The following is a 288,009-nucleotide window of genomic DNA, read 5'->3' on the forward strand; positions in this document are numbered from 1 at the left end:
ATTATGTCAAGTTGTACTTATAATTTGCATGCAGCTTCTTGTACGTAATTCTTTTTTTTTTCTTTTTCTTTTTCTTTTTTTCTTTTTTTTTTTTTTTTTGAGATTGAGTCTCACTCTGTCGCCCAGGCTAGAGTGCCGTGGTGTGATCTCGGCTCACTGCAACCTCTGCCTCCTAGGTTGAAGCGATTCTCCTGCCTCAGCCTCCCGAGTAGCTTGGACTACAGGTGCGTACCACCATGCCCAGCTAATTTTTGTATTTTTAGTAGAGACAGGGTTTTACCATGTTGGCCAGGCTGGTCTTGAACTCCTGACCTCAACTGATCTGCCCCCTTAGGCCTCCCAAAGTGTTGGGATTACAGGCATGAGCGACCATGCCCGGCCTGTAATTCTTTAATAAAAAATGAATACCCTAATGGAAGGACTGTTCTCTTTTCCTACGTCCTGCTTTCTCTAGTGAGCCTCCCTGGAAACCTGATGAAGGAGGAGGCTGGGTTCAGAGGTGAGAAAGAAATGAACCCAAAGGACTGGGCTCTTTTTGGGTGCCAAGTCCTGTGCTGAACCCTTAGGAGAATGGTCCAATGACCCATCTGTAACACACAGGTATAACCCCGAGGGGACAGCATCATGGTTATGAGGAATGAGGTTGGAGAGGTGAGGTGACTTGCTTCACATCACACAACTAATAAGTGTGTGGGGCAGGATTTGAATGCAGGTCACCTCCAAACTCCCCAGGCCAGGCTCCTCATCCCTTTGTTCCTCTAAGATCCAGAGGAAACGGGAGACACAGCTAATGACTATGGCTCCTGGTCTCTGATTCTGATTTTTAAAATAGGAACTACCTTGTCAGTGAACAGGCCCCAGCTCTGACGCTTTCTGGGGACTTTGCGCCTCTGCCTCATCCTCGCTGGGACTAAGTAATTTCTAGACACCAAAGATGCCTGATGTCCCTCTCTAAATGAAGTCCAAAGGCTTTGTCCTGGCCTAGGTCAGGCCTAGACATGAGTCCCTGTAACTTCAGGAAAAAGAGAACCAAGTTCAACATGAACACCAAGAGAAAGCATCCAGCTGGGCTCGGTGGCTTATGCCTGTAATCCCAGCACTTTGGGAGGCCGAGGCAGGTGGATAACTTGAGGTCAGGAGTTCAAGACCAGCCTGGCCAACATAGTGAAACCCTGTCTCTACAAAAAATGCAAAATTTAGCTGGGTGTGGTGGTGCACGCCTGCAATTCCAGCTACTCGGGAGGCTGAGGCACAAGAATTGCTTGAACTTGGGAGGTGGAGGTTGCAGTGAGCCAAGATCGCACCACTGCACTCCAGCATGAGCAACAGAGCAAGACTCTGTCTCAAAGAAAAGAAAAGAAAAGAAAAGAAAATATCCAAACAGCTCACAGTAGAAAGGAAGGTCAAAGGCAGCCCCCAGATAACGGAGAGAAAAACCAAAAGGTGGATATTAGTAATCACCATCTCAGCTTTTTTTTTTTTGTCTAAAAGGGTGAATCAGCTGGACGTGGTGGCTCACGCCTGTAATCCCAGCACTTTGGGAGGCCAAGACTGGAGGATCGCCTGAGGCTAGGATTTTGAGATAAGCCTGGGCAACATAGCAAGACCCTGTCTCTACGAAACAAAACAAAACAAAAACAAAACAAAAATTAGCCAGGCATGGTGGTGTGCGTCTGTAATCTCAGCTACTTGGGAGGCTGAGGTGGGCAGATCACTTGAACCCAGGAGTTCGAGGATATAGTGAGCTGTGATTGCACCACTACACTCCAGCCCGGGCAACACAGTGAGACACTGTCTCAAAAATAAAATAAAATAAAATAGTGAAGCATAGACTGACTTTCCTTCAATTCTTCAAATGCTCTCTCTTTTCTCTCTGGGCCTTTGCACAAGCTCATCCCTTTCTAAATACCACTCTTCCTTTGGCCTTTGCTTGGGGGCTAAGGTTGTGGTGGAGTTTGGCTCACCTGGATTCGAATTCGACTCGGTCTTCACATCTCAGCTAAGACCTTACTTACTCCAGGAAACCTTCCTTGGTGCCTTGAAATCTGGTACACCTTGAACTTCTTCCATTACAGCATTTATCACCCTAAATTGTAATGGTCTATATCAGAGTGGAAGCTTCATGTGAGCAGGGACACCATCAGCTTTGCTGCCCACTGCTGCATGTCCAGGACCAAGCACATAGCAGTTGCTCAATAAATATTTGTTGGAAGACTGAAAGAGTCTTTTTTTTATTTTTATTTTTGGTAGAGACAGGGTCTCTGGCAGCCATCAGATGATAATTTTCACAACTTGCCCATGAGCCTGAGTTCCTTTATCTGATATTGTGCTGTTTTTGTTTGTTTTTAGAGACACGGTCTTGCTCTGTTGCCCAGGCTAGAGTGCAGTAGCATGATCATAGCTCACTGCAGCTTCAAATTCCTGGGCTCGAGTGATCCTCCTGCCTCAGTCTCTCAAGTAGCCGGGACTAGAGGTGCGTGCCACCATGGCCGGTGGATTAAAAAAAATTTTTTTTTTTTTTTGTAGAGACAAGGTCTCACTTTATTGCCCAGGCTGGTCTCCAACTTCTGACCTCAAGTGATTCTCCCACCTTGGCTTCCCAAAGTGCTGGAATTACAGGCATGAGCCACTGCACCCGGTCCCTTTATCTGATTTTTGAGCAGCTTCCCATTTGGGAAAGAAGAGGCCAGGTACTTCTTACTTATGGTTGAAGCTTAATACTTAGAATGGATCAGACCCTATTGTTCAAAACATAAAATCCCACAAAAATGCAGGCGGGAACAACATCCCCATAAAGATACTGGAGGCTAAATCAGAGGAAATGGGCCCAAAAATGTGGAGGGACTGAGTGGGCAGGAGAGGGTGGCTTCTGGACTCACTCAGAGAGGGCGGTCTCACACACTCTGAGCCCCTTTCTGTTTGTAGCTGTCAAGATAAGCAGAGGCAATTCTCATTGCTTGCCAGAGAAGAAATGCCTCTCTGAAGCAGGGTTTCTCAACCTCAGCACTACTGATATTTGGGGCCAGATAATTCTTTGCTGTGGGAGCTGTTCTGTGTGTTGAAGGGTGTTCAGTGTAGCGGGTTGAATAGTTTTCTTCCAAAATTCATGCCCATCTGGTCTGATTTCAGCCCCACCCTGGGAATAGCTAGGTGACCTTCAGCAAGTTGCTTAATTTCTTGGAACCTCAGCCTCCCTGTGAGTAAAACGGGGGTTAATGAAGGTACCTGAATTTCACAGAATCCTCAGGCTAATGAAATGAGATAATGCATAGACTGTGCTTAGCACAGTGTTGAGCATACAGCTAGCACTCAGTAAATAATAACTGTGACTCTGGAATAAGGGTCTTAGCAGATGTAATTAGCTAAGGATCTCAAGATGAAAGAATTCTGGGTTTAGGGTTGGCTGTAAATCTAATGATGCACAATTATTATTTGTCAATTAAAGAAAAATAAATCTTATGACTGGTGTCCTTATAAGAAGAGGAGGGGACACACAAAGCCACAGGGAAGAAGTCCATGCAAAGATGGAGGCAGAGATTGGAGTGATGTAGCTACAATCTAAGGAATGACAAGATTGCCAGGAGCCACCAGAAGCTGGGAAGAGGCAAGAAAAGATTCCTCCTAGAGCCTTCAGAGGGAGAGTGGCTGTGCAGACACCTTGCCTCCAGACTTCTGGCCTCCGGAACTGTGAGATGATACATTTCTGTTGTTCTTATGGTAATTTGTTACAGCAACCCTAGTAAACTAATACCTACAGCATCTCTGGCTCCACCCACGAAATGCCAATCTCACCCCCTCAGTTAGGACAAACAAAAATGCCTCAGACATTGCCAAATGTCGCCTGGGGAGAGGGGGCCAAATCTTTCTTGCCAACTCGCTGAGAACCCCTGCTCTAACAGAGTGGATTTGTGGAAAAGACAGAGCAATGTGGGATAAGCCTGGATTTGAATTTCGGCCCCACCCCGAATGGCTACGTGACCTTGGACAAGTTGCTTAACTTCTCTGAACCTCAGTCTGCGTATGAGTAAAACGAGGCTAATGCAGGTACCTGTATCTCGCAGAATCATTATGCTGATGAAATGAGATAATGTGCAGAAGGTGCTTAGCACACAGCTAGCACTCGAGAAATATAGTACCTGAAACAATACTTGTTATAAGTGTTTTTTATTAAGCAATAATAATATTACCTAATTGGTAATAAATATATTAAGAAATAACAATGACAATTAAATTATCATTATTATCATTTAAAGCCTGCAAGCTGACTCAGTTTCTCAGGTAGTAATCTACTATAGACTGCTGCCAAACTGGGGCAGTGGCTCCTCTCAGAGGAGGAGGTGCTGGGGTGCCCATCTTGGTGTCATACTTTCCAAACTGCTGCCTCTTCTTACTTTATCCCATTTGATGGTATATTAGCCTGATGATATCCTTGTAACATGCATAGGGTAAACGCTTAAAATGTCATCCCCGCTTTACAGAGGTGGACACTAAGGCACAAAAACATTAAGTTATTACCAAAGTAATTACCAGTAGCCAAGCCAGGGCTGGAACCCTGGGCCGTTTAAACACGATCTGCTCCTGACTCCCCTACCTCCAAGGCATCCCCTTTCCCACTTCTTTGAGACACCTGTTACTACCCACCTCCCCTTACAAAGCCTGGCTCCAAGAAAAGAAGCAGATACCCTACAGCTTAGAGTGACTTTATATTCAATAGTCATCTTTTCGAGGGATATTTGCACAGTGAACCTCTGTCTAGTGGGCAGACAGGTAGTTTTTGGAGCTGACGTGAAATCCTCAGGTAGGTGGAGTCCAGGTGTATTTATTAGTCGGGGTCCTGTAGGAAACAGAACCCTACTCCGTTCAGCTGAAGAGACCTTACTGATGGGACTGTTTACATTCACATGGGACTGTGAATAAGGGAACCTGCGAAGATGGTTGTGGCACCCAGGGACCAGCAGCATTCCAGGTAATTCTAGGTGAGACGGGGAAGGGGAGGGATGATAAAAGCAGAGTCGAGCAGGGCTGGCATTGTGCGTGAGGGTCAGCCAGACACGAGGTATGATCAAGGAGAGGCTGTGCGCCGCCAAAACTGGGGTGGGAAAGCGGAGAAGAAATACACAGGGCGCTCTCCCTTCCCGCCCTCCTGTCTCCTTGGATGCCTCTTATTGGCTGAAACCAACCCGAAGTCAGCCGCAAGGGAGCCTGGGAAATGGAGTCCACAGGAACCAGCCTCCCAGGGCTTAGGGCAGGGAGGGACAGGATTATGGGGAAGGGGGTTGAGGGAGGGAGCATCACTAGCACACGGATGGGTGGGGTGGTGATTTGAAGGGGTAAAGGGAAAATCAGCAGCACAGGCGAAGTGCTGATGTGGTGATAACCATATTTGTATGAACTCTTCTGCTAGAACAGAACGCCTGGAAACATACTGACTTTGTATTCTTGGTGCTTGCTTTAAAAATCAAACAACTTTGCTTGCTAAGTTGCCAGGACCGAGAAGGGGGCAGAAAGGAGGAGGAGACCTCCTTGGAAGATAGTTGAATCTGAAGGAGGTGAAGGGATGAGCCATGTGTTTGTCTGGGGGAAGAGTGTCCAGGCAGAGGAACTACCGGGATGAAGGCTGGGAGGCAGGAGGATGCCTGTCACGATTGAGAAACAGCCAGGAGACCAGTGTGGCTAGAAAGGACTAAGTGAAAGGGTCGGGGTAGGAGAGGAGACGAGGTCAGAGAGGAAATAGCTGGGTGATAGACAAGGTCAGCCATAGTAAAGCACTTTGGGTTTTACTCTGAATGAGTTGAGAAGTCATTGGAAGGCTCTGTTAGGAAGAGGCATAATCTAACTTATGTTTAACAGGATCCCTCTGGCTGTTGTGTGGTGAATGCACTACAGGAGGTGGAGGTGAGAACAAAAGGGGATAAGAATTTGGGATTTAGCAGCATTTCCCTCCCTCCCTCCTTTCCTTCCTTCCTTCCTTCCTTCCTTCCTTCCTTCCTTCTTTCCTTCTTCCTTTCTCTTCCTTCCCTTCCCCTCTTCTTTCTCTTCCTTTTCTTCTCCTCCCCCTTCCCCTCCTCTTTTTCTTCTTTCAGGTTTTTTTTTTTTTTGCTTTTTTTTTTTTTTTTTTGAGACAGGCTCACTCTGTTGCCCAGGCTGGAGTGCAGTGGCGTGATCTTGGCTCACTGCAACCTCTGCCTCCCTGGTTCAAGCAATTCTCCTGCTTCAGCCTCCCAAGTACCTGGGATTACAGAAACGCGACACCATACCTGGCTAATTTTTGTATTTTTAGTAGAGATGGGGTTTCACCATGTTGGTCAGGCTGGTCTCGAACTCCTGACCTCAGGTGATCTGCCCACCTCAGCCTCCCAAAGTGCTGGGATTACAGGCATCAGCCATTGCGCCCGGCCTCATCTTGCAGTTTTATTGACCCACAACAAACTGCAGAGTGAGGAGATAACTGCAATAATGTAGACAAAAGATGATGGTGGCTTGGACTGGGGTGGTTGTAGTAATGAGAAGAGGTCAAGTTCTAGCTTTGCTCTGAAGGTTGGGCCAGTGGGATCTGCTTACAGATCAGATGTGGAGGTGAGAGAAGGAGGAGAGTTAAGAGTTAGTCAAGGATTACTCCCAGGTTTGTTGGAAGGAGTAATGACGTTGTCCTGGAAGGATGAAGTTGTCAGATACTGAGATGGGGAAGAATGGGTTTGGAGGGAGGGGGAAAGTCATGAGTTTAGTGGAGGTATGTTAAGTTTTACATGTCCATTACACATGCAAGTGCAGATGTTGAGTAGGTGATTAGATGTAGACAAGGCTGGAGTAGAGAAGACAGCATGTTTATTTGTTTGCTTTACAGCTTTATTGAGGTGTAATTGAAATAAAACAAACTGCAAGTATATAAATATTGTACAGTGTACAACTTGACAAAGTTTTTTTTTTTTTCTTTTTTTTTTTTTTCAGCTGGAGTCTCACTCTGTCACCAGGCTGGAGTGCAGCGGTACGATTTTGGCTTACTGCAACCTTTGCCTCCCTGGTTCAAGTGATTCTCCTGCCTTAGCCTCCCAAGTAGCTGGGACTACAGGCGCACGCCACCACGCCCAGCTAAGTTTTGTATTTTTAGTAGAGACAGGGCTTCACCATGTTGGCGAGGATGGTCTAGATCTCTTGACCTCGTGATCTGCCTGCCTTGGTCTCCTGAAGTGCTGGGGTTACAGGTGTGAGCCACCGCGTCTGGATGATAAGTTTTGATATATGTTTATACCCATGAAATCGCTCCCAAAAGCTTCCTTGTGCCCCTGTGTGATCCCCTCCACCATATTCCCACTTCCCTGCCCCCTCCATATCCCAAGCAGCCATTAATCTGCTCTTCATCATTGTAAATTAGTTTACACTTTCTAGCATTTTATACAAATAGAATCATACAGCATGTACTGTTTCTAAAATCTGACTTCTTTCACTCAAACTATTTTGAGATTTATGCATGTTGTTGCCTGCGTCCATGGTTCATTCCTTTCCTTTTTTTTTTGGATGATGTATAGCGTTCTATGGCTCATATATATGTGTGGATTTGTTTCTGGACTCTATTTTATTCCATTGATCCATTGTTGATTTGTCACCAATGGCATGCTGTCTCAATTACTGTAGCATTATAACAAGTCTTACAGTCAGGTAATGTAAGTCATTCAACTTTGTTCTTCCTCTTCCTTTGTTCTTTCTTCTAAAGTTGTTTTTTCTTTGTTCTTTGAATTTCCGTGTGGCTGTTAGAATCAGCTTATCAATTCACAAAAGTAAAGTCTGATGGGATTTTAATTACAGTTGCATTGACTCTACAGATTACAGGATAACTGATAGCTTAATATTTAGCGCTGTGATCCATGAAGGTGGTCTCTCTCTCTCTCTCTCTCTCTCTGCAGTACAGGCATTTTAGTATTTTAAATTTGTGTCTAAATACTGCTTTGGATGCATACTATTGATTTTAATATATGGTGTTTAATTTTTATTCAATTTAAAGTACTTTCTAATTTCCTTATTGATTTTTTTAACCTACTTGTGATTTAAGAGTGTGTTATCTTGTTTCTAAATATTACAGGTTTTTACAAATGTCTTTCTGTTTCATTTCTAATTTAATTCTATTGTGGTGAGAGAACATAACTTTGTATGGCAAATACTTTTAAATGTATTGAAATTTATTGTTTAACGAATATGGTCTTCTTAGTAATGTTCTGTGTGCACTTGGAAAGAATGTGAGTTCTGCTGTTGTTGGGTGGAGTGTTTTAGAAACGTCCGTTAGGACACTTCAGTTAATAAAGCTGCTCAAATCTTCTATTTCCTTACTTATTTTTATGTCCATTTAGCCTATCAATTTTTGAGAGATTGGTGTTGATATCTTTGAAGTCTTTAATTGTGAATTCGTCTGTCCGTTTCTTCTTGCAGTTCTATTGGTTTTTGCTTCATGGATTTTGAAGCTCTCTTATTGGATGCATAAATATCATGTCTTTATGAATTCATCGCTTTATTATTATAAACTGACCCTATTTATTACAGGTAATATCCTTTGCTCTGAAATCTACTATGTCTGATATTAACATAATTACTTCACCTTTCTTTAGTGTTTGTATTATTGTTTGACTAGTGTTTGCATCTTTTTCCCTTTTACTTTTAACCCACTTGTGTCTTTATATTTAAAGTGTATTTTTTATAGGCAGCATGTATTTAGGTTTTGCTTTTTTATTCAATCAGATAACCTTTGCCTTTTAATCAGAATGTTTAGACCAATTCCATTTGGTGTAATTATTGATATGGTTGGATTTTAATCTACCATCTTGATATTTTCTACTTATTCTTTTTTAAAAACAGCTTTATTGATATATAATTCACATACTTAACAATTCACCCACTTAAAGAGTAAATTCAGTGACTGTTACTATATTCAAAAGTTGTGCATCTATCACCCCAGTCAATTGTAGAACGTTTTTCTTACCCCAGAAGAAACTCCACATGCCTTATTCATCACTTATCCCTCATTTTCCCTATCCCGGCCATAAACAACCACTAATCTATTTCTTGTCTCCATGTATCTGCTTATTTTTGACATTTCATATACATAAAATCATACAATATGTGGTCCTTTGTGATTTTCTTTCTTTTTACTTATCGTAATGTTTTCATGCTTTGTCCTTGTTGTATGTATCCATACTTCATTCGTTTTTTATTGCCAAATAATATTACATTTTATAGATACAACATTTGTTCATCTGCTCATCAGTTGATAGGCATTTGTGTCTTTTTGGTTAGTTTAAATAATACCACTGTGCACATTCATGTACAAGTTCATGCATGGATATGTGTTTTAATTTCTTTTGAGTATATACTAGGAGTAGAATTGGTGGATCACATGGTAACTCTATGTTTAGCCTTTTAGTAACAAGCAAACTTTGTTTTCTGAAGGAGCTGCACCATTTTCCATTCCCACCAGCAGTTTATGGGGGTTCCAATTTCTCCACATTCTTACTGATACTTGTTTTTATCTGTCTTTTTAATTATATACTATATGTTTTATTATATATTATGCTTCCATGATGACTAATGATGTTGGGCATCTTTTCATGTGCTTATTGATCACTTGTATATCTTTTTTGGATAAATGTCCATTCAAATCATTTGCTTATTTATTTATTACTTTTTTGAGACGGAGTTTCGCTCTTATTGCCAGGCTGGAATGCAATGGCGTGATCTCGGCTCACTGTAACTTCCGCCTCCCGGGTTCAAGTGATGTCCGCCACCACACCTGGCTAAATTTTGTGTTTTTAGTAGAGACAGGGTTTCACCATGTTGGCTAGGCTGGTTTTGAACTCCTGACCTCAAGTGATCTGCCCGCCTCAGCCTCCCAAAGTGCTGGGATTACCGGTGTGAGCCACTGAGCCTGGCCTATTTGCTTATCTTTTAATTATTGAGTTGTAATAATAGTTCTTTATGTATCCTGGATATAAATCTCTCATCATATATATGATTTGCAATTTTTCTCTCATTCTATGGATTGTCTTTTCATTTTCTTGATGGTGTTCTATGAAGCACAAAAGTTTTTAATAAGTCCAACTTATCTATTTTTTCTTTATTGCTTTGCTTCTATTTGTTCTTTTTGTTTATATTTTCCTTTTTCTGCCTTCTTTTGGATCCATTCGAATATTTTATAATTCCACTTTATCTCCTTTGTTGACTTAGCTGTATTAGTTTCATAGGCTATTGTGATATATTGCCACAAACTTTGTGGCTTAAAACAACACAAATATATTCTCTTATAGTTCCAGAGGCCAGAAGTCCAAAATGGGTCTCACTCAGCAGGGCTGTATTTTCTCTAGAGGTTTAGGGGGAGAATTCTCCAGTTTTTAGAGCTTCATTCCTTGCATTCCTTGGCTCCTAGGCCCTCTCCTCCATCTTCAAAGTCCACAGCATAGCATCTTCAAGTCTCTCTCTGCTGAGGTTGTCACATTGCTTTCTCTCTTCTGTAGTAGAATCTCCTTCTGCCTCCCTCTTGTAAGGACACTTGTGATTGCTTTTAGGGCCCACTTACATAATCCAGGATAACCACTCCATTTTAAGACCTTTAACTTAATCGCTAAAATTGTTAAGACCTTTTCCCCCTTTACAAGGTAATATTCATAGGTTCCAATGATTAGAACCTGGATATCTTTGTGGGCCATTGTTCTGTCTACCACATTGTCTAGACATTCAGTCTAGAGTTAAAGCTACTCTTTTAGTTTTATATCTTTGCTGTGTCATTTTTGTCATTGCTTTGGGGTTTATGGTACATTTCTTTAACTTAGTACAGTCTATCTTCAAGTGTTATTATACCACTTTATGTATAGTATAAGAACTTTATACCATCACACTCCCATTTCTCCTCTGCTATCATTGTCATACATTTCACTTATAAACTCTACAATGTAAATGTTTTTTCTTTCTTTCTTTCTTTCTTTTGAGATGGAGTTTTTTGCTCTTGTCACCCTGGCTGGAATGCAATGGCCCGATCTGGGCTCACTGCAACCTCTGCCTCCTGGGTTCAAGCAATTCTCCTGCCTCAGACTCCCAAGTAGCTGAGATTACAGGTATGTGCCACCACGCCCGGCTAATTTCATATTTTTTTTAGTAGAGACAAGGTTTCACCATGTTGGTCAGGCTGATCTCAAACTCCTGACCTCAAGTGATCCACTGGCCTCTGCCTCCCAAAGTGCTGGGATTACAGGCATGAGCCACCGTGCTTAGCTACAATGTAAATGTTGTAAACTCTACAATACATAATTTTTGTTATATAAAGTTATTTATCTTTCAAAGAAAATTAAATAATGAGAGAAATATATTTACTTATCCACTTAGTTACCATTTCTAGTGCTCTTCATTTCTTTGTGTTGATCCAGATTTCCATCTGGTATCATCTTCTTTCTGCCTGAAGGACGTCCTTTAACATATCTTGTATAGTGAAGCCTTCTGGCGACAAATTCTTTCAAGCTTTTGAATATCTGAAAAAAATATTTATTTTGTCTTTATTTTTAAAAGATATTTTTGCTGTGTAAAGTATTCTAGTTTGACAGGTGTTTTTTTTTTCTTTCAGAACTCTACCAGCTTGAATTGTTACCTACAAGAAATCTGCTATCATTTTAATCCTTGATTCTTTGTATATACTGTGTCTTTTTTTTTTTTTTTCCTGGCTGCTTCTAAGGTTTTCTGTTTATCCCTAGTTGTAAGCAATTTAGTTATGGTATCTTTGGTGTCATTTTCCTCATGTTTATTGTTATATGAGGTTGGTTGAACTTCTTAGATCTATAGGTTTGTAATTTTCATCAAATGTGGAAAAATTCAGCCATTATTTCTTCAAATATTTTTTCTGTCTCCTCCTCACTTCTGAAGACGAGCAGGATCAAGGAAAGACACTACAAAGGAAAATATCAAGAGAAGGCAGTACAAAGGAAAATGTACTAAACTTCTTACATTTTAGAGATGCACATTTGCATAGTCAGGCCTTTAATCTAGGAAAATAATAACCCAGAGCTTGCTCCATGCCTGGTACCTGGTTAAATGTAATCTCAATGAACTCTTCCAACACCTTAGTGGGAATGGCTTTGGATGGATAGGAGAAGGACTGGGATGGGAAGGAATGAGAAATGATTAAAGGTACAAGCTTTTGGCTCTAGCTCTGCATGTCACCTGCTGTTTGACTGAGTAATTCACATCGCCTCTCTGGCTTTCACTTCCTCACCTATACAAATGAGGTGAGTAATAGTGTAACTGGCCAAGTCCAGCTGCTCACCGCTTGGAGGCCAAAAACACAAGAAGCAAGTTGTGGTGAAAGGAAAGCAACTTTATTCAAATGCTAGCAGTTGGGGAATGGACAGGCCCATGCCTCTGAAAGACCATTCTAACTTTTTGGGCTGAGTGAAGGGGTTTAAGAAGGAAAAAGGTGAGAGAAACGCGGGAGTGGTGCAGCAGGAGGTCTTGTTATCTTGAGTCATCGCCTGTCTGGAGGACCGGTTTGCATCATGCTGACTGCAGTAGTGGTGGGCTAACTGCTCCTAACTCCCCCTAATCAGAGGGTTCTGCAGCTAGGTCTCTCTGCCTGGCTTGTTTCAAAATCGATCCCTGGAATTTCTAAGCAAGCACATAATTAGATAAGCGAGTACTGTTCATAGAAGTGGCTGGTGGGGAAAGGCAAAACAAAAAGTTTCAAAGTATGTTTCAAGGCTGGAAGCAAGAAGGGAAAAATGTTTTAAAACGCAGTTTGAGGCTGGGATACTTGGTTACAATAGTACTTATTTTACAGGGTTAGGGGACAAAGCACTCGAATGTTTGCTGTTATTACTATTATTTTTTCGTTTGCCAATATTTGAAATATCTCTCTTCCTTACTAACTCAATTCATCGATTAAAGCAATATATGTTGCTCAGCTGTGACAGACTCTACTGATTGAGGATTGAGCCAGGGTCTGTTTATTTCCTTTTTCAGATCCACGTCTCTGGAGCTGTCCCTGGGATATGGAGGTTTTCAGGATTAATAACTGGATGAGATACCCAGCTCAGATCAGCCTCAGTCTCCTTTTCCCATCTTGCTTTTCTCCCCTCCTCTTCTCCACTCTGTTGCCTCTGGATTTTCCAGGGTAGAGCCCGAGAGCACAAGGGGAGACGTTAAGAGGCAGAGGAGGTCTCACATGACAGCAGTGATTTCGGACTTATGCTCTTGTGACCAGCTTGTGCCCCAAAGCTTCTCACTCCCAAGGCCTACTGTGGGTTCCCTAATGATTCTCCCACTGATGAATCCCACTGATTCCCTGATCCCACAGTGTTTTTTCTTAAGATTCCTCTTGATCTTCTGCATTTTATGATATGCCTCCAGCCTCTTTCTGTGGAGACATCTGACTTGTGAAAATCCTTTATCTTGCCCCATCTTGGTGTCAGAGCAGTCTGCTCCCTGGGAGCCCTTGCCCCTGCCTCCCACTTAGATGTACATATCCCTCCAGCCTCTACTTTTAACTTCTTGGGGCATGAGGCAGATGTCAGCCCCTTGCCCCCAAACTCCAGAGCCTCAATAAGCTCATCTGGTGACAGTCTGGAGACCCCTCATTTGGTATGTGAAACCCCTCCTGTAGTAACCCCTCCTATGCCTTTCCTTACAGGAAAGTCCACAGTACTAGGACAGCTGTCGCCAAAGGAATTGTCACTTCTCAATGGTGTACCAAGAGCAGGGCAGTGGGTGGTTCTACCTACGGTGTAGGAAATAATTTAGAATTGCAAAGTCCATAAAGACCTTTAAAACAATAATAAAATCAACCAAAAGTTGGTCTTTTAAAAATTATTACTGGGTGCTGGCAATTCTAAACAATGACAGCAACAAAATTCTCCTGCCCCTAAAAATCATGTGTGGGTCTAAGTCCTAAATAACTGCTACGGTTAATGTTGAGCTTTTATGATACACATTTTGGCTTCAAATCGGCATATTTCGATTCAGAGAACTCCTTGCTATACAATCATCCCCTGAAACTCACAGACTCAGTTACACTCATTTATTTTGTGAATAAGTTTCTATAGGTTTGGAAAAGTTTGGGCTTGTTTTGGGTAAAGTTCTCATCTCCAGCTCCTGTGGTATAATATATTCTTGCATTTGAACAATGGTTCAAAATAAGTGATGATAGTGCAGTGATTGCAAAGACAAAGAAATGGAACTTGAGTTACTTCAGTTTTGTTATTCTGTGTGACTTTTTTGGAATTTTAATTTGTGTTTAAAAGCTAAGGCAGTGGCCGGGCGTGGTGGCTCACACCTGCAATCCTAGCAGTTTGGTAGGCCAAGGCAGGCAGATCACGAGGTCAGGAGTTCGAGATCAGCCTGATCAACATGGTGAAACCCCGTCTCTACTAAAAATACAAAAATTAGCTGGGTGTGGTGGCATGTGCCTGTAATCCCAGCTACTCAGGAGGCTGAGGCAGGAGAATCGCTTGAACCAGGGAGGCAGAGGTTGCAGTGAGCCGAGATGGCACCATTATATTCCAGCCTGGGCAACAGAGTGAGACTCCATCTCACAAAATAAATAAATAAATAAATAAATAAATAAAAAATTAAGGCAGTGATGGAAGCAATTCAAGTGTCCATCAACGGATGAATGGATAAACAGAAGTGGTATATCTATACAACAGAATATTATTAAGCCTTAAAAAGAAAGGAAATTCTGACACATGCTGCCATACAAATGAACCTTAAAGACATGCTAAGTGAAATAAGCCAGTCACAAAAAGACGATAGTATATGACCCTGCTAATGTAAGGTACCTAGAGTAGTCAAATTCATAGAGACAGAAAGTAGAACTGTGGTTGCCAGGGACTGGAGGGAGGGGGAAGCAGGTATAGAGTTTTATAATGAATACAGAGTTTCCATTTTGCAAGATAAAAAAGTTCTGGGGATTGGTTGCACAACCATGTGATCATACTTAACACTACTGTATTGTACACTTAGAAGTGGTTAAGATGGGCTGGGCGCTGTGGCTCACGCCTGTAATCCCAGCACTTTGGGAGGCCGAGGTGGGTGGATCACGAGGTCAGGAGATCAGGACCATCCTGGCTAACACGGTGAAACCCCATCTCTACTAAAAATACAAAAAATTAGCTGGGCATGGTGGCGAGTGCCTGTAGTCCCAGCTACTCGGGAGGCTGAGGAAGGAGAATGGCATGAACCCGGAAAGGGGAGCTTGCAGTGAGCCGAGATCGCGCCACTGCACTCCAGTCGGGGCGACAGAGCGAGACTCCATCTCAAAAAAAAAAAAAAGAAGTGGTTAAGATGGTAAATTTTACAGGCCGGGTGCAGTGGCTCACACCTCTAATCCCAGCACTTTGGGAGGCCAAGGCGGGTGGATCACGAGGTCAAGAGTTTGAGACCAGCCTGACCAACATGGTGAAACCCCGTCTCTACTAAAAATACAAAAAATTACTCAGGCATGGTGGCAGGTGCCTGTAATCCCAACTACTCGGGAGGCTCGGGCAGGAGAATCGCTTGAACCCAGGAGGTGGAGGTTGCAGTGAGCTGAGATCACGCCATTGCCCTCCAGCCTGGGCAACAAGAGTGAGAATCCATCTAAAAAAAAAAGATGGTAAATTTTATATTATTATTTTTTTCTTTTTCTTTTCACCTGCCTCAGCCTCCCAACGTGCTAGGATTTAGAGGCGTGAGCCACTGCGCCCGGCCATGTTATGTATTTTTTAACCACAATTTTTAAAACATGTAAAGCAGCTTGACCAGCAAGGTGATCCAAACAATATTTTTGTTTGGCAAATGCAAACTTTAGTTCATACATGTAATATGTTACCAAATTAGAATAATATCTTTAAGATTGAAATTTATTCTTTGTGTTGGTTTGAGTCCTCCAAACCAAGATAAAATTAGACATGAAGAGATATCTTTCTTGGGGAAAGCGTCTGTGATGGACAAAGGAGAGGAAGCTGGAGTAGACAAGGACAGCCTCCCACTGTGATGACATCTGGGAGAGGACGGAGTGAGGGCCAGGGAGCAGGCATCCCAGATCAAAGCACGGCGCTAACAAAGTTCCAGCCAGCCTGATCGGGAGTCTTTGAGTCCATGATGCCAATTAGGCCAGGTACAGTGGCTAATGCCTGTGATCCCAACACTTTGAGAGGCTAAGGCAGGAGGAGCGCTGAAGGGTAGAGTTCCAGACTAACATGGGCAACATAGCGAGACCCCCATTTCTACAGAAAAACAAAAAACAAAACAAAACAAAAAACAGAGAGAGAAAGAAAAAAAAAATTAGCCAGGCATGGTGGCATGCATCTGTAGTCCCAGCAACTCTGGAAGGTGAGGTAGGAAGATTGATTGAGCCCAGGAGTTCAAGGCTGCATTGATCTATGATCGTGCCACTGCACCGCACTCCAGCCTGGGCAGCAGAGTGTGATCCTGTCTCAAAAAAGTAAAAATAAACTCTCCCTTCCAAAAAAAAAAAGAACAAAGTTTCCAATTAGATGTGTCCCCTGGGGCCATTTCTCTCTCCACACAAAATAGATGACCAGCCACACCACCACTTACAACTCTGCCAGTTGGGAAGCTTTCCCTCTCTACTGTCTTTCACTACCTTTCGTGAAGTGGTTGTAATGCAGCCACTGTCCATTTTTGGCTTCCAAGCCAGCCCATCTGTAAACTGAGCTCAAGCCTTTGCCTTCTCTTCCAAGTGGTCATGAACTCCCCAAGCCCCTGCAAATATAGTCATAAATTTGAGCTGGGGGAGGGATCCTGGTGCAAATATGGTGGGTGCCATGTTGGTCTGGGCTACCTGCTCATGCAGCTTACTCATGCTTTCTGGTCCTGCTGGAGCCCAATCCTGGATTAACCATTTCCATTTGCAGTGGACTGAGGCTGGGCCTGTCCTACTTAATAACTCAGCTGGTAGAGGGCAGGACTGGATGCATGGTCACTTGGTACCCCATATATCCAGCGTTCTGTCTCTACCAGGGTATAGTAACAGGCCAGGAGTTATTTCTCAAAAGACACGTAATTCTCTGCTGTGGATTGCATGGTCTTGTTTCAGAATCCTGGGTCCTTTATTGTGATTCTCCTGCTGGGTCTTGCTTTAAGATTCCTGCTGCATCTTTTTTCACCACTGACACCCCCAATGCCATAGAGTCTGTTGTATCACACAGCCCAGTTGGCAGGGCTGTTTGCATCATAGCCTCGAATTGCTACAGAGCCCATTCTTGCTCTGGGTTCACTTGGAGCTGGCATCTATTTATGTCACCTGGGGATAGCATCCATTTGTGTCACCTTGTATATGGACATATTAAGTATTGCTAAATGTGGTCTGCATTGTCCCTAGAACCTAAAGAGGCCTACCACCAGAGAGAAGGTGGTAGGGCTCCAGCTCTCTGCTGTCATCTCCAGTGATTCTATTCTGGCCCCAACCTTGTGCACCCTGAGCAGCAAAACAAAAACCCTCCCTCAGATCCAGGGAGTGCCTGTCAATGCTAATGCATGCCCCTTGCAGGGGAAGGGGGCTGGCCCGCTCCCCAAGCACTTCATCACAGCTTGCTTTCTAAGCACATCCAGAGTTCACCCTCCCTAGGAGAAGTCTCCCCGTCCTGCCCTCTGTCCTCTTTCATCCCCATGGGGAGCAGAGAGAGAGCTCCTGTGTTGCCTCCCTGATCCTTACCATGTCCCACATCAGCGTAGAAGTTAACAGCATGGACTTTGGGTTCCACCGGAGCTTGATTCCATTCTTGAGTGGAATGGAACCTAAGCTACTCCATTCCTTGGTTTTCTGATCTGTAAGATGACGGCAGTAATACCAATTGTACCAGATTGTTTTGAGGATTTAAGGAGATGACTACGATGCACAGTGTGACGCATGATGTTGCTGTCATCACCCCAGGTTCCAGCGGCTTGTTTAGAGGCTGCTTCACTCATTTAATTGGAAGCTCCTTGAGGATCAGAATGGTCTTTTCCAGACATTCCCCCTAGGATACTAAGGACACAGTAGATATTCAGTAACTATTTAGGGATGTCTCTTGAATGTATACCCATTTTTATCAGCCACGTTTTTTCCTTCCAGAAATGCAGGATGTTAATATCTGAGAGGAGCTGCTGTTAGCATGTAGGAAGCACCAGGTGGTGAACAGAGCAGGGGCCTCCCAGTGGGACAGGGGAAGAAGGACACTATGATAAATCGTGTTAATTTTCTAGGCCCCAGTTTCCTTATTGTGAGAATGGAGAGATTGATAGATACCATTACAAGGTTGTGGCGAAGGCTTTCATAAACTATGCTTAACACGCTGCTAAGGACACAGTAAGGGCTGCGAAACAGCAGCTGCTATTATTACTATCAATTTAAGAGTTATTGTTAAAGAAGTGAAACTGAACGCGCTTAGGTGTGCGCTCAAAGCCAGCAACCTGGCTGGGTCCGCACGGAGACGGGTGGGGCAGCGCGGGGAGGGGCCACCGGAAGCCCCACCCCTTTCCTCGCGTCCGGTCGCCCGGGCAACGCGCCACCGCGTCGCAGCCGGAGTGACGCGTGGCCGCCGGCACCCGGAGCTCCTGGGCACACGGCATTGGCAGGGGCCGCTTCGGCAGAGTGATGACTGATGATGAGACCGAGAGCGTCCTCTCCGACTCCCATGAAGGGTCGGAGCTGGAGCTGCCTGTTATCCAGCTGTGCGGGCTGGTGGAGGAGCTCAGGTACCGCCGCCCGCGCCTGGGGGCCGCCCCTCTTCCTCCTGGGCCCTCCTCCCCGGGCGGCCTCGGACTTGGGGACCAGCATGGAGAAGATCCAAGCCCTCACTGAGCACTGGGGAGACTTTGCCTCTTTACTCCTGCGAGTGAAGAGACTTTACTCCTTACTCCACCACCACTGAGCCAACAAGCCGTTGGTGGAGCTAGAACGGGGTGGTAGGGCGAGGGGATGGGGCCGGTGGTGAGAAGCCCAGAGGGTAATTGGGGAAGTGAGAGTTTCAGCCGGAGGAGTCTCTCTCATGCCAGACGGTGTGCTTAGCCGATCCACAATTCTACAGCAGCAATTTGGACCAGGTGACTTCTAAGCCCTTTTCTGATGCTAAGATTCTGTGATAAGGCTGGGCGCGGTGGCTCACGCCTGTAATCTCAGCACTTTAGGAGGCCGAGGCGGACGGATCACTTGAGGTCAGGAGTTCGAGACCAGCCTGGCCAACATGGTGAAACCCCGTATCTACTAAAGATACAAAAATTAGCCAGGCGTGGTGGCGCGTGCCTGTAATCCCATCTACTCTGGAGGCTGAGGCAGGAGAATCACTTGAACTTGGGAGGCGGAGGTTGCAGTGAGCCGAGATTGTGCCACTGCACCCCAGCCTGGGCAACAGAGAGGGACTAAGTCTCAAAAAAAAAAAAAATTCTATGATAAAACTAACACGGCAGCAGAATAGAAAGCAAGCTATTGAGATGGTTTTAGTATGAGGCAATGTGTGCCTGAACCTGGATATAAGCATGGAGATGGACAGTAAAGAATGGCCCGATAGTCTGCGTTTATTTTATTTTATTTTATTTTGCAGTCTGCTTTATATCTACTACTATAGCAAGTAAATTGGATATAAAGGTTCCATGATGTAGTCAAGATTAGTTGTACAACTTACTGGTCTTGCACAGAATATCCTAGCTCTAGCAGCTGAATAGATGTTACTTCTATACATCTACAAATACTTTAGGTCAGAACTGAGGTATTATTACTAACAGCTCTCATTTTTGAGTGTTTCTATGTACCATGCATTTACATATATGATCTTATATGATGACACTGCAACCCTAGGAAGTGGGTAAGGAAACAAAGACACAGAGGTGAAGTCACTTCCCTAAGTTCACACAGTCAGTGGTAGTGCTGGGATTCAAACTCAGGTGTGACTCCACAGACTACATACACCTGGAGCATGCTCTATGCTGAAAAAGCAAGCTACTTTGATAGATTGTGTTTTCCATTCAGCTTTTTCCACTAGTTTGTTTTGTTTTGTTTTGTTTGTTTTTGATACGGAATCTCACTCGCTCTGTCGCCCAGGCTGAAGTACAATGGCATGATCTCGGCTCACTGCAACCTCTGCTTCCCAGGTTCAAGTGATTCTCCTGCCTCAGACCCCTGAATAGCTGGGATTACAGGCACCTGCCACCACACCCAGCTAATTTTTGTACTTTTAGTAGAGATGGGGTTTCACAATGTTGATCAGGCTGGTCTCAAACTCCTGACCTCAGGTGATCCACCTGCCTCGGCTTCCCAAAGTGCTGGGATTACAGGTGTGAGCCACCACACCTGGCCCCACTAGTCTTAAAATTCAGCCAAACAGGAATTATTAAAAATAATAGCAAAAACTACAATTACTTTTGTACCAACCTAATAGATTAATAACACATGAAAACATCAAAGTTGTTCTCTCTCTCATATACATATACATACATATTTGTGTGTAACACACACACACATACACACATACGAGAAGTTAAGAAGTTAAAAAGGTTATAACCTTGGCATATACAGGATAAACTAGGTATGTTATCTCTTCCTCTGTTCAAAGTTTTCCAGAGTTTATGATAAACTTCCGGTTGATACTTTTCATCTATTGGGTACTGAAAATAAAAGAACTGAAAAACATAAACCAAAGGAAACATCTGAAGATTGTGGGTGTGTTTAACTTCAAGAATATAGTAATTCAGGTTGGGCACAGTGGCTATTATTGCCTATAATCTCAGCACTTTGGGAAACCAAGGTGGGAGGATCACTTTAGGCCAGGAGTTCATGGCCAGCCTTGACAACATAGCAAGATACCACCTCTACAAAAAAAATTATAAATTAGCCAGGCATGGCATTGTGCACCTGCAGTCCTAGCTACTTGGGAGGCTGAGGCAGGAGGATTGCTTGATCCCAGGAGTTCCAGGTTACAGTGAGTGCAACAGAGTAAGACCCTGTCTCTTAAACAAATAAAAAATATATATGTATATATATAATATATAGTAATTCAGAAATAATCTCCCACATGGGTTCAATGATACTTGAAGATGAAACCTATGAGAATTTTCAATGTAATACTAGTGTTCTGAATTTTGTGGCTCATTAAACATATTAATAAAAATATCAAATATATAGCACTTACTATGTGTCAGGCACTGTGCCAGAGGCTTTGTCTTCCTTATTGGAACCCTAAAAGTTAAGTGCTATTCTTATACCCATTTTATAGGTGAGGAAACTAAGGCACCAAGGGGCTAACGGGTTTTGCAGGTCTACTAGTTATTAAACACTAGTTATTTGAGGTTTAAACTCTTATTACTAGAACTTACTCAGGTACCCTGTCTTGCAGCTATGTAAACTCTGCTCTCAAAACTGAGACTGAGATGTTTGAGAAATATTACGCTAAACTGGAGCCCAGGGATCAGCGACCTCCACGATTATCAGAAATTAAAATATCAGCAGCAGATTATGCACAGGTACACAATGGAGATCTAGATCATTCTTTTATTGTTTGTCACCTTAAATGCAAGTGGTATTTGTTTATCTGCCTTTGGTGCGCCCTCTGTGGCCAATTGACCATGGGACCTTCTCCCTGTTTTACTTTTGATTTTTCTTTGCCCTCTAGGGTTTCTCTTTCAAGTGACTGTGAAAGAAACTGGGTTCAGTTAATAGTGGATTGACTCTCCCAGCATATCTTAGTTTACTTGAAAGAATTCCCTTTGGCTAGGTGCAGTGGCTTAGGCCTGTCCCAGTGCTTTGGGAGGCTAAGGTGGGAGGATCACATGAGACCAGGAGTTCGAGACCTGCCTGGGCAATATTGCAAGACCCCATCTTTACAAAAGAAAATTCTTAAATTAGCCAGATGTGGTGATATGCACCTGTAGTTTTAGCTACTTGGGAGACTGAGGTGGGAGGATTGCTTGAGCCCAGGAGTTTGAGGCTGCAGTGAGCTATGATCACACTGCTACACTCCAGCCTGGGCAACAGAGCAAGACTCTGTCTCAAAAAAATTAAAAAAAAAAAGAATTCATTTAAATTGAGGGACTCAACTGTTTACAAGGCCCAGCCAGCCACCTAAATGAGGAAAGTGGGCCTAGCACAGGCCCTTGTCTCAAAGGGGTTATCTGTATAGTCTTATCCTTTGAGGGCCAAGCAAACCCATATGTACCCTGGACCACCCGCTTCTGACCTTTGCCTTAAATGCATAGAAAGTCCAAGATGTTTGTTTGTCTGTTTTGCTGAACACAGTCCCCCACGGATGCAGTTTCTTTCCTGTGTTCAGCTCAGGAAGTACCTCTGAGCTTTCCCCTGTCTTTGACTTGAATGCTAGTCTATAGCAGGTTCACAGCCTTTCCACCTTCAAGACGTTTACCCTTATTTATTTTCACTTCATTGTCAAACATAGGCCTTTGAAGTATTTAGTGCAGGGGCTTAGGATGACTTGAGAAATAAATGTCAGCTCAGGCCTGATATCCAGCATCCTTTTACCATGAATTTGTTCTCCCTGGCTGTCACTCTGGGGAACTTCTAGCAGGTCAGTGGATCATTCTGATGCCTATCTTGGGCTGGTTCATTACCAATTCCTCTTTGACAATGGCTTTGTTTCTCTTGGGTTGCAGTTTCGAGGCAGGCGTAGATCCAAATCCCGGACAGGTATGGACCGTGGGGTAGGCCTGACTGCCGACCAAAAACTTGAGCTGGTACAAAAAGAGGTTGAGGACATGAAGGATGACTTACGACACACGAGGGCAAATGCGGAACGCGACCTGCAGCATCACGAGGTACACCTTCCTCCCAGCGCAGCCTGTCCTGCCCGGGCTCCCCACCTCTACCCCATTGAGAGGTATCTAGAGTGGGTTCATGTGATTGTTGGGGCTTTGGAAGAAACACAGGTAGGATGAAGCGAATCCAGGGCCTATCTTCAAGGAACTTACCACCTGCTTGTGGGGACAACACATTTTTGAACATTTTTTTAATGCGAAATTTCAAAAATACACGAATGTAGAGAGGCTAGCACAACAAACCCCTATGTATTCAACACCTGGGTGGAATGATCATCAACATATGGCCTCTTTTGGTTGATCAACTTTCCCTTCATCTGGCTGGGTTACTAGGAAGTGAATCCTAGTGAATCTCTGTACATATTTCAGTATATATCTTTAATATATGAATTCTTTTAGAAGATATAACCATGATAACCCTAAATGCTCTTAAAATTTTACAGTAATTTCTTTTTTTTTTTTTGAGATGGAGTCTCGCTCTGTTACCCAGGCTGGAGTGCAGTGGCGTGATCTCAGCTCACTGCAAGCTCCGCCTCCCGGGTTCACACCATTCTCCTGCCTCAGCCTCCCTAGTAGCTGGTACTACAGGCGCCCGCCACCACACCCGGCTAATTTTTTTTGTATTTTTAGTAGACATGAGGTTTTCACCATATTAGCCAATGGTCTCGATCTCCTGACCTCATGATCCGCCTGCCTCGGCCTCCCAAAGTGCTGGGATTACAGGCATGAGCCACTGCGCCGGGCCTACAATAATTTCTTCATAATACACGGGGTTTGAGGTTTAAGTCAGTATATTAGGGTTCTTGAGAGGGACAGAACCAAGAGTATACATGTATATATGAAAGGGAGTTAATTAGGGAGAATTGGCTCACGTGATTACAAGGCAAAGTCCCACACAATTGATGGCTGTCTGCAGGCTGGGAAAAGAGAGAAGCCGGTAGTGGCTCAGTCCAAGTCTGAAAGCTTCAAAACCAGGGAAGCCAATGGTGCAGCCTTCGTTCCGTGGCCGAAGGCCCTAGAGCCCCCAGGAAGCCGCTGGTACAAGTCCGAGGGTCTAAAGGCAAAGAACCTGGAGTCTGATGTCCGAGGGCAGGAGGAGCAGAAGCAATTGTCGGGCATGGGAAGAAGAGGGAGAGCCAGAAGACTCAGTACACAAGCTTGTCCACCTTCTTCCACCTGCTTTGCTCTAGCTGCTGTGGCAGCCAATTGGATGGTGCCCACCCACACTGAGGGTCGATCTTCCCCCCGCCCAGTCCACTGACTCAAATATCAGTCTCTTCTGGCAACACCCTCACAGTCACACCCAGAAACAATACTTTACCAGCCATCTAGGCATCCCTGAATCCAGTCAAGTTGACACCTAATATTAACCATCACAGTCAGTGAATTGAGTAAAAAGTCCCTAGGTCAGCATTTCTTTCTTTCTTTTTTTTTTTTTTGGGACGGAGTCTTGCTCAGTTGCCCAGGCTGGAGTGCAGTGGTGCGATCCCACCTCCGCCTCCCAGGTTCACACCATTCTCCTGCCTCAGCCTCCCGAGTAGCTGGGACTACAGGCTCCTGCCGCCACCACACCCAGCTAATTTTTTTTGTATTTTTAGTAGAGACGGGGTTTCACCATGTTAGCCAGGATGGTCTCGATCTCCTGACCTCGTGATCCACCCGCCTCAGCCTCCCAAAGTGCTGGGATTACAGGTGTGAGCCATCGCGCCCGGCCCCTAGGTCAGCATTTCTATACGGCACACGTGCCCATGATTCGTGCCCTGTTACAGAACAATATAGTAGTGTCTCTTAGTGAGTCCAATACAGTCAGTTTCCTCCAGAGAAGAAACATCACTGTTAATTCGGTTGCCCACAGGATGACGTTGTTGGCTTGCATTTGAGAGCCATGTTGTATGAAAAGTAGATACTTCTGTTCTATTTCTAAAGTTTTCTATTTTTCTGTTTCTAAATGTGGGCATTCGCAGAATCACGCTCGTCTCAAGAGGGACCAGTCAGTAGACTCATGTCTCCCATTGATGCAACCGTCTGTATCACATCAGCTGATCTTGCTCTCCCACCCCTCCTCTCTCTCTTTCCAAACATGCATTGTTGAATTCTAGCAAGTTAAAGGAGCTTGGGATGTGGTAGCATTATCCTGACCCGCTAGGTTGTGCAATGTGAGCATCAAGTGCAGAGATCAGAGATCAGTATGGGCTAGAGTGGTCAAAAAGAATTTGTTGAGGAGGTAGGGCTTAAAAGGGGCTTGGCATGATCTTGAAGAATGATGGCATCTGTTTAAAGCACAGGGAAAGAAGGGCACCCCAGGTAAGGAGAATGACATGGGCAAGGCAGTGGAGGTGGGCACAAGCATGGTGAGCTCATGACATTGAGGAGGCTGGTGTGATTAGAGAAGACGCTACTTTGGAGGCTGCTTTAGGAAGTCAGGTTGAGTAAGGCAATGATTTCTTGACAGCCATGCCAAGGAGTTTATCTTTGATGTCTTAGAAAGCTGGACCCCACTGAGGATACTTGAGCAGGAGAGCAATGTGTTGAAAGTAGCATTTCAGGTGGATTGATGTTCTACCATGTGGAGATGATGGGGCTGGAGCCTGAGGCCAGCCAGTGAAAATGCTTTTGCCTCTTGGTGTTCAGAAAAAAAGTCTGAACTAGGATGATTTGCAGTCTGGCTAGAGATACCATTCCATTTTATTTTTTATAGTAATATGTGTGTGTGTGTGTTCTTATTTCAAGGCAATCTATGTTGTAGAATGTTGAAAAATACAGTTAAGCTAAAAGAACATTTGAAAACATTCACAATTTACCACTCAGAGGTAATTTCTGTTGACTTTCCATTTACCTCCTACAGTTTAGATAATTTTCTATGCATATATGAATTTCTTCCAAAAATAGTATCATGTTATTTTGTAAACTGTATTTTTCACTTAACAACATCTCTTTACGTCAATACATATTTTCATTTTATAACATCTTTTTTTTATTTTTAAGAGATGGGGCCTCACTGCGTTGCTCAGGCTGGAGTGCAGTGGCTATTCGCGGTCGCAATCATAGCACACGACAGCCTCGAACTTCTGGCCTCCAGCAATCCTCTTGCCTCAGCCTCCTGAGCAGCTGGGACTACAGGCACCATACCTGACTTTATAATATCTTCTTTATTTTTTTTTCCATTTTTCCCCCCAATACTCAGGCTTGGAAATATAAAGTCTTTTTTTTTTTTTAATAACAGAAATATAATAAGAGTGCCTATTTATTTCCCCACTAATCCATCTCTCTAGATGTAACTGTCATTCATGTTTTGATGTATATCCTTCCAGATATTTTTAATGGATAAATAATTTCAAATATGGAAATACATATTTAGATAGATAGCTTGGCCAGGCGCGGTGGCTCATGCCTGTAGTCCCAGCACTTTGGGAGGCCGAGGTGGGCGGATCACCTGAGGTCAGGAGTTCAAGACCAGCTGGGCCAACTTGGTGAAACTCCTTCTCTACTAAAAATACACAAATTAGCCAGGCGTGGTGGCGGGTGCCTATAGTCCCAGCTACTCAGGAGGCTGAGGCAGGAGAATTGCTTGAACCGAGGAGGCGGAGGTTGCAATGAGGTGAGATTGTATCACTGCACTCCAGCCTGGGCAATAGAGCGAGACTCTGTCTCAAAAAAAAAAAAAAGATAGATACCTGACACCTGTTTTTGTTTGCTCTCTTTTTATGGATTCTATTTTTTCGAAGAATGCTTTTAACTAATAACATTGATATAGTCAAGTTTGTATCTTAAGGATATGTTCCTAAGACTAAGAAGAAACATAATATTTTGGGACACAAAGAGGCCTGGGAACTTAGGTTTTCTTAGAGGACACATCCTTGAAGATTGCTGGAAACGTTCTTCTCTCTTTGTGCTGACTCCCCCAGGCGATCATTGAGGAGGCTGAAATTCGATGGAGTGAAGTTTCGAGAGCAGTGCATGAGTTTGAAAAAGATATTCTAAAAACCATATCCAAGAAGAAAGGGAGTATTTTGGCCACTCAGAAAGTGATGAAATACATTGAGGACATGAACCGCCGGAGGGTAAGTTGGCAGACAGAGCTTAGAAAGGGAAAAAACATTCTTACAGGGATGTTATGGAAATCATCCATGTGAAGCAGCCTAGCTCCCTTTGGTCCACCATAAATGTTGCCCACATATGCGGATTTTCTTTGCATCCCCGAAAGTGTATGTGTATATGCATGTTTTAAAATGTATGTTTATGGCTAGATGCAGTGGCTCACGCCTGTAATCCCAGCACTTTGGGAGGCTGAGGCGGGTGGATCATCTGAGCTGGAGGACCAGCCTGGCCAACATGGTGAAACCCCATCTCTACTAAAAATACAAAAATTAGCTGGGCGAGGTGTTTGTGCCTGTAATCCCAGCTGCTCGGGAGGCTGAGGCAGGAGAATCGCTTGAGCCTGGGAGGCGGAGGTTGCGGTGAGCCAAGATCATGCCACTGCACTCCAGCCTGGGCAGCAGAGCAAGACTCCGTCTCAGAAAAAATAAATAAATAAATAAATAAATGCGTGTTTATCAAGGCTAACACCAGCCAGGCAGGAGGTATATTAACAGTACCTCAGATTGATCTCTGTTTTTTGTTTTGTTATTTGTTTCAAGATCTGATATATTTTCTTGAGAAAGGTATGAGACTGGTCTGGTCCAGCCTGTCTAGAGAGGTGACTGTGGAGTAGGACAGGTAAATCTCTTTTTCAAAATTTTAAAAAAACCTTTAAAAAAATTGTTATAGAGATGAGGTCTCACTGTGTTGCCCAGGCTGGTCTTGAACTCTTGGGCTCCAACAGTCCACCCACCTTGGCCTCCCAAAGTGCTGGGATTACAGGGTGAATCTCAAGCTCTTTGAGATCCTTTGTTATCAGGAGATGGACCTTGGGCTGTTATGAGAAAAAAGGAGAATTTGGGGGGTAACCTTCATTTCCAGAGATTTTTACAACACGTCAAGCTTTAGATCCTGGAGACAAGGTAGGGTTATTACTAATCCTAATATGTTAAGAGTAATAAAAATTATGTAAACTACCGTGGGAATACAAGACCAAAAAATCGTAAGATCATTTTGTCAGGAAAGGCCCCTACAGTAGCATGCACCCAAATAATCTTGAATTTGAAAGCAATATAAAATTTGCATGGTGCAAAACCAGTGTCCTCTGCTTCTTGGTCATGAAATGTCATACCAGCCCCAGCTTGAGTAGAAGTAAAAGGACCTAAAATAAGTGACAGAATGTTAGGGCTCAAGGTTTGGTTTGCAGCCCCAGAACCATCCACTTTTCAAACCAATGGGAAAAAGGAGAGAAATGGATTAAATGCATTAAAATATGCCTTTATGTTTTAGGATAATATGAAGGAGAAATTACGTTTGAAAAATGTTTCTCTCAAAGTTCAGAGGAAAAAAATGCTTTTACAATTGAGGCAGGTATGTGGTCCTTTTTCTCTCTCTCTCTGTTTCTTTTTAAGGTTACTGTGGTAGGCTGAATAAGGTTCCCACCCCCACCCCAAAATATCCATATCCTAAACCCTGGAATCTGTGAATACATTAACTTACATGGCAAAAAGGATTTTGCAGATGTGATTAATTTAGGATCTTGAGATGGGGAGATGGTCTTGAATTACCTGGGTGGGCCCTATATAATCTCCCTCCTTATCAGTGGGAAGCAGGAGGGTGGGAGAAGCTATGATAACAGAAGCAGAGATCAGAGTGATGAGCTTTCATGATAGGGAGAAGGGGCCAGGAGTCAAGGACTGCAGACAGCCTCTAGAAGCTGGAAATGACAAGGAAACAGAGTCTCCCCTAGAGCCTTAGGAAGAAATGCAGCCCTGCTGAGATCCTGATTTGAGCCTCCCAACCCATTTCAGACTCCTGACCTCCAGAACTGTAAGTTAATAAATTTGCATTAAAACCACGAGGTTTGTGGTGATTTGTTACAGCAGCAATAGGAAACTCATACGATGACTGTGCAGGCAAATCAGAGGTTTTCTGTAGACAGAGTTGGCGTGAATTTAAAAGACCCTCAAGACATACTTGTTGGCCCTTTCTGGGAATATGGCCTGGTGGCACAGTTATATGTGCTTTGGTGTGTCTAGCATCGCCATCGGCTGACCCTAATGGCTCCTGATGAAAGGCAGTAAGGCAAACATGGTTCCATCCTTTCCTAGCTCAATATTTTTATTATTAACTTGAATTTGGGCACTGGTGGCATGCTCATCAAAGGGGGCTACTGACAAGGACACAAAACTGGGCAGGAGAATTAACATGTTGGGGGACTATTGCTTGAGTGACTCGGGATCCAGAAAGACCTCAGCAAGCTGGGACAGATTTAACAGCATGAAGCGATGAAGGACAAGTGTAACACCCTGCACTTTTGATCCCCCAAAATATCTGTTCAGGTACAGGATGGCTTAGCTGTAGAGTACCTGATAAAGTCAGCTCAGGTGGTGGTGATGCTATGGCCTAGGCTGCGTTCATAGAAACACAGTGCCCAGACCAAGGAAGGGGTAGCGTTTCTCTACTCTGTCTGAGCGGCCCCTACCTGGAGTGTCATGTCACAAGGTGATCCCCACCCTTGAAAGAATTGGTAAACTAGAGTTCACATCGGAGAGCAAGCCAGATGTCAGGAATAGAAACCATATCCAAGAGCCTGGGACTGATGTGCCCAAGGAGAGAGGGTCCAGGAGGGCCACAGCCACTGTCTCCAAGTGCTCAGGGCTGCAGCAGGAAGGGAGAGCAGAGCTGGGGCTGTGGATGGAGGTGTCAAGGAAGGAGATTTGAGTTCAGTGCAAGAAAAAATTCTGCCGTGAGTGGTCCCAGTGGAACTGTCTGCAGATCATCAGTTCCTGGTACTTGGAGGTTCATGCAAGCATGGGCATCAGGAAGAGGGGCTTTAAGCTGGAGATGGGGAGTAGATGGATGATCTTTAACCTTAATGCCGCTGCTACACAAAGATAACACAGACACGGGCCCTGCCTTTGCGAGCTCATAGACTAGTGGGCAGCAGTGTCACGAGAAAAGGTGTATATGTGTAATTGTATACAGAAGCTACATACCAAGGACCACAGAGCTAAAGCTTCCAGGGGCTCAGCAGAGAGAGGGATCACCCTCTGGTGTGGAAAACAGGTTGGGAGCATTGGAGCTGGAGGAATGGTTGTACTGGGGCTTAAGGAAGTTGTGTTGTTTTGGGAAGGGGAAGAAGATGAATCCCAGGAGATAGCACAGACAGCATGAGTGAGGCATGGGAGTGAGGAACAGCAGTTCCCAAGTTGGGCTGTTGTCTACCACAGATATAAAATGGCATAGACCTGGCAGGGCTGGTAAGGTGGGCCAGGTCAGGGAGGGAACCTTATACACTCATGCACTGCAGTGCAGAAATATCAGATGGTCAAAGGAGGGGGAAATCTGTGGGCTGCTTGTCCTGGGTTTTTCATGTTAAAAACAACTTTTAAATGGCCTGATTCTTACTCTTCCTTCATGGCCCTGTTTAGGCAACACCCACTGTGGGATGCCCTCTGTGCGTGACTCGGTCTTTCTTCCTCCCCTGGCCTGGCTTAGGGACTTCTGTGTGCCCTCTGCCCCCACTCCCCCATATGCCCCCCAAACAACACATCGCACTGCACCACACTGTTGAGTCAATGGCTTGTTGGTAAACCCTCATATGCACTGCCTGGGGCCAGGGAACATTGTATTTACTTAAATCTCTACACCCAGTGCCTAACACCATGCCTGGGACCAAACAGATGCCCAATATGTGTTTGTTGAATGACTGAATGATGACTGACCTCCAAAGTCTTGTCAAGAGTTGCAAGATGTGAGCCATACATTCAGAATCACAACTGACGTATCATCTTTTCTTTCATCTTTCTGAGCTGTAGAAGGAAGAGGTGAGTGAGGCCCTTCACGATGTTGATTTTCAGCAGTTGAAGATAGAGAACGCTCAATTTCTTGAGACAATTGAAGCAAGGAATCAAGAACTGACCCAGCTAAAGCTGTCATCTGGAAACACTCTGCAGGTTCTCAATGCCTACAAAGTAAGGCCATCCCTGATACCCAGGGCTCCCCCAAGGCTTTCCACACTCACCTTTCTGGCCACAGGGAGGTTCTTGTGCATTCCAGTTTCACACAGCGCTTAGGTGCCCCCTCGCTGTCAAGCCATGTGTCCTAAAATTCCCTGAATGCTCCCACAACCCTGGCTGTGCATGAGAACCAGAGTTTTTCTTTAAAAAACAAACAAACATATAGATAGATGATAGGTAGATAGATAGATAGATAGATGCCTAGTCTCACCCTGACTAATTGAATTAGGAGGTGAGGGCCATGCCTCTTATTTATTTTGTTTTTTATTGCTGTTACTAATTCCCCAAGTGATTTTTATGCATGGCAAGTTTTGAGAACTAACCACATTTAGAGCCCTGTTTAATTTGAGCACATTATAAGCACTTTCCTGCTTAAAACCTTGCAAAAGAAAGCAGTCTTAGCTATAAATCAGAAAACTACTAAATAATTTATCATCCAAACAGAACCCTTTTGGGAGGGAAAAGAGGCACTATTAATAATTAAGCAGAGACTATAGGCACACAAAGGGCCTGGCCCCAGCAGACTAGGCTATCTGGTCACCCTGCTAGAGACCATCTAATGCAGTATTCAGCAACTGCAGGCCAGTGTGTCCCCACCCACTGCCCTGTGAGCTAAGAATGATATTACAGAAGAACCTTTATAACCAATTTGATTATAGAAAACACTAACTTGAAACCAAATGAAGCAAAATTGGTTTCTTCCCCCAGAAATTCCATTTCTTTCATTAGTAGACCTATATTCTACAGTATTGTACTCAGTTATTATATTTTGAATTGAATCAATAAAACATTGGTAGGATTTTTTTCTCTTGTTAATATAAGTACACAATACCCACAATTTTGCTTCTGGGCTTGCAAAACCTAAAATATTTACTATCTGGTCCTTTACAGAAAAGTTTTGCCGACCCCTCGCATAGTGCTCAGGTGGCAATGGTGGCTGTGGGCTTAGGTAGCTCGCAGGTGGGCTTTGTTTGGCCCACACAGTTTAAAAATGTGAATATGAATGTCTTTAGACCAGGTTTATGTTTGTTCAACATTTTCCTTTTACAAATGAAAAAACCGGGAGTCAAAGATGCAAAGTAGACAGGGTGCAGTGGCTCACACCTGCAATCCCAGCACTTTGGGAGGCTTAGGCAGGCACATCACCTGAGGCCAGGAGTTCAAGACCAGCCTGGCCAACATGGCAAAACGCTGTCTCTACTAAAAATACAAAAAATTATCTGGGCGTGGTGGTGCACACCTGTAATCTCGGCTACTTGGGAGGCTGAGGCATAAGGATTGCTTGAACTCCTGGGGGCAGAGGTTGCAGTGAGCTGAGATCATGCCATTGCACTCCAGCCTGGGCAACAGAACAAGATTCTGTCTCAAAAAAAAAAAAAAAAAAAAAAAAAAGATGCAGAGTATTGGCCAAATTCAAGCAACAAGTTACTGACAGAGCTGGGACTCCCAGTCCAGTATGCATCCCACCTAACTCAGTGTGTATCCCACTCTACTGCCTTTTCCAGCATAAAGTATGTAGAAAACAACGTGCTGGCATTCTGAAATTTATGTGTCATAAACATCCAACAGATCCTCTACTTTTAGCTTCTCTCATCAGTTTTTAGCTTATCTGATCACTGTTATTTATAGAGGAAGCCAGTTCCTGTGACTTCCAGGCCCTCACTGCCTGGAGAGCAGGTTGTACTTGATCACATTGGACCTCGATCTTATCCTGTGGAATCAGTTAAGCAGCACAGGGCCTGCCTGGTCTTGTGGGGGAAAAGCCAAGGGTTTTGGAAATGGAGCTACTGATTTTTAAAATCAAACTGCCAGGTGGCAGGGCCTGATCTCTTTAGGATGGGTCTAAACACACAGTGCAGATTGCTTGCAGTATCCGAGATCAGCAGCGCAGGCCACAGTGGGCAGAGTGAGAGCCATTCCTGGGGGAAATGGAGGCAGAACAACTGAGTTGTGGAGTCAGACCTTGCCTGTGCTTGAATGGGGGCTCTACTGCGGGAGGTGCTTCATCTGGGCAAGATTCTTCACCTCTTGGAGGCAAGTTTTGTGTCACCAAGATGGTGCTCTGTCTAGTAAGTGTTGCGTCCCCAGCATCAAGGACAGTGCCTGGCTAAAGCAAGTGCTTAGCCAATATTGTTGAATGAACTGCTTGCAGAACAGGTGTGTATTTGATAGGGGTGGGAGGGTGACAGGAGGGGCCACTTTGATATAAATATGAAACATTCATTCTCCCAGCAATCAGAAAATGAAAATAAAGAAATAAATATCAAACACTGAAGTGTGAAACCTTGTTAAAGACATGCAGAATAATTTTCCTCTATACCAAAAGTACCAGTAACTCCACAAGGGTAGGCACTGGGCTGAGTGCTAAGGGTACAGCATTTAGACAGCACCAGGCAGAAATGGGCTCTTCTCTTCTGTGAGTTTCATGTGTGAGCCTGAGTCAAGGTGGCAGCTTTTTCTCTGACTTTATGCCCTCAAGCCCTGCCTGGTGGAGTCTGGTAAAATGTAAGCATGTGACTACAGCTGCGATGAGTCACTCCAGACTGCCTGTAAACTAGTGATCTGGGGCCTTGTAGGTAGAATTCTAAGATGTCCCCAAGAATCCCTGGCCCTTGGTGTCTACACCCTGTATAATCTCTGGCCAGGACTGTGAATATGATGGATTCAGTTAAGTTCTGTTCTGTTCAATGATTCGGTTATACTGTATGGCACAGTTGATCTAAAGACAGGGAGATCACCCACTTGGGCCTGATCTAATCACACGAGTCCTTTCAAAGAACAGAGTTTCTCTGGAAGAGGAAGTCATAGATGTGAAGCATGAGGAGAAATGGCTGGAGGAGGTCTTCTCCATTGTGGGCTAGAAGACAGAGGGGCCACATGGAAGGGATTCAAGAGGGGCCTCTGGGAGCTGAGAGCGACCTCCTGCTGACAGCCCAAAAGAAAACAAGGGCCTTGGTCCTACAGCTTCAAGGAAGTGCCTTCTGCCAACAATAAGTGAGCTTGGAAGAGGACCCTGAGCCCTTGACAAGAACCACAGCTCTGGCAGACACCTTGATTTCAGCCAGATGTGACCATGGGGGAGAGTCCAGCCACACTGTGCGCAGACTTCCAGCCTATGGAAGCTGTGAGATAATAAATGGGTGTGGCTCTAAGCCACAAAAGTCTGTGGTAATTTGTTATGTAGCGATAGGAAGTGAATGCAGTCCTTTACAGAAGTGGCCTCCTCAAGGGACCCACATCTTGACTCAGCGTCACCAATTTCGCTCTCATCAGCCTTCGTGGATACCTGCCCCGGCAGAGCCAGTGATGGCCTCGCTGCTGCTCTTGTACCTCCATTCCTTCCTGCCCTGCCGTTCTAAGTTGGTGACCGCTTGTCTTCCCTCCGCTCTCCTTCCTTCCACCTGAATTGCTGGACTTGCGGCAAAGTCCTGCCCCATCTCCCCGGCCCCACGTCTGACCCCATCAGTGTGGTCTCATTCACTTTTGCTTTCCTTAGCAGAGCAACTTTCATGCAGGACATGGAACAGGAAATGAGCCTTAAAGAAGTGAGGTCTGAAAATAGGAGTGGGGAAGAGAATGGCCCCTGGGTGCCAGAAGTTCCCCCAGGCAGGTGGTTCTAGGCTCCTCTGTTTTGACACCCCGGGGCAATGCCCTTGCCCCCTCCTCCTGCCTTCACTTTGACTGTGGCCCTGCTGCTCTCTACCCACTCTCCCAGCTCCTATTAGATCCTCCTCTCCTCAGTTCTTTCCTTAGCTTGGAATGTTCTCTTCTCTCTTCACCTAGACATACTGATTCAATCTTTCAGCTCTCTTTCCAGCATATATATATATATATATATATTTTTTTTTTTTTTCAGGAAAACCTTCTCCAACCACTGTCCTGGCATTCTCACAGCTTGGCACAATTGCAGTCTTACATTTCTTCTTGAAATTATTTTACTGCCTCTCCCCTACTGTCCGGGCTGTGAGCCAGCCTTCTGGTGGCAGAGCCTAGTTTGCTTCGCTGGCCAGTGCTTGGTGCAGGGACTGGTGCCTGGTGGGTGGGTTTTCAGGGTTTGTTGAGCAAGCTCCCCAAATCACTGCGTCTTTCCCTTGGCCCACTCCTCTGCCCAGCAAAGCACATCCCAGCTCCTCTGGATGACTCTTCCCCACTGACAGAGAGTGGTCAAAAGGGGGCCAATCTAAGAAGCAGGGGTGGGGCCTGCAGAAGCCGGTGAAGGGCAGATGATGCAGTGGGAATCTGCAAGGCTGTGCTCCCGCAGGACTCCTCTAAAACTAGCAGGTCCGGCCTCGTTAGGCGATGAGACGGTGGTGGAGCCTGTGGGCTGTGGAATCTCTGTATGGGCTCAATTCCCGGCTCCCCCTGGTCTCTGTGACCTTGGGGAAATGGTTTTACCTCCCTAAAGGTCAGTTCTCTCACCTATAAATGGAGATAGCAGTAGCACCCACCTCATGAGGAGTATTCCCCACTCTCCATCCACATGAGATAGTCATGGCAGCTGTTTGTCGTATGTTCTCCATGTGCCAGGCACTGTGTTCAGCACTCTACCAGGCTGTCTCCTGTAAGCCTCTCCACAACCCTACATGGTGACTGGACCCAAGTTTAGAGAGGTTCTGGGACCTCCCCAGAGATCTCCTTAGTGAGTAGTAGGGCAGGATTTAGGTCCCCGTGTGCCTGACTTCTTTGCCTCTCCAGCTGAGGACAAGACTCCAAGGTCCTCTCCTCCCCCACCAGTTCTCAGACATCAGGATTTGGAAAATCTGGGCAACCATGAGAAAGGCAATTTGGACTTTCTGGATGGTCCTGCTTTTCTGTTCGTTAACAAAGAGATGTCTCCCCTTCCTGCGGTTCTGAGAGGTCATCTTAGCTCAAGACTTGCTGTGTTGTTATATTTCAGAGCAAGCTTCACAGGGCAATGGAAATATACCTCAATCTGGACAAGGAGATCTTGCTGAGAAAAGAGCTACTTGAAAAAATTGAAAAAGAAACACTACAAGTAGAGGAGGTAGGAGAGAGCAAAATGTGGTATTTCTGATGTTTGTCTCCTTGTGTTTATACGGGCTTGAGTCAAGGTCCATCAAGATCTAAGCCACCTTGCTGGTTTATCTAGAAAAGCCTAGACCTTAAAAATCAAAATAGCTCTGGGCCATCAAAGCACAAAGTGGCACCTGGAGACCTACAGTCCAGGTGTGTCGCATTTTACTGCTGGGTTGGGTTCTAGAGTCAGCTCAGAAAACAAAAATTTCGTACAGTCCAAATAACATTTGGGAATTCCTTAAGTGACCCATAAAGTACAATATTCGATGTTTCGTGTCTACAACCCCAGGAAAAATGTTTAATGCCTGTAGTAATGTACCTGATAGGAAAAAAAGTGCATATGCCAAAATAGAATGTTTGATGTAAAGGAGAGACAGAGAGAGGAAAGAGAGAGAGAGAAAGAGAGAAGAAAGAGAGAGAGGAAGAGAGAGAGAGAGAGAGAGAGAGAGAGAGAGAGAGAAGTCATAACCATATGACATCTCGCCGATACCCAGGCTGTACACTTACATCCTGAGTAGCCTGCAGCAGAGACCGGCTGAAGGACAGCAGACCTGTGACCTCTGTCCTGGGCTCACTCCAAGGCCTGTGGTCACTGTGTGAAGAGGTGAATGGAGTCATCTGAGCTCCTTGCCTGTGTAAATTGCAATTTACCTCTCTCATTACTTTGCTGAGCATTGATAGCTGAATTTCCCTAACTTAAATGCACATAGGATGTGATGCAAAGAGAACTTTTTGGGGAGGGCACAGGAGAAAGAGTGCTGGACTCGTGATCAGAAGGCCTGGCATCAGGTTTGGTGCTGCCAATTTCTGGACTTGAACAAGCTTTTAAATAGACAGGACTGTTTCCACATCTGTGAAATAGATCTACTGCCCTTGTTATAGTGGCTAGAGAGGACCACATATAATGACGCTTTGTCAACCTCTAAAACTGTTTGTATGATTATTAGTGTCATTGTCTTGTGCTGCCCCAAATTTGCCTACAATAGCCCCAAAGCCACAGGATTATTCACATCTAAGTTTTGTCATAACATGCACATCATTTTCTCGATGGACAACTAATACCTTCTGAAAAAAAACCCCAATTTCAGTACAGAGTGGCAAGTAGCAAAGTTAAAGCAAAAACCTGTGAACTCTCTTAATGCAGAATTGCTGTGGTCCTTATTTATTTTTTCCTTGTGTTGATAGTTATTAGATTACAAGTAAAACTTAAAATTGATTTTTTTTAAAGCCTGACATTCACTGCTTAGTATATTTTAGTTTTCTTGTTAACATTTTGAAAATAGCTTTATTGGGATTTAATTTATATACCATATAATCACCCATTTAAAGTGTACAGTTCAGTGGATTATAATATATTCACAGAGTTGTGTAACCATCAACACAATAATTTTAGAACATTTTCATCACCCCAGAAAAAAACCCTGCAGCCATTAGAAATCCTTCCCCACAGGACAGGTGCAGTGGCTCATGCTGTAATCCTAGCACTTTGGGAGGCTGAGGTGGGCACATCATTTGAGGTCAGGAGTTCAAGACCAGCCTGGCCAACATGGTGAAACCCCGCCCTACTAAAAATACAAAAATTAGCCAGGCATGGTGGTGGGCACCTGTAGTCCCATCTACTCGGGAGGCTGAGGGAGGAGAATTGCCTGAGCCTAGGAGGTGGAGGTTGCAGTGAGCCAAGATCGTGCCACTGCACTCCAGCCTCAGTGACAGAGGGAGACTCTGTCTCAAAACAAAACAAAAAAAACTACTTAAATACATTTATTTATAGAAGAAAGAAGAAAGAAAAGAAAGAAAGAAAGAAAGAAAGAAAGAAAGAAAGAAAGGAAAGAGGAAAGAAAGGAAAGAAAGGAAGGGAGGAAAGAAAGGAAAGAAAAGAAGGAAGGAAAGAAAAGAAAAGATCCTTCTCCATTCCCCACACTCCACTCCCACCCTCCAGCTCTCAGCGGCCACTAATCTACTTTCTGCCTCTGTGGATTTGCCTATTCTGGACATTTCATTTAAAAGAGATTATACAATAGGTGGTCTTTTATGAGTGGCTTTTTCCACTTGGAATAACATTTCAAGGTTCACTTGTATCATGTATCATTTGTTTATTTTTATGGCTGAATAACATTCCATTGTGTGGATAGACCACATTTTATTTATCCATTCATCAGTTGGTGGACATTTGGGTTTCCACTTAGGGATTATCATGAGTCATCCTGATATGAACATTCTGGTACAAGTTTTTCTGTGGATACATGTTTTCTTTTCTCTTGACATGTTTTCTTTTCTCTTGGACATACACCTAAAAGTGGAATTGTGGGTTATACATGGTAATTCTATGTCTAACACCTAGAAAAACTACAAATCTGTTTTTGAAAGTGGCTGCCCCATTTTGTATTCCCACAATGTATGAGAGGGTTCCAGTTTTTGTACATCTTTGTTATTCTCAGTTTTTTTTAAAAAATGCCCATCCTACTTGCTATGAAGTGATAGCTCGTTGTGGTTTTTATTTGAATTTCCCTAATGACATGGAGCATCTTTTCATGTGCTTATTGGCCACTTGTCTATCTTTCTTTGAGAAATGTCTAGTCAAGTCCTTTGCTTAGTTTATAATTGGGTTATTTATCTTTTTAACTTACCCATTGTAAGTTGAAAATATCATAAGTTAAAAATGCATTTAACATACCTGACCTACTCAACATTATAGCTTAGCCTAGCCTATCTTAAATATGCTCAGACCACTTACATTAGCCTACAACTGGGAAAAATCATCGAACACAAAGTCTGTTTTATAATAGGATGTTGACTGTCCCATGTAATTTATCGAACACTGTACTGAAAGTGAAAAACAGAAGGGTTATATCGGTACTCGAAGTATGGTTTCTACTGAATGTGTATTGTTTTTGCACTATCTTAAAGTAAAGAAAAAAACTTAAGTTGACCCATTGTAAGTCAAAGATCATCTGTATAAGATTCACAAATATTTTCTCCCATTCTGTGGATTTTCTTTCACTTTCTTGATAGTTTTGTCTGCAACACAAATGTTTTTAATTTTGATACAAGTCCAGTTTATCCATTTTTTTTCTTTTGAGCTTGTGCTTTTGGTGTCATATATAAGAAACCATTGCCTTACCCAATATCATGAAGATTTACTCCTCTGTCTTCTTTTAAGAGTTTTATAATTTTAGCTCTTATGTTTAGGTTTTATAATCGATTTTGAGTTAATTTTTTAAATAGCGTGAGCAAGGGGTTCAAAAGCTGAAAGAAGAAAGGAGATGAAATATGTTCACAGAGTTTGTCTTATTAACCTTGTTATTTACATTTCTTCCTGTGAATTTGAGTTACTATCTGGCGTTTCTTATGCAAATACAGCTTTGTTTCAGCCTGCCTCCTTCGTGCTATTACTGTCAAATGCACTCCATGTTTATATGTTATAGTTCCCCAAATACAATTATATATGTATTTTTATACATTTGATTTTTAAATCAGTTAAGTGAAGAAATATGCAATTATACTGTCTTTTATAATTACCTATTATACAGTTAATTTTATTTGCACTACTTTTTAAATGTTGATTTCATATTCCTGTCTGGTCTCACTTGTTTTCAGCTTGAAGAACTTCCTGTAGTATTTCTTGTAAGGCAGGTCTGCCAGCAATGACTTCTGTAGGTTTTTGTTAATCTGGGAATGTCTTTATTTTTCCTTTATTTTTCAAAAATAAACTTTTTATTTTAGAAATTTTAGATTTACAGGAAAATTGTGAAGATAGTACAGCGAACCAACATATACCTCATACCCAGTTTCCCTTATTTTAACCTCTTACATCAGTACAATGTGTTTATTACTATTAATGAACCAGTATTGATACAGTATTATTAACCAAAGTCTGTGCTTTTGTCACATTTCCTTAGTTCTTACCTGACGTCCTTTAACTGTTCCAGGATCCCACCCAGGATATCCACGTTACATTTACTGCTATGTCTCCTTAAGCTCCTCTTGGCTGAGACAGTTTCTCAGAATTTCCTTGATGTTGATGACCTTGACAGTTTTGAGGAGTACTTGTCAGGTTTTTGTAGAATGTTCCTCCACTGGGATTTGTTTGATATTTTTCTCATAATTACATTGGGGTTTATGTGTTTTGAGGAGGAATACCACAGACATAAAGTGCCATTCACATCACATCATATCAAGGGAGTCTACTGTCAACATGACTCATCATTGATGTGAACCTTGATCACCTAGATGGATAGTATGTTATAGATTTCTTCACTGTGAAGTTACTTTCCCTCCTTTCCATACCATACTCTTCGGAAGGAAGTCACTATGTACAGCCCATACTTAAGGAGTGGGGATTTATGCTCCACATAATTTATTTGGAATTCTTCTGTATAGGAGATTTATCTATTCTCCTCCATTTATTTATTTTTAACATCATTTATTTATATCAGTTTCCACTCATAGATTTTTTTTTTTTTTTTTTTTGAGACAGAGTCTCACTCTGTCGCCCAGGCTGGAGTGCAGTGGCGTGATCTCGGCTCACTGCAACCTCCACCTCCTGGGTTCACACCATTCTCCTGCCTCAGCCTCTCCAAGTAGCTGGGACTGCAGGCACCCGCCACCACGCCCGGCTAATTTTTTTGTATTTTTAGTAGAGACGGGGTTTCACCATGTTAGCCAGGATGGTCTCGATCTCCTGACCTCGTGATCCACCCGCCTCAGCCTCCCAAAGTGCTGGGATTACAAGCGTGAGCCACCGCACCCGGCCAGATATTTGTTTTGTATGTTGGCTTATAATATCATAAGCCATGCATTGTTTAATGATGGGGATACATTCTGAGAAATGCATTGTTAGGCAATGTCATCATTGTGTGAACATTATAGAGTGTACCCTATGATGGTATACCTAGATGGTGTAGCCTACTATACACCTAGGCTACATACAAAAGCATGTTATTGTACTGAATGCTGTAGGAAATTATAATACAATGCTAAGTATTTGTGTATCCAAACATATCTAAACATAGAAAAGGTACAGTAAAGATACGGCATTATAATCTTATGGGACCATCTTCATAAGTGGTTCATTGTTGACCGAAATGTTTTCTGTAGCATATGACTGTATTACATTATTTATTTTGTTGCTCAAATTGTTCCAGGTTGGCCATTGGGAGCTCTTTCAGTTGAATTTTGTGTCCCTTGACTCTCTTCATCTTTTTTTTTTTTTTTTTTTTTTTACTTTATTAAAATACTGAGTTTTATTTCACATGTATATTTTTGTCTCCCCACCATTTCCATGTCTGACCACCGCTACTACTATGTCCTATCATAACATTCCATACATACTTAAAACCAAGCAAAGGGTGGAGTTCCATCTTTAAAAACTAAACAGGCATTTTGGACAACACATTCTTGGCAATAGAACCTGGACAACATTTATCAAACACGGTAGGGAAAGTTCTCACTCTGCATTATAAAAAGGACAGCCAGATATCAACTGTTACAGAAATGAAATAAGACGGAAAATTCTTAACAAATTGTTTAAACTATTTTCTTAAAGAGACTTCCTCCACTGCCAGAGATCTTGAATAGCCTCTTGGTCAGTCATCCGGAAGCAATTCTTCACATAATTGATGAATTTGGCTTCCACTTTGGGAAGAGAACCACCTTTTTCTATACTTGCTTGCATTTTTGCTTTAATGTCTTCTACAGAACTAGGTCCTTTTGGTGTTTTAGGAGTTTTTTCCTGTTTTTTGAAGGATTCTTGTCCTTTTGATCTTGGTGTTGATGATGGTTTTGAGTCTTTTCCATTCTGATTTGACTTTTGTGCATTTTTGGCTGGAGTATCTCGTATAGATTTCTTCACTGGCGCTTTTTCTTCAGCTTCCTCATCATCAAAATCATCATCATCATCATCTTCATCATCATCCTCTTCATCATCATCGTCATCATCTTCATCAGCAGCAAGTTTTACTTTTTTCTGTGGAACCTTGCTACCACCTCCAGGGGCAGACCGCTTTCCAGATATACTTAAGAGTTTCACATCCTCCTCCTCTTCATCTTCTGACTCTGCATCTTCCTCCACAGCTACTAAGTGCTGTCCACTAATATGCACTGGCCCTGAACCACACTTCAACCTTAAGACCACTGGTGGTGTTATTTCAAAGCCCCCAAGGGAAACCGTTGGCTGTACAGACATTTTCAAAGTTGCCAGTGTTACTTTAATTGGACTGCCTTCATAATTCATTGCCTCTGCTTCAACAATGTGCAATTCATCCTTTGCACCAGCCCCTAAACTGACCGTTCTTAAAGATAACTGGTGCTCATTTTCATCATTATCCACCTTAAAGTGATAATCTTTGTCGGCCTTTAGTTCACAACCGAAAAGATAGTTCTGGGGCCTCAGGGGGCTCATGTCCATGTCCATCGAATCTTCCATCGGGTGGCGGCACGCACTTAGGTAGGAGAGAAGATGGACGGAGATAAAAGAACGCTGCTCCAGAAAACAGCCGCGCAGGACGGAATCACACCAGGGAGACTCTCTTCATCTTAATGGCTTTTTTTTTTTTTTTGAGCACTTCCTTTCTGGCACCAGAAGATGCTCTAGGCTCATCTTAGATATTTTCTGCCTCAGTCCTAGAATCCACCATTTCTCCAAGGAGGCTTGGTGTCTTTTATTTGAGAATGACATTGGAAACCAAGATCTGAGTGTGTTGATTGCTTGCTTTCATTTTGAAAGATCATTTTGAGGATATAATATTCTTGAGTGGCAGGTTTTTTTTCTTTCAGCCCATTGCCTTCTGGCCTTCATTGTTTCTGATAAGAAATCAGCTGTTAATCTTGTTGGGCTTCCCTTGTATGTAATGAATTGTTTTCTCTTGCTGTTTTCAACATTTTCTCTTTGCTTTGCCATTTAACATTTTGAATATGATGAGTCTGGGTGTGGATTTATTTGCATTTCTTCTGTTTGGAGTTTGTTGAGCCCTTTGTATGTGTAGCTTACTGTTTTTCAACAAATTAGTGAAATTTTCAGCCATTATATCTGAATAATTTTTTCTACTCCTTTCTCTTTCTTTTCTCTCTCTGTTACTCCCATTACCTGTATGTTGGTACACTTAGTGGTGTTCCACATTTCTCCGAGACTGTTAATTTTTCTTGGTTCTCTTTTCTCTCTGCTCCTCAATCTACATAATCTCTATCAATCTACAAGTTTACTGATGCTTTATTCTACTGGCTTAAATCTGCTGTCAATCTCCTGTGGTGACTTTTTCATTTTAGTCATCATATTGAAAAGATTCCAGATTTTCTATGTTTAAAAAAATGAATTTCTACCTCTTTGTTGATTTTCTTTACTTGATGAGACATTATTATTATTACTTTAATTCTTTAAACATGGTTTCCTTTGGTTCTTTGAATAGCTCCTTTGAAGACTTCATCTGCTAAGTCCACCATCTGCTGTCCCTCAAAGGCAGTTTATTTTGCCTTCCCTGGGTGGATCATGGTTTCTTATTTCTTTGCCTATCTCATAATTTTTGTTGGAAGCTGTATATTTTAGGTGATATAGCAATTCTTGATATTGGTCCCTCCCATCCCTTTCTTGGGCTTGTCATTGTTTTTGCTTGTTACTTGTTTAGTGACTTGGCTGGACTAGATCAGTAAACTAGATCTGTTCCCCTGCTGTTAGTACTCTCTAATGTTTCTCCTCACATGGTACAGCCTTAGTCATGGATACAATTGCCCTGACGACCAGGGATAATTGTTGCTTCTGCTGAGTTCTCTTTGACTCTGCATCTTCCTACTAAGCTTACAGCTGGTCTACTCTATTGGCATCACACTCAGCCATCAGCCTTCATTAATTGTTAGCTAATTGCTCTATTGCTTTCAACAATACCCTGAGACATTAATTGTTTTACATTCTGATCCAATTAAAGTCAGAACCCTTTGCAGGGGCAAGGTGTTGCCAGTCTTTGAGGCTTGCTCCAACTCTCAGAGGGCTCTTCTTAGTGGTCTCTTTTGCTGTTCTGTTAAACATATAGCTGGTTTATTATTTTACTAGCTGCTACTAACATTATGGAACTACCAGCCTCCTCTAAATTGCTTACCTTAAAAAACTCCATTGTTTCCCACACAGTTCTTAGGCATGAGCTCCCCATCTCTGTTCCAAATAGAGTCCCCTTGGGCAGCATTCCAGAGCCCTCTGATTTACAGGCTGATTTTGTTTGGCTCTGTGTCCCCACGCAAGTCTCATCTCAAATTGTAATTCCCATTTGTCAAAGGAGGGACCTGGTGGAAGGTGATTGGATCATGGGTGCAGTTTACCCAATGCTGTTCTCATGATAGTGAGGGAGTTCTCATGAGATCTGATGGTTTTTAAAGTGGCAGTTTCCCCTGCATGTGCTCTCACTCCTGCTACCTTGCGAAAATGTGCCTTGCTTCTCCTTCACTTTCCACCATGATTGTTAAGTTTCCTGAGGCCTCCCTAGCCATGCAGAACTGTGAGTCAATCAAATCTTCTTTTCTTTATAAAATTGTCCAGTCTTGGGTAATTCTTTATAGCAGTGTGAAAACAGACAAAACACAGCCTCTCTCCCTGGGCAAAACTTCTGCACTGCTGCCCTGGAACTGGGGTGGGACAGTGGACAACTTTTCCCGTAGTGACATTGCTGCTCTACAAGTGGGTTGCTGGGTGGGGATCATAGTCTCTGGTCTTCTCAGCATGTCCCTCACAGCTGTAGTACTTACGTTTTAATGCCTTCGTTCTTGCTACTTCATTATACTTATCTTAGGTATTCTCAAATCACCATCTGGACGGGAGTATGCATTGATGGTTCTGCCCACATCTTTGTGTCTCTCCACAGTTGTTTGTTTAGGCTAAACAGACAGGAGCTATTCACTGAACACTTGACAATTTTTTATTGCATTCTGAAAACAAGTTAATAAAAATTAAATTATTGGTTTGTTTTATAGTGTATTGAAACAATGGAAGGTGCAAACCAATTACCTGGGGATCATGTTAAAATGCAGATTCTGAGTGGGTAGGTCTCGGGTAGCCTGGGAGTCTGCAGCTCCCAAGTGTTTCTAGTGCCACAGATTGTGCTTTGTGAAGCAAGGAATTAAAAGACAATACCATATTGGGAAGATTCAACATAATAAAAATGTTAGTTCTCTTTAAGTTGATCTGTGAAATATGATATTCCAATTAAAATACCAAGGAAGGTTTTTTTTGTTTGTTTGTTGTTAAGGATCTAAATCAACTGACTCAAAAATTCCTTTGGGGGGTAAAAAAAGAGTATCCCCAAATTCTGAATGAGTAAATGAGAGGAGTAGCCCTATCAGATAATGAAATATGTTATAAAGTTACAATATTTAACACACGCTCAGGAATAGGCTGGAAGATCAAAGAAAAATTTATAAGGTCCTATAATGAGCCCTGATACAGATCACATAAGTATATAAATATTTGATAAAGCTTTGATATTGATACCTTTATGATAAAAGTGGCATGGCATTAATCAAGGGACAGCCAGATTATTGAATAAATGACATGGGGTAACTGGGGTAACTGGGCAACCATTAAGGAAAAAATTAAGTTGGAACTATGCCTTCCGCTGAAATTAATTCAGGTATATCAGAGATTTAAATGTAAGTAATAAAACCATTAAAATCCTAAAATAAATACTGGGAAAATTTTTAATATAATCTTGGAATGAAGAGGTCTTTCAAAATATAAAACCTAGAAACCATGACATCAATAAAGTGAGTTATATAAAAATGAAAGTTTTTTGCATAGCAAAAATGATCATAAGCAAAGTCAAAAGGTAAATAACTGGAAAAATGTATCTAAAACCACAAGGAGCTAATAACTCCAAATAAATAACTTCTATAGATCAACAAGAAAAAACTAATAACTAATAGAAAAAATGGACAAAAGTTGTCAAGAGTTTACTGAAAAGCTAAAAGACTGAAATGTGAAAAATATTCTACCTCACTCGTAATACAAGGAATACAAAAGAAAGCTATGATGGGATATTATTTTCCTTCTCTTAGATTGACAAAGATCAAAGAGTCGATAAAACTGTAGTGAGAGAATGAGGGAAAACCGGCAGTCTCAAACATTACTGGAGAAGTGTAATTGTCTTGATTATTATAAAGGGGAATTTAGCACTGTTTACCAAACATTAACATGCACATATGCTTAAGGCTGGGTTTTGCACCCTAAACACGTTACTGACATTTGGGGCTGGATAATTCTTTCTTGTAGGGGGATGTCTTGTGTATTGTAGGGTTTTCAGTTGCATCGCTGCCCTCTACCTACTAGATGCCAGCAGCAGCCCTCTAATTCCCACAAAAATGTCTTTAGGCATTGCCAAATGTCCCCTTGGGGGCAAAATTGCCTCTGGTTGAGAACCACTGCCTGGAACAAGCAATTTCACTTTTAGCAGTTTATCCTACTGATTCACTTGCATAATGATAATATGATGTATACCCAGATAGTTAGTAATTGCAGCACTGTTTATTGTAATAGCAAGAGATTAAACAGTTAAGTGACTGTGGGAGAATTGTTAAATTATGGTACATCCATGTGGAAAATTATGCAGCTTAAAAAGAATGAGTAAATTCTTCATGTGTTGATACACAAAGATCTTCAAGATTTATTGAGTGAAAACATCTGGATGAATAAAAGTGAATAGAGTATGCTACTATTTAGGTCAAAAAAAGGAAACATGTTTGTATAAGCCTAGATTTCTGGAAGGATGCACAAAACCTAAAAACAGTGTATGCTTCTGGGCAGGAGATCTTCCTGATGGGGTGACAGGAGTGGGATGGGAGCTTGCCACAGTGTACCATTTGAACTGAATGTATTGCCTAAACAAAAGAATTAGTAAAATAAAAGTTAAAAGGATAATGTTAAAATTTATTTTTTATTTTTTATTTTTGAGACAGTTTCGCTCTATCACTCAGGCTGGAGTGCAGCATCGTGATCTCGGCTTACTGCAACCTCCACCTCCAGGGTTCAAGCGATTCTCCTGCCTCAGCCTCCCAAGTAGCTGGGTTTACAGGCCTAAGTCACCATGCCCGACTCAGTTTTGTATTTTTAATAGAGATGGGGTTTCACCATGTTGGCCAGGCTGGTCTCAAACTCCTGACCTCAAGTGATCCGCCCGCCTTAGCCTCCCAAAGTGCTGGGATTACAGGCGTGAGCCACTCTCCCCTGCTGATGTTAATTTTTAAAAAATGCATTCTATTAAAAGGGCTAATTTTTACTGCATGATAATTTTTTAAATAAATATTTAAAAGACAAGGATTACTCACGAAATTGAATTACCATAGGTTCTAGCCATTCTGCGTCTGGGAATATACCCAAAAGAATTGAGAGGGGAATTGAACAGATTTTTGTACACCCATGTTGACAGCACCATTCTTCACAATAGCCAAGAAGTGGAAGCAACCCAAGTGTCTATCGAAGGATGAATGGATAAACCAAATAAATAAAATGTGGTATATTCATACAATGGAAAATCATTCCACCTTAGAAAGGAAGGACATTCTGACACATACTACCATGTGTAGGAAACTCAAGGACATTATGCTAAGTGAAATAAGCCAGTCACAAAAGGACAAGTACTGTTTGATTCCACTTATATGAGGTACCCAGAGTAGTCAAATTCATAGAGACAGAAAGTGGAATGGTGGGTGCCAGGGGCTGGGAGAGGAGGGAAGGAGGAGTGATTGTATAATGGGTACAGAATTTCTGTTTTACAAGACAAAAAGAGTTCTGGAGATAGATGGTGGTGACAGTTGCACAAGAATGTGAATGTACTTAATGCCACAGAACTGTATAGTTAAAAATGGTTAAGATGATAAATTTTATGTTATATATATATCTTATAATTAAAAAAGACATGGAAGTGAATTGAGTCTGATCAAAGTATACTTAAATACACAATTTTTCACACACAGAAAAACCCTAAGAAGTCAAAATGAGTACAACATATTCCTTAATAAAGGAGAGGAAGAGGAAGGAGGGAAGGAAAGGAAAGGAAAAGGGAAAGGAATGAAAGAAACAAGACTATTTAGACTGCACTAGGTGTTTCTGAACTGGCTTAAAATATGTTTGGGAAAAAAATCAGAATCTTGTGATTCCCACCCCTTCCCAACCTCTTTGAAAATGTAAACATTATTTTTGGAACTCTATTGGAACTATGGGGAGAGATGGCAGGGCCAGTGAGTTCTCAAAGCAAGAGCTGCTGGGGTTCCCTGGTTGTAACTGGTCCTTCCCAACCCAGGACCGGGCCAAAGCCGAGGCAGTGAACAAGAGGCTCCGGAAGCAGCTGGCCGAGTTCCGGGCACCACAGGTGATGACTTACGTCCGGGAGAAGATCTTAAATGCGGACCTGGAGAAGAGCATCAGGATGTGGGAAAGGAAAGTGGAGATAGCAGAGGTGAGCCACGGGGAGCCCCAAGATGGGCAGTCTTTTATGTCTTCAACGTTTTCACTTAGGATTTTGTTCTTTGGGGTAAGAATACAGATGTTTGGATATGTAATTTCTGGGAGAAACCTCAGCAGTTGCTTTAACTATTAAACCAAGACGAAGGATGATTTTTTTTGTTTTTTTTGAAAGTTCCCCCTTTTGCATTGTTAGGGGCAGAGTCTTTTCCATTTTCAGGGAGAAACTCTGTAGTAATAGTGTGTTTTTAGTTGCTTGTTATCTTAATGAATTCTAGAAGCTTCTGAATCCCTCTGCACTGGTAATTTAGTGATTGCTACTTTATACATGGAGAAGTCCGTTTTTTTTTTTAAATGAGATAGTGATGGATTTTTTAATATCACTCAGGACCTCATTCCATGCATGTACGCAGTCGCCATGGGTCTTTCTGCTTTTGAACGAATCCCGCAGACTTTGAATATGGTACCATGTGACAGGAAGCACCCTTGCTCCTGTGAGCTGCGGGAGATAAATGGGCAATGGGAAACCATATGCTGGTGTCAGAAGAAAGACAAGCACCTAGGCTGCCATGGCCAGGTTGCAAACTGAGGTCATGCAGGACATCATCAGAGTAGCTTAGAAAGCCAGTCAGGTCACTTGGAAAACTGGGACCTTGGCGTTTTCACATCTAGACCCTGGCTCCCATTTCCTGTGTTACTTTCTCCTGCCTCTCCTGCGGCCATTTTGCAGCAGAGAGTAAATTAGGATCCAAATTTGGGCCCCTCAGATCTGAAGCTGAGAAGTAGCAGAATCGTGGCAGGAACATGCAACTTCTCACTTTACTGAACAGAAGAAACATGCTCTATAGAAAAATCTTCTGGTGGGTGCTGCCCCTTGGTGGCCCCTGCACAGCAGCATGCATGGAGGACACGCTGCCCCACACAGGGTTGCCTGTACCATCACGGGGCTGGATGAGGGCTGCATTCTCAGTAGCCACAATCAGTTTTCCCCAAGTGACTTTCTCCCCCATCTCCTTTATCATTTTTTTTTTCTTTTTTTCTTTTTTTTTGCAGATGTCCTTAAAAGGCCATCGTAAGGCTTGGAATCGAATGAAAACAACCAATGAGCAGTTGCAGGCAGATTACCTTGCTGGGAAGTAGCCAGAGGCAGGCCACGGCTTACAGACCACGACATGACCTATAAAAGTAATCAGCTCCTTTCTAGTCACGGGCTCCTCTCACTGTTCCCTGTCTGCCTGGTGTTCCCAACCCCCCACCCAGGCTGAGCATCATCTCCTGGGCCACATCTGCCCATGGGGAGTGTTTTCACAGCCTGGCCCCTGGAACTGTTACCACTGAAAGAACCACAGGGCACTCTAATGGTTTGACACTTGTTAGCCAGCATTTAGTTCACAAGCATAGTGAAAGTGACCTTCCCACACCTGCGAGAGGGATAGAGGAGGGAGAGCCAGCCCAGTGTATGCCATGGGCTTATCCGTGGCAGCCCCAGTGTGCAACTATCAAAAACAGACATCAAAACAGCATGGTGAATGCCTGGCACTCAGCATTCTGAGTTTACTCTTCAGTTTGGTGGGGTAGCTCCTGGACTAGATACTGCTGCAAAAGAAAACAAGCACGAAGGAAACCAAGATGATTTCTTCGGGCTGATGCAACCTGTTCTGACCTGCAAAAATCCTACCTTCCCCCACCTCCCCACCGTAATAGTCATAGTATAAGGGTTGTACAGACGCCTCAGGAGACCTGCCTGATTCCTTTACATCCTTCTCCCTAACATCTAGACTATCTCTAGAGCTGTTTCCTAGTCGTGAATGCGTGATGGTCCTTCTTTGTCCCTGCAAGTATGATCCAACATGGCCCAGTTCAGAATCAGAATATGTCTTCTGTGTCATGGCGGCATTTGGTCCATGGTGGGAGAAAGAAATCAACTTTTCCCAGTGGAGTGAGGACAGGGGAGGGCCGGCCCTCTCAGCCTTGGATGTGATCCATTTGCTGTAGTCTTCCACCTTGGTGTACAGAAACAGGCCAGGGCACGTCTCACCACCGAAGTTCAGGACTCCTCTCAGAACCCACAGATCGAACTGCTGTAGCTGGCACATCATTGGGCTTCCTGGGTCCCCCTGTGATAAAAGACAGAAGGCTTCAAGTCTTAGAAAAACTAGTTTTTGTTGTAAATCTATCCTTGTGCAATATACTGTTTGTTCTAGAAATGTTTTACGCTGGTTCTCACTGGAAATGGGGCAAATTATAGGATACAATTTCAAATCTAGGCAGCCACCACCACAAATTCCAACAAGATGACTTTTCCTTTTATTATGCAAATTAGCTGTGGACTTCTGCTGATTGCCTATAGCTTCCTGGTTCATATTTCATTTTCTTGCCCCCTTCCAGTCCTTTGGCCAAACCTTCCCTCTCTTCTGGCTTCTCATTCCTGAAATGTTGGTGTTTGTTTCTGTTTTGTCCTGAAATGCTCACATTTTCCCTTCTCTGCCTTGCTTCAACCCTTAGTTTAAGCCACTTCCTGCCACCTGGCAGCTGCTTACCAGCCTGGCTGGCCGTGCTCTTGGTCTTCCCTACTCCCAACGGAGCAGTCCTCTGGGACTTGGGAATTCTGCCACATACACTTTATCTAACTTAAAGTGACGGAGTAGAAGCTTGGCATCATTAGCTAGATATGGGACCCTGGCAAGTGACCAAATCCTCTCTGAGCCAAGGTGGGAACACAGTTAATGCCTGTAACACGTGCTGAGCACAGCACAGTGCCTGGCACACAGCAAACACTCAATAGAATATTAGCTACCATCATCTTGATGTCGCTATAAAGGCCAGCATTTTTCTGAAAAGTTGGGGAAAATGGGAAAAGCAACAAGGCAACTAGTAGGTATCACTTACCTTACCTGCCCAGACCCCACACCCCTAGGTCTCCTCTCAAAGGAATTCCTGCCCCTCCCATGGCCCATCTTGGTCCGAGAAGGGGGTGGTCATCCCCAGGCTAGCCAGCCACTTCTGACCTGTGTGGCCTGCCTGGCTGGAAGGCCCGGGCAATGACATGTTGCTCTCGCGGTTTGGACTGAGACATGGAATGGGGCTGCAATTAACAACAGGAAACAATCTGAACAGACTGAACCACGAGCAGCAGAAAGGCAGAAGAGCAGCCGCTTCAGCCCCTTACCATCCGAGGCCTGGGTGTGTGGTCTGTCTTGGGTATTTCTCGCTCTCTCTGTCTCTCTCTCTTTCTTTCTCTGTCCCCAAGGCTGGAGTGCAGTGGTGCAGTCTTGGCTCACTGCAACCTCCACCTCCAGGATTCAAGCAATTCTCCCACCTCAGCCTCTCGAGTAGCTGGGGCTACAGCTATGCGCCACCATGCCCAGCTAATTTTTTTTTTTTTTTTTTTTTTGAGATGGAGTCTTGCTCTGTCCCCCATGCTGGAGTGCAGTGGCATGATCTTGGCTCGCTGCAACCTCCTCCTCCTGGGTTCAAGCGATTCTCCTACCTCAGCCTCCCCAGTAGCTGGGATTACAGGCGCCCACTACCACACCTGGCTAATTTTTATTTTTAGTAGAGATGGGGTTTCACCATGTTGGCCAGGCTGGTCTCGAACTCCTGACCTCATGATCCACCTGCCTCGGCCTCCCCAAGTGTTGGGATTACAGGCATGAGCCACTGCACCCGGCCTAATTTCTGTATTTTTAGTAGAGATGGGGTTTCACGATGTTGGCCAGGCTGGTCTTAATCTAACTTCAAGTGATCTGCCCGCCTCGGCAGATCATCATGAACTACCATGCCCAGTGGGGTATTCTCTTTCAATAAAGCTCCTCTTTTCCAAGGAAGCCACACCAGAACAGAGATGAAGACCAGTGGGAAAACATGGGAGCAACTCCGTGGGCAGGGCAGCGGGGAGGCCATGCTGCAAAGCTGCCGTGATTCCCTGGTGATCTCTCAGCAGGCCAAGGCCAGACATGTGAGGAAGGCCTTGAGGACTTCATTCTGTGCCTCTCCTTGGATGGAAGGGGGTGCTTTAGTGTGGCACTCTTGACTTTTCAATTGACTGGTGAAGAGGCCCTTGTGTGCACCTCACTATGTCTGCCTAGGTCATGGGGGCTCCCTGGCCAAGAATGACGTGGTTCCCCCTTTCATCAGTCCGATTCGCAGTTTGTCTTAACTGTAGTGGTATAGCCAGAGCAAGAAAAAGAATGTGATTTAGGACAAATGATTGGATGAGTGATTGGTAGATGTCCTCAGCTATGGCGTGGTTTTGCAGGTCACTGTTCCACCCACCTGGGCACAGCATATACGCTTTTTCTCTTCCCCATAATCCTGTAGGGGCTGCGACTTCTGAAGCACAAGAGGCAGAGGTGAACAGCTCCAGGTGCCCCTCTGGAGCTACCCTACCTCATCTCCCAAGGGAGCAGCCACAGCCCAGAGTGGGGTCTTTCATTTTGTGATCTTTTCCCTTGACATTCAGCAAAAGCCCTAACAGTGGTAGAATAAAGGCAGGATGGGTGAGTGCAGAGTGATTCTGCTTTTGTTGGGTTTCAGGGAAACCCATAGGCAGATTCTGAACCTGGTGGTTGATTCTACATGTGGGAATTGTGGCTTTGAAGACCTCTGGACATGAGAACATATTTCCAAGACAGAGGATTCTATGGGGACAGGTCACCATTAAATGGTGTGCAAGCATAATTCTGTTCAAAAATGAAGGCCTGTTTAGAGGTGTGTCACAGTTAAAAACCAACCTGAACTTTGCAGTTAGATTTTAAAAGATGGTCAGTTAGAGTAGAAATAGCTTAGAATATTCCATTGAGTCTAAGATACAGTTAGAAATCAACATCTTTGAAATTAGGGTGTGTCTTTTAATCAGTTGATGTCAGAGTTTAACGGGCAGCATTTTTTTCTTTCTTGGGATTACAAAAAATGATGGTGCATTCTATAATTGGCAGCATCCTAGATCTGAGGAAGTATGATACTTGTTTGACGGAATGGTTGAGGGCAGAAGTTTGTTAAAAAGCTATATCTTCACTGTATTTTAACACATTATCTAATTTAAGAAATTGTTAAGATCCCCCACCTGGCAGAGGACCCAGTACAAAATAGGCACTCAATAGATGTTACACCAACTGTGGAAGGGCAAACATATTTCTTAATGAGAGGCAGTCCTTCATGTTTTGCAATAAAATGACTTTTTAAAAAAATTGTCTGTATATATGTATTTTTTCCCCTTGCTCTAAAAATCCTGCCTTTCTGGATCCTATGGGGAAGAAAAATTCCCCATCAGGTGTCCTGAAGGTTATTTAGAGGAGAGTGTGTGATAAGCCTCATAGAAAAGCAATTCTAGAGTAGAGGAGATAAACGCTGTCTGGATATCTGGTAGACCTAGGTCCTTGTCTTTGCTGTAACTTTTATTGACTGTGTGACCCTAGTAAGCCACACTTTCTCCAGATTTGGATATGAAGGGGCCTGAACCAGGTGTGTGTGACTTCTACACATTTTTTTTGAGGCAGTAGGACAGCCACATCCGTACAGCCCTCATCTGGGTGGAGGGCAGGGCTTCTCAGAGAAGAAAAACTCAGTAACTGATAGCATCAGAGGGGAGTCTAGGTTCCCTAGAAGCTGAATACAGCAGCCCCACACTGTAGACCTGCTCAAAGCATATCGGCCTCTGTGGTTTGGACTCAGACTTTCAAATTTTTAGCTAGTTAAAAAGCACCTGTGACTTAGACAAGCTTCATCATGTTACACTGAAAATCGTGACTGGTTAGTTCATTCAGCAGATTTTTATTGAGCGCATACTGTCTGCCAAGTGCTATTCACTCCAGAGACAGCCACTCATCCCAAGCCCTGCCCTCACAGAGCTCCCCATCTAGGGAGGGGGAGTCCTGAGGCTCCCCTGGATGTGACCAAGGCTTACTCTCAACACTTAGCTTCTACTCCATGATGTTCTTACCAGGCAGGCAGTCTTGGTTTCCTCTTTCGTGTGGCTGCCGCATTCTGTCTTCTGGAGTTTGTATAGGGGACACATGTCAAGATCTTTCACGAAGATTTTCCTCAGGACACTCATCGTCATGTGATTTCCTGTCTGGACCATGCAACAGAGAGCCCAGGGATTATTAACGAGAAGGCAGTCCCCTATGTCAACACAACTCCCACTCATATAGCCAAACGAGAGTGAGAATTTTTTTTTTTTTTTGAGTTGGAGTCTTGTTCTGTCACGCAGGCTGGAGTACAGTGGTGTGATCTTGGCTCACTGCAACTTCTGCCTTTCGGGTTCAAGCAATTCTCCTGCCTCAGCTTCCGGAGTAGCTGGGATTATAGGCATGCACCACAATGCCCAGCTAATTTTGGTATTTTTAATAGAGATGGAGTTTCACCATGTTGGTCAGGCTGGTCTCAAACTCCTGACCTCAAGTGATCCACCTGCCTTGGCTTCCCTAAGTGCTGGGATTACAGGCATGAGCCGCTGTGCCCTGCCAGGAATGTTCTTATAAATCCCTTTTTTTCATAGAAATAAGAACCTGTGACTGAGTTTTTACTGAAAACTACCTCCACTTTGAACTTGAATGTGCAAACAGGCAGAGAACACCCTTCCTCCTCTTCTAGAGAGTATCCATTTCCTTGTTTCTTTCTTTCCCCAAAATGAAAGAAAACAACGATGGCTTAGACAAGAGGACAATCAGCCCTAGTTCGGGGACTAACATCCCCTCACCTCTCTGTACACTTGTATTCATTCCAGGGTGTCCACTGCCTCTGTACTTCCAGTTTTGGTGTAGGGCTAGAGGGTAAAGGACCAATGTGATGTAAGAATGGCCACCGGATGGGCGCAGTGGCTCACGCCTGTAATCCCAACACTTTGGAAGGCTGAGGTGGGAGGCTTGCTTGAGCCCAGGAGTTCGATACAAGCCTGGGCAACATAGCAAGACCCCATTTCCACAAAAATAAATTTATAACAATTAACCAGGCACGGTGACATGTGCCTGTAGTCCCAGCTACTCGGGGCTGAGGCAGGAGGATCACTTGAGCCCAGGAGTTCAAGGCTGCAGTGAGCCGTGATGGCACCACTGCATGGAAAAGACCCTGTCTCAAAAAAAAAAAAAAAAAAAAAAAGAAGAAGAAGAAGAAGAGTGGCTACAGAAAGAGAAAGCCCTGGGAGTCTTGACTGATTAGGTAAGGGTTTCAGCCAAACTCTAGAACCTCAAGCAAGCTCCATTATTAAATTAAGATAGGCCCTAGATTGGATTATCCAGGTCACCCCCACTGCCAGCACACACGCAGCCTCCTCTGGGAGGAGGAATGCCTTAACTGCAGATGTGGGATTCCATCCTGACACCCAGCAGTTCTGCAAGACTGGTGGTGTATGTGGCATCCTGCCGAGGAAGCAGATGGACTGGACCAGGTTGCCAAAATGCATCGCTGTGTCTGTCTTCAGGAGGGCTATGTTGTTGCTCATGGAGTTGTTATCAAAGTCCTCATGGATGATGATGGTATTGACTGGATACTCTGCGTGAGCAATCTTGCTAGGATCCATGTTACTTATACCCACTATAACGACAATGTCCTTCCTGGAGAGAGAGCAAGAGAATCTTGAGAAGCCAAGACAGCAAGGAAGTTTCACGCTTCCCTGTTTTCCCATTTAAGTTTTTTCAGCCTGGAACACTCATCCAGCTCATATTCCCTGTGTTAATTCTTCCTCACCCCTTTGGACTCAAGTTTCTAGGAAATCTTTTATGAACCCCTAGGCTTGTGCCCTCTTTTGTGAGCCTGCAGAATCCTGGAGATTCTTTAATCTTAACACCATTTGCCCCACCACTAAAGAAAATCTGTCAACATGTTATTGCTGATTAATGTTTTTTCTATGAATAGGTTTTTTGTTTTTTTTTTACATATTGTAGTTTGCAAAAGTAGTAATTGCAGTTCTACCAAACATGTCATCTTGACTCCTGCTTTTAGTATTTACATTTTAAAACAGGCATCTTTCCTTATTATATATTCTGTAAATACATTTTGGAGAAATTGAAGTTCTAATAACAATAGAATTGAGTTGGATGTTTTCCCTTTCTCCTCTTGGGAATCACCCAAGAAACTATGAGAATGAGGAACAAATACAAACACCGTAAAACCAAGAGATACTAAAGAATCCAAATCTCAGAGTCAAAGGAAGGGCTGATGAAAGGAAGGATGGCAGGAGTGCAAGAGTTATAGATGACACTGACTGCCACAGAGCTCAGAAAAAGCTTGTTGAGCATGTTCTCAGCAAAGAAGTGAAAAGGAAAGAAACAAGACCATCACCAAAATGAAGGCCAAATCAAAAGCAGCATAAAGGAGAATAGGGCCCACAGAAAACACAATTGGGGGCATTGAGAAATATGACCAAAATGAAATGAAAATGAACAAAGATTTTTAAAGGCTTGAGAGGAAAATGAAAGATAAGGCAGTCACAGGAGAACTAGCTGACCACAAAGAAAGTAACCAAAATGATGAAACAGGAAAAATATTTCAAGATATAATTTAAGAAAACTTTTCAGAACTAAGACTTGACTCTATAGTTTGGAGACAGCTAACCTATCTCCAGTAGTGTTGCGTGTCCACTATCTTTATAGTTTGGAGTAGTTAACACTGAGACATAGTTCTGGTCAGGTCCCAGCAGGAAATAAATGTTCTACTCAAATAAGATAAATTGGGGTGTGTTTAATAAAGGGACTCTTTACAAAGGTCTTGGCAGGATGCAGGGAAACCACAAGGACAGTGCTGGGCACTGCATGCTATAGGCAGCTCCTGCTGAGGTAACAACGCTGTGCTGACACCATCTCTGGGCTCTAGGTGAGGGGAGGATGTGATCAGACAGAGCTGTGTAGAGTGGGTCACTTAGCTGGTAAAAGCAGCCAACCAGCAGCCAATACGCAGTAGCCCTCAAAGGAATAAGGACACTGACTTCACTTTCCCCACTCCCTCTGATCTGTTGCCTCTTTTATGCATGTTGGCCAAAACCAACTGGAATCCAGAAGGCAAGAAAGACCACTGGTATAACCCATACAGGTGAGCCTCCTGGGGCCTGGCAGGGTAGAAGAGTAGAGTGGACCTGAAGGGGCAGGTGGGGGAAATCCAGCACAACTAGTAAAGTTGCTGGACTTGAGTGACAAAGAAGGAATCCTTGGACATCCAGACTAACAAAGATGAGGTCATCTTAATTAAGTTTGGCTGTATTGTCTAACCAAAGTACTGGCATTACAGGTGTGAGTTATTGCACCTGGCTGGTAGGCGATTTTAATTCACCTCTGACAGTCTAGGACAGATCAAGTAGACTTCCTTGCCCAATTTTATATATTGAATTATACACCAAGCATGGAGAATGAACTTTTTAATTTACCTGTGAAAATATTCACATAGACCACCCATAGTAGACAGAAAGGACAACCTCAACAAATCCTAAATAGATCACCACGTGGTATAATTCAATAATGTTAGAAAACAAAACAAAAAACCCTAGCACCTGGACATTTTAAAACTCTGTCTTGGCCATGCATGATGGCTCACGTCTATAATCCCAGCACTTTGGGATGCCAAGGCGGGTAGATCACCTGAGACCAGGAGTTTGAGACCAGCCTGGCTATCATGGCAAAACCTCGTCTCTACTAAAAATACAAAAATTAGCTGGGCATGGTGGCATGCGCCTGTAGTCCCAGCTACTCGGGAGGCTGAGGCAAGAGGATTGCTTGAATCCAGGAGACGGAGACTGCAGTGAGCTGAGATCGCACTGCTATACTGCAGCCTGGGCAACAGAGCAAGATTGTCTCAAAAAAATTAAATTATATAAAATTAAAAAATAAAGCTCTGACTTTAATAAAACCCTTGAGTCAAAGAGAAAATCAAAACCAAAAGAATAGGCCAGATAGAAAATAGCCATAATGAAAACTCTACATAGAAAACAGAACTTCCATGGAGGGCTAGTTGGCAGTAGCTCTCAGGATTTTAAATGCATGTCTTTTTTAGCCCAGTCTTTCTACTCCTGGGATATCTACACTATGGTACACTTGCATGTGTGTGAAATAATGCGTGTATAAGTATTTCTGTTGCAGCATTTTTGGCAGTAGTAAAAGATTAGAAACAGCCTAAATTTCCATTAACAGAGGACTGTGTAGTTATGGTACTTCCATAACAGGTTATTGTGCAGCTGAAAAAAGAATGCATTAGCCCTTTATGTACCAATAAGAAAAGGTCTCCAAAATTTATGATAAAGTGAAAAAAGGCTGTGAGTGAATTAATGTGTATGATGTGCTACCAGTTGCATTGTGGGTGTGTCGGGAGTGCGTTATGAACTCAACTGCGTTCTCTTGAAAATTTGTAGGTTGAAGTTCTAACCCCCAATTTGACCATATATTTGGAGATAGGGCCTTTAAGGAGATAATTAAGATTAAATGAGGTATAAGGCTGGGGCTGTAATCTAAGAGGACTGGTGTCCCTATAAGAAGAGAAAGAGACACCAAGAGTGCACAGGCACAGAGGGAAGGCCACGTGAGGACACAGTGAGAAGGTGGCCATCTGCAAGCCCAGGAGAGAGGCCTCAGGAGAAACCAAATCTACTGACACCTGGATCTTAGACTTCCAGCCTCCAAAACTGTGAGAAATAAATTTCTGTTGTTTAAGCCACCCAGTCTGTGATATTTGTTATAACAGCCTAAGTAGACTAATACAAGGGGAAAGAAAATTCTCTGTCAATAGATATAAGAATCAATATAGCCAGACCTATAGGTATATAGATATCCATGAGTGCTTTGAGTATTTAAGAAGGAATAGGCAAGAAATTGGTGACAGAATGTGGCTCAAGGGAGAAAAACTAGTGACTGAGGGGCGGGGGAGGGAAGGAGCTGCTTTTAACTGTACATCCTTTGGTTTCTTGTGAACATTTTACTACATACTTTTTTTTTTTTTTGGACATGGAATCTCGCTCTGTCACCCAGGCTGGAGTGCAGTGGCACAATCTTAGCTCACTGCAACCTCCACCTCCCAGGTTCAAGTGATTCTCCTATCTCTGCCTTTCCGAGTAGCTGTGATTACAGGTGTATGCCACTATGCCCCGGTAATTTTTGTATTTTTTAGTAGAGACAGGTTTTTGCCATGTTGATCAGGCTGGTCTCACGAGAACTCCTGACCTCAAGTGATCCACCCGTCTCAGCCTCCCAAAGTGCTGGGATTACAGGTGTGAGCCATTGCACTGGGCTACACATGTATTTTTAATTAAAAATACAAATCCTATGTTAAACTATTCACCAGCTGCATAATATTCCATCAAGGATTTATATTATAATTTATTTAGCCAATTATAGTCATTATTCTCTCTCCCCCAATACTCTGTGTGTGTATATACGTAATTATAGATTATATACTATATGTTACATATAATATTGTATACATAGATATTCCATATACATATATACATATATTACAATATCATGTATATTACATATAATATAGCATATAATTACATGTATAGTATACACTATATATTATGTATAATATATATTTATATGTATAGCATGTATATATATGAAAAATTATAATTTCATCGCGGTAGTGGGACATTAGGTTTCTTTTCAGTGTTTTGTGTGTAATTAACCATCCTAGGAACAGCTTTGTACATACAAATTTTCCAGTGGTTGAAATTATTTCCTTAATGTTGATTCCCAAAAATGAAGTCACTGGGTCAAAGAGTGAGAAATATTTACCAAAAACATTATTCTTTTAATAATATTTATGATTTTCCCTGGTTTAAAAGAGTGCATATTTGTACTACAGAATTTGCAGAATACAGAGAAGCTAAAAGAAGAAAGTAGAAATCGTGCGTTCTGAGCATTCAGAGATAAGCACTCTTAAAAGCGCTTCTGTATTTTTTCCGAGGCTTTTCTCTCTGTACATGTATTTGTGGCAGTAACGTTTGTAAGGCCCAAGTGTTTTAAGGTAAGGGCTCCTATTGACTGGCTGAACAGTTGATAAGTGGTAGGGACCCTAGTGTTAGGAGCCAGTGCCTCCGTGATGGCAGTAAAATCAGAAAGAATATCCCACCTGCATTGAATGGAGGACTCATCATTGCATTTTTCCGTTGCAAGGCCTGCAGTCCTCACAGCAGAGATCAGCCTTGGCAACTGGTGAATTTAGAGCTCACAACAGAGCAAGCGCTGAGCTGGTAAAAAGCCCTGTCCCCCAGAATGCACCTTTCAGGGCCTCCCCAGGCTGAGCAGGAAACAGGGCCGCCCCCACCCTCACCCCCGGCGATGTTGCGGGCCCCAAAGGCAGGGGCACTGGCCTGTTCTGAATGGCGGATGCGATGCTGAGGACCCAGAACTCGCTCAGGATGCAGCCGAAAGCCAGGTGTGTGTACTGGGAGTCCTGCAGCGACACCACCCACGGGAACTCCATGCTGCTGACCAAGCCCTCCTTGGGGTCAGGACCGTAGAAAACGGAAGCTTTCTGGACGCCACAACCTGTGGAGCAGGTGCGGGGCCTCACTGCCGGGGCAAGGAGACCTCAGGACCCTCTCTCCTGTGGGCTGTCTGTCTCGATCATCACTAACGCTATCCGCAACCCCTTTTCTTTCTTTTGCCTAGTGTGTCTTCTTCACCCTAAAAGATGCTCGGTGGCATTTTTGAATCCCAAAATTATGTTAGACTACAAATAAAAACTCTCATCTATTGAACACATAACGGTACACATTGGCAGTGTCTGCCACCTTTCATATTCATCAGCAGTTCTCAAAGCCTGGTCTGGGACCCCTGGGAGTCCTCAACATACTTTTGGGATCTGCAAGGTTAAAGCTATTTTCATTTTCTTTTCTTTTCTTTTTTTCTTTTTTGAGACAGGATCTCACTGTGTTGCCCAGGCTAGAGTGCAGTGGTGGGATCATAGCTCTCTGTGGCCTCAACCTCCCGGGTTCAAGCAATTCTCCTGCCTCAGCCTCTGGAGTAGTTGTGACTACAAGTGCCTGCCACTACCCCCCGGCTAAATTCTTTTATATTTAGTAGAGATGAGGTCTTGCTATGTTCCCAGGCTGATCTAGAGCCCCCTAGCTCAAGAGATCCTCCCTCCTCAGCCTCCCAAAGTGTTGGGATTACAGGCATGAGCCACTGCGCCGAAATTTAAAACTAGTTTCATAAGAATGTGAAGACATTATTTGCATTTTTGCTCTCTTCATTAATGTATAGTAGAATTTTCCAGAGGCTATAGGATGTCATCACTGTGATGGCTAGTAGTATGTGTGGCCTTGTGTATTCCTTTTTTATTTTTTATTTTTATATTTTTTTAAGATGGAGTCTCACTCTGTCGCCCGGCTGGAGTACAATGGTTCAATCTCGGCTCACTGCAACCTCTGCCTCCTGGGTTCAAGCGACTCCCCTGCCTCAGCCTCCTGAGTAGCTGGGATTATAGACGCATGGCACAATGCCCAGCTAATTTTTCTATTTTTAGCAGAGATGAGGTTTTGCCATGTTGGCCAGGCTGGTCTTGAACTCCTCACCTCAAGTGATCTGCTTGCCTCGGCCTCCCAAAGTGCTGGGATTACAGGCGTGAGCCACCACACCCTACCGGTGACTCCTTTTTCAGCCATGCATCCAACCACACTCGGCCCTGGCAGGTGCTGAGGTAGGGCCTGGGATTCCAAGGATGGATTTCAGGAGCCCATCAGAGTGACATGCTGAAGAGTGATGGCCATATAGAGGGATATGTGACACAGGAAGTGTGCCCAAAGTATAAGAGGAGGGGTCACGAATTCTGCCCAGGACATAAAGTCTCGGAGGGCTTCCCCCTGAGGGCAACCTTGCATATGAGCGCCAAAAACAGTTTCCAAACCATGACCCTAAGAACTGATTGTAACATATAGAATTATCATTAAAGGAGCACAGAGGACCTCTCCATGATGGAGCATCATATGACCAGACATCTCCATTAATTGACACTTGATGACTTTGCTGGAACAATGACAGACTGATTTTAGCAAGATGATGTCTGGAAGGTCACTAAGTGCATCAGAACCACTAGAGACAAGATTCCTTATCTTTGGTCTGATTTCTTTTTGGGACATTGGCAATCTATGGTGCAAGGCATTTGCCAACCTTCCCTAACCCCACAAGAGCTTATGAGTGTGTGATGACTTTTGCTTTTTCAAAGCTCAGTTGGCTAGTTTATCTGACCTCACAAAACCCTTGGAAAGCCAAGATGTAATGAGGAAATCTGACCCAGAGATGAAATGCTTGTCTTGGCCCCTTAGCTGTGGCTTTTTAAGGAGGGAGAGGACCTTTCTGTGTTTTCTGGGTATCCCCTGGTCTCTTTGGGGCTGCAAGAAGACAGAGAGCTGCAGGAGGCTGAGGGAGCTGGAGGACTCCCCTCTATGTGTGTGTGTGTGTGTGTGTGCATGTGTGTGTGAGTGTGTGTGCATGCATGTGTGAATGTGTGTGTGCATGTGTGTGTTTGAGAGTGTGTGTGTGCGTGTGTGTATGTGAGGGTGTGTGTGGACTTTCTCATGTCTCCCTTCTAACCCCAGGGAGGCAGGGCAGGGCGGGCTGGGATGGCAGCAAGGTGGGACAGAGCCTGCTTTAGCTAGCTGTCTCCTCTCCACCTGCCCTCTGTAGGCTGGAATTCTTAGTCCTGGGCAGCCTAGAGGTCAAGGCAGGAGGGGACCGCAGCTGCCACTTCTGCCATCTGAGGCTGTGGCCGCCTCCAAGACACCTGCAGCAGTAGAAACCCCCTGCTCCCGGGACCAGCCCTGCAGTTGGGGGTTGTAGTTTGCAAAAGAGCAGTATTCTCCAGGAAGGACAGGGCAGGGGCTGGGAGTGAAGAGGCAGGCCTCTTGCTCACCCCCGTACCCAGAGGGCCTTATTTTCCTAACCACACTCCCACCCTAAGGATTGGCCCTGACTTTAGTTTCCTCCATCCACGTCCCATGATTCACTTCTTTGCCTGGTTCCTGCCACCAATGCAGGCCGCCCGGTGCAAAGTGCCGTGAGTCATCTTCCCTGAGCCCCTCCTTGGACATTAAGGACCACTTCATCTTCCCGGATGATCCCCTTCTGTGCCACGTGTGCAGCTAAAGTCAGAGGGAGGAAAGCAGCACACTCACTGGTGGAAGAGTAGAGAAGGCCAAGCAGCACCAGGAGCACCCCTCGCATCTTGCCATCCCCAGAGAGACCCGCCGCGGACACCATGGGCAGCTGGGGAAACAAAACCCAATGACTCCATCCTCTTCCCAAACCATGCGGGGTTTTCTAAGCCTCTTTTATCCATCCTCTTCCCAAACACACATGTTCCCTCCCAAACATCGGAGGCTCCCCCTCTTTCTACTAACAAAGGTTCCAAGATGTAGGGCACTGACCTGTCTCATCCCTAGTGCTTGGTTCTGTGTAGTAAAGAGGCAGGACCAGTTGGCCCGCACTGTGGTTTGTGAGATGGCCAGAGAAGAGAGGGCAGCTTACTCTTGTCAGTTTTCTTCTCAATCCAGCCCAAGCCCCTGAGCACCCCAGAGAGTTGGGTCTCTGAAAAGGGCTGCTTTTTGACTCGTGGAATTCAACCCTTGCCTTAACTCTGTAGCCATAAAATGCTGCTGAAAGAAAAGTAGAGTTTTAGTGGAAGGCCACCCTGGGATTAATGCCTCTGCTGTGGTTTTACCCTTCTAAACTCTGCTGGCTAAAAGAACGCTAGGGCTTCTGTTAACTGTTAACAGCCTGTTTTTTTGTTTTTTATTTTATTTTATTTTTTTTGAGACTGAGTCTCGCTCTCTTGGCAGGCTGGAGTGCAGTGGCACGAGCTTGGCTCACTGCAACCTCTGCCTCCCAGGTTCAAGCGATTTTCCTGCCTCAGCTTCCTGAGTAGCTGGGACTACAGATGTGCGCCACCACGCCCAGCTAATTTTTGTATTATTTTGTAATATTTTGTAATATTTGTATTTTTAGTACAGATGGGGTTTCGCCACGTTGGCCAGGCTGGTCTCGAACTCCTGACCTCAGGTGATCCACCCGCCTCAGTCTCCCAAAGTGCTGGGATTACCAGCGTGAGCCACCGTGCCCGGCCAATAGCTTGTATCTTTACATAGGAACAGCCCCAGCATTTAGCTTAGTTTGCAAAACCGCGGTAGGAAGTAGACACTCGAGTTATCGCCATTTTACAGGTTCAGAAACTGATACTCAGAGACATCAACTAGCCAGTCCAAGGTCACACAGCTGTCAAGCAATGCACAGAAGCCCAAGGAACCCATGTGCACAGTTCTAAGTCACCATGTTCCACTCATGACACTGGATGCCTCTTGTCCTCAGAATGGTCCTCAGAGTTCGTCCATGAACCGTTCCTGCTCAAGGAGAAATGAACTCAGGCTGGCCTGACACAGTAGAGTTCAACAGAAGGATTTTTTCTACCGCCTTGGGAAGAATGTTCCATTGTGGCATCACGGTTACCATGGCACCACCAAGCAACTGTCTGGACATGGGGACTTACGAGGAGCTAGGATGAAAGGCCTCCTTGTTGCTTAGCCTTGGCAGGGCTCTTCTGGAAGCCAGGCTCTCTCCTAGTCTGAGAAGGCAAGCTTTTTGCTGGATTACAAAGTCTTCTCTGGTCGTGGCCACGGTCTGTCTATCCCACTCAGCGCCCGCCCTGTGTCCACACATGCTTGTCAGACTGGACTGAGGAAGCCCACAACTGGGGTGGGTTTGGAATTTCCAGTCCCCGTCAGCATCTTACACTCCCAGGGTGGTTTCTTTCAGACTTAGCCCAGTTTTCTTTAGCCTCTCAGTTTCCGGGTCCAATCTAAGCTACCAGACCAGCTCTGCCAAACCAGAGGCCCAGATGGGATCTGCCACTCCAGCCACTGTGAGCAGCTTTGGTTTCAGCCCAAATGCCAGGACTCGAGAAGTGTCGACAAGGTTGAGGTAAGATGTTAATTCCACGGAGCCACAGAGGGAGGGTGGGTGCACAGGCCTCTGGTGCAGACGCTCAGAAGATCCTTACTGGATGGGTAGATGAATGGCTGATGGAAGGCAGGAAGGCTGGTGAGAAAGTGGAGCCTGGCTGGGCACGGTGGCTCACGCCTATAATCCCAGCACTTTGCAAAGCCGAGGCAGGCAAATTGCTTGAGCTCAGGAGTTTGAGGCCAGACTGGGTAACATGGTGAGACCCTGTCTTTTACCAAAAATACAAAAATTTAGCCAGGCGTGGTGGCACACACCTATAGTCCCAGGTACTTGGGAAGCTGAGGTGGAGGTTGCAGTGAGCTGAGATCGCACCACTGCACTACAGCTTGGGCGACAGAGTGACAGCCCGTCTCAAAATAATAATAATAATAATAATAATAATAATAATAATAATAATAATAAAGTGAGGCCTGAGTCCAAAGGGAGCCGCTACCTCCTTCCCCCATGGTTCCCCTGATGTCCTGCCGGCTTCACCACCCTCCCTCACCTTTAACCCTGGGCAGGGGGGCGGGGGTATTGGCTTCTGCTACAAGAACAGAAAATTTTTGGCAGTGGGAGAAGTGGGAGTTGATTCTTTAATTTGATCCACATCACAGGTCTCAAAGAGCTGTATTTTAAATTTTTATTTTTTATTGTTTTTAGAGACAAGTTCTTGCTCTGTTGTCCAGGCTAGAGTGCAGTGGTGCAATCACAGCTCACTGCAGCCTCGAACTCCTGGGCTCAAGTGATCCTCCAGCCTCAGCCTCCCAAGTAGCTGGAACTACAGGCCTGTGCCACCAAGTCTGGCTAATTTTTCATATTATATTTTTTTGAAGAGATGGGGTCTCACTGTGTTGCCCACGCTGGTCTCGAACTCTTGGGCTCAAGTGATCCTCCCACCTAAACCTCCCAAAGCATTAGCCATTATATAGATATGAGCCACTGCACCCGGCCCTCAAAGAGCTTTCATTACCATATGTTTCCTCCCTCACAATCCCCAGTCACCCTGGCAGGACAAAGGCATTTCCTGAGCTTTCCAGGTGAGAACGTGGTGGCCCGGAATGTGTTTCTCATTCGGTTGTTCTTTGCTTAATACCCGTATCCAGCCGGGCACGGTGGCTCTCACCTGTAATCCCAGCACTTTGGGAGGCCGAGACAGGCGGATCACGAGGTCAGGAGATCGAGACCATCCTGGCTAACACGGTGAAACCCTGTCTCCACTTAAGACCAGAAGTCTTAATTTTCATGAACTCACATGTATTCATCTTATTCAGTTAGGACTCTTTGTGTCTTGTTTAAGAAATTCTTCCGTAGCTCAGCATCAGAGATCTATTCTACTCTATCTTCTTCTCAAACCCTTGAAGTCTTGTTTTTCACATGTAAGTCCTCAACTGTATGGATTCATTTTTTGTGCATGGTGTGGATACTTAGTTATGCCAGCATCATTTGTCACAAGTCTCCAATGTGACTCCAGCACATATCAAAGTATACATTTCTTTGTTGAACTTCTCTTTGTACTTAGTTTTCTAGTTTATTATTTTCTGCCCTTATCTTTTATTGTCTGTTTTCTTCTACCTTCTTTGAGTTTGTGTTATTTTCCTAATTTTTTTTTTTTTAGACAGAGTGTCGCTCTGTTGCCCAGGCTAGTGTGCAGTGGCATGATCTCGGCTGACTGCAACCTCCACCTCCCAGATTTAAGCAATTCTCCCGCCTCAGCCTCCTGGCTAATTTTTGTATTTTTAGTAGAGACAGGGTTTCACCATGTTGATCAGACTGGTCTCAAACTCTTGACCTCGTGATCCACCCACCTCGACCTCCCAAAGTGCTGGGATTATAGGCGGGAGCCACCACGCCCGGCCTATTTTCCTAAAATTTTTAGCTGGCATTTAGTGTGTTAACTTTAGCCCTCCTTTCTAATATAAGTCTTTAAGGCACTGTATTTCCCCTAAGTACCATTTCTCTGTAGCTCTTAACTTTTGATACCTTGTGATTTCCTTATCATTCAGTTCTATTTTTACATTTCCATTGTGATTATTGTTTGACTCTTGAGCTACTTACAAATGTGTTCTTAAATTTCCCAAACATATGACTAGTTTTATTTACCTTTTTGATACAGACTTCTAACCCAGTTGGTTGGAGAATGTGATCTCTGTAATACAAATCTTCAAAATCTCTGAGACGTGCTTTGTGGCCTAATATGTGATAAGAATTGTCGTACCTGTACCATATTTGCTTGAGGAAAATGTACTGTCAATATCTGTCAATTATCCTCCAACTTGTTGACTGTGCTATTCAAATTTTCTGAATTATTCCTGATTTTTTGTCTACTTGACCTATCGATCATTCAGAAAGGTGCCTCCTATTATACTAGTGTATTTGCCCATTTCTCCCTATAGTTATAGCAATTTTTGCTTTATGTGTTTTGAAGCCATTTTCACCCAGACACACAAGTTTAGAATTGTCAACTATTCTTGGTAAATTGAACTACGGTTGATTCTCATTATTCGCTGTAGCTATGTTTTATAAAGTCCTGACGAACACTGAATTAATGAGTACTGAACTTTTGTTCCTTGGGGAAATGACAAGAGTAGGTTCCTGAAAGCCTCTGGTCACAACAGTTTTATAAAATGGAGTACAATGATGCAATCTCGGCTCACTGCAACCTCAACGTCCTGGGCTCAAGTGATCCTCCTGGATAATTTTTTTTTCTTTTTTTTGTAGAGACAGGGTTTTGCCCAGGCTGGTCTTGAACTCTTGAGCTCAAGCAATCCACCTGCTTCAGGCTCCCACAGTGCTGGGATTATAGGTGTGAGCCACCGTGCCGGGCCTCTGTCTTTTTAATTGATACGCATACTCCTCTTATGTTTATTGGGATTATTGATTTATTTTTTCTGCTCCTCTCCCTCCTCCCACCTCTCACCCTCAAGAAGGCCCCAGTGTCTGTTGCCCCACTCTTGGTGTCCATGTATTCCCACCATTTAGCTCCCACTTATAAGTGAGAACATGTGGTATTTGGTTTTCTGTTCCTGCATTGGTTTGCTAAGGATAATGGCCTCCAGCTCCATCCGTTTGTTTCTGCAAAAGACATGGTATCATTCTTTTTTATGGTTGCATGGTATTCCATTGTGTATATTCCATGGTATATATGTACCACATTTTTAAAATCCAATCTATCATTGATGGGAATTTAGGTTGATTCCATGTCTTTGCTATTGTGAATAGTGCTGCAATGAACATTCGAAATGCACATTTAACTTAATCACCTCTAACATTAATTACTATCTTAACTCTTTCATGATAATATGACAAGCTTAAAATACTTTAAACTTCTGCTCATGCTCTCGTTCCATATTTTAGTTCCATACATTATACTTTATCATTTTATTCAGATAATAATTATTTAGATTTGAGTATCTCTTCCATGAATAGTCTTTAGAAATTTTAGTACAAGCTTCTTGATGACAAATGTGTTTTTTTTTTCCTAATGTAAAAATGTATTTTTTTGTATCCCTTTCTGAAAAATGGTTTTGTGGGTATACAACTCTAGGTTAAGAGTTATTTTCTCTCAGTTCTCTGGAGGTGCTTTTTCTCTGTCTTCTGAGTACCATTGTTTAAGGTCTCCCTGAAATCCAATTGTTTTTCCATTATAGGTGCTCTGTCCTTTTCCTCTGGCCCCTGTTAAGAACTTCTTTCATTTTTGGTGTACTATGGTTTTACTATGATACTTTAAGCATTAATTTATTTTGAATTTATTATTGTAGGATATATTATGCTTTCTAGCTTTGTGTATTTATATTTTTTCATAAGTTCTGAAACAATCTCAGCCATTATCTTTGCAAATATTGCCTCTTCTTCAGGCTCTCTATTCTTTACTTTTGGGATTTCAAATAGATATATGTTAGACTTTCTCATTCCATCCTTCATATATCTCATCAAAGCCTTCATATTTTAATTTTTTATCACTTTGTGTTGCATTTTGGGTGATTACTGTAGACATATCTTCCAGTTTATTAATTCTCTCTTCATCTTTGTCTAATTTTCTGTTCAACCATCCTCTGGAGGTTTTTAAAAATTCAACATTCAATTTTTTTTATTTCTAGAAGACATGTTTTTAAATCTCCCTGTTTGTTTCTGGTTGCATCTTGTCAGGAGCTCATCTGTGTCATTACATCCATTATTTCTGCAACCATTTCATATATATCTGCTCTATATTTGGTATTCGACAGTTCCAAGATCTGCTATTTGGGGGAGAGGGGGATTCCAAATGTTTTTAGTTTCATCTACTCTCACACAATGTGGCTTGCATTTCCTGTGTGCCTTCCTAATAATTGTGAATTCATTTTTTGTTCCTAATATAGGGCTCTAACTTGGATACACTTTCTTCCAGACAGAAGTTGCTTCTGCCTCTACTGGTCACCAGAGGGCGCCACTAACCAGGGACTGTGGCTTGGCTTCCTACCCTCTCTGCTGGTAGTGTTTTAACAGCTGTGCTGCTGCCCCTAAGGCAACCCCTCCTCTCCCAGAGGTTAGCAGCTCATTTTTCTTGGAATCTTCTCCTAAAGTTAGTGGGAGCAAGGATAACTCAAAGGGTGTGTCCTCTGCACTGTTTTGCAGTGAGAGGTCGTCTCAGATCACCTAGTCTGCAGTGATGCTCAAAGCTGAAGGGGCTGAGCCTCACAACATAGTACACACTCAAAGCTGGACTAATGGATGCCCAGTCGAGCAAAACATAATTTCCAGGTAGTCATCGTGCTTCCTGTTTGTACTTTTGGATTTTTGGTTTCTATTGTTTGGCTTTATTCACTCAAATTTTTGGCTGCTTGCTTGAACTCATCCTACTCTCAGATTCATATGTCCCAGTGAAAGTGATTCACATTAGAGTCTCAGCCACTCTTTTTCTGAGTTACAGTATTTACACTTCTGTTTTTCATCACTGTTTTTACACTTCACTGAACCTCTTTTAACCTTCCCCTCATTTTTGTGAGTTGGGGCTATAATGCCATGCAGAGCTGATAGTCCCACAGGCCCAGGGTAAACCTGCAACCAGCCCTACCAGATTCCCTCATCTCTGGAATTTGAGTCTTGAGCCAAGGGACAGAAAGAGTGTAACAGCTGGAGCTGCCACGCTAGGCCAACAGCAGGTTCTTTGGCTCCACTGCCACATCAGGAGCTCTTCCCTGTCCTGTCCTCCCTGAGAGTTGGAGCATCTATGTTCTATCTCAAATCCCACCAGCACATTTCTTTTCTGCATGCTAGTCAGAGACAGTTTGTGTTGCTTCTGACCAAAAAAAACCCTTACTGATCCACGGGTCTTGTGCTTGGAGTATCTTTCATGCCTAAACATTTTAATTCCAAGTCTGATCAATGACTAGTGCCAGTAAGGTCTTTCCAACAATAAAAAGAGCAGCAGTCATTGGAAAACAATTATTTGTTAGAGTAGACTTGTGTTTCATCATGGTTAATGTTCATAGAGTTTTTATAAAAACACATTGTGGAACATTTTGTATATACAAAAGAATACATTTAATGTATATCAATAACAGCATAAACACAAAAGCAACAACATTCTGAGGTACCTGCAACCCAGTTTATGAATTATGTTAGAACATCACCACGGAGTATATATGAAGCCCCTTGTTGGCCCTTCCCCATCATGTTCCTCTTCCTCTCCAAGGAGAACAGCACAGGTTTCTTTCATTCACCATCATCTAGTAGGATTTACCTCTGGAGTGCAAGGATGGTTCATCAACCACAAGTCTATAAATCTGATATACCACATTAACAGAATGAAGCATAGAAATTGTTATCATCTCGATACATGGAGAAAAGCATTTAATAAAATTCAACACCCTTTCATGATTAAAAAAACTCACAACAAATTAAGTAGAGAAGGAATATAGCTCAATATAATAAAAGTCATATTATGAGATAATATTATTATCAAGCCCACAACTAATATCATACTCAACAGTGAAAAGCTGAAAGCTTTTCCTCTAGGATCAGGAACAAGACAAGGATGCCCACTTTTACCGTTTCAATTAAATATATTAATAGTACTGGAGGTCCTAGCCAGAACAACTAGGCAAGAAAAAGAAATAAAAAGCATCCAGATCAGAAAGAAAGAAGTAAAGTTGTCTTTGTTGGCAGATGACATGACTTTATATATATAGAAAACCCTAAATATTCTACCAAAAAAATGTTAGGTTTGAGCCTCAGGAAAGGAGAAAACAAAAAAAACCTGTTAGGACTAATAAACAAATTCAGTAGAGTGGCAGGATACAAAATCAACATACAAAAACCAGTAGCATTTCTGTCCACTAAGAATAAACTATCTAAAAAAGAAATCAAGAAAACAATCCCATGTATAATAGCATAAAAATTACTTAGGAATAAATTTAACTAAGGAGGTGAATGATCTGTATGCTAAAAACTATAAAATGTTGCTGAAAAAAATGAAGACACAAATGAATGGAAAGATACCCCATATTCATGGATTGAAAGAATTAATATTGTTAAAAGTTCCACGTAATCTATAGATCAAATGCAATCCCTATCAAAATTCCAATGACATTTTTCTTTTCTTTTTTTTTAAATATATAAACAAAAGAGGTTTAATTGACTCACAGTTCTGCATGGCTGGGGATGCCTCAGGAAACTTACAATCGTGGTGGAGGGCCAAGGGGAAGCAAGGCATGTCTTACATGGCATCAGGAGAGAGCTCCAGTGACATTTTTCTTTTTTTTTTTTTTTTTTTTTTTTTTGAGACGGAGTCTCGCTGTGTCGCCCAGGCTGGAGTACAGTGGCACAATCTCGGCTCACTGCAAGCTCGCCTCCTGGGTTCAGGCCATTCTCCTGCCTCAGCCTCCCGAGTAGCTGGGACTACAGGCGCCCGCCACCACGCCCGGCTAATTTTTTGTATTTTTAGTAGAGATGGGGTTTCACTGTGTTAGCCAGGATGGTCTCAATCTCCTGACCTCGTGATCCGCCCGCCTCTGCCTCCCAAAGTGCAGGGATTACAGGCGTGAGCCACCGCGCCCGGCCAGACATTTTTCATACAAATGGAAAAAAAAATCCTAAAATTGGTATGGAACCACAGAAGACCCTGAATAGCCAAAGCAATCTTAAGCAAAAAGAACAAAGCTGGAGACGTCATACTATCTGACTTCAAAATATATGTATGGTACCATAAAATAGACATATAGACCAATAGAATAGAATAGAGCACCCAGGAATAAATTTGTACATTTATGGTCAATTTATCTTCAGCAAAGATGGCAAGAACATGCAATAGGAAAAGAATAGTCTTTTCAATAAATGGTCTTGGGAAAATTGGATGTCTACATGTAGAAGAATAAAATTAGGCCATTATCTCATGCCACATAAAAATAAATTCAAAATGGATTAGAGACTTAAACTTAAGACCTGAAACTATAAAACTATTAGACAAAAACATAGAGGAAAAGCTTCTTGACATTGGCCTGGGTGATGATTTTTTGGATTTGACTTGAAAACACAGGCAACAAAAGCCAAAATAGACAAATGAGATTGCATCAAACTAAAAAGCGTTTTTGTTTATTTGTTTGTTTGTTTGTTTTTCACAAGAAAGAAAACAAAACAGGGCCGGGCACGGTGGCTCACACCTGTAATCCCAGCACTTTGGTAGGCCGAGGTGGGCGGATCACCTGAGGTTGGGAGTTTGAGGCCAGCCTGACCAACATGGAGAAACCCTGTCTCTACTAAAAATACAAAATTAGCCGGGCGTGGTGGCGCATGCCTGTAATCCCAGCTACTCAGGAGGCTGAGGCAGGAGAATAGCTTGAACCTGGGAGGCAGAGGTTGCGGTGAGCCGAGATCGCACCATTGCACTCCAGCCTAAGCAACAAGAGCAAAGACTCCATCTCAAAAAAAAAAAAAAAAAAGATAAAATACCAACAGAGTAAAGAGACAACTATGAAATGGGAAAAAATATTTTCAAACCATACATTCTGATAAGAGGTTAATATCCAAAATACATGAGAAACTCAAACAACTCAATAACAAGAAAATAAATCACCCAATTAAAAAATTGACAAAGAATCTGAAATAGATATTTCTCAAAAGAAGACACACAAATGGCCCACAGGTATATGGAAAAAATGTTCAACATCACTAATCATCAGAGAAATGCAAATCAAAACTATAAATCATCTCACACCTGTTATTATCAAAAAGACAAAAACTAACAAGTGTTGGCAAGGATGTGGAAAAAAAGGAAATCTTGTACACTATTGGTGGGAATATAAAACCCATTATGGGAAGGAATATGGAAGTTCCTCAAAATATTAAAAATAGAACTACCCTATGATCTAGCAATCCCACTTCTGGGTGTGTATACAAATGAAATCACTGTGTCAACGAGATATCTGCACTCCTGTGTTCATTGCAGCATTATTCACAATAGCCAAGATATGAAAGCAACCTAAGTGTTCATCAATGGATAAGTGGATTTTAAAAAACCCGTAGTATATATACACACAATAGAATGCTATTCAGCCTTAAGAAAGAAGAAAATTCATTTTCTTTCTTTTTTTTAAACATGGATATGTTCTTTAGTGGTGATTTCTGAGATTTTGGTGCACCCATCACCTGAACAGTACGCACTGTACCCAATGTGTAGTCTTTTATTCCTCACTGCCCCTTTTCCTGAGTCCCCAAAGTCCACTGTATCATTCTTATGCCTTTGCATCCACATAGATCAGCTCCCAGTTATAAGTGAGAACATACGATGCTTGGTTTTCCATTCCTGAGTTACTTCACTTAGAATAATGGTCTCCAATTCCATCCAGGTTGCTGCGAATGCTCATTATTTCCTTCCTTTTTATCCACTCATATATATATATATATATGCGCACACACACACATAAATATATGTATGTATGTATATATATAACATTTTATATATGATCTATATCTATAGATAGATAGATAGATATAACATTTTCTTTATCCACTTTGGGTTGGTTCCATATTTTTGCAATTTTAAATTGTGCTGCTATAAACATGCATATGCAAGTATCTCTTTTGTATAATGACTTCTTTTCCTCTGGGTAGATACTCAGTAGTGGCATTGCTGGATCAAATGGTAGATCTACTTTTAGTTCTTTAAGGAATCTTCACTCTGCTTTCCATAGTGGAAAGTTTACATTCCAACCAACGGTGTAAAAGTGTTCCCTTTTTACCACATTTGCACCAACATCTATTAATTTTTGATTTTTTTTTATTACAGCTATTCTTGCAGGAGTAAGGTGGTATTGCATTGTGGGTTTTGATTTGCATTTCCCCAATAATTAGTGATGTTGAGCATTTTTTCATATGTTTGTTGGTCATTTGTATATCTTCTTTTGAGAATTGTCTGTTCATGTTCTTAGCCTACTTTTTGATGAGATTGTTTGTTTTTTTCTTGATGATTTCTTTGAGTTCCTTGCAGATTCTGGATATTAGTCCTTTGTCAGATGCATAGCTTGCAAAGATTTTCTCTCACTCTGTGGGTTGTCTGTTTACTCTGCTAATTATTATTATTATCATTATTATTATTATTTTGTTGTGCAGAAGCTTTTTAGTTTAATTAAGTCCCATCTATTTAACTTTGTTTTTGTTGCATTTGCTTTGGATTCTTGATCAATAAGTCTTTGCCTAATACAATGTCTAGAAGGGTTTTTCTGATGTTATCTTCTAGGATTTTTATGGTTTCAGGTCTTATATTTAAGTCTTTGATCCGTATTGAGTTGACTTTTGTATAAGGTGAGAGATGAGGATGCAGTTTCATTCTTCTACATGTGGCTTGCCAATTATCCCAGCACCATTTGTTGAATAGGATGTCCTTTCTCCACTTTATGTTTTCATTTGCTGTGTTGAAGATCAGTTGGCTGTAAGTATTTGGCTTTGTTTCTGGGTTCTTTATTCTGTTCCATTGGTCTGTGTGCCTATTTTTATGCCAGTACCATGCTGTTTTGGTGACTGTAGCCTGATAGTATAGTTTGAAGCTGGGTAATGTGATGCCTCCAAGTTTGTTCTTTTTGCTTTGTCTTGCTTTGGCTATGTGGGCTCTTTTTTGGTTCCATATGAGTTTTAGGATTGTTTTTTTCTGTTCTGCGAAGAATGATGGTGGCATTCTCATGGGCATTGCATTAAATTTGTAGATTGCTTTTGGCAGTTTGGTCATTTTCACAGTATTGATTCTACCCATCCATGAGTATGGGATATGTTTCCATTTGTTTGTGTCATCTATTATTTCTTTCAGCAGCGTTTTGTAGTTTTCCTTGTAGAGGTCTTTTGCCTCCTTGGTTAGGTATATTCCTAAGTATTTTAGTTTTTTGTAGCTATTATAGCTATTGTAAAAGGGGTTGAGTCCTTAATTTGATTCTCGGCTTGGTCATTGTTGGTGTAAAGCAGTGCTACTAATTTGTGTACATTAATTTTGTATCCTGAAACTTTACTGAATTCATTTATTAGTTCTAGGAGCTTTTTAAATGAGTCTTTAGGGTTTTCTAGGTATATAATCATATCATCAGCAAACAGTGACAGTTTGACTTCCACTTTACTGATTTAAAGTGGAGAGAAATAAAGAAATACATATCTCCTTTAAAGAAATAAAGAGCATCTCTTGTCTGATTGCTCTGCCTAGAACTTCCAGTACTGTGTTGAATAGAAGTGGTGAAAGTGTGCATCCTTGTCTTGTTCCAGTTCTCAGAGGTAATGCTCTCAACTTTTCCCATTAAGTATAATGTTGGCTATGGGTTTAGAAAATTCATTTTCAACTGCATGAACGAATCTGTAGGATATTATGCTAAATGAAATAAGCCAGACACAGAATGACAAATGCTGCATGATCTTGTTTATATGTGGAATCTAAAAAAAGTCAAACTCAGGAGCAGAGAACACAATGGTGGTTGCCAGGGGCTGGGGGTGGGGACCTGGGGAGATGTTGCTCAAAGAGTACAAAAATTTGAGTTAGGTAGGATGAATACCTGGAGATCTATTGTACAGTATGGTTGCTATAGTTAATAATAATGTATTATGTTATTGAAAATTACTAAGAGAGGAGATATTGAATGTTCTCACCACACACAAAGATAACTATGTGAGATCATGGATATGTTACTTAATTGTGGTATAATCATTTCACAACATATACATATATTTAAAGATCACATTGTACACTGTAAATATACACAATTTTTTTTTTTTTGAGATTGAGTCTTGCTCTGTCAACAGGCTGGAGTACAGTGGCGCCATCTCCTGGCTCACTGCAACTTCCACCTACCTGGTTCAAGTGATTCTCCTGCCTCAGCCTCCCCAGTAGCTGAGATTACAGGAGCGCACCACCATGCCCAGCTAATTTTTGTATTTTCAGTAGGGACGAGGTTTCTCCATGTTGGCCAGGCTGGTCTCAAACTCCTGACCTCAGGTGAGCCACGTGCCTTGGCCTCCCAAAATGCTGGGATTATAAGCGTGAGCTACCATGCCTGGCCAAATATACACACTTTTCATTTGTCAATTATACCTCAATAAAGCTGAGAAAAAATAAAAGGACAAAAAAGGAGATTCTAATAAATAATATAATATAATAAATTCCTCTAACATTTCAAAAAAAAAGAAAGAAATTGACATTATTGGTGAAGGTGAAGTCTCTAGCATGGCCGAGACAGGCAGCCTTTTTCCCTTCTCCCTCCCCAAGGTCACCACTACAACAACAACACTGCTGTTTTTACACTTTTACTACAAATTACATGTATCCATAAACAACATGCTGCATTGTGTGTGTTTTTTAAATGGGCTCACACCATACATATCATTCTGCTGCTTGCTCTTTTTTTTTTCTTTTTTCTTTTTTGAGATGAAGTCTCATTCTGTCACCCAGGCTGCAGTGCAGTGGCAAATCGGCTCACTGCAACCTCTGCCTCCCAGGTTCAAGCAATTTTCCTGCCTCAGCCTCCCAAGTAGCTAGGATTACAGGTACCTGCCACCACGCCTGGCTAATTTTTTGTATTTTTAGTTGAGATGGGGTTTCACCATGTTGGCCAGGCTGGTCTCAAACTCCTGATTTCAAGTGATTCGCCTGCCCCGGCCTCCCAAAGTGCTGGGATTACAGTTGTGAGCCACCATGCCCGGCCTACTGCTTGCTCTTTCATCATTATTTCAAGATTTAGTCCATTCATTTTCATTGCTGTCAAGTATTCTATCCCATAAACACACCTCAATTTATTGATTCATTCCCCTGCCCACGGACATTTGCATTGTTGCCAATTTCTAAAATATTAACAAATAATCCTGTAGTAAACATTGTTGTACCATTATCCATATGCAAGTGTAAAGGATGTAAACCAAAAATAAAATTCTAAGCTTGCTAACCATCTGAATGGACAGGGCATTCCAAAGTTAACCTGAAAAACTAGCTCAGGCCATGATGGGAAGGGGGAGTCAGACAGGCCTCATTATACCTTTCTGTCTTGGAATTCAGACCCAGCTGACCAGTACTGATATCAACACAGACCTTAAGACTGATAGAACAGACTCTTTAAGTCTGATAAGAAACATTTACAATCTATTCTTTCTGAAGCCTGCTATCTGGAGGCTTCATCTGCATAAAACCTTGGTCTCTACAACCCCTATTATAACCCAGACATTCCTTCCTATTGATTCCAGGTCTTTAGATAATAACTCTTTCAACCAATTGCCAATCAGAAAATCTTTGAATCTGCCTATGACCTTGAAGCTTTGAAATTATTGGTAAAGTAATATTAGGAATGTCTTAAGAATTGTCAGCATTTTTTGTTTGCATTTATTAAGCAGTTTCATACTTATCTCTGCTAAACACTACACTGTGTCAAAATTTGACATAAGGGCTAGAAAAGTATGAAACCAGCCCATGACAGAATGATTCTTTGCTTGTGTAATTTTTTTTTTTTTTTTTGAGAGAGAGTCTCCCTCTGCTGCCCAGGCTAGAGTGCAGTGGTGCAATCTTGGCTCACTGCAACCTTAGCCTCCCAGGTTCAAGCGTCTCCTGCCTCGGCCTCCCGAGTAGCTGGGACTACAGGCACGTGCCACCACACCTGGATAATTGTTGTGTTTTTAGTAGAGACAGGGTTTTGCAATGTTGGCCAGGCTGGTCTCAAACTCCTGACCTCAGGTGACCCACCCACCTCAGGCTCCCAAAGTGCTGGGATTACAGGTGTGAGCCACTGCACCTGCCCTGCTTGTGTAATTTTTGATAAATAAGACATCTAATATCACTGGTTCAATGAAAACAACTAAATCCTATGTTATTGGTAAAATGCCCATATATTTAACCTTAAGTTTTTTACTTAAACAGTGAAATTCACAGGCCATAAAGGTTGTTAAGAGAAAAATAACTTTAAATGATGACTATCACAGTTTTCATAATAATCTAGGTAAACTATTAAAAACAAAATAAGTAATCAGGTAAATGTAATGGAATAAATGCTTGTAAACAAATGTCATATAATATAGAATCTAAGGTTATATTAAAAATATTCATTAAATTTCTGAGTAATTTCAAATTTAAAAGATTATAGGAAAACCTTTTTCTAAAAAAAGTACCCTTGTTAAAAGGTAAATAATTTCTGTCTAATTCAAAGGTCATTTAAAGGTTATATATAAAACAAGGTGAAAAGAACCAGAAAAATAACTTTATATCTATATATTTTTATATCTATAAAGAAAGTTGTAGATATAAAGAGGTACTTTTGGTAAGAAAGGTTAAAAGAAAAATAACTTTGTATGACAGAGAATCGTATATTGCAAATTTTTGTCTTAAAATAAAATGACTGGTTGTTTAAAAAAGAGGGATGTTGGCCAAGCACAGTGGCTCATGCCTGTAATCCTAGCACTTTGGAGGGCCGAGGCAGGCAGATCAACTGAGGTTAGAAGTTCAAGACCAGCCTGGCCAACATGGCAAAACCCCATCTCTACTAAAAATACAAAAATTAGCCAGGCTTGGTGGTGGGCACCTGTAATCCCAGCTACTCAGGAGGCTGAGGCATGAGAATCACTTGAATGAGACATGAGAATCACTTGAACCCGGGAGGCGGAGGTTGCAATGAGCCAAGATCGCGTCACTGCATTCCAGCCTGGGTGACAGAGCCAGACTCCATCTCAAAAAAAAAAAAAAGAAAAAGAAAGAGGGATGTTTAGGACAAACCAGAAAGCCCAAGCATGTTATGAATGATTGTGTAAGTTGTAACAAGGTTAGTAAAAAAGGAATTTTTTTTTTTTTTTTTTTTTTTGAGATGGAGTCTCACTCTGTTGCCTGGGCTGGAGTGCAGTGGTGCGATCTTGGTTTACTGTAAGCTCTGCCTCCTGGGTTCACGCCATTCTCCTGCTTCAGCCTCCCAAGTAGCTGGGATTACAGGCACCCGCCACCATGCCCAGCTAATTTTTTTGTATTTTTTTTAGTAAAGACGGTGTTTCACCGTGTTAGCCAGGATGGTCTGGATCTCCTGACCTCGTGATCCACCTGCCTTGGCCTCCCAAAGTGTTGGGATTACAGGCGTGAGCCAACGTGCCTAGCCAAAAAGGAATTTATTTTTAAAATGTTATGATTAAGTTGGCTATAATTAAAAGGGAAATATATGGCCAGGTGTAGTGGCTCATGCCTGTAATCCCAGCACTTTGGGAGGCTGAGGTGGGTGGATCACCTGAGGTCAGGAGTTCGAGACCAACCTGGCAAAACCTGGTGAAACTCCGTCTCTACTAAATATACAAAAATTAGCTGGGCGTGGTGGCAGGCGCCTGTAATCCCAGCTACTCAGGAGGCTGAGGCAGGAGAATCACTTGAACCCTGGAGGCGGAGGTTGCAGTGAGCTGAGATCATGCCATTGTGCTCCAGCCTGAGTGACAGAGCAAGACTCCATCACAAAAAAAAAAAAAATTGGGAAATATAAGTCTTTCTAGAAATTGGACTTTGATATCAAAAATACACCAATACAAAACTAAAGGATTGGTTAGAATAAGATTTTATTTAAAATATTGACTTATTCTTAATGCAAGAAGTTTTAAATTTTTAAATTCCATAATCTTTTTCTTTTTGAAAATTCTTCAGATTGATATCTCATAAGTTCAATTTCTGCCGTACTCCACTGCCTCAGCTCTTTCTCTCTTTTAGGAAGGCCTGGGATGGGAACTCTCTCTTTCAACTTTTGTTGGCTCCTATAATTTTTTTTTAAATAGTCTAATGTAAGGGAGATAATTTTGGAAACAGGCAAATGAAAAATATTATGGGATCTGCCTTTGTATGTCTGCTATGTCTATATGCTTGTATGTGTCATGTGGAAGTAATATTTCACTACCAAACTATAAAAAGAGCTCTAATCAGTTGGCTTAAAATAAGTATTTATCAGACTAATAACAGCTAGCTCAGATGCCTTTTAGTTCACATGACTTTAGTAATATTTGGTAAGATTAATTTGGTAAATATAATTGCAAACATTTTCTTCAGTAGTTTAAAATCTTAAAGTCACGTTATGTTAAATTAAGTAATCCTCTGTTTTTCTCACTGGTAATTTGGGTTACTAAGAGTTAAAATCGTAGAAAAATAAATTGTGTTTTGGGTAAAGTTTATAAAAACACAGGATGTGGTTTTTGTTAAAGAAAATGTAATTTTTTATTTTAGTTTAGAGGATATTTATTTAAGTAAAGGGAAAATTATATACATAAAACTAAATGAATAAAGAGAAATTTTTAAAGGTGAGATATGAGAAACCTTTGACTCTTGGGTGGCCACATGGTCAACCCATCTTTAGGGGCTGCAGCTGGGCTGTATTCATTTACTAAAGGTAAAGATTACTGTGGAATTTAGAGATGGATCCTACTCCTACTCCCAGGAAGTTAGTTCACTGGATGCATAAGGAAATGCAGACTAATAAGGAAAAAACAAAATATTCAACTGGTTATTGTTATCTGTAATAGCCAAAATGAAAGTCAAAGAGAGCTGAATTGGGCCTTAAGGCTGGACCAAGCTCAGTTGTGGGTCTCTCTCAGGTCAGGCCACTAGCCCCTTAGCTACCCACAAAAGTTAAGATTAAGCCAGGGCAACAAGAGTTACCTCTGAGACCTGTAGTTATTATACCAAGATGATAGTCAGTGTGGGGGAAGGGCAAAACCAAGTAACTATTAAAATCAGAGGATATAATGTAAAATAATTGTTCCACTTTGTAGATTGGTATCATAAGTTTCCTGAGAAACCTTTACTGTAATGGGTTATAAAAATAACTACTTTAAGGACCATATCTATAATTTCAAATGCTACAGAATGAAAGAGCATGTTTGGGTTGATGCAGGACCCACAGCTCACTATTGAACAATCTCTGATGAGTATATGTGATTCAGACACATAGGAGGTTATTCCTGAGAGAACAACCAGCCCAGTAGACTGGATAAATGCCACTGTAAGGTCTGTTTACCCTGAGAAGTGGACTTCCTAACTTTCCCTATAAAATGCCATGTGGAGCACCCCAGATGAAGCAGCTGGTATGCTTCATATGCAAACCATGTGGGCCTGGCTTTATGGTGATCAGGATATTCTCCCAGTGAATATGCCTTTCCCAGGTCATGGTAAATGCCATGGTTAGGGGGCCCCTTCTACATGCGAACCCCAGGTGACATTACTCCTGCACAACCAAACGACTGATTGAGAAGCCTTACCAAATTTGCTGTCCCTCATGGGTCTTATAGATGCTAATAAAACATTAATTAACAAAAAAAATGGGAAAGGCAAAAGAAACTCAAAGGACTAGTTCTAGAAGGGTGAAAATCTTTAGATGGCCATTAAGAAATGAAATAAATAAAATGAAAATTGATGGAGGTTAAAACAAAGGTCTTTATAACACTTACCAAAGCTTGGGTGGACCAAAGGGAGCCACTACTGGTCTCCCAATGTTACTGGAAAGGGGTCCGGATCCAGACCCCAAGAGGGCATTCTTGGATCCCATGCAAGAAAGAATTCGAGGTGAGTCCATAGTGTAAAGTGAAAGCAAGTTTATTAAGAAAGTAAAGGAATAAAGAATGGCTATGCCATAGTCAGAGCAGACCCGAGGGCTGTTGGTTGCCCATTTTTATGGTTATTTCTTGATGATATGCTATACAAGGGGTGGATTATTCATGCTTCCCCTTTTTAGACCACATAGGGTAACTGCCTGATGTTGCCATGGCATCTGTAAGCCGTCATGGCGCTGGTGGGAGTGTAGCAGTGAAGATGACCAGAGGTCACTCTCGTCACCGTCTTGGTTTTGGTGGGTTTTAGCCGGCTTCTTTAAAGCAACCTGTTTTATCAGCAGGGTCTTTATGACCTGTATCTTGTGCTGACCTCCTGTCTCATCCTGTAACTAAGAATGCCTTAATCTCCTATGAATGCAGCCCAGCAGGTCTCAGCCTCATTTTACCCAGCCCCTATTAAAGATGGAGTAGCTCTGGTTCAAACACCTGTGACACCAACATTCAAGGGCCCCACACTAGTTTTCTGCATGTGCCCCAGATTGGGGAGATTTGAGAAAAATCAAGAGGCAAAGGTTATAATGAGAAAGCTGACATTGCCTGGAGCAATACTGACACAAATTAAATAAAAAATTGACAAAAGAGTCTGAGTCCCTTGGCTCAACTCCCTGCTGGGAACCCAAGTCCTTTTTCACCAGAAAAGGTAAAATAGTTTGGGGGTGGAGAAGAAAAGTCCCTGGTACCAGAACATAAGAATGTAAAGATTTACAGGATTATGAAATTTGAGATGTTTAAACAGGCTTTATGTAATATAGTTGCAACTCCCTTACCTAAATGTCTTATGAAAATGGGTATCGTATCTGACTGGGGGATGTTTCTCCTACCTAGTACTATAAAACTGAAGGCATGTAAATCTACCTGTATTAGTCTGTTCTTACACTACTAATAAAGACATACGTAAGACTGGGTAATTTATAAAGGAAAGAGGTTTAATGGACTCACAGTTCCACATGGCTCAGGAGGCCTCACAATCATGGCGGAAGGCGAAGAAGGAGCAAAATCATGTCTTACATGGCAGCAGGCAAAGAGAGCGTGTGCAAGGGAACTCCACTTTATAAAACCATCAGATCTCATGAGACTTATTCACTATCAGGAGAACAGCACAGGAAAGACCCACCCCTGTGATTCAATTACCTCCCATGATACCCCTCCCACGACATGTAGGAATTATGGGGACTACAATTCAAGATGAGATTTGGGCGGGGACACATCCAAACCATATCACTGCCCTTTGAGAAATGTTCATTGGACGTGCTAAATGGGAACTAGTAAGATTGCCTGAGCCCACAGAATATTGGGTAAAAGCTGGAGTACTGGTTGGGACAAATCCTCCACTGGTAGCTCTTTGTGGAGTGTTCACTGGGGCTTATGGCAAAAGCTGTGAGCACCTCCCAATGACAACTACTGAGACTCTGGAGTAGAGAATTTCCACTTGAGGTACATTTACTGCCTTGCTATGGGATGTTAACTGAAACTTCCCGTATGCTAATGGAAATAATCATGCCCAAAATAATTCCATGATAAAAAAAATGGTTTATATAGCATCTTGCTACCTGGGGATGCAAAGTGGAGGTATTCATGAGCAGGGAGCCTCTTTTTCCCCTAGGACTGATCTAACCATGTAAGCAGCTGGTAGATTTTACAGTGCCTGATAAACAGCTCTCATCTGACAAGAGCTGCTTGACTTGTGAATGGCAGTTCCAAGGTGAACAACAACATCTTGTTTGGAAGCCTGCTGCTCTGGTTAAAGATGAGTCAAGGAAATCTTTTTCTTTTGAATTATTTATAGTTTAGAGCAATTGGGTAAAGAATATTTTTGTGAGCAAATTTACCTTTCTCTCTACCTGAGTTCTCCAAAATTTGGAAACTGTTCATGAGTATTCTGATTTTATATCAATATCGTTATTTGCATAAGTTTAGTAAGAGTCTTTTTCCTTTTAAAACAAAGCAATTGGAGACATTGGTTATTCTACCAGCGCTTTGCCTAGAATAACATATTTTTAGTTAAAGTTCCAGCAAAGCCAACCTTAAAAGAGCCTATATGGCCAATCAATCATTGCTGCATTTTATGTAAATAATCAGGCCAAGTATAATAAGCCTAAAACTTATTTTGCACAAAATTGATCTTACTATAGTTTCTCTTTAGTAGAAAAGGAGGGCTAGAGAAAGATAAATTGTTTCAAAGAAAAATTATAACACCTGATACTAGATTCCAGCCCTGACATTTGTTTTTGAGTGAAGATTGAATCATGAATTACTTCTTGGCTACAGTAATCCTTTGGAGAGTATCAGGATATCATTTTCTAAATGTTTTTAGTTGGCACCCTAATGAAATAGGTTCCTTTTTTTCTGATCTGACACATGGATTCTCTTTTGATTGTCAAATTATTAATGTTATTTATCTCTCATAGTTGTACTTCTTCCCAGAAAACCAGAATCATGGGATTCTGAAGACTAGAGATGATTGGACAAAGTCTGCGAATCTCCCTTATTTGGAATCCCCCTGGGGCCCATTTGTTTCTTACTGTAAATGCCCTACTGCTAAAACTCTACCAGCACCCCACCTCGAGTCCCAGGGACTATCGTGGAAGAGGTGTTCCACCAAAACAGGGAATGGGGTCCAATTCAATGCCTGGTCCTCCAAAATCATGAGATTGTAAGGGCTGGTTTTGAGGGATAGAGTTAGTTCAGACCCTCCAAATCAAGGATGGGTACACAGATGCCTAAACAGCAGGTAAAATAAGGGATTCTGCCTCCTGGGTTACTGGATTCATGGCACCTTTTCATTCATCCCAACCATAAACAATTTCCTGCTTCCTATAGAATTAAAAGAAAATTATTACTAAAAGGATATAAAGATACCTTATGACAACACCTCCTGAGTATAATACACCCAGTTATGAGTTTATGCAGATAGATATATGTTTAAAAAATTTTTTACATCAGCCACCTTAGGACAAATTACTAAAAGATCACAAAAAAGCATTGCAGCACAACAAAAGTCTCTAAATGCCTTAGCTTAGAAGGTTTTTTGGGGTTTTTTTTGTTTGTTTTTTGAGACGGAGTCTTACTCTGTCACCCAGGCTGGAGTGCACTGGTAACGATCTCAGCTCACTGCAAGCTCCGCCTCCCGGGTTCACGCCATTCTCCTGTCTCAGCCTCCCGAGGACTACAGGTGCCTGCCACCACGCCTGGCTAATTTTTTGTATTTTTAGTAGAGACGGGTTTTCACCGTGTTAGCCAGGATGGTCTCGATCTCCTGACCTTGTGATCCACCCGCCTCAGCCTCCCAAAGTGCTGGGATTACAGGCGTGAGCCACCGTGCCCGGCCAGCTTAAAAGATTTTATGTTTTGTATAGCTAATTGTTTAACTAAAATCAAGATTACAGAAGCTTTAAGTCTGTAACTAAAACCAAGATTACAGTAGCTCAATGCATAGAAGTTAAAGATAAGTGAATTTTATAACCCTGCCTTTGGCATTTTGTTTGTTGGCTTTTATATTACTTTAAAGAATGTGAGGGTTGGCTGGGCGCGGTGACTCACGCCTATAATCCCAGCACTTTGGGAGGCCGAGGCAGACGTATCACGAGGTCAGGAGATCCAGACCATCCTGGCTAACAAGGTGAAACCCCGTCTCTACTAAAAATACAAAAAATTAGCCGGGCGTGGTGGTGGATACCTGTAGTCCCAGCTACTCAGGAGGCTGAGGCAGGAGAATGCGTGAACTTAGGGGGCGGAGCTTGCAGTGAGCCGAGATGGCGCCATTGCACTCCAGCCTGGGCGCAGAGGGAGACTCCATCTCAAAAAAAAAAAAAAAAAATGTGAGGTTTAATGAATGCCAGTCCATGTCCATTCTTGTCTGGCCTAGAACATTTAAATTGGCTGTTAAGTCTTTTGACTTGAAGTCCCTTGGCCATAGGGATCCCACCAAAGGACAAGATGGACCTGGGGCAGGCAGCCATGTCACCCTGGCTACACTGTGGGACAAAATAAAAGTTTGGTGACCATTGATGTTGCCTCTGGCAAATTTTGGCCAGGAGGGGGAGAATGTAAACCAAAAATAAAATTCTAAGCCCCCTAACCATCTGAATGGACCCCTCCTTTCAGCTAAGGACATTTCAAAGTTAATCTGAAAAACTAGCTTAGGCCATGATGGGAAGCGGGGGTCAGACAGGCCGACAGGCTTCCTTATACCCTCCTCCCTTCTGGAATTCAGGCCCAGCTGACCAGCATTAATATCAACACAGACCTTAAGACTGACAGAACAGACTCTTTAAGTCTGATAAGAAACACAATCTATTCTCTATGAAGCCTACTACCTGGAGGCTTTATCTGCATGACATTATAAAACCTTGATCTCTACAATCCCTTACTATAACCCAGACATTCCTTTCTATTGATTCCAGGTCTGTAGATAGTAAATTTTTTTTTTTTTTAGACTTAGTCTCACTCTGTCACCCAGGCTGGAGTGCAGTGGTGAGATCTCAGCTCACTGCAGCCTCTGCCTCCTGGATTCAAACGATTCTCCTGCCTCGGCCTCCTGAGTAGCTGGGATTACAGGCATGCGCCACCATGCCCAGCTAATTTTTGTATTTTCAGTAGAGATGGGATTTCACCCTGTTTGGCCAGGTTGACCTTGAACTCCTGGCCTAAAGTGGTCCACCCACCTCAGCCTCCCAAAATGCTGGGATTACAGGCGTGAGCCACCATGCCTGGTCCTAGATAGTAAGTCTTTCGACTGATTGCCAATTTGAAAATCTTTGAATCCACCTATGACCTGGAAACCCCCAGTTGTCCTGCCTTTTTGGACCAAACCAATATACATCTTATGTGTATTAATTGATGTCTTATATCTCACTAAAATGTGTAAAACCAAGCCTGACCACCTTGGACACATGTTCTCAGGGTCACTCATATTTGGCTCAGAATAAATCTCATCAAATATTCTACAGACTTTGACTCTTTTTGTCAACAAGGATTTTCTTTGTGTTCCACAAGCTAACCTATTATACCAAAGAAACATCTTTGCTAGAGCCTGCTGAGTGAATGCTACAATGAGTTTTCCTGGGAGGAACTTTTCCTTGACATAAATCAATTTGCCATTCTGTATCCCAATGTCAATGATGAAAGCCCTGGAGGAAGTGGAAAACGTGTCTAAATATGTTCTATTTGGGCTCTGAGGATTCCCTACAGTAAGAATCTGATCTAGCCACAAACCCCATTTCTGCTCTCTGGGTCTGGCCATTGCCCAGTTCCTCCTGGGACCCCCTTGCTGCCTGGGGACACTTGGAGTTTCCATGAGTTCCAGGCACATATCCAGCCACAGGCCGATGCGCTACAAAGGACAAAAACTGCCATTTTTCCAAGGATCCCCTTGCAAATTAAGTTGGTGTATTTGAAGTCTGCTTTTTCTACTGACGATGGCTGGGCTCAAGGCCACCCTTCCCTGTAAGAAAAAACTCCGCATAGAGAGGACTCTTCTGCCAAAACATAGAATGGGGTGCAATTCAATGCCTGGACCTCCAAAAGGCGATCTATTGTTGAAGAGAAAAGCAAGCTACAAAACAGGAAATAGAGTGTGAGCTCATTTCTGGTTTTTTAAAAACTACATTATAAAAAGATATACACAGAAAATGTCTGTCAGGCTACAGCCTCCCCTCTGAGGGGTGGGTTAAGAATGCAGGGATGGTGGGGAGGAGATAGAGATCTTTTACTTTTGACTCCATTTAATTTTGTGCTTTCTTTCATAGGCATGTGTTACTTTTATACAATAAGGAACATTTGCGGAAGGCAGGCTGTAGTGCTTCTGGCCTTTCTGTGGAGCTCAGAGGAGCGCAGTTAATTTTAAGAACATTGTATTACAAATAATTAGTAACAAACATTATTGTATTTCAAACAATATATGATATCTTTAACATTTATCAGCCAATAAGCACTTATTGAATAAAAGTTAGAAGGAGGTCTTTTTTTAGAACCAAGTGTGATGTGTCTAAACTAACTAAATAACGAAGGGCTCCATGTGTCCCTTGCTGTAAAATAAAGCAACGTTAAGAGACCGGAGACCCATCTGTCAGACTGGCTGTTAAAATATTCTGCCTCATTGCAGAAATAGACATCCTGGATTACCCGTATCATCTTACTGAGATAGACAGGAGGGACAGGAAATTCCAGGCAACAAATACAGTAGCCACCCCCGACCGCACCTTGTCCATGGTTTCAGTTACCCACAGTCAATAATGGTCCAAAACTATTAAATGAAAAATTCCAGAAATAAACAATTTGTAAGTTTGAAATGGTGCATCCTTCTGAGTAGTGACGAAATCTCGCACCACCCTGCTCCACCCCTTCTTCATCACAAGAAAAAGGGCAAGTCCAGGACAATAAGATATTTTCAGAGACAGACAGTCCACATTCACATAACTTTTATTACAGTATATTGTTATAATTTCTCTATTTTATTTATTTATTTTTCTGAGACAGAATCTCACTCTGTCACCCAGGCTGGAGTGCAGTGGCATGATATCAGCTCACTGCAACCTTCACCTCCCGAGTTCAAGCAATTCTCCTGCCTCAGCCTCCTGAGTAGCTGGGATTACAGGCGTGCGCCACATGCCTGGTTAATTTTTGTATTTTTAGTGGACATGGGGTTTCACCATGTTGGCCAAGCTGGTCTCGAACTCCTGACCTCAAGTGATCCACCCGCGTTGGCTTCCCAAAGTGCTGGGATTACAGGCGTGAGCCACTGTGCCCAGATAATTGTTCTATTTTATTATTGTTGTTACTCTCTTACTGTGTCTAATTTATAAATTTAACTTTATCAAAGCTATATATATGGGAAAAAAAGTCATCTATATGGAGTTTGGTACTATTCATGGTTTCAGGCATCCACTGGGGGACTTGGAGCTTACCTCTGTGTACCTCAACTGATAGTTGCAAGAGATGGGGGAAAGGCAGGAAGAGTGTCCCAGTTCTCAGCACGGTGCTTGAGTTTCTTCCCAGTGCAGTTTTCTTCCCCAGCCTCCTTGTCTGCCACCCCGCCTCTGTCCTCACCCTCATGGCATCCTGTGGGTCCTGCCCCTCACTGGTCTCCCTGCCTCCTCCAATCCACCCTCCACCTTGCTGCCAGACATCTGGCTCCAGGCAGCTTTGCCTAGGTCTCCCCTCCCTGCCTGCTGGCAAGAGGCCCTCTAGGCCTGGTCACCAGCTCCTGCCAACCCGTCTAGCGCCATCCCAGTCCCTCTGGACCTCAGCCACTCACCACACCGCATTTTACAATGTCAGCAAGACCCCAGACATGGGCCCACGTGCCTTGCTCCCGGAAGCTCTTCTACCCTGTCTCCACCCTTGTACCCGCCTCTCTGGTGAATTCTCTGGGTGTGTTTTTTAAAAATCTAGTCCTCAGTCAGGCCTGGTGGCTCACGCTTGTAATCCCAGTACTTTGGGAGGCCAAAGCAGGCAGATCACTTGAGGTCAGGAGTTTGAGACTAGCCTGGCCACATGGTGAAACCCTGTCTCTACTGAAAATACAAAAATTAGCCAGACGTTGTGGCGCACGTCTGAAGTCCCAGCTACTCAGGAGGCTGAGGCACGAAAAACACTTGAGCCCAGGAGGCGGAGGTTGCAGTGAGCTGACATCGCACCACTGCACTTCAGCCTGGGTGACAGAGCAAGACCCTGTCTAAAAAAAAAAAAAAAATCTAGTCCTCAAGACATGAATTCCACCTTCACCACTTAAAAACAGCTACCATTAATAATCAATATGCAAAACATCTAATTATATTATTATTTAATTTTCGCAATGAACAATTATTGCCATTTTACAGATGAGGAAACTGAGGCTCAGAAAAGTTAAGACCCAGGCTTTGAAGCCAGGTCTCTGCCACCCCAAGTCCTGGGCTTTTATCCACTGAATCCCATCAGTGTGATGGGATAGCTTGTGGCTCAGTGGATAAAATTGGTTCTATCCTCTGCACTGGAACAGGAGGTTCCCGAACGGAGGGGCTGTGTGTTTTATTTGCCTTTATATTCCCAAGGTCAAGCACCAGACCTGGCCCAAAAGCACAAGGATGGAGGGAGAGAGGAAAAGCAAGAGGAGGGGAGTCTTTTTCACATTTAGGGGAGGTGTCACTGGGAACTGGCACTCTTGGGCATTCTCTTTTTCATTCACCCAATGTTTATTGAGCAACTACTAGGGGCCGGACATGGCTCTAGACAGATGCACCAAACAAAGTCCTTCCTGAGGGAGCTCACCTTCTAAAGTGCTGGGAAGAAAAATAAAGCCAGACTAGGGATGGTGTGTGTGTGCTGTTTTGGAGAGGGTGTTCAGGGGAGGAGGTTGCTGGGTGGAGAGTAGCTTGGAATGGACTACAGTGGTGGAGTGGGGACTTCAGTCTGAAAGCTCTGCAGCAATCCGAGGAGATGGTGGAGGCTCAAGCCGGGGGGTAAAAGTGGGTTTTAGTGAGAAGCGGTCAGATTCAAGATCTATTTTGAAAGTAAAACAGACAGGCCAGGAATCCAAAGCTGAACTTGGCCTGTTTTTTCACCACAGTACACCTCATGGAGAGAGGAAAAGCTAGTCCCACTTAAAAATGTCTGTGATGAAACCATTAAGATTATTAATTCTATGACATCTTGACTTTGGAGTACACAATTTTTTAATATTCTGTGTGATGAAATGGGAAGCCCTTCTGCAAACCAGAGGACAATATTACCTCCAGGCAGCATACTCTGTGCCTGAGCTGCCAGCCTCCCAGCCCCCTTGGTGATGGAACTTCATTTTTACTTAGCAGAATGACTGACAGACAAGCCATGGTTACTCAGACTTGGGTATTTGGTCGACATTTTCTTGAAAATAAAAGGAATGAGCCGTCACTTCAAGGAGAACAACTGAAATATTTGTGGGCAATGATAAAAGTTGAGCTTTCAAATGAAAATTAGCATTTGGGAAACTTGTATCCACCACTGTAAGGGTGGGCACTTTCCAATACTTTACATACTTTTCTGATGAGATTGGTGGTGACATTACCAAACATGAGTTTTAAATTTTGTATAACATTTGGAAAATCTGCATCACTCCACGAACTGATATTTCCCAAATGACCAAAACACAATGTGACAAAACCATGCATGAGTAAAGATCCGTCGAAAGAGCAAGTGCAGGCTGGGTACAGCGGCTCATGCCTGCAATCCCAGCACGTTGGGAGGCAGAGGCGGGTGGATAACCTGAGGTCAGGAGCCCGAGACTAACCTGGCCAGCATGCCGAAATCCCGTCTCTACTAAAAATACAAAAATTAGCCAGGCATGGTGGTGCAGGCCTGTAATTCCAGGTACACAGGAGGCTGAGGCAGGAGAGTAGCTTCAGCCTGGGAGGTAGAGGTTGCAGTGAGCCAAGATTGCACCACTGCACTCCAGCCTGGGCAACAAAGTGAGACTCCGTCTCAAAAGACAAAAAAAGAAAACAAAGCAAAATAATGGATTTTAATATAAGATAATATGAAAAAGTCATTGATGTGGCTTCAGAGTCCACATGCAGCTAACCTATAAGATAAAGCATCAATTGTCAAGTTTCAGTATGGTAGGGCAGGGCACGGTGGCTCACGCCTATAATCCCAGAACTTTGGGAGGCTGAGATGGGCAGATCACCTGAGGTCAGGAGTTCAAGACCAGCCTGGCCAACATGGTGAAACCCTGCCTCTGCTAAAAATACAAAAATTAGCTGGTCATGGTGGTGTGCATCTGTAATCCCAGCTACTCAGGAGGCTGAGGCAGGAGAATTGGTTGAACCCAGGAGACGGAGGTTGCGGTGAGCTGAGATTGCGCCACTGCACTCCAGCCTGGGAGACAGAGCAAGACTACATCTCAAAAAAAAAAAAAAAAAAAAAAAAGTTTGGGTATACTCAAGGCTATCTACAATGATCTAAAAAGGCCATTAAAATATCTGAACTTTTCCAACTACACCTATCTGTATGAGGCCAAACTTTCTTCATATATACATCAGCCTGATAGGGCTGCCCTAACAAAATACCACAGACCAGGTAGCTTAAAGAGCAGAAATTTATTTTCTCACAATTCTAGAGGGTGAAAGTCCAAGATCGGGGTATCCCAAGGGCTGGTTTCTCCTGAGACCTCCCTCGTTGGCTTCTGATGTCTGCACGCTTCTGGTGTCTCTATGTGGTCTTCACTCTATGCCAGGGTCCAAACATCCATCTCTGATAAGGACACCAGTCATAGTAGATTAGGGTCCATCCTAATATTTTCATTTTCAACTTAATTATACCTGTAAAGACCTAATGTCCAAATACAGTCACATTCTGAGGTAGTGGGGACATAATGCAGACTGTAACAATATACTTCAACTAAATAATAACATATTACAAGAGGTTAAATGTAGAGGCCGATATAAGAATTCAGTTGTCTTCTATTAAGCCAGATATTTAGAATATTGATAAAAATGTAAAGTAATGCTACACTTTGCCCAAAATTTATTTGCCCAAAATATATTTTGTGGAAAATATATTTTCCACAAAAAAAGTTGTGTTAATATGTAGTTGGTTTATTATTTTTAGAAGAATTAATAAATAATGGTTTTTAAACTTTCTCAGTTTATTTTTTCCTTGAGATAGAGTCTTGCACTGTAGCCCAGGCTGGAGTGCAGTGGCTCGCAGCAGCCTCCGCCTCCCAGGCTCAAGCGATCTTTTCACCTCAGCTTCCCAAGTAACTGGGGCTACAGCTCCACAACTCCACACCCAGCTATTTTTTTTTTTTTTTGTATATTTTGGAGAGATAGGGTCTCACTATGTTGCCCAGGCTAGCCTCAAACTCCAGTGATCTGTCTGGGATTACAAGTATGAGCCACTGTGCCCAGCCCTTTTTTTTTTTTTTTAAAGACACAGGGTCTCACTCTGTCCCCACCAAGCTACAGCACAGTGGTATAATCGTAGGTCATTGCAGCCTCCACCACTGGGCTCAAGCAATCCTCCTGCCTATGCCTCCTCCTCCCAATGAGTTGGGACTACAGTTGTGAGCCTCCATACCTGGCCTCAGTTTTAATTTCTAATAGGTATTTTTTTTTGGTAGATATAATCTGTATAAATAAAAGCTCTTTGGAGTTCTCAATAATTTGTATAGAGTAAAGGGGTCCTGAGACCAAGAAGAATCACTGGTTTACAGTGATGATAATTTGTGTTTAGATCTTTTATCCAAATATCCCACTAGGAGACTGACCTCAGGGCATTTGCACTTGCTCTTTTAATATCTTATTTGTCATGCCCTGTATTGCGATAAAGATGTATCTGAGGGGCCCTTATCCATCACCTTCCTTTCTTGACAGTAATTGTTGTTTTCTCAAAGACATACAGCTTCAACCCCTTTCATCTACTCTGAATACTGTCCTGAATCATCTCCTATACAGAAAATCTGGAGTGTCATTGTTCAGGTCTTAATTGAAATGTCACTTCCTGGGAGAGGCCGCCTAAAACCCATAACCCATGCCATAGATCAGAAATAAGTTCTTGGCCAGGCGCGGTGGCTCAAACCTATAATCTCAGCACCTTGGGAGGCTCAGATGGGCAGATCACCTGAGGTCAGGAATTCAAGACCAGCCTGGCCAACATGGTGAAACCCCATCTTTACTAAAAATACAAAAATTAACCAGGCGTGATGGCGGGTGCCTGTAATCCCAGCTACTTGGAAGGCTGAGGCAGGAGAATTGGTTGAACCTGGGAGGCAGAGGTTGCAGTGAGCCAAGATTGCGCCATTGTACTCCAGCCTGGGTGACAGAGCAAGACTCCATCTCAAATAAAAAGAAAGAAAGAAAGAAAGGAAGGAAGGAAGGAAGGAAGGGAGGGAGGGAGGGAGGGAAAGAAAGAAGAAAGAAAGAGAAAAGAAAGAAAGAGGTTCTTATGGCACCCTGTGTTCTTCCCTCATAGCACCTACCAGGGGGATTGTAGAGTTGCTTCTGAGAGTATTAGTTCAGCCTCCCCCATTTAAAGGAGATCTATAAAGCTAGTGTCCTTGTCTCTCTTGTTCATTGCAATGTCCTCAGTTTCTAGGACATTTGTTCAAGGAATGAATGAATGAAGACGTGCATTCAACTGCCTGTGGACTAGCAGAAACTACTGGTGGAGTCAGGGGCTCTGCAGCAGTGCACACAGGCATGCAGTGTGGGAGCGTGGCTGGTGCATTGCCTGACTTCTAAGAATGCTTAATGTTTCAAACCACAGCAAACTTCTTTATAGAACCTGTTTTCCAGAGCACGTATATAACAAGATAGTGCTGTGTTGAGGAAGAAATGGGGGGCACCTAGGATCACCAAAATCTTCACTCCACCCCCAACCTCCTACCCCCACTTTTTTGCCCCTGACAGATGAGCCCATTGGAAATAAGCCAGTAAGTCTTCCTGGGACCTCCTTCAGCTCCGTCTTCTCCAGGGAAAAAGCAGGATGCAAATACAGTTTTTGGCCTTGTGTGAATTTGGAAAATGTGCAATTTAGAGAGGCCCCATGTGCATTTCATGGCAGATCCAGAAAATAAGGTTTAATGATGAGAAAAGAAGGAAATGATTGTCAAAATATGACTTCATAAGGTACAGCCCCAGGGGGCCTACTTTGGTAGTAAAGATAATTAAGCTTAGATTTTTAAAGGTCAATTTTAACCAGCTCGTGAGGTAAATGGCAACAGTAACATCATCCTAGCCCTCCGTATCTATGGCAACTGAATTTCTCAGCTGTAATTAAACATAAAGCTACAACTACTGCATTGGTCCCAGCATCAGCTGCAAATAAATATACGAGAACAAAGTAGGCAAACTTGATGCGCCCTTTTGGAATATTCTGGCCATTTACTGGGAAAACAAGCAACAGAAGCTGCTGTTAAATCTGCTGCTAATGAGGCCAGGTTGCTGGCCCACCAACCTGCCTCTGGGACCTTGTGTAAGAGGAAGACTGATCACAAATCAATTGCTTGTCATTCATATATTGGTTGTAAGCTGGAGAGCAAAGGTAGCAAAAAAAGGTGATTATTTGGATATTTGAATTATCTTTTTAAAAGTATTTTTTTCTAATCTCAAAAATGATTAAAAATGACCAGGCACAGTGGCTCACACCTGTAATCCCAATACTTTGGGAGGCCAAGGCAGGCAGATCACTTGAGGTCAGGAATTTGAGACCAGCCTGGCCAACATGATGAAACCCCGTCTCTACTAAAAAATACAAAAATTAGCCAGAAGCAGTGGCATATGCCTGTAATCCCAGCTACTTGGGAGGCTGAGGCAGGAGAACCACTTGAACCCGGACACGGAGGTTGCAGTAAGCTGAGATCACACCACTGCACTCTGGCCTGGGTGACAGACTGAGACTCCATCTCAAAAAAAAAAAAAAATTTTTAAAAAGAAACCAACACATATTTATTGTAGAAAATTTCTAAAATTCAGACAAATGTCAAGAAGAAAAGAAAAAGTAACTGAAGTCCCAATTAGGTTATTTGTTTCCTGTCTTTTTTCTGTACGTGTATTTCAAACAACTAAGATTAAGCATATAGTTTTGCGTCCTGTGCTTTTTTCCCATTAATAGTACGTTATGATCTTTTTTTCCATATTATTGTTCTTCAGAAGTACAGCTTTTAACAATGGCAGAAAATTTTACCATATAAATCTCCTATAAGTTATCTTTGTACTTTATCTCTTTTACTCCGCATTGTGGGATTAGTCATTTTTACAGCCCGTCAGCATGCCCTACATAGGCAATCTAGCTCCCCAGTTTAGGAGGTAGAGTTCTTGGCATCTGTTGCACTGATCTCACTCCACTTTGGAGTCTCAGCTGAAGCCAAAACAAGAGTCCCATTTTAGCATCCTGTTCCATATGTAAAATTGGAGGGAATAACTAAGACAAATTAATAAAAATACAACAGTGGTGGTAGACTTTCACCCACTTGTTTCAGTCTTTGTTGGACTAAATAGAGAAAAGAAAGTAAGGATATCACAGAGGAGGAGAATATAATGACTAAATGTTCTGAACTGTATCCTTTGAAAAGAGTAGACTTCTTTTCAATTAAATGGAAAAAGGTATAATGATGTCCACTGATGAATGGGTAAACAAAATGTGGTATATACATACAATGGAGGCCAGAGTGATGGTTCACACCTGTAATCCCAGCACTTTGGGAGGCCGAGGCGGGTGGATCACCTGAGCCTGGGAGGCAGAGGTTGCAGTGTGCCGAGCAACCTGGGTGCACTCCAGCCTGGGTGACAGAGCAAGATCCTCTCTCTAAATAAATAAATAATACACACAATGGAATAGTATTCTGCCTTTAAAATAAAGAAATCCTGTTATGTGACAACATGGATGAACCTGGAGAACAGGATGCCAAGAGAAATAAGCGAATCACAGAAGGACAAATACATGATTCTACTTATATGGTGTCAAACTCATAGAAAGAAAGAATAAAATGGTGGTTGCCAGAGGCTGGAGGGAGGAGGGAATGGGGAGTTGCTAGTCAGTGGATATAAAATTTCAGTTATTCAAGAGGAAAAAGTTCTAGAGATCCTCTGTATAACAATGTAGCTATAAATAACAGTATTGTGTTGTACACTTTAAAATCTATTAAGAGGGTAGCTCTCATGTTAAGTGTTCTTGACACAATGAGATAAAATAAAAAGGAAAGCCCATTGTATATACGAAATTGGAAATTGTACAGTCATATTCCTGATCATAATGCAAGAACGCAGGAAATAAGTTAAAAGTAGAAGCATTGGATGTCTTTTGTAGTTGGCAACAAATAAAATAAAATAAAAAGTAGATGCAGAAAGACGTTTGAGAATGTCAAGCCTTTCTATGGAACTGCTCTAGAGCAAAAATACATTTATAAGATATTTGGGAAATAATGCTAATAAAAACACTCCATATAAAAACTCATGGATAACACTAGAGCTGTACTCAGAGGAAAATGCCTACTCTTAAAACACTCTGGAAGTAAGAAAAATAAAATACAGCAGTCAGTTAAGTCTGCCCAAGAAGTAGGGATGAGGAACTTTGTTTTCCCTTTGAGAGCTGCCTGAGGTGAGGTGCTCACTTTGTTAAACTCCCCAGAGTCAAACACTTTAGCAAAACAATAAATATCACAACTCAAAGGCTTATTTGGAGCTCAACAAGTTAGACATAAGGTGTTCTGTTGGTTTTGTTAAAAAGCAGATATACTGAGATATAATTCACATCCCACCATACAATTTACCCACTTAAGGTGCAAAAATGTTTTTTACCATATTCACAGGTTGGTGCATCCATCACTATAACCAGTTTTAGAACATTTTTGTTTTATTTTTATTTTTATTTTTTTGAGACGGAGTTTCACTCTTGTTGCCCGGGCTGGAGTGCAGTGGCACGATCTCAGCTCACCACAACCTCTGCCTCCCGGGTTCAAGTGATTCTCCTGCCTCAGCCTCCCGAGTAGCTGGGATTACAGGCATGCGCCACCACGCCTGGCTAATTTTGTATTTTTGATAGAGACGGGGTTTCTCGATGTTGGTCAGGCTGGTCTCAAACTCCCGACCTGAGGTGATCCGCCCATCTCAGCTTCCCGAAGTGCTGGGATTACAGGCGTGAGCCACCATGCCTGGCCAGAACATTTTTATTACCACTGAAAAAACTCCATCCCTTGGCCAGGTGGTGGCACACGCCTTTAATCCCAGCACTTTGGGAGGCTGAAGTGGGAGGATCACCTGAGGTAAGGAGTTTGAGACCAGCCTGGTCAATATGATGAAATCCCATCTCTACTAAAAAATACAAAAATTAGCTGGACATGCTGATGCACGCCTGTAGTCCCGGCTACTTGGGAGGCTGAGGTGGGAGGATCGCTTGAGCCCAGGAGGTGGAGGTTGCAGTCAGCCAAGATGGCACCACTGCACTCTAGCCTGGGCGACAGCAAGAGACTCTGTCTCAAAAAAAAAAAAAAAAAAAAAAGAAAGAAAGGAAAAAAAAGAAAAAGAAAAGAAAAGAAAAAATCCCATCCTCATTAACAGCCATTCCCCATTTCTCCCCATCCCCACTCCGCCGGCAACCACTAATCTGCTTTCTGCATCTGTGGATTTGCCTATTCTGGAAATTTTATATAAATGGAATCCTGTGGAGAGAGAGAATGGAGAATGACTGCTTAATGGGGTACAGAAATGATGAAAAAGTTCTGGAGCTAGATAGTGGGGATGGTTGCAAAACATTGAGAATGTATTTAACATGCCTAAGTCGTACACTTTAAAATGGTTAACCAGTCTGGGCAACATGGTGAAACCCTGTCTCTACAAAAAATACAAATAAATAAATAAATAATAGCCAGGCATGGTGGTCCCAGCTACTTGGGAGGCTGAGGTGAGAGGATTGCTTGAGTCCAGGAGGTTGAAGCTGCAGTGAGCTGAGACTGCTCTACTGCACTCCAGCCTGGGTAATAGAATGAGACTTTGTCTCAAAAAAAAATTAATTAAAAAATCTATAATACAGTGGTTGATTTTATGTTATGGTCGATTTTATGTAATGTGTTTTTTACCATAATAATTTTTAAAATCCAGACTAAGGAAGGCTAGTATTTGTGAAGTCATTAGACAGAACCATATCTAATTTAAGAATTAGTCATGAATATTGAAGTGGATTACTTTTTGTCACACTGTACTAAGAGAAACAACAAACATTGCCAACAAAATATCACCCACAACAACAAATATTTAAGCTTATTTAACCAAAACATGGAGGTTAGGCATTTTGTTTCTTCAAAAGCAAGGTATAATAATTTTAACAAATCAAACATATGGAGCTAAAAAAGATGTTTTAGCTAGAAATATAAAATTTTAATAGATTGTTACCTAAGTGACTATGTAAAGCTTGGAATGTCACATTATGATGCTGGCTTCACCTTGCTCTGTTTATTTACAGACTAGGAAAGAGAGAAAGATAAGCCTCCAGGTTTATCAAGCTCCTAAAAATTTCTCACTTTGGCAGCCTTAAACTATTGTGCAAGAGCAAGTGGGGTCAGGCTGTGTGACTCATGCCTATAATCCCAACAAGCTACCAGCTTTCTGGTCCCAAATATAATAAGACTCAAAGAAATGGCATCAAATTCTAGAGCAAAATCAAGCATCTACCATGGTTGTGCTGAATATCCTTCTGTTTCCACATAAGGGAACATTAGAGTCATGGCTTGCGACTTTAAAAATAAAAGTAACCAGGCGTAGTGGCACACACCTGTAGTCCCAGCTACTCTGGAGGCTGAGGTGGGAAGATTGCTTGAGCCCAGGAGATCAAGGCTGCAGTGAACATGATTGTGCCACTGCGCTCTAACCTGAGTGACAGAGCAAGACCCAGTCTCTGTTTTTTAAAAAACCATTTAAGAAAACTGCAACCAAGCATTAATGCAGTGGTTTGTGAACTTGGAGGCACATTAGAATCATCTAAGGGCTTTTAGAATCTTCCATGTCCTGGTCACACCCAAGACCAATTTTTTAAAAAAAATTTTATTTTATTTTAGGTTCCGGGATACATGTGCAGAACATGCAGGTTTGTTACATAGGTAAACATGTGCCATGGTGGTTTGCTGTACCTATCAACCCATTATGTAAGTATTAAGCCCAGCATGCATTAGCTATTAGTGCTGACGCTTTCCCTCCCCTGCCTCATCGACCGGCCCCAGTGTGTGTTGTTCCCCTCCCTGTGTCCATGTATTCTCATTGTTCATCTCCCACTTATGAGTGAGAATATAGAGGTGTTTGGTTTTCTGTTCCTGTGTTAGTTTGCTGAGGATGATGGCTTCCAGCTTTATCTATGTCACTGCAAAGAACATGATCTCATTGCTTTTTATGGCTACATAGTATTCCATGCTGTATATGTACCACATTTTCTTTATCCAGTCTATCATTGATGGGCATTTGGGTTGGTTCCAAGTCTTTGCTATTGTGAATAGGGCTGCAATAAACATACATGTGCATGTATCTTTATAATATAATGATTTATATTCCTTTGGGTATATACCCAAATATATACCCCGTAATGGGATTGCTGGGTCAAATATTTCTGGTTCTAGATCCTTGAGGAATTGCCACACTGCCATCCACAGTTGTTGAATTAATTTACATTCCCACCAACAGGGTAAAAGCGTTCCTATTTCTCTGCAGTTTCGCCAGCATCTGTTGTTTCTTGACTTTTTAATAATTGCCATTCTGACTACACCAGACCAATTGACTCAGACATTGAGTGTGAGACCCAGGCATCAGTATGGCTTTAAAGCCCCCCAGGTGAGTCAAATGTGCAGAGGCTGGCTGTCATGGCAAGAGATGCTTGACAATTAAGAAATTGGGAACACCTGGCCGGAGGCGGTGGCTCATGCCTGTAATCCCAGCACTTTGGGAGGCCGAGGCAGGCAGATCACCTGAGGTCGGGAGTTCAAGGCCAGCCTGACCAACATGGAGAAACCCTATCTCTACTAAAAATACAAAATTAGCCAGGCGTCATGGCACATGCCTGTAATCCCAGCTACTCGGGAAGCAGAGGCAGGAGAATCGCTTGAACCTGGGAGGTGGAGGTTGTGGTGAGCTGAGATCATGCCATTGCACTCCAGCCTGGGCAACAAGAGTGAAACTCTGTTTCAAAAAAAAAAAAGAAAGAAAAGAAATTGGGAACACCTTCTATCTGCCAGCGGTAAATCTACTCAATTTTGCAGAAATAAACATGTAAGAGAAATCAAAGTCCTGCTCCCAAAAGAACGTTTCAGAAGTTGTTTTGAAAGCTCTGGGCAAGCTACATGGATGAAAGAAATGCTACAAGGGACTTGTGAACCTCGCTTCCATTCAATCACTCATTCATTCATTCATTTATTCATTCATCGATTCACTCGCAAAGTCATTTATCACTGTTATTTATTCCTTCACTCAGTCAGTCATTCACGCAACATTTCTTAGGCTCCCCTCTGTGCCAAGTCCTGGAGAAACTGAAATAGAAGGAAGGATGGTGCCCCCGCTAAGAAAGCTTGTGATCTGGGATGAGGGTGAGGGGTAACAGATGGTGGCAATTGAGTTCAGGGTGCTCAAGAAGAAGCCTGTCCTGGGTGTGATGAAGTGTGGGGGGAAGGGGTGTGTCACCCCGCTGAGTGGTGAGGCGGTGGAGGAGGGGGCTTCCTTGAAAACAACTTTCTAGGGAGAGGACACCTGAATAAGACCTGAGAAAGGAGCAGGTGTGAGCCCATCTGCAACAAATCCCCTGTGAGTGTGGCTCTCAGCCTGGCTGCCCCTGGGAGATTCCTTCCTGTCTGGCTCCACCCCGAGAGACTCAGGTTTCACGGGGCTACAGTGGGGCTCGGGCATTCGCATGCTTTTAAAATATCATGATTTTTTTAAATTGAAGTGAAATTCACATAGCATAAAATTTTTAAATTGAAGTGAAATTCACAAAGCATAAAATTCACCATTTTAAAGTGAACAATGCAGTGGCATTCAGCACATTCACACAACCACCTCCTCTACTTGGTTTCAAAACATTTTTATCACCCCCAAAATAAGACCCTGTGTACCCATTAAACAACAACTGCCCATTCCACCTTCCCCCAATCCCTGGTGACCACAAATCTGCTTTCTCTCGTTATGGATTGATTTATTTTATTTATTTATTTATTTATTTATTTATTTATTTATTTATTTATTTTTGAGACAGAGTCTCACTGTCTCCCAAGCTGGAGTGCAGTGGCACGATCTCGGCTCACTGCAGGCTCCGCCTCCTGGGTTCATGCCATTCTCCTGCCTCAGCCTCCCGAGTAGCTGGGATTACAGGCATCCAACACCACGCCCGGCTAATTTTTTGTATTTTTAGTAGAGATGGGGTTTCACCGTGTTAGCCAGGATGGTCTTGATCTCCTGACCTCGTGATCCACCCGCCTTGGCCTCCCAAAGTACTAGGATTACGGGCGTGAGCCACCGCGCCTGGTCCTCTCTTTACGGATTTAACTACTCTGGATATTTCATAGAAAAGGAATCATCCAAAATGTGACCTTTTCCATTGCTTCTTTCACTTGGCTTAATGCTCCACGGTTCCACCGTGTTGCAGCATGAGTCAGCCTTCGTTCCTTTTTACAGCTGAATAGTATTGGGTGCACCACAATTTTTTATTCATTCATCTGTTGATGGACATTGGGGTTATTTCCGCCTTTTGTGGCTATTGTGAGTAGTGCTACTATGAACGTGAGTGTACACATGTTTGTTTGGTATCTGTTTTCCATTATCACTTGAGGTATATACTGGGCATCTATAGTTTTCTTGGTTTTGTTTGTTTGTTTGTTTGTTTGTTTTTTGAGACAGAGTCTCGCTCTGTTGCCCAGGCTGGAGTGCAGTGGTGCGATCTCCACTCATTGCAACCTCCACCTCTCCGGTGCCAGTGATTTTCCTGCCTTAGCCTCCTGAGCAGCTGAGGCTGCAGGCACACACCACCATGCCCGGCTAATTTTTGTAGTTTTAGTAGAGACAGGTATCTCGCCATGTTGTGCAGACTGGTCTCGAACTCCTGACCTCAAGTGATCCGCCCGACTCGGCCTCCCAGAGTGCTGGGATTACAGGTGTGAACCACAGCACCCGGCTGCATCTGTGTTTTTTAAAGCTCCCCTAATGATTCTAAAATGCAGCCAAGGCTGTGAAGCACTCAGTCCAAGCAATGTCCCTACCCTGTGGCTCTGGTTTGAGAAATTAGGTTCCCGGGTCATGGCTCTGGAGAGTCTGATTTAGTGAACTCAGGGGTCTGTCTCTCCTGGAATCGCTCTCTTCCCTGATTGACAGGTCAGCCTACCTATCAGCCCACAGGAGAGCCTTGGTCAATGTCCCTTTGTAAAGGCCAAGAATAGCCCCTTTCCCTCCAGAGAGAGGTCCCTCCCTCCCAGCTCAGGGCCCCTGGCGCCCCTGCCTGGTTCCACTCCCCCATTCTTCCTACTTGGGTCAGCCTCTGCTCCTGATCCGTGGGCCAGACTTGGGCACCCAAATCCCCCAAGAACAAATGACCCTGTTTAGAGACAGGGCAGCCTGAATGGATCTTTAAGGCCTAGTGCCCTCTAACCCTGTAAGGACACAGTCTGGCTAAAGATGCCTCCACCATTCTTGTGGCTCGACAGGTCTTTAGATCTTGGTCTAAAGCATTGGTATTCCGGTTATGAGCCACGACACAGTTGTCACCAAGAACCTTTTATATTTGTGTGACTAACGGGCCTATCCTGTAGATTTTCCCCCAAGCAAAGGAAGCTGCTTCAAAAGTGATCCCTTGGGCGGGCATGGTGGCTCAGGCCTGTAACCCCAACACTTTGGGAGGCCGAGGTGGGCAGATCACTGAGGTCAGGAGTTTGAGACCAGCCTGGCCAACATGACAAAACCCCGTCTCTACTAAAAATACAAAAATTAGCCAGGCGTTATGGCACATGCTACTCAGGAGGCTGAGGAAGGAGAATCGCTTGAACCTGGGAGGCGGAGGTTGCAGTGAGCAGAGATCATGCCGCTGCACTCCAGCCTGGGTGACAGAGCAAGACTCCGTCTCAAAAAAAAAAAAAAAAAAGGAAAAAAAAAAGAGAAACGATCCCTTAACCTCCAGAAACAGAGCTATGCCAACAATTTTCAAATAGCCCTTCTCAGCCTCAGAAAAATTAGAGCCCACAGAGCACTGGTTATTTAGATAAACCAAAATGGTATAGACTCTGGCACCAGTGTCAAATTCAAGGACATCGAGGGGCCTCTATGAGTGTACAAACTTACCTGGTGTGACCTCTCCAGGAGTGAGGTAGCCACTTCCCTCACTTAAGAACTAGAAAACCGGGACGAAGCAGACTTGTTTGCCTGAGTAGGAAAGGTCAAAGTGGCTATAAAAAACTTGCACAATAAAAGGCAAAACTTCTGGAAATACTCTTGTGACAACCAAGTCCCATTCTACAAGTCAGGGAACAAAGCCAGTTTAATATATTTAATCCGGGCAGGCATGGTGGCTCATGTCTGTAGTCCCAGCACTTTGGGAGGCCAAGGCAGAAGGATCGCATGAGCTCAGGAGTTCAAGACCAGCCTGGGAAAAACAGTGAGAACCCCATCTCTACAAAAGGAATTTTTAAAATAGCCAGGCGTAGGCCAGGCATGGTGGCTCACACCTGTAATCCCAGCACTTTGGAGGCTGAGGCAGACAGATCACTTGAGGCCAGGAGTTCAAGACCAGCCTGGCCAACACAGTGAAACCCCATTTCCACTAAAATTACAAAAAATTAGCCAGGTGCGGTGGTGCATGCCTGTAGTCCTAGCTACTCGGGAGGTCGAGGCAGGAGAATCACTTGAACCTGGGAGGCAGAGGTTGCAGTGAGCCAAAGGTTGTGGTGCACTAAGACCGTGCCACTGCACTCCAGCCTGGGTGACAGAGACTCCGTCTTAAAAAAAAAAAAAGCCAGGCATGATGGTATGTGCCTGTGGTCCCAGTTACTCAGGAGACTGAGGTGGGAGGATCACTTGAGGCCAGGAGGTCGAGGCTGCAGTGAGCTGAGATTGCACCACTGCACTCCAGCCTGGACCACAGAGCAAGACCCTGTCTCAAAAAAAAATACACTTAATCTAAATATTGAAATACTTATACCAATATTTATTTCTCCTATGGGCCAAACTCTGAACTTAATGTGTTAACACATATTCACCCATTTAATTCTCACAACAACCATGTGGGTAGAATGTTAAAGATGAGGCAGCTGAGGCCTAGAGAGGTTAAATGACGTGCCCAAGGCCACACAGCTGGTAAGCAGGGGAGCTGGGATGCAAATCCAGATACGTCTGACTTCAAAGTGTGTGCGTTCTCAATTACAAATATCTTGAAAAAACATCTGTTGGTCTTTGGGAGGCTGAGGCGGGCAGATCACTTGAGGTTAGGTGTTTGAGACCAGCCTGGCCAACATGGCAAGACCCCATCTCTACTAAAAATACAAAAATTAGCCCGGCATGGTGGTGCACACCTGAAGTCCCAGCCACTTGGGACGCTAAGTCAGAGAATCGCTTGAACCTGGGAGGCGGCGGTTGCAGTGAGGTGAGATAGCGCCACTGCACTCCAGCTTGGGCAACAGAACGAGACCCTGTCTCAAAAAAAAAAAAAAAAAAGAAAGAAAGAAAGAAAGAAAAGAAAAAGAAAAAACATCTGTTGGAAAATAATGACCTACCGATCTGCATAAATGCTGCAATCGCTCAGAGTGGTAAGGATGTAAGAGATAGTCACTGGGCATGTTTTAAAAATGGAAAGAACATGCTGTAAGCTAACTACTAGGTTGGCAGTCTCCGAGGTGAGGGACGTGGTGAACATCCTTGTGTTCACAACACCGAGTCTGGCCCTGGGTAGAAGCAGTGCTGGGTAGAAACTGGCCACTATCGACATCTTATTCCCATATGAGGGGGCTAGTTACTCCAGTGGCCCTCAAAGCAACATGTTTTGTAAAAGAAGTTATGTGTTGGATTGCTCTTTAAAATTGAATAAACCATAGACCGGGTGCATTGGCTCATGCCTGTAATCCCAGCACTCTAGGAGGCCGAGGCGGGCAGATCACTTGAGGTCAGGAGTTGGAGACCGGCCTTGCCAACATGGCGAAACTCCATCTCTACTAAAAATACGAAAATTAGCCGGGCGTGGTGGCTCGCGCCTGTAGTCCCAGCTACTCAGGAAGCTAAGTCAGCGAATCGCTTGAATCCGGGAGGGGAGGTTGCAGTGAGCCGACCTCGCACTACTGCACTCCAGCCTGGGTGACAGAGTGACACTCCATCTAGAAAAAAAAGAATTTAATAAACCATAAATCAATAAAATGTCTTTTTTTTTTTTTTGAGACGGAGTCTTACTCTGTTGCCCAGGCTGGAGTGCAGTGGCGCGATCTCGGCTCACTGCAAGCTCCTCCTCCCAGGTTCACGCCATTCTCCTACTTCAGCCTCCCGAGTAGCTGGGACTACAGGCGCCCGCCACCATGCCCGGCTAATGTTTTTGTATTTTTAGTAGAGACAGGGTTTCACCGCGTTAGCCAGGATGGTCTCGATCTCCAATAAAATGTCTTTTTAGAGCTTCTATTTCACAAGACGATGAGCTTAAAAATATGTTATTTAAAACGTTGTTTTATATATTATTTAAAATATTATTTATAATAATATGATAGAATATTTATTTTATTAAACATTAATATTTAATTTAATATTTTAATTTTTATTATAAGAAAAATATTATTATTTAAAGTATCATTCACTGAACAACACACCTCACTCCAGAGGTACAGAGAATTCCAGGACAGTTGCAGTAGACGTGGGAACATTTTTTTTCTCAACTGGGTGAATGTGAAGCTCTCATTCGTTTCCTGTGGTGACCACATAAACGTTGTCACCTATGCATCGCCCAAGAAAGTTAAATATTTCCGTCCTCCCCCAAGCAGCCCAGTCAACCAAATGCCACACTGGTGCTTCCGTGCGATGATCATTTCTGCCGGCAGGGGACAATCTTGCTCGCCGCATTCTATATTGACGCTTCCTCCAGCTGTCTGAACGTGGCACTCAACAAAATTAAGGTAAAAGGTTTCTATGCTGACGATTCCTTGGCGGAGAAACTATTTGCAAACAGCAAGAGAAACGTGCTCAAAAGCCAAAGCGCTTTCCCTGGTTTCTGATCGCTGTTTATAGGAGTAACTGCTGTAGAAAAGAAAGAAAGAAAAAACTGCCTGTTTTTGTCAACTTGTTGCAAATGTTAAAACTTTAATTAACATGTCAGCTGTTTTGTTTCGGTGCCTTTTCTTCATTGATGTCAGGTGGCTTTTTCATCGGCCGCATTTCCAATGAGGCAAAGTGGCAAACTCATCCTTTCTGTGAAATGAACTGTCACAGCCGATGGGCCGTGCAGGAGGTGCCACCCTTGCTGGGTGACCGTGTTTGGAGCGTTATTTCCTCATCTCTGAAACTTGGGCTTCTAGCCATTCTCTGGCTTCCCTTGCAGCCTCTTACAGACCTGAGTGAACCCAGGAGACTAAACAAGGCCCTTTTCAGCCTTAGCACCGGTTTTGTCTTGGAGCTCAAAGGTAAGATTTCATGCAATGGAAAGTCTCTGTTGCTTTAAAAGCAAACCAACCAGGCCGGGCGCAGTGGCTCACACCTGTAATCCCAGCACTTTGGGAGGCCAAGGCGGGCGGATCACTTGAGGCAAGGAATTCTAGACCAGCCTGGCCAACATGGTACCCTGTCTCTACTAAAAAAAAAAAAAAAAAAAAAAAAAAAAAAAAAAAAAAAAAAAAATTAGCCAGGTGTGGTGGTGCACACCTGTAGTCCTGTAGTCCTAGTTCCTTGGGAGGCTGAGGCAGGAGAATTACTTGAACCTGGGAGGCGGAGGTTGCAGTGAGCCAAGATTATGCTATTGCACTCCAGCCTGGGAGACAGAGTGAGACCAGGTCTCAAAAAAAAAAAAAAAAAGTAAACCAACCAATCCTCTAAAACTGCTATGTTACAGAGGCCCAGAGGTGTCAGGTGGCACGAGAGGCAGCTGGAATTTAAGCTCCAAGTCTCTTGACTCGAAAAATAAATCAAGTTGACAAAGATAAAGCTCTTGATATAGATGGCATTTAAGCCTTGTTAATCCATTTGAAGATGTTCTCAAAAATTTGTGTTGGTAAGCTTGAATTCTAAATGGAAGTCCAAGAAATCCAAGCTTCAGAGTGGAAAACTGTAATCATAATTATTTACTAATTTTTAAAGAGACAGTGTCTTGCTTTGTTGCCTAGGCTGGAGTGCAGCGGTGCAATCTTGGCTCACTGCAGCCTTGAACTCCTACCTCAAGCAGTCCTCCCACCTCAGCCTCCCAAGGAGTGAGGACTACAGGTGTGTGCCACCACACCCGGCTACTTTTATTTTTATTTTTTGTAGAGATGGGGTCTCAAACTCCTGGGCTCAAGCAATCCTCCCACCTCGTCCTCCCAAAGTGCTGGGATTATAGGCATGAGCCACAGTGCCCAGCCCACAACTATTTTTGAAAGATGACCGACACATGACCCTAAACTCTTTTGTTTGGGAAGATGAAAACAGGCCTCACTACTTATAGCACAGATGAGGTTTCAGGAGCACACCTGGCAATGTAATTGCACAACGTCCACGAAGTTACAGAACAGTTTTGAGCCAGAGGAAATGCCTGGATGGAGGATTTCCATGTGAACAGACAATGGACATCTGCTTGTCTCATACAGACTTTTCTCCTGGGGGAGAATTCTGTCCTTCCCTAATGGGCAGGGTGGGGCCACTCCCCACAGTGGAAAGAAAAAAATTATTTTCATATGTTTTTGGGGAACAGGTGGTATTTGGTTACATGAGTAAGTTCTTTAGTAGTGATTTGTGAGATTTTGGCACACCCATCACCCCAGCAGTATACACTGAACCCAGTTTGTAGTCTTTTATCCCTCACCTCCTTCCCACCCTTCCCCAACTACCCAGAGTACCTAAAGTCCATTGTATCATTCTTATGCCTTTGCATCCTCACAGCTTAGCTCCCAGTTTTGAATGAGAACATACAATGTTTAGTTTTCCATTTCTGAGTTACTTCATTTAGAATATTACTCTGTGGGCCGGCACGGTGGCTCATACCTGTAATCCCAGCACTTTCGGAGGCCGAGGTGGGCATATCACCTGAGATCAGGAGTTTGAGACCAGCCTGGCCAACATGATGAAATCCTGTCTCTACTAAAAATAAAAAAATAAAAAATTAAAAAATTAAAAAACTTAGCCAGATGTGGTGGCAGGTACCTGTAATCCCAGCTACTTGGGAGGCTGAGGCAGGAGAATCGCTTGAACCCGGGAGGCAGCGGAGGTTGCAGTGAGCCAAGATCGTGCAATTGCACTCCAGCCAGGGCCACAAGAGTGAAACTCCATCTCAAGAAAAAGAAAAAGAAAAAAAGAAAGAAGAATAGTCTGTGGGCTGGGCATGGTGTCTCATGCCTGTAATCCTAGCACTTTGGGAGGCCGAAGTGGGAGGATCACTTGAGGTCAACAGTTCAAGACCAGCCTGGCCAACATGGCGAAACCCCCTCTCCACTAAAAATACAAAAATTAGCTAGGCCTGGTGGCATACACCTGTAATCCCAGCTACTTGGGAGGCTGAGGCACAAGAATAGCTTGAACCTGGGAGGCGGAGGTTGCAGTGAGCAGAGATTGCATCACTGCACTCCAGCCTGGAGACTGTCTCAAAAAATAAAAAAGAATAATAGCCTGCAGAGGGCTCCTTCTCTCCTTTCCTTCCCTTTCCTCAAATCGGGATTGCACTCCACATTGTTGCCACCGGGAAAACCACAGTCACTGTTTCTGCTCTAGCCCTGACAACAGGTGGTCAAGGCCACAATGGATAATTTTGGTATTGGAAAGAACAGAGCTCGGATGGTCCAGTTCCCTCAGTTTGCAGAAGCGGGGGTTGGTGAGTTGCCTGCACCACCTTTGGTAGCACAGCTGTGGCTAGAGGCAGCTGATCTGGTATTTAGTTAGGAGTTTTTCCCATTGCATCCCAAGGGATCAAGACTGGAGGGACCATGCACATCGGAAATTGCCTTGGAACTTCTTATGACCAAGTCCCCAGAGAGTTCTTTTTTTGGCTGCTCACAGAACTTCCTGTGATCTGAAAGCCAAAAGAATGTTGAGATTTTAGAATATTCTGTTGTTTTCATGGCCCTACTCTGTTTAATAAAAGAGCTTTCCAACCTCCCAGCTTGATTCAGTTTTTGAAAATGTAGAATTTAGGCCAGGCGCAGTGGCTCACGCCTGTAATCCCAGCACTTTAGGAGGCCGAGGCAGGCGGATCACCTGCGGTCAGGAGTTCAAGACTGGCCTGGCCAACATGGTGAAACCTTGTCTCTACTAAAAATACAAAAATTAGCTGAGTGTGGTGGCATGTGCCTGTAATCTCAGCTACTCAAGAGGTTGAGGCAGGAGAATCGCTTGAACCTAGGGGACAGAGGTTGCAGTAAGCCAAGATCGTACTGCTGCACTCCAGCCTGGGTGACAGAGCAAGACTCTGTCTCAGAAAAAAAAAAAAAAAAGAATGAAAAGAAAAAGAAAATGTAGAATTTAAGTTAGACATTGTTTCAAACTCAGAAGGCTCTTCCTCTCTTCTTCTCAAAACCTCCCCATTTTTCCAGGCCCAGTTAAATGTTTCCCCCACAACATCCCTACAAGATCTCCCTCAATTAACCCAAGTAAGGTGACTGTCTTCCTTCCACACAGCGCTGGAACTTCTCTCATTCAAAATCTTTCTTCCTCTTTCTCATATTAAAAATCGTATTAAAGACTGGGCACGGTGGCTCACGCCTGTAATCCCAGCACTTTGGGAGGCCGAGGCAGGTGGATCACGAGGTCAGGAGATCAAGACCATCCTGGCTAACACGGTGAAACCCCATCTCTACTAAAAATGCAAAAAATTAGCCGGGCGTGGTGGTGGGCGCCTGTAGTCCCAGCTACTCAGGAGGCTGAGGCAGGAGAATGGTGTGAACCCGGGAGGCGGAGCTTGCAGTGAGCCGAGATCGCGCCACTGCATTCCAGCCTGGGCGACAGAGAGAGACTCCATCTCAAAAAAAAAAAAAAAAAAATTGTATTAAAACTACCTTTCCCAGCCCACAGCCCAAATCCACTCGTTTCTTCAGTCGATATACGAGTGTCTTTCCCCCTCATGCATGTATCATTGACGTCTCTATCTTTGCCGTTCTGATACGTAAAAAAATTAATGCTATGTTTTTCTTTCAGTAAGAGTTTATCAGCCTTTTTTTTTTCAGTCAGGCATCATAAGCCATTTTTGCTTCTTTTTCTGGGGCTGCTTATTCTTGCACTTTGTCCATTTTTCTGTTGATTAGTTGACCTTATTAATTAACAGGAACCGGTTATGTATTAAATAAATTATTTAAAATAGATCATGCCATTAAAAAAAATTTATTTATTTATTTAATTTTTGAGACAGGGTCTCACCCTGTCACCCAGGCTGGGGTGCAGTGGTGCAATCACGGCTCACTGCAACCTCCACCTCCTGGACTCAAGCGATCCTCCCACCTCAGCCTCCTGAATAGCTGGGGCTACAGGCTTGCACCACCATACCCAGCTAACTTTTCTTATTTTTCATAGAGATGGGGTTTTGCCATGTTGCCCAGGCTATTCTGAAACTTCTGGACTCAGGCGATCTGCCTACCCTGGCCCCCGAAAGTGCTGGGATTACAGGCGTGAGACACTGTGCCCAGCCTAAAAAAAATGTTTAATTAACGCCAAGTAAAGGGGCTCATCCCTATAATCTCAGGAGTTTGAGACCCTGTCTCTAAAATAAAAATGAAAAAATTTTAAAAATTAGCCGAGTGCATTAGCATGCACCTGTAGTCAAAGATACTCGAGAGGCTGGGGTGGGAGGATTGCCTGAGCCCAGGGGTTTGAGGCTGCAATGAGCTCAAACTCACTGCAGTGAGTATGGCTACCAGCCTGGGTGACAGAGTGAGACCCTGTCTCTGAATATATATAAATACATAGTTTATACCATAAATCTGTGATATAAGTTTTTCCCGTGCATATGTTTTAACCTTTCTATAGTAAAATTTATCAGTCTTTTTCTTTAAGGCTCCTCGATTTTCAATCTAGCTTGGAAAAATATTCCTGACTTCAAGATTTTAAAAACACTCTTTGTTTCTAACATTTTTTCAAGTACTTTTAATGGTTTTACGGTATTGAAATTTTTGCTCCGTTTGGAACATATTTGGATGTGAAGAGTACACTGGAATTCAACATAAAAATTTCCCAACCCACTTATTAAATAATCTACCTTTTCCCTACTGATTTGAAATGCCATGTTATCAAAAAACAAATCATCTTTTGGGTTTTTGTGAGCCCTCTAGTCTGTCCCATTGATTTTCGTGGCCACTCAGGTTGCCAGTGTTTAGCTCTCTTTATTACTTCTTGGCTTTCTTATGGTATTTGTTACTTTCTGCACTACATGATATAAATTCATAGCAATGTCAAAATTTGTCATAATTCTCAATTTTAGGTCCTTTTCACCCCTAGACAGCACCCCCCCTTCATTCCCCCTGCCCTGTCCCCATGGAACTTTTTTTCTTTTTCTTTCTTTTCTTTCTTTTTTTTTTTTTTTTTTTTTTTTTTTTTTTGAGACAGTCTCACTCTGATGCCCAGACTGGAGTGCAGTGTTGTGATCTTGGCTCACTGCAACCTCCACCTCCCGGGTTCAAGCGATTCTCATGCCTCAGCCTCTAGAGTAGATGGGATTACAGGCACCCGCCCTCACACCTGGCTAATTTTTGTGTTTTTGGTAGAGACAGGGTTTCCCCATGATGGCCAGGCTGGTCTCGAACTCCTGGCCTCAAGTGATCCACCTGCTTCGGCCTCCCAAAGTGCTGGGATTATAGGCATAAGCCATCGGCCCCAGCCTTCTCTTCTCTCTTAAACTTATTCTCTCTAACACTCATATGAAGCCTAGTGTCATGCAGTCTTTTCTGGTTACTCACTTTTTTATATACATATCTTATTTTCCCACCAAGATTGTCTCTCCCAGAAGGCTAAGCTAATCTTTCATGTACCTACACCATCCACAGCAGTATCTGGTACACTGCTAGGCAAATAGAGAAATTCTGAGGATGCTGTTAAAAAGCATTGTCTCAAAATTGATAAGAATTAACACGATAAGTATTAACTTCTAAAATAAATTAAGTAACATTTATTTTAGAAGCTGTCTCTCTCAAAAATCAGTCCTTTTTCAACAACCAGACAATTTTTTTTATTTGCAAATTTTGTTCAAGGTTATTTTACATTTTTAAATTTATTTTATTTTTAGTTGTAAAATTTACATGACATGAAATTTACCATTTTAACCCTCTTAAGTGTATAGTTCAGTAGCATTAAGCACATTCACAGAATTGGGCAGTCATCACCACCATCCATCTCCAGAACTTTTTAATCTTGCAAAACTGAAATTCTGCATTTATTAAACACTAACTCCTCATTCCCACTCTCCCCAGCCCTCCTGGCAGCCACCATCCTACTTTTTGTCTCTGTGAATTTGACTACTCTAGGTACCTTATATTAGTGGAATCATACACTATTTGCCTTTTTGTGATTGGCTTATTTCACTTACCATAACATCCTGAAGGTTTATCCACGTTGTAGTATGTGTCAGAATTTCCTTCTATTTTAAGGCTGAATAATGTTCCATTGTGCTTATAAACCACATTCGGTTTATCCATTCATTCAACTAGGGTCGCGTCTACCTTTCGGCTATTTGTGATTACTACAGCTATGAACATTGGTTTACAAATGTCTGTTCCAGTCCCAATCTGTTTCAGCGATTTTGGGTATATACCCGGAAGTGGAATTGCTGGGTCATATGGTAAATCTGTGTTTAATTTTTTGAGGAACTGCCATCTTGTTTTCCACAGCAGCTGCATCATTTCACACTCCCACCAGCAGCCCACAAGGCTTCCAATTTCTCCACATCCTCATCAACACTTATATTCTGTGTTGGGTTTTTGCTTGTTTGTCTGTTTACTTTTCTTTCTATAATAGACCTCCTAATGGGTATGAGGTGGTATCTCATTGTGGTTTTGATTTGCATTCCCCTAATGGTTAATGACACCAAGGATCTTTTCATGTGCTAAACGGGTATGTGTCTATGTCTTCTTTAGAGAAATATTGATTCAAGTCCTTTGTCCATTTTTAAATCTGGTTACTTGGTTTTTTTGTTGTTGAGTTATAGTGGTTTTTAAAAAATGTTCTGGATATTAGCATCTTTTAAGATATATGATTTGCAGACATTTTCTCCCATTTCATTAGTTTCCTTTTCACTCTGTTGATAGCATCCTTTGATGCACAAAAGTTTTAAATTTTTATTTTAGCCCAATTTACCTGTTTCTTCTTTGTTGCCTGTGCTGTTGGTATCACACCCAAGAAGACCCTGACAGTCTGACAGTGTGATGCGGTCCCTTAAAATGAGCTGTCACCCTAAAATATTAGAAATTCTAATAAGAGAGCCTGGGCCAGCCAGTTATATAGGTTTTTCCAGAAAGTACAAGTTGTTCCAGAAAATGTGAAAGTGTGTGTCCCAACTCTCCTGGTCAATAGATTTGGCTTACGGGATCCGTGTAACATGTTTTTGTTACTGAGTGCAACTCTGTCCTTCTCAGAATACCTTGTCAGAGCAGAAGGGGGCAGGTGAGGTCCTACAGACACAATTAATAACACAAAAATGTTGGGCAAGGTCATCTTGGAAAAGGTTGTTACTCTTGGAATTTAATTTTTTTTTTTTTTTTTTTTTTTTTTTTTTTTTTTTTTTTTTTTTGAGACGGAGTCTCGCTCTGTCGCCCAGGCTGGAGTGCAGTGGCGCGATCTCAGCTCACTGCAGGCTCCGCCCCCCGGGTTTCACGCCATTCTCCTGCCTCAGCCTCCCGAGTAGCTGGGACTACAGGCGCCCGCTACCACGCCCGGCTAATTTTTTGTATTTTTAGTAGAGACGGGGTTTCACCGTGTTAGCCAGGATGGTCTCGATCTCCTGACCTCGTGATCCGCCCGCCTCGGCCTCCCAAAGTGCTGGGATTACAGGCGTGAGCCACCGCGCCCGGCCTACTCTTGGAATTTTAATAGGCCCAACTGTATTATAAATTGTATCTGAAAGGACAACAGCTATGTAGAGTACAATTTATTCTTCAAAATACAATGGAGGATTGAGTGAACATGCAACTGTAACCACAGGACAGGAAGGGAGGCCTGAAATATGCTCTGATGGCGACTCTGTGCTTATCTTGGTATCAGAATGATCACATGCTTTAGGCCGGGCAGGCGCGGTGGCTCACGCCTGTAATCCCAGCACTTTGGGAAGCCGAGGTGGGCTGATCACTTGAGGTCAGGATTTCAATACCAGCCTGGCCAACGTGGTGAAACCCCATCTCTACTCAAAATACAAAAGTTAGCCAGGTGTGGTGGCGTGCACCTGTAGTCCCAGCTACTTAGGAGACTGAGGCACGAGAATCGCTTGAACCCGGGCACGAGAATCCCTTGAACCGGGAGGTGGAGGTTGCAGTGAGCCGGGATCACGCCACTGCACTCCAGCCTGGGTGACAGAGTGAGACTCCATCTAAAAAAAAAACCAAAAAACAAACAAACAAACAAAGAATGCTCATAAGCTTCAAGTTCGATATCCAGAACATTCTGCTTAACCCCTAGGGTATTTATTTTTGTCACCTGTTTCTGGTATTCATAAGGTATCTTTGTCTACTGTATATGATTTAAAGAAGTTTCTCTTATATTTTCCCCAAATTTGAAAGCAGCAACTTTCCGTTCTGTGGACCTGTGTGAAAATGTCAAGTTCACACGAATATGAGACTTAAAATACAGATACATTCTCAAGTCATCAAAAATATGTAAAGGGTCAAAACTACATTTTTAAATTATATTCTGATTTGGAGTTTTCAAACCTTCAAAAATCACAAGTCATTTTTTAAAAAGTCCTGAGCCTTTACACTAAAATGTAATTTGACCTTTTTCAAACATGAATTTTACTATATATAGAACAGAGATTCATAAAGAAATTTATGTGCGTTATACCTAGTGATTCATATTAATGGCGAGTTTTGAGAAAAGAGTAGTAACATTAATAATATTTCAGAGTCAGGTTAGAGATCAAGATTACAATAATTTTTTTTCCTTTTTTTGATGTTGCAGCCTATCCAAATCAAAACAAATATATTTTCCACCTATAGATGGCAATATTTGTACAATGAGTTTATCTTAATTAAAGGAAGAGTATTAGAAATAATCTCGATGTAAAGATCTTCAAAGCTTTTTATAATGGAAAACGTCCAGCATACCCAAAGGTAGACAGAGTAGTATAATGAACCACCATGCTCCCATGATCCACGTCAACAGTTACCATGGCCAGTCTTGTATCATTAACCTACATCCCCTTCCCCTCCATCTGGATTAATTTGAAGCAAATCCCAGACTACTGCAAAATTAAAATAGAAAAATAAAGTTATGATACCACCTGCAAAACACCTTCAAGGAATTCTGTTGGTACCCATAGAATCCTAAAAATAAATAAATGGCCAAATAAGAAACAAACAAAAGCAACCCTGCTGCAATGAAGATAAAAAACACTGAATGCCGGCTGGGCGCAGTGAAGATAAAAAACACTGAATGCCGGCTGGATACGGTGGCTCACGCCTGTAATCCTAGCACTTTGGGGGACCGAGACGAGCGGATCACGAGGTCAGGAGATCGAAACCATCCTGGCTAACCCAGTGAAACCCCGTCTCTACTAAAAATACAAAAAAAATTAGCCAGGCGCAGTGGCGGGCGCCTGCAGTCCCAGCTACTTGGGAGGCTGAGGCAGGAGAATGGCGTGAACCCAGGAGGCGGAGTTTGCAGTGGGCCGAGATCGCGCCACTGCACTCCAGCCTGGGCGACAGAGCGAGACTCCGTCTCAAACAAACGAACAAACAAAACACCGAATGCCATAACATTTTATGATAAAACTTTATGTCTATCACACACTGTAAGAAGGTTTATATAAGTACAATGTATACAGGTAAAATAAAAGGTAATACTTTAACTTTTTAAAAGCAATTACTAGGCCTGTCGCGGTGGGCAAGCCTGTAAACCCAACACTGGAAAGTTGAGGTGGGAGGATCACTTGAGGTCAGGAGTTCAAGATCAGCCTGGCCAACTTGGCAAAACCCCGTCTCTACTAAAAATACAAAAATAAAAGCAATTACTAACTTACAGAAATAACAAAACACCAAATGACAGAATATGTGACATGCACATCCTACTTTGGGTTTTTTAAAAAAATGACAAGGTCCAATTATAAATTTAAAAATTAATAATAAAAATTTTTAAGTGAGAAGACCAAGTTAGAAGCCCCTGCAGAGTGAGTGATTAGATATAGAAAGGAAATCCAAGGAAGCAAGGAGAATGGAAAATTACTGACTTGTTAGAACAAAGCAGTGACAGCTGCTGGCTCTAAAATTAGGAACGGAGACAAGGAATTTTCAGAGCACCACCAAACAAATCACAAAGGCACAATTCACCCAGCACCTTTCAGAAAGATTTTTAACTCCTAAAAGAATACAAGGCAAGCGACCGCCAGGTTGATCATTCAGGGGCTGTGTGCTTCCCTAAACCTTGCTGCTTACTGAGTCCAGGGTCGTTTCTCTACAGAGGGCTGCCCTTGAATGACAGCTCGGATGAAAACCAAGGGCAGACAGGATGCACCTCTTTAAAGTCTTTTATGTTTTCTATGCTTTTCTGAGATTTTGCTGATTTCACAGACAGTCTAGAAGTCTAGCACACACTACTTACATTTTCATCATACTCTTTGAGCTTTTCCAATCCTAACTCTGGGAATAAATTGATTACCCATAGACCTTTAGTTGCCCAGGTACCACACCTTCAGGCACCTGGGTGGCAGATTCTTTTACGCATCTGAAGAAGAAACTTAGCCAATTATACTTTTAAAAAATCCCTATGTGATAATCTGTAAACACAGCAGTCGTGCCCTCAGGATGAACAAAGGGCAACTTCAACAGCCCAAGATCTGGCTTCTGTTTGGGCCTCTGTCCTGGAGTGACTGAGGACCTGAGACAGGACACTCAGGCCTTTAGTGTCCTCTCCTAAGAGGGGGTAGCCGTACTTGCCCTAAGTCACAGGGAGACCAAGGAAACAAAACATCATAAAAACACTCTGAGGCTGGGCATGGTAGCTCATGCTGTAATCCAAGCACTTTGGGAGAACAAGGAGGCAGGATGGCTGGAGCCCAGGAGTTCGAGACCAGCCTGGGCAACATAAGGAGACTCTGTCTCTAACGAAAAATTTAAAAATTAGCTGGACATGATGGCACATGCCTGTGGTCCCAGCTACTCAGGAGGCTGAGGTGGGAGGATCACTTGAGCCTGGGAGGTGGAGTGAACCGTGATCACACCATTGCATTTCAGCCTCGGTGACAGAAGGAGACCCTGTCTCAAGAAAAAAAGGACTGATTGGTTAACATCAGGTCACTTCTGGTTACTTTTTTGGAAGCGTTGAAGCAGAGGAAACCTCCTTATTGTTCTAACTCAGATAGACTGGAATCCCATGTTTTCAGGAGAAACTGGTCTGTTTGGAATCTCCCTGCTTCCTTAATGTTTCAGTTTAATTATTGGCATTTAGCATGAGTGATTCCATTTTGGTTTGGTCTGGTCTGTTGGGGTCATAGCATAGGAGCTCAGCCCAAAACAGTGGCCTCTCAGGATTTTTGTTTAACAATACAGAGAAGTTAACTACATCACTAGGTATCTAACTTAAACTCAGGGATTCATTTAGTTGCTAACTAGCTTATTAGATTCCGTGACTTTTCTCGATTACTTCTGAATTAGACTGTTAAATAACATCTAACATGCCTAGTTTCACTTCCTCTTCTGGGAAATCAGGGAAATACTAGTACTTGGAATTTTGAAGATTTCTATTGCAAGACGTTGGCTACCAAGTAGAGAGAATTATCTGGGCACTATATATTTTGGATTAATTTCTACATGGTGGTACTAATATGGAGATATTTGCTGCAAAGAAATAAATTTGTGGATTATATTCATCTTCCAGACCGCTTGAGAGGGGAGAGTTTCAATCTTGCATAATAACTAAAAGAAGGAATTCTAACCAAAAAGTTCTCTCCAAAAAAACCAGAATACTGGTACAATTTGTGGTTCTATCACAAAATGCCACAAATTTAAAGTAAGATGTAGGAAAAGGTTATAAAACTTTCACCTAAGCTGAAGTCTTGGAATCACTAAACAGGGAAAAGGACCGTTCAGAAATCTTTTTGTTGTTTGTAGACTGAAGCAGTTAGAACCTCCCTAGGTCTCTTTTCGGGACAAGCAGACGCTTTTCAGTTCCATTATGTTCCCTGTGATTCCTTGATCGGAAAATCGTGGTCAGTGTGAAGCAGAGAAACATCACTACTGTGTAGATCAGGATTTCTCAACTGTGATACTCTGGACGTTTTCACTGGGTAATTCCTTGCTGAAGAGGACTGCTGAGTGTACAGCAGGATGTTCAGCAGCACCATCCCCCAGTTATGATGGCCAAAAATGTCTCCAAACATTACCAGGTGTCCCCAGGGGGCAAATTGTCCTCACTGAAGGACAGCTAGTGTACAGATTCAGCCACTGAAGCAGAACTGTAATCAAGTTGAAACTGAGCTGGTTACATCCACATAGGACTCAGGATACCATCTGGTACAGTCATTATGAAGATTAATGAAGAGGCTGTCTACCATGGCTCATTTGGGAAATTCCAAAAAGTAAAATAGGACTGATCATCCTACAGCAGTTAAATAATCAGACTATAATATATTCAGAGAATTTATAAACTGTAAGCAAGCAATTTCAGTTCAGTAGAGTTTCTTAAAATCATTCTTTTAGTGTAAATGAGAACTACAAAACTATGGATTTTGTATGATTGCACTCATATGAGGTACTCAGAATAGTCAAATTCATACAGACAAAAAGTAGAATGGTGGTTACTAGGGACTGAGGGGAAGGGGAAATGGGAAGATGTTTAATGGGTACAGAGTTTCCATTTTGCAAGCTGAAAAGAGTCCTAGAGATTGTTTACACAGCAACCTGAAACAGTCAGAACTTAGCACTACTGAGTGATACATCTAGAATGATTAAGGTATTAATTTTATGTTACAAATTGATTTTTCCACTTTTGTTTTTTTTTGGTGGAAGGAGTGGAGTGAAGGGAGTGGAGGGAGTGAACGTTCTCCACACGTTTGAACATCCTTATTAGCTCCAAGTTGACAAACCCAGAGAAGTGCTCTGATTGGCCTGGCCTTGGGCTGGTCCATGCCTGGACTAATGAAAGGTGAATAGGATGGGGCTATCATTATTTTCCCAGGATGTAGGAGAGAAGAAAGAGCAGATACCCATTCCTGATCCAATTTAACTCTAGCCAGGAGTCTGGAGTCTGCAATTGCCAGCTCCCATTCAAACCACATTGCTGGTGTGGACAGAGAAGCATGTTTCATGCAAAAATCAGTTCTAAATGGACTACAGTGTTAAATGTAAGAACAGGAACTGCTAGAAGAAACTACTAGAAGAACTTCTTCATGATATTGAACTGGGCGAGGCTTTTTTAAAAAATAAAACCTCAAAAGCACAGGCAACCAAAACAGACAAATGAGATTACCTCAAACTAAAAAGCTTCTGCACAGCAAAGAAAACCATAAAATGAAGAGACAACCTACAGATTGGGAGAAAGTACTTGCAAACTATACATCTGACAAGGGGTTCATATCCAGAATATATAAGGAACTCAAAGCAAAAATCCCCAAATAATGTGATTTTTAAAATGGACAAAAGACCTGAATAGACATTTCTCCAAAGAAGACGTACAAATGGTCAACAGGTATATGAAAAAATGCTCAACATCACTAATCATCAGAGAAGTGCAAATCAAAACCATGATGAAATATCACTTCATCCCAGTTAAATGGCTGTTATAAAAAAGACAAAAAATAGCAAATGCTGGCGAGGATTCAGAGAAAAGGGAATGCTTATACACCATTGGTCGGAATGTAGATTAGTATGGCCGTTATGGAAAAAAGTATGGAGGTTCCTCAAAAAATTAAAAATAGAACTACCATATGATCCAGCAATCCCATTACTGGGAATTTATCCAAAGGAAAGGAAATCAGTGCAATGAAGAGACATCTGCACCCCCATGTTTATTGCAGAACTATTCACAATGACCATGATATGGAATCAACCTGGGTGTACATCAAGAGATGAATGGATAAAATAAATGTGCTAGATATACACAATGGGATACTATTCAGCCACAAAACAGAAGGAAATCCTGTCATTTGCAGCAATATAAATTAACCCGGAGGACATTATGTTAACTGAAATAAGCCAGGCACAAAAAGACAGACACTGCATGATCTCACTCATATGTGGAATCTTAAATAGTTGATTTAATAGAAGTAGAGAGTAGAATAGTGCTTACCAGAGGCTGGAGAGAGTAGAGAGAAGGAGGGGTACCAGAAGAAGTTGGTCAATGGGTACAAAATCACAGTTAGACAGGAAGAATAATTTCTGGTGTTCTCTTACACAGTAGGGTGACTACAGCAAAAAACAATGTAGTGTATATTTCAAGATAGCTAAAAGATAATATTTTGAATGTTGTCATCACAAAGAAACGATAAATGTTGAAAGTGATGGATATGGCAATTAGCCTGATTTGATCATTGTGCAAATGTACACATGCACAGAAACATCAAATGATACCCCATAAATATATACAATTATGCATCAATTATAAATCATTAATTTTCAAGAAAGAGGAGGGAGAAAGAGGTTCAGGGCAGACAAAACAATGACTTAATCATACAATACCAACCACCATAAACATAATCTAGTCGTTTTCTGTCCTCCTTGCCTCCTATATCACTGTCACCAAGTTGAAATGAGCTGGCTACATACACACAGGGGTTGGGATACCATCTGGTACCATCCCGAAGATTACCGAAGAGTTGCAGTCTTCTGCAAAGGGAAACATATGATTTATAAAAACTAAGCCTGTATTGAATAAGAGCCTGCATTGCATAACCTGGGAAGAGGCTGCGGTTGACTCAGTTAGCTTTATTCATTGCCTTATCAATTAAGGCATTAGACATTAGGATGCCATGAACAGAGCCCCACCACCATGAGCTTTGGAAACTGAGTTCACAGCCCAGCTCCACCACCTTGCAGGCCATTTCACGCCTGGGCACCTCCAAGTGCCTGAGAAAATTTTAACCCAGGTGGCAAAGTAGAGCCCCTGTGTTAGGCAGGCTTTGGAGGACCGAAGACGATTTATTGGGGTTTAATGGGAAGGCTTATCATGAAGCTTTATGAAGCTTAACATAAAGGCTTATCATGAAGCCTTATGAAGCTTATCATGGAGGCTTATCAGGTGATTTATTAGGGGTTTATCATGAAGGCATCTGCAACAGAAAGATCAGATACACCCAGCCAGGTCCTGCCTACCAGACTGCACAGAAACAGCCACAGCTGGGCCTGATGGAGACCCATGTAGTAGTAAGAGTGAAGCCTGGCTCTGAGAACAGAATATTTTGCCTCCCTCTTCCCTCCCCCTGCCCTTGTTTGGGTCAGTTCCCACCCCTTTCCCATCCAACCTCCTTCTCCACTCTGCACCTTTCTCTACCTCATTGCTTCTGTTTATTCATGGCAATCTGTGCCTGATGGGCTCCTGCCATGCATCTTTCTATCTTCTGCTTTTGCCACTAACCCTGTCTCCCCTTGTATTTTTGAGTTAAAATTCTCTGCAGAGAATCTAATATGCCCAGCTAATCACCATCAACCCTGATTGGGTGGAACGGATTCAGTGGGGCCTTTCACAGCCTGCTGATTCTTCAGGGGTGGGGTGATCTGGCGTCAGCTCTCATCCCTGGTTGGGGCATCAGTGGTCCAGGAGTGGAGTTTTATGGTGTGGAAAGTGACTGATCCCTCTGCACAGGACTAGGGCAGAGCTGTTTTCGAGGCGAGGAGCACCGAGATTATGACAGGTACCATCTTGACCTAGTTCAATGCCCACCTGTACAGTAGGCATTCAGCATGTGTTTCCTCTTATCTTTTTTATTTTATTTCATTTTATTTTATTTATTTTTGAGATGCAGTTTTGCACCTGTTGCCCAGGCTGGAGTACGGTGGCAGGGTCTCAGTTCACTACAACCTCCACCCCCAAGTTCAAGCAATTCTCCTGCCTTAGCCTTCTGAGTAGCTAGGATTACAAATTTCCTTGTCCTAATAGGCCTGGGAGCACTACCGGAGACCGGGGCTTATTTCATCCCTTATCTTCAACCGTAAAAGACGGACATTCCCAGAGTGGCCATTTCAGAGACTTACCCCCTGGGAACGCATTCTCTTTCTCAGGGCTGTTCCTTGCTGAGAAAAATAATTCAGTGATATTTCTCCTATTTGCTTTTGAAAGAAGAGAAATATGGCTCTGTTCTGCGTGGCTCTCAGGAAGCCAGACCTAATGGTTATCTTCCTTGTTCCCTGAACGCTGCTGTTATCCTGTTCTTTTCTCAAGGTGCCCAGATTTCATATTGTTTAAACAATTTGTGCAGTTAACGCAATCATCACAGGGTCCTGAGGCAACATACATCCTCAGCTTATGAAGATGACAGGATTAAGAGATTAAAGTAAAGACAGGCAGAGGAAATGACAAGAGTATTGATTGGGGAAGTGATAAATGTCCATGAAATCTTCACAATTTATGTTCAGAGACTGCAGTAAAGACAGGCGTAAGAAATTATAAAAGTATTAATTTGGGGAACTAATAAATGTTCATGAAATCTTCACAATTTACATTCTTCTGCCATACTTCAGCCAGTCCCTCCATTCGGGGTCCCTGACTTCCCACAACAGTAACCATCATTCTACTCTCTACCTCCATGAAATGAACTTTTTTAGCACCCACATATGAGTGAGAACACACAATATCTGTCTTTCTGTGCCTGGCTTATTTCACTTAGCATAACAACCTCCAGTTTCATCCATGATGCTGCAAATGGCTGAACAGTATTCCTCTGTGTGTGTGTGTGTGTGTGTGTGTGTGTGCATGTATGTATCACATTTTGTCTATCCATTCATCCACTGATGAACTCTGAGGTTGATTCCATATCTTGGCTATTGTCAATAGTGCTGCAATAAACATGCGGGTGCAGGTATCCCTTTGATATACTGATTTCCTTTCCTTTGGGTAAATGCCCAGTAGTGGGATTGCTGGATTTTATGGTAGTTCGACTTTTTGTTTCTTAAGAAGTTTTCATAGTGTCTTCTGTAATGGCTGTACTAATTTACATTCCTATGAACAGTGTATAAGAGTTCCCTTTTCTCTGCATTCTCACCAGCATTTGCTATTTTTCGTCTTCTTGATAGTAGCCATTCTAACTGGGGTGAGCTGTTATCTCATCGTGGTTTTGATTTGCATTTCTCTGATTATTAGTGATGTTGAGCATTTTTGCATAGATATGTTGGCCATTCATATGTCTTCTTTTGAGAAATGTCTATTTGAAATGTCTTTGTCCAATTTTTAATGGGATTATTTTGTTTTGTTTTTGTTTTTATTGTTGATTGAGTTCCTTCTATATTCTGGATATTAGTTCCTTGTTGGATGAATATTTTGCAAACATTTTCTCCCATTCTACAGGTTGTCTCCTCACTCGGTTGATTGTTTTCTTTGCTGTGCAGAAGCTTTGTAGTTTAATATAGTCCTATTTGTCTATTTTTTATTTTGTTGCCTGTGCTTTTGAAGTCTTTGCCATAAAACCTTTGTCTAGACTCTAGACCAATGTTCTAACGCATTTTCTGTATGTTTTCTTCTTGTAGTTTTATAGTTTTGAGTCTTATGTTTAAGTTTTTAATCCCTTCTTAGTTGATTTTTATATCTAGTGAGAGACAGGGATCTAGTTTCATTCTTGTGCGTATAGATATCCAGTTTTCCCAGCATTTCCCATTTATTAAAGAGACTGTGCTTTCCCCAGTGTATGTTCTTGACACCTTTGTTGAAAATCAGTTGTCTGTAAATAGGTGGGTTTATTTCTGGGTATTCTATTGTGTTCCTTTGGGCTATGTGTCTGCTTTTATTCCAGTATTAGGCTGTTTTGTTTACTATAGCTTTGTGCTATATTTTGAAGTCAGGTAGTGTGATGCCTCCAGCTTTGTTCTTTTTACTCATGATTGCTTTGAATATTCAAGGTCAAGTTCTTTCGTGGTTCCAGAAAAATTTACAATTTTCTTTCTATATCTGTGAAGAATGTTATTGGTATTTTATAGGGATTGCATTGAATCTATAGATTGCTTTGTGTAGTATAGTTATTTTAATAATATAAATTCTTATTCATGGGCACGTGATGTCTTTCCATTTGTTTGTGTTCTCTTCAATTTCTTTCATCAGTATTTTGTAGTTGTCATTGTAGGGTTCTTTCACCTCCTTGGTTAAATTTATTCCTAGGTATTTTATTTACTTTTTTGTAGCTATTGTAGATGGGGGATAGCTTCTCAATTTCTTTTTCAGCTAGTTCATTATTGGTGTTTAGAAATGCTGCTGATTTTTTTTTTTTTTTTTTTGAGATGGAATCTCACTCTGTCACCCAGTCTGGAGTGCAATGGTACAATCTTGGCTCACTGCAACCTCCACCTCCTAGGTTCAAGCAATTCTTCCGCCTCAGCCTCTTGAGTAGCTGGGATTATAGGCACCCACCATCATGCCTGGAAAATTTTTGTATTTTGGTAGAGACAGAGTTTCATCATGTTGGCCAGGCTGGTCTTGAACTCCTGACCTCAGGTGATCCACCCACCTTGGCCTCCCAAAGTGCTGGGATTACAGGCGTGAGCCACCACGCGCAGCCAGAAATGCTACTGATTGTTATAAGTTGATTTTGTATCCTGCAACTTTACTAAATTTGTTTATCAATTCTGAGTTTTTTGATGGGTTTTTCTATATATAAGAGTACTTTCTGCAAAGAAGGACATTTTGACTTCCTTTTTTCCAAATGGATGCACTTCATTCCTTTCTCTTGCCTGATTGCTCTGGCAAGGACTTCCAGTGCCATGTTGAATAATATGGTGGAACTGGGCATCCTTGTCTTGTTCCAGTTCATAGAGAAAGGCTGTCAGCTTTTCTCCTTTCAGTAGGATGTTAGGTACGGGTTTATCATATGTGGCCTTCATTATGTTGAAGTATGTTTCTTTTATGCCTAATTTGTTAAGAGTTTTCATCATGAGGGGATGTTGAATTTTATCAAATGCATTCTCTGCATCTAGTGAGATGATCATATGGTTTTTGTCCTTCGTTCTGTTGACATGATAAATCATATTTATTGATTGGCACATGTTAAACCATTCTTGCATCCCTGAATAAATATGACTTGATCACTATACTATCTTTTTGATGTGCTGTTGGACTCAGTTTGCTAGTATTTCGTTGAGGATTTTTGCATCTATATTCATCAGAGATAGTGGCTTGTAGTTTTCTTATTTTGTTGTGTCCGTACCTGGTTTTGGTATCAGGGTAATGCTGGCCTTATAGAATGAGTCAGGAATAATTTCCTCCCATTCAATTTTTAAAAATTGTTTGAAAAGTATTAGTATTAGTTCTCTATAAGTTTGGTAGTATTCAGCAGTAGAGCAATCTTGTCCTGTGCTTTGCTTTGTTTAGGAGACTTTTCATTATTGATTCGATCTAATTTCTCATTATTGGTCTGTTCAGGTTTTCTACTTCTTCCTTATTCAATCTTGGTAAGTTGTATGTGTCCAGAAATTTATCCACTTCCTCCCAAAACAATTTGCTTTTCCAATTTGTTAGCATATAGTTGTTCATAATAGTCTCTAATGATCTTTCTTATTTCTGTGGTAATCCGTTGCAATGTCTCCTTTTTCATTCCTGATTTTGTTTCTTTGGGTCTTCTCTCTTATTTTTCTTGGTTAGTCTAGCTAGCAGTTTATCCATTTTGTTTATCCTTTCAAAAAACCAGCTTTACATTTCATTGGTTGATTGTATTGCTTGATATTGTATTGCTTGATATTGTCTTGATATTGTTTAGTTCTGCTCTGTTCTTCATTATTTCTTTCCTTCTTCTAATGTTGGATTTGGTTTGTTTTTGTTTTTCCACTTCCTTGAGGTGCATCCTCAGATTGCTTATTTGAAATATTTCTACTTTTGTTGATGTAGGCATTTATTACTATAAACTTCCCTCTTAGCACTGTTTTTCTGTATCCCATAGGTATGTTGTGTTTCCATTTTCATTTATTTCAATTTCTTTTTCTTCTTAATTTCTTCATTAACCCAGTGGTCATTCAGGAGCATGTTGTTTAATTTCCATGTATTTGTGCAGTTTCCAGAGTTCCTCTTGGTATTGATTTCTAGTTTTATTCCAAGTGTGGTCTGAGTAGATACATGACAAGATTTTGATTTTTAAAAGTTTGTTGAGGCCAGGCGCTGTGGCTCACACCTGTAATCCCAGCACTTTGGGAAGCTGAGGCAGGTGGATCACTTGAGGTCAGGAGTTCGAAACCAGCCTGGTCAACATGGTGAAACCCCATCTCTACTAAAAAATACAAAAATTAGACAGAAATCACTTGAACCCTGGAGGCGGAGGTTGCAGTGAGCCAAGATCATGCCACTGTACTCCAGCCTGGGTGACAGGGCAAGATTCCATTTCAGAAAAACAAAACAAAACAAAAAACACAATATTTCTTTGTTGATTTTTTTTCTAGATGATATGTCCAACACGAGAGTGGGGTTGAAGTTCCCAGCTACTATTGTATTAGAGTCTATCTCTCCCTTTATTTTATTTTATTTTATTTCACTTTATTTAGTTTATTTTTTAGTAGAGATGGGGTTTCACCATGTAGGCCAGGCTGGTCTCGAACTCCTCAGCCTCCTCAAGTGATTCGCCCACCTCACCTCAGCCTCCCAAAGTGCTGGGATCACAGGCGAGAGCCACCATGCCCGGCTTCTCTCTCCCTTTAGATCGAATAACATTTGCTTTATATATCTGGCTGCTCCAGGGTTAGGCGCATATATATTTAGAATTATTATATCCTCTTGTTAAATTGATCTCTTTGTCATTATATAATAATGTTGTCTCTTTTTACAGTTTTTAATTTTTAAATTCTATTTTTTAAATTTCATTTTTAAAATTTCAATAGTTTTTGGTGGAACAGGTGGAGTTTGGTTACATGAAAAAGTTCTTTAGTGGTGATTTCTGAGATTTTGTTGCACCCGTCACCTGAGCAGTGTACACTGTACCCAATATGTAGTCTTTTATCTCTCACCCTCCTCACACTCTCCCCCCTGGGTCCCCAAAGTCCATTATATCATTCTTAGGCCTTTGCATCCTCATAGCTTAGCTCCCACTAATTGTTCCTTTTTATGGCTGAGTAGTATTCCGTGGTATATATAAACCACATTTTCTTTATCCACTTGTTGGTTGATGGGCATTTAGGCTGGTTCCATATTTTTGCAATTGTGCCGCCATAAACATGTGTGTGCAAGTGTCTTTTTCATAAAATGATTTATTTTCCTCTTGGTAGATACCTGGTAGTGGGATTGCTGGATCAAATGGTAGTTCTCCTTTTAGTTCTTTAAAGAATCTCCATACTGCTTTCCATAGTGGTTGTACTAGTTTACGTTTCTACCAGCAGTGTAAAAGTGTTCCCTTTTCACCACATCCACAAACATCTATTTTTTATATATATTTTAATTATGGCCATTCTTGCAGGAGTCAGGCGGTATCTCATTGTGGTTTTGATTTGCATTTCACTGATAATTAGTGATGTTGAGTATTTTTTCATGTTTGTTGTCCATTTGTATATCTTCTTTTGAGAATTGTCTATTCATGTCCTTTGCTCACTTTTTGATAGGATTATTTGTTCTTTTCTTGCTGATTTGTTTGAGTTCCTTGTAGATCCTGGACAATATCCAGGATCTTGATTTGCCCTTTTGAGGCTATTTCCTGGATATTGTCGGATGCAAATTTGTGGATATTTTCTCCCACTCTGTAAGTTGTCTGTTTACTCTGCTGATTATTTCTTTTGCTGTGCAGGAGCTTTTTAGTTTAATTAGGTTCCCTCTATTTATCTTTGTTTTGTTGCATTTGCTTTGCATTTCTTGGTCATGAACTCTTTGCCTAAGCCAATGTCTAGAAGAATTTCGTCAATGTTATCTTCTAGAATTTTTATGGTTTCAGGTCTAAGATTTAAGTCTTTGATCCATTTTGAGTGGATTTTTATATGAGGTAAGAGATGAGGATTCATCTTCATTCTTCTACATGTGGCTTGCCAATTAGCCCAGCACCATTTGTTGAATAGGGTGTCCTTTCCCCACTTTATGTTTTTGTTTGCTTTGTCAAAGATCAGTTGGCTGTAAGTATTTGGCATTATTTCTGGGTTCTCTATTATATTCCATTGGTCTACATGCCTATTTTTATACATGCTGTTTTGGTGACTATAGCCTTGTAGTATAGTTTGAAGCTGGGTAATGTGATGCCTCCAGATTTGTTCTTTGCTTAGTCTTACTTTATCTATGCAGGCTCTTTTTCGGTTCCATATGAATTTTAGGATTTTTTTTCTAGTTCTGTAAAGAATGATGATGGTATTTTGATGGGAATTGCATTGAATTTGTAGATTGCTTTTGGCAGTAAGGTCCTTTTCACAATATTGATTCTACTCATCCATGAGCATGGGATGTGTTTCTATTTGTTTGTGTTGTCTATGATTTCTTTCAGCAGTGTTTTATTGTTTTCCTTGTATAGATTTTTCACCCCCTTGCTTAGGTATATTCATAAGTATTTTAATTTTTTGTCGCTATTGTAAAAGGGGTTGAGTTCTTGATTTGATTCTCAGCTTGGTCATTGTTGGTGGATACCAGTGCTACTGATTTGTGTACATTGATTTTGTACCCTGAAACTTTACTGAATTCATTTATCAGATCTAGAAGCTTTTTGGATGAGCCTTTAGGATTTTCTAGGTATACGATCATTTTATCAGTGAACAGTAACAATTTGACTTCCTCTTTACCAATTCGGATGCCCTTTATTTCTTTCTCCTGTCTAATTGGTTTGGCTCTTTTTGCAGTTATTGACTTAAAGTCTGTTTTATCTGATGTAAGTATAGATACTCTTACTTGCTTTTGGTTTCTGTCTTTGAGGAATATCTTTTGCCATCCTTTCACTTTCAGTCTATATGTGTCTATATGGGTGAAGTCACTTTCAATCTATATGTGTCTATATGGGTGAAGCAAGTTTCTTGTAAGCAGCATAGACTTAGGTCATTCTTTTTTTAATCCATTCAGCAGTCTGTATTTTTTAAGTGGGGTATTTAACCCATTTATATTCAAGGTTATTACTGATAGATGAGAACTTATGCCTGCCATTTTGTTAATTGTTTTCTGGTTGTTTTGTATATGCTTTGTTTCTTTCTTCCTCTGTTATTTTTTATCATTGTGATTTTGTAATTTTCTGTAGTGGTAACATTTGACTCTTTTCTCTTTCTCATTTGTATATCTGCTCTACCTGTGAGTTTTACATGTTCATGTGTTTTTATGGTGGTAGATATTGTCCTTCACTTCCAGATGTAGGACTCCCTTAAACATTTCTTGTAGGACTGGTCTAGTGATAATACATTCCCTCAACATTTGCTTATCTGGGAAAAACAGCTTTGCTTGCCACAGTAATCTTGGTTGACAGATTGGTTGTTGTTTTCCTTTAGCATTTTGATAGCTTTCTATAGGTTTGGGAAGTTCTCTGTTATTATTCCTTTGAATAAACTTTCTATGCCATCTCTTTCTCAACCTCCTTTTTAAGGCCAATAACCCTTAGATTTACCCTTTTGAGGCTATATTCTAGATTCTGTAGGTGTGCTTCACTGTTTTTTATTCTTTTTTCTTTGTCTCCTCTGACTGTATTTTCAAATAACCTATCTTCAAGCTCAATAATTCTTCCTTCTGCTTGATCAATTCTGCTATTGAAAGAGTCTGATGAATTCTTCAGTATGCCAATTGCATTGTTCAGCTCGATAATTTCTGCTTCTTTTTAATTATTTCAATCTCTTTGGTAAATTTATCTGATAGAATTCTGAGTTTCTTCTCAGCGTTATCTTTAATTTCGTTGAGTTTCCTCAAAATAGCTATGTTGATTTCTCTGTTGGAAAGGTCACATTTCTCTCTTTCTCCAGAATTGGTCTCTGGTGGCTTATTTAGTTCATTTGGTGAGGTCATGTTTTCCTGGATCATCTTGATAGTTGTAGATGTGTGTCTGTGTCTGAGCATTGAAGAGTTAGGTATTTATTATAGTCTTCACAGTTTGGGCTTGTTCATACCCATCCTTCTTGAGAGGGATTTCCATATGTTCAAAAGGTCTTGGATGTTGTGATCTAAGCTGGATCTGCTTTAGGGGGCACCCAAAGCCCAGTAACACTGTAGTTCCTGCAGATTTGTAGAGGCACTGCCTTGATGGTCTTGGACAAGATCTAGGAGAATTCTCTGGATTACCAAACAGAGATTCTTATTCTCTTCCCTTACTTTCTCCCAAACAGAGTCTCTCTCTCTCTTCTTAGCCACCTGGAGCTGGAGGTGGAGTGACACAAGCACCTCCATGGCCACCACCACTGTGACTGTGCTGGGTCAGCCCTAAAGCCAGCACAGCACTGGGTCTTGCCCAAGGAAATACTCCCTGGTTACTGTTTATGTTTGCTCAAGGCTCTGGGGCTCTAAAATCAGCAGGTGGCAAAGCCAGTCCTATGATCCTCCCTTCAGGGCAATGAGTTCCCCCAGGCCCCAGGTGGATTGAGAGGTGCTGTCCAGGAACCAGGGACTAGAGTCAAAAACCTTAGAAGTCTACCTGGTGTTCTACTGCATTGCAGCTGAGCTGGCACTCAAACTACAAGACATAGCCCTTCCCACTCTTCTCTCCCCTTTCCAAAAGCAGAGAAGCCTCATCCCATGGCCACAACTACCACAGGCCTGTGGGGGAGTACGGCCAGACTACTGCTGATGTTCCCTTAAGGCCCAAGCACTCTTCAGTCAGCTTGTGGTGAATACTGCCTGGGCTGGGACTCACCCTTCAGGGCAGTGGGCTTCTCTCTGGCCCAGTAAAGGTCCAGAAATGTCATCCAAGAGCCAAGTCCTGGAATCAGGGACTCCAAGAAACTGCTTGGTGCTCCACCCCAGTGTGGCTGAGCTGGTACTTAAAGTGCAAGACAAAGTCCCCTTTACTTTTTCCTCTGCTTTTCTCAAGCAGAAGTATTGCCCCATAGCCACCATGGGAATGTGCTGAGTCTCACTTGAAGCCAGCAAGTCTCAAAGTCTTACCTAAGGCCCTTGACATAGTATGTGGGTATCACGGTGGTTACTCAAGGCCCAGGGGCTCTTCAGTTAGCAGGTGATGAATGCTGCCATGACTGGGTCCTTCCCTTCAAGACAGTGGGTTCCCTTTTGGCCCAGGGTATATCTAGAAACATCATCCGGAAGCTAGGCCCTGGAATTGGGGCCTCCCAACTCTGGTGCCCTATCCTCTTATGGCTGAGCTGGTATCCAAGATAGATGCAAGACAAAATCCTCCCCGCTCTTCCCTCTCCTCTCCTCAGGCAGAAGGGAGGATCTCTTTTGGAGAGCTGTGTAGCCTGGGGCTAGGGGAAAGGTGGTGCCAGCACCCCCTTAGCTGCCCCAGCTGGTGTGTCAATAGGTTGTGTGCCCCCCTCCTGCACCCAGTCTACTGGCTGTGGGCCAAGTTTAGCACTAGGACTCACCTAAAAGTTGCAGTTCTTGTGGCCTAGACTGCCTTTCAACTTTATTTAGAGCTCTTGAGTACTTTAGCCCACAGTGGTGAGGTTTGTAGGAACTCAAGTTCTGACCACTGGGATCAGCTATTCCCTTCTGGCTAGGGCTGGTTTAAATGCTCCCTCCCTGGGTGGGCATCAGCTGAGTTTGGTCTGGCTTTCCTTTCTGCCATAACAGGACAGCACTGAGTTTAGTGCCTTACAATTGCTGTGCTGTCCCTCCCGCAGCACATAGTAACACTGACCACACCACATCGCTGCTACTACCAGGAGTTAAGGAGAGGTGGTGTCAGAGATTTAAGACTATTTTTTTTCTACCTCTTCAGTGCCTCATTCAGTGATACAAAGTTAAAATCAGGTACCATGAGCACTCATCTGATTTTGGTTCTTATGAAAGCTTTTTTTTTGTTTCTTGTATATAGGTAGTTGTTAAATTGATGTCCTTGTGGGAAGGACAATCAGTGGAGCCTTCTATTTCACCATCTTGCTCCATCTCTGCCTCTCTTAGCACTTTGAATATATCATCCCAGTCTCTCCTGGCCTGTAAGGTTTCTGCTGAGAAATCAACTGTTAGTGTGATAGGAATTTCCTTTATATGTGATGTAATGCTTTTCTCTTGCTGTTTTTTGAAATCTTGTTTTGTCTTTGACGTTTGACAATAATATGTCTTGGAGAAACCCTTTTTGGGTTGAATCTATTTGGTGATCTTTAAGCTTCCTATATCTAGATGTCTATATGTCTTGCAAGACTTGGGAAGTTTTCAGCTTTTGTTTAGTTAAATAGGCTTTCTATGACTTTGCCTATCTTTTCGTCCTGTGGAATTCCTAAAAATTAAATATTTGGTCACATTACGGTGTGCCATGTATCATGCAGGCTTTTTTCATTGTTTTTTATTCTATCTTATTTATTTATTTCTTTTTGCTTGGTTGGGTTATTTCAAAAGGGCTGTCTTTGAAATCAGAAATTCTTATGTTTGATCTTGTCTATTGTTGAAGTTTTACAATTGTATTTTTTATATTATTCAATAAATTCTTCAGCCCAGCATTTCTGTTGTCTCTTTTTTTAAATTACATCTATCTCTTTTTTGAATTTCTAATTCAGATCATAAATTGTTTTTCTGATTTCTTTTCATTGTTTATCTGTGTTCTCTCATATCTCACTGAGTTTCTTTAATATCATTATCTTGAATTATTTTTCAGGCACTTCATAAACTTCCTTTTTTGAGGGATCCATTACTGGAGAGTTATTGCTTTCCTTTGCAGTGGTCATGTTTTCTTGCCTTTTCATGTTCCTTCTGTCCTTATGTTGATGTCTATACATCTGGTGTAATAGCTGTTTCATCCAATTTTATGAATTGGCTGTCATAGGAAGACTTTTTCCTATAGATTTAACTATAGCATTGGTTGGGTAGAGTGCTTTGGCTGTGATTCTGGGTGGACACAGTGGTATAGTTGCCATGTGGTTTTGTAAACTATAATCAGCATCAGTGGTGTCTGTGAGTTCTTCAGTGGCTTAGACAATGGTTGTTAGTAGAGGCTGTGGTGAGACTTTGCTGGGAATAGAAACAGTCAGCAGGCCAGTTCTCGGGTGCCAGTTGTGGTGGTGGTGGGTAAGGGTGGGCCTGTCCTCAGGCCCCTAGATGGCATGCACAGATACCTGTGGAGTGGGCAGGGTGGGTCGATCCACAAGCTGCCAGACAACATGTGTGGATGCCAGTGGCAGGTGGAACATACCTGTCTTCAGGTTCCCTGATGGTGTGTGCAAATGCCGGTAGTGGTGGGTGGAGCAGATCTATCCCCAGGCCTCAGACAATGCACACTAGTACCAGCAGCAACAGGTGGGGTGGGCTTCTTCTCAGGACCCTGGATGTTGCACATCAGCAGTGGCAGGTGGCAGGGGTCAATCCCTGCATGGATGCTGGTGGCAAGAGGGGCATGCTGTCTTTAGGTCTCCCCAGTGATGCACAGGGGCACTGGTGGCATCCAGTGGACAATGTGCACAGGCACCCAGTGGTGAGCAGGTGGGGTGGATTCCACATACACTTTTTTTTTTTTTTTGAGATGGAGTCTTCTTGTGTTGCCCAGGCTGGAGTGCAGTGGCACAATCTCGGCTCACTGCAAACTCCGCCTCCCAGGTTCAAGCGATTCTTCTGCCTCAGCCTCCCGAGTAGCTGGTATACAGGCGCATACCACCACACCTGGCTAATTTTTATGTTTTTGGTAGAGACAGGGTTTCACCATGTTGGCCAGGCTGGTCTTGCAACTCCTAACCTCAAGTGATCTGCCTGCCTCAGCCTCCCAAAGTGCTGGGATTACAGGCATGAGCCACCACGCTTGGCCCACATGCACTTTTTGGAAAACAAAAATGGAATTTTGATATACATCTTTGTCTTCAACTTGTGTTTTTGTTGTTGGTTTTTTTGTTTGTTTGTTTGTTTGTTTTTGAGATGGAGTCTCCCTCTATTGCCCAGGCTGGAGTGCAGTGACACAATCTCAGCTCACTGCAACCTCTGCCTCCTGGGTTCAAGCAATTCTCCTCCCTCGGCCTCCTGAGTAGCTGGGACTACAGGTGCATGCCATCACAGCTGGCTAGTTTTTTTGTATTTTTAGTAGAGATGGGGTTTCACCATATTGGCCAGGCTGGTCTCAAACTCCTGACCTCATGATCCGCCCACCTCAGCCTCCCAAAGTGCTGGGATTACAGGCATGAGCCACCACGCCCGGCCAACTTGTGTTTTTTTACTTAAGAGTATACCAATCACTTTAGCTGTTCAGGCCAGTGTATATAAATTTACCTTGTTCTTTAAATTAATGCATAACTGAGAAAAAGGATTTGGGGAGGCAGTGTCTAGGATGAAGAACAGGACCTCTTTTGATGTTTTTCCAGATATATAAGTGAAAATTGAAAGTATTTTTAATTACCTTTGGTCATTGGGGTATAGTTCTTTGAATGCCACATCAAGCTCAGATGGGCATTGGGCACCCTAAGATTTATTCAGATTACATTAGAAAGATCCCCAAGGCAGAAGGGTGGAGGATAGATTCATGGAAATGAGACAGATGGTGAGTTCAATTAAGAGACCCTTTATGGAGATAGCTCAATATTTCAGGTGAAACATAATCAATACTCAGAAAGGAGATTATGGGGTCCCCAGATGTTTAGGAATTAGAAGCAACAAGACATGGTGACTGGTTGGATGTGGAGGACACAGTAGAAAACATCTAAAGAGACTTTTAGGTTTTATTGTGGGTAATAGGGAGATGGCACCATTCATGGACACAAGAATAAAGGAAGGTAATAAATTCACTTCTGGGACTTGGTAGAGTTTACGTGGCCCCAGCCATCCATATAGGGGTGATTGGAATGTTGGTGTGAATTCAGGAGGCATCAACCTGGGAGTCACCACCACGAAGGTCATATTGGAAGCCATGACAGCTGATGAGATCATCTAGGGATGTGTGTAGACTTGAAAGAGAAAGGGGAGTAAGTATACTATATCCTCATCAAAAGAGAAGAAAAAATGTGACCAGCAAGAGAGACCAAAAACTAGCAAAAGGTAAGAGAAGTACCAAGGTGGAATGCCATAGTGGAATGCAAGAGGAGAGAAAATATCAGGAAGAATAGAGAGCCAAATAGCATCAAATTCTGCAGAGAAACCAAGTCAGGTAATATCTGAAAAGGGTGTAGGAGGTCGTGGGTAAGTTCAGTGACATGGAGGGAGCAGAAGCCAGAGTACAGGCTCAGGGGATGGAGAAGTGAGTGTGGAGTAAGAGGTGGACACAGCAAGGGCACACTATATGTTTGAGAAATTTAATTCAAGATGAAAAAGGAGAGGAGTTAAGCAACCACACAGCGTCATAGGGATATTTTTGAACCCATACCATAGTTTTATATAGAGATGAAAAAAAACCAGAGCTCAGAGAGTCCTCTTCAGCTTTATAAAATCAAACTTGTCAAGTTAATGGACTTATTTAAGTGAGTCAGACCCCATTAGAGCATATGTCACTTGACTGTTATAGGTACACAGCCATGACTCAGAAATGCTGACACAGAGCCATGTGGTACAATATATTACTAAGCAGTGCTTATGCATTGTCGCACAGTGATTAGAAAGATTGCATTGTGGTATATGGCTGGCAGAACAGCTCAGAACTATATAAGTTACGTTTCTCTTTGTGGAAATTTTGGGAACTTGTATTTGATTACAAAATGCCTTGAGATTATAAATCTAATCGGCAGATACAGAAAACTTACAGCATAGCTTTCTTCATATCACGGCCTCTGTAAGAAAAATGTATTAATTTAATCTCATATAACTTTTTTTATTGGTTCAAGTGATTAATTCTTCTAAGCAGATGTTAGTGTGATGTAGTGATTAAGAGCACAAGCAATGAACTTCAATAGACTTGTGTTTTGAATACAAGGTCAACCACTTATGAGCTATGAGATCTTGGGTAATGTCTTAGTCTATTTCGTGCTGCTGTAACAGAGTAACCACAGACTGGGTAATTTATAAAGAACATAAATTTATTTTCTCACTGTTCTGGAAACTGGGAAGTCCAAGATCAAGGTGCTGGTATCCGGTGAGGGCCTTCTTGCTGTATCATCCCATGGCAGAAGGTGGAAGGGCAAAAGAGAACCCAGGCACACAGGAAGAGGGCTGAACTTGCTTTTATAACAAACCCACTCTTCTGGGTTAATCCATAGATAAGGGCAGAGTCTTCATGACCTAATCTCTTCTTAAAGTTTCTACCTCTTAACACTGTTGCATTGGGGATTAAGCTTCCAAGACATGAACTTTGTAGGACACTTTCAAAGCATAGCAGGTAAATTCCTAATTTGTAAAATGAGGAAAATAATAGTTCCCACCACAGAGAGTTGTTATGCAGGTGAAAGTGAGGTCATGCATATGCAGTGCTTGGCACAGTATATGACACCTAGTAGAGGCTCAGTGAGCATGAGATGAAATTCAATTCACTGGGGCCAACAGGGAGACCCTGCTAGGAAGGGAACCTCAGGCACAAAGGGCTAAAGGCAATAATAACTGTGGCTGAGCTTGGAGAGGAGAGGATGTGGGTGAAAACTGACAGAAAATGAGATAGGCAGAGCAGTAACAAGGTATATGGATCTTCTGTTGGGAAAAAAATTCTATAGCTTCAAATAGTATTGTTATTTTATATATGCATATATATATATATATATTCTATATCTACACATACGTATACACTACGTGTTACCACCAGAGTCTTTTCTGTGCTTTGCTAAACCTATTATTACAGGGATATTTCCTGAGCCACTGTATCCTTTTTTTTTTTTTTTTTTTTTTTTTTTTGGAGACGGGGTCTCACCCTGTCACCCAGGCTGGAGTGCAGTCCTGCAATCTCAGCTCACTGCAACCTCCTCCTCCTGGGCTCAAGTGATTCTCCTGCCTCAGCCTCCTAAGTAGCTGGATTACAGGCACCCACCACCACGCCTAGCTAATTTTTGTATTTTTAGTAGAGACAGGGTTTCGCCATGTTGGCCAGGCTGGTCTAAAACTCCTGACCTCAGATGATCTGTCCCCCTCGGCCTCCCAAAGTGCTGGGATTACAGGTGTGAGCCACCACACTAACCTGTTTCTGTTTCTCCATTCCAGTGTCCATGTCAGCTGCAACTGTACTTTGTGTCAACCAGTATTCAAGGGAGGACTCTGATTGGTTCAGTTAATCCTTTCAAGCCAAGCCCATGAGTTGTGCTCTGCTTGGAACAGGGGTTTGCCCATCCATTCAGCTGTATCCAGGGCTAGAGGGAAAGTGGAATCCCATGCTTCAGAACCTGCCCTTTCGTATAACAGGAGCTGAGACCATGAAATCTGCCATGGATGAGACCACACTGAGTAAGCAGCATCCTGAGTTATATCTATCTGTTGGAGGGATGGAGGAGAAAAGGCAGGCAGGTGTAAGACATGAGTGGCCAACTGTCCCAGTTTGCCTGGGACTAGGTTTAAATTTTTAATAGTAGTGAAACGTATATGTCATAACATTTATCATTCTAATGGCTTTCAAGCATGCTGGTCTGTGGTGTCATTGTGCAAACATCACCACCATCAATCTCTAGAACTTTTCATCTTTCCAAACTAAAACTGCACACATTATACACTAATTCCCCATTTCCCCTCTTCCCAGCCCCTGGCAACCATCTCCTCTCTGCCTCTATAAATCTGACTACTCTAAGTACCTCCTATAGGTGGAATCATATAGCATTTGTCCTTTTGTGACTGGCTTATTTCATGTAGCATAATGTCCTCGGGGTTCCTCTATGTTGTAGCATGTGTCAGAATTTCTTTCCTTTTGCAAGCTGAACAATATTCCACATTTTGTTTGCTCATTTATTCATCAATGGACCCTTGAGTTAGTTCTGCCTTTTAGGCTGTTGTGGGTGGGACCAGCTCAATTTTAACACTAAAAGTCTTGTGTCCCAAGAAACTTCTCAGTCCTGGGCAAACTGGGACAGTTGGTCATCCCAGACATAGACCCAGCTAGCATCCCCAAAACCAGGACACCAGCACAAGCAGCCAAGGGCATCATCACCAGGGAAACTCCACCTGCACAGGGCATGATTTTGGTGTCCCAGGAAAGGTGACTCTTCCCACACAGCCTCTGAGAACTAAGCAGGCTAAAGAGAGGCAGTTATCAGAGATCCTTAATGGAGCAGCCAATTGTCAGTGACAGAATTCATTATCCAAATGGGACACTGAACATAATACCCTCTCACACACACACATCCTCACAGTCCATGGGATTTGGTTTTGCCTAAGCCTGGCCTTATTCTTAAATACCAAAGTGCATCAATGATCTAACTCCTACAAAGCTGGGAGGGTTTTCCATTCACAATAGACCTTATAAAAATCATGCATTTTTCAGTAAATCAGAGATCTGCTTCTTCTCTCCTGTTTTTTTGTTTTTTTTTGAGACAAGGTCTCACTCTATTGCCCAGGCTGGAGTGCAGTGGCGTGATCACAGCTCACTGCAGCCTCAACTTCCCAGGCTCAAGCAATCCTTCCATCTTAGCCTCCCGAGTTTTTTGTACTACAGGTTTGCACCACACACCCAGCTAATTTTTTTTTTAAATAGAGATGGGGTTTCACCATGTTTCCCAGGCTGGTCTCGAATTCCTGGGCTCAAGTTATTCACCCGCCTCCCCCTCCCAAAGTGCTGGGATTATAGGCATGAACCACCGTGCCCAGTCCTCCTGTTTTTTGGGCACTATTTCTTAAATGCGCTAGCTGCCAAATGTACCACTTTTCTGTATATTTTTTTCACACTGCATTGCTTACAAGAAAACAGAATGCTCAGTTCCTGGCATTAAACACTTTTTTTTTTTTTTTTGGTATTAGCGTCAGTACAATTGACAGGGCGTCTGTTTTTCATGGTCTGTAACGAGGTTTGTTGTGTGGTAAGAATGAGAACAGTAGGTTTTGGGGAGGTGTAATGTTCTATTTGCATTGCTTTCCCAACTGCTAGTGCTGACAGATTTGAGCATCTTTCAGGTCTGAAATATTTTACATCTTTCATGGCATTGGAGATGGGTAGAGGGAAAAAGTGTCTTTTTTCTAAAATACATGCTTAATCTGTTTAGCATGGGATCAAACCATACTTTCTGTACTTTGAGTCTCACATTCTAAATTTCAACTGCATTATATTGTCTTGCGTTTATGGAGATAGTCTGGGATGCAGGATTTTTTTAAAGCGTATTTTTATAGACTCTTTAGTTAATTTTTCTATTTTCATTAAGTAAAAACCTTTATCTCCTTTAAAAGAGGTTTCACCAACAAATATTAGGTGAACAGGATAAGCTGTAAGGAAGTTGAAAGAATTCAGTGATAGTGATGTGATATTGATCGTCATAAATAAAGTAAACAGGCAACCGGGCCTGTTTCTCAGGATCAGACAGCTGTAAGTAGCTTCACTTCAAGGGATCAGAATTGTCAGGGGGCATTCCTGATTCCTGCTGAAGTGTGAGTCTGCTTTACCTACAGCACACCCTCCAGCTCAACACATTAATGCAATAACAACACCTACGTGGCTGGGACTGTTAATGATTTAAAAATTTAAATTATGTGTAATGATATTTCACAAATTAATGATTTAAAAATTTAAATTATGTGTAATGACATTTCAGAAGATAAAAGCTCCCCTGGGGCTCAACCATGGTGATTTGTAGTGGAGTCACAGAGCCATCTATACATCCAGTAGCAGAATGTTGGGGAACCGTGCTTTGTCACTTCGTGGGGTACAGTGACACCCCTTCCCACCCCAAACTTATTAATCAGGAGATTCAGGTGGACTTCTGAGGTGGGTGCATATTGCTGGCACTAGCCTGGGTTCTTTTCCCTCTCCTACCATTAAAGCCCTGATGTCCCCCACCGAAAGGGGTGTAGGATCATTGTGGTACATAAACTGATGGTTTGTAAGCTCTCATCTTTGCATTCACTACAAAAAATTATTTAAATTTCACATTTGCTTTACAGTTTTTTCGAGTTTCAAATGTAAAAACGATACATGCACAGGTTTTAAATGTTAAACCATGCAAAAAAAAATATACGGTGGAAAGTAAGTCTCCCTCCTCCCTTGACCCTCAGGTTCTTAGTTCTCCTCCCTAGAGGAAGCCACTGTTACCATTTTTATTAATAGATTTCTAGAAATATTCTATGCTAATACAAGCACAGTTATAAATATATAGCCCCTGTTTTTACAGAAGTGGTAGTATGCTACACACATTGTTCTGTACCTTGATTTTTTAAATTAAACTTTTAAAGGTATTTGTTGGTTCATATTGCAAATATAAGAAATACAGACACTTGGCCGGGTGCAGTGGCTCACGCCTGTAATCCCAGCACTTTGGGAGAACGAGGCGGGCGGATCACGAGGTCAGGAGATCAAGACCATCCTGGCTAACACGGTGAAACCCCATCTCTACTAAAAATACAAAAAATTAGCCAGGCGTGGCAGTGGGCGCCTGTAGTCCCAGCTACTCGGGAGGCTGAGGCAGGAGAATGGCGTGAACCTGGGAGGCGGAGCTTGCAGTGAGCCGAGATTGTGCCACTGCACTCCAGCATGGGCGACAGAGCGAAACTCCATCTCAAAAAAAAAAGAAAGAAAGAAAGAAATATAGACACTCCTAGACTTATGACGGGGTTACATCGCAGTAGACCCATCATAAGTTGAGAATATAATAAGTCAGAAATGCATTTAATACGCCTAACCTACTAAACATCATGGCTTAGCCTAGCCTACCTTAAACATGCTTAGAGCAGTTACATTGGCCTACATTTGGGCAAAATCATCTGGCAAGACAAGACCCTGTAGAATATTGGTTGGTTACCCTCATGGTGGCACAGCTGACTGGGAGCTGCGGCTCACTCCCCCTTGCCCAGCATCAAAAGAGAGTATCATACTGCATATCACTAGCCCGAGAAAGGATCAAGATGCAAAATTTGAAGTACGGTTTCTACTAAATAGGTATCACTTTCACAGCATGGTAAAGTTGGAAAAATAGGATCAAGCCTTTGTAACTCAGGGACTCACTGTAATATAGGGAGACCTGGGTACTCTTTATCCAGTTTCCCCCAATGGTAACATCTTGCAAAACTGTTGTACAATATCACAACCAGGATATTGACATTGATATAATCCATTGACCTTATTCAGATTTCCCCACTTTTACTGGTACTCTTCTATATATGTACTTATCTTTATACAATTTTATCACATGTGTAGGTTTGGGATCCACCACCACAGTCAAAGTTCAGAACAGTTCCATCCCAATAGGGATCTCTTATGTTTCCCTTTTATAACCATACCCAGCTTTTCCCTGTCCCTTCCCCCATCCTGAACCCCCTGGAAACCACCAATCTATTCTCCATTTCCGAAATTTTGTCTTTTCAGAAATGTTATATAAATTAAAATATGCAGTGTATTATCTTTTGGTATTGGCTTTTTTTTCTCCCAACACAATTTCCTGGAGATTCATCCAAGTTGTTGCATAATAAATGCACAACTATTAGTCATGCAATAGCTTATTACTTTTTATTGATGAATAGTATTCCATGATATGAATGTACTACAGTTTGTTTAGCCATCAACCTGTTGAAGGACATCTAGGTTGTTTGCGGATTTGGATTATTATGAATAAAGTTTCCAGGAGCATTCATGTACAAGTTTTTGCATGAACATAAGTTCTCATTTCTCTGGAATTAATGCCCAAGAGTACAATTACTAGGTCATATGGTAATTGCATATTTAATTTTATAAGAAATTACCAATCTGTTTTCCAGAGTGATTGTACCATTTTGTGTTCCCATCAGCAATCCAGTTTCTTTGCATCCTCACCAGCATTTGGTGTTGTCACTATTTCTCCTACAAATAAGGACAGTTTTATTTCTTCTCAAACTGTATGCTTTCTATTTCTTTTTCTTACTTATCACAGTGCTTTTTCTCACTTAATATATTACTTGGGGATCATATCAGATCAGCCACTTAGATCAACCTCATGTTTTTAATGGCTTTGTAGTGTTCCATAGTAAAATCACCAAAATTTATTTTGCTAGTGTCCTATTGATAGGCTTTTAGTTGATTTCAATCTTTTGCTATTAGGAACAATGCTTCAATGGATATCCTTATACATCTCTTTTCACACATGTGCAGGGTGTTACAGAAAAAAATTCTAGAAATAGAATTCCTGCATCAAAGAGTATATTCATTTAACATTTTGACAGTGCTGAATTGCCCTCCAAAGAGTTTGACTCAATTTATAATCCTATCCAATATATTGCCTTCTCAAACTTTAAATATCATTGCTAGCCTGAAAGGTGAAAAAAGAATATATTCTGGTTATACTTGCTAAATTTTGAGATAAGTTTAAACTTTGCTTAAAATGAAACCAAATTTATAGAACTAAAAAGTGGCTTTGTAAAAATAGAAAAGTGCTATATTATCTTTTTATGTACCAAAGTTAGATAATATTACTATTTTTTATTCAACCAAATTCTTCAGGCTGTGTTTTTAAAACAAAATTGGGCTCGTTTCACATTTCTTTTAAGTATCTAGGGGATGCTTCAGTTGAGACATTTTAGCAAACAATCCCCAAATGCTAGTACTGCTCCTGTCTTCGAGGAGCTTGCAGTATAGCAACAGGGTTGAAATAACTTCATTGTATTGCAGTAAGTACTAGGATAACTATCTAGAGCAGATGCTGTATCTACAGTATAGAGAGAAGAGGAATTTAGTTGAAGCTGGAGGTTAGAGAATGCTTTGAGGAGGAGAGAACATCTGAGCTGAGGAGTGAAGGCACTCCAGGCAGAGGGAACTGCATGAATGAACTTGAGTGAGAATGCCAGAAATTCAGTATTTCCAGAGGGGCAGGCAGAGGATTAGGCCAAAGCTGCAGGCAGGAGCCCAGTTAGAAGCAAAGATTTAGGCTCTCTCCTGCAGGCTGCAGGGACCATTGATGGTTTTAAGGAGAAAATAGTCAGTTTTGCATTTTAATTGCTTACTGTTTGTGTGTTGTGCAGACCTGGATATATAGGCATTCAGAAAAATATGCCTTTTTGGTGTGCCTGAAGTAGTTCATGATAATAAAAACTGAATGTTCTTATACATAAAAACTTTTTCTAATCATGTCATTGCCATTTGTATTCATTTCCTATTATTGCAATAACAAATTATCACCCACTTAGTGGTTTACAACTATATAAATTTATTATCTTACAGTTCTAGGGGGCAAAAGTCTGAGATGGGTCTCACTGGGCTAAAATCACGGTGTCAGCAGAGCTGTGTGATTCTGGATAATCCATTTCCTTGCTGTTTCCACCTTCCAGAGGCCACCTACATTCCTTGGGTCATGGCCCTTCCTCTATCTTCAAAGCCAGCAATGTTGCATTTCCAAACCCCTGACTTCTGCTCTTGCCTCCCTCTTTCACTTAGAAGAATCAATGTGAGTCCATTGGGCTAACACAAATGACCCGGCATAATCTCTTCAGCTCAAACTCAACTGATTAGCAACTTTAATTCCATCTGTAACCTTAATTATCCTTTGATGGGTAACATAATAGATTCCCAGGTTCCAGGAACTATGACTTGGACATCTTTGGGGAGAACAATTATTCTGCCTGTCACACCATCATTTATTTATTCAACATTTTAAAAAAATGTAATGGTGGTAAAAAGATGCATAACATAAAATTTACCATTTTAAGAGTAGAGTTCAGTGGCATTAAGTACATTCACATTGTTGTACAACTATCAGCAACATCCATCTCTAGGACTTTTTAATCTTCCCAAGCTGAAACTCTGTACTCCTTAAAAAATAATTCCTCATTCTCCCCTCCACCTCCCATCCCCTAGCCACCATCATTCCACATTCTATCTCTGAATTTGACTACTCTAGATGACTCATTCAACACCTATTGAATAACTACTATGGGCTAAGCACCCTGTCACAAACTGGAGAATCAAAGATGAAAAAAGACATGGTCCCTGGTCTCAAAAGATTTCATCAAGACTCGGGGGGAATGGCCGGGTGCAGTGGCTCACACTTGTAATCCCAGCACTTTGGGAGGCAAAGGCAGGCAGATCACTTGAGGCCAGGAGTTCAAGACCAGCCTGGCCAACATGATGAAACCCCATCTCTACCAAAAATACAAAAACTAGCCAGACATGGTGATACACGCTTGTAATCCCAGCTATTCAGGAGGTTGGAAAATCTCTCAACTTGATCTTTTAGCTCATTTTCAGCTGAGTCTATTCTGCTATGTACCCTACCTATTAAGTTGTGGAGGGTTTATTTTATGGTGGTGATAATATTTTTAATATTTTTAATTTCCAAAAACAGAGTGGTTTATTTATTAGCGGTTTCTTCTCTCTGATAATATTAATTATAATTATTTTAAAGTCTTTTGATTGCTTTATGAATTCTGTTTTTTGGATACTCATTTTTCTATTTGTTGAGTTTGATGCTTTTGTGTGTGTGTTGTGTTTCCCAACTGTTGATAATTCTTAGGTATCTATTAATACTTATCCTTGGAAGTTGTAATTGAATATCTGTCTATATCAGTCCATCTATCATTTATCTATTTTGTAGTTCAAAAGTAAATATTGGGTCTCCTAATGACAGACCACTAAATTAGGAAAGGATAATATGTTTGCCTTCTAAGTAAGAGGAGCTCTCAGGGTCATTGTAACTTACCTGAAATACCTCCCTCCTTCTTTGGCCCCAGTTTCAGAAGTCCCATTTCAGAGAGCTCTACTCAAGGCTTTATCCTGGTGGTGGGGGTGGGGAAGGTAATGACAGCTTCTGAGTCAGCATATGTGGGAGAAGATCTTTTTCTTTTATTTTTCTTAACTTTGTATTAAAATGTAGCATATATTGGAAAGTTCCTCAAAGTTAACATATTCTTATAACCAGCACCAAGATCAAGAAACAGAACAACTAGGGGCCTTGCATCCCCTTCCAGTCACTGCACCTCCAAGGGTAATCATTGCCTTAACATCTATTACTGTAGATTTATTAAATATTATTTGATTAAAATATTATCTCTATTAAAATATTATCAATGGAATCATATTCTTTCATATCTGACTTCTTTCATGTAGCATGTTTTTGAGATTAATCCACCTTGTTCTGTGTGGTTGTGGTTTCTTCATGCTTGTTGATGTATAGCATTTCACTTTATGAACAAACATTTATCTATTCCTTTTCCTGTTGATGTACATTTGGGTAGTTTTCAGCTTGAGGCTATTGTTAGCAGTACTTACTCATATATTTTGATGAACATATGTATGGACTTCTTTTGGAACGGGAGTTGTTGGGTCATAGGGTAGCTACATGTTGGCTTTAGAAGATAGGGCCAACAGTTTTCTACAGTGATTGGACCATTTTACACTTCTGTGAGGGGGTTCCACTTGATTCACAGCCTTGCCAACGCTTTTCTGTCCTTTTCATTTTAGCCATTCTTGTGGGTGGTATTGCATTTGGGTTTTAATTTAAATTTTCTTCATGACTAATGAAGTTGGAGGCATTTTTAGGAGTTAAATTTTCTATGCTCTTTTTTTCTCAGCTTTTTATTATGAAAATCTTAAAACACAGAAAAGTTGAAAGGCTGGCATAATGAAAATGCATATACTTAGTACTTAGAGTTAAACAATTGTTAGCCTTTTGCTATATTTGCTTCTTGTGCATGTGTGTGTGTATATATATATATACACATATACATACATATATATAATTGTTTTGCTGATCCATTGTAAAGGAAGTTGCAGTCATAATTACACTTGACTCATAATTACACCATTATCTCCTAGAAATAGATATTTTCTACATAACCATAAAACCATGATCATATATAACATAATTAACAATGATTTCCTAAAAATACTATGTAACAGTCTGTGTGCAAGTCTCCTCAGTTGTCCCCAAAGTACCGGTAATCTACTTTTTTGAACCAGAAGCTAATCAAGGCCAAATCCTTGCATTTGATTGTTATAGCACTTTAAACAGATCCCTGATTTTCCCCACCTCCCACCCACGACATTGATTTTTTGGAGAGCCAAATTCTGTTCCAGTTGTCTATATAAAATTTTTTAAAACCCCAAAACCTTAGTGGCTTAAAACAATTATTTTATTCTATTTTACAATTTTGTCGATCATAATCAGGCAGGGCCCAGTCAAGTGATTCTTCTTTTTCACATGACATTGACAGGGTCACTTGGTGGTATCCACTTGTCATATGGACTGGTCTGGAGGCTCCAAGATGGCTTCTGCACACTCATGTCCAAGACCTTGGTTGGGATGGCAGGAAGGCTGTGATCAGCTGGGACTGTCCACCAGAGCATGTCCATGTAGCCTCTCTGGCTAGCATGGCCCCGGAATGGTCAGTTTCCTTACATCCTGTCTCCTGGCTCTGAGGACAAGTGTTTTGGAGACCAGAACAGGAGCCACACTACCTTTCATGACCCAGTATCAGGAGTCACACAGCATCACTTCCATCAGGCTCTGTTGTTTGAAGCAGTCACAAAGCCCACCCAGATGCAGAGAATTTGCAGCTACGTTTTTAAAGCTGCAATGATCTGTTCTTCAGTCACAAATAATTTGCCTTTTTCTCACATGCAAAACACACACCTTTTTCCAAGATTCCTCCAGACTCTCATTCCATTAGGACACCAGGCTCAGGCTGTTTGAGATCAGCCCTTCTTTATTGTGGGCTCCCCATGAGGCTGCTGTAGAAGTCTTAGAAGTATTATTGTCTAGCTGACATGGGCTAAGAGGCATGCCCTTTGGATTCTTCAGGAATTTCGGATATAACTAAGAGGACACACAAAAAGCACCATTTTAAGTCTTTGTGAGGCCATTAACAAGGGTCTTACAGTTACGCACTGGATTTCCTGAGACTATTTTCCTAGTATTACTCTTGTAGAATGTTCCCCATTTTGATTTTGTCTGCTTGTTTCCTCTTGGTGTCATTTAACTTTTTTCAAATCCCCTTCCCTCACCTCCATATTTCCTGCAAAATTGGGTCTAGAGGCTTGATTTGATTAAGGTTGAATATTTTGGCAAGAATACTTTGTAGGTGATTTTGAATACATTATACTGCATGATATCTATAGGTATATCATGGCAGGTTGTCCTACTATTAATACGTTAGGTTCCATCACTTGCATATGGTGGTGACCCCCAGGCCTCTCCATTGTAAAAATGTACATTTTCTTCCTTGTGACTTTCATGGAATTTGTGGGGTGATGCCAGGAAAAATACGAAATGTTTCAAAAATTCATGTCATCCTTGTGCAGGGACCATGCTAATCATCTTGGCATCCTTCCAATTTTAGTCTGTGCTATGGAAGCATGTCCTGCCCTGGCTCTCGAGAATTTGTAACTGTAATCGGTTCTTTGCCTGATGCACGTGGCAAGTCAGTATGCTAAGACATTGGGTTGCAGCAGAGAAAGAGGTTTAATCATAGGGCCACCAAATAATAAGATAGGAGAAAATCCCAAATCTGTCTCCATGAGGAGTTTGGGGCTAGGGATGTTAAGGGTTTTGGAATGGGCCAAAGTGTGGAGATGGTCGATTGGTCAGCGAGTCCAGGGTGATGTCATGGGGCAGGGAGATAAAGAAACTGTATCTGTACATTGATTTGGTTCTTCTGTGGGATCTTTGAAGTGGTTGGCATCAGCTACTCCACTAGAATTAAGGATCTGTTTAAGTCATTCTTAAACAAAACCCTTATGATTCTAACATCAGAAATTTCATCTGTAGAAACAATGGGGATACAAATGGTCAACATCTAGTGCTCCAAGAATTCTGGCTACAAGGAAATGAGTCAAATTGCAGCCTGACTAATGCTTAATTATAACTATATTTCTGTCCAGAACTCTTGTTAACCCTGTGAGGACAGCTTCAAATACAGCTCTTCTATCTCTTGTGCCAGCACCTGCTCCTGCTCCAGGTGTCTGTTGACTTAGGCTTAAAATATCCCTGAACCGCCCTCACTCCTTGGTGGTCATTTTGCCTACCTTTGGTTAAGCCGTGTTCGTCTTTGCTCCAGATTTGCTGTCAATCAGATCTCACCTGCTCTCTATCCTCCAGAAATTCCTGTATCCTTCTGGTCTTCTGGTGGCCCTCTTTATTTTGTTCATGTGTTTTTGTGGGTTTCATGTGTACATAGGAAATACAGAGAGACAGAATGTGTTGTGTAAGGAGATTTGAGGCAGGAAGTAGGGAGGTAGTGTATGTGCTTGTGTTCAGTCAGACATCTCTGGCCAACCTTTGCTTTTGAGAAACTATATCCCAGGGCAGAAATGAGGAAGTGTCACATGTATCAAATCATTACGTTGTATCCCATAAATATATACCATTATTATTTGTCAATTAAAAATTTTTAAAAGGGCCAGGTATGGTGGCTCATGCCTGTAATCCCAGCACTTTGGGAGGCTGAGACAGGTGGAACATTTGAGGTCAGGAGTTCAAGACCAGCCTGGCCAACATGGTGAAACCCTGTCTCTACTAAAAATACAAAAAAAAAAAATTAGCTGGGTGTGGTGACATGCACCTGTAGTCCCAGCTACTTGGGAGGCTGAGGCAGGAGAATCACTTGAACCCAGGTGGTGGAAGTTGCAGTGAGCAGAGTGCACCACTGCACTCCAGCCTTGGTGATGGAGTGAGACTCCATCTCAAAAAAAATTTTTTTAATTTAAATTAAATAAAAGATAAATATCAGGGGATGAAGATAGAAACCAGGTTGTTATGGATTATATTATGCTCTCCCTAAATTCATAGTTTGAAGCCCTAATTCCCAATGACTATATTTGGAGATAGCATCCTTAAAAAGGTAATTAAGGTTAAATGACATCATAAGGGTGGAGCCCTAACCCAACGTGACTGGTGTCTTAAAAGAAGAGAAAGAGACTCCATGGATGAGTATGCACAGAGGAAAGCCTATGTTAGGACAGAGCAAGAAGGTGGCCATCTGCAAGCCAAGGTGGGAGGCCTCACCAGAAACAAACCCTGTGGACACCTTGATATTGGACTTCCAGCCTCCAGAACTGTGGGAAAACTAATTTCTGTTATTAAGCCACTCAGTCTGTGATACGTTGTTATGACTCCAGCAGACTAATACACACAACATGAAAGACGTGACCCCCAGGAAGTGACTTATCCAGGAATTCAGAATTTATTCTGTAACCAGTGGGAAGCCATTTGGGTCATAAGCAGGGGAGTAACAGGATCAGAACTTGGAAGTAGGAAGATCATTCTCAGAGTTGTTCAAAGGAACTCCGGAGCGAGGAGACAGTAGAGGCAGGGACACCAATTAGAAGGCATTTTAAGCATATGGGTGAGAAATGATGGCGGTTGAACAAAGGCAGTTGGGGCAGATAATATAATAACAAGGAGGTAGAATCAGCAGAATTTGTTGACTGGTTGGATGTGGGGAGGTAAGAGAGTAAGAAATACCAAATTCTTCCCAGGCTCCTGAATTGCAGCTAGTAATTGAAATGAACATTTATTTGTTCATTGCAGGTAGTAACTGCAATGAACATTTATTTGTTTTCTATCCAGCTTCCTTCTTCCTAAGAGCTTCCAGATTGTCACTCAATACAATCTCCCAACCTCTCTTGTCGTACAGCCCATGTGCTTTGGAGAAACTGAACTCTGCCTTTGCTTTAGAGGTGGGCCTGGACTGACTTACACTAATTAGCACATTCCATGGCTGTCACTCTAGTTTTTGGTTCAGGAGTAAAAATGTGATCTAAATCTGCCAATCAGTGAATGCCAGAACTGTTTATTGGAATACTGGGACTGAAGTGCCCTTTCCCACTTGACAAGAACAGGGAGGTGGATAGACCTGACTTAATTGGCAACCATCTTGTGACCCAAGGCCCCAGGAAAATGAGCCATAGACTGGAGCTGACCTTAAGCAGACCAAAGCAAGGATAGACCCCCAGTGGTATCCTCGGGCTATTGGATCAACCAACCATGAAGTCCTTAACTCTCCTGTTATAAAGCCTAGAAACCCCCTTCTTCTTTAAGCCAGTTCAAATTCGATTTTTATGTTACTTGTCATATAAAGATACAGGTTAGTTACTGCTTTAGCACAGTAGGCAGCGCATCAGTCTTATAAAGATATAGGTCATTGGGTAGATGGTGGAGCCATTAACCAGGAAATGCAAAGCAAAAAGAGGGACTGGTTTGAAAGGAGAGATGCTTTGTCCTGAACTTGCACAATCCCACATCTTTGCTTAATGTTGATCCTTGGGCCTGGAAAGTCCTACTCATACTCTAAGGCCCTATTCTGATGATCCTTCCTCTAAAACATTGTAATCCCCTCTTATATCCAGCTGAGAATTCACCATGCCTTCTGAACCTCCATACATTTTGGACATGGCTCTATCGTTGCTTTTTTTTTAAGTCTTGCTCTGTTGCCCGAGCTGAAGTGCAGTGGTGTGGCACATTCACAGCTCATTGCAGCCTCAACCTTCTGGGTTCAAGTAGTCCTCCCACCTCAACCTCCTGAGCAGCTGCTACTACAGGCATGCATCACCACACTCAGATAATTTTTTTAAAAAATTATTTTTATAGATGGGATCTTGCTATGTTGCCCAGGTTGGTCCCAAACTCCTGGGCTCAAGTGATCCTTCTGCCTCAGCCTCCCAAAGTTCTGGGATTACAGGCATGAGCCACTACACCCGCCTATTGCTGCTTTTATCACCTCATGTTACCATGTTCTCCCCTGGGTGCTGACTGACCTCCCTAACAGTCCAGGACATATCATACTCATCTATATGTACAGGTTTGCAGCCCCAATGCATCTAATAGGCACCTAAACATCTTGATGAGTAAATAAATGCTGTTTCCCCCATTTTCTCCTCAAACTAATGAATCTGCTCACCACACAATTCATTTGGACTGAGAGAAACCCACTATCAGACCAGCAAATAAATTACTTATCAAGTTATCAGAAAAATCTGAAAATATAGGAATGGTAGGAAAGGGTAATTTTGTAGGATTGAAAACACAGAAAAACAAAACTTGGATGAACAAGTACCTCTATAATAATGATGCAATATGTTTACATATGTTGGCTTGAGTAGCCACAGCCAACAGTTTTCCACAGTGGTTGGACCATTTTACACTTCTGTGAGGAGGTTCCACTTGATTCACAGCCTTGCCAACGCTTTTCTGTCCTTTTCATTTTAGCCATTCTGGTGGGTGGTATTGAATTTGGGTTTTAATTTACATTGTCTTCATGACTACTGAAGTTGGAAACATTTTTATGAGTTAATTTTCTCTGATCTTTTTTTCTCAGCTTTTTATTATGAAAATCTTCACCCACAGAAAAGTTGAAAGGCTGGCATAGTGAACATGTGTATACTTAGTACCTAGATTCAAACAGTTGTTAGCTTTTTGCTATATTTGCTTCGTGTATGTGTGTGTGTGTATAATTGTTTTGCTGATCCATTGTAAAGTAAGTTGCAATCATAATGACACTTGACCTATACACCAGTATCTCCTACAAATAGACATTTTTCTACGTGACCATAAAACCATGATCATATCTAACGCAATTGATATGGTTTGGCTCTATGTCCCCACCCAAATCTCATCTTGAATTGTAATCCCTATGGGTCAAGGAAGGGAGGTGATTGGATCATGGGGGCAGTTTTCCCCCATGCTGCTCTCATGATAGTGAGTGTGTTCTCACAAGATTTGATGGTGTGAAAAGTGACAGTTTTTTCCTTCTCTCTTCTCCCTCCTGCTGCCTTGTGAAGAAGGTGACTGCTTCCCCCTCTGTCATGATTGTAAGTTTCCTGAGGCCTCCCCAGCCATGCAGAACTGTGAGTCAATTAAACCTCTTTCCTTCATAAATTATCCAGTCTCAGGGAAGTTATTTATAGCAGTGCAAAAACAGGCTAATACATAATTCACAGTAATTTCCTAAAAATACTATGTAATGGTCTGTGTGCAAGTCTCCTCAGTTGTCCCCAAAGTACCTGTAATCTACTTTTATGAACCAGAAGCCAATCAAGGCCAAATCCTTGCATTTGATTGTTACAGCACTTTAAACAGACAACCCCCCCGCCATTTTCCCCATCCCCCACCCATGACATTGACTGTTTGGAGAGCCAAATTCTGTTCTAGAAGTCTATATAAAGATTTAAGAAAAAAAAACACTCCAAAACTTTATTGGCCTAAAACGATTATTTTATTATATTTTACAATTTTGTCGATCGTGAATTCAGGCAGAGCCCAGTTAAGCAATTCTTCTTTTTCACATGACATTGACAGGGTCACTTGGTGGTATCTACTTGTCATTTGGACTGGTCTGGAGGCTCCAAGATGGCTTCTGTACACTCATGTCTGAGACCTTGGTTGGGATGGCAGGAAGGCTGTGATTAGCTGGGACTGCCCACCAGAGCATGTCTATGTAGCCTCCCTGGCTAGCATGGCCTCAGAGTGGTCAGTTTCCTTACATCCTGACTCCTGGCTCTGAGGAGGAGTGTTTTGGGGAACAGGACAGGAGCTGCATTACCTTTATGACCCAGTATCAGGAGTCACACAGCGTCACTTCCATCAGGCTCTGTTGTCGCTCCCATTATGCTCTGTGACAAAGCCCACCCAGATTCAGAGAATTTGCAGCTATGTTTTTGATTTTTGGGGTTTTTTTTTTTGTGGTTTTTCTGTCACCCAGGCTGGAACACAGTGGCACAATCACAGCTCACTGCAGCCTCAACATTCTGGGGTCAGGCGATCCTCCCACCTCAGCCTCCCAAGTAGCTGGGACTACAGGCACACACACCACCATACCTGGCTAATTTTTGGATGTTTTGTAGAGACAGGATCTCACCATGTTGCCCAGGCTGGTCTCGAACTCCAGGGCTCAAGCGATCCTCCCACCTCTGCCTCACAAAGTGCTAGGATTATTAGGCATGAGCCACCATATCCGGCCTGTTTTTAAAACTGCCATGGTCTGCCCTCTGGCCACAGATAATTTGCCTTTCTCTCACATGCAAAACGTGCACCCCTTTCCAAGACTCTGCTGAGGTCTTATCCCATTGTGAGATCAGACCGGGCTCTTTGAGATCTGCCCTTCTTGGGCTCCCTGTGAAGCTGCTGTACAACTACACCCTCAGGAGTCCTCGAAGCATTGCTGTTTAGCTGAGAGGTGCTAGGAGTCATGCCCTTTAGATTCTTAGCCCTTTGTGTAACTAAGAGAGCACCATCCTAAATCTTTCTGAGGTCATTAACAAGGGTCTTAACAGTTATGGATTCCCTGAGATAATATTTTACTAGCATTGCCCTTGTAAAATACTCTACATTCTGATTTTGTCTGCTTGTTTCCTCTTGATGACATTGAACTTCTTCTCAAATCCCCCTCCCTTACCTTCATATTCCATGTAAAATTAGGTTTTGATGCTTAATTGGATTCAGGTTAAATATTTAGGTACAAATACTTCATAGGTGATTCAGTGTACATACTGCATGATATCTATAGGTACATCATGTCAGGTTGTCCTGTTATTAACAGGTTAGGTTTCTTTGCTTGCATAGAGTGGTGACCCCAGATCTCTCCACTGTAAAAATGTACATTTTCACCTTTGGGATCTTCGTGATTTGCGTGGGATTTGTGGGGTGGTGCTATGAAAAATGCAAAATGCCTCACAGATTCATGTCATTCTAGTACAGGGGCTGTGCTAATCATCGCAGTATCCTTCCCACTTTAGTTCGTACTGTGGAAGCAAGTCCTGACCTGGCTCTTGTGAATACAGCTCTTTCATCTCTTGTGCCAGCACCTGCTCCTGCTGCAGGTATCTGTTGACTAAGCTGGGAATATCCCTAACCTGCTCTCACTTCCTTGGTAGTCATTTGCCTACCTTTGGTTAAGCTGTGATCGTCTTTGCCCCAGGTTTGCTGTCAATCGGATCCGTCTGCTTTCTATCCTCCAGGAATTCCTGTATCCTTCTGGTCTTCTGGTGGCCCTCTTTATTGTGTTCCTGTTTTTGTGGGTTTCATATGTACATATCAAATGCCCACTGAGAGACAGAATGTTTTGTGTAAGGAGATTTGAGGCAGGAAGTAGGGAGGTAGTGTGTGTGCTTGTGTTCAGTCAGACCCCTCTAGCCAACCTTTGCTCTTGGGAAACTATGTCTCAAGGCAACGATGAAGAAATATCACATGTATCAAGTTATCACATTGCACTATACATATATATGTATATGTATGTATATATATCATTATTATTTGCCAATTAAAATTTCAAAAATAAACTTTAAAAAAGTTTCAGAACATGAAGATAGAGACCAGATGGTTATGGACTGTGTTTTGTGTCCCCTCAATACTTATAGTTTGAAGCCCTAACCTTTAATGTGACTAAATTTGGATACAGAGTCCTTTAAAATGGTAATTAAGGTTAAATGAGATCATAAGGGTAGAGCTCCAATCCAATATGACTAGTGTTTTAGAAGAAGAGAAGACTCCAAGGATGCATGCACACAGAGGAACAGCCATGTGAGCATGCAGCGAGACGACAGCCATCTGCATGCAAGGAGAGAGGCCTCAGAGAAACTAGCCCTGCCTGATGAAGTTGAATTAACAGGTACCTCTCTTATAATGATGCAATCGCTACTTCTTTGCAAGTTAAGAGGGACACACACACACACACACACGCACATACACATGCAATATCTCTCAATATGTAAGATGGGTTAACAATTCCTGTTAGTGCTGCTGAAGACTGTGGGAAGAATCTAAAATTGGTGCTACCCACACACAAGGTCGCATCATGCCCATCAATTTATTTTGATCTCATGGAAGGCGTTTTGGAGCAGTGCTCAAGAAATAGCTCAACTAAAAGAACATTTAAATTATGTAAAAATGAACTCCAATGATTTAGATCTATTAATCTTACATAGTAAGATTTCAAACATGGTACTGTAATTTCAGAACTCACAAAAAACTGTAATAATTTGATCTCATAGGAGATAAATTCTACCTGATTTTTCGCAGGAAAAAGTTGGAGAAGAGTACTTTATCACCTTCAAGTATATTTGGTAACTGGAACTGAAGGGGAGACAAGTGTAGCCAAGCCTAGACCAAGGATGCTCATCAATAATGACAGCTATTTAACAAATGTTCCTTGAGTGCTTGCTATGTGCCAGGTATTCTCTGAGGTACTGAGGATGCAGCACTAAACAAACATATGAATAAATTATGATAAGAAGGACATTGATTGAGCTCTTATTGTGGGCTAGGCCCTGAGCTCAGTGCTGTGTATACAGTTGACCCTTGAATAACACTGGTTGATTTGAACTGCATGAGTCCCCACTTATACGTGAAGCTTTTTTCAATAAAAGTTATACCATGGGCCGGGCATGGTGGCTCACACCTGTAATCCCAGCACTTTGGGAGGCCAAGGCGGGCAGATCATGAGGTCAGGAGTTCGAGACCAGCCTTACCAATATGGTAAAACCCCATCTCTACTAAAAATACAAAGGTTAGGCCGGACGCGGTGGCTCATGCCTGTAATCCCAGCACTTTGGGCGGCCGAGGTGGGCAGATCACGAGGTCAGGAGATCGAGACCATGGTGAAACCCTGTCTGTGCTAAAAATACAAAAAATTAGCCAGGCGTGGTGGCAGGCGCCTGTAGTCCCAGCTACTCTGGACGCTGAGGCAGGAGAATGGTGTGAACCCAGGAGGCGGAGCTTGCAGTGAGCCGAGATCGCGCCAGTGCACCCCAGCCTGGGCAACAGAGCGAGACTCCATTTCAAAAAAAAAAAATTGTACCATGTGTGTCTGACTCTCCTGCCTCCCCTTGCAGGTCCTCCACTTCTTCCACCTTGGCTACCCCTGAGATAGCAAGACCAATCCTTCCTCTTCTTCCTCCTTCTCAGTCTACACAACAAGAAGACAACAAGGATGCAGGCCTTTATCATGACTCACTTCCATTCAATGAATAGTAAATGTATTTTCTCTTCCTTATGGTTTTCTTAACATTTTCTTTTATTTGGCTTACTTTATTGTAAGAATACGGTATATAATACATATAGCATGCAAAAAACCTGTTAATCAACTGTTTAATAAGGCTTCTGTATATAATACATATAACATGCAAAATATCTGTTAATCAACTGTTATCAATAAGCCTTCTGGTCAACAGCAGGCTAGTAGTAGCTAAGTTTTTGGGAAGTCAAAAGCTATATGTAAGCCAGGTGCAGTGACTCACACCTATAATCCCAGCACTTTGGGAAGCTGAGGTAGGAGGATTGCTTGAGGCCAGGCGTTCGAGACCAGCCTGGGCAACATAGCAAGATCCCACCTCTATAAAAATTTTAAAAATAATTTTTTAAATTTAAAATGCTATATGTAGATTTTTGACTGTGTAGGGGTCAGTGCCCTGACCTTCTCATTGTTCAAGCGCCAACTGTGTATTAGCTTATTTGTCCCACCTGCACCACAACTCTGTGAGCTACTATCATTATCTCCATTTTACAGATACAGAAGCTTCTGAGAGGTAACTCACCCAACGTTACAAAGCCAATTAAAGTGGTAAAAATTGGACCCTACTCAGGCCTGTTGGCTTCCTGAAGTAACACAGCAATTGAGTAGAAACGGCTGCTGGAAATGCTTCATAGGTAGGGAACTAAGCCATTTAAAATTTTATTTGCTTAAGCATTCCTTTTTTATAGTTGATATAAAGGTAAAATTCAGTACAGTTCTACCAAAACTCAAAATCTGCATTACTGGAGCCCAGTCAATGAACTTTCACCATGATATTAATGACTTAAGCTCGTGCATGGATCTACAGAATTATATTGTGATTAACATGCACCTTGGCAAACAATTTTTTTTTTTTTTGAGACAGAGTCTCCCTCTATGGCCCAGGCTGGAGTGCAGTGACGTGACCTCAGCTCACTGCAACCTCCGCCTGCCGGGTTCAAGCAATTCTCCTGCCTCAGCCTCCCGAGTAGCTGGGACTACAGGTGCGCACCACCATGCTCAGCTAATTTTTTGTATTTTTAGTAGAGAGGGGTTTCACCAGGCTGGCCAGGCTGATCTCAAACTCCTGACCTTGTGATCTACCCGCCTCAGCCTCCCAAAGTGCTGGAATTACAGACGTGAGCCACCGCGCCTGGCAAATTATTTTTTAGCCACTTTAACTTAGTATTTTCAGTGTTTTACTGTACATTTTGTAACCACTCTAATATTTACATATCATCTGTACTATTATTTACTTAAAACTTTTACTTAATGTTTTAAAGGAAATTTAATATCACTGCTCTAAATAAAGAGACACTAAATCACTCAATAAATATTTACAAAGTGCCTAATACATACTAGGCAGCGGGGATATAGCAGTGAAAAAGAGACTAAAAAATATCCCCACCCTCATGGAGCTAATGTTTTAGTAGGGGTGACAGACAATAAACAAGATAAAAGGACGGGCAAGGTGGCTCACACCTGTAATGCCAGCACTTTGGGAGGCCGAGGTGGGCAGATCACTTGAGGTCAGGAGTTCGAGACCAGCCTGGCCAACATGGTGAAACCCCGTCTCTACTAAAAATACAAGTTAGCGGGGCATGGTGGCTGATGCCTGTAATCCCAGCTACTCGGGAAGCTGAGGCAGGAGAATCACTTGAACCCTGGAGGTGGAGGTTGCAGTGAGCAGAGATTGTGCCATTGCACTCCAGCCTGGGCAACAAGAGAGAAACTCCTTCTCAAAAGAAAAATAATAAAGTAAAATAAACAAGATAAGTAAAATATATAGTTAGAGACTGATCAGTACTGAAGGGAAAAGGGGGTGTCTTAGTCCATTCTGTGCTGCTGTAACAGAATAGCTGAGACTGGGTAATTTCTAAAGAACAGAAATTTATTCTCTTATAATTCTGGAGGCTGGGAAGTCCAAGATCAAGGCACCAGCGTCTGATGAGGGCCTTCTTGCTGTCCTCACATAGTGGAAGTCAGAAGGGCCAATGGGACAAATTCTGTGTCCTCAAATGGCATGTGTAGAGAGAGAACCCACTCCTCCAATCCCTTTCTATAATGGCATTAATCCATTCTTGAGGGTAGAGCCCTCATGATCTAAACACCTCCCATTAGGACTCACATCCCAACATTATTGTATTGGGGATTAAGTTTCCAATGCATGAATTTTGGGGGATACAGTCAAACCATAGCAGGGGATATCAAGTGTGTGAGTCATTAAAATTGTTGTTAAATAGTTAAAATTTTAGATAGGGCGGCCAGGGAAGACCTCATCAAGACAGTGACTTTTAAGTAAAGACCTGAAAGGGACAAGCCATGTGGAAATCCAAGAGAAACACAATTCAGGTAGTGGAACAAACAAGGCAAAGCACTGAGGACCGAGTGTGTCTGGGATGCTTAAGGAACAATAGGGAGGTCATGGGCAGAAGCAAGAAGACTAGAGAGCTAATGCAAAAATCCAAGCAAGAAATGATGGTGGCTTAAACCAGAATGATGAGAAATGGTCAGATTCTAGAAATATGAATGTTAAGTCAACATTTGCTGATGGGCCATTTAGCTGATGGGCCATTACAAAGTGTAAGGGTTAGGGGAGGAGATCAAGGAAAACCCCCAAATTTTGACCTGACCAAGCAACTGGAAGGATGGCGCCCAATACATTTCTTTTTTCTTTCTTTTTCTTTCAATGAACCATGTGAACAGTTTTTCATATTTCTTCTTTTTCTCCCCACCCCCAGATTTGCATTTCTGTCACTTGCACCACAACCTCCCCACTCAATGAAAGAAATTTAGAAAGCACTGGTATTCAAAAGAACAGATGTAAAACTGCTTGAGGTTTTGCTCATCTAAAGCCTGTGTGTTCTTTGGAGGCTATGACTTTTGAGTGCAAGTCATAAAAGCTAAAGAGGCCCCTGCCCTGTTCACCAAAACACTTGTTCTAAGTTCTAAAACACTGTAGTTCTATGATTCTGAAATCTTGAAAGGATTACAATGAAAAAAATACTCTGTTTTCAAGAATCCAGCAGACACTTTTCAGAATACTAAATTTTGTATATTGTAAATATACCAAATATACTGTGAATATTATCAGTATAATGCAATTCTGTTCAGCATAATACTGGTACATTGATTGGTTGGCTGGGTGCCAAGGAACACAGCTTTCTCAGAGAACAGAAATACTCCTGGTTCTTAGGATTTAAGCTATTAACACATATCTATGCTTGAAAACCACATGCCACTTTTGTTAAATGAATTGATGCAGTTCAGCATCATAAGCTCAAACATTCACTAATTTCACCTTTTTCTGATTTATTCACTTGTTTATTAGTTCAAGGAGAGGACAGTTTAAATAGAACAACATATACACAATGATAGTTTCATGATGAGCCAAGACATTAAGACAAACAAGGCAATCTGATTTTATGTTAAACATTGGCCTGTTACTGTATTATTAAAATAATAGTGGTATTTGAGTTTGGAGCCAGTATTGTGGTCTTTGTACAAAAATAATGCCTTTCTTTGGCATCAATAAATCAGTATGCATCTATCTTAATTATATCAGCATAAAAAATAGCTTACTCTCCTTGGCAGTAAATAACATTGCCTTCAATTAGCTAAATTATATTTCTGTCTCAAACTACATCCAGTACCATATATCCATGTCATCAGAGAAATTCTAAATTATCACTGCAGATTGTGTTTATTTTTACATTGGACTGTATCACAAACTGAACATTTAAAATATGAAAAAGGAAAAAACCTTCATATAACTGCCTCTCAGTGTGCCTCCTCTCTAAAGCTTCTAGGCTGCTTTCTCCACTGGGCTGCAGACCTTCCTGTCTAGTAGCTCCTGGACACCATGTGTCCCAAACTGAACTCATCCCTTCCCTCCAGCTGCCCCTATTCCTGTGTTCTGTGTATCTATTCATGACATGTCCATCCACCTGGTCAACCACGTTCAAAACTTGAATCTTTTGACTACTCTCTATACTTCACTTCCTATATCCAATTGGTTGCCAAATACTGCCCACTGAACAGCTTCCAAGCATCTAATCTCTCTCTTCTTTATCTACTGCTGGAATTCTCTTCCTGAAGCCCAGATTTATGTTATTATTTGCCCCCAAACCTTACATTTTCCTCCCATTTTCTATGGAATGGCCTAACTCCTTAGAATGGTACCAAGATTTTCCACAGTTTGGCCATTCCTTTCCACCCCACTGCACCTTGTTTTCATTGTCCTCAGAATTTCATTTATAAAGGTGACTGGGTGATGACAATCAATGAATTAGTGGCCAATGCCTTTGAAAATTTTATTATAGTTCTCAAGAGAAGGGGCTGTGCCTACGGCCACACGAGAAAGTATTAGGGTCAATGAGGAGGTAGAGGGAGCGAGGAGAAAGCCCAGAGCCTTTATTGCCGTGGGAAGGAATGGGCGAAGCAGGGAAGGGATGTCTGAGCAAGCTTAGGATTGAATAATTTGAATAATGTTGGCAAGCTCTGGGATATAGAGGTGAATTTTAGTTGTCTGGTACTTGGCCATGGGGTGGTTTATTACAGTGACTTGGGGCAGGGAAAATATTGGTGTGTGAGATGGATAAAGATGGTGTGGGGATATAGGCTTGGGTTGGTTGGTTTGTATATGAAAGGGGTGTTCACAAGCAAGTTGTTTGCTATCTCTAGGAATTAGCTAACTCTGAAAGGGGCAATTCCTCCCCAGGTCCCCAAGGCCCCAAGATGTCAAAGCATCATAAAATACAGAAAACAGAAACTAAAATCCTTGGTTAATACACACCTCCCTTCACACACACCCTTTACTCCCGGCTCCAGTAGCCCCAGAAATGCTCTAGACGAAGTAAGTTCTGTAGTGCATCTCTCAACAATATGCCGCCACCCATAGCCCTGGCTGAGGAGAGCCACCAAACCTGGTACTATGCGACCATGGTCCTTCCCCTGGTCACTGGATAGTGATCGCACCCAACACAGGCACCCCCATCTACAGGGTGGCTGGAGATCTATGACCATTGTGGCGTACCTGGACCAATCAATAAACTGGACCAATTGGATTTCCATTTTCAGGGATTTAAATTCAGAGCCACAAAAGGAGATTGTCAGTTGATGATGAGCTAAGACACCCTGAAGTATACTCACAACCTTAGCAAGCCATGTGCAGTCTAGTGCTCCACCCCTCTACCCACCCCGTCCAACCCCCACCAAAATACTAACAAAATACAACACACTAGTTCATCATCTAGACCATAATAACTCGCTGGGGATAGTGCTGGTAGTTTTTGTTTGTTTAACATTTCTTTCAAATACTAAGATTAACGGAGTTGCATAGTGAAAAAAAACTGTAGGAAAGGGTCGGACCTAGGCCTGGAGTGAAGGGCACAAGATGCTTTTATTTTAAACCCCTAAAAGTGTTGCAAAGTGTTTTTAATTTCATATAAATAGTTAAGGATCACATGAACACAATCCAGTACAAATGGGTCCAGGAGCTTCAACGAGCGTTCCAGCTTCTTCGTAACGTTCCCACATCGTGCAACAAGCGGAGGGAAGAAAACTTCCGGCGCCCCCACCTACGGCTCCCCAGCCGTGCCCCGCTGCTCTAAATCTGCAGACTTGATCGATTGCTTCTGCCTGGGCGGTACCGCCCGAATCGACTGCTCCTGTCTGATGCGTCCCCGGGCGCGGGAAACGAATTTCAATCCACTTTCCTGACCCCAACCATCCTGCCCAGTCTCCGCTTCCCCGTCTTGTACACCCCTAACTCCTGAGGCTCCTCCGAATCACGCGAGTGGAAGCGGAGAAGCTCAAGTGGCCGCCATGTCGGAGGCTTATTTCCGAGTGGAGTCGGGTGCGCTGGGGCCTGAGGAGAACTTTCTTTCTTTGGACGACATCCTGATGTCCCACGAGAAGCTGCCGGTGCGCACGGAGACCGCCATGCCTCGCCTTGGCGCTTTCTTCCTGGAGCGGAGCGCAGGCGCCGAGACTGAGAACGCGGTCCCACAGGTGAGCCTTTGGGTGCGGGGTCCCGCCCGGAAAGACTGCAGCTCCCGGCGGGCCCCGCGGCCCTGGGACGCCGCATCGGGGCGCGCTGCCCTTTGGGATTTGTAGTTTTCGAGGAGCCAGGGCCGAAGGCGCTAACGACTTCTTCTCGGAAACTCCGCGGGGGTCCCGTCGCGCTCGGGGTGGTCTCCAGACTTCTTGTTCGCCATCTGTGGTGAAACTACATTTATCCTAGGTCGCCAGGCAGCCTCCAACATTGATTTCTTTTTTGAAACTGTCCAAATTAGTGTCTTCCCCCTACCCCCTGCAACGTGTGTTGAATGCTTAAAGATTGGCTCCAGCTGAATACTTAAGAATTAGAGTTCTGATCATGTTTGCCTTAAAACAGCTTTGGGTTCTGTAAGAGCATGTGATAAGTAGGAACCCCAAGTTGCTAAATTCATTCCTGCATAATGATGACAGGGTCAGTAAGCCCTACTGAGGCTTACTTAGTGGCAGCATGGTTGGGTGTGGGGAGTAAGCTTTTCCCTTTAATCCTTCAACAACCAGAAAGGTTGGGTCACTTGGCCAGGGCTTCAGTTAGTGGTGAGCTGGGATTCGGAACCCAAGGCCATATGGCTTCAAATATAAAATTGTCCCAGGAACATGGCTTGTAATGATTAATTTGGATATCCTGTTTCACCTAAGTTTTGTATAGAACGATGTTTTTTGTTTGGTCTGTTTGTTTCAAGTTAATTTTTATCAAAGTAATACATAACCAACGTTTTAAAAGTCAAATAGGCCGGATGCGGTGGCTCACGCCTGTAATCCCAGCACTTTGGGAGGCTGAGGCGGGCGGATCACGAGGTCAAGAGATCCAGACCATCCTGGCCAACATGGTGAAACCCCATCTCTACTAGAAAGCTGGGTGTGGTGGCAGGCGCCTGTAATCTCAGCTACTCTGGAGGCTGAGGCAGGAGAATTTCTTGAACCCAGGAGGCAGAGGTTGCAGTGAGCCGCGACTGTGCCACTGCACTCCAGCCTGGCGACAGAGTGAGACTCCATCTCAAAAAAAAAAAAAAAAAAAAAAAAGTCAAATAGTACCAAAAGATTTATAAGAAAAAAAATAGCAGGTCCTGCCTTCCTTTTCCCACTTCCCCCTCCAAGTCCACAGGGCTCATGTACCTTTTTTAGTGGTGTCTTCAAGATTCATCTTCATATTTCTAAATAATATTCTTAAACTTACCTTGTTGGGTTGTTTTTTTTTTAATGTAGACATTATCTGTTGACTTTCATCCTAGCAGATGAGGATTTCGTTCCCATACACACTGGTAAACATGGCGCTATGCTGCCCATACTTAATTCATATTTCCTTAGTTTTTAGTTAATGCCCTTTTTCTATTCCAGGATTCCACCTAGGATACCACACTGCATTTAGTAGACATGTTTCCTTAGCCTTCTCTTGGTTGTGACAATTAATCAGACCTCCTTGTTCTAATGACCTTGACGGTTTTGTGGAGTGGTGGTCAGGTATTTTGTAAAATGTTCCTCAGTTGGAAATCTTTGGTTTGGGGGTAGTTTTGTTTTTGGTTTTGTTTTTTTTGCTTTTTGTTTTTTTGACATGGAGTTACCCTGTCATCCGGGCCAGAGTGCAGTGGCATAATCTCAGCTCACTGCAGCCTCCTCCACCTCCTGGGTTCAAGCAATTCTGCCTCAGCCTCCCAAGTAGCTGAGATTACAAGCGCCCACCGCCACACCCAGCTAATTTTTGTATTTTTAGTAGAGACGAGGTTTCACCAGGTTGGCCAGGCTGGTCTGGAAGTCCTGACTTCAAGTGATCCACCCAACTCAGCCTCCCAAAGTACTGGGATTACAGGCGTAAGCCACCTCGCCCAGCCTTCTTTGTTTTTGTTTTTTATTCTTTTTTTCTCAGCATTAGACTTGATTATCAGCTTTAGGGAGGAAGACCACAGAGGTAAAGTGCCATTTTCATCACATATTAAGGGTGCCCACTATCAACAGGACTTTTTACTGTTCATTTGAACCTTGGCAGAGGTAATGTTCATTAGGTTTCTCCACCTTTTCATACTGTACTCTTTGGATGGAAGTCATTATCACTGTCACACTGAAGGAGTAGGGAGTCATGTTCCACTTCTTTGAGTGCAGAGTGTCTACATTAAATCTTTAGAATCCTTCTGCATGGGAGATTTGTGTAGGAAGGTTTGTATGACATTTAATTTCATTTATAGGATTATTCAGACTTGACTTCTTCTTGTGTTAGTTTTGGTATATTTGGTTTTTAACTAAAACTTTGACCATTTTATCTAATTTTTTTTTTTTTTTTTTTTTGAGACAGGGTCTTTCTCTGTTGCCCAGGCTGGAGTGCAGTGGTGTGATATGGCTCACTGCAGCCTTGACCTCCCAGGCTCCAGTGATCCTCCCACCTCAGCCACCTATGTGGCTGGTATTGCAGGTACATGCCACCATGTCCAGCTAATTTTTGTATTTTTTTTTTGTCTAAATTTTCAATGGTATCAGTACAATGTTCAGAGTTTCCTTTACTATCTTTTTAACGTCAGTAGGATTACAGTGGTGTCCTTATTTTTATTTTTAATATCAATAAATTGTGTTCTCCCTTTCTTGATTACCCTTGCCAGGAGTCTATCAATTTCTTTATTCTTTTAAAAGAACTAACTTAGGACTCTGTTGGTTTTCTCTTTTGTACCTTTGTTTTTTAGGTCATTAATTTCTTAATTAGTTCTTTCCTTCTACTTTATTTGGGCTTAATTCTCCCACCACACACACACACAGACACACATTTTGAGATGGAAACCTAGGTCATTAATTTTTCAATCTTCTTTTATACATTCATAGCTATTCATTTCTTTTAAGTGAAATTATTCTATTCAATTCACAACTTTAATTGCATTTCATAAGTTTTGATGTGTTATATTTTCATTATCAATGAACTAAAAATACTTTTTAGGCCAGGCATGGTGGCTCACACCTGTAGACCCAACACTGGGAGGTGGAGGCAGGAGGATCACTTGAGCCCAGGAGTTCGAGACCAGCCTAGGCAACATAGTGAGTCCCCATCTCTACAAAAAATTTTTTTAAAAAGCCGAGCATGGTAGCACACACCTGTGGTCACAGCTACTCAGGAGGCTGAGGCAAGAGGATCACTTAAGCCTTGGAGGGTCAGTACTGCAGTGAGCCGTGATCACACCACTGCACTCCAGCCTAGGTGACAGAGCAAGATACTGTCTCAAAAAAAAATAAATAAATATTTTAAAATACTGTTTAATTTTGTGTTTTAAAATACTGTTTAAAATACTGTTTAATTGTGATTTCTTTTTTGACCTGTAGGTATTTAGAAGACTAGTGCTTAATTTCAAACATTTTGAGATTTGGTCATTTACCATTTTTTATTTCTAGCTTAATTCCACCGTGGCCAGAAAACATAGTCTACATGATTTCAGTCTTGAAAGTTGCTGAGACTTGCTCTATGGCAAAGCATAAGACCAATTTAACCATTCTGTGTGGACTTGAAAAGATGTCTATGGGAAGTCATAGTGTGCAATAAATAATCTGTATGTGTAAATTAGCTCATTTGTTAATTGTTTTGTTGAGATATTCTCTATCCTTGCAATTTTTTTTTTCTACCTTTTTTTTTATCCTGTAAAACATGTGGACCAGGCATGGTGGCTCCTGCCTGTAACCCTAGCACTTTGGGAGGTGGAGGTGAGAGGCTCACTTGAGGCCAGGAGTTTGAGATCAGCCTAAGCAACATAGCAAGACCCTGTCTCTAGGAAAAATTGAAAAATTAGCTGAGTGTGGTGGCACATGCCTATAGTCCCACCTACTCAGGAGACTGAGGCAAGAGGATTACTTGAGCCTAGAAGACCACTGCACTCCAGCCTGGGTGACAGAAGAAGACCCCCTCTCTGAAAAAAAAAAAAAAAAGATTAAAAAAATGTTAAAGTCTCTTATTATGATTATGGATTAGTCTGTTTATCCTTTTACTTCTGTTAATTTAGACATATATTAATAATTTTCTGGTAGATATAATGACCCTTTTATTATTGTCATATGTCTCCCTTTATCTCTAATGCTCCTGTCTTTTGATTTGTGTTTACATGACTTTTTTTATCCTATTTTTAATTTTTCTGTGCCTTCATATTTAAGGTATGTCTCTTTTATGCAGCATATAGTTGGGTTTTGTTTTGTGTGCAGTGTGCTGATTTTTAATTGTTATATTTAATCCATTTACATTTAATTATTGACATATTTGTATTCATTTTTACCTTCTTACTATTTTCTTATGTCCCATCTGTTTTAGCTTTCTTTTTCTATCCTTTCTTGACTTCCTTTTGTATTAATCAAATTTATTTTATTATTCATTTACTTTTTTATTAGTTTATTTAGTTATATATTCTTCTGTTATTTTAGTGGCTACCTTAAATATATTACACAATCATTTCTGACCAAAAAGAATGTTATATAAGTTACTACTTTCACCACTTCACAGAAATGACTAGAATCTTAGAACACTTAAACCCATTTTTTCTCTTGTGTTATTATGATGTATTCTAGTTTGACTCATTGAAAACCCCTGTAAAACATTATTATTATATACCCACTTATATATTCTTTTCATGACTTGTTTTTCCTTTCTGCATTTCCGTAGTTCTTTCTGGAATCGTTTGCATTCTCTCTTCAGAATTCCCTTATTCTGGATCTTCTGGTGATAAGTCTCAGTTTCTGTCTGTGTCACAGATGCCCAAGACCAACCCAGATTTGATGATTCACTAAGAGGACTCAAAGGATTCAGCATATAGTCACACTCATGGTTAAGATTGATTACATCAAAAGGATATAAAGCAAAATTAGCAGAGGGAAAGGTTGCATGGAGTAAAGTCTGGAGGAGACCAGGCACAAGCTTCCAAGAGTCCTCTCCTAGTGGAGTCACACAGGATGCACTTAAATTCTCCAGTAATTTGAATTCTGATAAAATGTTTGAAATACTGTCTCCCAGGGAAGCTTGTTAAAGACTCAGTCCCCAGGGTTTTATTGGAGGCTGTTCATGTGGCACTTTCTGTCTAGCACAGACCAAAATTCAGACTTCCAGAGGGAAAGCAGGTGTTCAACATGAATCACATTGTTTGCGCAAACAGTTCAGGCACACTCTCATCAGTTCTAGGACGGGTGAGAATCCTCCTGAAATCCAAGTTCCCAAATGCCAACCAAGGGCCAACCTTGCAGCAGGCCTTGCTAAGATAGCAGTCTCAGGCCTACTGTGTATCTTTCCTGCATACTTTCTCTATGGAAATGCCTTTATTTCACTTTTACTTTTAAAGGACATTTTCACTGGGTATAAGATTTTACACTCACAGTTATGTTCTTTTAGCACATAAAAAAAAATTCCATTTCCATTGTTTTGTGGCTTCCACAGTTTCTGTTAAGAAGTTGCCTTTTTTTTTTTTTCTTTTTTGAGACGGAGTCTTGCTCTGTCGCCCAGGCTGGAGTACAATGGTGTGATCTCGGCTCACTGTAACCTCTGCCTCCTGTGTTCAAGCGAGTCTTCTGCCTCAGCCTCCTGAGTAGCTAGGATTACAGGCGCCCACCACTATGCCTGGCTAATTTTTGTATTTTTAGTAGAAACGGGGTTTCACCATGTTGGTCAGGCCCGTCTCGAACCCCTGAGCCCATGTGATTTGCCCGCCTTGGCCTCTCAAATTATTGGTGTGTCTGGAATTGGTTCCTTCAGGTGGGTTCTTGGTCTCGCTGGTCTCGCTGACTTCAAGAATGAAGCTGCAGACCCTTGTGGTGAGTGTTACAGTTCCTAAAGGTGGTGTGTCCGGAGTTTCTTTCTTCTGGTGGGTTTGTGGTCTCGCTGGCTTCAGGAGTGAAGCTGCAGACCTTTGCAGTGAGTGTTACAGCTCATGAAGGTAGTGGGGATCCAAAGAGTGAGCAGCCAGCAAGACTTACTGTGAAGAGCTAAAGAACAAAGCTTCCACAGCGTGGAAGGGGACCCAAGCAGGTTGCTGCTGGTGGCTTGGTGGCCTGCTTTTATTCCCTTATTTGGCCCCACCCACATCCTGCTGATTGGTCCATTTTACAGAGAGCTGATGGTTCATTTTACAGAGTGCTGATTGGTCCGTTTTACAGAGTGCTGATTGGTCTGTTTTTACAGAGTGCTGATTGGTGTGTTTACAAACCTTTAGCTAGATACAGAGCACTGATTGGTGCATTTACAATCCTTTAGCTAGACAGAAAAGTTCTGCAAGTCCCCACCCAACCCAGAAGCCCAGCCAGCTGCACCTTTTATTGGGATTACAGGCGTGAGCCACCGGCCCCGGCCAAAAAGTTGGGTTTAACTCTTAATGTTCATTCTTTAAGGGCAGTGTGTTCCTCACTCCCATCTACAGCTGTTTTTAGGATTTTCTCTGTCTTTGGTCTCGTAATTCAGGTAATATATGCCTAGTTGTGATTTTATTAGTATTTATTCTATTAATACTTGTTATTCATAATGTTCCTTGAATCTGTGGTTTGATACCTTTTTTTAATTTTGGATAATATATAGCTATTATCTCTTCAGACATTTATTTTGCCTCAATCTATCGCTCCTGCCCATCAAATTACATGCATGTTGAACTTTTTCTTTCTTTTACACCTTATTTCATACATCTCTTAGGCTCTTCTCTGTTTTTTCTCTAGATACTTTAGTCTGGATATTTTCTATTGACCTTTTCTCATTCACAGTCCTCTCTTCATCCAAATCCAATCCAGTAAACATGTTAAATTTGATTTAATCTATTGACTTCTTAGGTTCAATTATTGTATTTTTCAGTTCTGGAATTTCCATTTGATTTCTAAGTTTATCTTAAAGTTGGCGCCTAATTTCTCTGCTATTCGGTGTCAAATAGTGGGCTTACTTCCCTCCCTTCTTTCTCAGATCTTAGGCCCTCATGTCCTGGTGGTGTTGGTAGCCTTGAACTCAATATTGGTCTGTCTAGTCCTGTGCAGTTTGCCAAAAGCTCTGCTTCCACACCCACAAAGCTGCTCCCATCTTTTTGCAACAGTTCTCCCTTGTGAGAGTTTTGGCTTTTACTGCTTCATTCAATCCAGTTGTTTGCCTTTGATTTTTTGGAGATTTATGACTCTTAATTTCTGGTCTGTCATGACCACCTCATCTTGTTTTCTAATTCTATTGAGGCTTTAAAAACTAGAGACATGTGTGCTGTCATCTCTGAAGCTGTGAAGTGGGATGGAAAGGGGCTGCCACTCAAGCTCAGGTTGATCTTATTTTTCTTTCTGACCCCTAGCATCCAATAGGGTGCTTAGTACATAGCAGGCACTCGGCAAGTGGATATTTAGAATAAATATTGAATATTCAAAGAAAAAGGAAATGTTTACTATAGCTCTGAAGTGTCTACAATTGGACAATTTTTATGTGTTAGTTAGAAAACTCTCACTTATGCTACATTTTTGTTCACCATGTTTTTGTTGTATAAATCCATTTTCTCTCTCCATTCCATCATCACATAAAACTTCAGCCCACACACTTCATTGCTTCGAGTCACGACCAGGTCTTCTGTGCTTGACAGCCACTCCCCCAAAGAGAAAAGGCAGTATTGCGCAGGCGATGTGTATATTTCCTTTTCGTCACACACATTTGCTATGTTACTTGTCTGTTTTTAAAATCTACATTCATGCATGCTGCAGGGTTCCAAGCTTGAACTACCCTTGTGGCTGGCAAAAGGACTTTTTGACAACAAGCGACGGATCCTTTCTGTGGAACTCCCCAAGATCTACCAAGAGGGTTGGAGGACTGTGTTCAGTGCAGATCCCAATGTGGTGGACCTCCACAAAATGGGGCCCCATTTCTACGGGTTTGGCTCCCAGCTCCTGCATTTTGACAGTCCCGAGAATGCAGACATTTCCCAGTCTCTGCTGCAGGCAAGTAATGGGTGTGAAAACCTGTGGTGCTGCACTTGTCTCAGGAGCCAGCCACAGATACTACTTTTACCCAGGACAGTGTATGACTTGTAAATTTAGTCTGTTATTATTCCAGGTCAGCCTACAGTTACACTGTCTGTCCATTTTATATATTTATATATATATATACACACACACACACACACACATTTTTTTAATATGACTTGTCTGCCACTCCTCATATTTGCTTGCTACAAGTTGAGGCCAGCAGGAACTCTAGGAAATGAGAAAAGGGTGATGATGGCCAGGCATGGTGGCTCACACCTGTAATCCCAGCACTTTGGGAGGCCAAGGCGGGAGGATCGCTGAGCCCAGGAGTTCAAGACCAACCTGGGCAACATAGTGAGATCCCATCTCTATTAAAAAGAAAAAAGAGAAAAAAAGGGCGATGGTGCATTACAGGTGACAGGCACTTAGATACACAGTCCCAGGCCTGGCCTGAGGGTTCCTGTTGGAAATACAAGAGTTATTGGGTTGTTTCCTTCCTTTGTTCTGGGGTTAGGGCTTGGCCCTGCCATGAACTAGCAGTATGACTTGGTCAAGCTACTTGACCTCTCTAGACATCAATTCACCTGTAAGAATTGATGGAGATGATAATAGTGCCAAAATTATAGAGTTGTGGTAAAACTATGTAATGCCGTGTAATAAACAATAACTCATATTGTTATTACTTTTCCAGGACAAAACAATGTTATACATCTGTTCCCAACCTTTATGGTATAACCTTATTTTAATTTTTCATAATTACTTTTTTATTCTGTTACTGTTAGAAGAAACCATCATTTCTTCCTCTTGGGACAGAAGCATTTGCTACTAATGACAATAATAGGTGATGCTTCTCAAGGAGCTTGCTGTGTGCTAGCCATTTGCTAGGTGCATTACATGTATTCATTGGTTTTCTTAACAACTTACTGGATTTTCATAACAATCCACTTCACAGATGAGGAAATTGAGGCGTGGCAATGTGCAATAACTTACTTGGGTGCTAGAGGGAATTCAGACCTCCTTCTGAGTCCTACACATCATTCTTTCTTTTCATGCCATTTAAATGTTCTGAGATAAAAATGGATATGACTTTGTGGGGTGTGAGGTCAACCCTGACTTGTCTCACTCCCTTGTTTCCCAGACTTTTATCGGACGTTTTCGCCGCATCATGGACTCCTCACAGAATGCTTACAACGAAGACACTTCAGCCCTGGTAGCCAGGCTAGACGAGATGGAGAGGGGCTTATTTCAAACAGGGCAGAAAGGACTGAATGACTTTCAGTGTTGGGAGAAGGGGCAGGCTTCTCAGATCACAGCTTCCAACCTCGTTCAGAATTACAAGAAGAGAAAATTCACTGATATGGAAGACTGAAGGCCGGAAGAACACAGAATGGCTCCTCACAGACATATCCCTCTGTGTGTCCTTGATAGGAGCTGATTGACCTTGTACAGAACCAGAATCCTGTCCCATTTCATGGCTTATTTCCTGTGGCATAGAGAATTATAGGGAACTGGACATGCTGGAGGATGTGGGTGTCCTTGGCTCTGTGAGTCTTCCAGGACCGTCCCACCCTGCTGACCCATAGCCCAGGCCCTTTAACCCAAGAACCCATGGCCAAGGAGAAATCAAAGTCCTTCCTAAATAAGAATCACTGCCATATAATATATCACAGTAGAGTTGCAACTGAGATTCCTTGTGTCTGGGAGTTTGGACAGCTTCAGATGTACAGTTTCACTAGCCACAAAGCACAGGTACAAACCGGGTCATCGCCTGTTCACAAAATGCTCTCTTGATCTTATTTGCCTCATCTTCCTCATGGTTGTACAGAGGATAGCACCCCACCATGCCAGCCTGACTTGGAGATATCTCCTGCTGCCTGCCTGCAGGGAGTTACCCCAGTTTCCAAAAACAGTCGCCCAGATAAAGGAGGAAAAGGGAAAGGCAGACGAATGGCATGGCTTTTACTAAAGAAAAGATGTTGGCCTCATACTCTATACTCAGGGCTTAATGAACTGGAATCTGCATAACTCAGCAGTCAACCCAGAAGGGAAATGGTTAAACTGAGCTTGTTATTGCCTCGGAGAGCCTAAGAGCACCCACACACTTAATTCTACTCCCTGTCTAGAAAAGCTGTCAGGGAGTCGTTTGGAATTGCAATGTAGTTATTAAGGGCTGTTAACCAGCCTGCATTACATCTGGAAGTCAGGACTTGGTTGCTGACTATGAAGGGCCCTGTTTTCAAAATCTAACATTGCAAGTGTAAATGGGCAAGAAGCCTCCGTTGTGCTTTTTTTTTTCCTCTTCAGTAACTTTTGCAACATTATTGCATAGAAGATCCCTGACCATTTACTAGGAACCTGGTTAAGCAAGCACTAATCTCTTTTCCTGGAGATCAAGGATGCAACCTCAGGTTGAGAAAGAAACAGGGTTCCCTGGGCCCATTAGACTGTTTGCAGGGCATCACTGCTTCCCCCTGACACCTCACAACTAGCAAAAATTGTCTTTGTCTTTGGAAATTATAGAGGGATTTGGGTATCCAGATTGTGCAGATGCAAACTTAGACTGTCTTGATGCAAACTTAGAACCACAGAAATGCTTTTAAAATGCCTGTTTTAAGATGGAATTGTTGTTTTTATAATTTGATTTTAGTGCTAAATAAATGGCTTTGTACATGAATATGTTCTGTACAAGTGCTCTTTCTGTCACTAGTACTACAGATAATCAAAGCTATCAGAATTGTGTCTTTGGTCGTATTTGACGGTAATGCACAAATAAATCCATGTTTTAGCAGCTGCTCTTTTGCTTGTGTGGTACACATAAATAGGAGGTACATTCTCTGTAGGAGGGTGCTGTGTCCTAGGAAGATGAGATTTCCATTACTACCGCAGCATTTATATATAGCCAGGGCCCGAGAAACCATTCATAGAGCGAGAAAAGCATATTATTTAACTTTTGGCATCATTCTTTTCACACATAGCTTTATATTTAAAGTCAACTCTAAGTCTGCTGCCATTTTTTCCTACTTCCTAAAAAAAAGAAATTCCTCAGGGGCCATGTGTCAGGAATATGTAGGTATTCATGTCCAAAATTTAGCCCCTATTTTACATTTTGAACAGATTATATTACATGTAGCTTTTGAACTCATTTTCAATTACAGATCTGCCTTCAAGCCTGTCAGACTTCCCCTCTCCCCAGCAGCCCTCCAGTTAGTCGTTTAGATTTTGATTTGGTCCCTTCAAGAGGTTAATTTTTCAAAAAACACAACAAATGGGCTCAAATACCAAATTGCTGTCAAACTCTAGGGAGTAAAGATGTGCCCTTTCCCCTGAAGCACTCTGTTCCCACGTGACTGTGGCCTTACAGACAGAAGACCTCAGTATATATAGGTTTTTCCCAGGGACAGTGTGGGCTGCCCGGAGCAGTGGGGCAAGGCTTTGTCTCTGTTGATTCCTCCTGCTGTTCGTGACCTCTGGATTTGGGTGGCTCTGGGCTGTCCATGCCTCTCCATCTCCACGCAGATGGCTCCCAAATTCCTATCTCCAGCTCAGATCGCTCTCTCCAACTCCAGACTTGTATCCAATCCCCTGCTTGATGTTTCTACTTCCCCGCGGCCTGCTCCTCCTCTGATGTTTCCCATCTCCATTTTTTACAACTCCATCCTTCCCTATTGCTTAGAACAAAAACGCTATGTCCCCCCTGACCTTCCTCCTCTCACACTCCATATCTTTTGGGTCTGCCGTCAAATCATTTGCAGCATCCGGCCACCTCCCCATCACCTGTGGTGCTGTCACTCGGGCCAGGCCCCTACCGTTTCTTTCCTGGAGTTTTGGGGTCACCCCCTAACTGCCTCCCTGCATTCACCCTCCACTCCATCTTCAGACTCTTCTCACCATAGCAGCCAGAGTGCTCTTGTTAAGAAGTATATCCAATCTTGTTGATTCTCTGCTCAAGACCCTCCCATCTCAGAGAAAAAGGATAGCCAGTTATCCCAGCACACTTTGTTAAAAACTAATCTTTGGGCCCAGTGCGGTGGCTCATGCCTGTAATCCCAGCACTTCGGGAGGTCGAGGCAGGTGGATAACTTGAGGTCAGAAGTTGGAGACCAGTCTGGCCAACAGTGAAACCTGTCTCTACTGGAAATACAAAAATTAACCAGGCATGATGGTGGGCGCCTGTAATCCCAGCTACTCGGGAGGCTGAGGCAGGAAATCACTTGAACCCAGGGGACAGAGGTTGCAGTGAGCTGAGATCACACCACTGCACTCCAGCCTTGGTGACAGAGCAAGACTCCGTCTCAAAAAAAAAAAAAAAAGTCATCTTTACCCTGCTAATCTGATGTTGAATTTCTTTATTGCTTGCATGGCAGAAATAATTTGTTTCTTATTTTAAATAAAAAGTCCACCTTCTCCCTGAGAATTCTGAGCATCTTACAGAGCTTCTCACTAATCTCTCAGCACCTCTGAACCCAAGGTTTCTGGAATACTGTGCCTGAACTAGTGAAACTGGCATGCAGAAGCACTGAGTGACTCAAGTTCAAACAGCAGTCAGTTCCACTCTGTGTGTGTTTGTTCTGTCCCCCTCCCATCCTTCAAGAAACCGCAAGAGAGCTTTTTTTTTTTTTTTTTTTTTTTGAGACAGAGTCTTGCTCTGTCGCCCAGGCTGGAGTGCAGTGGCGCGATCTCGGCTCACTGCAAGCTCCGCCTCCCGGGTTCACGCCATTCTCCTGCCTCAGCCTCCGGAGTAGCTGGGACTACAGGTGCCCGCCACCGCACCCTGCTAATTTTTTGTATTTTTAGTGGAGACGGGGTTTCACCGTGTTAGCCAGGTTGGTCCCGATCTCCTGACCTCGCGATCCACCCGCCTCGGCCTCCCAAAGTGCTGGGATGACAGGCGTGAGCCACCGCGCCCGGCCCCAAGAGAGCTTTTGTTCTTTATGCTCGAAACAATTGTGTCTACGTGAAAATGTAATATTTTAAACTGAGCTTGGAAAAGAAAATAATTGCAGAGGCCGTATATATATTTCTCAAACAGATATTTTTGTGTTCAGGAGAAAAATCTATAAAATGTAAGGTAGATGCTTAACTGTAAGAATTTTTTTTTTTTTTTTTTTTTTTTTTTTTTTTTTTTGAGACAGAGCTTGCTCTGTCACCAAGGCTGGAGTGCAGTGGTGTGATCTCAGCTCACTGCAACCTCTGCCTCCCGGGTTCAAGCAGTTCTCCTGCCTCAGCCTGCTGAGTAGCTGGGATTACAGGTGTGTGCCACCACGTCCAGCTAATTTTTGTATTTTTAATAGAGACGAGGTTTCACCATGTTAGCCAGGATGGTCTCAATCTCCTGACCTCGTAATCCACCCGCCTCGGCCTCCCAAAGTGCTAGGATTACAGGCATGAGCCACCACACCAGGCCAACTGTAAGAACTAGTCTAAGAAATATAATTTAAACATTCCTTATCTAGTGAAGGCAGATTTTTAGGTCATTTTATTTTATTTTTGAGACAAGGTCTCACTTTGCCACCCAAGCTGGAGTGCAGTGGCCCAATCACAGCTCACTGCAGCCTTGACCTCCCAGGCTTAAACAATCCTCCCACCTCAGCCCCCCAAGTAACTGGGATTACAGGCATGTGCCACCATGCCTGGCTAATTTTTGTATTTTTTGTAGAGACGAGGTCTCAGTATGTAGTCCAGTCTGGTCTCAAACTCCTGAGCTCAGTCAGTCCACCTGCCTTGTCGTCCCAGAGTGCTCGGATTACAGGCGTGAGCCACCGTGCCTGGCCGATAAATTTTTAATATTGAGTACACATAGAAACAGTTGTTTGAAAGATAATTAAGTAAATGTTCTAAACCTAAGGAAAGGTATCTGAAAGCTGGAATTCTGTTGCTAAATCTGTGTCTGTGTGTGTGTGTGTGTGTATGTGTGTGTGTGTTTTGCTAACTCTTGATATTATCCTTTTGAATGAGGAGGAGAAAATTTCTCATCGTTAATAGTAACAAATAAAATGTACAGTGAATCAAGGACAAGTCTGGAAAAATGTAGAGTCACTCTTTTCCTGAGAGCAAATGACTAATATAGGTGACAGGCCCAGCCTGCTTTTGTTTGAGCTCATTTTGTTTTTCTAGGCTTCTGCTTTTCTGCCTAGTTAATCAAAGGAGACACAGTGCAGCCAGACACAACTTGCTTGCCAAGCAACCTTACTGTAGCATAGCAGCATTCTCCTCCCGGGCTACGCTGTCCCGTTGCCAGCCTTGTGGTCTAGGGAAAGCTGCAAATGAGGACACACCCAGAAACAGAGGTCTCCTTTCTGTATCTGCTTTTTCAAGATCAAGTCAAATCAACAAAGTAAGCATGATTTCATTAAACTTTTTTTTTTTTCTCGAGGCAATGTCTCGCTCTGTCACCCAGGCTGGAGTTCAGTGGTGCAATCTCAGCTCACTTTGACCTCTTAACTCCCAGGCTCAAGCGATTCTCCCACTCAGCCTCTGGAGTAGCTGGAATTACAGGCATGCGGCACCACACCGGCTAATTTTTTTTTTATTTTTTGTGGAGACAGGGTCTCGCTATGTTGCCCAGGTGGGTCTCAAACTCCTGAACTCAAGTGATACATCCATCTTGGCCTCCCAAAGTGCTGGAATTACAGATATGAGCCACTGCACCCAGCCAAACTTTTTATTTTAGAAATAATTTTAGATTTATAGGGCAGTTGTAAAGGTAAGACAGAGAGTTCCCATATATCCTTCACCCAACTTTCCCTAACGTCCTACATAATCATGGTACATTTATCACCACTAAGAAGTTAACATTGCTACAACACTTTTAACTAAACCATGGGCTTTATGCAGATTTCAACAGATTTTCCATAAATGTCCTTTTCCTGTTTCAGAATCCAATCCAAAGTCCCACATTGCACTTAGAGGGCAATTATTTTTTAAAGCAAAACTGCATCAGACTCTTTGCTACGTTAATTCAGTAGCTCAGCTTATTGGAAAGGTGTCACTGCATTAAGGCAGGCGCACTGGGGCCAGTTGGAGCTTGCATAGGATGAAACTACTGGTAAGCTCATCAAGAAGAGAAAGAATATTTGCTTTTCTTTCTTTTTAATTTAATTTAATTTAATTTTTTATTTTTATTTATTTATTTGTTTGAGATGGAGTCTTGCTCTGTTGCCTAGGCTGGAGTGTAATGGCACAATCTCAGCTCACTGTAACCTCTGCCTCCCGGGTTCAAACGATTCTCCTGCCTCAGACTCCTGAGTAGCTGGGATTACAGGTGTCTGCCACCATGCCTGGCTAGTTTTAACATTATTAGTAGAGATGGGGTTTTGCCATCTTGGCCAGGCTGGTCTTGAACTCCTGACATCAGGTGATCCACCCGCCTCGGCCTCCCAAAATGCTGGGATTACAGGTGTGAGGCACTGTGCCTGGTCGAATATTTGCCTTTCATTGAAATTTTTACTTTTCCCCTAGTACTTGCGACTGACGGGAAAAGGCCTCTGATTTTACTTAGAACTTTTAGCATTCTTTCTCTTTGACAGCAATAACTTGATTTTCTTCTCCTTTCTCTTCTGGCACTCTCTAGCTAATTTTCTCTGTGTCTAAATGAGTTTAAAACAAGCATGGCTTTCTACACCAACATGATTAAGTGTCAGCATAGCTCTGAAAATAGTGCCTGGGAACTGCCAGTGTTTCAGAATTCATAATGGTGCACATGGAATCAGCTCATCCTGCAAACATCTCCCACCCGTGGCTCAGGACAAAGAAAAAATCAGGCCGAGCGAGGTGGCTCCTGCCTATAATCCCAGCACTTTGGGAGGCTGCAGCAGGAGGCTAGCTTGAGCCTGGGTGTTTGAGACCAGCCTGGCCAACCTGGTAAGACCTCGCCCCTGCAAAAAATAAAACATTAGCTGAGCGTGGTGGCTCATGCCTGTGGTCCCAGCTACTCAGGAGGCTAAGATGGGAGGACTGCTTGAGCCCAGGGAAATTGAGGCTACAGTGAGCAGTGAGAGCGCCACTGAACTCCAGCCTGAGTGAAGGGAGTAAGACCCTGTCTCAAAAAAAAAAAAAGAAAAAGAAAAGAAAGAAAAGGAAAGAAGAAAGAAAAAGAGAAAGAAAGAGAAAGAAGGAAGGAAGAGAGAAAGAAAGAGAAAGAAAAGAAAGAGAGGAAGAGAGAGAAAGAAAGAGAAGAAAAGAAAAGGGAGGGAGGGAAAGAAGAAAAAGAAGGAAGGGGGAGGAAGGGAGGAAGGAAGAGAGGAAGGAAGGAAGGGGGAGGAAGGGAGGAAGGGAGAGGAAGTGAGGAAGGAAGGGAGAAAGAAGAAAAGAAGAAAGAACCCAGAGTTTCAAGCCTTTACAGCGCTTTCTGCTCCTGTATCACCCTTGAGAGAGAAGTTTATTTCCAGGTTTAAAAAAAAAAAAAGTATATTTGATTCTCACGTGACTTGTATGTCTCCTTTTGTACAACAAAAATTCTTCCTTGAGGGCATTTTCTTTTCTTTGGACACAGGAAAGCAAACAGGTAGCTAAGGTGTATAGATTCAAGTGCAGCAAATGAGGCACATACAAGAAAGTGTCATTCATTGAAGGGAAAGTAGGCAGGCGCGGTGACTCACACCTGTAATCCCAGCACTTTGGGAGGCTGAAGTGGGCGGATCACTTGATGTCAGTAGTTTGAGACCAACCTAGCCAACATGGTGAAACCCTGTGTCCACTAAAAATACAAATATTAGCCAGGTGTGGTGGCATGCGCCTGTAGTTCTAGCTACTTGGGAGTCTGGGTTACGAGAATTGTTTGAACCTGAAAGGCAGAGGTTGCAGTGAACAGAGATCACACCACTGCACTCCAGACTGGGCCGCAGAGTGAGGAAGAGTTAGTCTTCAAAAAAAAAAAAGAAGAAGAAGAAGAAGAAAGAAAAGAAGAAGAAGAAGAGGAGGAGGAGGAAGAAGAAGAACAAGAACAAGAAGAAAGAAAGAAGAAGAGGAAGAGGAAGAAGAAGAAGAGAAAGTGTGCTTGGGATTTGTTTTGAGGCTTGTTAGACTGGAGGCAGACACTGGTATTAAAAGCCAGCATTACCAGTCATGGAGGAGAGAGATGGCAATGGTTGTTCCCAGAGAGTGGCCTTATCTTAATAGGACCGAGAGGACTTGGCACTCAGCTATCTCTTTGGTTCAGGAGCAGAACATTTTAAAAACTGTTTCAAAGGACACTTGTTTTCTAATTTAGCATTTCATGTTCACTCTGATTTCTCTATCTGAGATGCTAGGTAAACATGCAGTAATGTGCTTCTCTTTATTTATTTATTTATTTTGACTTATTTACTTTTTTTTTTTTTTTTTTTTTTTTTTGAGGTGGAGTCTCACTCTGTTTCCCAGGCTGGAGTGCAGTGGCGCGATCTCGGTGCACTGCAACCTCCACATCCCAGGTTCAAGTGATTCTCCTGCCTCAGCCTCCTGAATAGGTGGGACCACAGGCGTGAGCCACCGTGCCGGCATGCTTCTTTTTAAATAGTTCAGCAGTCTAAGAAGTCTTTTCCCAGGTTTTGAGCCAGCTCAGACCTTGATCAACATTTCAGAGGATCCTACCGCCTGAATTCCTAGATCATTTTAAAGATTTTTAGGGAGTGGGGATCCATATAACACATCATGTTTGTGTATGGCCAGGATTGAAAATCCAGTTCTCCAATGTTTAAGGCATTTTTTCAAAAGAAATCGATAAAAACTAAAACCTTACTCCATTTTCAAAGACTCTAATTTTCATAGACAAAGCAATCCTCCCACCTCAGCCTCCCGACTAGCTGGGACTACAGGTGCATGCCACCATGCCTGGCTTATTTTATTTATTTAGAGACAGGGTCTTGCTATATTACCCGGGCTGGTCTTGAACCCCTGACCTCAAGGGATCCTCCTGCCTCAATCTCCAGGAGTCACTGGGATTACAGGCATGTGCCACCATGCCTGGCTAATTGAAAAAAAAAAAAATTAAAGAGCCTTTGTGATTTTAAAGGGTTCTTCTGCCACTTCAAATAGAAAAAAAATAGAAGAACAATGTGTCACAGGTTATTGTATACCTATCTGTGGAAAGAACAAAGTGTTCAGCTGAGTTAAATGGAGATGAAACTATTGCTTTGCTTAATTACAGCTCATGCATACCCACCTCCTCATGTCATCCACATGATGTGGCAAGGTCCCTCAGGGATTCACGTCTCAGAGCAAACCTCACAGGAAAGAGGTTACATCTTCAAGCCCCTGACAGTCATTCGCTGCAAAATCAAATAAACTGATACAAGGGTAGCCACATGGTGGAGGCTGTGGAGATGTTATCAAATCTCCCTAAACTGAGAGCGGCTACACAGCGGCTCAGAAATCATAGCCTAGAGTCGAAGGGGCCCAGAAGGATGAACTATTCCAGGGCTGTTAAAAATATGTATACTTTTTGGCCAGGCGTGGTGGCTTATGTAATCCCAGCACTTTGGGAGGCCAAGGCAGATGGATCACCTGAGGTCAGGAGTTCGAGACTAGCCTGGCCAACATGGTGAAACCCTGTCTCTACTAAAAATACAAAAATTAGCTGGGCGTGGTGGCTTGCGCCTGTAGTCCCAGGTACTTGGGAGGCTGAGGCATGAGAATTGCTTGAATCTGGCTGGCAGAGGTTGCAGTGAGCCAAGACTGCGCCATTGCACTCCAGCCTGGATGACAGAGTGAGACTCAGTCTTAAAATATATGTGTATATATATACACACAGACACACATACACACATACATATATACACACACACACATATCTATACACACACACACATATATATACACATATATATACTTTTTATTATTTTACATTTGATACATGCCAAGAATATATGTAACATATCTGTATGTTATGAAGTGGTGTAATACAATGAACACCCACCAACTTCCACTAATTTAAGTTGAGAACATGATCATTGCCTCCTGCATAGTTTCTCTGCTACCCTCTACCCCCAGAGTAATCATTATCCTGGATTTTATATTTATTACTTCCTTAGTTTTTATATCTAGTGAATATATTATTTTGGTGGTGTTTTGTTTTGTTTTGTTTTGTTTTGTTTTGAAATGGAGTCTTGCTCTGTCACACAGACTGGAGTACAGTGGCATGATCTTGGCTCACTGCAAGCTCTGCCTCCTGGGTTCAAGTGATTCTTCTGCCTCAGCCTCCCAAGTAGCTGAGATTACAGGCGTGCGTCACCACGCCTGGCTCATTTTTGTATTTTTAGGAGAGATGGGGTTTCACCATGTTGGCCGGGCTGGTCTCAAACTGACTTCAGGTGATCCACCCGCCTTGGCCTCCCAAAGTGCTGGGATTATGGGCGTGAGCCACCGTGCCAGGACTGGTTTGTTTTCAAACTTTGTAAAACTAAGTTCCTATTGCATGCAGTCAGCTGCATCTTGCTTCTTTCACTCAATTTTAATTTTCAATCATGTCATCGCAGCTCATTTTTACTGCTGTATATTATTCTATTGTGGGAACATGCCACAACTTCTATAAGTGTTCTCTTATCAGCAGACATTTGGTCCATTTCCACGCTTTTTTTCTATTACAAACATTGTCACTGTGTGGATTCTTACAAAGCACGCATTCCTCTGGGATGAACACCCAGGTGAAAGTGCTGGCTTATAGGGTCTGCCAGTGCTCTACTTCACAAGCTTCCACCAAATCACACGACTTTATTCACCCATCAACAGTGTATAAGAGTTTCCATTATTAGAATTCTTTTTTTTTTTTTTTGGCCAATTTAATGGGTATTAAAAAATATCTCACTGTGGCCGAGCACAGTGGCTCACACCTATAATCTCACTACTTTAAGAAGCCAGTGGGAGGATTGCTTGAGGCCGGTCTGGGAAATATAGCAAGACCCCCATCTTTACTTTAAAAAAAAAAAAAAAGCCAGGCATGGTGGGATGCACCTGTGGTCCCAGCTACATGGGAAGCTGAGGCAGGGGGACTGCTTGAGTATAGAAGCTCAGGGCTACAGTGAGCCTTGATCATACCACTGCACTGCAGCCCGGGTGACAGAATGAGACTCTATCACAAAAGAATTTTTATATATAAATTTATATATATAAATGTTATTCTGATTTGCGTTTTTCTGAGTACTAATGAGTTGCACATTTTAAAGTATATTCATTGGCCATTTATGCTTCCTCTTTTGTGAAATGCCTGTTTACATGTTTTGCCCATTGTTCTACTGGATTGTTTATCTTCTTTTTACTGATTTATAGGTGATCTTTTTTTTTTTTTTTTTTTTTTTTTGGAGACAGAGTCTTGCTCTGTCACCCAGGCTGGAGTGCAGTGGTGCCATCTCAGCTCACTGCAACCTATGCCTTCAGGGTTCTAGCGATTCTCCTGCCTCAGCCTCCTGAGTAGCTGGGATTACAGGTGCCTGCCACAACGCCCAGCTAATTTTTGTATTTTTAGTAGAGACAGGATTTCACTATGTTGGCCAGGCTGGTCACAAACTCCTGACCTCAGGTGATCCACCCACCTCGGCCTGCCAAAGTGCTGGGGTTACAGGCATGAACCACCGCGCCTGGCCAGTATAGGTGTTCTTTATACTAATCCTTTGTCAGTTATCTGTGTTGCAAAATTCTCCCATTCTGTAGCTTGTCTTTTAATTTTCTTTGTAGTATCTTTTTTTATTTTTCCTTAGAAACAAGGTCTCCCTGTGTCACCCAGGCTGGAGTGCAGTTGTGGGATCATAGCTCATTGCAGCCTTGAACTCCTAGGCTCAAGCAGTCCTCCCACCTCAGCCTCCCGACTAGCTGGGACTATAGGTACATGCCACCACACCTGACTTCTTTTACTTATTTAGAGACAGAATCTTGCTGTATTTCCCAGGCTAGTCTTGAACTCCTTGCCTCAAGTGATCCTCCTGCCTCAGCCTCCTGAATCACTGGGATTACAGGCATGCAACACCACACCTGGCTAAATTTTTTTTCTTTTTTTTTCTGTATTTTTTTTATTATTATATTTTAAGTTCTAGGGTACATGTGCACAACGTGCAGGTTTGTTATATGTATACATGTGCCATGTTGGTGTGCTGCACCCATTAACTCGTCATTTACATTAGGTATATCTCCTAATGCTTTCCCTCCCCCTTCCCCCCACCCCACAACAGGCCCTGGTTTTAAAATATATTCATTGGCCATTTATGCTTCCTCTTTTGTGAAATGCCTGTTTACATGTTTTACCCATTGTTCTACTGGATTGTTTATCTTTTTACTGATTTACAGGTGTTCTTTTTTTTTTTTTTTTTTTTTTGTGGAGACAGAGTCTCACTCTGTCACCCAGACTGGAGTGCAGTGGTGCCATCTCAGCTCACTGCAACCTACGCCTTCCAGGTTCTAGCCATTCTCCTGCCTCAGCCTCCTGAGTAGCTGGGATTACAGGTGCCTGCCACAATGCCCAGCTAATTTTATATGTATTATCTCATTTAATTTCCACAAAAACCCTAAGAGATGAATTATTGTTATCCCCCTTTTACAGATAAAGAAATAGACTCAGTGAGGTTAAGTGTGTGCCGAAGGTCACACAGCAACCAGTGCTGGGCCCAGGGCTGGAACCCAGGTCAGGCTGATCCTGAGATCCGACTCTTCTCTGCTCTGCTGCACTGTGCAATGAGCAACAGAGCAGGCCACGGCAGCCTCTTCCCACCGCACTGTCAGGCGTCTCTCGCTTCAGTCCTGGTCCTCCCAACACCGTTTCTATAGGACTCGCCATCCCCTCTTCCCACCGCACTATCAGGCGTCTCTCGCTTCAGTCCTGGTCCTCCCAACGCCATTTCTATAGGACTCGCTATCCCTTCTAAGTGTCTCCTTTGGCAAAATTGGCCCAACCTATGCCTATGTCATATCACCATTATCTGCAGTAAAAACAGGACTCCTCCTTCTGTTTCAAAAGACTGCTCATGTCATTGACAACCCGTGCTCATTCCCGAGATTGCAAGCTGCTATTTTTGAAAAGTTATTTTGCATGGCATTTTGCCTCAGGGGCCCTTGGTCTGTTTAATCTGGGTATCTCAGTTGGCAGAACACCGTGTGGCTCTCCGGATTGATTACATGTGTCTAATCTGCAGCTCTGGCTGTTGCAAAAACTCCCTTGCCTCCTTCTCTCTGCCTCACCCCCAACTACCTTGCTCAAAACAGGTGATGGGTGGCTCAAGGTTGGTCCGGAGGAAGGGGGAATCCGAGAAAACAGAGGCTACACAGTTCAACCAGTCCCCTGCAGGGCAGGCTTGGCTGTTTTCTGGCTTCTTCTGCTGGGAATTTCACTGACAGCAGAAATTAATCCCACTCATTCACTCATTCATTCGCCCCTCCAGTGAGGGTCTGAAGTCGGGAGTGGAATGGTCATCCCTCACTGCCCTGTGGAGTTTACACTGTAAAGGGCAAGGCGGACTATAAACGGGATTGCAATAAGATCTGTGAGGTGAATTAAAGGGCATGTGTAAATAAAGACAGAGTCTCGCTCTGTCACTCAGGCTTGAGTGCAGTGGCACAACCCTGGCTCACTGCAGCTTTGAACTCCTGGGCTCAAGCGATCTCCACGCCTCAACCTCCCAAGTAGCTAGTACTACAGGTGTGCGCCACCACATCTGGATAATTTTTCTTGTTCTTAATTTTTATAGAGAAGTTCTCACTATGTTGCCCAGGCTGGTCTAGAACTCCTGGCTTCAAGCAATCATCCCACCTCAGCCTCCCAAAGATTGGGATTACAGGTGTGAGCCACTTTGCCCGGCTTTCAGGGACCTTCTTTAGTGAGTCCAAAGAGGGGCTCTCTGAGGAAAGATGCAGAGCTGGCTGGGTGAAGAGCTCAGAGGAGGTCATCATTCCAAGCAGTGAGAGGAGGTCCTGGGGCAGGAAAAGGTGAGAAGCGTGTGGCTTGGTTGGCCTGCTTTAAGGAACAAAAGCAGGCCTGGGTGGCAGAGGTGTGGATGAGAGTGACAGGAGATGAGGGAGTGAGGAGGAGGCAGAGAGCAGATCTTTTGAGGCATGGATATGATAGAGCTGGCCGTAGGGGTGGAGCTGACAGTCAGGGAGTGGGAGGACATTATTAGATCATCACAAGTGTGAGCCCAGGATGGGCCATACACATTGCCTTGAGAGCCTTTGGCAGGGCCACCTTCCAAGTCAGGCTGAGTGTGACTGGAGGGCCTCCGGGGAAGGTAACTTTTAAGCAAAAGTCCATAACAGGAACTGGCTGCAGTGACTCATGCCTGTAATCCCCCAGCACTTTGGGAGGCCAAGATGGATCACTTGAGGTCAGGAATTCGAGACCAGCCTTGCCAACATGGCAAACCCCGTCTCCACTAAAAATACAAAAAATAGCCAGGCATGGTGGTGTGGCCTGTAGTCCCAGCTACTCAGAAGGCTGAGGCAGGAGACTCACTTAAACCCGGGAGGTGGAGTTTGCAGCGAGCCCAGATCATGCCACTGCACTCCAGCCTGGGCGACAGACCAAGACTCCGTCTCAAAAAAAATAAATAAATAAACCCACCACAGTGGTTCTCAAAGGTGTGGTCCCCAGGCCAGCTGCATCAGCACCACCTGTGAATTTGCTAGAACTACAGATTCCAGCGCCCACCCCAGACCTACTGAGTCCTCCAGAGCACAGAGCACGGAGCCTAACACGCGCTGAATTCATGGCCTCCGAATTGCAAGTTGTCAAGTTCCAGAGTGTGCTGACGTGTTAAGATGCACAGAGTCGTGTCATGGGGACACAACCTAGCCAGCAGGTTGTGCCCACCCCGGTGTGGAATGAGGACAGAGCCCAGCTTGAGTGGGTTTAGCTGATTTTAAGGTGCCAGGGTAGAAACAGAAATGCGTCTGCACAGCTGTGCTGGGTGAAATTTCACACTTGGCAAGGTGTGAACAGAATTAACATTTGCTGGAACAGGTTGGAAGCCTTTAGACTGTGAGTTACAAAATCAGGCAAAGAAAGAAAAAAAAAGGAAGGGGGAAAATTAGGTGATCTTCAACCTCATTAACTCAAGCCCAGCTGCAGAGGATGTTACCAAATTATCCACTAAGAAAACCCACCTGGGGCTGAGAATAAGCCTGAGACTTCAGGCCCCAGGGGGCCTTTTGAAAAGAAAGTTCTCCGCCTGAGAACAGTTGCTCTCACGAAAGCGCCTCCTCCACAGCCCCTGCAGAGCATCAGGCCTCGACACTTTAATTGCTCCGATAGAAACAAGCTAATGGGGTTTTAATAAAAATGGAACCCAAATAGGCGTTGATCCCCTATTTTTTGCAACCAGAGGCACTGCCACAGTTTCAATGCCATCGGTGCTAGCTAGGGGGGTCTCCATGCCATGAGACCCTGGTGAGAATTAAATAAGGAAAACAAGCTTATGGATTCGATATTTTGAGAGCTTCAACAAAAACCAGAACTCTGTCAACAACAGCCTGGTTTATCCTAGGTCCAGGGAAAAACAGGTCAAGACACATGCCCCAAATCACTAAAGGCAATAAAAGCTTGGTAGGGGTAGGGGTGCCCGTGGTCCTGCTCCCCAGCACTGGAGTGAGCAGGACACTGGCTGCCCCTCAAGATAATTTGAATCTTCAAAAAGTAAGTAAGATGTCCGTTTTTTGGCCAGGTGTGGTGGCTCACGCCTGTAATCCCAGCACTTTGGGAGATGGAGGAGGGTGGATCACCTGAGGTCAGGAGTTCAAGACCAGCCTGGCCAACATGGCATAATCCTATCTCTACTAAAAATACAAAAATCAGGTGGGCATGGTGGCTCACACCTGTAATCCCAACTACTCAGGAGGCTGAGGCATGAGAATGGCTTGAACCCAGGAAGCAGAGGTTGCAGTGAGCCGAGATTGCGCCACTGCACTCCAGCCTGGGCGACAGAGCAAGACGCTGTCTCAAAAAAAAGTCCGTTTTTAGTGCATCTGTAGTTTCAGGTAGGATCATTTAGTAATTAGGGGTCCAGGCTCTGGGCTGGGAGCCCCCAAGTTCAAACCCCAGCTTTGCCATTTTGGAGCCACGTGACGTGGGAGTACGGTGCTTAGCTCGGTGCCCCACTTTCCTCATCTGTAAAACAGGAACCATGATTATACTCACCTGGTAGGATTTTGAGGTGCACTAAATGGGTTCTATGTAAAATGCTTAAAGCAGTGTCCTGCACGTGTTAAGCCCTTGAGTAATGCTGGCTAGTTGGGGAGATCGGGAATAAACAAGTAACAATGAGGATTTCAGACAGGGATAGAACCATGAAGAAGACAAGCAGGCTGAGGTGGTAAATAATGGAGGCAAGAGGGGTGGCCGCACTGTAAGAAGGGCCCTCTGGGTAGTCTGTGGAGCCACCGGACATACAGAGGCCTGGAGCATCCAGGCAGGGGAGCCAGGAAGTCAAATCTTTAAATGGGGAACAGCGTAAGCATTCCAGGCTGGAGAAGGATGGTGATATAGTTTGACGATGTCTCCACCCGAGTCTCATCTTGAATTGTAGTTCCCATAATCCCCACGTGTGGTGGGAGGGGCCCCGTGGGAAGTAATTTAATCATGGGGGCGGTTTTCACCGTGCTGTTCTCGTGATAGTGAGTGAGTTCTCACAGATCTGAGAGTTTTATAAGGGGCTTTCCCCCTTTTGCTTGGCACTTCTCTTTCCTGCTGCCATGTGAAGAAGGATGTGTTTGCTTCTCCTTCTGCCATGATCGTAAGTTTCCTGAGGCCTCCCCAGCCATGTTGAACTGTGAGTCAATTAAACTGCTTTCCTTTATAAATTACTAGTCTCGGGTATGTCCTTATAGCGGTGTGAGAACAGACTAATACAGATGGCCTTGGGAAACCAGGACACCCCCCTTGGGAGGCTTCTGTGATAAAGGAGGTGAGAGATGAAGGTGCCTGGGGCCAGAGGGAGAACTGTGGGGATGTCAAGAAGTGAAGGGAGCCAAGAGGATGTGGTGACGACAGGATTCCAGATGACTTGCAGGCTTGTGGCTTCAGAGCTGGGATGAGAAAGCCCCGGGAGAAACAGCTTTGGCCTAAGATGCCATAGCCCCACCTGGCTGTGCGCTGCAGCCCTCCTACCTCTATCCGGGGCATGCTTCATCCCACCTGGCTGTAAGCCCAGCAGCACTTGCATAATTTCCCACTTGACTTTTGTCCCTTACTTTCCACATCGCTCCAAGATATTCACAACTAGTGTTCTTGCTTAGGACATAAGAGTGTGCCCCAGGCCAGGCACAGCAGCTCATGCCAGTAATCCCAGCACTTTGGGAGGCTGAGGTGGGAGGATCACTTGAGGCCAGGAGTTTGAGACCAGCCTGGGCAACATAGTAAGACCACATCTCTACAAATAATTTAAAAATTAGCCAGGTGTGGTGGCAGCACCTGTGGTCCCAACTATTCAGAAAGGCTGAAGTAGGAGAATTGCTTGAGCCTGGGCAGTCGAGGCTGCAGTGAGCCGTGATGGCGCCACTGCACTCCAACCTGGGCAACAGAGCAAGACCCTGTCTCAAAAAAAAAAAAGTGCCCCTTATGGCTGCATCACTGTTTACATAACATTTGTCCTTTGCTGGAGACACAGCCTGTTTGTTTTTTTACAGTTTTTTCTTGTTGTTGTTGTTGTTTTGAAACGGACTCTTACTCTGTCACCCAGGCTGGAGTGCAGTGGCACAATCTCAGCTCACTGCAACCTCTGCTTCCCAGGTTCAAGTGAGTCTCCTGCCTCACCCCTGAGTAGCTGGGGTTACAGGCATGCACCACCACGCCTGGCTAATTTTTGTATTTTTAGTAGAGATGGGGTTTCACCATGTTGGCCAGGCTGCTCTCAAACTCCTGACCTCAAGTGATCTGCCCGCCTCGGCCTCCCAAAGTGCTGGGATTACAGGTGTCAGCCACCAATCCCGGCCTGTTTGTTTTTTAAATAGAGACAGTGTCTTGCTATGTTGCCCAGGCTGGTCTCAAACTCCCGGCTTCAAATGATCCTCCTACCTCGGCCTGCCAAAGTGCTGAGATTACAGATGTGAGCCACTGTGTCCGGCCCAGTGATGGAGCCTGTTTCTATCTAGACAGTAACCAAAACCCATGGCCATTTCCTAAGACTATCAGTTTGCAAATGGAGTCCTTGAGCAGTTCAGTAAGGGGAAAACATTTTAGAGTTTAGGGGCTTTTATTTTAAAACTTTCATATTTTTACCGTGTTAAATTGATGACATATATAATACATGGTCCTGCATGTACAGACTTCTGAAAGATTCAAGTAACCAGAACAAAACAAGTCCCCTCCACCATCGCCTCCCACACCCACACCCAGCTCCGGGAGGTAACAACATCAACAAACAGATGGCTTCCCTCCAGCCCCTTTCAACGCCTTCATGCTCACATGTAGTCCTTTATGTAGGTTGGATCCTATTATACATTCTGTTCTGTGCCCTCCCTTTTTTACCTAACAATATCTTGGAGATCTATCTACCTTATTCTTGTTTAACAACCACAGAGGTTTTCAGAGTAGGGAAAGATCATATTCTATTTAACCACTCAACTTCTCTGAAGGATTTGGGCTGTTCATAAATTTTCACAATGTTAACGGTGAACGTCACAGGACTTACATGCAGCCGCATGTGCAAGGATTTCTGTAGTGCAGACTTCTGGAAAGGTGGAATTGATGGAGCATAGAGTAAGTACATTTAAAATTCTGATAGGGGGCCGGGCGCGGTGGCTCATGCCTATAATGCCAGCACTTTGGGAAGCCGAGATGGAGGACTGCTAGAGTTCGAGACCAGTCTGGGCAACATAGCAAGACCCCCATCTCTTAAAATTCTGATAGGGACTACCAAATTTTCTGCCCAAAGTCTGCCTTTTTCTAAAAACAAAAAGTATGTTTAATGACAAAAGTAACATTCCTGTAAACATGTAATGAATACAAACAAGACCAGAAAATAAGTTTTAAAACACCCAGAATTTCATTACCTAGAAGTGGCGATATTAACATACATAGTCAATTTGAGTCATTTTACCATGCATATAGGTAGAGATAAATTTTTAATGAAAATGTGGTCAGAACGTAGACTCTTTAGTAACCTGCCTTTTGCAGTTAACTATATGCAACAAAGCTCGTTCCAAGTCATTAAAGATTCTTGGATTTTGTTTTTATTTTTGTTTTGTTTTGTGAAGATGGGCTCTCACTAGGTTGACCAGGTTGGTCTTGAACTCCTGGCCTCAAGCAGTCCTCCCATCTCAGCCTCCCAAAAAGCTGGGATTACAGGCATGAGCCACTGCACCTGGCCTAAAGATACATCTATGGTGACATTCCAGATTCTTAACATCGTTTAGGGACAAGAAAAGGGAAGCTTATGTGGAAGGAAGGAAGGTAAAAAAAAAATTTTTTTAAGACTATGCTAAAAGCAGCATTGACAATTCCTAACTGCTTATGTAGGAAAATTATTCTACAACCCTGGTTCCTGGAGGTCTTTGAGAACCTGATAAAGCTGAGGCGGGTGCATCACATGAGGCCAGGAGTTCGAGACCAGCCTGGCCAACATGGTGAAACTTCATCTGTACTAAAAATACAAAAATTAGCTGGGCGTGGTGGCAGGCACCTGTAATCCCAGCTACTCAGGAGGCTGAGGCAGGAAAATTGCTTGAACCCGGAGGCAGAAGTTGCAGTGAGCTGGGATTGCGCCCCTGCACTCCAGCCTGGGCAACAGAGCAAAACTCTCTCGAAAATAAAAAGAGTATGGGCTCTTGATTCAGACACAAGAAACACAACTTTGAATCCTGGCTTTACTACATACTCTTCAAACCCTCCGCCTGTTTCTTCACTTGTAAAATACAGACAATAATCAGCAGGTTCTAGGGTTGCTGTGGCGTTTAAATAAGTTCATACACATAAAATGTTTGCAACAAGGTCTACACACAGTAAGTGGTAATTAAATGCCAGCTCTCATTATTTCCAGTGTTTTGCCCTTGTGACATTTCTAACCATATCTTTGTGCACATCTGTGATTACTTCCAAAGGATAAATTCCTAGATGTAGAATAGCTGGGTGGAATCATGAGCATGTTTATGAGATTTGGTTTGGGTTTTTTTTTGTTTGTTTGTTTGAGACAGAGTCTCACTCTGTTGCCCAGGCTGGAGTGCAGTGGCGCAATCTCAGCTCACTGCAACCTCTGCCTCCTGGGTTCAAGTGATTCTCCTGCCTCAGCCTCCTGAGTAGCTGGGATTACAGGCATGCGCCACCATGCCCCACTATTTTTTTTTTTTTTTTTTTGTATTTAGTAGAAACGGGGTTTCGCCATGTTGGCCAGGCTGGTCTCGAATCCCTGACCTCAAATGATCCACCCGCCTCGGCCTCCCAAAGTTCTGGGATTATAGGCGTGAGCCACTGAGCCTGGCCATGTTTATAAGATTTTGGACACATGATGCAAAACTCTTCTCTAAAGCCTCAGATTCAATGATGGTTCTAGGACTGGTTAACAATGGTAAAGAAAATGCACAAAAATCCTTGCCCTCTTGGAGTTTCCATTAGAAAGGGAGTAGACAGTCAAACTGAAAATGTGATCTATTGGGAGGTGACAAGTGCTATGGAGGAAAATAAAGCAGGGCTGGGCTTAGGAGGGCTGAGACAGGGTGGGGGCTGCAGTTCTACAGAGGGTGGTCAGGGGGGCTTCCCTGAGAAGGTGACGTTGGAGCACAAAGACTTGAAGGAGGGAGGGAAACATGCAGACGCCGGAGGGGAGAGTGTTCCAGGCAGAGGGAATAGCATGTGCAAAGGTCCTGAGGCAGGAACTTGCCTGAGTGGAGGGGGGAGGATGGGAGGAGAAGAGGATAGAGCAGCGAAGGGGTGGGACATGTCATGGAGGGCCTGGTGGGTTGAATCGAGCTACACTTTTTTTGTTTGTTTGAGACAGAGTGTTGCTGTGTTGCCCAGGCTTGAGTGCACTGGCACGATCTCGGCTCACTGTAACCTCCACCTTCCAGGTTCATGCATTTCTGGTGCCTCAGCCTCCCAAGTAGCTGGGACTTAAAGGCATACACCACTACACATGGCTAATTTTTGTATTTTGGGTAAAGACGGGGTTTCGCCATGTTGGCCAGGCTGGTCTCGAACTCCTGACCTCCAATGATCCACCCGTCTTGGCCTCCCAAAGTGCTGGGAGGGAGCAGTGTTAATTTCATACCACTGTAGCTCTAGAAAGGGTGAAGCAGGCATTCAAAGAGACAATGAGAACTAATCAAAATTGTGTTTTCCTTGTTTCAACTTGTGCTTAAATGCACTAAAAGGAAGTGACGACTCTCATTGTTTCCCAAGAAAATCAGAGGTTCCTTGTTTTCTCAGTAAAACATGCGAATATTTCAGATACTCAAGTCCAGATACTTTTTTCCTAAAACACTAAGAACCAAGAGTAAAATGAAAAGACACACGCCTGTTTTGTTTGTTACTGGGTGGTGTTCTCAGAAAAACTATCTGCCAGGCATGCAACCTGAGGCAGTGTCTATCAGGGGAATGTAGGGCTGAGATCACAGTGCCCATGATAGAGGGTACCCGTGCCCAAGGCCTCATCCCTCCTCTTCCTGCCACACGTCCCACCACAAAGCCTCAGTCTCAGAGACACATGCAGAGGGCAGAAAGGCCAGCTCGGAGATTACAGTTCAGGGTGAGGAAGCAGCAAACCACAGATTCATCTGGCGGACCACTGTGGCTGAAATAAGTGAGCTAAAATTTCCACCCACTTCCCCAAACAGCAGAATCTGTGCCTTGAAGAAACTAGGAAGTTCCAGGGGCTTGGGAAGGACCAGAGTTTGACCTGAAATGGTTATAAATGAGGGGAGGGCCAGGTAAGGTGGCTCACACCTGTAATTCCAGCACTTTGGGAGGCTGAGGAGGGTGGGTCACTTGAGGTCAGGAATTGGAGACCAGCCTGGCTAATGGCAAAACCCCGTTTCTACTAAAAATATAAAATTTAGCCGGGTGTGGTGGCAGGTGCCTGTAATCCCAGCTACTTGGGAGGCTGAGGCAGAAGAATTGCTTGACTCTGAGAACTGGAGGTTTCAGTGAGCCAAGACCACACCACTGCACTCCAGCCTAGGCAACAGAGTGAGACTCTGTCTCAAAAAAAAAAAAAAAAAAAAGGAAAGGAAGCAAATATTGGTATAGTATGAAGGCTGGGGTTGTGGTCCCAGCTACTCGGGATGCGGAGGTGGGAAGATCGCTTGAGCCTGGAAGGATGAGGCTGCAGTGAGCTATGATGGCACCACTGCTGTCCAGCCTGGATAACAGAACGAGACCGTTTCTCAAAAAAAAAAAAAAAGAAAAAAAGAAAAGAAAAGAAAAAATTGAGGCTGGTAAATGTGCCTGATGGCTTAGGGGGTCAAAAATGTGCCCTGGCTTGATGAAGTGGCTTCTCCACTATTACCAGCATTTCCATTTGTTGCTTTGCTTGTTGACAATATGTCACTGATCACCTACTGTGCACAGGCACAGGGCCAGGTGCCCAAAGAGAGGATAGAAAGAAATATATCTGGAGGAGCTGCCAGTTCCTGCAGGGGACGGAGGGACACTCTGAACCACAAGAGCCTTGGCAAAGTGCCTCTCAAGCCTTCCCTTCTCCAAGTTAACACTTATCAGCTTGTTCTTTTTCTCCTCCTTTCCTTTCCCCTTTTCTTTGTCTCCATTCTCTCTCCTTCCTTCCCTCTCTTCTTCTTTCCTTCCTTCTTTCTCTTTTGCAGATTGGTACAGCTTTATCATCAAGAAGTTAGAGTTCACATAATAATTTGTCTTGATAACTGTACCTTAGTTCAATTTCATTTTTAGCAGAAATAACAAGTGCTTGTTGAAAAGATAAAACCATATGAAAACATCAAAATAAACCTGGCAAATCCTCACTATCTCCATGCCCCACTCTTCCTCTCCTGAGAATCACTATTAACAACTTACCATTTACTTTCCAGGTAAGACTTTTCTCCCACATGCATACACATATTTCTGTATACAGTTTTTAGAAAGTGAATATGAATTCTTCCTGTTTAACTTACTGCTGTGTTCTCAGCTCCTGGCACATAGTAGGCATTGAAAGCATTTCTTGAACAAATTATGAATTTCTGAAAATTATCTGTTATTCAAAAATACATCATGGGCCGGACACAGTGGCTCAAGCCTGTAATCCCAGCACGTTGGAAAGCTGAGGCAGGTGGATCACTCGAGGTCAGGGGTTCGAAATCAGCCTGGCCAACATGGTGAAACCCCGTCTCTTTCAAAAAATACAAAAATTAGCTGGGTTTGGTGGCATGAGTCTGTAATCCCAGCTGCCCGGGAGGCTGAGGTGGGAGAATCGCTTGAACCCAGGAGGGAGAGGTTGCAGTGAGCCAAGATCACGCCACTGCACTCCAGCCTGGGCAACAGAGTAAGAACCTGTCTCAAAATAAATAAACAAATAAATAATACATCGCGGACATCCTTCCATGTCACCTACCTCCATCTTTTTATGGCTGTGTGATATTCCATAGAATGGCTGCGTCATTATCCAACCAGAACCCTGTTGTCAGATGTTAGGCTGTCTCTGTGTTTTCATTATTTGAGATGATTGTTCCTACATCCTTGCACACTTGTGTATTCTGTAGGCAAGTGTAGAGGACAGAATAATGGCCTTCCAAAGATGCCCACATGCTAATGCTCAGAACCTGTGAATTTGTTACCTTGCATGACAAGAGACTTGCAGACGTGCTTAAATTAAGGCTCTTGCGGTAGGTGGGGGGAGGTGATCCTGGATTGTGGGGTAAGCCCATAATAATCATAAGGGTCCTTGTAAGAGAGAGGCAAGAGAGTCACAGAGCAGGCCATGTGATGCAGAAGCAGAAAGGAAGAAGGAGATGCAGTGACAGAAGCAGAGGCCAGAGTGATGCCATTGTTGAAAGGACTACAAGCCAAAGGAGGCCTCTAGAAGCTGGAAAAGGCGAGGAAATGAAGTCTTCCCTGTAGCCTCCAGGATTGTGGCCTTGCCAACCCATTGGACTTCTGTCCTCCAGAACTATGAGGTTATGAATTTGTGCTCCTTAGCCTGCCCAATTCGTTATTGTGATTTGTTATCGCCACAATAAGATGCAAACTCAGCCAGAGACCTAGAAATGAAATCGCTGGCATCTTAGTCTGTTCAGGCTGCTATAAAAAACACCATACCCTGGGTGGCTTATAAAGAGCAGAAATTTACATTTGACAGTTCTAGAGGCTGGGAAGTCCAAGATCAAGATGCCAATAATTCCTTGTCTGGTGAGGGCCTGTTTCCTGGTTCATAGATGGCACTTTCTGGCTGTGTCCTCCCATGGTGGAAGCGGTTAGTTAGCTCTCTGTGGCCTCCTTCATGAGGGCTCTGCCTCATCACCTCCCAAAGCACCCCACTTCCTAATACCATCACTTTGGTGATATGAATTTGTCACGAGAGCTGGGGGAGACGTAAACCTTCAGACCAAAGCACTGGCTCAAAGACTAAATTCATTTTCTAAATTCATGCACCATCACTCATACACACAACGGTTTCCATCCCGCTCACTGCCCTCCAGCTGCTGTCTAATATTTCTATGACCTTCTCAAAATGTCAATCCCAGAACGACCTGCCTGTCCACACACTGCTGACCCGTGCATAGTAAGCATTCTGCTGGGTTTGATCAGCATCCTTGGGAACTGCACATTAAGCTGTGCTCATTCAGCTAGAAATGACCTGAGCGCTTCAGTCTTCAGTCACGCCTCTGCTGTCCTGTTCTCGTGCCATTGGTTTGTTTTTGACATTGGGGCAGAACTTTACTTTTATCCCTCCTAAATTTCACATTGTCTAAGTAAAATGGGGAGAGATGAGAATCTTCAGTGTCAAATTACTGAGTAGTTCTTTGTTGCCATTTCATTTCCATGAGTTTTTGGAGAATGGAAAGAGCAGGTGGATTTGGCCCTTAAATCTCATAGGGAAAAAGAAAGTGAATAGAAACAACATCATAAATAATAGAGAGGGTAAAAGCCTCCATATCAGAAATGGCTCAACCTCAGGGATTTTAACGCCTAAGAAGTGATATTTATTTTTTATTTTTTATTATTTTTTTGAAACAGGGTCTCACTCTGTCGTCCAGGCTGGAATGCAGTGGCACGATCTTGGCTCACTGCAGCTTCGGCCTCCTGGGCTCAAGTGATCCTCCCACCTTAGCCTCTCAAGTAGCTGGGACTACAGGCACACACCACCGCACACAGCTAATTTTTGTTGTTGTTGTTGTTGTTGTTGTTGTTGAAACAGGGTTTCACCATGTTGCCCAGGCTGGTCTCAAACTCCTGACCTCAAACGATCCGCCTGCCTCGGCCTCCCAAAGTGCTGGGATTACAGATGTGAGCCACCGCACCTTGATCAGAAGTGATATTTATACAGGAAAGCTCCATAGAACAGTCCAGCTCAGCAGGGACTGGTTTAATGTTGGGAATTCTATTTTGTCATTAGTTCCGGAGCAGCCAAACCACCAAAATATCACTTGGATGCTGCCAGCTTCCTCCAGTGCAGGCAGAGGAGGTGTCCTGGGAGCCCACAGGCTGCATCCCCATGGGACAGACGCCCCCATCAGTCCCCTAGGACCCCGCCCAGTATAGGGCAAGCAAGCTCTCAATGGTTGACAGTCCCTTGGGTCTTTATGTCCTGACTAGGAATAGGAGGTCTTACAAAACTGAAACAAGTTAGAATTTGAAGAGGGCTAATTCCATCCCGGCCCCTCCTCTTACAGACAGAAACCGAGGCTGGGTCATCGGCTCCAGAATTCACCAGGCTGTGCATTGTAGAACCTCCTCATGGGCGGGCTCTGTGCGCAGGCTTTACTCTGGCCAATGGCAGGTGTGTTACCAGACAGGAACGCTTCTGGACAATGCTCCCCCACTCTTGCGTCAGAAGCACTGGATTCCTTTCCTGTGGTTGTCGTAACAAAACACCACAAACTAGGTGGCTTATAACAACAGAGATTTATTCTCTCACAGTTCTAGGGGCTAGAAATCCAAAATCAAGGTGTCAGCGGGGCCACGCTCCCTCTGAAGGCTCTAGGGGAGAATCCTTCCTTGCCTCTTCCTAATTTCTGGTGGTTTCCTTGGCCGCAGCTGCGTCAGTCTGATCTCTGCCTCCATCGTCACGCACGGTCTTCTGCTGTGTGTCACCGTGCTCTCTTCGTTCTGTGCATGTCTGTCTCTGTGGCCAAATTTTCCCTTTTATAGACACCAGTCATATTAGATTACAGCCCACCCTAATGAGCTCTTCTTAAATTGATGACATCTGTAAAATTCCTATTCCCAAAATAAAGTCACATTTACTGATATGGGGGTGAGGACTTCAACATATATTTTTTATTATTTATTTATTTATTGAGATGGATTCTCATTCTGTCACCCAGGCTGGAGTGCAGTGGTGTGATCTCAGCTCACTGCAACCTCCACCTCCCAGGTTCAAGCGATTCTCCAGCCTCAGCCTCCCGAGTAGCTGGGGCTACAGGCATGCGCCATTGTGCCTGGCTAATTTTTGTATTTTTAGTAGAGACAGGGTTTCACCATGTTGGCCAGGATGGTCTTGAACTCCTGACCTCAGATGATCCACCCACCTCAGCCTCCCAAAGTGCTGGTATTACAGGCATGAGCCACCACACCAGGACTTCAACATATATTTTAGAGATGTAGTTCAACCCATAACAAGCACCTTCTACCAGGAGACAGAATGAAGCTGGTAACAAAGGCCCAGAGACACTGGTTCCTTTAGCCAGAGCCTGGTGATCCTGCGGAGTACCTCGACAGGCAACCCTGAAACTAGTATCCCTGGGCCAGATGTTTAATGGGCATGTAAGAGGCTGTCCCTGAGTCAGAGCTTGCAGAAGGAGTGGCTGGTACAAGGTCCAGCCTTTCCTCAACTGTCCTGAGCCCCTAACTCAGCAAAACAGAAGCCCTGGCGTTCTTCAGCCACCTGCCATAGGGTCCAGCAAGCAATTGTCATGACTACTTACTCACATCCTTGCCATCTTTCCTCCCTCGCTCCAAGAGGCTCACCAAAGCACCCGTCCCTACCCCACACACGGCTTTCCCTGAGAAGAGCTCTGATTAATTCACATGGTCACCTCCTTCTCATGGCATTTCCAATATGTCATGGTGCCCCTTACTGACTGGCCTCCCAGGCAGCTCTCGGGCTTGCAGCTCTCAGCCTTGGAGAACGAGGCTGCACCATGTCCAGGGCCTTGCTGCCTGGGTGCTTACTGGTTTCAAAACATTGCCACTGGGCTGCTTGTCCTGATCCTTCCTCCGACTTAGTTCAGTCAAGGTTTGCAGATGTACCCTAATCTGTCACCTGGAAAACATCAAGACCCAGCCTGTCCTGTTTGTGTGTGGCCACTCAGGCTAATCCATTCTGCAGGGGCAGGGAAGGCAGCCCAGACTGCTTCCTTCCAAGTTCTTTCATCTGTGACTGGATGCATTTCTCAAGCCCACTCTCGGCCTAGATAGAAAATTGCAGCAGAGCTTTTATGTTGGGCAGTTCTAAAAATGCCTCCTAAGAGCTTGCACCTGTGCTGAGTGCTTCCCCTGTGTAATAGAAGCACAGGTATGAAGGTGGGAATGTTCCCAGCTGTCCCAGGCCCACTTAAGAGGGCTCTGGCATTGCCTACTGTTTGCTTCCACGCCCTCCCTAAAGCATCTTGCCACTGCCAGACAAGTTCTGAGAGACAGAAGGGGAAAGAACTGTCCCGAGGAAGCAAGGTCAAAGGCAGTACACCTCATGGTAGGTGGCAACAGGACTGCGTGCAGACTCACCCATTGAACATGCTATGAGTGCTGCCTTCTGTAATTGGGCCCCTGGCTGCAGGGCAGAGGCCTGGCAAGGTGGCAGGGGTGGAGCAGACATGAGTAGAAGAAGGAGATTTTCTGTAGAGGAGGATAAGCATCTTATGGGAGTTGCATGTGTTACAGAGGACGGTGACGAGCCCAGAGTGGCTGTGGCATATACGCCTAGACCCCCATCATGTTCTTCAGGAGACATGAGCACTCACTGGAATTCCAATGGGCTGTTGTTCTTTTAGACTCTACCCCGAGACTGGACCACATGGGTCTCAAAACCTCCATAGGGTCCCACTTGCATTGTCCTATATGATCCTCACAACCACCCGGAAGCATTGGTGTTATTATTATCCCCATTTTACAGATGAGAAAATCAAGGGCCAGGCAGGCCAAGTGACTGGCTAAAGATCTCCCACAGCCGATATGTGCAGAGCTGGTGTTCCGTGAAAGAGCCTATATTAGTTAGGGTTCTCTAGAGGGACAGGACTAATAGGATATATATATATATATATGTTTATTAAGAATTAACTCACATGATCACAACGTCCCACAATAGGCTGTCTGCAAGATGAGGAGCAAGGAGATTCAGTCCAAGTCACAAAACTGAAGAACCTGGAGTCTGATACTTGAGGGCAGGAAGCATCCAGCATGAGAGAAAGATGTAGGCTGGGAGGCTAGGACAGTCTAGTCTTTTCACTTTTTTTTTTTTTTTTTTTTTTGCTTGCTTTATAGTCTAGCCTCACTGGCAGCAGATTAGATTGTGACCACCCAGATTAAGAGTGGGTCTGCCTTTCCCAGCCCACTGATTCAAATGTTAATCTCCTTTGGCAACACCCTCACAGACACACCCAGGATCAATACTTTGCATCCTTCAATCCAATCAAGTTGACACTCAGTATTAACTATCACAGAACCATATGTGCAAAGCGATCCCCAAATGCCAAAGGAGCCGAGAAACAAAGGAGGCAGACAAATCCTGTTTGTCAGAATTGGATGATTTATTGGGGGAACTCACAGACAGAAGCGTGGTCTTGGGTGGCCATAATACAGGTAGATCTCCCACTGTTACTCCCAAGACCTCAGGCTTGTATACCATAGAGAAAGGGTACATGTGTTCCAGCAAGAAAATTACAGGCAGCCCTCCAGAACAGGCAAGAACGCTGCGTGCGTCACAGCCCACAATTTATGCGATAACATCAAGGTTGATGTGTTCTTACACTAGGGACAGGAAATAAAGTAGAAACAAGGAGGCATTCACAGGACTAAGCTAATCAGAAGTCAAACCTAGGGATGCATCCAAGATGCTCTTGTCTCTACAGCTAGGATTTAGAACCTGGACCTGGACGCCTCACTGCTTCCTGCTTCCTTAGTGCCTTGTGGCCTGGAGTCAGAATAATCTAGCTCAAACTTGGGAGTCAAATGCTCCAGGGTCTTGAACTGGCCAGAGCTCTCAATGCCATAAGTGCCTACAACCCCCTTGGGATGTGCTGTGGGGGGACCATCAGGTGTCTCTGCAGCCCAGGAAAGGCATTCACAATGCCCTCGGGGAGAGTCTGCAAGGGCTGGCCAGAGGCGCCGCCCACAAGGAAAGCTGGCCTAATGTGCTCTGGCTTCCCGCCTTTCTCCATTTGGTCTAAGAACAGAGAACACCCTCATCCCCCACCCTTACCCACACCCCCACTCCCAGGACTCCCCGGGCTGCAAGGGTCACATGGCTGGGAGGAGGTGAGTCTGAGTGGGTTCCCTCCCAGCAGGCTGTCAGTCTGAGATTACAAATAACTGGCAGTTCCCATAATTACTGGGCTGCCCAGAAGCCCGGGCCATCTATTCTGAAGTAAGGGTGACTAAAGGTCAGGGCTCCACGATCAGCCCCGGCTCAGGTCCTGGTTCTTCCATGGTACTGGTCTCATGACCTCAGGCATGTGAGCGAGGCACGCAAGACTGGGGCTGGCACGCAGCTCACCCTCACTGCTGCATTCAGTCCATTCCAGCACCCATCCATGAATCAGCACCCATTCTCCTGGCCAGCAGCCATCCCCTGACTGATCAGCACCCATCCCTCCTGACCAGGACCCATTCCCTCCAATTAGCACCCACCCTCCTGACCAGGACCCATCCCCCTGACAAGCACACATCCCTCCTGGCCAGCACCCATCCCTCCTAACCAGGACCCATCCCCCTGACCAGCACCCATCCCCCTGACCAGCACCCATTCCTTGATCAGCACCCATCCCCCGAACCAGCACCCATCCCTCCAGACTACCACCTTTCCCCCAACCAGCACCCATCCCCCTGATCAGCACCTATCTCCCTTGACCTGCACCGAATCCTCCTGATCAGCACCCATCCCCCTGACCAGCACCCATTCCCTGACCCCGCCACAACACCCGGCTAATTTTTTGTGTTTTTAGTAGAGACGGGGTTTCTCCATGTTGGTCAAGCTGGTTTCAAACTCCCAATCTCACGTGATCCACCCGCCTCAGCCTCCCAAAGTGCTGGGATTGCAGACATGAGCCACCGCGCCCCACTGCCTCATCACCTCTTAAAGGCCCCACCTCTTAATACTATCACATGGCCATTAAGTTTCAACACTTGGGCCAGACACAGTGGCTCAGGCCTGTAATCTCAGCACTTGAGGAGGGTGAGGCAGGAGGATAGCTTGAGGCCAGAAGTTCAAGACCAGCCTGGGTAACATAGCAAGACCCCATCTCTACAAAATAAAAATTAAAAAATTAGGCGTGGCATCATGCCTGTCATCTTGGCTACTCCAGAGACTGAGTCGGGAGGATCGTTTGAGCCCAGGAGGTTGAGGCTATAGTGAGCCATGTTCATGTCACTGCACTCCAGCCTGGGCAACAGACTGAGACCTTGTCTCTAAAATAAAGAGTTTCAACCCCTGGATTTTGGAGAGGACACTTTCAAATCATAGCAAAACCTAGTCCCCGATGTGATGGTACTAGGAAGTGGGCCTTTGAGGGGTGAGATGTAAGGGTGGGGCCCTCAGGAATGGGATTAGTGTTCCTTGTAAATGAGGCCCAAGGGAGTTCATAGGACACAGCTAGAAGGCACCATCCATGAATCAGAAAGTAGGCCCTCACTAGACACTGAATCTGCTGGTGCTTTGATCTTGGACTTCCCAGTCTCCAGGACTGTGAGCAACACATTTCTGTTGTGTATAAGCCACTCAGTCTATGATGTTTCATTATTGCACCCCCAACAGGCAAAGACACTTTCAGAAGAGGAACGAAGGCCTGGAAGGAAAAGCATCAGGGGAACGACCCTTACGTCTCTCCTCCTCCCTCCAGTCTCCCACCAGTGCTCCCATTGGCTGAAGCCAACCAGAAGCCACAGGGTAAGGGATCCCAGGCCATAGGGCACCCCCAGGTCAGCCATCCAGGGTTCGGAGCAAGCTGAAGGGAAGCTGGTAGGTGGAGAGGGGCAAATGGAGAACAGTCAAGTCTGGGCAGATGGCACTGTGCATGTAAAACCCAGCTAGGAGAGCCACCAGAGGGCTGGTGAGCAGCCAGAACCCAGCTCTTCAAATCTTCAGGCCAGTGTCCTCACCTGTAAAACAAGGATTTGAACCCAAAGAACACCAAGATCCCCTCTCATACTAGGATTCCAGCTGATAACCCCGGCCTGGGCCTGGGCTCTGCTCTTTGCCCCTGCTGCCCCTAGCAGAGAAGTAGTCCAGCAAGTGTTTTCTGAAGGTGATGAAACGCTGCTTTTGGCAGTTTGCAAGGTGTACTAATGAAAGGCAAGATGCTCTTGGCAGCAATTGTATCTTCAAACATGGAGCATATATGCGTCTACCTATGTTAAAATTATAGACAAAAATAATGAATTGAGGCATTTAAAAAAGACTGGAAGGAAAAACAACCACAGATTTTGACAGCTATGGTCTGTGGGTGTTTTTTGCTTTTTATAGTTTTCTGTGTTTGCAATTTTTCTAAGTTGAGCATGGCGGGGTGGGGGAAGTAAGGAAAAATAGTGTGAAACAAAATTCTTTGGACCTTAAGCCTGAATTAGAGTTTAAGAAAATTAGGCTACGGGCCAGGCATGATGGCTCACACTTGGAATCTCAGCATTTTGGGATGCCGAGGCAGGAGGATTGCTTGAGGCCAGGAGTTCCAGACCAGCCTGAGCAACATAGTGAGACCTCACCTCTACAAAAAATTAAAAACTTAGCCAGCATGGTGGCACATGCCTGTAGTCCCAGCTACTCAGGAGACTGAGGCAGGGGGATGGCTTGAGCCCAGGAGTTGGAGGCTGTAGTGAGCTATGACCACATCACTCCATTCCAGCCTAGACAACAGAGCAAGTCTCCATCTCAGAAAAAAGAAAAGAAAAGAAAAGAAAAGTTGGCTCTGGCCCAGGAGCACGTGGTACAAGATCCTCCTGATTCCCTCCCTCTTCCATCCATCCCTCCTTTTCTCCATATTGACCAAGCACTAAGTATGTCCTGTACCAGTGAGAGGCATCAGAAATGCAATGATAGCAAGGGAGGACCTCCTGCCCCATCAGTAACAAAGGAGAGCATATAAGCATTTTGTTTCGTGGCTTTATTTTTCTTTGAAATAACTGCCCCATGTTTTTCTGTCTCAAACAAATCAGCTGACCTAATTAGTAATGTCCTATGAGTGGTGGTTTTCTGTAATCTGTTGCATCCTCATTTGTCTTTCAGAAGCCCACTGTCTGTTCAGATTTCTGGCCCTTGGAAAACTGCAGAGCTCAACGATTAAATGAATGGACTTTGGAGCCAGGTGACCCTGGATTCCAATCCTGTCTCCACCACTCCAGGCTCTGAGACCTGGGCCAGTCACTCTGCCCTTCTGGCTTTAGCTTCTCCATTTGTAAAACAGCACAGAGTGCCAGACAGGTCAGACTGAATGACAGACAGAAGGGACTTAGCGTCTTCTATGCACTGGATTATGTTCCCCTAAAATTCATATACGGAAGCCCTAACCCCCAGTGTGATGGGATTTGGAGATGGGGCCTTTGGAAGGTGCTTATAGCTAGGTGAGGGTATGAGGGTGGGGCCCTCATGATGGGATTAGCGCCCTTATAAGAAGAGACACCAAAGAGCTTGCACGCATGTGCTCTCTCTCTCTCTCTCTCTCACACACACACACACACGCACACACACACACACTCACACACACTCTCTCTCTCTCTCTCTCTCCCATGCACAAAGAAGAGGTCATGTTGGCCAGGTGCAGTGGCTCATGCCTGTAATCCCAGCACTTTAGGAGGCTGAGGCAGGAGGATCGCTTGTGCCCAGGAGTTCAAGACCAGCCTGGGCAACATAATGAGACCTTGTCTCTACAAAAATTGTTTACAAAATTAGCTGGGCATCGTGGTGCATACCTGTAGTCCCAGCCATTTGGGAAGCTGGGGTGGGAGGCTCACTTGAGCTCAGGAGGTCAAGGCTGCAGCAAGCTGTGACCATGCCATTGCACTCCAGCCTGGGTGACAGAGTGAGACTCTGTCTCAAAAAAAAAAAAAAGAAAAAGAAAAGGTGATATGGGCACACAACGAGATGACCACCACGTGTAAGCCAAAAGAAGAGGCTTCAGGATGAAACCTACCTTGCCAGCACCTTGATCTTGGACACCCCATCCTCCATAATTGTGAGAAATTCTTCTTGGGTTAAGCCACCCAGTCTATGGTATTTCATTATGGCAGCCTGAGCTAGGGCAGCATAGCTGCAGGAGCAGTGATGGCATGCACTTCTGAAGCCTCTGGTTCATGTCCATCATTAGGTTGGGTCAGGCACCAATCAGTCAGGGAGCTGCAACCACCCCTGTCTGCACTTCCCCAAGGAGTGACTGACCCTCCAGGGCCCTTCTGCTCCCAGCTCCTCCACCTCATCTGCCAATTGTTACCAGACTCCCTGTGCACAGCCCTGAGCTGACGGGGGATCTTGAACCCAGGTTTGTTCCCGTGTACCCTGATCTAGGGGAAGCATCCAGTGGAAGCTGCTGCTTGGCCTCCAGGCCCCAAAGATATGACACAGATGCCTGCAGCCTTGCCCACCACTACCACTCATCTAAGGAATGTGTCCAGAACCTGCAGACTCTGTGTATGTGTCCATGAAACAAAAGGCTGAATTATTTCCTGATGTTTCACTTCAGACTGAGGTTTGCTGCAAAAGATGAAGGGAGACAGAAAGAGATTCACCCACAGAAATGAGACCTCATTTCTGGAGGGGGAGAGGCCAGGGAATGGGTGACCCTCCAGAAGGATGAGCTAGAAAAACAGGGTCTCCCAATAAGCAGGTGTGCAGAGCACAGCAACAGGAAACTCATGCAGCAGGCATGAATGAATGAAGGGCCGGCTGTTTACCAGTCCCTGCAGGCGCTCTGGGATATAGACAGGCCACAGGCCATGGGGGCTTAGTGGTCCACAACCCCAGGTGCAACCCAGCCCCTCCACTTAGCATCTGCTCGAGGCCAAAAACATCTGCTGTTATTTCTGCCCGCATCCGTTTTCTATCCCTCTGGGAACCATACCCCTGTTGTCCTCTGGGGATCCATCCCATTGGTTCACATGTTCCCAGAGAAGCTGATAAGTTCCAGGGGAGGAGCCCATGATGCCTCTCACCCCAAGCCAATCAATAACTCCAACGCTCCCAGCCATGGTGGGTACAGGCATGTGACCAGTTCAGAACACTGGTCACATTCCTGACACGAGCAAATTCACTGGACCTGAAACCAGAGAGGAAGTAGGAACTAGAACGCCTGTCTCCATCTGGCCACAAAATGGAGCCTGAAATTGAAGTGAACGCAACAGAAGCAAGAGCCAGAGATGAGAAACCAAGGCTTCTCTGGGTCAGCGGTGCCTGAAACAGATGCATCCCCAGGCCTCTCAGTTCACTGAGTAAATGACGTTTTTTTTGTGAGACGGAGCCTTGCTCTGTCGCCCAGGCTGGAGTGCAGTGGCAGCAATCTCGGCTCACTGCAAGCTCTGCCTCCCGGGTTCACACCATTTTCCTGCCTCAGCCTCCCAAGTAGCTGGGACTAAAGGCACCCGCCACCACGCCTGGCTAAATTTTTAAATATTTTTTAGTAGAGATGGGGTTTCACCGTGTTAGCCAGGATGGTCTCTATCTCCTGACCTCGTGATCCACCCGCCTCGGCCTCCCAAAATGCTGGGATTACAGGTGTGAGCCACCGTGCCTGGCTGTAAATGACCTTTTTTAAAAAACAGAACAAAAAAAACTATTTTCTGTATAAGCCAGTTTAAATTTTTATCACATACAACAGTTGTAATACATGTTCATACACAAACCAAGTGCAGATTTCTAAAAAAAATAGGGTGTGAACAAAAGACAACGGCGTCTCTAGGTTGCACTTGGTTACTTGTGGTAGGTGAGGGATTTGTTGATAAGGGGCAGATTTGTGATTACTGTTGGAGCTTATCCAATGCAGACAAAAGAGCTTCTCATCTAAGTGGCTTTGTGGATACCAGATAGAGCATGACCTTTTCCCCTTCCTTTTTGAGGGTGCTGCACAAGCTGGCAGATTGGTCCTTGGGAACCCCAAGGGGAGATGCCCCCATGCACCCTCTGAGGGACCTTTGAGGTTAGAGACCTTCGATTGCCCCCCACCCCCACCCCTGCAGCTGTCTGGGATAGCCATAGGTCCAGGCAGGCTCACTTACCCAGCATTAACACACCAAACTCACCCGGGAATGGGATTCTTAGATCAAGAGAGGGGCAAAGAAAGAAGAGAAGGTTGGCAGAGTGACAGAAGGAATTTCATGTCCAGATGGGGAGTGGCAGGAAGCAGCTAGATCTGTTCTTAGTCAAGTAACAGAACTTGGCACCCATAGGGGCTCAATAGACTGGTGCTCTCATACATACAAAAGAACAAACGAAGGAACGAGTAGACCTCTCAGAGGAGCAGCATAGAGATGGCTATGATCCAGGAGTTTCTCAAGACTTTGGGATGCCATTTGGCAGAGTGTACCCCAAGTTTGTCATTCAGATTTTTGCCACATGTCCATGCTACTTCACTGTCACTAACTATATATATCTATATATACACACACATATACGTATATATATACATATATGTATACATACATATGTATACATGTATATGTGTATATATATCTATAGAGAGAGATATATATATATATATATAGAGAGAGAGAGAGAGACTTGCTCTGTTGCCCAGGCTAGAGTGCAGTGGTGCAATTTTGGCTCACTGCAACCTCCGCCTCCTGGATTCAAGCCATTCTCCTGCCTCAGCCTCCTGAGTAGCTAGGACTACAGGCCCACACTGCCATGAGAGCTAATTTTTGTATTTTTAGTAGTGACGGTGTTTCACCATATTGGCTAGGATGGTCTTGAACTCCTGACCTCAAATGATCTGCCCATGTTGGCCTCCCAAAGTGCTGGGATTACAGGCATGAGCCACCGTGCCTAGCCCAATTTTGTTTTTAATGGATGAATGATCAAATGCATGAATTTTGTGCCTGTTTCTTCTAGGAAATTTGGTATGTTTGGAGGACAGGGTGTCTGCCTTCTTCCTGACTGTAATCTCTGATCTTCCTCTACATCTACTGACATCTTCTTTCTTCTTCTTCTTCCTCTTTTTTTTTTTTTTTTTTTTTTTTTTTGGACAGAGTCTTGCTCTGTTGCCCAGGCTGGAGTGCAGTGGTGTGATCTCAGCTCACTGCAACTTCTGCCTCCTGGGTTCTGCCTCCTGTCTCAGACTCCCAAGTAGGTGGGACTACAGGCACGCATCACCATGCCTGGCTAATTTTTGTATTTTTAGTAGAGACGGGGTTTGGCCATGTTGGCCAAGCTGGTCTTGAACTCCTGACCTCAGGTGATCTGCCTGCCTTGGCCTCCCAAAGTGCTGGGATTACAGGCATGAGCCACCACATCTGGCCTATTTTTATTTATTTATTTTAATTTTGAGACAGCGTCTTGCTCTGTCACTCAGGCTGGAGTGCTGTGGCACAATCATGGCCTACTGCAGCTTTGACCTCCTGGGCTCGAATGATCCTCCCACCTCAGCCTCCCTAAGTAGCTGGGATTGTAAGCGTGCACCGCCACACCCAGCTAATTTTTTATTTTTTGTAAAGATGGGGTCTCCCTATGTTTCCCAGGCTGGTCTTGAACTCTTGGGCTCAAGCAATCCTCCCATCTCAGCCTCCCAAATTGCTGGAATTACAGGCATGATCCACCGTGCCAGGCTGATTTATGGTTTCTAATGGAGCAAAGACACAGATGACAGAGCAGGAGCACCGTCATCTCAGACAAACACCGCCACTTTAAGCTCCAGCTCCCTTCTTAGCCTTATGCATTTTAAGGAAATCACTTCCCTTCTAACTACAAGCAGCCAGAAAGAGCAAACAGTGAAACACAGATAAAACAACTCAGGCACAGAGGGAGGTAGGGGGAAAGTCTCTTGGGTAAATGCTAAACTTCACCCTCATACAATGGGCTCCAGTAAAACAGTGGGCCTTAATAAGTACATTTCTTTCCCTTCAGGTGCACTAAAATAGGGATGGTAAAGGCAGACTCGGTGGGTATGTCTGCAGCTGCAGAAAGATGTATGGGAACAGACACACAACTCTCTCTCCCGAATAAGCACAATAAAAAAACACAAAAGCAGTCCGAGCCTGTAATAAACTCTCCTAACCTGAATCCTTAAAAACTCTTAGTCTGTAAAAAAGTGTGCCTCTAACCTAACTTGGCCAAACACCCCTCTCAGGTTTGTTTTCTCTAAAATAAACTTGTCTTAACTGCCAAGCCACCTTTCATGTTTCTTTCCTCTTTCTTTAATTCTTACAGCTGACACTGTTAACACTACTGTAGTTTGTTGCTACAGTGATAATTGAAGGAAATACTCAGTTGCAGTTAGAGGTTAGTGAAAAGAAAGATGGACACTTTTCTGTCCCTTGCTTTAAACGTAGGTTTTATTATCATTTAGCTATGGTGACCCCAACAGATCAAGAGCTGGGGCTGACTGCTGTTGAAATGATAGCTTGCTATTCACAGATCCCAGAGGAGGAGGCACACCACGCCACGCAGGACAACATGGGGTTTGTCAGGAAGCAAAGCAAACAGGAGGAAAACTGGGCCAGGGCTTTTATTGTGATTTTTGCAGGAAGGAATGGGTGAGACAGGGTACACAGGCTTCGAATTTGCCAGTTTGAATAATTTCAGGGGGTACTAGGGCATAGGGGCTGTCTCTAGTTGTCTGGAGGTGATTAGGGCTGGAGAAGAGTGGCCCAGTGTGTAAAAGCCCAATGCAGCAGGTGGCTGTGGTGTTCGGGCTCTGGCGGTTAGGAGAGTCATTTACTATCACTAGGAATTGGCTGGCCCTGCAAGGGGGAGTCTCTCCAGGGCCAGGAAAGTCTCAGATGTCAAAACATCAGAAACATGTGATTAGTACACCCATCCAAATTCACAGGCTCCCTCACTTTTTACCCGTGGCCACCAGGGTGAGAACCCTATCTGAGAAAGCCCCCAGCTGAGAATGGCAGCATTAAAACCTGAGAGTCAGAGGTCTGAAACCCAGTGCCTTCCAGGGTCAGGTGGATGACATCGGTGAGCCAGGTATAAAGGACAGCAAGGGGTGGCGACTGTGGGGACCCAGGTGTTCATGCCTCATAAAGCCAGCTGCTGTCAGCTCCAGCTAGTGGCTACCCAGTGTTGCCAAATCTTCTGAGCTTTCATGAGAAGCCAGAGATCTAGATTGTGTGTGTGCATGTGCATATGATGTACATGAGAGAGAGAGAAATCTTGATTTTTTAATGTTTGCGATTCTTTAAAAAAAAATTAACTTTGAGTAAAGCAGATTAATATATTAATAGTAAAAAAATTTTTTTAATTGTATAAATAAATAAATGCATCCCTGGATTGCAACAGACTTGGGGCCACCAGCTGGCAGCCTCTGCCTTGGTTTGTCCCCACCCAGCCTGTCTGGCTCCCCCAGGGTCCTTCTCATCCCCAGAGCATCCCTCATCTTGCTGTGGGAGACAGTGGCTCCTCTGATTCTGGGCTTGTTTCTTTTGCCTGTGAAATTAAACCTTAAATATTCTTCTAGGCTTAATTTTCAGTTGGCTATGATATTCTAGGGAGTGAGGAGAGGGTGTGGGATAATACAGCACAGCTTTTTTCAATGATTTCTTTTCCCCAAGAGCTTCATAACCTTTGAAGTTCAATCCCAGCTTTGCCATTTTTTAGCCTTAGGACTTTGGATAAGTCCCTAATGTTCTCAACCCTGGATTTTCTCACTTGTACAATGAGGCCAATGATAGTTCTGACCACCCAGGGCTGTTGTGTTCATTCAAGGACATGCTGCAGGCAAGAGAACCAGCTAGAAACTGTTGAGTGCTATGAGCCAGAGCTATATGAGTCTTATCTCCGAAGTTGGCCCTGTTGTTAATCCCACTTCGCTGATGGGCAAACCAAAGCACAAAGATGGATTCATTTGCACTGGGTGCAGAGACAGAGCAGGATTTGAACCAGGCAGGATGTCTGAACCCACAGCCTCATGATTAATCGCTAGGCTGAGCTGCCTCATGTCAAAGATCTCTCCTTTTACAGATTGGGGAGCTCAGATAAGGGCTGAGACTTTCTCAAGGTCTAATAAGGACTAGGACAAAAGCTAGTTTTTTACCAGACCTGGAAGCCAGAGAGGGGGTTTGATGGTCAATGGTGAGCAGGCCAATTCTCTGTCCCTTCAGAGTGGACACATAATTGCAGCTTGATGACTCAGGTGAATGCTCATGTCTCTCCAGAATGAGGACATCCTGACATAGCCACCTGTGTAGCTCTGAGGCTCACCCGGGGTGGGGGGAGGATAGATGCCTCCTGCTGTGGTTTGGATGCATCCCCCAAAAGTTCATGTGTTGAAAACTTAATTGCCAATGTAATAATATTAAGACGTGGGGCTTTAAGAGGGGATTGGGTCATGAGGGTGGAGCCCACATGAATCATGAATAGATTAATGCCCTTATTGCAGGAGCGAGTTAATTCTCCCAAGAGTGGATTGTTGTAAAATGAGCCTGGCTAGCTCTTGCAGGTTCTTTCACACATGCTCTCTTGCCCTTCACTTTTCTGTCATGTTATGATGCAGTACCAAAGCCCTCACCAGAAGTTGCCATCACACCCTTAGATTTCCCAACCTCCAGAACCATGAGCTAAATAAACCTCTATTCTTTATAAATTACTCAGTCTGTGATATTTAGTTATAGCAACAGAAAATTGGCTGAGACACCACCTAAATGCCTGACCCAGAAGTCCCTGTGCTCTTGGATCTGGCTCAAACCAAGAGGGACATACAAAGTGGAATATATGGCCCAGGCACTGTGGTTCACGCCTGTCGCCCAACATTTTGGGAGGCTGAAGTGGGAGGATCATTTGAGACCAGGAGTTTAAGACCAGCCTGGGCAATATAGTGAGACCATATCTCTACAAAAAATTTAAAAATTAGTTGGTATGGTGGCACATACCTGTAGTCCCAGCTACTCAGGAAGCTGAGATGGGAGGACTGCTTGAGCTTAGGAGGTTGAGGTTGCACTGAGCCATGATTGCGCCATTGCATTGCAGCAATAGAGAGAGACCCTGTCTAGAAAAAAAAAGTGGAATATATGGATCAAAGGATTAATCATAAAATGTAAAAGGCTTTAAAAACTTAAAAGGCTCTTTATTCAGCACAGTGGCTCATGCCTGTAATCCCAGCACTTTGGAAGGCCAAGGCAGGCAGATCACTTGAGCCCAGGAGTTCAAGACCAGCCTAGCCAACATAGTGAAACCCTGTTTCTGCCAAAAAATACAAAAATTGGCCGGGTATGGGGGTGTGTTCCTGTAGTCCCAGCTACTTGGGAGGCTGAGAAGGGAGAATTGCTTGATCCCAGGAGGCTGAGGCTGCAGTGAGCCAAGTTCATGCCACTGCACTCCAGCCTAGATGACAGAGTGAGACCCTGTCTCAAGCAATCCAGTAAAAAATGCGGAAAATATTTGAACAAAGGACTCACAAAAGAAGATCTATGAATAGCAAATATAGACAAGAGTTCAACATCATTACTCATCAGGGAAAGGCACATTTAAACCATAATAAAAAACTATGTTACTTTCACCAGAAAAGCTAAATTAAAAAGACGGACAGGCCAGGCACATTGTCTCATGCCTGTAATCCCAACACTTTGGGAGGCCGAGGCAGGGGGACCACAAAGTCAGGAGTTCGAGACCAGCCTGGCCAAAATGGTGAAACCCCGTCTCTACTAAAAATACAAAAAAAACTATCCAGGTGTGGTGGCGCACGCCTGTAGTCCCAGCTACTCAGGGGGCTGAGGTAGGAGAATGCTTGAACCCAGGAGGTGGAGGTTGCAGTGAGCCGAGTTTGCGCCACTGCACTCCAGCCTGGGCAATAGAGGGAGACTCCATCTCAAAAAAAAAAAAAAAGCCTGACAAGACAAAATGTTAGCAAGGACGTGGAGCTACTGGAAATCTCAGAACTCATTTATGGGAATGGAAAATGGTTCAATCACTTGGGAGAAAGTTGTGGTGGTATTTTATAAAACTAATTACAGGTTGGGCATGGTGGCTCATGCCTATAATCCCAACACTTTGGGAGGCTGAGGCAGGAGGATTACTTGAGCCCAGGAATTTGAGACCAGTCTGGGCAACATAGGGAGACCCTGTCTCTAGAAAAATATGAAAATTAGCCAGGAGTGGTGGTGCACACCTGTAGTCCCAGCTACTTGAGAGGCTGAGGTGGGAGGATTGCTTCAGACTGGAAGGTCGATGCTGCAGTGAGCCAGGATCACTCCAGCCTGGGTGACAAAGCGAGACCCTGTCTCAAAACAAAACTAAACTAAACTAATTATACCTTATGACCCAGAAATTCCTCTTAGCTAATTAGTCAATAAGAATTAAAACATATGCTCACCAAAGAAAATTGTACATGAATGTTCATAGCAGCTTTATTATAATAAGAAAAAACTGGAAATTGCCCAGGTGTTCATTAACAAGAGTATGGATAAACAAACTGTGATCTAGCCATACAATGGAATACCACTCAGCAATAAAAAAGGACCAGGCCAGGCGCGGTGGCTCATGCCTGTAATCCCAGCACTTTGGGAGGCTGAGGTGGGCGGATCATGAGGTCAGGATATAGAGACCATCCTGGCTAACATGGTGAAACTCCGTCTCTACTAAAAATACAAAAAAAAAAAAAAAAATAGCCAGGTGTGATGGCAGGCACCTGTAGTCCCAGCTACTTGGGAGGCTGAGGCAGGAGAATGGTGTGAACCCGGGAGGCAGAGCTTGCAGTGAGCCGAGTTCACGCCACTGCACTCCAGCCTGGGCAACAGAGCGAGACTCCATCTCAAAAAAAAAAAAAAAAGGAACAGCCAGCGATATACAAAACAACATGGAAGAATCTCATCAACATTACGTTAAGTGAAAAAAGCCAAACAAAAAAGTATATTCCATTTGTATGACATTCTAGGATAGGCTAAATAACATACAGGACAATTCCCAACAAGCAGTAATCATTTGGGCCACAATGTCAATAGTGCTGAGGTTGAGAAACCTCAACTAAACTAATTTATGGTAGAAAAAACTAGAATAGTGGTTGTTGCCTCCGTGAAAGCAGAGATTGCCTGTGAATGGGCATGAAGGATGTTTTTCAGGTGATGGTAATGTCTCATATTTCAATATAAATTTTCGTTACACAGGTGTATGCATCTGTCAAAACTTAGCAAATGTATATTTAAGATTTTTGCATTTATTTGTAAAGTTCATATTAAAAGAAAAAAATGGGTACAATAACTGGTACATTATTTGAGTGATGAATACACTAAAAGCCAAGACATCACCACTGTACAAAATATATGTGTAACAGAATTGCAATTGTACCCTTAAATTTATAAAAGTAAAAAAAGAAAAAACTGAAAAAATAGTGAGCTTTAATGAATGACATGTGATAGGGGGATGGATGGATGGTTGGATAGCTAGATAGATCGATAGATACATTGACCTAGTTCATAATTCTTTACATTAAATTCCCTCTGTCCAAATAACTGATGTGATTTCTGTCTCCCAGGTGGACCTTCATTGATGTATCCATTGAGCAGCCATTCTAGAAGGCAAATCTAATCATGCCATTCCCCTGCTTAAAACCTTTTAATAGTTCCCTATCTTCAAGTTAACCTCTTAGTCCATCATTCAAGGCTCCTAACCATCCAACCAACATCTACAAATGCATGCTATATACTCTAAATTGTAATCACAACCAGCAACTTGCTATTTCATGGACACAAGCTTTTCCTATCACCATCATCCCCAGGTAATTTTGCATATCTTCTTCCCTTTGCCCAGAATGTCTTCCCCACCTTCTCTACCTGGAAAACTCCTATTCTAAGTGTGAGTCACCTACTCTGTGAAGCCTTCCTTGACTTCTTCAGGCAGAGCAAAGATTGCCTCTTTTGGTCTTCCCCATTGCACTCCTAGAGCACTTGTCAAATTGTGTAACTGTTTGCATAACTGTCTCCCCCTAGACTAGGAGGTGCTCAATCCTGAGGCTCCATCCTCATTCCTTCTCGAATCCTTGAAGCCTAGAATACTGACTTGTATAGGGTGAAGCTCAATCCATGTTTGTTGAATGAAAAACACACAAACAGATCCACACTACAGTCCACTTGCAAATTTATGTAAGTCATGCCCGAGGGTAAACAAAAGTGATGTCTAAGATTTAACAAATGATAAAGTTTACATTTTAAAAGCTCAAGTTTCATTCTATTTTTAGAAATATATGAACATAATTAATAGCCATGGTCTTGTTTTCTCTTTTGGCATCGAGTTTTGCTCATTTTCACAGGGGTCTGCTTCTGGGAATGGCTTTAACAAGTTCATAAAAGCCAGACTCAGCTGAGGCTTTGCCTAAAGGATAATATTTATCTTATTGAATTAACTTTATTTTTAATCACAATAAATGTTGGTTTGTTTTTTGTGGTTTTGTTGTTGTTGTTTTTTGAGAATCACGCAGGCTGAAGCGCAGTGGCGCGATCTGGGATCACTGTAACCTCCGCCTCCCGGGTTCAAGTGATTCTCCTGCCTCAGCCTCCTGAGTAGCTTGAATTACAGGCGCCCACCACAATGCCAGGCTAATTTTTTTGTATTTTTAGTAGAGATAGGGTTTCACCATTTTGGCCAGGCTGGTGTCAAACTCGTGACATCAAGTGATCTGCCTGCCTTGGCCTCCCAAAGTGCTGGGATTACAGGCTTGAGCTACTGCGCCCGCCTTAATCACAATAAATGTATTCTTATTTTATTATTAAAATTATACACACTTTGGAAACTACAGTGGAAAATAAAACAGATAAGTATAAAGAAGAAACTAAAAATTCCCTTAAAATCCACCACCTGGATATAACCACTCTAAGCATTTGGTGAACCAAATGCACCAGTAGGAGCTCAAGCTGCTTCTTTCTGCCATGATCTGGTAGGTTATATTTTTCAGGGTTTCAGACTGGCTCTCTTATGTCCTGGCTGACTGCTGAGCCTCAGCATACAGAGAGCCAAGGCCTTGCCCTTGGTGAATAGACACCCCAGTCATAAATCACAGGTCTCCGCTCTGAAATCCATCGGGCTTGTGTGAGCATGAGTTCAAAGAAGAAAACAATGATCAGATAATATCTGCTGAGTAATCAGTCCAATGACAAGTTTAAAAAACACACTCATATTTGAAAAACAGGATTATTGAATTAGCAAAAGGGAACATATTAGACAGCAGGGCTGAGTTTCCAAATGTCTTTTTGAAATAATTAACTCCGGGCAGTAGGGATGGAGTACATTCATTGCAAATGGGAACGGCTGCAGGACTGCTAGCTAGAAGGCAGCCCTGGGGAAGGGGTGTACAGAAGAGGGCTTGGGTGAGGGGCTATCCTATGAAACCAGGCATTTCTACTAATATGAAAAGGCTCTCGGCAGAGTGGTTAAAGGTGTGGGCTTAGAGATCCAGGCTCGAGTCTTTGCTCCACCACTGACCAGCTGAGTTAAGACTGTCAGCAAGTTAAGTTTTAACTTCCTCAAGCCTTGGTTTTCTCATCTGTAAAATGGGAATAATCTAAATTCCTACTTGATAGGATTGTAGTGACAACTATATAGAACTTTTCAGATGGATTCGCAGTCCATGGTGAGCCCTCGAGACTTGCTGATGATGATTGTGCTTGTTCCTGTGAAGAATGAGATGGAAGAAGGGCAGGTGTGTGTTCACAAGGGGCACAGTTGATTCTGGATTAAGAGGGCATTGAATGTGGTGAAGGTCACTGAAATCACTTGAGACCTTAGACTCTTGCTGATTCACTATAGGAAAGAAATCACACAATGAGATTTAAAGCAGATGAAGCCAGCCTCCAGAATCTCTTAAGAAAAAATAAAAGGCAGCGGTGTGTGGGTGGGGGAGTGCTCCTGGTAAACCAGTTAGCTATTGCTGCAAGACTATTCTCCTCCTCTGCCTCCTATTTACCAGGCATCCACTAGCCCAACAAGGCACAGGATGCAATGACGAAATGCTGGCACTTGGGGCTTGTGGCTTCCTGGACACCAATCACACTGTTATCTAAGTTGTCTCATCGCCCTAACAGCCGACTTTTCAAGTTGTGCTCCCGAGACTGGGGAAGACTTTGATGTAGATCCAGCATCACTTACCTGTGCCTCCAGGATGAGGCATCTGCAGAACCAACGTCAATTGACCTGGATCCAAGAACAGTTATGGTGATTGGAAATTGATCAAAATACAGAGATCAACGATGCTCAATAGGAGGAAGAGAGAGACGGCGAGGTCTGGGAAAGCTCCTTCCTTTAATTCTCAGGGTCTTAGGATGGAGGAGAAGGAGCCTGGAGACAGGACTCTGGAAGTCTAGAACTCTTCCCAGGGGTATCTGGACAATCCCCAACAGAGCACTTGGTCTCTAATTTCTCACAGTGGCCACCTGCTTTGGACTCACTCAGGAAACTTATTAAGGATACAGATGCTTTGGTGCCCTTGTCCCCAACCAACCAGGGTCCCAGGGTCAGGACTCAGGGGTTTTGTGAGTCACAAGGTCTCCAGATGATTCTGAGACTTTCAACCAGGGGCTTTAAAGTAGGGAGGAGAAACCAAGATGCCTGTCCTTCGGCTTTATGTGCTAACACTTGCCAAATGCCTTCAAATCTGAGGAAATGGGAGGGAAGAGTTCAAGAAGGGAAAACTTCGGCAATGACCTGGGGTTTTCACTTTTATTTTCTAGAATTCCATAATGTTAGCCATGGCTTTAAGCAACTGCTCAATTCAGCTATTGCCCATTTTATAGACATGGAAACTGAGGTGAAGATGACCAAACTCCTGCCTAAAGCCCAACAAATTCTGCCTGTGGAACCCTGGGCTTCTCCTCTCCTCCTAGTGTTCTTTCTTCCACAAGTTTGTGATCCAAACGCATGCATCGTCAAAAGCTCATTTTCAGTGTTTGCTGTCCCTCAGGCTCTGTGCTGAATGCGTTCTATGCACTCTCATTTAATCTTCATCATGATTCAATGATATAAAGAGAAGGAAAATAATGCTCAGAGAGATTCAGCAATTTGCTCAACGTCACACAGCTCCAAAGCTGTGGGATCCCAGGGTTCCCAGGGGCCCTGCTCCCAACCTTAACTCTAGATCTAAGCACCTCTTCCCACCCCCCTGGGTGACAGGGAAGAAGAAAATGACCCTTGCTGGTTACACTTTCAGTTATGAGACCCAGAAGAGGCAATGCAAATGGGTTCAACCATGAGTGCTTAAACAACCCCTCCCACATACAACACACACACACCCTCCTCTCAAGACACACATACACGCACATGCACACACACCATCCACACCCTCTATGCCACCCCTGCACATGTCAGGGTGAGGGCACGGCAAGCTTGGAATTCACCACTACCCTTGCTTTGCTCAGCAAGTCGGGAGCCTGCTGAATATGTCAGCTGGCTTGGCAAAGAGGAATCTGTGCTCACAAGGTGGTTCTGGTGGGTGGGACAGGGGACAGGCTGTGCCACACACCAGGAGCCTGCAGAGACCCAAAGAGGGAGCAGCTGGAGAGGAGAGCAGAGAGTGGGGCTGGCAGGGGGTTGGTGGGGGCACCACCGATCTTCTCCAGGGGACACTGAGGTCACAGCTCTGGCAGGCAGCATCTGGACGCCTGCAGGAGGTGGGTAATGGCCCATAAATAATGCACCAGGACAAGACGGGGGCAGCCGGTGGGAGTGGGCGACTCTGGACTTGGAGGCAGGAGACCCCAGAAGGAATCCCACCCTCATCTTGGATGGTGGATGGGTGGGTGTCTCCCTCTCTGGGCTCTGTTTCCCAAAATGTGAGCCAAGGGCACTCATCATCATAACCAGCCACTGTGAGGATGACAAGAGAAAACAGGAGAATGTGTCATAAACAGAAAGGCCTGATCCAAATGGGAGATGGTATTGTAGGGGAGGAAGAAAAGATTTCTTTTCCTTCCATCCTCCTAGATTTTCTGGCTGGGGTCCTGTAAACAAGGCTGACAAAAGACAGATTAACAAGAAAAAAAACCAGCAGAAGTTTATTAATATGTGCATCATGCATACACATGGAAATACTCAGGGATGAGTAACTCAAGAGAGTGGCTAGAACTTGGGCTTATACAGCCTCTTGACAAAAGAACAATAAATTATTAGAGAAGTGACAAGACAAAGTGAAAGGATTTAGAGCTTCTAGGGAGGCAAGCTGTGGGAGGGTAAATATATGGAGAAGCTAAGGGAAGATAGGGTGGGTGAGTCAGGTTTGTTTTGTAGATTCCTCTGGTGCCCTCTCTGGGCTAAAGGTCCAAAGTTGTCTATGTTGATTAACTTCTGTTCTTCCTGGCAGAGAGTGAAGAAGAGCTACTTTTACAAATTTATATCCTGCTTTTAGGCAAATAGGGGGAGGCCAGAGAGTTTTTCTTGTATCTGCTTCTTCTCAGTTGACTTCAGTTCAAAATAACCAATGTGCTAAAATGGCATATTTTGGTACTCTAATTATTAAATGTTTGTACTATTATACTATTACATTAACAGATATATAATTATGATATAATTATTATTCCATCTAGAGAGGCAGTAAAGCATAGTAGTTAAGAGACTCACAGCTGAGCGTGGTGGCTCAGGCCTGTAATCTCAGTACTCTTGGAGGCTGAGGTGGGAGGATGGCTTGAGCCCAGGAGGTTGAGGCTGCAATGAACCATGATTGCACCACTGCACTCCAGCATGGGTGACAGTAGGAGATCCTGTCTCAAAAAAAGAAAAAGAAAAAGAACAGAGACCCTGGGCCCACAGTGCCTTTGTTCAGACCCAATTACTGGCTATGCGAGTGGGCAAGTGACTTCCTTTCTAGGCCTCAGTTTCCTAATCTGTAAACTGGGGATAATGATGGGAGCTATCACACGGGGCTGTTATGAGGACTGAATGGGTTAAGGATGTGCCACTCTTGGAACAGTGTCTGGCATGGTGGAGGAGTACACGAGGGCTGGCTGTTCTTTCCTCTGGCAGGCAGGCAACATCATGTTGCCTACATAATGGGCTGTTGGGCTGATGTTGTGGGGGGCTTAGGATCCTGTCTGGCAGAGGGTCTAGACTCAATGCATGGTGGCCCTAATGATTATGCAGGGACCCCAGGCCTGAGGCCATAGGTGGTCCCAGGATGCTGACATCTACCTGTCCAGCATCACTACTCACTCATTAGCCTGTGACTCCCTTCCCTAGAAGGCCCCTGGTGTCACTCTCTGTGATCCATCCAGCCCAACCTGCTGAGCCAGTGGTTCTGTCTCAGAACCAAATTCTGACCCACATTGAGACCTCCCAGTTAGACCCCAAAATATAAATTTTTTAAATGCACTTTTTTGTTATGCATCTTTCCTGATAGTAAGTGGGTGCTTATAGCAATACTCCAATGCAATTCAACCATCATATGATAAGTGACCACTAAGGGTCAGATGTGATTCTTGACATCAGGGATAGGGCATTATATTCACTTTTTTGTGGAAGCTGTCAAAAATCACATTTGTGGGCCAGCTGTGGTGGCTCATGCCTGTAGTCCCAGCATATTGGGAGGCAGAGGCGGGTGGATCACCTGAGGTCAGGAGTTCAAGACCAGCCTGACTAACATGGTGAACCCTCGTCTCTACTAAATACAAAAAAAATTAGCAGGGCATGGTGGTGCATGCCTGCAATCCCAGCCACTTGGGATGCTGAGGCAGGAAAATTGCTTGATCCCAGGAGGCGGAGGTTGCAGTGAGCCAAGATTGCCCCATTGCACTCCAGCCTGGGCAATGGAGCAAAACTCCATAAAAAAAAAAAAATCACATTTGTGGCTTAAAACAACACAAATATATTTGCTTACAGTTCTGGAGGTCCTCAGTCTGAAATGGGTCTCTCTGGGCTGAAATCAAGATGTCGGCAGGGCTGCCCTTCTTTTGGCAGCTGTAGGGGAGAATCCCCTTCCTTCCCTTTTCCAGCTTCTAGAGGCTGCATGCTTTCCTTGGCTTTGTGGCCCTTTCTCTATCTTCAAATCCAGCAACACTGTCAAGCCACATCCTTCTCACACTGCCATTTCTTTGGTTCCCTCCTGCCTCCCTCTTCCACTTTTGATGACCCCCGTGATTACTTTGGACCCACCTAGATAATCCAGGATCATGTCCCTATTTTAAAGTCAGCTGATTAGCAACTTTCATTCCATCTGCAACCTTCCTTTCCCTCTGCCAAGTAACATAACATATTCAGAGGTTCCAGGGATTAGGATTTGGGGGGGGTGGGGGTTATTCTGCCCACCACAGGTACTAATATTTGTTTGTTGTCCGTGGTCCATGGTATTCCCAGCTTGCATTGCCACTTTACAAACATTCATCTACTCATTCATTCATTCATTCATTCATTCAGCAAGGACTGGTGGAGGGCTCCCATCTACTAAGTATCTGGGGCTAAACAGTGATCAAGCTTCCTTGCCCTCAGGAAGCTCATCGTTCAGGGCACAGATGAAATTGCACACAGACAACCACTGTATGGAGTGAGGGAGGGTTGTTGAGCCACTTGCTTCACTTCTGTGTATCTGTTTCTTCATCTGTAAAATCAGAAAAATAAAGCTACAGCTAGCTCTCTAAATGTTGAGTGAGTCAAAGGAGATAACATATGTAGGTAATGCCCTCTGCATTATCCCTGGCACAATAAATGGCAGATTATTATTACAACAAAGCATGGGGCTCAAAGGGGGCCCAGAGGAGGTGAGTCAGGGAATTTAGGGGTTAGTTGAGGTCTAAATGGACACTCCAGAGATAAATGGGATTAGCCAGGGGAGGTGTAGAAAATGGAAGGAAGAGGTCTCCAGACAGAGAGAATGCACATGCAAAGACCCCACGGTGAACAAGCCCCTCAGTCCTCACAACCCCAAAGCCCCACCAGCTCTCTTCTTGTCATGTGCATGAATTGTGCTCCCTCCCCAGAAGTCTTGAAGCCCCAGGACCCCCCTGACTTCTCAGCACCCAGTTCCAAGGCAGCTGGATGTGTCACAGCACCTACTGCACTCATCACAAGGATTCTCTTTGCCCCCACGCTTTGCACCTGAAACTACGTGATTCATCGTCCTCACAGCTACTAATCAATGGATTCAAACTGGGCACCAGGCCCTAGGCTGTTACCCACTCACTAATTCCTCAAAGCTTTATCATTAGACCCACTTGAGAAACAAAGAGATCTGCGAGGTTAGGTTACTTGCTCAAGGTCACCCAGGTGGTGGATGGTGGTGTCTGTCTCCAAGCCATGAAGCCTGCACAGGCCAGCAGCCTAGGACTTTAATGCTCAGCTCTATGCATGGAGGATATATGGTGAGGAAAGTGGGGTGAGTTGGGACCTTAGAAAAATAGCTGTTCTGGCCAGGCACAGAGGCTCATGCCTGTAATCCCACTACTTTGGGAGGCTGAGACAGGAGAACTGCTTGAGTCCAGGAGTTTGAGACCAGCCTGAGCAACATGCGGAAACCCTATCTCCACAAAAAATACAAGAACTAGCCAGGTGTGGTGACATGCACCTGTAGTCCCAGCAACTCAGGAGGCTGAGGTGGGAAGATCGATTGAGCCTAGGAGGTTGAGGCTACCGTGAGCTATGATCACACCACTGCACTCCAGCCTGAACAATGGAATGAGACCCTGTCTCAAAAAGAAAAAAAAAAAAAAAAGAATAGCTGTTCTATCCTAGAGTCACAGAGTCAGCCTAGTAGGGACCAGAGCCTGGGGCAAGGGGCAGGGCAGAGGCCAGAGTACTTGCTAAAAAAGAACAGACTCCCTTCTTTGCCAGAATAAGTTGTAATAGTAATGAGTTCCAAGAAAAGAAAGGACAAACAGGCTTAGATGCTTAAGGGAGGAGGGTTCCATACCGTGCCCTCCCATCCTAAGCAGGGCCTGGTCCTGCCCAAGAGTAGGGACATCTGACTCAGAACCAGCACAGGAGCAGAGGGAAGGCTGAGCCTCTCAGGTCATCCCTTCCTTGACTGGAGACAAAGCTGTGCAGACAAACAAGAAAAAAAGCCCATGTTGGGTTCATGGTGTACACTTGTGGCTTCTGGTCCCTTCATTTTCATAGTCAGCGACATCAAGCCAACTGTTTTCTCTTGGAGAGTACAGACCTCCACCCACACTGTCATAATGTCCAAACTACCTTCTTGGCATTAAATCTTTCTTTTATGAAATCATGGTGAGAACAGATGATTTCTGCGTGTATTAGGTAAAATAAATGATTGGCATCTGAACAGTGAAGAGTTAGCTCAGCGGGCTGGTATTGCTCAAACCCTGCACATTCCAAAGAAGGGGCTGGCCCTTGACTCCTTCTGGGACATAACCTCAGCCCTTGTAGCATCCTGTTTGATAACAATGTTTTTGTACGTCTGGGGCCTCCTGGCACACTGTATCAGTTTGACCAGAGTTTATGCTAACAATGTAACTTGTGATGAATGCCTGTTTTTATTTGTCTGACACCACTGTGTCCGTTTGATCTCTGGGGGCCTGGAGACTGGTGGCTAAGGTTGGTCACATGGGTGATGCATACTTACATGACTGACCTCAATAAAAACCCTGGATGCTAAGGCTTGGGTGAGCTTCCCTGGTTGGTAACACCTTGCATATGTCGTCATACATTGTTGCTGGAAGAATTAGTGTGTTCCCAGGTGAATCCACTAGGAAGGGACACCTGTAAGCATGCACCTGATATCCCCGGGACTTTGTTTTTGTACCTTTTCTTTTTACTGATTTTGATCTGTATCCTTACACCACAATAAGTGATAAATACAAGTACAATGGCTTTTCTGAGTTCTGTGAGTCCTAGCAAATCATAAAGCCTGAGGGTGATCCTGGGGACTCTCAAGCCAGCATTCTAAGTTGGCTCCCCAGTTTCTGTTATTTGGAAACTTGATTGAAACCTCTGATTCAACCCAACCCTGTTGTCATGGTGCTCAGGACACTGGGGAAGCTGCAGCCCCTGAGAACGGAGAGTGCCCCTGGGTGGTGAGCCATAGAGCTGAGTCTGCCCCAGGTCTGGGGAGTGGCCCATGCCCAGCTCTGTGGGTGGCTTTAGCTCAGGCCCAAGATGAGGCTGGGCCAATGACAACCCAAGAAGGATGAGCCTGCCAAAAGGGGGCCCCTCTCCAGCTCTTCAGGAGAGATGTTTCTCTGGACATACGGGTTTTCCTAAGGAAAGAGAAGGCTTTGCCCAGCTCCAAAGAGCAAATCTCATCTTTTCGTCTGCTTTCTGCCAGATTCCTACCTGTCCTAGAAACTCCCTGGAGCCCACAAGGGAAACCGTGCCTCCCCTTTTTCCCCTTCGGGTTCTCCCCTCCTGCAGAGAGCAGGGTAGGTCAGCCCCTCAAGCACACATTTGGGCTGCAGGAGCACTATGATGGAGGAGAGCCTGGATGGTCACCCGCCACTCTCCATGAAGGGTGCTTTTCCCTAGACCAAGTCCCACCTTTCAAGGGAAACTGAGACAAGGAAACCTTAGCTCTGGTCCACGTGACAAAGTGTAGAGTTTAAAACAGAAGCTTCTGAAACTGAGGTCAAATAGTTCATTCCCCGGCCTGCCTCAATTTTTTTTTGGTTGTTGTTTTATTTTGAAATGATTGTAGATGTACAGGAAGTTGCAAAAAAAAATAGTACAGAGAGGTCCAGTGTATCCTTCATTCAATTTCCCCCAATGATAACATCTTACATAACCATAACAAAGATCAGGCTGGGCACGGTGGCTCACGCCTGTAATCCCAGCACTTTGGGAGGCCGAGGTGGGTGGACTGCTTGAGGTCAGGAGTTCATGACCAGCCTGGCCAACATGGTGAAACCCTGTATCTACTAAAAATACAAAAATTAGCTGGATGTGGTGGTGCACATCTGTAGTCCTGGCTACTCCGGAGGCTGAGGCAGGAGGATCACTTGAACCTGGGAGGCGGAGGTTGTAGTGAGCCAGAATCAAGCCGCTGCACTCCAGCGTGGGTGACAGAGGGAGACTCCATCTCAAAAACAAACAAACAAACAAACAATAAAAACACACACACACCATAATACAAGATCAAAACAAAACCTCAGGCTTTGAAATGAGGTGGAGGTTGTAGTGAACCAAGATCGTGCCATTGCACTCCATCCTGGGCAACAAGAGCAAAACTCCATCTAAAAAAAAAAAAAAACAAAAAAACTAATACAATGTAAATGCTGTGTAAATAGTTGTTATGCTGTATTGTTTTTTATTTGCATTACTTTATAGTTACATTATTTTATTTTTTAATATTTTTGATTTGTGGTTGGTTGAATCCATGGATGTGGAACCCATGGACACAGAGGGCCACTGTATATATGTGTGTGTTTGTGTGTGTGTGTGTGTGTATATGTGTGTGTGGTGTGTGTGTATGTGTGTATGTATATATATATAAAGCATTGAAGATCATACCCCCAAAATGTTAACACTGCCTATTGTTAGGCAGTGGAATTATTAGTGATTTTTATTTTCCCCCTGCATAAGGTTTATGCATTGAATATACATAACTATTATAATTTGTAAAAAATATTATCAGTTCCACCTCTTGCCTTGACTCAGCACCAGCTGGGTTTCCATGAGCCTGCTAAAGTTTCCAGGGGAAGTGGAGGGACATTTGCAAATGGCACTGGAGGGGGCTCTACTGTCCTCAGGAACCGAGGAGATAGTGGGGCGTCCAGAGTTACCAGGATAGCAAAGGGCTGGCCCTGCAGGGCGAAGGGCCCTTACATATCATGGGAGAAAGGGGATTGCAATAAAACCAGTGAGTCGTCCACGGTGGCCCAGGAGCAGGGAGCAGATAATCTGGTAACTGGTGAAATTCCAGAGCCAGGCTGAGGCCGGGCACTCTTCCCCACCCTCTTTCTCGTTCCAGCTTCCTCACCATCTGCTCATGCATACCCAGGCCTCTCCACCTCAATTCAGGAGCTCCTGTTGAGGGGCAGGGCTGCAATGTGCTTAGCTCTGTGCCTCCCTGAGCTCAGCACAGGGCCTGGCTGATCCAGTGTAGGATGGATGGATGGATGGATGGATGGACAGATGGATGGATGGATGTTCTCTCCCTTTCGTCCGCCTCCCATCTCCATCTGCTGATCTTCCACCTCTTGGGGGCTCAGATGCCTCTTCCTCCAGGAAGCCCTTGCTGAGTCCCCTAGGCCTCCACGGCACTCTATGGTAACATCAATTACTCATCTTAGTAGAGTTGGCCTGGTACTGAGATTATGGGACTCTGAGCTGGTTTCCATCAGTGCATGAACCTTAAAGTCAAGGTCAATGTCCTGATCAGCTCTGTTCTCCACTGAACCCCACAGCACCAAAAAGACGCTCAATCAATACTATGAAAGGAAAGAAAGGAGCCTCTCTTCTCTCCCTGAGTGTGGCTCAAGATTTGGAAGTAGGTAGTGTTACTGGGGAGGGGGAGACAGTTCCTATCTCCCCCACCCCTGCTAAGGGAAGAAGATTCATTGGCCCCAGGTTCATCATCTGCACCTCTGACTCCATCAGCTGGTTCTTTCTACTTGCTCCCAGTCATGGTCACGAGGGGATGGTGACTCAGCCCAATTCATCACCACAATGGAAAAACCCAGTCACCTGTCCTCCTGGCAGCAGGACTGGAGCTGCCTCTGTCTGTGGAAGGGCAGCAAGCCATACTGTTTTCAAGGTCCTTTTGTCTTTCACCTGCTGAAAAATCAAAAATTTAAAGAATGGAGGAGTACCACTGGTTTACATTTACAGTGTGGTATGAATCTCAACAACGAGGGATCGTTGAGATCCCTGTGTTCCCTCCACGCCAGGCTCCAAGTCAAATGTCCATGTGCATCATCTCACAACAGTTTCACAAGACCATTGTTATCTGAAGTGGTCACTGGTCACTCTTGGCCCCCAGCAGCTAACACACCCTTTCTACAAGGCAGAGCCCACCTCCCACTAGAGAAACTGAAAACATCTTTCCCCAACTTTGCTTACAGCTTTGCCAAAGTATATGACCTATGCTCCTCCAATCAGACATCCCATTCTATTTATTTATTTATTTATTTATTTATTTATTTATTTACCGAGACAGAGTCTTGTTCTGTCACCCAGGTTGAAGTGCAGTGGTGCAATCTCATCTCACTATAACCTCCGTCTCCCAGGTTCATGCGAGTCTCCTGCCTCAACCTCCTGAGTAGCTAGGACCACAGGCGTGTATCACCATGACTGGTTACTTTTTGTATTTTTTGTAGAGACGGGGTTTTGCCACGTTGCCCAGACTGGTCTTGAACTCCTGGGCTCAAGCAATCTTCCTGCCTCAGCCTCCCAAAGGGCTGGGATTACAGGTGTGAGCCACTGCACCTGGGCATGTTCTGGTCTTGGTTGTTAATTAGAAACTAGTGGCACGAGGAAGCCAAGACCACACAGAATCCACTGTGGTGAGGACTGGGGAAGCAGCAGCTGAGGTCCTGATGGCAGTGCCCAGTGACCACGTCCAGGGGTGGCACTGGCTGCAGCTTCTGTGCCGGGGGATGGCAGTAGTGGTTTTAACATCAGGCCAACATAGCAGTGTCAGGCCTGGCACCTGATATACCAAGAGATGCCCACCCTCCTTTTTTTTTTTCTTTTTCGAGACGGAAACTCACTCTTTTGCCCAGGCTGGAGTGCAGTGGCAGGATCTCGGCTCACTGCAACCTCTGCCTCCTGGGTTCAATCAATTCTCCTGCCTCAGCCTCCCAAGCAGCTGGGATTATAGGCGTGTGCCACCACACCTGGCTAATTTTTGTATTTTTGGTGAGGTTTCACCATGTCGGCCAGGCTGGTCTTGAACCCCTGACCTCAAGTGATCTGCCCGCCTCAGCCCCCCAAAGTGTTGGGATTACAGGGTGAGCCACCAGGCCAGGCCTATCCTCCTTTTAACAAAGCCTTTTTCTGCTTCAATTAGCCAGAGTAGGTCTCTATTTCTTGCAATTAAACACCCTGACTAGATATATCAGCCTGAGTTTACAGATGAGAAGTGAAGGCTCATTTGAGATCTTCAGAAAGGTTATCTCATCTCCAACCTGGGTGCAGGCCAGTGATCTTCTGCCCATTTTACAAGGCAGTGACTTAGGAAGCATGTTTCAAGTAATTAGGAGCAAGGCTGGGGGGACACTTTCTTAGAGGCCTCCTGTCCCAGGCAACAGCTTGGCTCTCTGCACTGTTCTGCTTTCCACTGTTAATCCAACCTGCTCCCAAACATCACGCCTCCTCCCCAGAGTGCTGAAGATGAAGAGAGCCCAGCGGCACAGGGGACCCAGAGCTTGCCCTTCTGCTGACTCAGCAGTGACTCCTCTGCCTGTCATGACTGATGTTTCCAGAAGGGTCAGGGCCTCCTCAAGCTACCTCTTCCCTATGCACCTTTGTTTGATGCAATAGCCCTGGGGACTCTCACGATTACGTTTCTTCTTCATCTATTGTCTCCACTTTTATTTATTTATTTACGTATTTTTTAGACTCTATCACCCAGGCTGGAGTGCAGCAGCGCGATCTCGGCTCACTGCAACGTCCGCCTCCTGGGTTCAAGTGATTCTCCTGCCTCAGCCTCCTGAGTAGCTAGGATTACAGGTATGTGCGCCACGCCCAGTTAATTTTTGTATTTTTAGTAGAGATGGGGTTTCACCATGTTGGCCAGGCTGGTCTTGAACTCCTGACCTCAGGTGATCCGCCCACCTCGGCCCCCAAAAGTGCTGGGATTACAGGCATGAGCCACCGGGCCCGGCCCTATTGTCTCCACTTTTAGGAGTTCAAATCCACAACCTGACTCACTGGAATGCTCACAGGAGTTCATGAACTGTCTGAGCTACATGGATAGTCTGCATGAGTTCAAGGCCACTGCAGACACCATGTCTCAGACAGGCGTGTCATAGTGTCAAAGCTCCTGTTAGGCAGCCTGCAGAACAGCCTAGGCCCCGTGAATTATGTCACTAGAACATCAACAATTAATTTTGTCCAATGACAAGGTCTGAAATGACTGAAAAGGGTAGGACTCAGGTAAGCCTGAAAGAATCTCTCATGCGATAATAACAATTTCATCATGAATAATAATAATGACCATGTATTGAACACTTAAACTTAAGTCATGCCTCTGGCACTATATTAAGCATTTTCTTTATATTCTGTTATTTAATCTTTACAGGAATCCTGAGGTCAGCATCATCCCAATTTCACAGAGTATGACATGAAGTCTCAGAGAGGGTAAGCAGCTTGCCAAACATTCCACAGCCAGGAAGCTGTAGGACCAGCCTGTGCTCCTAAGGACTGGCTCCTGGCTGCTATATATAGAACTAAGCCTGGTGGAGGTGTCAGAAATAGAGGTTCACTTCTGTCATCACCGACCTCCCTCCACACCTTTGCAGAGGAGGAAACTGAGAGGCAGGGATTTCCGCAAAGCAAGGAACCCATATTGCTGCCTCCTGTGATTTATACACTGCACCCCAAGCTGTAGGGGTAACCCAAGGACAAAGCTGTAACCCAAGCGGGAACATATGCCCCATCTGGGGCCACCAAAATCTTACCAGCTTCCTCAGCTGGTGGATGGGTTAATTCACGGCCACAGCCCCCTGGAGCTGGGGGAAAGGAAAACCAGGGCCTCTCCGCAAACCAGCCCAGAGAGAGGTCTGCGGAAGGGCCCGGAAGCCTGCAGGCCCCTCTGCACCCCCAACCCCACCGCCATCCTGGACCTCCAAGATGACCTGGTCCAACAGAGTCCTGCATGGAAAAGACTGGAACCCAGGGAGGAGCAGAGCCCCGCCTAAGGTCACCGGCCGACCCTGAATAGAACCCGGTTCTCCAGGAGCCCTGTCTTGAGCTGTCTTGTCCAAATAAAAATTTTCAGGCCATCAGATTTCCGTACTCCCTGGAGTGGGACTTCATCTGGTACCAAAGGAGGGCTGGTGAGGGGAGTGGCAGGAGGGAGGAGTGCCTCGGGGCCCCGAGCAGGATGAGCCTGAGGAAGACACGGGTCCCCATGTTCCCTTTCCCGCTCAGATAATGGAGGTGAATTGAGGGGAGCAGAGACCTCCCCACCTTCAGGGTGGGACCCTGAGGGCCCAGGACACCTTTGCTAGGGGATGTCCCTCCTCACTCCTGCACAAGTTCCTCAAGGACACCCTCGGGCTCCGAAAACTGGGGGAGGGGGACGACGCCCCAATGGCCCCTGAGCCCCTGGTTCTTCCCGACCCTAAGGGCTTTTCTCCCTCGGTTCCCAGGCGGCGACGGCGGGTAGCGCGAAGCAGCAGGCGCAGGGGCGGTGGGATGGGGATGTCTCTGCAGGTCTAAGGTTCCCCCTGGGAGTCTAAACAAAGACTAGGGCAGCGCCGTCCCCTCCCCCGGGAACCCGACGCCGCGCGGCCACAGGGGGCCTGGAGGGGCGGGCAGGGCCTCGCAGCGCACCCAGCACAGTCCGCGCGGCGGAGCGGGTGAGAAGTGGGCGGGGGCGCGGATCGACCGGGGTGTCCCCCAGGCTCCGCGTCGCGGTCCCCGCTCGCCCTCCCGCCCGCCCACCGGGCACCCCAGCCGCGCAGGAGGCGGAAGCCACGCGCGAGGGACCGCGGTCCGTCCGGGACTAGCCCCAGGCCCGGCACCGCCCCGCGGGCCGAGCGCCCACACCCGCCAAACCCACGCGGGCACGCCCCCGCGGCGCACCGCCCCCAGTCCGGCCTCCGCCCCTGCAGCCGCGAGCACGCGGAGGGGCTCCCGGCTGCCCGCACCTGCACCCGCGCGTCGGCGGCGCCGAAGCCCCGCTCCCCGCCTGCGCGTCTCTCTCGTCCGCATCTCCGCGGTGAGTCGGCGGCGCCCTCGCCCCTGCGCCCAGGGCCAGCTTCTCTCGCCGCCGCGGCTGCTGCGCGCGTCCCCGCCCAACCCAGCCCAGCCCCGAGCACGACCCCAGCCCCACGCACGACCCTAGCCCCGCGAGTCCCGCACCGACTCGCTCCCGCCACATTTCGCCTCCGCGGGGGCGGCGCCCCCTCCTCCCCGCGGCTCCCGCTCTCCTTCCTCGCCTTCCCGGCCGCGCTGGGGAAACCCAGCCGCCGTCCGCGCCCCCCCACCGCGACGCCCGGAGGCGGCGGGGTCTCTTTGTTCGGGCGGCGGGCACGGGGGACCACCTCCCACGGTGTCACCGCACCCACCCCGCGCCCTTCCTCCGCCTCCTGGAGTTCACCCGGACCAGGTGGCGGCGGGTGCCTTTTTGGGGGTGCGCGGCCATGCAATTGGTGGATTTTTTTAAACCGTTTTGGAGGGGGGAGCGCGGCGTTGGGGGCGGGAGAGCGCTCCTAGCTGTGAGCTGCTCCTCCCGCTTCGCTCCGCGCTCTCCTGCCGCTGCGCTCCGGGTCTCCCGCGCTCCTCTCCCCGGCTCGGCCGAGCGCGCTGCCCCGACGCCGCCACCCAGAACCGGGCCGCGCCGGGCGCCGAGATGAAGGTGCTGGGACACCGGCTGGAGCTGCTCACAGGTACCGCCCGCCTGCCCCGCAGCCGGCCGCCACTTTCCGAGTTGGAGCGGACTCCGGGCGCGGCGGCCGGGGACTGGGGCGGCTTGGGTCTGAGCAGGAAGGGGTGCGGACCCCAACTAAGTCCTAGTTTTGTACTACCTGTTTGTGTGCGGAGCCCAGCCCCGGGAGAGGGCTTGAGGTTGTGGCGAGTCCCTGGCGCGGGCGTCCGGGCTGCGGGAGCACCGGTCAGGGGGCGGCCCCATGGGGTCTCTGACCAGCGGAGCTCGGATTAGGACCCTGAAAGCTAGCTCAGGGCTCCTGCCCTCCAATCAGTGTCGCTTGTCCCCTAAGAAAGGACCCGTGGGCTTCTGGCAGGACCCGCGCCATGGACCTCTTATTTCTGCCCCCTGCGACAATCTGAGCCGTCTTTCTCTGGGGGAGAAGTTTCTTGCTGGGAGTGGAGGCGAGGCCAAGTGGCCTGGGAAGTGGGAAGCCAGATTGGACCTTACTGACTGGGGACCCTCAGCCTTGGGGCTCCTCTGGAGAAGTGATCAGTTGCCCTGCTGGAAACTCACATCCAGGGGGCAGTGGCTGGAGAGCAAGAGCGAACGGCCAGGAAGAGGAAGTGGGAAAGGGAGCAGGGACGGGGGGAGGATTCGAGGAGTGACTTCTGTGTTCTCCCCGGTGTGGAGAGACCCAGACAGGAGGAAAGGAAAGCAACCCGGTTTCCTCCAGCTCTGGGACTTAAAGGTGCTCAATCCGTGTATGTCAGATGAGCACAGATTCCAGTAAGTGTCCTCTGACACCTGGGGGAGGGGGCTGATCACTGCCTTCGAGGACCTTAATGTCCGATGAGGGAGCAGAGCCCCGGAGCCCTGTTACAAGGCTGGAAGGGGCAGCCGTCTGTGGGTGTGCTCAGGAAACAGGGTGGAATCCGAGTCGGGGGCAGCTTTTGAAGACCTCGAAAAACAATTTCTGTTAATGAAGAAGGAGGTGGCATTATGGGTTCAGGATCAAGGGAATGGCCCATGCTCTGGGGTGTGAGAGAGGCTTGATCGGGGAGAGGTATGGAGGCTGAATGGCCTGGAATGTGCGTGTGTGTTGCGGGGGAGGGGGCTAGAAGGTGGGGGTGGGGTACGTTGGGTGAGGTTTTATTAAATCGGCAGTAGCAGGCCAGGCGCAGTGGCTCATGCCTGTAATCCCAGCACTTTGTGAGGCCAAGGCCAGAGGATCGCTTAAGGCCAGGAGTTCAAGACCAGCCTGGGTAACATAGCGAGACCCCATCTTTACAAAAAAATAAATAAATAAATCAGCAATAGCTCGTGACAGACTTGTAGAGAAGGAAAGGTGGAAGCTGTTCCTGGGACACTGGAAACTGGCTGGGTGCTCAGAAGTTCCAGCGCTGAGCCCAGTTAGCCACGGGGCTGGCACCCCCTCCAATCCCTTGCCAACTTTTTCTTTGTGGAGCTCACTTGAGGCAGGCCCAGCTCACCCAACTTGGAAGGGAACCGCGCAGGCCACTGAACTTGTTAACCCCCTGGAGGGAAGGCTTGCGGTTCCATGGGTGTTTTGTTTGTTTTGTTTTGAGATGGAGTCCCACTCTGTTGCCCAGGCTGGAGTGCAGTGGCACAGTCTCGGCTCCCTGCAGCCTCCGTCTCCCAGGATCAAGGGATTCTCGTGCCTCAGCTTCTCAAGTAGCTGGGATTACAGGCACGCGCCACCATGCATGCCTAATTTTTGTATTCTTAGTAGAGATGGGTTTCGCCATGTTGGTCAAGCTGGTCTCGAACTTCTGACCTCAAGTGATCCACCTGCCCCTGCCTCCTAAAGTGCTGGGATTACAGGTGTGAGCCACCGCACCCAGCCCCCACCATGGGTTTTTAGAGCTCTGCATGGTGAACAGATCTCCTGGTTCCTCTCTTCCCCCACTCTTCCTGCCCCCAAAGGGCCTGGATGAGAAATGCTCACAGGAGACATGTGTGGGGGGCTCAAGCAGGGGTCTAGGCTTTGGAGACCCCATGCACTGTTCTCTCATCTCCTGGATAGAGGAGTCAGGACCCCTCTTCCCCCACCAGATGGGTTCACCAGATTCTGGTGGACTTTCTAAGTCCCTGGCCAGGGTGGATGAGGCCCCTCTCAGTTACTGTCATCAGTCACAGGCTCCGCTCCCATTGTACCTGCAACCTGGCCTTGGGAGACAACCCATCCCCTCTGTTGCTATTTTGTGGTCTTCACAGCCTTCCCTCTCTGTCCTCTTCCTTTTCTCACAGATCAGGATTCTAACTCCAACCCCATCAGTAGCCAGCTGTGTGACTTCAGACAGGTTGCTTAACCTCTCAGACTTCAGCCCTCTCATCTTAAAGATGGAACTGTTGGCCCCTGTCTCTAAGAGATGGTTTAAGGCTTGCTGAGATAGTGTAGGCGACACACGTGGTTGGGACCTAGACCCTGGTGGGCACCTCTTGGGCCCCACCTGTCCTGGCTGGTTGGCACCTAGGGCATTTGGATCTGCCCCCACCCTCCTTTATCCCTGCTTTCCTGCGTCTGTGAGATTTGACCCATCTCCCCCACTGGATAACAAGCAGGTCACAGTCCGGGAGGTGGCCACTTTATTGTGGTGGCACACAGCAAATGCTCAAGGGTTGCTGACTGAGGCTAGGCTCACACAGCCCGCTCGGCATCTGTGTCTCTAGGATAATTCTGTAGAGGCCTCTAACTCCCTGCCCCAACATCAGCCTTAGGAAATTTTTACTGAATTTTAAAAACTCATATTGAAGGCTGGGCACAATGGCTCACACCTGTAATTCCAGCACTTTGGGAGGCCAAGGTGGGCAGATCACCGAGGTCAGGAGTTCAAGACCAGCCTGGCCAACATGGTGAAACCCCCATCTCTACTAAAAATACAAAATCAGTTGGGTGTGGTGGCGCACGCCTGTAGTCCCAGCTACTTGGGAGGCTGAGGCAGGAGAATCACTTGGACCTGGGAGAGGGAGGTTGCAGTGAGCCAAGATCGCACCACTGCAGTCCAGCCTACACAACAGAGCAAGACTCTGTCTCAAAAAAAAAAAAAAATTGATTTAGTTCTATATACTTTTCACATTCTCCTATTTTATTATCTTGCCTGTCTTGCCAGTGAAGTCAGTGACTTCCTCACGTTCCTATTTCTCAGAAGAGGCAGCACTGGATTCAGAACCCAGCCCTGAGCCGGGAGTTGTCCCATATGGCATTCTAACTGCCTGGCTTTGGGACAGTCTAATAGCCGTTCCACACTTCATTTTCCTCATCTGTAAAATGGGATCGTCGTGGTGCCTACCTGGCTGGGATCTTTGGAGATTAGGTGTGTGATAGTGTGCAAGACGTCGAGTGCAGCTTCTGGTGGGCGGACAGTAGATGACAGTCGTGGAGCTGGCGTCCTCAGGCCACCTCCCGAGTGCACTCCATCACTGTGCTGGGGGCTCCTTCTCCTCCCACTGTGCTCCAGTTTCCAGATTCCCTCCCCGCAGGGTGTTCCAGTTCCTTCGTTGGGTTCTCACAACAGTCCGGGCCTCTCTGAGCTGTGTCTCTGGAGGACCCTACTTAGGTCTCAGGTTCCTGTGAGTCAGGCATGGCCTCGGGGGTGGGGCCCTTCCAGCCAGACACCCACAGCTCTGACATCATGGGGAAGGCCAGGTGCCCCCTCACATATGAGACTAGAAGGAGACCCATGGGTTGTCATGCCCAGATCCAGCATGTCTTTTTGTTCTGGAGAGAAGAGGAGGCTGTTGGGGTCCTTCTGGAGGCTTTGTAAATCATGAATGCTTGTCCAGGCCATTTCCAGGCCCCTCAGCGGGGTCTTGCTGCAACAGGGACAAGGAAGGCAGGGGTTTTGGAATCAGAGGATGTGAATTTCGGGGTCTCCTCTGTGCTTCTCAGCTCCTGGGCAAATTGTTACCTTCTTTCGGCCTCAGTCTTATCAGTAAAATGGGAATAATAGCCCTCATTAACAGTGTTAGGCCAGAGCAGTTGTCTCACGCCTGTAATCCCAGTACTTTGGGAGGCCCAGATGGGTGGATCACCTGAGGTCAGGAGTTCTAGACCAGCCTGGTCAACATGGCGAAACCCCGTCTCTACCAAAAATACAAAAATGAACCAGGCTTGGTGGTGCGTGCCTGTAGTCCCAGCTACTGGGGAGGCTGAGGCAGGAGAATTGCTTGAACCTGAGATTAGGAGGTTGCAGTGAGCTGAGATTGCACCACTGCCCTCCAGCCTGGGCAACAGAGCGAGTCTCAAAAATATATATATTGTGGGGAGCCAAGATGATACTTGTGAGGGAGCCCAAGACACCGTCACACCTGCACACGAGCTCATTACAATTCTCAGAGGGCAGATTCCTGGTGCCTTCGGTAGCCGGATGATGTTTTTATTTTTTAGTGTGATATGTGAAAGTGGGACACTGGTCTTTTTGCAAGTAGGAAGGCAATTGTTTCTGCGCGTTGGCACTCGAGCAATATGTTCCAAAACGGTTCAGAGTCAGAGCTCTAAAATGGCAGATCTGGGCTCTGAAATGGTCCCTGGGGAGCCTCAGTAGTGGATCTTGGAAATTTTTAAAAATATACTTGATGTGTGATTAAGAAACAAAAGTTTTACCAGTTGTTTAGAATTTTGGTTTCATTTGAATACATGGAATATCTAGCCCCAGTCAATTTTATAGATGATTTTAGTGTTTGTTGGCAGATGTGTTGATCCACATTTTACATATGGAGGAAACTGAGGCATAGGTTTGCCCTAGGAGGCTGAAAGCAGGACCCTGAATCCTCATTTCCAGTTCATCTGCTTCTCCGCTTCACTGGGGTGCTGTGATGTTGATGTGGGGGCACATACATGGTTTAGTAAGGAAGCGTGGTCCCTTGGAGGAGAGGAGAGACATGAGGGTCATTGGGTGTGCTCAGGGAGGGTGGGTGTGGGGAGAGGGGCGTGCTGTTCCGCTGGGTAGAGAATTATAAAGGGCAAGTTGGCAATGATGTATCAATAGCTTAAAAATATGTGTGATCTCTGATTCAGCAGTTGAATTTTTAGGAACAAATAAAGATGTGTGCAAAGGTGTTTGTTCAAGTATAGTTATCCCTTCATTGTTTATAGAAGCAAAAAAGCAAAAAAAACCACAAAAAACTGGAAACAACCTAAATGCATAACAGTAGAGCAGCAGTGCATTCATACCAGAGAACCCCAGGTAGCTACGAATTATACTGCCAAAGGTTATTTATCCATCTGAACAGATATCCCCTTAAATAGTGTAATACTAATGGTGATGACAGCTCACACGTATATGGCATTTGCTGTGCGCCAGACACAGTCTTAACCACATGCTATATGTTAACTCATCATCATAACAGCCCTAGGAGGTATGTGCTATCATTTCTTCTTTTTTACAAATAGGTAAACTGAGGCACAGATAGGTTAAGTAACTTGCCAAAGAGCACACAGATGGTGAGTGGCTGGCTGGAATTTAAACCAGAATGTCTTGACTCCAGAGTCCAACAGATGTTTCAAAACATATTTTTTTGTTGGTTTGTGTTAGAAACATTCTCTTTCAGTGTCTAGATGAGCATTGGAAAATGAATAAAAGGGTATACACAACACATTAACAGTGGCTTCTTCTGTTAACAGGATTGCATGTGGTTTTTACTTTCTTCTTTTTGGTCTTCTGTTTTTCTCACTTTTCTCAGTGAATGTGTCTTATAAGAAATTCAAATTCTGTTTTTAAAAACAAAAAAAATTCTCCTCTGAAGGCTAATTTTTTAAAAAAACTAAAAATTAATGCAAAGCACTAGATGCTGACAAAAACCAATCCTGTGGGAATTCTGAAGATGAGCTGGAGTCCAGTGGACAGAGAGGAAAAGGCCAGGAGGAGGAGTGGTTCAAGGTGGATGTGAAGTTGGCTTTCCTTGAAGTCTAAGGAGGAGGAACCAGCAAAGTGAAAAATAGAGGCAAAGGTGGAGCCATGGGAACCTTGGAAGGAGGCTGTGTTGGGCTGAATAATAGCCCCCAAATATATCCTAATCACTAGAACCTGTAAATGTTACCTGATGTGGCAAAAGAGATTTTGTAGTCATGATTGAGGATCTTGAGTTGGAGCTGTTTTGCAGAATTATCCAGGTGGGCTATAAGTGCAACCACATGTGTTTTTATAAGAGGGAAGCAGGGCTGGGTGCGGTGGCTCACACCTGTAATCCCAGCACTTTGGGAGGCTGATGCAGGTGGATCACCTGAGGTCAGGAGTTCAAGACTGGCCTGGCCAACATGGCAAAACCCCATCTCTGCTAAAAATACAAAAATTAGCCAGGCATGTTGGTGCGTGCCTGTAATCCCAGCTATGAAGGGGGCTGAGGCAGGAGGATCGCTTGAACCTGGGAGGCAGAGGTTGCAGTGAGCTGAGATTGTGCCACTGCATTCTAGCCTGAGCAACAGAGCAAGACACCATCTCAAAAAAAAAAAAAAAAGAGGGAAGCAGGGGATATTCAAAGACAGAAGAACAGGCAATATGATTGCTTCAGCAAGAAGCTCTGTTGTTGGACTTGGAAGGTGGAGGAAGGGGCTACCAGCCAAGGAATGCAGCCCTGGAAGCTGGAAAAGGCAGGGGAACAGATTCTTCCCAGAACCCCCAGAGGGAGACAGCTTACCAACATGTTAATTTCAGCCCAGAGAAATTGATTTTGGACATCTGACCTCCAGAACTATAAGAGAATGAATGTGTGTTGCTGTTTTTTTTGTTTGTTTGTTTTGTTTTTTTTGGAGACAGGGTCGTACTCTGTTGTCCAGGCTGGAGGGCAATGTGGCATGACCTCGGCATGAATGTGTGCTGCTTTAAGCCACCAGTTTTGTGGTGATTTTTTATAGCAGCCACAGGAAACCAGCAGGGGTATGTGCAGATCACACTCAGGCCTCGGCCTGCACTGAGAACAGCACGGTGGGTTGGAGTCTGCCAGCCTCGTTCTGATCACTCTGGCTGTGTGACCTTGACCTGAGCCTGGCTTTGCCCCCAGGGTAGTCGCGGGATCAGCTGGGAGAGCACCATGACACTGTTATATAAACTGAAGAGCATCACACAAACCTAAGTGGGATGAGCACTTCCACCCAGCCTAGCATAAACCTGGTCTCCTCACAGAGCCAGGAAAGCTCTCATCATACACCACCCCCTCCCCGCCTCTTAATCCTCAGTGCTTTAGCTTCCAAACCACAGGTGGAATGTATCGCCAGCCAGAGTGATCAGGTGTCTTAAGCCCCATAACAAATATCCCTGGGGACCTAGATGCTGCTTCAGTTCACCTGTTGGCGGGGGTGGTCGGGCAGGTGCTGTGTGCCTGCTGATAGGTCCCACCCTAGGCAGTGAGCTGGGGAAGGTGGGACCCCAGCCTCTTTGGAGGGGACAGAGGGAATATTTCTGGGATGTCTTCTCCCCAGAGTGTGTGAGTGTGTGTGTGTGTGAGAGAGAGCAGGGAGTGGAAGAGTCCCATAACCAAGTCCAGGGTTTGCAGTCCCTAGGATCATACTCTGTGCACCCCAAATTGTTTCCTCACAGCTCTAGGGGTGCCAGAAATGGCTTTTAACAATATTGGCCACTTGGTGTTCTGGAGGATAAATGTGCTGTTGGGGCCTGGGCTCTGGGATAGGGAGAGGGAAGCCAGCGGGCTCCCCTTTAAGTTTTTGGAAGAGCTCTCGCACCAGCCTTTGCCTCATCCATAAAGGAAGTGCACTCAGCCTACTGCTCCCAAAGCCCTTACCAGCTGCAGAGTATTCACTCTGTGCTTGGCCTATGCGGACGGAGCAGAGGAGCAGTTGTCAGAGATGACGCAGAGGTCCCCTGCAACCCACAACCCAAGGTGAGCACCCAGGAGGATGACCAGGGTGGCCTGGGGGTGCTTTTCCCCATCACAGCTTAGGGTCCATCTCTGAAAGTGCCTGGGTTGGGAAAGGCCGAATTACCCTGGAGTGGAGCATGGTGTTGCCATTCGAGTGTGGTGGGAAAGGCCTGCTGTCAAGCACGTAGGGCCCTCTGACCCCGCACTGGGGCCCGGCTGCCTGTGTGTGATTGCCAAAGGGAGAGGCGGGATGCTGGCTTCACCCGACCCCCTGGGACCATGCAGAAGAGAATAACTTAGAAGTTACGTTAGGTCTCTTGGGTGCGAGTGACAGAAACCGAACTCAGACTGATACAAAGAGAGGAAGATGGGGTGTCCCCGGCCAGCAGAGTGGACACAGGGCCATCGGCCTCTGTCTCTCTCTCCCTCATTCCTACTAGTTTGGTTCTCTGGATTGGTTGAGCTCTAAGTCAGGCCCTTCCTTGCAAGGGCAGTGTGGTTGCTGGCTCACAGACCGTCCTCCTGAAAACCCCATTGCTGGGGAAGAGCTTCCCCTCTCCAAGGATTCCAGTAAAGGCCTTTGAGACCGGGTCCAGGGCTCGGTCCACTTGGTTTCCAGGCCACCCAACCCCTCTGTCTCCTGCCTCAGTGGCTTCTCATTGGCTTTGCTGCTTTATCCTCATTGTCTTCTGGGGCTCAGTGCTGGGACATCTTCTTCCCTGTCCTCATTCACTCCCTAGATGACCTCATCTAGTCTCTCTATGATGATATCTTTGAAGTGACTCCTCCCAAGGTTCTGAAGTACAAATTGTTTTCTAAAAACTGTATTACGTATTATCCGTCCCTCCCTCCCCTCCGTTCCTTCTCCTCCTTCCTCCCTTTCTCTTCCCTTCATTTCTTTCTTTAGAAAGACAGGGTCTTACTTTGTTGCCCAGGCTGGAGTACAGTTGCCTGATCACAGCTCACTGCAGCCTCGACCTCCTGGGCTCAAGCGATCCTCACGCCTCAGCCCCCGCCCCTAAGTTGCTGAGAACACAGGCATACATCACCACACCCAGCTGACTTTTAAATTTTTGTGGAGACGGGGTCTCACTATGTTGCCCAGGCTGGTCTTAAACTCCTGGGCTCAAGTAATCCTTCCACCTTGGCCTCCCAAAGTGCCGGGATTACAGGCCTGAGCCACCGTGCCAACCTGAAGCACAAACTCTTACATCCACCTGCCCATGGGGAGCTCCACCTGGCTCAGGTCTAAAACCACACCCCTCATCTTTCCCCCAAACCTTTTCTTCTCAAGGTCTTCCCTAAATCATAAATGATAGCCCTATCCTTCCATAGCTCCACCAAGTCACCCTAACTTCTCTCTTCCTCTCCTGCCCATGTCTGATGGATCCGTGAGTCCCCCTAGCTTTACCTTCAGAACATACCCAGAAGCTGAGGACTTCAGCCACCTCCTGCACTCCCGCTGTGTGGCAAGCCAGCAGCACCTCAATAACTGGTCTCCCCATTTCCACCCTAACCCCCAGCTCTGTTCTGCACATTGCAGAAGGAGGGATCCTTCATGATGAAAACTGTATCACATCAGCCCCCTGCTCAAAACCCTCCAGTGCATGTTTATACTCAGAGTAAAAGCCAGTTTCCCTGACAACCTTCAGGGCTGAACGGGACCAGCACTCCAACGCTTACCACCCCTGTCCTCATCTCCTCCCCTCCTGGCTCACTCTGCTCCAGCCACCCTGGCTTTTTCACTTTTCTTTTCTTTCCCTTTTTTTTTTTGAGAGAGAATCTCTCTCTGTTACCCAGGCTGGAGTCCAGTGGCGTAATCTCAGCTCACTGCAACCTCTGCCTCCCAGGTTCAAGTGATTCTCCTGCCTCAGCCTCCCAAGTAGCTGGGATTACAGGTGTGCACCACACACCACACACCCAGCTAACTTTTGTATTTTTAGTAGAGACGGGGTTTCACCATGTTGGCCAGGCTGGTCTCGAACTCCTGGCCTCAAGCCGTGTGCCTGCCTTAGCCTCCCAAAGTGCTGGGATTACAGGCGTGAGCTGGCTTCCTTTCATTTGCTTGCCTGACCGGCTTCCTTTCATTTGCTCAAACATGCAGGCGCCTGCCTCCTGGCCTTTGCGCTTGCTGTTCCCCCTGCCCTGAGTGCCCTTCCCGGACATCCCAAGGCTCGCTCCTGGATCTCCTTCAAGTCTTGCTCGCATCCCCTTCTCAGCAGGTGGCTTCTCACTCTTACCACCCTGTTTCACATCCCTCTCTCTCCCCTCCTGTGAAGCTGCTTCCTGCATTGCTTAGGTCATCTGACACTCTGTGAATTTACTTAGGTTTGTTGATTTTTTGCCTCCCCCCCAGCACCCAGAAAGCTCCCGAAGGTAGATATGTTTGTCTGTAATGGTCAGTATTTTATCTCCAGTCCTAGAACACAGTAGGTGCCAAATCAGTATCTGGTGAATGAATAAATGACTTAGGCCTGGGCCACTCCTGGGGTATGGACATTTGGGCCTAAACCACATGTACTGAGAATGGGGAAGGGAGGTTTCCCAAAAGGAAACCCAGTGCTGTTAGGAGAAAGGACCTTGGTGTCAGGTGGGGACCAATGCAGGTAGCCCCTTCTGCAGACATTGCATTTGAGGCGGGAAAGCTCTGGGAGTTGCTTGGAACAGAGTCCCTCTCTGCCAGATGAATGTCATTCCTCAAATGCTAATAAATTAGGCATTTCAGAGAAGTAAGGGGCTTTCCGTGACAAAAATGCCCAGTAAGAAAGATGCCCCTCGGGCTCTCTCTTTACTGGAGACTGTATTGCAGACTCCTGTGCCAGAGAAGTTTCATTGACTCAGTTTACCTGTTTGAATCTGGCACAAAGATCCAGGATATGTGTATCTGGGAAATTTGCCAGCTTGGGCAAAGATACACAGCTGAATTGAGTGAGGCACCCGTGTAAAAGAAATGCGAGAATTCGTGACAGAAAGTGCCAGTTGCTTTTAACCTTTTAATGTAGGTCATGGTTACCCATGTCAGTACAATTATTGTGAGCTTGTGAGGTGTCGGTTAGGAGGGGCTGGCTCACTGGTTTAAACTGCCAGAAGAGAATGGCATCATGGATTATGCTGCCTGCTGGAGAGAGGAAGTTGCAGGTTTGCTCTAGCATTTCCCTGTTTTTCTCTGGGAAAGCCCCACCCTTTCCTTTTTCCTTGATTTCCTTTAGCACGATAGGGTGGGTCTCCAAGAAAAATATCCCAAGTTTAGATTAGCTTCAGCTGTGTGTAACAGAAAACCCATGGTAATAATAAGCAAGATAAAAGTGTTTTTTTCTCTCTCATAACCAGGATCTCAAAATAGAGGATTCCCAAATCATGGCTTCATGATTCTCAGGTACCTTGACTCTTTATTTCTATATCACTACTATGCCACCTTTAGAATCCTGCCTTTGAGCCTAAAATGGCTGTTCAAGCTCCTGCCATCACATCTGTATTCCAGCCAGGAGGCAGGAGGAAGAGTCAAAGAATGGCATGTCTCCCCCTTTTTTTTTTTCAGACAGAGTCTCACTCTGTTCCCCAGGCTGGAGTGCAGTGGCACAATCTTGGCACACTGCAACTTCTGCCTCCCAGGTTCAAGTGATTCTCCCGCCTCAGCCTCCCAAATAGCTGGGGTTACAGGTGCTGGCCACCATGCCTGGGTAATTTTTGTATTTTTAACAGAGATGTTGCCATGTTGGCCAGGCTGGTCTTGAACTCCTGACCTCAAGTGATCCACCTGCCTCGGCCTCCCTAAGTACTGGGATTACAGGCATGAGCCACTGCGCCCAGCCATGTCTCCCCTTTTAAGAACACTGCCTGAAAGTTACATGCTTCCATTTACCTCTCACTGGCAGAACATCACGTCATCATAAACAAACTTTATTCCCATCATCCACCTACTCATCTAAAATATGGGGATTATTATTAAGGAAGAAGGGGAGAACAGATATGGGGGGATAATTAGCAGTCTCTGCTGCAGTAGGACTCTTTCACTGGTTCCTTATAGAAGCTGCCTAAATGGAATGTGTTATTGGAATTCTAGTTCCATCTGGCCTTGCCCTTGGTCTTAGAATTAGAGGCCTGTTGTGTCTATTGTAATGTCTGTGCTTAACACCTGGAGCCATGTTGTGTAGAGAAGCAGAGTTTACACGTTGGTGCTGTACATCACCTTCTTACTTTATGAAAGCGCTGTGTTATGTCCTTTCTAAGATGCACCTTTTTTTTTCGTACTTTAACATCTCTAAGATTGGGATGCATCATACAGTCTCTGTTGGCAAGGGGGGCCTCATGCTGTTACTGCCATCACATGAACATCAGAATTTGCGAGTGGATGTCAGCAGCTCAGAAGGAAATCCCAGAGATAGTAGTAGAGCATCCTTGATGCTGGAGAAGCCCAGGCTGTGTGGAATAGCACAGCATCAAAAACTCCATGATAGTGAGATTAAGAGACATTGGACTCGAAATGTGAAAAGGAATACCTTAAACAATTTATTTCAATTATATTTTCCTTTTTAAAAATTTACAAAAGTGATAGATGCTTTTTTAAAATCTGGATCTAATATATTCTAAAGGAGTTCTTTCAGTAAGTACAAAAAAACCCTGAATGACAGGAACTCATCATAGGGGTAGCAGTTCTGACACTACTTTGTATGTATCCCAGGAATGAACAAATAAGCAAAAATATTATGGATGAGAGCCAGGTTTCTCACCACTGGAGAAAAACAATTGCAATCAAACGGGGGAAGCTAGAATGCACTCTGTGGTGTTGAATTAGAGTTAAAGGGATCAGTATAAATTCCAGATTCCATATATATGATATATATGTGATATATATATGTGATATATATATATGTATGTATGTATGTGTTAGTATCTTGCATACATTTCATAGCTCTGCCTGCTAAGAGGGCCTACACCAATGACACCCCAGTAGCAATGAGCACACCTGGTGTCCAGATCTTGATTTCTAAACATCATTCTCCAATAAAGGGAACTAGGGCTCCTTGGAGAAATGGTTGATTTCATGGTTGAGGCAGAGAAAGTACAAGATGAGTTTAGAACATGTAATGAGGCTAGAATATTTGAAACTCAAAAAATAATGGGTACATGTTGAAAGCACAAAAGAGCCACCTTAAGGGAACTCCCAATGGCCAAGCCTGGCCCAGTTTGAACAATGAAACAAATAATGATAGCAATGGCTTTTAACCCACAGGGTAAAATAAATATCCATGAGTCCATATTGATATAAATAAGTAATTGAATAAAGGAGGAGAAAGGACAACTCTTTCTTACAGGATAATTCCAATAAGTGTAGAAGAGATTATGGAAATAGAAAATTATCTTCTTTTCCTCAGCAGGAAAAAAAAAGAAAATTATCATTAGGCAACCACCAAAGTATTAATTGCTCTAGGCAAGAATCAATAGTTGTTAAAATTAGCAAGTGTAAGGGGGGTGGAGGGGGTGGGGAAGTATGATGAGACATAGGATGTTTACATAGTGTCAAAGTATCTTCCCACACTGCTTACAAAGGGAAAAATAGTAACATTTCAGTGGAGAAACCTGGCAGAGAGCTCCTTATCAAGGGATCAAGGTTAACGTCCTCTGTAATAAGACAGATTGACATCATGTGCCTGCTGATACAAACTGAGAAGGGCACCTCCTTCTGTCGTATTCTTGCCAAAAATGTATAACCTCAGTCTAATCATGAGAAAACAACAGACAAACCCAAAGCGAGGACATTCTACTGACTAACTGGCCAGTACTCTTCAAAAGTGTCAAGGTTGGCCGGGTGCGGTGGCTCACGCCTGTAATCCCAGCACTTTGAGAGGCCAAGGTGGATGGATCACGAGGTCAGGGGTTTGAGACCAGCCTGGCCAACACGGTGAAACCCTGTTTCTACTAAAAATTCAAAACTTAGCCAGGCGTGGTGGTGGGCACCTGTAATCCCAGCTACTTGGGAGGCTGAGGCAGGAGAATCACTTGAATGTGGGAGGCAGAGGTTGCAATGAGCCGAGATCCCGCCATTGCACTCCAGCCTGGGCGACAATACAAGACTCCATCTAACAACAACAAAAAAAAGTGTCAAGGTTATAAAAGATGGGCTGATAAACTGTCCCATTTGGAGGAGGCCAAGGAGGACATACCAATTAAATACGATGTGGCATCCTGGGTTGGGTCCTAGACCCAAAAAAGGCATTATTGGGAAAGCTGGTAAAATATATGTACATTCTGTATATTACTTAACAGTGTGTATCAGTGCTTAATTTCCTGGTTTCTCTAATTGTATTATGGTTCTGTAGCATGATAACATTGGGGGAAGCTGAGTGAAGGGTATGTGGGAAATGTCTGTGTTTCTGTGCTTTTTTTGTTTTGTTTTTTTGTAATTTTTTTGTAAGCCTAAATATTTTTCAAAATAAGTTAAAAGGGGGGAAAGTATTATGTCTTAATTTAACTGGCAGTGGTTTTTTTTTTCTTATTGATACATAAAAATTAGTGTCACTTGTAATCAGTGGTATCTTAGATTTGATAAAATCTGGTGTATAGGATTAAAAAAATAATCTCCCTTTTATACCCTTCTAAACCCATATCCTTCCTCAGAGAGAAGCATTGTTACAGTTTACCCTGAATCATTTGAGGATTTTTTTTGGAAGTTGCCAATATATGTACCTGTTCAATGCATATAATTTTTACATAAATGAGATTATTATTATTATTTTGAGACAGAATCTCACTGTGTTGCCCAGGCTGGAGTGCAATGGCGCGATCTCGGCTCACTGCAATCTTCGCCTCCCAAGTTCAAGCAACTCTCCTGCCTCGGCCTCCCAAAGTGCTGGGATTACAGGTGTAAGCCACTGTGCCCGGCCATAAATGGAATTATTTTTACACATTATTTGGTGACATGCCTTTTTTTCTTAATTGCATATTTTAGAATGCTTTCCCACTCTGTTTGAGTGGAGCTGCCTTGTTTATTTAATGGCTGCATGGTACTCCAGGGTGCAGATGCTCCATAATTTATTTCACCATCCTCCTGGTGCTCACTGAGGTGGTTTCCAGATTGTACTCCTCCACTCGGCTGTGCAGTGAGCACCCTTGTGTACTGCCTCTTAGTGCACACGTGGGTGTTTTTCTTTAGGATAAATACCTAGACACAGAATTGCAGAACTGACAGATATTTGCATTTAACAGACTACCAAGTTGATCTCCAAATAAAGTTGAACCCACTGCCATCCAGCCAGCAGCATGAGTGTGTGTCCACTTGCCCAGAACCTCACCAACCTTGCACATTATCAATCTTTTAGTAAGTTGTGGTCTGTGTGAAGAATGATTCATTCGTTCATTTACTTACATGATTGAACAGAAATGGTGAGTGTCTGCCCTGTGCCCAGCACTGTCATAGACACAGGGAACATCCGAGCGAACAAAACAGATGTAGTTTTTGTCCCCTAGGAGTGTCTGAGAAGCAATGGTCTGAGCAGGTCATGTTGCTCATTGTTTCACATGCATTTCTCTGACGGCCAGTGAGGCAGAGCAGATGCTTTTCCTGTGTTGTTTCTTCTCTGAATTCCTATTCCAGACCTTCGCCCACTTTTCCATTGAGTGCATAGTATTTTCTTTCTCCTTATTGAGCTCTAGAATGGGAGTGCTACTAAGTCTATCCCCTTTAAGGGATTTCGGCAAACCCGGTGGGGAGACTGGAGACACGGGTAGGATTTGAGAGGAAGGAGAGAGCCCAGACCAACCTGCAGGAGGTGGGGAATGTGCAGAGGCTGCATCTGCCCCTCCGATTTTTTGTTTGTTTTTGAGACGGAGTCTTGCTCTGTCACCCAGGCTGGAGTACAGTGGCACGATCTAGGCTCACTGCAACCTCTGCCTTCCAGGTTCAAGCAATTCTCTTGCCTCAGCCTTCTGAGTAGCTGTGATTACAGGTGCCTGCCACCACGCCCGGCTAATTTTTGAATTTTTTGTAGAAACAGGGTTTCACCATGTTGGCCAGGCTGGTCTCAAACTTCTGACCTCAAGTGATCTGCCTGCCTTGGCCTCCCAAAGTGCTGGGATTACAGGCGTGAGCCACCGCACCCGGCCCTGCCCCCTCCAAGTTTTGTGGCCAAACTCACTGCCCTGGAAGCCTCTTGACAGCCAGCCCTGTCAAACAGCCTTGTACCAGAGTGGCCTCACCACCTTGGTGGTGTGCATTTGAATACTGCTTTATGCCTATAACTGACATTGGAACAGTGGCATTTGAGCAACAAAAATGTTTATCCTGTGCTTTCCTATGGCTTCTGTGGGCAGGTCAGCCGTGGAGATTTCTGGCCTGTCCTCCATCCATTTTACCAGTTATTAAGCCTTTGTGTGTTTGGACTCTGATAGCGTTGGACAAATGAACAAGATCAGGTCGCTGTCCTCTGGGAGATGACAGTAGGGAGATTAAACCACTCATCCATGCATCAGTGGCTTAGCAAGATGATAGAGTCCCAGCCTGGCCAACATGGTGAAACCCCATTACTACTAAAAGTACAAAAATTAGCTGGGCGTGGTGGCAGAAGCCTGTAATCCCAGCTATGTTGGGAGGCTGAGGCACAAGAATTACTTGAACTCAGAAGGCGGAGGTTGCAATGAGCTGAGATCGTGCCACTGCATTCCAGCCTGGGCAACAGAGTGAGACTCTGTCTTAAAAAAAAAAAAAAAAAGATGATAGAGTCCACACATGAGCATATGAGCTCCAGACCCGGACATCATGGGTTCAAATCCAGGTTCCATCACTTACCAGTCGTAATACCTTGGGCTGGTTATGTCACCTGTGTATGCCTCACTTCCTCAGCTACAAAATGAGGACAATAATAGTACCTACCTCCATGAGGAGTTAGGAGGACTAAATGAGCTTATACATGTAAAATGCCTGGAACATAGCATTCATTAATATTAAGGATTGCTTTTCATATTGCTCCCATTGTAGGGATATGATGGGGAAAGGCACTCTAGGCAGAGGGAACAGCATGAAGAAAGGCATGTGCTTCCCATGGGGAGGATGTGCCTACTGAGTCAGCCCGGGTCTTTAGCCAGGAGTGCCAGAATCCAAATATGGCTGCCTAAGACAGTGGGAATGTGCTGGGGGTGCGTGCGTGTGTGTGCGCGCGTGCATGCAGGGTGGTGGTGTGGTTGGTGGGGGCATAGGGATTCACAGGCTCAACCCAAGGAAAAAGCAGAACTGGTCAAGTTCAAGTTTGACATAAATCAAGGAGCCGTACCTAGAAATGGAGCCTGGGCTGGAGAAATAATGTCTCTTGCATCCTCCTGTCCTGCCACCCACCCGGGGAGGTGGAATGCATGTAGGCGGGTGGAAGCATGCACTCTGGGTCCCCTCCTGGGTTGGCCACAGGAGGACTTGCACCAGTCAGTTGCTCCTTCCTGTGCCTCTTATTTCTCATCCGTGAACTGGGAATCCTGAGGGAAGATTGAGCCCCCATCCCTGCCCCACCCTCAGTGCTGTCCCAGGCCTAGGAGATCAGGATAAGGACAGGGAGAGAAATAAGAGGGTCCAGTTCCCTGGACAGTTCCAGACCCCCTATATAGTGCAGTTGGAAGGTGATTCCCCAATTTCCGGGGTCCCAGATTTCTGGGGCTTCTTTTCCAACCAGGCACTGGTGTAGCGTTGGGTAGGGTGGTGGCCCATGTATCACTGAGCACCAACTCTGATCCAAGCAGTAGGGATACACCAGGCCCACGGCGCCTGGGTGCAGAGGCCTGGACATGAGTCACATGCTCCCACTCGGCCACATCATTCCTTTTCCGTGGTACGGACCCCTCCCCCAGGGTAGAGCTGGCTAGGCCTGGGTATGGCTCATTTCATTTGCCTGTGGCATTTCTCATAATAATGGGACCTTATAACTCAGGAGTGTGGCATACTCAAGGCAGTGTGGACCGGACCTTGACCCTGACCTGTGGGTCCCCTTCACCCCTGTGGTTGAAGGAACACCAGCCATTCCACAGTTCTACCTCTTTTCTTGTTTGGCCTCTTCCTGTCCCACAGGCCTGTTTCCTCTGTCTGGCTTCTCCTGAGTCCTCTAACTTCACTCCATTTAAGTCTTGCCCTCTTCTCTTTCAGTTCTAGCGTTTCTCACTGTGCAGCTGTGGGGGGTGGAGTGGGGAGTGATCCTTCATGTGTAGCACTGTCCCCACATCGCATGACCCTTCTCACCCGTGGTCCCTGGGCACTGAATGTAGGACCCCCAGTCACTGAGACCACCCAAATTCTCCAATGTATTTTCATTTTTTTTCTCCTCTTCTCTTCTCTTTTTCCTTCCTTCATTCTTCTCTCTTTTCTCTCTTTCCCTCCCTCCCTTCCTTCCTCCCTCCCTTCCTTCCTCCCTCCCTCCCTTCCTCCCTCCCTTCCTTCCTCCCTCCCTTCCTTCCTCCCTCCCTCCCTTCCTCCCTCCCTCCCTTCCTCCCTCCCTTCCTCCCTCCCTTCCTTCCTCCCTCCCTCCCTTCCTCCCTCCCTTCCTCCCTCCCTTCCTCCCTCCCTTCCTCCCTCCCTTCCTTCCTCCCTCCCTTCCTCCCTCCCTTCCTTCCTCCCTCCCTTCCTTCCTCCCTCCCTTCCTTCCTCCCTTCCTCCCTCCCTCCCTTCCTCCCTCCCTCCCTCCCTCCCTCCTTTCCTTCCTCCCTCCCTCCCTCCCTTCCTTCCTCCCTTCCTCCCTCCCTCCCTTCCTCCCTCCCTCCCTCCCTCCCTCCTTTCCTTCCTCCCTCCCTCCCTCCCTTCCTCCCTCCCTCCCTCCCTCCTTTCCTCCCTTCCTCCCTCCCTCCCTTCCTCCCTCCCTCCCTCCCTCCTTTCCTTCCTCCCTCCCTCCCTTCCTCCCTCCCTCCCTTCCTCCCTCCCTCCCTCCCTCCTTTCCTTCCTCCCTCCCTCCCTTCCTCCCTCCCTCCCTCCCTTCCTTCCTCCCTCCCTTCCTTCCTCCCTTCCTTCCTTCTTTCCTTCCTTCCTCCCTCCCTCCCTTCCTCCCTCCCTCCCTTCCTCCCTCCCTTCCTCCCTCCCTTCCTCCCTCCCTTCCTCCCTCCCTCCCTCCCTCCCTTCCTCCCTCCCTCCCTTCCTTCCTCCCTTCCTTCCTTCTTTCCTTCCTTCCTTTTTTCCTTCCTTCTCTCTCTCTCTTTCTTTCTCTCTTTCTTTCTTTTGACAGAGTCTTGCTATGTCACCCAGTGGAGTGCAGCTCACTGCAACCTCCACCTCCCGGGCTCAAGTAATTCTCCTGCCTCAGCCTCCCAAGTAGTTGGATTACAGGCACCCACCATCACGTGAGCCCAGCTAATTTTTGAATTTTTAGTAGAGACAGGGTTTCGCCATGTTGGCCAGGCTGGTCTCGAACTCCTGGCTTCAAGTGATCCACCTGCCTTGGCCTCCCAAAGTGCTGGGATTACAGGTGTGAGCCACCATGCCCAGCCCCCCAGTGTATTTTCAAACACCCCCACCATCTCCTACCACTGCTGAATTTGTTCTCCCGATTCAGCAATTGCTTTTTTCTGTAGGATGTATAACTACTGCTGATCAATTTAAGCATTTATGGGATAGTTCCAGGAATGATCACAGTCATGGCTTCTATTTTTAACCCTAATAATCAGAGGGTTCGCCTGGCCGGGGTCTCAGCATGGAATCACAGTTACAGAAGCATAGTGGGAGGGGCCTGCTGGCTGCATGGTGGGAGCTGAGTGCTCCTGTTTGCCTTTAAAAAAAAAAGAAGAAGGAGAAAAGGAGAAAAAACACAAATCAGCAACCAGAAGTAATTAAACTGAAATGCAATTCCTCTTAAGGAATCCACGCCACTAACACAGCGCAGGAGCCCATTTCCACACTCCCAGGTGCTCTTTTGCCCTTGAGGGGCCTCTTACATGTCTCTGTCCCCCAGCCAAAGGGGCTGTTTCCTCTCCCTCATCCCCTGTACCATCCCTCCCCTATGTACATCAGCTTAGCCCCTCTGCGTGCAGCTATGAATCTATCCTCTAACAGAAACAAGAGGAAAAAAACAAAAAACTCCAAAGTTATCTTAAATTGGCAGGGAAAGGCAAGGAACACACTGATCACCTATGTGATTTTTGTTCCATTCAAATATGTACAAAAATCTTTCATTTAAAAGGCATTTTAGGCTGGGCATGGTGGCTTACACCAGTAATCCCAGTGCTTTGGGAGGCTGAGGTAGGAGGATTGCTTGAGCCCAGGAGTTTGCGACCAGCCTGGCCAACATAGTGAGACCCCATCTCTACAAAAAATGAGAAGAAAAAATAGTGGGGCTCTGGTGGCACGCACCTGTGGTCCCAGCTACTTGGGAGGCTGAGGTGGGAGGATCACTTGAGTCCAGGAGTTCGAGGCTGCTGTGAGCCATGATTGTGCCACTGCACTCCAGCCTAGAGTTTGCTTAGAGCAGAGCCAGGGTTTGTTTTGACCAAGACCCTGTCTCTGAACAAACAAAAAAGGTCATTTTTACACTTTGGGAGGCTAAGGCAGGTGGATCACCTGAGGTCAAGAGTTCAAGACCAACCTGACCAACATGGTAAAACCTCATTTCTACTAAAAATACAAAAAAAATTAGCCAGGCATGGTGGCAGGTGCCTGTAATCCCAACTACTTGGGAGGATGAAGCAGGAGAATCACTTGAACCCAGGAGGCAGAGGCTGCAGTGGGCTGAGATCACGCCACTGCACTCCAGCCTGGGCGACAGAGTAAGAATCTGTCTAAAAAAAAATTTATATATTTATTGTTTCTATTGTACCTCAGACTTCTCTGAGGTGGGCAACATGCTCTCATATTGCAAATAAGTAAGGCTTTGAGTGATTTGCTCAAAATAAAGCAAGCCGTTGAATGATAGAGAAGAAATGCCAGCCTGGTTTCAGTGGCTCCAGGCCTTACCCCTGAGAAGTAGAAGCGTTTGGATTTATCCCAGGCCCATTTGGTGTGTACAGCTTCTGTCTGCCCAGGCCCAGGTCCCTGCACACGCGTCTCCTGGGAGAGCTCTTGTCTGCACCAGGAGCTGGGCAGGGCGGCTCCTGTCCCTTTAGGGAATAAGAGATCAAGAAGTGAAAAAGCATGATGGAGTGGAAAGAGCCATTGCTGGCCACTTCATAGACCCTGGCGTTCGCCCACCTCTGTGCTACTTAACTCCTTGGAGACCTTAGCCAGGCTTCATTAGTAGGACTCTCATTTTCTTATAACTTATCACACAGCTTCTTAAAAAAAATCATAACTTACTTTTTTTTTTTTTTTTTTTTTTGATGGAGTCTCGCTTTGTCCCCAGGCTGGAGTACAGTGGCGCAATCTCGGCTCACTGCAAGCTCTGCCTCCCAGGTTCACGCCATTCTCCTGCCTCAGCCTCCCGAGTAGCTGGGACTACAGGCACCCACCACCATGCCCAGCTAATTTTTTTGTATTTTTAATAGAGACGGGGTTTCACCAGGTTAGCCAGACTGGTCTCTTAACTCCTGACCTCGTGATCCACCTGCCTTGGCCTCCCAAAGTGCTGGGATTACAGGCATGAGCCACCACGCCCGGCCCATAACTTTCTTTAGAAGAAACTTCTCTGCCACCGTGCTGTGGAAATGTCTGCTCTGGCGTCTTTCTCGTGGAGCCCCACAACTCCAGCCAAGCCCTGGACTGTCTGTTTTTCATGGGCTGAGACATTCCCGGTTCTCTGGATGATGAGGTCTCTCTCTGCCCCCTTCCCCGCCACCACCTCCGTCACAGGCCATCTGTCCCTGCACTGCCCACTCTCAGCCCTTTTAATAGCATGGGCCTTGGGGAGGATGGTGTCCAGGGTGGTTTCATAACAGGCCGGGGGAGGGGGGCTACAGGGATACCCCAGGGCTACTAAGGGGTTTAATTGAGATGGGTGTTCAGGAAGGCAGGTGGCTAAAATGTCCTGATGCGGAAGAGTTTTCCAAGGAGGGGACCCTTCTTTCAGCTCTCCCAGCCCCCACACCCTGGATGGATGGGTGAGTGTGCACACATCAGAAAGGATGGAAATGGGAGCGGGAGAGCCTCGAGGGTGCCTTTCTAAAAATACAGCCCATCTGCATTGTGTTAGCTGGTTTCCTCGGAAACCACTGGGAGCCGGGACTCCAGCATGGCACGTGCGCAGGGACCCAGGCCTGCTTTTTCATTTATTGTAACAGGAATTTTCCCATTATATTAAATAATCTTTTATTATTGACACACAGTTTATCTTGTACCCTATTGATGGACATTTTCTTCCAATTTTTTTCTGTGTTATAAATGGCACTGTGGTAAGAATTCTTATAGATAAATTATTTGTTGCCATCTCTGGTTTCCTTAGGCAATTTCTCCACGGGAGAGGATTGCTGAGTCTGAGAGTATGAACCTTTTAAATAGTTTTAATTCATTTGTAAAACTGCCCTCCAGAAAGATATGTCCATTTATATACTTACAAGCCATATAAGAAGGTGCCTGTTTCAGTGCACCTTCGCTAGCGGTGTAAACTTTGCCAATGCCATTGGCAAAAAAAGAAAGAGCTATCCATTCATTCATTCATTTGAGACACGGTCTTGCTCTGTCACTCAGGCTGGAGTACAGTGGTGCAGTCATAGCTCCCTGTAGCCTTGAACTCCTGGTCTCAAGTGATCCTCCCACCTCAGCCTCCTGAGTAGCTGGGACCACAGGCTCTCACCACCACACCCAGCTACTTTATTTTTTTCGTAGAGATGGGGTCTTGCTATGTTGTCCAGGTTGGTCCTGAACCTCTGGGCTCAAGCACTCCTCCAGCCTCAGCCTCCCAAAATGCTGGGATTATAGGCATGAGCCACTGTGCCTGGCCAAAAAAAAAAAAAAAGTATCTTAATTTAAATTTCTTTGACTTCTAGTGAGCTTGAATATTTTTCCATGTATGTACTGGCCAATTTAAATTCTTTTATGAATTTCTAGATTATGTCCTTGGCTAGATTTTCTCTTGGTGCATTCTGACCTCTGCCATCCTGAAGTTGAGGGATGGTGGTGCCATTCCTAGAGGAATTGTGGGGTCCTGGGACCCTCTGTCTTCCTTCCCTCACCACTGGCTCCTACACACACACACACACACACACGCCTGCATGTATGACCCATTCTTCCTCTGAGGTTCAGAAACCCCTGGGGTTTCCCAGCATTTAGGGCCCGGGCCCACCCTCTGGCAGCTGAGCAGCCCCTGTGTATCACCCCTCCCTGTTGGTGGCCTGAACTGAGACCTGCACCCCCTCTTTCAACATCACTCGGCCTGCCACACCACCAGGGCCTCTACTCCCACCCACCCCTCCCTGGCCCATCTTCACAGAGGCTTGTCCTGGGAGCCCTCTGGGGAGCTCTCAGCTCTGTTCCTCTCCAGTCTCTCTATCCTCCAGAACCCCACTGTCCCCTTCAGACACCAGAGGCCCTCGGCAGGGGACTTCTGTCTGCATCTGACCCTGTGTTTGGCCTCCCTGCACGTGCCCTTCTGTTTCTCAATAAAGGCAGAATGTTGCATGTAATTGTTTTAGGAATCATGACGTTGCTTTTCTGTTTTATTTGGAAACGTTTTAATTTTTAAGAGCAAATAATAGGCTGGGCATGGTGGCTCACACCTGAAATCTCAACACTTTGGGAGACCAAGACAGGTGGATCACTTGAGGTCAGGAGTTTGAGACCAGGCTGACCAACATGGTGAAACCCCGTCTTTACTTAAAAACACAAAAATTAGCAAGGTGGTGGTGCGCACCTGTAATCCCAGCTACTTGGGAGGCTGAGGAAGGAGAATCACTTGAACTCAGGAGGCGAAGGTTGCAGCGAGCCAAGATTGCGCCACTGCACTCCAGCCTGGGTGACAGAGCGAGACTCCGTGTAAAAAAAAAAAAACAAAAAAAAAACGGAAAAACAAATACTATAATGGTATCCTCCAAGCCAGACAGGCGGGTCTTGCAGACGGAGGCCCGGGGGCCCTAAGTGCCTGAGTGGGCTGCGCTTGGGGGCCAGGGGGACAGTGCATGTGGTTTCCGCGCTCCCGCCCCAGCCCCGACTTGCGCTGTCCTTCTCCGCCCGGGCGTCCCCGCCGCAGCAGGCCTCAACCTCGCCCTCCGTCCCTAGGCCTCCTGCTCCACGACGTGACCATGGCCGGGCTGCAGGAGCTGCGATTCCCTGAGGAGAAGCCGCTGCTCCGGGGCCAGGATGCCACCGAGCTGGTGAGTTGGAGTTGCGCCTTTGAGGTCTTAGGGCCGAGCGCGCCACCTCGTGGCCAAGAGGGAGACCGCGTGCCTTTCCTGCAGCCGACCCTCCCTAGGGCCAGCCACCCCGAGAAGCCCTGTCCCTGCCTGTGGGGGGAGTTCCAGGAGGCCTGAGTGCCACCCAGACCCAGCCAGCCTCACGGTGGCTTCAGCCGTCTTTGAGGCTAAAGGCGCCACAGGAGAGTTATCCCGGCTTTAATGACGAGAAAACCGAGGCACAGAGAGGTGAACCCAGTTGGCCAAGGTCACACAGCTAGTGGGGAATGAGGCCATATCAACCCCTGTTTCTGGACAGCCCAGGAGCCCCAAGTGCTGGCTCCAGCAGGGAATGCTGCTCCTCCGTCTGTGCACTCTTTTCCTTATCTGCCTCCCAAGCCTCCGCAGCACCTGGGCAAGTCTAACCAACAGTGCCACCCGGGGCAGTGGGACAGAGGCATCACAGGTTATGATTTTGTCCCAAAGACCCCTCCGTCAAGGGACAAGGCATTAGAGGCCAGAGTGACTTTCATGCCACCCTTTTTTGTTGTGACAACACCCTGTCCACCTTCCCTTTCCCTCCCTCCCAGTGCCGTCATACTGGTGACTGTGACACAAACCACTTTCAAAAAGTGTGGGTTCCCTGCTTGTTGGATTCTGAGGCATCAGGGCTGGGGTCCCTGCAAGTTATGCTGCCCGGATCCCCTTCTTTTACAGATGAGGAGGCCAGGAGCCCAGCCCCTCAAATCTGCAGGGCACTGTAGTCTGCCCTGCCCTGCGTCCCCAGCCTCCCATCACCAGGAGGGGAGCCCAGGAGCTACTGAGCAGCCAGGATTGGAACTGTGCAGCCAGCCAGGGATCCAGGGATCCAACCACATGAGGTTGCAGTCCTGCCCCCAAGAAGAGTACAGTGTTATCTTCCAGACAGAACCTTGAGTTAACTGATAAGACCTGGCTTATCCGAGGGCAGCCACGGATAAGCTGCCCTGGTGGGGTGGTGACTGCACATTTTTCAAGCCCTTTATTCTAAGTTTACTTGCTCCCTGGTCTGAGCCTCCATCAGCTGCTACCCCAGGATGCTTGCAGAAGCCTCCTTGCTGGTCTTTTTGCTTCTGCCTTTGCTCTGTACCCTTTTAAAATAAGCCATGAGCTGGGCATGGTGGCTCACACCTATAATCCCAGCACTTTGGGAGGCCGAGGTGGGCAGATCACCTGAGGTCAGCAGTTCGAGACCAGCCTGGCCAACATGGTGAAACCCTGTCTCTACTAAAAATACAAAAATTAGCCCGGGCGTGGTAGTGGGCGCCTGTAATCCCAGCTACTCAGGAGGCAGAATCGCTTGAACCCGGGAGGTTCAACCCTAAGACTGCACCACCGCACTCCAGCCTGGGCAACAGAGCAAGACTGTCTCAAAACATAAATAAATAAAAAATAAGCCATGTCACTTCTCTGCTTAACGAGCCATCTCAGTCAGACATGGGACCCAGGATGCAATCTGCACCAGCTCCCCCGCCTGTCTCCCAAGCCTGTTCCCAGCTTACTTCTCTCTAGCCTCCTTGAACATGCCCATCATATTCCTAGTATATCTGCTTGGGATACACTAGCCCAGAAATTTGCGGGGCTGGCTCCACTCCTTGTTTTATTCAGGCCTCTGCTCAAATGCTCCCTCCTCAGAAAGTCCCTCTCTAACCCCTGGGTCTAATATTGAAACCCCAACATGCTCTGGCCCTGGCCATGTCACTTAGCCTGGTTTGTGTCTGCCCCGCCCCGCAGGTTCCCAGGACAGAGATCTGTTCTGTTTTGCACCCCCAGGTCTCCCCAGTGCCTCACACAGCACACATAGCTCTCAGTAAAAACATGGGCTGGGTGGAAGCCACAGATGGTGATACAGCTCAGAAGGAAGAAGTTTCTCAGAACTTTCTAAAAAGTGCCCCCCTACTCCCCACTCCTGCCTGTGTCTTTCTTTCTGTCTTTTCCTTCTTTCTTTCTTTTTTTCTTTTCTTCTGAAACAGGGTCTCACTCTGTCACCCAGGCTGGAGTGCAGTTGTGCCATCATAGCCCACTGCAGCCTCAACTTCCTGGGCTCAAGTGATCCTCCTGCCTCAGCCTCCCGAGTAGCGAGGATCTTAGGCATGTGCCACCACAACTGGCTAATTTTTCCATTTTGTAGAGATCAGTCTTGCTCTGTTGCCCAGACTGGTCTTGAATTTCTGGGTGCAAGTGATCCTCCTACCTCAGCCTTCCTAAGTGCTGGGATTACAGGCCTGAGCCTCTGTGCCTGCCTACCAGCCTGTCTTTTGAGGCATGAAAGCAGAGTTCTCCTGTGAGGTTTTGATAGGGCAGATGGTGGCCCTTGGGGACCCCTGCATCCCATCGCAAGTGCTGAAGTGTGCAGGTTGCGGGACAGCCGCACGGAGGTGCTGCCTGCTGGTATGTGTGTGCCTCTGTGGTCCAGCAGGGCCCCCCAGTACAATGGGGAGAACTAGGGCATCTTGGCCTGGTAACTTCCATGCCTGTCTCTTCCACTGCCCACCTCAGCTGGGCACCCTTCTCTGCCTACCCTGGCCCAGCCCTCACTGCCCCTCCCTCCCTGACTCAGTGGGCACACTCCTGCCTCCTCATGCCCTCTGGGCACCCTGGCCCTACTGCAGGTGGTGTCTCTATCTACCCATCACGAGGACCAGAGTTTGCCACTATAACATCCTCACCCCTGCATGAGGGTCTCTGTTTCAGATCCTGTGGAGGCTTCTTCCCTCTTTCATGAGTCAGCACAGGCCCCATGCTGTGGGCCTGGGCACATCTGCTTTTTCCAAAGGCACCTCAAAAGCCCCATTCCCGCTAGACATGTTGGCTTACGCCTGTAATCCCAGCAGTTTGGGAGCCCAAGGTAGGCGGGTCACCTGAGATCCGGAGTTCAAGACCAGCCTGGCCAACATGGCGAAACCCCATCTCTACTAAAATTACAAAAATTAGCTGGGCATGGTGGCGCATGCCTGTAATCCCAGCTATTCGGGAGGCTGAAACAGGAGAATCACTTGAACCTGGGAGGTGGAGGTTGCAGTGAGCCAAGATTACACCACTACACTCCAGCCTGGGCGACAGAGCGAGGCTCTGTCTCAAAAACAAAATAAAAGCCGGCCGGGCATGGTGGCTCACACCTATAATCCCAGCACTTTGGGAGGCCGAGGCGAGCGGATCACTTGAGGTCAGGAGTTCGAGACCAGCCTGACCAACATGGTGAAACCCTGTCTCTACTAAAAATACAAAATTAGCCAGATGTGGTGGTGAGCTCCTATAATCCCAGCTACTCGGGAGGCTGAGGCAGGAGAATCACTTCAACCCGGGAGGTGGAGGTGGCAGTGAGCCCAGATCTCACCAGTGCACTCCAGCCTGGGAAACAGAGTAAGACTCTGTCTCTAAATAAATAAAGCCCCACCCCACACCCGACACAGCCTCCTGGATGCTGCAGCGTGGCACCCCATGCAGTCCTACCCCCTCTCTCTGTCTTCAAGAGCTAGTCTGGCTCTCTCAGGCTGTGGCTCTCACAGACGATTCTCCTTTTCCAGCTGCAGTGCTGAAAGCATCCATCCTTTTCACTTTTTTTTTCATTTTATTTAAGACAGAGTTTTGCTTTTGTTGCCCAGGCTGGAATGCAATGGCGCGATCTCAGCTCACCACAACCTCCGCCTCCCCAATTCAAGTGATTCTCCTGCCTCAGCCTCCCGAGTAGCTGGGATTACAGGCATGAGCCACCACACCCGGCTAATTTTGTATTTTTAGTAGAGATGGAGTTTCTCCATGTTGGTCAGGCTGGCCTCAAACTCCCAATCTCAGGTGATTCGCTCACCTTGGCCTCCCAAAATGCTGGGATTACAGGCATGATCCACTGTGCCCAGCCCCATCCTTTTCACTTTTTATTTATTTTTTGTTTAGAGATAAGTCTGGCTCTGGCACCCAGGCTAGAGTGCAGGGGTGTGACCATAACAGCCTCCTCCTTCAGGGAGGTTAGAGAGGGCTCAAGTGATCCTCCTACTTCAGCCTCCTGAGTAGCTGGGACTACAGACATGCACCACCATGCCTGTCTCATTTTTCTATTTTGTAGAGATATGGGATCTTGCTATGTTGCCCAGGCTGGTCTCGAACTCCTGGCCTCAGGCATTTCTCCCACCTCAGCCTCCCAAGTAGCTGGGATTACAATCGTGAGCCACTTCACCTGGCACCCTGTTCACTTTTTAAATGTTCTGCCATTTGCCAGGTGCAAATTCTTTCAGTCCAGTGGGAAGTGAGGATTTCCACACATCTACTCACAGCCTGCCCGCCCACTGCTGGAGCCTGGCTTTTGCCTTTGGAGACTCCAGTGCCTGGCCTGTCTGGGTTCCTCTGCTCCTGTGTCCCCATCCTGCCTCCCACACACCACTCCTCTGCCTCCCTCAGCTGGGCCCACGCTGCCACCTGTTCTCCTCCTCGTGCTCACCCTGTTCCCACGGGACTTCAGGGGCCTCTGCATGGGCTTCTGTCCTTCCTGCATTTTCTTGGCTTTTGAGTCCTTCCCCTCCCACACCCTTCATCTCCTGGGGCCCCCAGACCCAGAGAGCATACAGCACACCCTGCCATTATCTGCTCCACCGTGTGTGTGTGTGTGTGTGTGTGTGTGTTTGTGTGTGTGTATGAGAGAGAGAGACAGACAGACAGTCTCGCCCTGTCACCCAGTCTGGAGTGTAGTGCCACAGTCTTAGCTCACTGCAACCTGGACCTCCTGGGCTCAAGTGATCCTCTTGCCTCGGCCTTCCAAAGTGCAGGAATTGCAGGTGTGAGTGACCATGCCCGGCCTTCTTTTTTGTTAGCTTTTGCTTGTAACAAAACTGCCGCCTCTGTCCTTCTCTGATATAATTACCCTCTTAAGGTCCCGAGTATAGACATCTCCCCTTCCTTCTCCTCAGCCCGCTTGTGCAAGGTCTTTGAGTGAGAGATTCATTATCAGCCCCAGGCCCTTGTCCTCCCCCTCCAGCCCCATCCTTTCCCTCCTCTCCTCCCCTCCTCCCTGCAGAGCCTGGAGGAGAGCCACCACAGGCCTGGAACGAATCTGCAGAAGAAGCCCAAGTGGGTGTGGCCATTCTCTATGTGACAGTCGCAGGCAGCCCAAAGCCTGGCTTTCCCCTTTGGGCATGGGAACCCCTAGTGCCCTCTGATTTTTCTCCACCACCTGGCCTGCTGGAATGCAGGTGGCTGAACTCTTCCTTATTTTGGGAAAAATGGCGGAAATACTGGTTTCATTCTTCTCCTTTCCACTCCTGTAATTTGGGGTCATTTTCCTCCTTGTACTTACCTAGCTGACTGCTTCCCTCATCCTCCTGTGGCACCCTATTTCTCATGTGACTGTCTCAGTCATCCATGGTTTGTTTTTGTTTGTTTGTTTGTTTTTGAAACAGAGTCTCACTCTATCACCCAAGCTGGAGTGCAGTAGTGCAGTCTCAGCTCATTGCAACCTCTGCCTCCCAGGTTCAAGTGATTCTCCTGCCTCAGCCTCCCTAGCAGCTGGGATTACAGGCATGTGCCACCACACCCAGCTAATTTTTGTATTTTTAGTAGAGACACGGTTTTGACACGTTGGCCAGGCTGGTCTCGAACTCCTGGCCTCAGGTGATCTGCCCGCCTCAGCTTCCCAAAGTGCTGGGATTACAGGCATGAGCCACCATGCCTGGCCAATCCATGTATTTATTCCTTAGGAGGATCTGTAGCAGGCACAGTCCAGTGCTGGGATACAAAGGGCAGAACGATGGGCAACACTGAGCTTCTCCTCTAATCCTCACAACACTGAGGCTCGGAGGCTGAGTGAGCTGCCCGGGAGTTCACAGCCTCGCAGAGCGGGGCAGAGAGGTTTCTAGGCAGACGCAGGGGAAGGCAAGGCAGAACCTGTGAGTTCTCCTTTACCTGGACGTGTGCTGGTCCCTGATTAGTTTCCCTCACCAGGCCTGAAAGTGGCCCGAGTCTGAGCTGGCCAGCTGTCTTGTTGTACAGATGGAGAGACGGGGACCCAGAGTGGGTGAGTCGCACAGCCAGAGCCAGGCCCCCGCAGAGTGTCTGTGGGCCCCTCCGCCTCAGGGAGAGCCTGGCAACTCAGACGCGGGGTTCCAGCCCCCGCTCCTCCCCAGCCATCTGTGCAGCCTCGTAACCTGTGGGTGCATTTTGAGCCTCTCTCCCCTCATTGGTGAAGCCTGATTGTTCATCCAGATCTGTTTGTGTCTGGGGAGCCCCTTCCATGCCAGCATCATACTGAGAGCACAGCTAGATGTGGTCCCGCCCTCGTGGTGCCCGCGGTCCGGTGGGTAGAACAGGCACTAGCCAGACTCAAACGGTTCACTGTGTGAAATAAGCTCCAGTGATCTGAGGCACAAAGCGACCAGGTCTGGAGAGGTGGGAGCAGCTGCCACTGTAACTTTGTGTGGATTGGAAAAGTTCCCTCTTTCCCCCTCACTGTGTGGGCCTCAGCTTCCCCATCCCTACAAGTGGGCATCTTAGTCACGCCCAACTCTCCCCTTCCCTCCCTTTCTTCCCCCCTTGTGGCCTGATGGTCAGACCATGAAAAACATCTGTGGGAGCAGAAGGGCAAAGTGACCAACAGCAAGGATTTGCAGTGGGAGATTCCAGCACTTTCTCACCCTGTGACAGCCTCTCTGAGCCTCACCCTTGTGGCCTGTAAGATGGAATCCACACCTCCTTAATGAGGACGCTCACAGGCTCCTCCACCAAGTACTTGGTAGCCAATGCCTGGCACTTCGGTGAGCCCTTGGTCACTTTTGTTAACATTGAGACAGACTGGTGGGCTGGGTGCGGTGTTTCATGCCTGTAATCCCAGCGCTTTAGGAGGCCAAGACAGGAGGATCATTTGAACCCAGGAGTTGGAGGATACAGGGAGCTGTGATTGCACCACTGCACTCCAGCCTGGGTGATAGAGTGAGACCCTGTCTCTAAAAAAAAAAGAAAAGAAAAGAGAAAAAACAGACTAGGAGACAGAAATTGAGTCTGCTGAGGCCCCACGGGCTCCCCAGACCAGCCAGGGCCTAACTTGCCACCCCCTCTGTTTGCCTTCCCCTAGGAGAGCTCCGATGCCTTCCTCTTGGCTGCAGACACAGACTGGAAGGTAGGTCAAGGCTCAGACCCCCAAGATGTGGGACTGACAGCTGGCAGCCCCTCACCCCACCTGGCCAGGTCCCAGAGGAGGGTCACAGCCCTTCTGTGTGCCCCCTGCCTAACAGAGAGATGCTGGGGTGGGAGATGAACTGGCCCTGCTTCTGCGAGCAGCAGGGAAGAGACGGGGTCTCTAGGGGGAGTGAGGATGGAAAAGAGAGTGAGGGATGTTGTCATCTGAATCAGCATTTTCCTCCAGTGAAAGGCAGGTTGACTCTAAAATAGCTCCTGTTTCCATGACAGCTGTTGCCAGGACAACCCTGTCCTCCTTAGTTGATGCCAGGTTCTCCGTGAAAACTGAAAGCGCCCTTTGTTTTTATTCCTCCGGGTGATGATGTTGCTCACTCGGCCAGTCATTTCTCCCCTCTGAGTCCCACAGTGACCATTGATTTCCGGGTCTGGGAAAATGCCTGACAGCAGACACAAGGGAACCCTGCTGGGTTCTGGGGCCCCACTGGCCATCCCGACATGCTGAACCAATTCAGACCCTTCCTCCTGGTAAGGTGGAACCAGCTCCCGAGTCTCTGTCCTTGCCTGGGCCTGACCTGGTTTTGGGTCAGCCTCCAAGCCCCGTGACAGCACCAGCCAAGTGGTCTGGATGCAGGGGTGACACGGAGGTGGGGCTGCCCTTTGGCTCTTCCCCCAGTGGGAGCAACGCGAGGATCAGTGTGAGAATCTGGGCCTGTGTGCTGGTCCCTCGGTCACGCGCCACTTCAAGGACGAGAGGGGAGACTTCAGGGCAGCCAATGTACATGTGCTCAGATCCCCCGGGAATGCCATCTCCAAGCACAAAGGGCTCTGGAGCTGGAAGGAGAGGCTAGGGTTCCGGCAGTGGGGAGTGAATGGGAGCCCAGGAGGTGGGATGGGAGGGAAGTGGTCGGGAGCTGGCCCAGGCTGGTGGGAAGGGACAGCCGGAGATCAGGGCAGGCTCACCAGGGGATTTTCTTTGTCCTCCATGCTGCAAATGAGGATGAGCTATGCAGGCAAATGGGCCCTGGAGGAGGGGGTTGGCCAAGTAAAATCTCAGAGCAGCCAGCCGGTGCCTCAACACACTGGTCCCACAGTGTGGGAGGCCGACGCCAACAGTGCTGATGCCAGCCCCAGCACACAGGCCCACGGTGTGGGGGACAGGCAGAGGGGAATCCTGGAGTCGTGGAGGAGACCCTGCCATACCTCTGGGTTCCCAACTGCTGCTGCGAAGCTGCCTCTGCCCCCTGAGCCCTCTGAGCTGCAGCCCCGGAGTTGCGGGGCCCAGGGTGTGTGGGACCCCGGTTCTCAGGATCCTCTGCTTGGTAAAAGGCAGGTTGCATTAAAAGGCACCTTCCTGTCCACTCCTGTCACACCACATGGAGGCAGCATTTTTTTCGTTTTTTGTTTTAGAAAAGCAGCCACAAGAATGGATGGTTGTTATCTGGGCCAAGGCCTGGCAGGGATTTTATCTCCTGCTCACTATGGCAGGCGTTGTCACTGTCCCCTGCCTCCGTGGGGGCAGCCAGTGGGGGAGGTAGTGTAGCAGAGGGACTAACATGAGCCAGACAGACCTAGGTTCTGGCCCCGCCACTTCCAAGCATGTGACCTCCAGCCCAAGTCACTCCATTTGTCTACCGCATTTTCAGGGAGACAGGCAGCACGGACCTCCCGAGTGTTTCTAAGGTGATGGTGCCCATGGGCCCCTCATATGGACACTCAGCTGACCGTGACGAGTGGCCACCAGAGTGTGGAGTTGGCACCAAACTGCCTGGGTGTGGTTCCTGGCTCTGTGCCCACTAGCTGTGTGACGTTAGGCAGGTTACCAAACCTCCCTGTGCTTTATTTGCCTCATTTGTAAAGAGGGTATTAAGAGAGAAAATGAGTGCTCGCCCCAGCAGCACATATACCAAAATTGGAATGATACAGAGAAGATGAGCACGACCCCTGTACAAGAATGACCCACATATTCGTGAAGCCTTCCATACTTAAAAATATTTTCCAAAAAGAGGATAAAGGCTGGGTGTGGTGACTCATACCTGTAATCTCAGCACTTTCGGAGGCTGAGGCAGGTGGATCACTTGAGGTCAGGAGTTTCAGGCCAGCCTTGCCAATATAGTGAAACCCCATCTCTACTAAAAATACAATAATTAGCCAGGTGTGGTGGCAGGCGCTGGTAGTCCCAGCTACTTGGGAGGCTGAGGCAGGAGAATGGCTTGAACCTGGGAGGCGGAGGTTGCAGTGAGCAGAGATTGCACCATTGCACTCCAGCCTGGGCAACAGAGCAAGACCATGTCTCCAAAAAAAGAAGAAGAAAAAAAAAAGAGGGATAGAGAGAATGGGTAAAGCGCTCGAAGAAAGCCTGGCACATGGAGGACATTTGAACATAGTGTTTGCCACTCTTGATTCTGAGACCTCAGGCCCACCCAGAGTGCTGGGGTACTAGTAGCTGCCGCTGCTTACTAGCCAAGTGAGGAAATTACCTAACCTCTCCAACTCTCAGTTTCCTCATCCCTTCTCATAGGTCCATGAGGATTATATGTATTATCCTTGCAGCTGCCTGTGCAGTAGGCACTGCTGTTTCTCCCATTTACATACGGAGGCTCAGAGAGGTTGATTGACTTCCCCAGGGTCACACAGCAAAGAAGTGGCAGAGCTATGAGTGGCACCAGGGTTTGGCTGGCAAGACCTGGGTTTGGCTGGCAAGACCTGAGCCTGCCTTGTCTGGCCACTGTAACTGCACAACCACCAGAAAAAGGGCCAACAATTTGGAGAGGCACACAGGCTGCCTCATTTCTCCCCTGCCAGGACCTGGGCAGGGGTGGGGTCAGATCTAGAGTGATTTCTGCAGTTTTTTCTGATTCTCACAGCAGCTTGGTGAGAAAGGCACACAGTCCCTGCTTTATAATTAGAAGCCTGAGACACAGAGAGGTTAAAAAAAAAATCTTGCCCAAGGTCACCCGGCTGGTAGGGGGCCAGGAAGGACTTAAACCCACGTCTGTGGGTTTGCAGACAGCTGAGCAGTCATGGAGGCTGTGGCTTGGAGTGGGCAGTGTCGCAGGTCAGCTTGTCACCTGGGTCCAAAGGTGGGGAGAGGCCACTCAGGGGTCAGAGGTTGGAGTGGGCATAGGATTGGGTGGGGCCTTGGGGGACATGGGAGGGCATTGTGGGCAGAGGGCAGGGCTGTGCCTCAGTTTTCCAAGCCTCTTCCTGTGCCACAGTGCCTGCAGGAATGGGGAGCATGGCCAGGAGGTGACGGGCCAGGGGGACTCCCTATTCTACTTCCTGCTGCCCTGGGGAGCACAGGGCCTATCAGTCTTCCCTAGGCCTCCAGAGTAAGAGGTGAGAGATGGAATAGGTGCCCCCAGGCAGAGGACATGACCAGCAATAGTGTACATAGCAGGTGTCGACCAGGTCAGCAGGTACCCAGAGATGAAGAGATGACCACTTTCTCCAAGGGCAGCCAGTCAGCATGCAGGGCCATCAGCATGGGCTGGGGTGAGTGGCGTGTTCCTTCTTCAGCAAGACAGGGAGAGGAAGCCGGATAGGAGGCAGCTACTGACGTTGACATGCCCACCTCCTGTAGACCCACCCGGCCCTTGATCCTGGAGGCAACCAGTTTGGGGCTTGGCTCTCGGGTATCTGGGGAGAAGGACACTAGGGCTATCTCAGGCTCTGTGCCCTGACCCCACCCTTGCCCAGGCCCTGGCAGGAGAGAAATGGGGCAGTCTGTGTGCCTCTCCAAACTGTTGGCCCCTTTTCTGGCGGTTGTGCAGTTATCGTGGCCAGACAAGGCAGGGTCAGGTCTGGCCAGCCAAACCCTGATGCCACTCATAGGTCTGCCACTTCTTTGCTGTGTGACCTTGGGCAAGTCAGTCAACCTCTCTGAGCCTCCATATATAAATGGGAGAAACAGCAGTGCCTACTGCACAGGCAGTTGCAACGATAATACATATAATCTTCATGGATTTGGGAGCATAGGCATGCAGCAGCCCCCTTCTCTCTGTGGCTCCTGCTCTCCCAGCCTTGGGCCCCCTCCTCTGCTTCCCTCTCTGGCCTATTTCCTCTCCTCCTGTGCACTTCTTGGCCTTTCTTCTCTTCTGCTCACTCCACCTGCAGGCCTCGGGCGAGCTCGCCACCCAGATCCTTGCTGCCCAGGAGAACAGGGCACGGAGCCTGAGATAGACCTAGTGTTCTGCTCCCCAGAGACCCGAGAGCCAAGCCCCAAACTGGTTGCCTCTGGGAACGAGGGCCGGGTGGGTCTACAGGAGGTGGGCATGTCAATGTCAGCAAGCTGCCTCCTAGCCCCGCTTCCTCTCCCTGGTGGCCTGGAGCCCCTGGCAGCAGGGTGAGGGTGGGGAGGGCAGAGCTGGTGTGTGCCTGACCACACCCCTGGCCCTGCTATCTGCCCAGGGCCCCTGGCCCCCAAACTCCATTTTCAGCATGTGGGGAAACCCCCTGCATCTGCGTGGGCAAGGTGGGATTTTCATCCCTGGTGGGTGGAGAAGGAGCAGCCCCTTGAAGCAGGGTGATAACCCAAGTTGCCCCAGAAAGCAGCAGCTCCCCAGGCCTCCACAAGGTTAAGCGATGGAACCTTCCTAATGGGAAGGCTGGGCGTGGGGGTCTGGTCCCCAAGATGCTGGGCTTGGGGCCCTCTCGGGCCCTCCATACTCCCCAAGGTGTGGGTCAAGGGCTCTAGCTGTCTGGGCAGTGCCCATGCACCCTGCCCTGCCCCGCATCGGTAAGCTGTGCATGTCTGTGACGACCCTGTGTGTACCTGACATGGGTGAGTCTGTACGTGTGGTCTCGGCTTTTGTATTCTGAGGATCCCGTGTGAGCTGCAGCTGTTGGCGTGTGCCTATATGCTGGGGGCGGATGCAGGGGCTGGGGACCATCAAGGATGATGTGTGGCTGGGGTGGGAGGAGCAGTGACAGGGCTGGGGCAAGGAGGACTTCAGAAGCCAATTGGAGCCAGGCTTGTCTCCCAGCAGCCAATCTGGGAGCCGGGGCTCCTGGTAAGCGAGTGGCTGCTCAGAAACCCTGCGGGGAGGAGGGGCTAGCTAGGCTGGGCCAGGATCCCTGTATAAATGGCCCAGGAGCTGTGCCCCATCACAGAGCCGACCATCTCCCACTCGAGCTGCCCCCGCCCTCTGGACCCGAGTGACTCAGGCCTTTGTTTGTCCTTCCTGGTAGAGGCGGGTTCCCTCCCTCGGCAAGATGCCGGAGTGCTGGGATGGGGTGAGTGAGGGCGCTGCGGGCATCAAGGTGGGCCGGGAGGATGGTGCATCCTTATGACCCACCGCAGGGAGGAAGTGCCCCCCTCAACCCACATCTGGTGGCAGCCCGGCCTTCAAATAGCCTCACCCTGGGGTCACTGAGACACGGCCAGAGGGCTCCAGGTTCCCTGGTGATCCTGTTTGCAGGAGTGGCTGGGGGCAGCTGCTAGTCAGAGCCCATAGCAGGGGCTGGGGGGAGCGTGTGGTTGGGGGGTGGGTGACATATCTGCAGGAAATGGAACGTGGAAGGCACTGTCTGACTTGGCTGCATTGCCCGTGTGGACCCGGGCGCTAGTGCCTGCACGTCCCCCTGACCGTGTGCCCTCTGGTGTGCGCTTGGATGGTGTCTGCCTTGGTGATGCCTGGGGCCATCAGGCCAGGGGGCGGGGGTGTCCTTGGTGAGCCCCCGAGGCTGTGTGCCCAGTGTGCGTGCGGGGTCTGTGCGTGCAGGGGCTGCCGTCCCAGTGGGCGGCCGTCTAGCTTGTTTGGATGGCTGCGCCAGTGTGATGGGAAGGACAGGCAGCCTCTTCCTTAGGAGCCACCTCACAGTTCCCAGGGCTCTGCTGCGCCAGCCGGGCAGAGGCAAGGAGGTCTGGGCCACACAGGAATGACAGCCTTTCAGGCAGGGGTCCCTGCTGGGGAGGAACGAGGAGGGGTTGCCTGCCTGCCTTATTTTGTAGGTGGGGGAAGGCAACGCTGGAGCCGTGAAGCTGGCAGGGCTAGGGGACCCCAGGTGGAGCCCAGGGCACCTCCTCTCGCCGGGGCATCAGGTACCCCGGCCCCATTCTTCCTCAGGAGGGAGAGGCAGGGGCAGACTCACCCCCACCCCCGGGCCCCACACGCCTGCCCTGCCGGTTCCGCAGACGATAGGTCACCCCGCACGCACGGAGGTGACGACGTCAGCACCTGCCCGCCCATGCAGACCCTGTCCCCTGAATTATTGATGCGGCTGACAGGCCGAACCACAGCACCACCAGCACCAACTCCCACACCGGTGCAAAGCCCGGCTCAAAGCCCCACTCCCCTCCAGTGCTCAAGGTCACAGGCGAGGGGAGACGGACCGACCGAGAGGAGCCACCACAGCCCCCTCCCCTGCTGCCGCAGTGCTTCCCGCCTGCGCCTACTTGGAGGCGGGGCCGGCTCTGACGTCACCCAGAGCCAATGGGAGTGCTCGTACCTGAGGGTTGGGGGCCTCAGAGTGCACCGCGCTGTGGCCCTTGTGGGGCTGCCCTTGCGCAGCGCTCCAAGGGACGGGGATGTTTGGCTTCGATCAGGCTGAACTGAGTCCTGAGCTCTCCGCAGAGGGTCAGAGAAGGCGTTAGGGAGGTTCGCAGCAGGGTTCAGCGAAGGTCACTGGACTTCGTAGGACAGGTAGCCCGGTGACGCCCAGGCCCAGCCCCAGCCCTTCCCATCCTGGGAGATGAGCCCTAGTAGAGCCTGATCACGTCACCTCAGGGGGATGGGGACAGGGGCGGCCACACCAGGGCTGGGAGAAGACAGTGGGGCCTCCTCAGCAGCAGAGAGCAGACACCCCTCACACCCCTCAGGCGGACCCGCACGCTGCGGGTCTGGGTTTGGAAGGCACCGCCCTGGGCTCTCGACGTCTGACCCCAGGAGGATAACTGTCCTTTATGCAGCAGGAGGCGCATTGCAGTTCTTTTGCAGCCCCACCCTCCAGAGCTGAGAGAACTCACAGGTGGCTGTGAAAGGGCTGCCTGGTCAGGAGCTCCCTCGGGTGGAACCTGATCTCCTGTGAACATGCAGCCTTCAGTGCACCGCCCTGGCCCCTGAGACTGGCACCTGGCAGGGCCTGCCCTCCCTACTCTGGGATTGACCTTGGGCAAGTCATTCCCCTTTCCCAGCCTCAATTTCCTCCTCTATGGCTTGGGTCTATGTGGGAAGTAAATGAGAAAAGTGTGGGTCAGTGGTCAGTGACGGGGAAGTGTTCCTGGATTTGATGGGCCCCGAGAAAGGATAGGCCTGGGATGGGAGGGGCTGTGTGGTCTGTCCCCTCTCAGCCCTGGTGTGGCCTCCTCATCCCCTGGGTGGTGCAATCAGCCGCATGGCTCACCCTAAGGCTCATTACCTGGGCTCTCCTGGAGGACAACAGGGAAATAAAAAGGGCCTGCAAGTCAAAGAGTGTTCTCCAGGGTAGAGCCTTTGGCCACCAGGTTGGTGCCAGCTTGTCACTCCACACTGGAGACACAGGCCTGGACAGTGGTCCTCTGAGACCAGACCCACTAATGCTGGCCCCTGAGCAGCTGTCTTCTGCTGTCTAAATCTCCTTTCCCATTTGGAGGCAGGAACTCAGGTTCTTTCTAAACCAAAGTGTCCTCACCTGCAAAACAGGGACTAGGGTTCCTGTCTCTTGGGTAACATGCAGGAAGCCTGGCACACAGTAGGTGCTCAGTCACTTGATGTTTCTTTCATGTCCTTGACCCCAGCCCCACCTCCAACTCACTGGGCCACTCACGTGGTTCCCAGGGCTCACAATGATGCAGAGAGGATCGGTTTATTTGGCTCAGATGGCCCCTCTTGAAGTTTGCCCATCCGAGTGGCTAAGAATGCCCAGTTTGCAAAGGAACAGCGAGAAGGCCATTCTCCCAAGGCTCAGGGATGCCCTAGCATAATAGGCCCCTTTCTGGGGCTTTCTCCAAGTGCTAAATGCTCCACAAACATTGGCTTGTCTAGTTCCCGCAAAGTCCCTGTGAGGTGGTTCTGGATGGAGAGGCTGAGGCACAGCAGAGAAGTAACATGACATGCTCAGTCACAAGGAAGGGGTAGAACCAGGTCTTCCTGAGGAAGTAATGACCTTGAGCAGCAAAACCAAAGGTGTGAACTCAAGAGGATCCCAGAGCAGGCTCTGCAGAAGGCCTCTAGAGGGGATGGGGAGGGGGGTCTGACCCGGGCCTGCCTGAAGGGAGCCCTTGGGGATGCTGGGCTCACACAGAAGGGCGTTCAAGGTGGAAGGAACCACATGCGCAAGAGCCTTAGAGTGGGAGCCAGGGGCAGTGCGGGGGTCGGGGCTAGGCTTGGCTGGCACGGGGTGTTTTCTGAGGATTCCAGGCAGGACCACTGAGGCCGTTCCCCTGCAGCAGCAGGAAGTGCCTGAGAGTTCTGAGTGTGAGAGGGACTTGGGCTGGGGAGGCAGAGCTGTCCAGGAGGGGCTGCTGCAAGATGGAGAAAAACAGCCTCCCTGGACCCTCAAGGGCGGAGGACAGTGACAGCACAAACCAGTGGCTGGTTTGCAGAGAGGACCAGACCTTCCCCATGCAGATCAGTTCACGTTGTCTCTGTACTGAACAGCCCTGAGAAGGGGTGTTCCATCCATTCAGTCCTCTCTGGGGGCTTCTTGGGGTGATGAGAACAGGATGCCCCAAGTAGGGGCTCTACCACAGGCCTAACAGGTACCAGGCTGCGTCACCTCATTCCCCAGAGGAGCCAAGAGCGGAGGCTGCCCAGAGTGTCCAGCACGGTCTCTCCCCTTCAGGAACATGACATCGAGACACCCTACGGCCTTCTGCATGTAGTGATCCGGGGCTCCCCCAAGGGGAACCGCCCAGCCATCCTCACCTACCATGATGTGGGCCTCAACCGTAAGTGCAGCCCAGCCTCAGTCAGCCCTCCTCTGCCTCCAATCAGCCAGAGCGGTGAGGCCCCCCACCCTCCCCACAGGGCCCTGTCAACCCCACTCACACTTACCTCTGTTGCCTTCGCCCTCCGGGCCTCCATTTCCCCGATGGACCCAAGGCTGACACTTCTGCCTTGCCTGCCCTCTGGGGGCCCGGCCTTCCTTCCAGTCCCCCGGCCCCTCTGCTCAGCCATAGTGGAAGTGTGTCTTTGCAGACAAACTATGCTTCAACACCTTCTTCAACTTCGAGGACATGCAGGAGATCACCAAGCACTTTGTGGTGTGTCACGTGGATGCCCCTGGACAACAGGTGGGGGCGTCGCAGTTTCCTCAGGGGTAGGTACCCTGAGCTCCCTCTGCCTGTCTCCAGCTCTGCACCTGAGGCCACACCTGGGCCCTGACCTCCTGCTCTGCCTGCAGGTACCAGTTCCCCTCCATGGAGCAGCTGGCTGCCATGCTCCCCAGCGTGGTGCAGCATTTCGGGTGAGTCCCCGCACAGCCCCTGCGCTAGGGCCCAGGGGTGCCTACCCCAACTGCAGAGCCACCTGGCTCCAGCTGAGGGCTTCAGGTTATGGGCAGGGCCTGCTCTGGATGACATGTATGGGAAATGGCACCCCTAGCCCTAGAGTGACCAGCCTGCTCTGCACCAGGTTCAAGTATGTGATTGGCATCGGAGTGGGCGCCGGAGCCTATGTGCTGGCCAAGTTTGCAGTGAGTCTCCCCATGCCCCCATTACCCCAAACACCAGGGCAAGCCAGGGATGTCCCAGTGGTGGGGACTGGGGGGAACCCTTCAGCCTTGAGGAACTGTCCCTGCTCTTGCTTCTCCTCCTCCCACCTCCTCTTTATGTAGAAAACCTCTTTTTTCTTTTTTCCTCCAGGGAAATTAACTTTTTTAAAAAAGAGGTTCCTTTCTCCATATAGTTTTCTCAAGAGACTAGAAACTATAACTTGCTTAAACTATTATCCAAAGCCAGAATTTCTAGTAGCAACAAAGTATACAACTAACTGCTCTAGCCACTAAATAAGGATCGTCCTTCACTAATTGCCATGGCATTTCAACATGAATAATTTTTTTAGCAAAAAATTGTATTATGGTTGGGAGGTTTAAAGAAGGCACATTTCAAAAACATCATTGTCAGTGGCTCACACCTGTAATCCCAGCACTTTGGGAGGCCAAGGTGGGCAGATCACGAGGTCAGGAGATCAAGACCATCCTGGCTAACACGGTGAAACCCAGTCTCTACTAAAAATACAAAAAATTAGCCGGGCGTAGTGGCGGGCGCCTGTAGTCCCAGCTACTCGGGAGGCTGAGGCAGGAGAATGGCGTGAACCCGGGAAGCAGAGCTTGCAGTGAGCTGAGATCGCGCCACTGCACTCCAGCCTGGGCAACAGAGCGAGACTCTGTCTCAAAAAAATAAAAAAAATCATTGTTGGGTAGGAATTCACAAGCTTTTCATCTCTAAAAACAAGCAAAAAAAAAAAAAAACCCAAAAAACTAATTTTTCACGATCGAAGACATTTACTACTTCAAAAGAAATGACCAAGAATTTTCAACTCCAGTTGCAATGTCAGCACTTAATCATTTTGTTAACTGGAGGCCATTCCCTGCCACCCTAGACAAGCTTGATGTGGTTATGCTGTTTTTCTTTAAGCACAGTCTAACAGTTGAAAAGAAAATACCTCTTTTGCAATGCCTACGGCAAAACAGACTTTGAAAAGGTTGTTTTTTTCTTAATTTATATCATGAGGGCTTCATTTTCTTTTTTTTTTTTTTTTTTTTTTTTTTTTTGAGATGGAGTCTTGCTCTGTCGTCCAGGCTGGAGTGCAGTGGCATGATCTCGGCTCACTGCAACCTCCACCTCCCTGGTTCAAGCAATTCTCCTGCCTCAGCCTCCTAAGTAGCTGAGACTACAGGTGCATGCCACCACGCCTGGCTAATTTTTGTATTTTTATTAGAGACAGGGCTTCACCATGTTGGCTAGGCTGGTCTCGTATGCCTGACCTCAGGTGATCAGCCCGCCTTGGCCTCCCAAACTGCTGGGATTACAGGCGTGAGCCACGGCGCCTGGCCAGGGCTTCATTCTCTATAAAAGCAAAAAAACAACATGCTTAAGATTTTAAGATGTTTAATACTCAATTTTGCACTTCAAAAATATATTAAGAGCTGATTCTGTTGAAAGAGCGTGTGTGTGTGTGTGTGTGTGTGTGTGTAGGGGTGGAAACAATGATAGAGATTCTAAATAAATCCAAGAACTGTGAAGGGTTCAGTGAGAGGAGGACAGGCAGGGGCATCTGGACATGGGTGTGCATGCACAGACCCGGTTGTAGCCGGGTGGCTGATCAGCAGCACCTTGAAGACTTTACAGAGCGTTTCTGCCATCTGCACCCATCCTGGCCCCGCCCAGCCCTGTTTCCCCTCTTACTGCAGCTCATCTTCCCCGACCTGGTGGAGGGGCTGGTGCTGGTGAACATCGACCCCAATGGCAAAGGCTGGATAGACTGGGCTGCCACCAAGGTGTGTGTGGTGACCGGGGGTGGGGTGGGTGTACCTAGGGTGGGGTGAGGGGCGGCACTCACGCTGGCGCCCTGCTCCCTGCAGCTCTCCGGCCTAACTAGCACTTTACCCGACACAGTGCTCTCCCACCTCTTCAGCCAGGTAAGGGGGGAACTTCTGCAGATCTGGGGTGATCTGAGATTTGCCCCTCCCAGCTGGCTCGGTAGGAGGCAGGCGGGTGTATTTGGCATCTGACCTGGCTCACTCCAGATGCTAAGCTATCTGAAAGACAGACATCCCCTCCCAAGGCCCCACCTCCTACCTGCCCCCACCCTGTCTCCCCTGCCTGCTGAGTGGGGCAAGGGCCACTCTGGCAGTGACATCTGCCAGCCCCCTCTAAGCCTGCGTCCCTCTGTCTGTCTGCCCCTCTGCATGCCTCCATCCATCCCCCTGGGCCTAGGAGGAGCTGGTGAACAACACAGAGTTGGTGCAGAGCTACCGGCAGCAGATTGGGAACGTGGTGAACCAGGCCAACCTGCAGCTCTTCTGGAACATGTACAACAGGTGCGGGTGGGATCAGCAGCCCTGGGACCCAGCACACCCCAGTGGGGGCCCTTGCACACTGCCCCCTGAGGGAGGCAGGCAGACAACACCCTTGCCCTGGTTTGTAGATGGGCACGATACTGGGCCTCAAAGGAGGTCATTTCCTGCACAAGGTCACACCCTGTGAGGGGCAGAGGGGAACAGGGTTTCAGACTCCGGGCCTTGGGCTCTTCCACTTTTCCTCCTCCCCTGGGGGCTTCCTGCGTGGGAATGTTGGGGGTGTTAGTGACATCCCTGACTCCAGTAACCCAGCCTTGATGTTGACGTCTGCAAAATGAGGAAGAGGTCGGATGAGCCTGTGGTTTTCAAGCTATGCTCCTTGGAGCCCCCTTTAGGGGCTGCCCTGCCCTGCAGGAAGGTGGCCAGGCCCCCTCACTCACGTGCCCTCCTTCTCATTCTTCTACAAATATTAAGCACCTGCTGTGTGCATGGTGCTAAGAAAACAATAGAGAATAGAGAGACCCAGGGCCTGCCATCCCATATGGTCCAGGAGACAGGCCAGTAGCAGAAACTCCCACAGCACAGGTGGCGGTGCGCATGGCTCTGAGGGGGATAGAGAGCAAAATTTGAGAGCCCACCTGGTATGTGCTAGGGAGTCCAAAAAGCCTGCACAGGGAGCCTCCAGTTCATTTACGCAGAGCAGGTCCACACCTCCCTGCTTTACCAATTGGCAGTGTTGGGCTTGGGATGCCCCTCATCCTGTCCTGGGGTGCCCACCTCTGCCTCTGCCCCTCCCCCTGCCCCACAGCCGCAGAGACCTGGACATTAACCGGCCTGGAACGGTGCCCAATGCCAAGACGCTCCGGTGAGTGGCCCCTGGCCCTCTGGCCTGCCCTGGCCTTTGCCCCCATGACCCAGCCAGACAGCCCTTTTCCTCTGTATCTGCAGCTGCCCTGTGATGCTGGTGGTTGGGGATAATGCACCCGCTGAGGACGGGGTGGTGAGTGAGGGGCTGTGGGCTCACTGGGGGTGGGAGGTAGGGGTGAGGGGCTCACTGGCCCCTGCCCAGCAGGGACAATTCTTGATCCAGCCCAGGGGAGCCTCCAGGGCCAGCAGTGGACGGTGGGCTTCTTGTCCACTTTCCCACAGTCTTGCCAAGCCTCACATCTGGCATAGCCCCCATCCTTCTGGCTGGGGAGGCCTGGAAATGGGGAGAGCTGGGGCCAGGGCTGGGCCATCAGAAGGTACCCTCTTCCCTCCCCAGCAGCACAGCCCCAACTTGGTCCCTACCCACCTCAGGCCCAGGGCGTACGATCTTTTTTCTAAAATGTGATCAAGCCATTATAAATCATTAACGCATACAGCAGCACAGTCTCCCTTTTCCCGTCACCTGCAGCGGTTATGTTTGGGGGCCGTGTGTCACCTCTCCTGCTGGAACTCTGGGAGCAGGTGGCCTGAGGCTGGGATGCCCCATCAGCACAGAGCTGCTGGGAAGCTGCAGGGTCCAGAAGTGCCCAGAGCAGCCCCATGCGCCCTGAAAATACCAGGCTTTCCCATGCCCACTGGGAGGTCCTGGAAGAGCAGGGTGGTGGGCTGTGCCAGCCCCCTCCACCCAGTCTCTCTCAGACCCTCGGCACCCCTCACCTCACTGCCGAGGGCACTGGGGCTTTCCCAGGCCAGTCCCACCACGGCAGCCCAGCCCTCGCCTGACTCCCACTCCTAGCAGTTGTGAGTGGGCTCCAAGGGTCCCAGGCTGTTAAACTGGTCTCCAAGAACATGGGGAGCCCTGGGAGAAGAAAGCCTGGGAGGAGCAGCCTGTCACAGGTGCTGGGCCTCCCTCTGCCTCCCTGCACCCCCTCTCCTCCCCGAGCTTGGGGCATCAAACCTGCCTTGGCAATGGGGGTGGGGAGGGGCAGGGGCTGTTGCTGAAGCTGGCTCCTTGTCCTCAGGTGGAGTGCAACTCCAAACTGGACCCGACCACTACGACCTTCCTGAAGGTGAGGCTTTCTTCCCCAGCCCTGGGCCAGCTTCCCTAGCATGGGCCCAACCTCAGGGAGGTGTTTTCCTGGGGTCCCAGCCAGGGTGGGAGCTTGTCCTGGAGTGAGGGCCCTGCTCAGGTCACCCCACTCTCTCCCTTGCAGATGGCAGACTCTGGAGGGCTGCCCCAGGTCACACAGGTGAGACTTTTGGCCCTCCTGCCCTTACATCTATGGGGAGGGGAAAGCCTCTACCCTACCTGCTAATCCTAGGCAGCCAATGAAAGCATGTGCTTGTCCTGCCCTCCGCAGCCAGGGAAGCTGACTGAAGCCTTCAAATACTTCCTGCAAGGCATGGGCTACAGTGAGTACATTTCCACCCCCCCCCACACACCACCTAGAGACCGGTGGGCAGGCAGTGCTGAGGTTGGGGCTCCTGTTTGCAGGGCTGGCACGTGGTGTCAGGTGGTAGTAGGGAGCCCATAAGCATAGGAGTTTTGTGTGACCTGGGCCCCGGATGCTGGGCCCCACAGATGCCACCTGAGTTGCAAGTTGGCCATCCCAGGCTGTGCCCAACTCCCCTTTGCCCTTAGGGAGGACTTGGCGCACTGTTCTGATGGCAGTGCTGGGCCTACTGGGGGAAGGGACTCTTCCTTCCGTCCTGGGGGTCCAGGGCCAGGGGCCGTGTCCTGCCAGGGAAGCCTGTCTGGGGGTGAGGCACACTCCCCTCACCTGCCCCAGGGCTTGGCGTCAGAGCTGGGTCTATGGCACCTGAGAAGGCCTTTTGAAACAACTCATGGCTGCACCCAGGGGCATCATAGGAGTGGGCTTGGAGTCTGGGGCCAGGGAAGGCAATTGGGGCCGCCTGGCATTCAGAGAGCTGAAAGCAGCTGAACCTGGCTTGGCAGATCTGAAAATCTGGGTCTGGGGTGGAACCAGGTACACACACACAGACACACACGCACGCACACAACACACCCCTTGTGTGTCTCCTTGACTTCCGCCTTTCCTCCAAGACATACCTGTTCCTCCAGGTCCCCACTGCCAGGAGGCAAACTTCCTCTTCTCAGTTTGTTTTTTGTTCCCCTCCAGACTTCAGCCTCTGGAGCTATCTCCAGGGCAAACAGGAGGGCTGCCTGTGGGAAGGCTGGGGAGGACACCCAGGAATAGAATGCTCTCTGGAGCAGGGCAGAGCCCTAGGGCCCACAGGGAGGCTCCACAGGAGCACAGAGTCTGGAATCAGGACACAGCAAGCATTTGCGAGGTGAACGGAAGAACATTGTCAGGCGCTGAGACGCGTTCTCAGGGTCCTGGGGAGAAACTCCACCAGGCAGCCCCAAGCTGGGAAGGGCACAGAGCGGGCAGACCTCCCCCATTCTGTATGCAGGAGACTGAGGCCTAGCAGAATGGTGAGGGGATAAGCACCCCACCTGTCAGGGCTTCCTTGGGCCAGAGATCCTTCTGGGGGCCACTGCTGGGTGGGCAGGCAGGAGTGGGCTTCCAGAAGCCTCTGGCCCTGCCCCCAGCCTCTCTGTGCCTGTCCTTTGTCCCATCTCTCTGGCTCATCTCAATGCCCTTGACTCAGCGGACCACGCTCTTCACTGTGTTGTGTCTCCCCCATCCCCGCCCCCTCTCCGGCTCTGTCTTCTCTCTTAGTTGCGTACTTGAAGGACCGAAGGCTGAGTGGAGGAGCAGGTAGCCCCACAGCCCTTCCCCTGATGCATGGACGCCCAGCCTCCTCCTCCCCCGCTCCTTTCTCTGCGCAGTGTGCTGCAGCCAGGCCGCATCTTGCTGTGGTTTGGAACCTTCTTTTGTCCTGTTCAACTCAGAAACCCCACAGATTCTTGCTTTTCTGCAGACTTGGCCTCTAGGTTGGCTGGGTTGCAGAGCAGTCTTGCTTCTAGGTTGTCATGAGCTGCGTGGCTTCCAGAGCTCTGGGGATAGGAAACAGACCCTCCTTAGAGGTAGAGCCCAGGCCTGGCCCTGCCTGAGCCACAGAGGTGGCCAGGAGCGTTCCGGAGGGTAGAATTTGCTGCCCGCAAGTCTTGCTTGTGAAACTCTGAATTAGGGAATTAGGGCACAGTCTGAATTGAGGGCAGTATGCGACCACTGCTCCGCGTCCTCCTTTACAGAAACAGTCCTACTTCTCCACTGGCATCCTCTTGAGGGAGGCACAGCTGGAAACCCAGCACCTCCCTGCACCAGCTCAGGGCTGCCTGGTCAGCTGCTGGCCGCAGCCCCCTAGGCCCACTCACTGTCGCCGGCCCTGCATGCCCCCGGCCCGACAGCTGTCGCCAGCCTCCTGACTCAGGAGGAGCCCTTTGTGCCTTCGAGGAACGGTTCGCTAGCCGCTTTGCTTGCAGCCTACTTTTCCCACCAGAGGCACCTGGCCCTGCCCGCCAGTCCTCAGGCCCATCCTGTCTCTGTCCACAGTGCCCTCAGCCAGCATGACCCGCCTGGCGCGCTCCCGCACTGCATCCCTCACCAGTGCCAGCTCGGTGGATGGCAGCCGCCCACAGGCCTGCACCCACTCGGAGAGCAGCGAGGGGCTGGGCCAGGTCAACCACACCATGGAGGTGTCCTGTTGAAGCCCTTGATCCCGCTGACGACGCCCACGTCGAGGCCCCACCACCATCCTTGCGCCGGCTCATGTTCCCTTTAGTTTATTTTTGTGAGGGCAAAGGGGAGGAAATGGGGATCTGTTTGAAAAAAATGAGGGGATCTTAGATGCTGCAGCAGAACAGTCTCCAGGTGTTTTAAGGGGCTCAGTCCTCCTCATCCCATCTCACTCTCCGTGGTAACTTAGCCAACTTGACCCCTCTCATCCCACTCCCGGCAGCCCAGGCACAGAAGGGCAGGGCCATAGGGAGGGAGATTCGCTACGGATCCAGGCCATTCCTGGGTGAGCCCTTGGGCAGGCATGTTTGGAGATGAGAGAGGCTTCGAGAGGGTGGGTGCTGGGCCACAGGGGTGCAGGGCCAGTTCAGGCACTGGCGTGGGAGCCCTGGGAGACCCCTTCCCCCACCCTCCACCAAGCACACCTGTTTCTGTCTCATAGCACATGTGACAATCATCTGGACAACAGCCACAAGGGGGCGCTCGGACCAGGCAGCCACTTTCCTGGTGCTCTCTGGGCCCAGCTGGTGCTGTAGGGCCACGCAGGCAGGGGCGTCAAGGGGTTTCTCTGCCCAAGGAAGACAGAACATGGAGAACCGTCAGGGCAGGAACCCCACAGACTGTCCCTTCCAGCCCACACTCTGCCACCTCCTGGCCCTGTCCCAATTCTGAGCCAAGGCCTCCCCGAGGCAGAAGTTGCCTGGTCCTCTGTCCCCACAGTGACCTGGCTGGGGGTGAGGGAGAAGGAGGAGAGAGCCCATGTGTGGTGTGTGTGCCCCTGAGAACTTCATGGTGACTGCCTTTGGGAGCCCGCAGGTGGCCAGAGGCAGGGGTAGCTGAGTTCCTGGAGACCCCTTTTTTGCCCCCAGGTTCCCCAGAGGGCAACGCCATCAGTAGCAGTGTGGTGTTTCAGGCAGAGCTCTGGCCAGGCTGTGCCAGTGTGTCCCGGAAGCATCACTAAGGAAGAGAGAGTTTATTTAGTCAACTGGCCCAAGGCAGCGAGGCTTCTACAGTCCCACACCCCATAGCCGCCTGGGCTGGGGCTTACTGGGGGCTGAAGGTTCTGGACATGAACAAGGGTCAGGTAGAAGAGAAAGGCTTCCCCTACACCCCAGCCTCCTGCTGTCCCCTGAAGCCCAGGACTGCGTTGTATGCTTTCCATCCACTCACCTTACCCCATAGCATCTTGCGGCCCAGAAACCAGAGCCATTTGTCTCAGACCCTAAATCAATAATCACAAACCCCAAAACGGGAGAGAGCAGTGAAAACATGCAGGGCTGTGGACGGGGGAAGGGTTGTGGCGGGTGTTCTGAGGTTGAGAGGACACCTATATGCGTATTTCCTCTACACACATCACCCCCCCCTTCTATAATCTTAAGCCATGACTAGCCTGGTGGCGTGTTAGTTTCTGCCCAGTTCTACCCCCTCATGTGCTTCTTCTGAATACTGAATGTGATTGTTTGAAAGCTGGTAGAATTCATCCCTCTTACTGTAGATAGCACTGCAAATCTTGGAATTTTGTTTTTTGCTGTTTCCAGATGTATCTATAAATATCTATACATTATATATATGTGTGTGTGTGTGTGTGTGTGTGTGTACATCAGGTCCTCCCATGTGTGGTGTTCTTCTGGAGGTTGTCTCTTTGGTCAAGGTGAACTTTTAATGTTTATTATTTTCTTCTCCACACAAAGTAAAGAGCCTAATTTTGTGTATTCTGGTGGCTGCTGTCATGAGATGATAAAATGTAAAACAAAACTCTAGTCAACGTAGAAAGAGTTAACTGTGCTGAAAAACTAATAAAGAACCTAAGAAGAATTCCAGTGTGGTGATGCCATGCCCATCATGGGAGGCTTTTGGAGAAAGAGAATGTTTGGGCAGGGGCTGCTGGTGCTGCTTGGGTTTTGGGTTGAGGGTGCTAGGAGAGGATGGTCTCCACCCATCTTTCTATTTCCAGTACACGTCACATTATTTTACCAGTGAGATGAGAATGTCACAAACATTAAAAGCCTTATGTGCTCATTTCTGCTTATGTGCTCATTTCTCCCCTGACTCTGTGACAAAATACAGCTCTCCTCAGCCAGGCACGGTGGCTCAAGCCTGTAATCTCAGCACTTTGGGAGGCTGAGGCGGGCAGATCACTTGAGGCCAGCAGTTCGAGACCAGCCTGGGCAACATGGTGAAACCCCGTCTCTCTCTACTAAAAATACAAAAATTAGCTGAGCATGGTGGTGCGTGCCTGTAATACCAGCTACTCGGGAGGCTGAGGCAGGAGAATCGCTTGAACCCAGGAGGCAGAGGTGGTAGTGAGCGGAGATCGTGCCACTGCACTCCAGCCTGGGTGACAGAGCAAGACTCTGTCTCAAAATAAAACAAAAAAACAAAATACAGCTCTCCAGAAAAAAATGCCTTAAAGACAAAACAAAACACCCCTGCCCTCCAAATCTCTTGCCTGAGTCACTACATTCCTTCAAAGACAAATGACCTACTCTGCCTTCTCCTAAACATACGATCATGTCTGACAGGGTTAATGATTATACTCTGCAATCTATAACCAGATATACTTATCCCTAAACTTTGATATGATTTTACACATACTAAATCTTCACCTATGCATAACCTAAACTAAAATACCGTGTTAGAGGAGCCTCACAAGATTACTCCTGGGCTACAGGCCTCAGTCTATAGTCCTCAATAAAGCTTCTAAATAAAACTAATTATTTAAAAGCTTAATAATTTTTCTTTAGTCAACATACCAATCCTTACATTAATTCTACAGAGTAGGTATTATCTTAGTTTCGCAGGTGAGGAGACTAAGGTTCAGGAAAAAGGATTTGCCTGAGTAACAGACCAGGCTGCGCGTGGTGGCTCACGCCTGTAATCCTAGCACTCTAGGAGGCCGAGGCGGGGGGGATTGCCTGAGCTCAGGAGTTCGAGACCAGCCTGGGCAATGCGGTGAAACCCTGACTCTACTAAAAATAAACACAAAAAATTAGCTGGGCATGGCAGCGTACGCCTGTAGTCCCAGCTACTTGGGAGGCTGAGGCAGGGGAATTGCTTGAACCCGGGAGGTGGAGGTTGCAGTGAGCCGAGATCGCACCACTGCACTCCAGCCTGGGCGAGACTCCCGTCTCCCCAACGCGCCAAAAAAAAAAAAAAAAAAAGGAAAAAAAAAAAACTGAGTGTTGAGCTGCGGCGTTGCTTGGCTTCAAAACCCATTCCTGTAACCTCTATATTCACAGCCTCGTTTTCTTACATTTAACAGCATGCTACTTCCCCAGGTTTAACCACCATTTGTTTTATTCATTTATTTACCCAATAGGTAGATATTGAGTCCCTACTATGTCAGCTAATAAAACCCACCACGTGCTATGCAGTAGATTAAAAACGAGGATGTAGGGGGAGGAGCCAAGATGGCCGAATAGGTACAGCTCCAGTCTACAGCTCCCAGCGTGAGCGACACAGAAGACGGGTGATTTCTGCATTTCCATCTGAGGTACCGGGTTTATCTCACTAGGGAGTGCCAGACAGTGGGCGCAGGCCAGTGGGTGCGCGCACCGTGCGCGAGCCGAAGCAGGGCGAGGCATTGCCTCACCTGGGAAGCCCAAGGGGTCAGGGAGTTCCCTTTCCGAGTCAAAGAAAGGGGTGACGGACTCACCTGGAAAATCAGGTCACTCCCACCCGAATATTGCGCTTTTCAGACCGGCTTAAAAAACGGCGAACCACGAGATTATATCCCACACCTGGCTCGGAGGGTCCTACGCCCACGGAGTCTCGCTGATTGCTAGCACAACAGTCTGAGATCAAACTGCAAGGCGGCAGCGAGGCTGGGGGAGGGGCGCCCGCCATTGCCCAGGCTTGCTTAGGTAAACAAAGCAGGCGGGAAGCTCGAACTGGGTGGAGCCCACCACAGCTCAAGGAGGCCTGCCTGCCTCTGTAGGCTCCACCTCTGGGAGCAGGGCACAGATAAACAAAAAGACAGCAGTAACCTCTGCAGACTTAAATGACCCTGTCTGACAGCTTTGAAGAGAGCAGTGGTTCTCCCAGTACGCAGCTGGAGATCTGAGAACCGGCAGACTGCCTCCTCAAGTGGGTCCCTGACCCCTGACCCCCGAGCAGCCTAACTGGGAGGCACCCCGCAGCAGGGGCACACTGACACCTCACAAGGCAGGGTATTCCAACAGACCTGCAGCTGAGGGTCCTGTCTGTTAGAAGGAAAACTAACAAACAGAAAGGACATCCACACCGAAAACCCGTCTGTACATCACCATCATCAAAGACCAAAAGTAGATAAAACCACAAAGATGGGGAAAAAACAGAACAGAAAAACTGGAAACTCTAAAACACAGAGCGCCTCTCCTCCTCCAAAGGAACGCAGTTCCTCACCAGGAACGGAACAAAGCTGGATGGAGAATGACTTTGACGAGCTGAGAGAAGAAGGCTTCAGACGATCGAATTACTCTGAGCTACGGGAGGACATTCAAACAAAAGGCAAAGAAGTTGAAAACTCTGAAAAAAATTTAGAAGAATGTATAACTAGAATAACCAATACAGAGAAGTGCTTAAAGGAGCTGATGGAGCTGAAAACCAAGGCTCGAGAACTACGTGAAGAATGCAGAAGCCTCAGGAGCCGATGCAATCAACTGGAAGAAAGGGTATCAGCAATGGAAGATGAAATGAATGAAATGAAGCGAGAAGGGAAGTTTAGAGAAAAAAGAATAAAAAGAAATGAGCAAAGCCTCCAAGAAATATGGGACTATGTGAAAAGACCAAATCTACGTCTGATTGGTGTACCTGAAAGTGATGGGGAGAATGGAACCAAGTTGGAAAACACTCTGCAGGATATTATCCAGGAGAACTTCCCCAATCTAGCAAGGCAGGCCAACGTTCAGATTCAGGAAATACAGAGAACGCCACAAAGATACTCCTCAAGAAGAGCAACTCCAAGACACATAATTGTCAGATTTACCAAAGTTGAAATGAAGGAAAAAATGTTAAGGGCAGCCAGAGAGAAAGGTCGGGTTACCCTCAAAGGGAAGCCCATCAGACTAACAGCAGATCTCTCGGCAGAAACCCTACAAGCCAGAAGAGAGTGGGGGCCAATATTCAACATTCTTAAAGAAAAGAATTTTCAACCCAGAATTTCATATCCAGCCAAACTAAGCTTCATAAGTGAAGGAGAAATTAAATACTTTACAGACAAGCAAATGCTGAGAGATTTTGTCACCACCAGGCCTGCCCTAAAAGAGCTCCTGAAGGAAGCGCTAAACATGGAAAGGAACAACCGGTACCAGCTGCTGCAAAATCATGCCAAAATGTAAAGACCATCGAGACTAGGAAGAAACTCCGTCAACTAACGAGCAAAATCACCAGCTAACATCATAATGACAGGATCAAATTCACACATAACAATATTAACTTTAAATGTAAATGGACTAAATTCTCCAATTAAAAGACACAGACTGGCAAATTGGATAAAGAGTCAAGACCCATCAGTGTGCTGTATTCAGGAAACCCATCTCACGTGCAGAGACACACATAGGCTCAAAATAAAAGGATGGAGGAAGAGCTACCAAGCAAATGGAGAACAAAAAAAGGCAGGGGTTGCAATCCTAGTCTCTGATAAAACAGACTTTAAACCAACAAAGATCAAAAGAGACAAAGAAGGCCATTACATAATGGTAAAGGGATCAATTCAACAAGAAGAGCTAACTATCCTAAATATATATGCACCCAATACAGGAGCACCCCCAGATTCATAAAGCAAGTCCTGAGTGACCTACAAAGAGACTTAGACTCCCACACATTAATAATGGGAGACTTTAACACCCCACTGTCAACATTAGACAGATCAACGAGACAGAAAGTCAACAAGGATACCCAGGAATTGAACTCAGCTCTGCACCAAGCGGACCTAATAGACATCTACAGAACTCTCCACCCCAAATCAACAGAATATACATTTTTTTCAGCACCACACCACACCTGTTCCAAAATTGACCACATAGTTGGAAGTAAAGCTCTCCGCAGCAAAGGTAAAAGAACAGAAATTATAACAAACTATCTCTCAGACCACAGTGCAATCAAACTAGAACTCAGGATTAAGAATCTCACTCAAAGCCGCTCAACTACATGGAAACTGAAAAACCTGCTCCTGAATGACTACTGGGTACATAACGAAATGAAGGCAGAAATAAAGATGTTCTTTGAAACCAACGAGAACAAAGACACAACATACCAGAATCTCTGGGATGCATTCAAAGCAGTGTGTAGAGGGAAATTTATAGTACTACATGCCCACAAGAGAAAGCAGGAAAGATCCAAAATTGACACCCTAACATCACAATTAAAAAAACTAGAAAAGCAAGAGCAAACACATTCAAAAGCTAGCAGAAGGCAAGAAATAACTAAAATCAGAGCAGAACTGAAGGAAATAGAGACACAAAAAACCATTCAAAAAATCAATGAATCCAGGAGCTGGTTTTTTGAAAGGATCAACAAAATTGATAGACCGCTAGCAAGACTAATAAAGATAAAAAGAAGAATCAAATAGACACAATAAAAAATGATAAAGGGGATATCACCACCAATCCCACAGAAATACAAACTACCATCAGAGAATACTACAAACACCTCTACGCAAATAAACTGGAAAATCTAGAAGAAATGGATAAATTCTTCGACACATACACTCTCCCAAGACTAAACCAGGAAGAAGTTGCATCTCTGAATAGACCAATAACAGGAGCTGAAATTGTGGCAATAATCAATAGTTTACCAACCAAAAAGAGTCCAGGACCAGATGGATTCACAGCCGAATTCTACCAGAGGTACAAGGAGGAACTGGTACCATTCCTTCTGAAACTATTCCAATCAACAGAAAAAGAGGGAATCCTCCCTAACTCATTTTATGAGGCCAGCATCATTCTGATACCAAAGCTGGGCAGAGACACAACCAAAAAAGAGAATTTTAGACCAATATCCTTGATGAACATGGATGCAAAAATCCTCAATAAAATACTGGCAAACCGAATCCAGCAGCACATCAAAAAGCTTATCCACCATGATCAAGTGGGCTTCATCCCTGGGATGCAAGGCTGGTTCAATATACGCAAATCAATAAATGTAATCCAGCATATAAACAGAGCCAAAGACAAAAACCACATGATTATCTCAATAGATGCAGAAAAAGCCTTTGACAAAATTCAACAACCCTTCATGCTAAAAACTCTCAATAAATTAGGTATTGATGGGATGTATTTCAAAATGATAAGAGCTATCTATGACAAACCCACAGCCAATATCATACTGAATGGGCAAAAACTGGAACCATTCCCTTTGAAAACTGGCACAAGACAGGGATGCCCTCTCTCACCACTCCTATTCAACATAGTGTTGGAAGTTCTGGCCACAGCAATTAGGCAGGAGAAGGAAATAAAGGATATTCAATTAGGAAAAGAGGAAGTCAAATTGTCCCTGTTTGCAGACGACATGATTGTATATCTAGAAAACCCCATTGTCTCAGCCCAAAATCTCCTTAAGCTGATAAGCAACTTCAGCAAAGTCTCAGGATACAAAATCAATGTGCAAAAATCACAAGCATTCTTATACACCAACAACACACAAACAGACAGCCAAATCATGAGTGAACTCCCATTCACAATTGCTTCAAAGAGAATAAAATACCTAGGAATCCAACTTACAAGGGATGTGAAGGACCTCTTCAAGGAGAACTACAAACCACTGCTCAAAGAAATAAAAGAGGATACAAACAAATGGAAGAACATTCCATGCTCATGGGTAGGAAGAATCAATATCGTGAAAATGGCCATACTGCCCAAGGTAATTTACAGATTCAATGCCATCCCCATCAAGCTACCAATGACTTTCTTCACAGAATTGGAAAAAACTACTTTAAAGTTCATATGGAACCAAAAAAGAGCCCGTATCGCCAAGTCAATCCTAAGCCAAAAGAACAAAGCTGGAGGCATCACACTACCTGACTTCAAACTATACTACAAGGCTACAGTAACCAAAACAGCATGGTACTGGTACCAAAACAGAGATATAGATCAATGGAACAGAACAGAGCCCTCAGAAATAACGCCGCATACCTACAACTATCTGATCTTTGACAAACCTGAGAAAAACAAGCAATGGGGAAGGGATTCCCTATTTAATAAATGGTGCTGGGAAAACTGGCTACCCATATGTAGAAAGCTGAAACTGGATCCCTTCCTTACACCTTATACAAAAATCAATTCAAGATGGATTAAAGATTTAAACGTTAGACCTAAAACCATAAAAACCCTAGAAGAAAACCTAGGC

At 45.2% G+C, this 288,009-nt stretch overlaps 4 protein-coding genes, 1 long non-coding RNA gene, 1 other non-coding gene and 3 pseudogenes across 42 annotated transcripts; 5 read left to right on the forward strand and 4 right to left on the reverse strand.

Annotated features, from left to right (window-relative positions):
• Nucleotides 1-18,487: 18,487 nt before the first annotated feature.
• On the forward strand, nucleotides 18,488-49,536 carry CFAP263 (cilia and flagella associated protein 263). 2 transcript variants are annotated; one of them, XM_523504.9, is made up of 9 exons: nucleotides 18,488-18,699; nucleotides 21,333-21,459; nucleotides 22,603-22,764; nucleotides 26,670-26,825; nucleotides 28,132-28,212; nucleotides 30,663-30,818; nucleotides 35,761-35,868; nucleotides 48,173-48,328; nucleotides 49,387-49,536. In XM_523504.9, the coding sequence occupies exons 1-9, from the start codon at nucleotides 18,599-18,601 to the stop codon at nucleotides 49,471-49,473; spliced, it is 1,134 nt and encodes a 377-aa protein (XP_523504.4). In that variant the 5' UTR covers nucleotides 18,488-18,598; the 3' UTR covers nucleotides 49,474-49,536. The 2 variants fall into 2 exon arrangements, with proteins under 2 accessions (XP_523504.4, XP_009429163.3); XM_009430888.5 differs by lacking the exon at nucleotides 35,761-35,868 and having other exon boundaries at nucleotides 18,500-18,699.
• Nucleotides 41,122-42,420, reverse strand: LOC738662 (nucleophosmin 1 pseudogene; annotated as a pseudogene).
• Nucleotides 49,537-49,692: 156 nt separating the features above from the next.
• PRSS54 (serine protease 54) lies at nucleotides 49,693-64,746 on the reverse strand. Of its 6 annotated transcripts, none has more exon segments than NM_001246627.1 (7): nucleotides 49,693-50,450; nucleotides 54,275-54,406; nucleotides 55,628-55,886; nucleotides 60,626-60,803; nucleotides 63,431-63,521; nucleotides 63,683-63,907; nucleotides 64,581-64,736. In NM_001246627.1, coding segments are annotated over 6 exon segments (1,200 nt in total). In that variant the 5' UTR covers nucleotides 63,692-63,907; nucleotides 64,581-64,736; the 3' UTR covers nucleotides 49,693-49,919.
• A 9-nt stretch (nucleotides 64,747-64,755) lies between these two features.
• On the forward strand, nucleotides 64,756-173,819 carry GINS3 (GINS complex subunit 3). 6 transcript variants are annotated; one of them, XM_063797207.1, is made up of 9 exons: nucleotides 64,756-65,003; nucleotides 65,085-65,228; nucleotides 99,805-99,891; nucleotides 138,302-138,541; nucleotides 157,014-157,151; nucleotides 157,688-157,827; nucleotides 162,626-163,183; nucleotides 170,885-171,118; nucleotides 172,284-173,819. In XM_063797207.1, the coding sequence occupies exons 7-9, from the start codon at nucleotides 162,998-163,000 to the stop codon at nucleotides 172,512-172,514; spliced, it is 651 nt and encodes a 216-aa protein (XP_063653277.1). In that variant the 5' UTR covers nucleotides 64,756-65,003; nucleotides 65,085-65,228; nucleotides 99,805-99,891; nucleotides 138,302-138,541; nucleotides 157,014-157,151; nucleotides 157,688-157,827; nucleotides 162,626-162,997; the 3' UTR covers nucleotides 172,515-173,819. The 6 variants fall into 6 exon arrangements, with proteins under 6 accessions (XP_063653277.1, XP_063653278.1, XP_063653279.1 ...); XM_063797208.1 differs by lacking the exon at nucleotides 99,805-99,891 and adding an exon at nucleotides 152,967-153,032 and having other exon boundaries at nucleotides 64,778-65,228; XM_063797209.1 differs by lacking the exon at nucleotides 99,805-99,891 and having other exon boundaries at nucleotides 64,778-65,228.
• Nucleotides 148,448-148,544, reverse strand: LOC112206008 (U6 spliceosomal RNA; annotated as a pseudogene).
• LOC112206011 (U6 spliceosomal RNA) lies at nucleotides 154,839-154,939 on the reverse strand (annotated as a pseudogene).
• Nucleotides 173,820-188,766: 14,947 nt separating the features above from the next.
• On the forward strand, nucleotides 188,767-230,351 carry LOC134808755 (uncharacterized). The gene is made up of 4 exons (XR_010152358.1): nucleotides 188,767-188,862; nucleotides 203,161-203,292; nucleotides 228,963-229,074; nucleotides 229,646-230,351. It is a non-coding gene; the product is annotated as an uncharacterized LOC134808755 (long non-coding RNA).
• A 529-nt stretch (nucleotides 230,352-230,880) lies between these two features.
• Nucleotides 230,881-281,703, forward strand: NDRG4 (NDRG family member 4). 26 transcript variants are annotated; one of them, XM_024349860.3, is made up of 18 exons: nucleotides 230,881-231,959; nucleotides 255,879-255,973; nucleotides 263,088-263,132; nucleotides 269,103-269,192; nucleotides 271,913-272,018; nucleotides 272,269-272,389; nucleotides 272,474-272,536; nucleotides 272,704-272,764; nucleotides 274,484-274,570; nucleotides 274,655-274,711; nucleotides 275,010-275,113; nucleotides 275,901-275,957; nucleotides 276,041-276,092; nucleotides 277,042-277,089; nucleotides 277,234-277,269; nucleotides 277,381-277,432; nucleotides 278,725-278,763; nucleotides 279,502-281,703. In XM_024349860.3, the coding sequence occupies exons 1-18, from the start codon at nucleotides 231,923-231,925 to the stop codon at nucleotides 279,654-279,656; spliced, it is 1,305 nt and encodes a 434-aa protein (XP_024205628.1). In that variant the 5' UTR covers nucleotides 230,881-231,922; the 3' UTR covers nucleotides 279,657-281,703. The 26 variants fall into 26 exon arrangements, with proteins under 26 accessions (XP_024205628.1, XP_016785434.2, XP_016785437.2 ...); XM_016929949.4 differs by having other exon boundaries at nucleotides 231,185-231,289; XM_016929946.3 differs by lacking the exon at nucleotides 230,881-231,959 and adding an exon at nucleotides 232,616-232,726.
• On the forward strand, nucleotides 265,032-265,138 carry LOC112205999 (U6 spliceosomal RNA). Its single transcript, XR_002940125.1, has one exon. It is a non-coding gene; the product is annotated as a U6 spliceosomal RNA (small nuclear RNA).
• Nucleotides 281,704-288,009: the final 6,306 nt, after the last annotated feature.

This window comes from Pan troglodytes, chromosome 18 (genome assembly GCF_028858775.2).
Source record: "Pan troglodytes isolate AG18354 chromosome 18, NHGRI_mPanTro3-v2.0_pri, whole genome shotgun sequence".
NCBI lineage: Eukaryota > Metazoa > Chordata > Mammalia > Primates > Hominidae > Pan > Pan troglodytes.

Bases quoted from the DNA above. Each gene is read 5' to 3' on its own strand.
- NDRG4 (XM_024349860.3), top strand. From the start codon at position 231,923: ATGAAGGTGCTGGGACACCGGCTGGAGCTGCTCACAG. The intron at 275,958-276,040 runs GTGAGTGGCCCC...CTGTATCTGCAG, and splicing joins CCCAATGCCAAGACGCTCCG to CTGCCCTGTGATGCTGGTGG. The intron at 277,270-277,380 runs GTGAGACTTTTG...TGCCCTCCGCAG, and splicing joins GGCTGCCCCAGGTCACACAG to CCAGGGAAGCTGACTGAAGC.
- CFAP263 (XM_523504.9), top strand. From the start codon at position 18,599: ATGACTGATGATGAGACCGAGAGCGTCCTCTCCGACTCCCATGAAGGG. The intron at 26,826-28,131 runs GTAAGTTGGCAG...TTTATGTTTTAG, and splicing joins AGGACATGAACCGCCGGAGG to GATAATATGAAGGAGAAATT. The intron at 35,869-48,172 runs GTAGGAGAGAGC...TTCCCAACCCAG, and splicing joins AAACACTACAAGTAGAGGAG to GACCGGGCCAAAGCCGAGGC.
- PRSS54 (XM_016928495.3), bottom strand. From the start codon at position 64,414: ATGCTGGGGCTGTTCCTATGTAAAGATACAAGCTATTGGCCGGGCACG. The intron at 55,887-63,430 runs GTGAGTGTGCTG...CTCTCTCTCCAG, and splicing joins CCTTCTCTACTCTTCCACCA to GAAGGACATTGTCGTTATAG. The intron at 54,407-55,627 runs GTTAAGGCATTC...TGCATGGTCCAG, and splicing joins GATGGAATCCCACATCTGCA to ACAGGAAATCACATGACGAT.
- GINS3 (XM_063797211.1), top strand. From the start codon at position 162,998: ATGTCGGAGGCTTATTTCCGAGTGGAGTCGGGTGCGCTGGGGCCTGAG. The intron at 165,633-170,884 runs GTACATGCCACC...TGCATGCTGCAG, and splicing joins CTATGTGGCTGGTATTGCAG to GGTTCCAAGCTTGAACTACC. The intron at 171,119-172,283 runs GCAAGTAATGGG...CTTGTTTCCCAG, and splicing joins TTTCCCAGTCTCTGCTGCAG to ACTTTTATCGGACGTTTTCG.